At 46.9% G+C, this 204,880-nt stretch overlaps 15 protein-coding genes and 1 long non-coding RNA gene across 33 annotated transcripts in view; 8 read left to right on the top strand and 8 right to left on the bottom strand.

Annotated features, from left to right (window-relative positions):
- The first annotated feature begins 4,850 nt into the window (after positions 1-4,850).
- LOC137589071 (plexin-B2-like) lies at positions 4,851-83,153 on the top strand. 2 transcript variants are annotated; one of them, XM_068306520.1, is made up of 42 exons: positions 4,851-5,239; positions 27,130-27,191; positions 56,934-57,448; positions 57,543-57,869; positions 57,957-58,095; positions 59,004-59,149; positions 59,226-59,405; positions 60,129-60,263; positions 61,380-61,480; positions 61,676-61,802; positions 63,500-63,665; positions 64,406-64,517; positions 64,607-64,718; positions 65,479-65,580; positions 65,659-65,754; positions 66,877-66,964; positions 67,089-67,252; positions 67,385-67,533; positions 67,808-67,943; positions 70,460-70,596; positions 70,672-70,854; positions 70,938-71,049; positions 71,119-71,328; positions 71,407-71,490; positions 71,750-71,845; positions 71,926-72,062; positions 72,165-72,265; positions 73,781-74,010; positions 74,086-74,267; positions 74,347-74,413; positions 74,509-74,655; positions 75,752-75,829; positions 75,908-75,986; positions 76,218-76,318; positions 76,735-76,816; positions 77,140-77,291; positions 77,828-77,988; positions 78,101-78,248; positions 78,991-79,055; positions 79,145-79,220; positions 79,505-79,579; positions 79,672-83,153. In XM_068306520.1, the coding sequence occupies exons 3-42, from the start codon at positions 56,939-56,941 to the stop codon at positions 79,774-79,776; spliced, it is 5,598 nt and encodes a 1,865-aa protein (XP_068162621.1). In that variant the 5' UTR covers positions 4,851-5,239; positions 27,130-27,191; positions 56,934-56,938; the 3' UTR covers positions 79,777-83,153. The 2 variants fall into 2 exon arrangements, with proteins under 2 accessions (XP_068162621.1, XP_068162622.1); XM_068306521.1 differs by lacking the exon at positions 4,851-5,239 and adding an exon at positions 14,256-15,483.
- A 929-nt stretch (positions 83,154-84,082) lies between these two features.
- On the top strand, positions 84,083-96,340 carry LOC137589132 (uncharacterized). Of its 2 annotated transcripts, none has more exons than XR_011034148.1 (7): positions 84,083-84,238; positions 92,734-92,874; positions 92,954-93,162; positions 94,566-94,598; positions 94,674-94,789; positions 95,033-95,122; positions 95,471-95,611. It is a non-coding gene; the product is annotated as an uncharacterized lncRNA (long non-coding RNA). The 2 variants fall into 2 exon arrangements; XR_011034149.1 differs by lacking the exons at positions 84,083-84,238; positions 95,471-95,611 and adding exons at positions 86,809-86,939; positions 96,201-96,340.
- mdm2 (MDM2 proto-oncogene) lies at positions 84,706-91,390 on the bottom strand. 2 transcript variants are annotated; one of them, XM_068306637.1, is made up of 12 exons: positions 91,263-91,390; positions 88,245-88,312; positions 88,089-88,163; positions 87,878-88,011; positions 87,745-87,794; positions 87,346-87,404; positions 87,014-87,104; positions 86,740-86,927; positions 86,531-86,662; positions 86,371-86,442; positions 86,123-86,300; positions 84,706-86,047 (listed from the first exon to the last, which is right to left on the bottom strand). In XM_068306637.1, exons 2-12 carry the CDS (start codon positions 88,305-88,307, stop codon positions 85,611-85,613), a joined length of 1,479 nt encoding a protein of 492 aa, XP_068162738.1. In that variant the 5' UTR covers positions 88,308-88,312; positions 91,263-91,390; the 3' UTR covers positions 84,706-85,610. The 2 variants fall into 2 exon arrangements, with proteins under 2 accessions (XP_068162738.1, XP_068162739.1); XM_068306638.1 differs by lacking the exon at positions 91,263-91,390 and adding an exon at positions 89,191-89,283.
- On the bottom strand, positions 92,611-98,666 carry nup107 (nucleoporin 107). 2 transcript variants are annotated; one of them, XM_068306635.1, is made up of 27 exons: positions 98,473-98,663; positions 97,660-97,742; positions 97,459-97,554; positions 97,262-97,356; positions 97,044-97,179; positions 96,861-96,964; positions 96,674-96,789; positions 96,544-96,592; positions 96,388-96,459; positions 96,214-96,302; positions 96,044-96,119; positions 95,853-95,966; positions 95,696-95,786; positions 95,521-95,600; positions 95,353-95,412; positions 95,022-95,167; positions 94,903-94,951; positions 94,750-94,819; positions 94,560-94,675; positions 94,294-94,483; positions 94,109-94,215; positions 93,913-94,015; positions 93,676-93,833; positions 93,457-93,582; positions 93,267-93,380; positions 92,964-93,131; positions 92,612-92,837 (listed from the first exon to the last, which is right to left on the bottom strand). In XM_068306635.1, the coding sequence occupies exons 1-27, from the start codon at positions 98,478-98,480 to the stop codon at positions 92,730-92,732; spliced, it is 2,724 nt and encodes a 907-aa protein (XP_068162736.1). In that variant the 5' UTR covers positions 98,481-98,663; the 3' UTR covers positions 92,612-92,729. The 2 variants fall into 2 exon arrangements, with proteins under 2 accessions (XP_068162735.1, XP_068162736.1); XM_068306634.1 differs by having other exon boundaries at positions 92,611-92,837; positions 96,388-96,592; positions 98,473-98,666.
- Positions 98,667-98,977: 311 nt separating this feature from the next.
- slc35e3 (solute carrier family 35 member E3) lies at positions 98,978-103,202 on the top strand. Its single transcript, XM_068306639.1, has 8 exons — positions 98,978-99,373; positions 100,148-100,578; positions 100,656-100,766; positions 100,846-100,905; positions 100,982-101,080; positions 101,186-101,268; positions 101,979-102,063; positions 102,139-103,202. The coding sequence occupies exons 2-8, from the start codon at positions 100,186-100,188 to the stop codon at positions 102,238-102,240; spliced, it is 933 nt and encodes a 310-aa protein (XP_068162740.1). The 5' UTR covers positions 98,978-99,373; positions 100,148-100,185; the 3' UTR covers positions 102,241-103,202.
- Positions 103,203-104,207: 1,005 nt separating this feature from the next.
- Positions 104,208-116,727, top strand: upf2 (UPF2 regulator of nonsense mediated mRNA decay). 2 transcript variants are annotated; one of them, XM_068307081.1, is made up of 20 exons: positions 104,208-104,278; positions 105,230-105,592; positions 105,673-106,452; positions 106,527-106,687; positions 106,769-106,960; positions 107,526-107,675; positions 107,805-107,908; positions 107,995-108,080; positions 108,563-108,671; positions 108,774-108,887; positions 108,967-109,473; positions 110,231-110,506; positions 110,621-110,804; positions 112,448-112,602; positions 112,688-112,792; positions 112,876-112,974; positions 113,075-113,254; positions 114,733-114,874; positions 114,968-115,088; positions 115,259-116,727. In XM_068307081.1, the coding sequence occupies exons 1-20, from the start codon at positions 104,247-104,249 to the stop codon at positions 115,263-115,265; spliced, it is 3,867 nt and encodes a 1,288-aa protein (XP_068163182.1). In that variant the 5' UTR covers positions 104,208-104,246; the 3' UTR covers positions 115,266-116,727. The 2 variants fall into 2 exon arrangements, with proteins under 2 accessions (XP_068163182.1, XP_068163181.1); XM_068307080.1 differs by having other exon boundaries at positions 115,256-116,727.
- Positions 116,728-116,850: 123 nt separating this feature from the next.
- Positions 116,851-124,395, bottom strand: LOC137589365 (uncharacterized). The gene is made up of 4 exons (XM_068307082.1): positions 124,252-124,395; positions 122,900-123,104; positions 120,615-120,924; positions 116,851-120,516 (listed from the first exon to the last, which is right to left on the bottom strand). Exons 2-4 carry the CDS (start codon positions 122,975-122,977, stop codon positions 118,604-118,606), a joined length of 2,301 nt encoding a protein of 766 aa, XP_068163183.1. The 5' UTR covers positions 122,978-123,104; positions 124,252-124,395; the 3' UTR covers positions 116,851-118,603.
- Positions 124,396-125,097: 702 nt separating this feature from the next.
- rab3ip (RAB3A interacting protein (rabin3)) lies at positions 125,098-130,996 on the top strand. 7 transcript variants are annotated; one of them, XR_011034168.1, is made up of 14 exons: positions 125,102-125,256; positions 126,913-127,020; positions 127,167-127,283; positions 127,381-127,547; positions 127,635-127,806; positions 128,047-128,142; positions 128,421-128,498; positions 128,586-128,798; positions 128,876-128,999; positions 129,089-129,201; positions 129,295-129,318; positions 129,471-129,570; positions 129,830-129,899; positions 129,980-130,996. XR_011034168.1 is itself a non-coding variant. In XM_068307086.1 (14 exons), exons 3-14 carry the CDS (start codon positions 127,194-127,196, stop codon positions 130,060-130,062), a joined length of 1,335 nt encoding a protein of 444 aa, XP_068163187.1. In that variant the 5' UTR covers positions 125,102-125,256; positions 126,913-127,020; positions 127,167-127,193; the 3' UTR covers positions 130,063-130,996. The 7 variants fall into 7 exon arrangements, 5 of the variants coding, with proteins under 5 accessions (XP_068163184.1, XP_068163187.1, XP_068163185.1 ...); XM_068307086.1 differs by having other exon boundaries at positions 128,876-129,004; XM_068307083.1 differs by having other exon boundaries at positions 125,098-125,256; positions 128,586-128,999.
- Positions 130,997-131,151: 155 nt separating this feature from the next.
- On the bottom strand, positions 131,152-134,638 carry tmem19 (transmembrane protein 19). Its single transcript, XM_068307089.1, has 8 exons — positions 134,477-134,638; positions 133,581-133,728; positions 133,391-133,504; positions 132,274-132,411; positions 132,124-132,200; positions 131,862-132,039; positions 131,601-131,795; positions 131,152-131,517 (listed from the first exon to the last, which is right to left on the bottom strand). Exons 2-8 carry the CDS (start codon positions 133,708-133,710, stop codon positions 131,357-131,359), a joined length of 993 nt encoding a protein of 330 aa, XP_068163190.1. The 5' UTR covers positions 133,711-133,728; positions 134,477-134,638; the 3' UTR covers positions 131,152-131,356.
- Positions 134,639-149,180: 14,542 nt separating this feature from the next.
- Positions 149,181-151,833, top strand: kics2 (KICSTOR subunit 2). The gene is made up of 3 exons (XM_068306875.1): positions 149,181-149,665; positions 150,304-150,595; positions 150,773-151,833. Exons 1-3 carry the CDS (start codon positions 149,434-149,436, stop codon positions 151,590-151,592), a joined length of 1,344 nt encoding a protein of 447 aa, XP_068162976.1. The 5' UTR covers positions 149,181-149,433; the 3' UTR covers positions 151,593-151,833.
- Positions 151,834-153,641: 1,808 nt separating this feature from the next.
- On the bottom strand, positions 153,642-174,818 carry LOC137589273 (SLIT-ROBO Rho GTPase-activating protein 1-like). Of its 3 annotated transcripts, XM_068306902.1 has the most exons (24): positions 174,626-174,818; positions 173,785-173,920; positions 161,991-162,186; positions 161,242-161,296; positions 161,055-161,162; positions 159,640-159,702; positions 159,339-159,536; positions 159,136-159,264; positions 158,719-158,940; positions 158,532-158,633; positions 158,012-158,209; positions 157,841-157,925; positions 157,740-157,767; positions 157,621-157,654; positions 157,419-157,479; positions 157,262-157,339; positions 157,055-157,189; positions 156,864-156,969; positions 156,168-156,392; positions 155,786-155,865; positions 155,324-155,504; positions 154,716-154,850; positions 154,134-154,476; positions 153,642-154,049 (listed from the first exon to the last, which is right to left on the bottom strand). In XM_068306902.1, the coding sequence occupies exons 3-24, from the start codon at positions 162,131-162,133 to the stop codon at positions 153,642-153,644; spliced, it is 3,117 nt and encodes a 1,038-aa protein (XP_068163003.1). In that variant the 5' UTR covers positions 162,134-162,186; positions 173,785-173,920; positions 174,626-174,818. The 3 variants fall into 3 exon arrangements, with proteins under 3 accessions (XP_068163003.1, XP_068163001.1, XP_068163002.1); XM_068306900.1 differs by lacking the exons at positions 173,785-173,920; positions 174,626-174,818 and adding an exon at positions 165,947-166,038 and having other exon boundaries at positions 154,707-154,850; XM_068306901.1 differs by lacking the exons at positions 173,785-173,920; positions 174,626-174,818 and adding an exon at positions 165,947-166,038.
- Positions 172,092-175,744, top strand: LOC137589274 (arg8-vasotocin receptor-like). The gene is made up of 2 exons (XM_068306904.1): positions 172,092-173,195; positions 174,677-175,744. Exons 1-2 carry the CDS (start codon positions 172,262-172,264, stop codon positions 174,937-174,939), a joined length of 1,197 nt encoding a protein of 398 aa, XP_068163005.1. The 5' UTR covers positions 172,092-172,261; the 3' UTR covers positions 174,940-175,744.
- Positions 175,745-178,408: 2,664 nt separating this feature from the next.
- cwf19l1 (CWF19 like cell cycle control factor 1) lies at positions 178,409-183,294 on the bottom strand. Of its 2 annotated transcripts, none has more exons than XM_068306963.1 (15): positions 182,549-183,294; positions 181,702-181,804; positions 181,240-181,324; positions 181,086-181,170; positions 180,912-181,013; positions 180,619-180,833; positions 180,436-180,551; positions 180,277-180,361; positions 180,051-180,206; positions 179,839-179,968; positions 179,680-179,759; positions 179,396-179,605; positions 179,190-179,309; positions 178,992-179,089; positions 178,409-178,889 (listed from the first exon to the last, which is right to left on the bottom strand). In XM_068306963.1, the coding sequence occupies exons 2-15, from the start codon at positions 181,722-181,724 to the stop codon at positions 178,745-178,747; spliced, it is 1,650 nt and encodes a 549-aa protein (XP_068163064.1). In that variant the 5' UTR covers positions 181,725-181,804; positions 182,549-183,294; the 3' UTR covers positions 178,409-178,744. The 2 variants fall into 2 exon arrangements, with proteins under 2 accessions (XP_068163064.1, XP_068163065.1); XM_068306964.1 differs by having other exon boundaries at positions 181,702-181,740.
- dmtf1 (cyclin D binding myb-like transcription factor 1) lies at positions 182,375-187,786 on the top strand. Of its 3 annotated transcripts, none has more exons than XM_068306961.1 (17): positions 182,375-182,472; positions 183,291-183,412; positions 183,496-183,594; positions 183,669-183,754; positions 183,823-183,937; positions 184,505-184,581; positions 184,666-184,823; positions 184,895-184,927; positions 185,006-185,115; positions 185,197-185,425; positions 185,500-185,651; positions 185,725-185,916; positions 186,000-186,085; positions 186,162-186,320; positions 186,402-186,611; positions 187,126-187,231; positions 187,553-187,786. In XM_068306961.1, the coding sequence occupies exons 2-17, from the start codon at positions 183,301-183,303 to the stop codon at positions 187,585-187,587; spliced, it is 1,959 nt and encodes a 652-aa protein (XP_068163062.1). In that variant the 5' UTR covers positions 182,375-182,472; positions 183,291-183,300; the 3' UTR covers positions 187,588-187,786. The 3 variants fall into 3 exon arrangements, with proteins under 3 accessions (XP_068163062.1, XP_068163061.1, XP_068163063.1); XM_068306960.1 differs by having other exon boundaries at positions 182,377-182,472; positions 183,270-183,412; XM_068306962.1 differs by having other exon boundaries at positions 182,400-182,472; positions 183,294-183,412.
- Positions 187,787-188,212: 426 nt separating this feature from the next.
- cpm (carboxypeptidase M) lies at positions 188,213-196,155 on the bottom strand. Of its 2 annotated transcripts, none has more exons than XM_068306978.1 (10): positions 196,019-196,155; positions 194,499-194,762; positions 193,705-193,802; positions 192,146-192,318; positions 191,306-191,393; positions 191,066-191,165; positions 190,804-190,950; positions 190,472-190,624; positions 190,232-190,380; positions 188,213-190,115 (listed from the first exon to the last, which is right to left on the bottom strand). In XM_068306978.1, the coding sequence occupies exons 2-10, from the start codon at positions 194,659-194,661 to the stop codon at positions 189,900-189,902; spliced, it is 1,287 nt and encodes a 428-aa protein (XP_068163079.1). In that variant the 5' UTR covers positions 194,662-194,762; positions 196,019-196,155; the 3' UTR covers positions 188,213-189,899. The 2 variants fall into 2 exon arrangements, with proteins under 2 accessions (XP_068163079.1, XP_068163080.1); XM_068306979.1 differs by having other exon boundaries at positions 195,927-196,072.
- Positions 196,156-200,615: 4,460 nt separating this feature from the next.
- LOC137589232 (thyrotropin-releasing hormone-degrading ectoenzyme-like) overlaps positions 200,616-204,880 on the bottom strand; it is a 20,817-nt gene continuing 16,552 nt past the window's right edge. Inside the window, exons 16-20 of the mRNA XM_068306839.1 lie at positions 204,146-204,253; positions 202,875-203,042; positions 202,522-202,662; positions 202,354-202,435; positions 200,616-202,207 (exon numbers count right to left, since the gene is read on the bottom strand). Coding sequence (XP_068162940.1) covers positions 202,064-202,207; positions 202,354-202,435; positions 202,522-202,662; positions 202,875-203,042; positions 204,146-204,253 — 643 coding nt within the window. The 3' untranslated portion in view covers positions 200,616-202,063. The remainder of the gene's footprint in view (positions 202,208-202,353; positions 202,436-202,521; positions 202,663-202,874; positions 203,043-204,145; positions 204,254-204,880) is intronic.

Here is a 204,880-nt window from a genome sequence, read left to right as displayed (position 1 = left end):
GCTGAGGAACACGACTAATGTTTACTGTGTGTGAGAAACGGAGAATGTGTGTGTGTGTGTGTGTGTGTGTGTGTGTGTGTGTGTGTGCGCGTGTGTGTGTACGTGTGTGTGTGTACGTGTGTGTGTGTGTGTGTGTGTGTGTGTGTGTGTGTGTGTGTGTGTGTGTGTGTGTGTGTGTGTACATGTGTGTGTGTATACTCTTTTGCTCTTCACTGTCCTTCAGCGATCTCATTTGAATACTCATAAATCATTCACAGTTGACAGATCTCTCACTCAGATTCACACACATACACACACACACACACACACACACACACACACACACACACACACACACACACACACACACACACACACACACACATACACACATACCCCGGTGGGTATATTAATAATGAGGCGCTTGAATACCTGAATTAACTCAGACAGAAATATTCCACATATCCATGCATGCATGCATGGATGGATGGATGGATGGATGGATGGATGATAGATGATGATGGATGGATGATGGATGAATGGATGATAGATGGATGTATGATAAATGAATGAATGATGGATGGATGGGCTGCTCATATCCAAAATACCACTGGGTTTCTGCTGCTAAGGTCTCCTAGCATGTGCTAGCTCATGCTAACAGGAAGTTGGGTATGCTTCTAGTTAGCTTGCTAGTTAGCTGCTAAGCTAAAAGCGTTAGCAAGTTTTTAGGAACATCTCATTTCTGGGATTGATTACATTTAAGAATATTAAAAAAACACAAGAAAAAAAAATGCCCAAAACTCCGCCCACCTGTCACGATGCATTTAAAGACCTCGCCATCATCGGACATTTATCCGTTTCGCTCGACTTCCTCTACTGACTCTATTTTTTTTTTTTGCTAACATTGGAACACGTGACCCTTTCTTGCCCCCTTGTGGATGCATCGACGCTATCGTGTCACATGACCGTTCCTTGATGTAGAGGGTGAATAAATGGAATAAAAGGAAAAGAACTCACACCGATCCTGGGAAACCAACCCGACACGCTCTAATCCGTCTCTGGAAGCGGCGGCGGAGGAAACGGGTGTGAATGGAGTTTAATCTGTCGCCGGCAGCAGCCACCATGTAATTGTCTGCTGACAAAACAAACAGCAACTCTGGCCTACGGGGCAAAGCATGTTGCTTCCCTCCTCGACAAATAATTACCAGCGTCGACAGTAATGTTGAGAATATGATATTTTTAATATTTTATGGCTTTCCTAAAAAAAACAACACCCCCCTCCCCACCGCGGTTTACCCCCCCGTCCCCGTTTCCCTCTGCCATCTGGCTAAAGATGCAGATGCTGCAGCAGCAGCGCTGCTAAGTCCTCCAGGCTGAGAGGCCCCTGAACTCATCATCCAGTCCCCACCATCGGATGGCGTTCACCTGCAGGACGCCGTCGTTTGTCTGTCAGACTAAAGGTGTTCAGGTGAGGATCAGCTGATCGGGTCTGACGCAGTTTGGATCACAAACAACAAGTTTTTTCCAGTAGCGTTCAAACCAAAACGGACGCTGGTGGACGTTTACACAAAAGACACTGAATCTGAAAGTCAAAAACGTAACAACAGCCCATAATGTAATAAATTTGACCATTTTTGAAATGTAATAGGCCAATGACGTAATAATTTATTACTAAACCTATCCTAACCTGAAACCATAACCCCTAACCCCAACCCTAACATCTAAATCCTTACCCTAAACCTAACCCGAACCCTAATCCTAACCTAAACCTAATCCCTAAGCCTAAAACCTAGCCCTTAATTCTATCCTAGCTCTAACCCCAACACTAATCTTAACCCTAACCCCTAAACCTAAAACCTAACCCTATCCGAACCCCTAAACACTATCCCTGACCTAACCCAGTACCCTAATCCTAACTCTAATTCCTAACCCTATTTCCTAAGATTAACACTTAAACCTATTCGTGTCCCTAATCCTAACTCCTAACTCTAAACCCTAATCCTCACCCTAAACCTGACCCTAAGCCTAACCTCTAAGCCTAACCCCGACACTAACCCTAAAGTTATTACGTTTTCTTCACACGTGTAAACGTCACTCAGATCTGAACCAAAGAGATCAGACTAATCCTAAACGTACAGGTGTGACGATAAAACATCACCAACCTCTTGAACTTGAGCCTGGAATGTCCTTGAATGTCCTGGAACATCCTGGAATGTCCTGGAACTCCCTGAAACCTACCATTTGAGGTCTGCAGTGGAATCCAGACGCTCCAGATTTCCATCCAAACACCTGAACTCAGCTCCAACTCCAGATTTGGGACTCTGGGAATCAGATTGAATTGTGGGTAAACCTGAGGATGAATAATAGATGGATATGCTGCTGCGTTTTGACGCTGCTGGCAGGTTTGGACTCCTGACCTCTCCTAACTGTTTCCTCATGCAGTTTGTTTTGTCATGCTGGAGTTTTATTGGTGCTGCGTCTGATTCCTGATTTATTTCTGATCTGGATGCAGAAACAAAAACACGTTTCAGGTCCGATTGTTTGGAGGACGTTTCTCTGCTGTTGTTTTTATTCTATGCTGAGAAAAGAAAGTGAAAACAGCGCCCAGTTGGCAGGAATGTGTTTTGACTGGATGACCGGCCAGGCATACTGGTATGGGGTCAAGGGTCAAAGGTCAGGGTCAGGCTCGACGCCGCAAACGTAAAAGAAAGATAAGACATCAGAGGAAAAACGATCTGTCCACAGGATGAAGGCGGGGCAACAACGCTACACGGCATGGGTTTAAGTGGCGTGCCAGCATTCTGCAAACAAACGCCTGACGTTTACCCAGAAGCCTTAGCGTGTAGCATCACTTTGTCAACGAATGGACGAACGCTATGAATCAATATTTATTTTACTGTTATATAACAGTTGATCTCATTCTCTGACTGGAAGATAAAGAGGTTCCAATGTAGCAGCTAGCAGCTAGTAGCAGTTAGCAGCTAGTAGCAATTAGCAGCTAGTAGCAGTTAGCAGCTAACTCAAAGAAGATGAAAGTCAAATGTTCTAAGACTGTGGTAAACTTGCAAGTCAATTTCCTCTTTTTTGAGTTAGCTGCTAACTGCTGTGAGGAATGGGATAAGATTCCTCTGGAACCAGGATCTGGGTCTGGATCAGGAACTGAATCAGGATCTGGACCTGGATCACGGTGTGGATCAGGATCAGCTGAGCCGCTGCAGTGAAAACACTGATATCCGTTATGATCGTTGAATCGATCGATCCGGTTGCATCACACGGGATAAATCACACATCCCTCCCGTCGTGACCTCTCACCTTTCGACCCGGCGGACTACTCGACCCCTTCCTGTCGGACCAGGTGACCCCACACTGTAAGTTGTCTTAAAGGGCCGGCGCCAATCGCCGCCTTCAGCAGGACTCTGAAACAAAAGGCGGGGCCTCCCGGCGCCCGGCGGCAGGATTTCTCCTCAGACGGATTCTCCAGCAACAAAGCCTCCATTGTGCCCCACCCCCCACCCCACCCACAGGCCCACGGGTCAGCGGTGGGGGGGCGACTGCACGCCTAACCGGGCTTGACAGCGCCACCACGCCCCCGAAGTACTCAGATTACTCTGGTCTGATTTATCTGACGGAAACATGAAGACCAACATCTGCTGCAAATGAAATATAAATTAAACCATCGAAAAACCGATGAGTTCTAATCTGATGAATGGATTAGTTTGTTTGTTTTTGGAGGGTTATGTGGTTGAACGCACGTTTTTTGACACCGATTGCTCCGTCAGTCAGACGTTAAAGAACAGATCCTTTTATTTGTCCTCCTTTAATAGTTTTTTCAAGAGGCATTAGTTGCTTTTCTTTCATAGCTTTCTCTTTAAACCCATGGGATTAAATAATCTGCACCATCAAGTCAGGAACGATACAGAACAGGACTTCCTGTTGCAGCTTTCAAAATAAAAAGCCCGTGTAGTCACCACCAGGACTGGAGCGTGTGATTCATTTTGTCTTTGATTCAAATCCAGATTTTATTTCTTGTTGCATCATTTTGATGAACGTTTTACAGAAAAATTATATATAATAGAAATAAAAGATAATATAACTTTTGAAACTCAGATTGCAAGAAACTGGACAAAATGACAAATGCAACAACATTTGTTTACCCTAAAATATGAATTTTCATTTGAGAACATTTTAGCGTCTTATCAGGATTGTGCGGAAACGACTTGTAGCCTTGTGGGCGTGTTGGTCATATGACAGGAAGTAGCTGTGACTAATTATAGTAGAGGAAGAAACAAGATTTCTTACGTTCCTTTCGGGGATTATAACAGTATTTGAAACAAAAAAAAAAAAAAAAAAGTTTCAGATCTGTCCAGATTTTTTCTGGCGTTCGTTAAACTTCAAAGGTGGAAGTCGGATCTGGACAAAGGGGCGGAGCTTAAAGGTGGGAACTTTTGTGTCAAAAACATCAAATCAGAAAAGGATTAAATTTTGATTTTGCCTTTCCGGGAGTAGGATGTCTTTTTGCGCCTAAACGCATCCGCTGTGGCCCCTCCCACTGGGAGGGGGCCCTGTCTATCTACCCCAGGCCCTCAGACAGCATGAGAACGCCAGTGACGTCACTGCACCGCGATCCTTCCAACCGTCACGATTGGATTAAAAAAAAAAAAAAAAATCAACGCAAAAGACGCAAATGGATTAAAAGTGACGCAAAATCTGCGCCCCGGACTTGAAAGCCAAACCGTTCAGGGGTCGTTTATTCTGAAAGGGGACGCGTCCCACTTCTGGCTGACACCTGGTCGCTTGACGGGCTGTGAACCCACAGTGGGTGAGGGAGGAGGAGGAGGAGGAGGAGGAGGAAGGATCCCGACACTCTCCGGTTCTGCGCGCCGCACCGGCTGGAGCGGACTTTTCTCCTGGATGTTTGCGCGTCAGACGCGGAAAAAAACCCCCAAGCAAACAGTTCCTTCCGTTAAAAAACGCGAGAAACGAATCACACCTGAGCCGAACATGGAGTGTGAACCGGTGTGAACGGATCCGTGGGTGTGGGAGCCGCCAGCCTGCGCGTTTCTCTGGGGGAATATTGTTGAACTTTACTTCAGCAGCTGCGCAGACGCGCGTTCGGCTCCGGTTGGGTTCGAGTCCCGTTGCCCCCCCAGCAGGATGTACACCTGGGAACTTTTTTGACAAGTTTTATCCTCTAACTTTTTTTTTAGCGGAATACCGACAGAAACCGCGATCCTGCACCGGGAGGAGTCTCCAGTTTTAGGTAAGCCTCCCCCCTACCCGTGTCCACATCGCGTGGAAATGTGACCCAAACCCTTCCTGCTTCCAACTCCAGCAACACTTTAACGAATCTTCTCAAAGTCCTGAACGATTTTTACCGATTTTTATTTCTCACCGGCGGCTCTGAATCCACGCGTTTTCCCCTTCCAAACGTTCGGAGAACGTCACACCGAACCCCTCTGGAAAAACATCAAATTTAAAGATGAAGTCACTCCTGGTGAAACACACATTCAACGTGAAACACAACTTTAGATGTTTCACGACTAACATTCACGTCTTGTTAATTCGGGGTGTTCGGTTTCCGCCGGTCGGTGCGTCGTTTTGAGTAAACGACATAAAACCGGCCGAGAGCGCGTCGAGCTGCAACCGACGTAGCGTTAGACCTCCGCGGCGTCAGGTGACAACAACCAGCCGGAGAACGGCTTTAAAAGGGGTTTGTGGCTTTTTGACTTGTCAGCCGAATTCACCTTTGAAGTCTATTCTATCGATTCATCCATTTAATCTGCTTTGATGTCGTGAATCTTAGCTGGGGGAGGACGTTTGAGTAAATCTGAGGGTTTCCAAAGGGAGTCCGGCGCGCAGGAAGCCAGCGGAATGTGTTGGGACTCCTCCAAGCTCGGAACATCTGGAGCCCCAGCGTGGGCTGATCCCGTCGGGGAGGGGGGGGGGCTTTCAGAACGACTTCTCCGGTGTGAATGTCACCCCCCTTAACGAGCCGCTGCTGCATCGATCCGAGCCGTTAAACGTGATCGGGAACAGTTGTATTGATCAGATGTATAGGTAGTGATGGTGGCTCCAAAGGTCAGGAAAACACATTTAAAAAGTGAAGCTGAAGCTGCCCCGTGTTGGTGTTTGATGGTGGTGGTGGGGGTTTAATTGTCCACGGTGGGGGCTAATGGATTAGAATAGCCTCCACGTTGCACCTGGAGTGGGGGGGGGGGCGCATAATTCCTTCTGTGTTTAGACTGATGTTAGAATCCATGTGATGGTTCCAAGGCTGCTCCAACACTTTGTGCTGTGGGGACGTTTGGGTCTGTCTAAATGCTGGAAACATGGACCCAAAGGGTTCAAGTTAATGGGTCACAAATCAGGTTTCTGTTCAGGGCTGTGTGAATGACTCAGTATGAGGAACTGGTCCAGATGGAACGTGTCCTGACTGTTTTATTAAGGACCGGCCCGTGACCTAGGCATGGGACTTGATTAAAGTTTGGAAACAAGTTTCAGACCAGAGACCCGGATAGAACCAAGACTCAGAGCAGCAGAAGTAGATGCTGGACTCTAGGAGGATGGATGGTTCCGTTAGAGGGAACAGGTACTCGATGGCTCCATCAGGAAGGAACCAGGTACTAGATGGTTCCGTCAGAAGGGAATCGGCCTCTTGGCGGTTCTGTCAGAAGGAAACCAGGTGTTAGATGGTTCCTTCAGAAATAAACCAGGTACTAGATGGTTCCGTCAGAAGGAAAACGGGTACTAGATGGTAACCAGGTACCACATGGTTCCATCTAGTCCAGGATCCGCCCTCAGCGGCTCAACAGTCTGACTCCGACTCGTCGCGACTCCTTCATTTCATTGTGGTCCATTCTGAAGGACACAGCGTTGGGTCAGGTTCTAAACTGCAGCGATTATTCAACTCTTCTCTGTTCTGAGTCTTTTTTTAGCGTCTTGCTAAAAGTCAGGTTGTTTCAGAGAAAGCTCCACCAGAATAAAACGCTGTGCAGCTAGCGATCGCTGAACTCGCCGATGACTCGCCCTGAGGACACGATCCGTCACATTGTCTTTGAAAAGTAGTGTGGAATTCTGGGAAGTTTATACAAATATTTCTCGGGGGCGAGCTGAATTTTTATTGGCTCTTTATTGGACACGTCTAACCACTGACTCGCGACTTCACGGTTGGCAAAGCAGCGACTCGCAGGAAGTGGAATTAAAGGGTAATGAGCTGTTTTTATTCATGTATTCGTGTGACATTCGCTGGATTGGCTGCTTAGCAGGTGTTTAAGTAGCGGTGCTCTGACGTTTTTTTTTCTGTTATCTATTTGTTTTAAACTGGACTTTACGCTTTGATCTGGAGTTTGGCAGGAAGCTAGCATGTTAGCATCTGTTGCCGACAAACTTTAACTTAGTTTCTCACCTGTTTGTCCGACTTGTGGTGAGTTGGTGCGAATTTTCTATTTATACAATTATTCTGCCACAACATGAAGAATTGAATGTGTTTAAAGCTACAGCTAGTTAGCTTAGCTAACCTTAGCATATGCATTGGAGGTAGCGGGAAAAGGCTAACATGGTTCTAATCACATGTAAGAAAGTAACGTTAGCATTTTGTTGCAATTAGATGTGTATAGGCTAACTTTTTCCTCATTTCCAAGTAAGCTAAGCTAACTAGCTGATAGCATGTTATTATCCAGGCGTGAAAATGGGATCATTCCTTAAATCTTGGCGGGAGAAGCGACTGAAGTTGCTTTATTTTGAACTTTCCAGTAAATATTGTTTCTTCCAACACAGGAAGACATTAAGATGCTAGCATTAGCTATGTTTAGGTTTTTTTTATAGTGTTTGTAAAACAAGTAATCGATTATCACGCTGACAAGTCCCTGTTGTGACCCCAAAAAGCCGCCAATGATATAATTAGCAAACTGACTGGTGATAACATCTTCTTGGCTCGCTAATGTGTAGCCGTTAGCCCGTAGCCATCTTTGCTTCATCTGTTATTTGACCTGGTGTTTTTTTTCCTTAGATAAACAAAGGTAGGTAAAATAAGAGCACAGAACTTCAAGTTCAGCTGTGTCTGTTGGCGCTAGCTAGCCGTTAGCTGGTAGCTGGAGGTAAATACGGCTCAGAGGAATGTGTCGTCCTGTTGTGCGTCTGAATGGAGGCTGTGCAGGAATCAGAAACCAGTTTGGAAGGAATGCGGGCCGGTTAGTGTCAGCGTCACGCAGGAAGTGGAGCGTCTCCACGACAAGGAGAATAAACGCATCCAGTAGAACCCGATAGAAATCAGTTGAGTTTAATGGCGTGTTTATCTATTGAATTATTCAGTATTTATCAGACTCGCTTGTGTCGACACACCCGGCCTTGAATTCCTGGTCATTGTTGTTTGGTTCATTCAGCAATTTTTTATTCTAGTATGAGGTGGGAAGAAGAAAAAGTACCTCTTATCTGTTCTTTTCTGTTATAAACTACAAAAAAAAAAGTGTTTTCAGCATTAAAGAAAATAAAACATGAAACTCTGCAGCATCTCAGGGACGTCTAAGACGAATCTGTGGGATTTAAAATTCAAATAACGTGCTGGGAAGAAGTAAAAAGCAACGACTGAAATGTGTGTTTGAGTTCTGCGAGCAGCTCGATAAAGTCGCGTTAGCCGTTTCTAATCTGTGATCAAAGTCCGTCTGCAGATTGAAACGCGCTCGTCGGATGAAACTCCGGACAAACGGACGTCTCGACCCCCCTGACACGCCGACCGTCTGCTCTAGACTCGGCTCGGGATGTTCAGCATGTGTTCAGACAAAAAATATTTGTACTTTAAAGCACTAGATTGAGTTTTAATGAGCAACACGAGGACTTTACCCTGAACTCAGTCAAGAACTTTTGATTTAAGACAGGAAGTGACAACCAGTCCCCAGAGGTCAGGAGGTCACGCCGTCGCTCCCTGCTTTCACATGTTGTGTTTACGCGCTGTGGAAGGACATGTTATTTCCTGCGCTGCTTGTTTACATGCTTGTGTGTCATGTTGTCCAGATAAAGTCTGAATCCGACGGAGATAAATGTCGCCGGCGTTTTAATCTCAAACATTATTAGATTGTTTGTTTATCTCTGAGAGAGGAACTCATTAAATAAAGACGTATTAATGACGGTTTTAAGAGCGTTATTCATTTCCGCTCAAGTTATTTCAATCTTTGGATCAGTTTACGTCGGATCAGGCTTTTATAATTCATGACGTTACTGAAAAATGAAGGAAAATCAACAACTAAACATAAAGACGGAGGATTCATGATTACATCTGTCAATTATTCAACTCATCGGTTCGGTTCTGTCACAAAATGTTTTCATCTCTGTCGATTCTTTACATCTAATTTTCTGCTTCATAAAGAAAAGAATGAAGAAACGAAAAATATTCCACAAAGAAGAAAAATCTCACATTAATGGAATCAACTCAGAAATAGGAAGATGATCATCTGTGTTTGTGTTTGAAGAGTCCTGAGGGAGTTCTGCTCTGATTGGCCGGTCCCAGGCCAGAGGGCGGGGCTTATGGGCTCCACTCGTCTCCTGCGTCGTAGCTGACCTTTACGTCTGACCGGTTTGTGGTGGAACCGGTTTACTGGACGGACTTGTGTTTACATTTAAATCAGTCGGTCCTGCCTCCATCTAATGAAGCGTTCAATCAGATTAAACAAAGTTTAATAAAACAGTTCCAGAAAATAAGCGTGAAACCCGTCAGAATAAACTCGTCTCGCTTGATGTTTCACATCCTGCGACGTTTAGCATTAGCATCTTCACCGCATGACAACACCAGACAATAACAGTTGGGGTTTTTTAACTCGAGGAGCTGGACTTGTGATAATTTGGCATTTTTGTGTGAAAAATCAATTGTTGGAACAGTTTTTAAATGTTTGTCTTTTGTAGAGAAGAAAAACTATGAAAGCCTAGCGTGTAGCTTAGAGAAATATGTTCAAAACGGACAATAAAATTAATAATTATCCATAATTTTCACCATTCAGGAGTTATTTTTGGAGCCAAAATAACAATTATTTGTTTTTCCCAGCTACTCAAATTTAAAAAATAACTTCTGTCATCACAGGAACTTGGCGCCGCCGTTGATTTTTGAATTTCCTTTTGAGTCTTCTTGGGTTGTTACGGCGACGCTCCACCTGCAGACGGTCGCTAATCCAACAGCGACTGAACCATCCCGAAGGAGCGAAGCTGTGTTCCTCCTTTGATTCCTTTCATCTCTCCTATTTTTTTAATCCCGTTAGTGAATGGAAACAGAAAGCTTCCAGAAACATAAAGAAGTGACTTTCTTAGCGGCGCGTTGCTTTTTATGCAGGAGTGTGAGTGTAGGCGTTCACACCGGCGAACGGGGAAGCTCTCCTGAATGAAATCCAGTCATTAACGCCAAGTATAACGCTCAGAACCGATGCAGAACCGACGAAGAGGAGGCCAGAAGACTCTGATCAGCTTGTCTGGCTGCCGTTAACGTGGATCCTGTTAGTCTTTGTCAAATAACGACGCCTTAATGCGTTTAAATAGTTCATTATCTGCTTTACCTCCTCCAGGCAGCGTTCAGAAGCTCTCAGAGCGTCTGCGGCGTTAACCAAACAGAACCGGTCACATAATATACCAGATCAAACAGGACCGATCACATAATAAATACGAGATCAAATTGAACTGATCCTATAATCAATATGAGATCAAATAGAACCAATCATATAATCAATATCAGATAAAACGGAACTGATCACATAATCAATACCAGATTAAACAGATCCGATTAGCAATGTCCCAACAATGCTACGAGTGTGGCTGACAACCACATGTAAAATGCAGCTAGTTAGCAATTAGCTGTTACCTCAATGGAGACTCGTTTTGTCCCAAGATGGCGTCAAATTAGGGAGGAGCTGAAGCATTATTGCGTCTAATACGATGTTTTAATTTTCTTCTTCCTTGAGTTAGCTGCTAATGGCTTTTAGCTACTAACAGCTACTAGCTGCTAACGGCTATTAGCTGCCGTATAAATCTAACAAATGCACACAAACTCCTGCCATGTCACGCCGGCTCAGACTTTAAAATGCAACTAGCTAGCAAATAGCCGTTAGCTCAATTTATATCTGATTTGTCCCAAATTGGCATCAGACAGGTCGGAGGCATTATAGCATCTAACGTGATGTTTAATGTCCTTCTTTGAATTAGCTGATAATGGCTACTAGCTGCTAACTTCTACTAGCTGCCGTGTAACCGTTGTCTTTCCTGGCTCATTCTTTCGGACCGATGTTGAATCTGTGTTAATCGTATTTTTGGACTGTGGCGAACAGAACCCTTACAAACGATGAAGCTCCACCCACAATGATCCAACAGGAAGCAGTCGCAGCGGAGGCATTAGTGCGTAAACGTCCCGCGGCTCTTCCCCGCCGTAAATACGGTTGCCTCTAGGGGGCAGTGTGGACGAACTTTGAGGTTTGATCAAATTCCTGAAACAACTTCAGGACGACTGTAAATCTGAGATCTAATTTCCCTTTTCTTTTCTTTTAAAGTAAAAAGAAAAAAAAATCAATTTGCTGCCCAATTTCACCGGCAGAAATTCACCGGGACATTTCACCGAGATGAGATTTTCCGCAAATTGTTGTGGCTGACAGGAAGAAGAAAGCCGCCTCACATCCAGTCAGATTACATTGTCTCGTTGACGGGACAATTTGTAAGTCAGTTTTGTCAGCATCAGAACTCCCAGGAGCGCCGTGTCGGAGCGCCGTGTCGGAGAGCCGTGTCGGAGCGCCGTGTCGGAGCGCCGTGTCGGAGCGCCTAGTCGGAACGACGTCGAGCCGTTGGGCGTCCTTTATGTTACCCCAGATGCCCTTTAACGTTATCATGGCGGCCGCCGCCGCGCTCGCCGTTGCTATCCGTCTCGCGGGCCGCCGGTTCACGATGATGGATATCTCGCCCAGGGAGTGGCGAGCGTTTAGCAGCCGGGTAATGGGCGGAGCTACTCGTCTGTTAATTCAGGGTCACGTCTGTCAGACGGGCGGAGACGTGAGCCGTCGCTCTCCAGCAGACAGACTCATCATTACGGGATAAAAGGCGGCGGCGGCGGCGAGCTCGTCAAAGAATAAAAAACATGAAAAGAGACGCGGTGACAGGAGAGGCTGGGGGGTTGGAGGGAGGGGGGGTCGTCTAATGATTCAGGCTCGTTTCTGTTTCTATTTAAATTCATACAATGACTTTAATTACCTGCTATTCTGAGTCTATTGTTGGAGCCATCAGCAGGAGGAACGGAGGCTTCAGAGTTCTGCTGCTAGACGGGTTCATGAGGAGAACATCCAGGATCATCACACACCAACGCACACCAACACACACCACTAGAACCACCAACACACACCAACACACACCACTAGAACCACCAACACACACCACTAGAACCACCAACACACACCAACACACACCACTAGAACCACCAACACACACCACTAGAACCACCAACACACACCAACACACACCAACAAACCAACAACACAAATCCTGCTGCTGCACGCATGAGGGACAGTAGAACCTTCAGTAGAACCTACAGGAGACTCTACAGTAGAACTTGCATTAGAACCTATAGTACAACAACAACTTTTATTTCATCAACTTTTATTTATATAGCGCTTAATCACATCTGAAGATATTTTGAAGCGCTTAACAGATAGAAAGCCAACAATTCCCTGTACTATAGAACCTACAGTAGAACATATAGTAGACCCTACAGTAGAACCTACAGTAGAACCTATAGTAGACCCTACAGTAGAACCTACAGTAGAACCTGTAGTAGAACCTACAGTAGAAACTACAGTAGAACCTACAGTAGAACCTATAGTAGAATCTCAAGATACGAGTTTAATCCGTTCCGTGACTGAACTCGTAAGTCAAATAATTCCCCTTTTAAAATAATTGAATCATTTTAATCCGTGCCAGTCTTGTAAAAAAAAGCCTCAAACCCTCTATATTATCATTTTTAAATTCTGAATTATATTTTTATCAACCAATAGACACGCAGACTTTACTTGTGTGTAATAAATTATATATTTAAGTTACATAAACAATGATAAAGAATGAAAAGGAACGCAAAAGTCACGAGAACACATGAACTACGTCTTTACTCCACCAACAAGAACAAGATCCGGTCTCACTGATGTATCCATCCGCCAACACGCGGTAAAGAACAAGATACAGTCTCACTGATGTTGTATCCATCCGCCAACACGTGGTAAAGAACAAAATACAGTCTCACTGATGTTGTATCCATCCGCCAACACGCGGTAAAGAACAAGATACAGTCTCACTGATGTTGTATCCATCCGCCAACACGGTAAAGAACAGATCCGGTTCTCGGACCTTCCCCTCAGCACCTGAACGCACCACGAGGACGCGTTCGCTGTGATTTTAACGTTATTAAATCGTACGTTTTGATGGAACTATAAAGTCTCTTTCCATCCTGGGGTTTAATGGACGGGAAACTTCCCTCAAACATCACACGTCAGAGGTGATCCCGCTCCGAACGGAAGCTTTTAAAAACTTTAGACGCGTCTCTGTAATTTAATCGGCTGCTTGATCTGGCAGAAACTGCTCCATCATCAGCCGACGCCTCCGGGGAATCCGACGCTTCGTACGAAATCATTACAAGTGGAGTTGCCGCTGCCGATGTGGATGTTGCATCACGCCGAGAGGTTTCCACGTCGGGTCAGCTTCACTATGCTGCCTAACGGATAAAAGAACGCTGACGCTAAAGGAAGGAGCTAATTTATTAGCGGAAAAACAATCAGGATTTAGTGTTAAAAAACACGTTCTAAACCCTCAGAATAAACTTTATTTTACATAATTTAACGTTTAACACGACCTCTGAACCTTTGTGATGTCACGTGTGTCTCATTACAGGTTTAATCTGTGTGTGTGTGTCCGTTAGCGTGAGCGTGTGTGTAATCTGTGTTGAGGCCTCCAGCGTGCAAAGGTTGTGTTTGCAGTAGAAACAGCAGCTGTGTGTGTGTGTGTGTGTGTGCGCGTGTGTGTGTCCTTGACCGGTCTGTTTGTTCAGGAAGGGGAAGCTGATAAAGGTGATGCTCTGAAGCTTCCTGACTTTCACTTTGAACGGAGGTTGTTGGACTTTCAAAGGCTCAAATTCGACCTGAACCCGGAAAAAACAGTCCCGACCTCATTCGACTCGGTTGATAACAAATATGATAGAAATCAATATCAAATCAATGGTTTAAACACAGTAAAACACTTTTATTTATGATTTATTTATTACATAAAAGGCTGATTAAATCTGAAAGGGAGTCCTGAACGGAAGCAGAATCTTTTCTGTCGCTGGTTCTTCGTCCTCCTGATGATGAAGGTCAGCAGACTATCGCTGCAGACGTGACGCGTCTCTGGGTTTCACGTTTTGATGCGTTTGGATTACTTTAGCGGGTTTGATAAAAACGACAAACGTTTTCCTCTCTTCTCATTGGTCGAGCCCAGAAATGAACCGTCCATCCGTGCAACGGGATTCTTTCCGTCTGAGGCCGTCTCTCTGCGGACGTGAGCTTTAGCGCGTCGCTAACGGTGCTAACTGTTAGCAGAGATGTGACGGCGTCGCTGAGTGGGTGTGAGGCACGTGTGTGTGTGTTTGGGGGGAGTGAAGTATGTGTGTGGTTGGAGTGTTGGAGTGGGTGTCCACATGTGGTTTGAAGCAGCAAATTAAAGTCCCTCCTTTCCACGCAGCCGAGTGACCTCTGACCCCCAGATGATGGATTTACGGGTATGTGTGTGTGTGTGTGTGTGTGTTCTCTCCGTCTTTACCTTCTTGTCGTTTTTCTGCGCTCGCGGAACACAAACGTTCTCCACATGATTTCATCTGAACCCACAACCCTTCCATTAAGCATTAGCGCTACTTGTTCTCTCCATCAAGCAATCAGCGTGTTTCACGCTCACACGGCGCCGTAATCACACACACACACATACACACACGTGGCTGATTACAGATGAGGCATGTATGTAAAGCACCAACAGGAAGTTGTTTTCTTTTCATCATCGGCGAACCGTTGGTTTGCCGCCGCGGAGCGTTCAGACGGGAGGCGCTAGCTTAGGCTACCGCTAATGTTTTCTGCAAATAAGCATAATAAGCTGTTTTCAGAATCCATTAATGCACCTGGTAGCGGGGATTGTGGGTAATGAGTGCGTTGGAGATTGAAGAGCAACCAACCGGCTCACAGGAGGCGGAGTTAGAAGGTCAAAGGTAGGACTGAGTCAAAATCGGAGTTCAGAAGGAGAGGAAAACACTTTGAGGAAAAGTCAGGGAGGTGAACAAATGGTTAATGGACTGGGACCACACACACACACACACACACACACACACACACACACACACACACACACACACACACACTCTGAGTGTCACTGATTAGCGTCTCGCCTGCTGGAGCCAAATGGGAAACACTTGACAAACGTTAGCGACAGCTTTAGCAGCAAGGCGTCGTTCACCTCATCGCCCCTCCCTCCTGAACGCTGGTAACGTTTATTTTGGCGGGGTGCATCCTGTCGGACTTTCTCAGGAGCTTGTTGGAGCTACCCAACGATATAGCTAGCTTAGCTAGGTAGCTCTGTGAACATTCAGAGCTAAGCTAGTGAACGTTCAGAGCTATGCTAGCTACCAAAATACATTGCTAGCTTAGCGCTGCATGTTCAGTGACCATTCAGAGCTAAGCTAGTAAACATTCAAGCTAATCTAGCTATGTCATTCAGCGAACATTCAGAAACAAGCTAGTAAACCTTCACAGCTAAGCTAGCTACCAAACAAAGCTAAGCTAGTGAATATTCAGAGCTAAGGTAGCTCCTCAATGAAGCTAAGCTAATAAAGAGCTACCCAAGGATGCAGTTAGCTTTGCTAACTGTAGCTATGAACATTCAGAGCTAAGCTAGCTACTCAATGAAGCTAAGCTAGTGAATAGCTACCCAACGATAGCAGGCTCACCTCTGAGTACTGAATATTCAAGGCTAAGCTGTGTTGTTGTTAGCTAGTAGAGTCAACAAGTTAACAAAAGAAAAGCTAACATTAAAACTATCAATCAAACAAAAGAGAGTAAACGTTAGCAGGAACCTGATTTTAGTTGTTCTCTAAATCAACTCCAACCGTCGGCCATGATGGTTGTCGGTTAGAATCTGTGGCTAGTCGGGATGACAGCATGTTGTTAGAAGGCTAAAGGACTTCTGATTGGTTCTGGAACTTCCCTTTGTGTTTTGGTCGTAAACCTAACGCCATCTGACTCAGACAGACTCCGTCAGGGCGCCGCGGCGCCATCGGAGCGGGATAGCGTGTTAGCGGCGCCATCAGAGTGGGTTAGCGTCTAGCAGCAGCAGCGTTTCCAGTGTGTACACATCTCTAGCGGCGGTTCAGCGTGTTTGCTGAGCGATTGTGAGCTCATGTGCTTCACTTCCTGTATTCTGGCCGGCTGCCGATTCGCCTGCATGACTTGGCTTCCTGCCCTTCCTTCTTCTCTCCTCCCTCCCTCCTCAGTGATTCCTGCTGTTCGTCCCTAAATACAGACATAATATTAGCCTTTAAAAGAAGTCAAGCGATGCAGAGCGAGGCTGTCATTATCGCCATCTTTGATTTCCTCTTTTGGTCGAATTTTATTTTGAAGGCTGCTCCTGTTTGTGGTGCTAATTTGTTGTTAGCCGTTGATTCAACCTCAGCGTTTCCTGCAGATGTTTGACATTAAAAACTTCCAGCTGTTAAAGAGGTGTGATCTTTACCCTCGCCTGGGAGACTTTTATTGTGAAAGTACTACAGGAAGCGATCCAAAGTGGAATCAGGATGACTTATTGCCCATTAAACGAATAAAGAATTAGCTATGTCATTCTTTAAGTAACAGCGGTATCTAAGTCTGATAAGGCGGTCATCATGTTCAGACTTTTATTGTGAAGTTCACATCAACTTCCTGTGACTCGCTGCAGAAAAGTTCTGGACCCGTTTGCTGCCACGCGTTTGCTCGTAAATGGAACCAAATGTCAGATTTTTCCCTCGGTACACAAACGTTTCCCCCGCGCGGGTTTGGCGCCGTAGATCCGCTGACGGTTGTTTATTGTTTGTTTGTTTGTGCGTTTGGCGGTTGTTGGATCGCGGCTATGATGATTGGCTGGACAGAAACGGAGCTGGAGTCTGTAGGACGGTCAGGATGTTCTTCTGGGTTCCAGTCAGATTTCTGTGTTTGCGTGTTTATTTTTTCTCCACCCACATTTGTCTTGTTTGTTTATTTGTTGTCCTGCAGCTCTATTGGTCAGTCAGACGTAATAAAGAACAACATTATGTTTGTACGTGAGTTGTAGAGGTCGTTTAAGGTCAGCAAGTTCAACTTGAAGATAACGTAACACAACCAGGAAGTCGGCGCTGCCTTAGAAGACGAATTCAGGGGTAAAAGGCCTTAACCAGGGGGGCGTGGCCACAGAGCAGATGCGACGAATCGTCACGTCTGAATTTTTACTGGATGTCTTTGAATGCGTTCCATGAGATTTTTAACCTCCTGTACTGTAATAGCTCTAACCTATCTTAGCTTAGCCTAGATTAGCCCAACCTCTAAATCTTTTCAACATGCACATTTTACGAGTCATGTGACCAAAACACCCTTTTTTTTGGAAAGAGTCGCTATGGCTAATGCTAACACTGCTAACTAATGAAGCGTTAACTTGTAGCTCAGGTGTCCAATAATTAGCTTTTAGCTTTTAGGCTGTTATGTTATCTTCTTCAGGTGTTAAAACGTGGAAAAAATAAGCGGGTATTCAAATTGAAACTTTATTGTTTTTGTGAAGACGACGTTTCGTTTGGAGCGTCAGATTCTGTTCCTGATTTCTGGGATCGTTGGGTACTTCCTGGACTTCCTTTCTGTTCCTGTTTGTCTGGAGTAAATTCTGCTGCGGCTGCGAGGCGATTAGTCATCTGGTATCAGTTTATTCAGCCTGTAATGGAAACTCCTCTCCGCCTGAGCCACGCCCTGCACGCGCTCGCCGTTGTGTTTCCTCCCCGCTCCTTTTTCATCTCCTCTTCATCGCCTCCTCCTCCTCTCGTTCCTCCTCCAGTCGTTCAGAACTTTCTCTCCCTCGTTTAACCTTTTATGTTTCCTTTCCCGCATCGGGTTCTGTCGTTTCTTTGCTCCGCCCCTTCACCACCTCCATCAGCTCCCAGGTGGTTGGAGCCGATGGAGGATCGACATCACTTCCTGGTTTCCTTCGTCCGGGCAGGTGAAGTTAAAAATGGCGTCTGCGATGATGTCATCGACCTTGAGACGCAGGTGGGGCTTAAACCTGTCCAGCAGAATTAAGTCTAATGTTATCAATGGCGAGGGGGCGGGGCTATGGTGACCAGCTTAAAGATGGAAATGAGGATGAGCATTTGAAAGGCGGGAACGGGAACGGGGAGTGTGTGTGTGTGAATGGCGCCATGGGAGGCGGATACGGGTGTGTGTGTGTGTGTGTGTGTGTGTGTGTGTGTGTGTGTGTGTGTGTGTGTGTGTGTTCTGCCAAACAGAAGGCGTTGACGCCAGCACCAGACAAACACGCCAGCTTCAGGGTTATTTCACAAGGACGCTGATCGCCATATGAAGGTGTGAGGTCACACAGACCTCAAACGTGTCACCGATCAGGCTCCGCCCCCTCCTAGATGTCAAGTCCAGACTATTTCCATGCTAATAAATCAATCAATAGAGAAGAAGAAGAAGTTTAACCAATCAGAGGCAGAGTAGGGCGGGGTTTAGCTTTGTACTTCCTGTTTGCACTCTTGCAAACATTGAGGGACATTTTGGCTGTGCTTGCGTGCAATAAGTTTGTGTTCAAACTAATGTATGTAACATGTATGTAAAGAGGCCTCGTGGGTTTTTAATCCCTCTGCTTCGACTGACAGGAAACGGACCGGACGCTTCCTGCCGCAGAGAAACGTGAAAAATATTCCTGTTTGCATTCAGCAGACATGAATGTGAGTCGGGTCGCCCAGTTGTTTGTGGGTATAAAGCTGCCCCCCCTCCACCCTAGCAGAGATACCTCATCTCTCGCTTGGGTGCAGTTTGGCTGCTTGGACGCCGACTTCCTGCCACGCACCTCCACCGGAGCGCTGCGCCGGCAGGAAATTGGACCCTCAACAGTCTGTAGATTGGAAATGAAATTCCCTTTGAAAGGGCCAGACGACACAAACACACACACACACACACACACACACACACACACACACACACACACACACACACACACACACACACACACACACACACACACACACACACACACAGGCGTCTGTGGCAGCTTAAACTATAGAGTCTTATCAGCAGCGCTGCTATCAGTAGTTTAGGAGGGAGCCTCTCTCTCTGTCTCTCTTTCTGATAAGGCATTGATGTTAATTCTCAGTCGTGTCAGACGGAACAGATCGTTCGAGGCCTTCAGACGAATAGAATCTTTTGTTTTTATCAGCGACACTTTGTTGATTGTTGGTTTTGTTTGTTTGTTTGTCGGTCAGGTGACACAAACGTCCCTGAGATACACAAACACGTGTTCTACCGCTGTCGTTACATACAGTCTACACGTATGAACCGTGTAGCAGTGAGATCAACAACACGGAACAACGTAGATCTGTCAATATGTAAACAGGCTTTTAAAGGTAGTTTGTAAACTAAATGTTTACCTCTGTAAACAAATGAACAAACCAATCCTTAGATCTTTGCATTATAAATAAATCTATAAATACAAACTTAAATCTGTAAACGTGTAAAGAAATTTGTAACCATTTAGATCAGTCAGCGTATAAACAAATCTGTAATTGCGTATATTTATATTTATATAAATATAAAGTTTTTAAAAATTAATTAAAAATTAAAAAAATATTTGTAAATGCGTAGAAAACAGTAAATTTCTGCAAGTTCTCATAACTCCTCATCCACATGTGGCTTCTTGGAGCATATTTGAAAATTGTTGTTCAAAATTCACAAATTTCTGGACCCATTTGTGATTATTTTACTCATTTACAAATTTTATTCTCTTTAGTTTCTAACGGTTTTTCTATAATGAGCCCAGAACTAACGTTTAAAGCGTGAAGCTGCTCTTAACTGAGTTTACATTTTCATCTCCTTAAATCTAGTAATTTCCTGGACTTTAATTCCAGACTTGTTTTTTTCTTCAGACTGAACCCTCATTGGGCGATTCAGGTGAAAACGTCTAGACGTCCTAAACACGGCCCTCGCCGCTGAACGCCGTTGATGCTACCTTATTTAACACCTCGATGTCCAGACCTGCAAATTACTAAATCAGCGCCTGCATGGATGGAGATGAACAGAAAAATAGTTCTCAGCCATCAAAAGTGTCAGTTTGCTTCGTGAACTGGTTATTAATCAGCTCCTGAGGAACCTGTCATCGTCGCTTCTAAACAGCGGCGTCGGCGGAGCATCCGGCACGCAGCGGGAGCATCCCCTGAACACTTGTTGGGATTTGAATTCATTAGTTCTATTGGAGGGAAACATGCTGATTCTTTTCATTATCCCTGTCGTTAATTTGCTGTTAAAATTCATTCCCAGGTGATATTAAAAAAAAGCTCCGGTTCAGCACCTTTGAGAACTTTAATTTCCTGCGGAGTGAAATCCCCGATTTATTCCGTTTGAACTGGAATCCCCATTAACCTTGAGGCGGAAACGTTTTGCCAAGTTCCCATTAGCGGTCGGAGTGAGTTGTTTGGTGACAACAAAGACGAGCTGCTGGGGGAGATTTATTCTCTCTCCTGCAGGATTATCGCTAAAATTTGGGTCACCTGGAGTTAAAAGACGGAAACGTGAGATGTGAAGCTCAGAAGTCCAACGTCGGCTCGTGGAGGTTGAGTTAGCGCTGGAATTGGCTCGCATGGCTAACGAGAACCCAAACAAGACGAACCGTCTGAGTCTAGTGTATTGAGCTAACGTGTATATTAGCACAATGGTGCTAATATAGCAATGTTATATAAGCACATAATGTTAGTAAATGCTATATTAGCACACTTACTGATGTATCACTTGATACTGTATTAGTAAATGAACTAATATAGCAATGTCATATCCCGACTCCAGGTCACGGTCTTCTGACCCCTGGTGGTCTGGAGGACCTTCATCCTCAAGCTCGATGGCTAGCCTAGCGGTAAAAAACACGTCTTTATCAATGTTTCTGACTGTTATTAAGCGTCATAAGGTCAGTCATGTTAATTGAAGTCATTCTGGCGTCGACGTGTCGGATCTCCTCTTGTCGCCTCCTCAGGAGTGGCGATGTTTTTGGAAATGAAAGCAGGCGGAGAAGCTCTTCATCTGGCACTTCCTGTTCCGACGCAACCCCCCACCCCCCACATGTGATCCCAGGAAGCGGCGTGGACGTGATCTGAAGGGGGCTTGAAGCGTCTCGACAGTGATTGATGCCAGCGGGGCGCCGCCAATGCCGACCGCCACGGCGGTCCTTATCGCTGACATTCCCCGCTCGGAAACAAGATGTCAGGCGAGGGGGGGGGAGGGGGAGAACACACATGGAGAAGTCGTGTTGTGCATCTAGGCGTGTTTGTGTTCAATCCAGGTCTCTTTTTGATGGTGAGGGAAAGGCTTCAGGCGTCGCAGGTGATTCACTGAATCAGGCGTTCGAGGCTCCGTCAGCAGCAGCGGCCCCGCCGCGTGATTAGTTAGCATAATTGCTCCTACGCTTCCTTTGTTCCGTCTCTTTTTTTTTTTATGGTCTAATTGTTCAGAAAGTGCCGCGTTGGAGTCGTCATGCCGAAGGATCGAAAAACTCCGTCAGCGACTTGTTCCCGTGTTGGAATCCGATTTGAGATCCGCAGCGCCGCTGGTTTTCTCGTTTTGGCTTTTATTCACCTCACATCAGGTCCTCAGAACGTCGTGTTGATTAAAGTTCAATTAGAGGAGGTGTCTGTCATGGCTGAGATGTGTCTGCTATTACTGGTGTTTTTACACTGGGATGACTTCTGATTAAATTGGAACACAGTGTATCGTCTCACTTCATCATAAATCGTTTTGTCTGGTGGAGTCTCTGGAAAGGAGACGTTGGAGGGCGGAGAATGAAAGGTGGCGCGGGGTCAGGATGAAAAGGACCGGTGTTGTCTTCAAGGTCGCTGCCCCTACATCCAGATCACATGACCACAGTCCAGCTGTTTAGTGTTTGAGGATGTCAAATATGTTGTTTGGAGTCACGTTGTCGAATTTTCATTTGATGACTGTTAATCTGAGGTGAACAGTTAGAGTGGCGATCGATCCCGGCGGGCCGGTCTTGATGCGTGTTCGTCAGGTGCGTGTAGCGGCTGGTGGACAGGAAGTGCCCTCCATACGTCCCGTCCACACCACATAATTACCCTCATGACTTATTAACGGCGTCCTTAATCCTCCTGCGTCCGAGCTGATGGCCGGATGTTTGGAGCGTCGGACGCCACGCTGGGACGGCGTTTAGAGGAGCGGCGCCGGAGACAGATCCGCAACCCGGGAGACAGATTAAATACCTGAGACTCTCCTGAAGTCTAATCGCTTCTCTGAGCGGCTGGAGGGAAGACGAGGTCGTGGAGATGGGGGGGTTTAATAAGACCGCCGATGGAGGAACGGGGGGGCTTTGTTTCACCTCCTGAACCTCATTATGGAAGCACTTCTGATTGCCTGGCTGCATATGTATTCATCCTCCATACAGGTGTGTGTGTGTGTGTGTGTGTGTGTGTGTGTGTGGACCCCTAACTAGTGTTGTGTTCCTCTGATGGTTTCTCCACACCAGGATTTCAGATTTCCATAAAACCCAGCACGTCTTCCTGGGAGAGACGAACGTCTCTTCGCCTCTAATGAGTCTCATTTTTCTCGTTAAATCTTTGGCGCATCAGAACCGTTGTGAGAGTTTTGGGGCCGGGTGTTAAACTGACGAGCGAAGACGTTTTGACGACACGACTGGAATGAAATGAAGGCGTTTCGGTGGGTTCTGGGTAAGGGTGGGCGGTCTAGGTAAGGTTTTGGTCCTTAAAAGGCAGCAAAACATACAAATGCAAGATCTCAAGACGCATCTTTGCCGCGTCTTGAGAATCCAACCGCCTGTTTAACGGAACAAACGTTAAACACAACCGCTGACAATACCGCCACTTAACCTTTGACCTCTTCCTGAGGTCGGCCGGTTCTTCGTCGAGGGGTCGCGACCCTTCGGTGACCCCGGGTGATCGGAGATGAAACCCAGACACGCGTTTCCTTGTAAACACGTGAACCCGGGAGGTCAGGCGTGTTGAAGGTCTTCTGGGGTTTCCTGTCCGATAGAAACGATAGGACTGAGCACCGACGCTACGCTAGCTGGTTGCTGCAGACCCAGATCCATGTCCTCATTCTGCAGCCAATAGCAGCTCATGTTTTCATCGTGATTTATGTGATTTAATAAAAGGAACATTCCTGAATCCACCCTTCTCTCCACCGAGACCGACCAGTCCTACGTGAGGAGTGTCCGCTCACTTCCTGTCCTCGTCCCTTTCTGGACGGCGTTCCATCTTAACCAGTTCTGCAACTAGCTTCACATCTAACATTTTGTTTCCTTGACGTTGCTAACCGAGCGAGCTAGCAGGAAGTAGCTCGTAAACAGACCTACCCACCACGTTAGAGTCTTAGAAATGTTGTGGATCTGAATCAGGAGGCTGGTCGGGTTTGATGGACGCTTCCTTCTTGCTTCACAACGACTTGTGTTGTGTTTTCTCCCCCCCCCACGCCTGGACCCTGCATGGGAAAAGGGAAAGCCCCCGTGGTCCCAGAGGAATACTGCATGGCTTAGGAATGACGACGGATGGTTAATTAGGACCAGGCGCTCGTCTCCGGCGGGGCGGAGGACAAACGACCTCCGCTGGGACCGCCTCTGTTTCTCTGCTTCCTCTGTTTGAATTTGTTGGACCCCCCCCCCGCCCTCGTCGTAGCGGAGGAACCGTCACGGTCTGTCGCGTCGCGAAACAGAACATTGAAATCAACATGAAGTCCTTAGCAAGTCAGGATTTGATAGACCGTTCGGGGTCGTTAGAACTCGACTCTCGTTTTCGTGTTTTCGCTCATCGGTTCCAGATCTGTGGGACGTCATTTGAGCGAAAGATTGAGGTTGAACTTTGACCTCACGCTATTGACTGCATCTCGCTTTCAGTTTGGCCTCCAATCCCAGTTTCTCTTTGTCCCAGGAATCCAGAAAGATTCCAGATTTCTGTTTTTAGTTTTTATAATTTTTAGCATCATTTTTCTTCCGCATTGTGGGTCACGGGGGTTGCTACGACCTAATGATATGATATTATATGTTTTTATCCTCACTTACTGTGCAGTAACATGATATTGTGTGCTTTTAACGTTTTACTAGACATTTGACGATTTACCGACGTAAAGTGGAGTAAAATAACGTGAACTTCCAGATTTTTTTTGTTTTATCTGTTTTTGAAAACTGATGATTAATTAAGAACGACATTACATCAAACGACGTAATCTGAGGTCAAACAGCGTACTTTCCAACACCTCCATGTAGAGTTCAGTGTCATCAGCATAGAGTGTTAATGGATCAGCAGAAAGTGGCTGATGTTTAGCATCAGGAGTGTCTGGTATGAAAACAAACTTCCCTGAGGGAAGTTTGTAGCGTTAGTTAGCCTTAGCTACCTTTAGCTTTTTTTGTCAGACTGAGGTTTCATCCGGAAAGGCCAATCTGTACGTGGAAAAAACGATCGGAAATCTTCATCTAGTTCCATCCACGCTTCCTCTGACCGTCTGACCTGAAACGCTTCCAAACCAACGGACCGCTTTCCAAGAAGTCTAGAAAGCAAAACGTCCACATTCCTGAGCACAATCGGTCTGGAGGGTGTTTTTGTACCGTTCCTCTCACGGAACAGGTTTTTCTTTTCCTCTGGTTTGCATCTCGGATCACTCTTGGGGGGAGTTTGAGCTCGGAAACAAATCCCGAGCAGTTTCTGTTTGAGTCCACTGAACCTCCGGTGTCTCATTCCGCCTCACGCTCTGACGTTGTTTACGGCCCGTTTCTGTCCGACGATTATGGGATTTTTTTTTTTTTTCAGCCCCCCCAATGGGCCGGATGATAAACGTACGGCCGAGATCGACAAACCCTCTGATTCACGTGTGTCGCTGCGTTCATGTATGAAATAGTGTCGTCTTTGTTTTGTCGTTTCTCCTCTCGGGATCCCGCTTTTCTTTTTTTTGTTGTCGTGCACGAAGGACAGAAAGTCTTTGTCTTGGTTTTGCGTGCAGACGGGGGGGATGTCGGTTCAGGTTCTTTATCTTCCCAGAAAGAGAAAGTTCTTCTAGGAGGTTTTCCGTCCAGAGTCTAATCTTGTAATTGATCACTTCTAAATCCGTTCCACGCTAACAAACGACACAGATCCACGCTAACAAGCTCCTTTCATGAATAATAGATGTTTGATAGTTTGATTTGAAGCTTTGTCGATTAACCGGGAAGCGATCAAAGCAATCAAACAGGCAGGAGAAGCGTTTAGCCGCGCCGCAGAGCTAAAACAAACATCCAGTAGATTCACTCCAGCTTTTCCCACATTAGGATCTATTTTTAGCGGCGGGATGAGGGCGCATGACGAAGCGGGAACACCCACGCGTTCTTACATTAAGGCTGTCAGGATCACGAATCCTGCAGCTGATGATTAATTGTCCAACAGATGATTGTAATTAAAGCTCTAATTGCTTATTTCTGTTCAGATCCGTCCCAGATCCTCGATTTTTGTGGAGTTAGGGTTTCGATGCTACGTTTTTTTACCGCTTTTTTTACCGATTCGACAGATCTCAGCCGTCGGTTTGTCATTTTTGGTGTTTGGTTTAAATCAAATATTCTGTGTGGTGTTTGGTCGAAATGATCCAGGATGTGAGGAGAGAAACGGTTCAAGAGTAGTATCCATCCGCCAACACGCGGTAAAGAACGAGATACGGTCTCACTGATGTTGTATCCATCCACCAACACGTGGTAAAGAACAAGATACGGTCTCACTGATGTTGTATCCATCCGCCAACACGTGGTAAAGAACGAGATCCGGTCTCACTAATGTCGTATCCACCCGCCAACACGTGGTAAAGAACGAGATGCTGGATGTTGTCTCTCTCCGGTGGATCCGCGTTGCTGGACGGACTATTTCACGACATGGAGCCACCACACGAGCGTTCGCCGCCAAACGGCGACGGCGTCCGTCTCCGTGTTCCGTGTGGTTTTGCTGAAGCAGGTGAAGCGAGAGCTTCAAAGGCTTCAGTCAACGTCTGCATCTCCATCGGATGTTGTTCAGACTCCACAACTTCCTGTCTGCGCTCCCACCGAGGAAGGTGTGTGTGTGTGTGTGTGTGTGTGTGGAGGTGGTCTTTGTCTACAGTCGGCGTCTCTTCAGGGGTTCATAAGCTGCGTGTTAGATCACGTTAACACCGCGTCGAGGCCTTCGCTGTGTGTGTGTGACGGTGGTTTGATGTTTGCACAGATGTGTATGTGTGTGTGTGTGTGTGTGTATGTGTGTGTGTCCACAGCTTATCTTTTCATGCTCTCCTCACCGAGTTTCTTTGGTCTCAATTGGACGTGAAAGGAAATCCCATTTCCACAAGGCAGAGACCTGTGTGTGTGTGTGTGTGTGTGTGTGTGTGTGTGTGTGTGTGTGTGTGTGTGTGTGTGTGTGTGTGTGTGTGTGTGTGTGTGTGTGTGTGTGTGTGTGTGTGTGTGTGTGTGTGTGTGTGTGTGTGTGTCACACTGGATTAACCACACTGTTTGAACACGAACACTGAGGCTGTGAAGAACACATTCAGACAGGAACAGAGACCCTGAACCGGATCAGAACCAGATTTTTACTCCGAAACGACTCATTTTGTTTTTAGATAAACAAAAACAAGCAGAGTAAATAAATCAAGGGAGATGTTGTTTCACGGTCGCCATGGGAACCATATTCTGTGCTGTTTTGTACGCGACGGCATCTGTTCTTGCTCCTCGACTTCCTCGCCGCTCATGAATGCTGATGTTAACGCCATTTATACTCCGCCCTCTTCTCCTCCTGGAGCCCTGATTGGACGGGGGAGGCGGCCGCTGGCGTATAAATGGCCCTCGTGATATTTGAATGAATGATGGTTTTTAAATAAAGTTTCGTCCAGGAGCTTGTTCACGAATCGTGTTCTGTTCTTCCCATAGGAGGGCGGAGTAAGACGGTTGATGACCTCGCCAGGGACCGCCCACACCTGAACGCCGAACAGGTGAGACGATTTAAATAACTTCCCGTCAGGTTTTTTCTGTTTCTGCCTTTTTAAAAAAATCTGATTGGTGAGGAAGAGGAAGGGGCGGGTCCACCGGGCAGCTCCTCTCCGTTAGCGTTAGCGAGCTGCACACCGTTTTACGACCACTCAGAGAAAAGGCTGCAGCTTCACTTCCTGTCGGCTGCATCAAAGAAACCCTCAGCAGTTCATTAAACCCCAGTTTGCTGAGTCAACACGTCCGCTGTACGGCTGTTAACCTACTTACACACACACACACACACACACACACACACACACACACACACACACACGGCTGCAGGAACGGGTTCATCCTCCTGTCTAAGGTGTACCTGCAGTATCCCAGGCGACCACCGGGCGCAGCAGCGTTCAGCCGGTTTCAGAGGTTGTTAGCTTCACCAAGGTTGTTACCGCTGCTGCAGTACCGTTGTTCAATTTTCTCGAAAGAAGCTATTTCGCGATACCACAAAATCGACCAATGATGGAGAAGCTTGCCACGTGAGGGGCGGAGCTTAAAAGAGGAGATTTAGTTTAAAGTCTTTTAGACAATTAATGACAGAAAAACTTTAATGAACTAGTAGTGACGTAAATTTCTTCATGTGTGGTTTCTTTGTTTCTGTGACACGCACACACACACACACACACACACACACACACACACACACACACACGCACGCACGCACACACACACACACACACTCACACAAACACACACTCACACACACACACACACACCCCTCTGTGAGGCGTTCAGGACAGTTCTGGGTTGTTTTGTGGTGTGTTTGCGTCTTTATTTCAATGTGGGTGTTTGTGTGTCTCTGGGGAAGCTCAGAATGAAACACACACACACACACACATACACACACACACACACACACACACACACACACACACACACAGTCGACTGTCAGTTCTGCTGTCAACACATCTGAGCTTCTTTTCTGCTCCAGAAAAGTCGTCTTCATCAGATCGAGTCTCTCGGCTTCGCGTCGGACGAACAAACGGATGCGACGGATTCTGCTTCAAATCTGAGTTCAGTCAACAAAAATTAAAGATGGCGGGCTGTGATGGAAGGGGGCGGAGCCAGAGGAGCATGGTAAACAAAGATCAAACAACTGGAAGTAAAGACGACCTCACGTTTACGTCGTGACGTTTTAAGAACTAAATATTTTGTTTTAAGATTCTGCAGCACTTCCTGTTTTAGCATGAATCTAAAATGCTAACAGCCTTAGCTGTCTCGTCTTGACCCCGCCCCCTCATCACACCTGAACGTTTTGGGACGTTTAGATAATTCAAGGTCGATCTGAATGTGGAGAAACAGAGTAAAGATGGAAGGAAGGGGGCGGGGTTAGCGTTCGTACCGACGTGCCGTCCAGGCGTCTGATTGGACGCTGACAGTGACAGGTTAATGATGTCGACCTCGGATCAGCAGTGAGCGGCATCGATGCTGTGCGTCTGAGGAGGCAGCAGCAGCGGGGTCCGTCTCTTATCTCATTATGTCCCAGCATTCATAGCGTGGCGGCGGTGGGGAATCAGATTGTATTGAAGGCGCTTGAATGCAGCGCTGATGATGGCGTTTGCGGCGAATCGCTGAATTTATGAAACTTCGTGAACAAAATTTAAAGTTCTGAGGGGAATTTTTAAAAAAACAAAGGTGCGCTTGATTCCTCCACACGACAAAGAGCCACGCCCCTAATCTGTGGGCATGAAGGCTTCGGGGGCGTGGCTGTGTTACGTCCGTTATGAATGTGTTGAATCAAGCGACGGTGTTCAGAAGGCCTCATGGGAAATGAAGGAATATCGCCACGTTTGCAGATGATGCTCGCTTCTCCAGCGCCGTCAGAAACGCTCCAGGTCCCCGGTTCCCACGGCGATGTTGTCGTTTACCCTGCATGTCTTTGGGCTCGCAGACAGATGGATGAACCTATTATGCATCGCCCAATCAATTGACAGACAGGCTCCGCCCCCAGGGCGGAAGTGGCGTGTTGTGTTTAGGGGAAATGGGGCGAGAGAAAGTTGATGGAGTGTGTGTAAACGTTGGCGTTTACTGTGTGTGTAATTCCACAGCTGCGGCCAGTGTGTGTGTGTGTGTGTGTGTGTGTGTGGACGGCGATGCATAGCTGAATTCCTCCAGGACGCCGCCGCTCCTCTGCTTCCTGTCTTAATTGCCTGAAATCCACAAATAAGCCGTAGAGGAGCGGCGCCGTGTTCACACGTTTAAATCCGTGTTTAAGAGCAGCTAATCCAGGTAGCGGGAGCGTTTAGCGTTCATTATCTCTGCACACGAGTTGTTTGGCGTCTCTACTGTTCTCCTCTTAGCGCCTCGCTGCCTGAAGCTCCGCCTCCTCGCCATGGTTCCACTTCATGCCGTCGCCGTTTGCGGGTCTGCACTACCAATTGGGGGTCGACCGTCGAGACGTTGAGATCAGTCTGATGTTGTCCAAGTGGGCGGAGTCTTGTGGCTCCAAGTGGGCGGAGCCAGACAGGACAAGAACCCAGTAGGACATGTGGACGCTTTTTTGTGAAAACACAAACAAACAGGAAGCTCCAGCGTTCCGTTGTTCCTCCACGCTCCTCATTTGCGTCTCTCTCTCAGATAATAGACGGTTTCTGGCTGCTCCTGTGAATTCATTACGTTTCATTAACGCCGCGCCGCTTTGTTCCGCGGGCGTCTCCGCCGTGGATTTAATTTAGTCGGGATCAGATCGTACCTGGATCAACGGAACCGCCGCTGCGAATCCAGTTAGTTATTATCCAACAGCTACGTCCTCCTGACGCCAGAACGGTTAACAAAATCTGATTTCACACTGTTTCTGCATGGAAAAAGCCTGTTAAAATGTGTGTTTCTGATATTTGAAAACTTTATTAACAAAATATCAAAGTGATATGTTTGTTTACAAATAAATATCCATGTTATTTACAATCATTTCCACATATTTCCTCAAATAATGAATGTTGTTAATTGTTAAATCTTTTCATAAATCTTTCTGGTTTTAATGGTAAAATCGTGTGCTAACGCCAACATGCTAACATGATAACAGCGTCAGTGCTTGCATCGAGTTAAAGCAGTGATGGTTCATCATTTTCACCATCATGTAGCCTGTGTGCATGCTAACGGCTAGTAGAGTTTAAGCTACAGAAAATATCATTATTTTAACTGTTTAATTAAAACAGTGAACAAAACACACGTTAACTCAAAGTAAAGGTATAATTATGCTAAACAGATGCTACATGCTACTTTTTAATTGATTAGGTATTTTATTTTGAAGTCTGGACTGTAAAAGTTTTTTTCTCGGGTGCTTCGGACTAATACGGCACCTCGGAGCCCCGCCCACCGGTTATCACGGCGACATTTACCCGCCCTCAGCTTTATTCCTGTGCTGGAAATGAAACCGCTAATAATAGCATTGGATAATCCTTCGGGACCGTGGGAATCGGGATCGCTGCCGTTCAAACGTGAAAGCAGAATAGTAGCCCCTCCCCCTCGCCCCGCCCCTCACCTGTAACCACGACACCTGGGTTTGACCCGTAATCTGAGCGCGACCCCAACCTGTTTGTCTCTCTGGTGAGGAAGGGTGTCCGGTTTCCACTGAGACCCACGGGCCTGAGCTCTGAACAGGTCAGGGAGGTTATGCTTTTATTTTGAAATCCTTCCTTGCAGAAAGTTGAGTCATTTCAAGCCTTCCCCCCCCTCAAACCCCACCCCCACCACTACCACCATCACGTTCTGCATTCCCATGATCGCCATGGGCTGTTTATTTTTCTGTGTGTGTTTTGAGGGGTTAATTGGAGGCTTTGGGACATTTTTTGTTAGGTGCAAACACTCCTCACATATCAGCCAATTACAGACACCCAACACCCCCCCCCCACTCACTCAACCCCCCACTCATGTTGTTCAGGGAACACAACTAACTTTACACCCTCATCGTAATAAAAACGTAAACTGTGAGACACGTATTTCGTCCCCTGATGGTTTAACCCCCCCCCCCCCGGGACGTGACTCATGCAGGACGGGGATTTAGGACGTTAAGCTCCAAATTATGTAGATGTGGAACTCAAGTGGAAGCAGGATTACAATAAGACGTGTGTTTAGACACAAACCTGCATTATTAGTCCCCACTACGCCAGAGGTCCCCACATCGCAGAAGGTCCCCACGACGCTGAGGGTCCCCACGACGCTGAGGGTCCCCACGACGCTGAGGGTCCCCACTTTTTCTCGGGGTAAACTGAGAAAAAAAATAAAGTTTAAAAATGGAAAAACATCATTTTATGCCTCTGATGAGTTCAAGTCCGTCCGTCTCCAGAACGCCGTGAAGGAAATAATCATACATGTTTTTCTGGAGGGTTCCGGGTGCAGTACCGGTATAAGCCATAGGGGGCAGTGTGGCGGTCGTTCCAGAAAGACAAAACTACATCTTCCTGATTTCTTCAGATAGTTTTTGGGGGTTTGTTAGGGGAGCAGGCGGATGCTGGGGGAAGTCATTTGCCGGTTGGGTTCCCTAATGGTCGTTCTTTACATTCTCATGTACTTTTAATGCGCCGAGACATTAAGCTGACGCTCGTCTTCATCTTCAGATTGGGTCATTGTTGTTGTCTTTTTGTGCATAATGTGCACAGATTAGCTCGACCTCCGTCGGCGGCTGCAGGGAGGTTTTTATCCGTTTATGGGGCGGTGTCTCAATCCCGCCGTTTTTCTAAAATAATCCATCAGACGTCCAAGTGTGTTTCCATGACCCCCCAGGAAGTCGGACTCGGATTCCTGCAGTACGACCGCTTGATTTAAATGGTCGTCGGATGTGAACGACTGCTTTCTACACTACAGTGTGTGTCCCATCCGTCTCTCACACACACACACACACACGGGTCCGTGTTGTCAGAACCTCATTCCCTCTGTCGTGTTCCATCTGTTTTTTTTTTTAAATAGTCCTTGTTCTCATAAACGGCTCCATTTTCCCAGCCCTTCATGGGAGCTTGTAGTTTGTCAGTCCTTCAATCTTATGTAAGCAAATACAACTCTGTGTGTGTGTGTGTGTGTGTGTGTGTGTGTGTGTGTGTGTGTGTGTGTGTGTGTGTGTGTGTGTGTGTGTGTGTGTGTGATCAGTCATCGCTCTATAATCGAGGTGTAGATCTACGTCGTGTGGATTTTCAGCGTCAGCAGCTTTCACACGCCTCGTTTCCCTAACGGTTTCTTCTCCCGCGTCCTGAAGACAAGTCGGGACTAGAAGTCTGATCTACGTGTTCCTGGGGAGGGGGGGATGCGGGTTCAAGTCCCGAGTCGTCACACACTTGGGAGTCAGTCCCTCAAAAGGACTCGAAAACAAGTCAGGGACACAAAGACTTATTTAAAATGACTCAGACCTATTTAAAAATGACCTGGACTTAACTAGACTTGACTCAGACTTATTTAAACTTGACTCAGACTTAAACTTGAGTCAGACTTATGTGAACTGGACTCTGAACTATTTAAACATGACTAACTTGTTTAAACTTCACTTGGATTTAATTAAATATGATTCAGGCTTATTCAACTATGACTCAGACTTATTTAAACCTGACTAACTTGTTTAAACTTGACTCGGAACTGTCCTGAGTTACTTGATGTTTTGACTGGACCTTTAACTCTTTAGACTTGGGACACGATTGGACTAGATTTAGACTTGACTTGGGACTTGACAGGAGACTTTTTGTGACGCGTCTTGGAACTTGAACCAGACTCGGAAAGACTTAATTCTGACTTGTCTCAACTGACGACTTGAGACTAAATCCTAGACTTGAGACTAAATCCTGGACTTGAGACTAAATCCTGGCCTTGAGACTAAATCCTGGCCTTGAGACTTGGACTTGGCCTCTCTGACTCAACATCTTCATCTCCTCGTCTTCATCTCAGATTTAGACTTTGTGGTTTTCGCTCTGATGCTGTTTGGATTCAGTCCCAGAGTTAAACCGCTGCATGAGATGTGACACACACACACACACACACACACACACACACACACACACACACACACACACACACACACACACACACACACACACACACACTACAGATGGCTCATATCTCCTCAGACCTGCCAACATCCTGTGTGTTCCGTCTCATCCGTCATACGTGTGACACGACTGATCAACTGAGGTTTAAGGAAGGAACCAAGGAGACCAGAGAGGAGAGAATCAAGGATGGAAGGAATGAGGCATTATGGGATATTATGGAGGAATGGAGGAATGAAAGGAATTTGATGGCGAGAGAAAGGGAAGGAAAACGAGGGAGGCATGCGTGCTGACACCTGGAAGAAAGAACGGCAGGAAATGAAAAAAGGAAGGAAGAATGAAAATGAGGAGAAAAGAGGAAATGATGAAGAGAAGGAGAGGAGAGTCGGACATCAGAGACATGATAAATGAAATGCGGAGAAACGTTGCAGAGGCAAAGAACGTTGGAAAGAACAAATTTAAAATTGATGGAAGGAAGCCAAGAAGAATGAAAGCAGCGAAAAGAAAACAGCCAGAAGAACAAAAGTGTGAAGGGAGAGAGATCAGACTTTCATCGGCTGCCAGCTGGGGCTGTGGTGCGTTCGGAGGGCGTGGGTGAATTGAACGCTGTGTGGTTTCTGTCCCTTCACATGGTGAAAAGCTTTACCCTCCTTTCATCTCCTCCGTGTTTCGCTGCGTTTCACCATAGAAGAAGAAAAAAAATTTTTTTTTTCTCCTCTAAATCTTGATCGCCGTGAACGTCAGATGTGGGATTTTTCCGTTTGTCTTTCCAGGGACTCGTCGTTTTTCTGTTTTTTTTTCCGATCAGAGTTTCTCTTCCTCAGATCGATTGAACGTTTGTTCTGCAGATTTCAAATGTTTCTCGAAGTAAGAGAAGACATTTTTTTGTAGCTCACTCAGAGCTAGCATGCTAACAGCCCTAGCGGCGGCGTTTTGTCCTCCGTCTTTTATCGTTTTCTGACAGTTGTAGGTCAGTTTAACGGGGGCTGGGGGGTATTTTTCAATGTAGAATCATCACAAAAATTCTTTTCACAAAACGAAACAACTTTTTGTCTCCGGGTCCTCCGAGGCGCCGGCTCGTCGTCCCGCGGCGTCCGACGTCTTTGAACGTGTCTCCCTCGGCACGACTCGGTGTTTTTCTGAGCCGAGTCGGGAAAACCTGCAGCTCGGGTTTATTATAGATGAAGGCTGGACCGACAGACGGGGGACGAAGAGGAGGAGGAGGAGGGAGAGGAGGAGGAAGAGGAGGAGGAGGAAGAGGAGGAGGAGGGAAAGTGGTGAAGCCGACTCCAATACGTCGACGACGTTCAAGTTTTTATGGATGATGTCTGATGGCTTCACCAGCTCTCCTCCACCTCTCCCTCTAAATTAAGTGTGTGTGTGTGTGTGTGTGTGTGTGTGTGTGTGTGTGTGTGTGTGTGTGTGTCGTAGCAGCAGGTTTGGGCTAATGTCCTTAACATGTGTGGGAGATCTGACAACGACACACAAACGACAAGTGTCTCTCTCACACACACACACACACACACACACACACACACACACACACACACACACACACACACACACACACACACACACACACACAGTGGTTGGTTTTTGTGCTTTAGATCCACGTTTCAAGAAGACTTTAAACACAAGGGCCTCACCATCAGATAAAAATGTTACGTGATGTCAGTGAAGGCGGCACCAAATAAAAGTTGTTCATCATTACCACTGTTTGTTTTTTTGTTTGTTTGTTTGTTCGTTTGTCTGTCACTGAGCATCAATGAAACTTAAATGCTGGCAAATTGTCCGAAAAGTTCCTGCAATTAAATTCCATTCTTGTGCACAAATGAATTCAAGCACTTTCCATAACCTTTAAGGACTTGATTTACAACATTTAAAGGATTTCCAGGCCCTGTGGGACCCTTGAAGTCTTGATGCACCACAGGTTCCATAACGTCCCATCATGTATAAACCTTCCCTCAGCTTCACTTCCTGAAACGCCGCGTCAGCAGGAATAATACGAGTAGTTCAAGTCCCGTGGGAAATCGGGGCGGCGGAACAAAAACACGTCTTTTCCTGCTTCAGCTCATAAATTTCGGGCATTTTGTGGGAAAGAAGTGAAGAACGTCTCGATTCTCTTTGCGTCTGTCCTTATTTACCACATCCAGCTTTTATTCCGGGGGGACTTCATTAAGTTTGAACGCGTTTATCTGCAGCGGCGTCTTTGTGGTCATGTGGGCGGGGCCACGGCGCCTCCTGGGAGTGGGTTTTGATGTTTGATTGGCAGCTTGTTAATTAGCTTGTTAGACTTCACAGCCGCGCCGACCTTTGGTGTATCAGACGGCGGGGAGCGTTACGGCGACTCCGTCGGACGCGTTTTGTTACGACGGGACTTGAAAGCATCGTTGATGTGTTTTTAATATTTTTCAGGAGTCAAACTTTTTCTCAGATGTGTAATTAACGACTTTACACGAGTGAGCGTGTCACACCTGACCGCTAGGGGGCGATAACCCCTCGGTGGAGTCACATGATGAGCGTTAGCCAATCAGTGGGCTTATGGCTGAAGTGTGATGACATCACAACAAAATGACGTTTTGTTCCTAGAGAATCCCGAAGGATTCGTTTGTTTGTGTGTGTGTTTGTGTGTGTGTGTGTGTGTGTGCGTGTGTGTGTGTGTAAGGTGACGGTCATGGTCTCACACACACACACACACACACACACACACACACACACACACACACACACACACACACACACACACACACACACACCGTTGGATGAGCATTTGGTTTGATCTGCATGGCGGCGCTTTGAGCCTCGCGGGAGTCGTGAGAAGTTTAAAGTTTATACAGCATCATCAAAATTAATGAAGTAGGATGTCACAGCAGAGGAAAACACACACACACACACACACAGATCTGCAGTCGACAAATTAAATGAAGGAACATGAAGCTGATTAGAAACACACTCATCAGAGCTGCCTTCAGACGTGTGTGTGTGTGTGTGTGTGTGTGTGTGTGTGTGTGTGTGTGTGTGTGTGTGTGTGTGTAATTTAGATTAATTATCTAGTTATGACATAATGATCCATTAGTGATTAGTTGATTACTTTGTGTGAACATTAGATCAAACAAACATTGGACCGGCGCACGTTGATGATGTCATCAAGATTTTCATCTTCATTAAATTGGCCGTTAGCGCCTTTAGCCTTTGGTTTAAACTGTCTGAGGGTTGAAGTTTCTGATCAGTGTGTGTGTGTGTGTGTGTGTGTGTGTGTCTCATTCACATTTTCTTGGAGGATTTAAAGTGAGAATCAGAACTAGTGGAGATTATCTCCCCTCTGAGCTCCATTATTGGGCTGTGTGATGAAGAGGATGAAGAGGAGCAGCGCTCTTCCTCCTTTCTGCTTTTCAAACGTCTCCAGGAAGGATTGAGGGCGATAATGAAACCACATCCTGCAGATTTCTGCTCCTCGCCCACGTTTTGTCTACAGGCTGGATTTTAATCTGGGATGGTTTTTGATCTCCTGAATCGGGATTTTTTTCCTCTCTGCTCTTTATTTTCTGCGACTCCATGCAATTATTTTTCAACTGAACTTGCATTTCCTCTGGTTTCCTTTTTGTGTTCCGTCCATCTGGGCGTTTGTAGGTCCTGGGAAAGTCTTTAAATATCTTTAACAACTCAGTCCTGGCTGTTAAAGCAATTAAAGACACTTAAACGGCTGTTTTAGCTCGTAAAACTTCTTTTATCGGCCTTGAGATGTTTCTTCCCCTTCGGAGGAAACTTCCGTCCGTTTCTTGAAGCGCTGTGTCGGAATCAGCTCGATCACGCCGTTGTCAAAGTAAAACCAAGATCAATCCATCCTGAACTGTTTTGTGCAGCTCCTTTAGTTTTCTGGAAATCAGTAGATTTTGCATATTTAGTTAAAATAAATTAAAAAAACAGCTTGAAAATTGAGAATTTGCACCAAATGTTGAATTTTTGAGGAATTCATAAAACAACCAAAGAATTTTCATGGAAATAAAATGTAAGATCAAGATATTTGCATAATATTTATTTCAAAGTTCCAAATGTTGAAACTATGTCAGTAAAAACATCCAAAAATATCCAATAAAACCAAGGTCACCTAATATTGCTCTCGTGTAATCGGTAAAATATTTAAAAAAAATATTACAAATATTTCTTTGCTAAATGTTTTGGTCCAAACGGGCTCCCTTCCAATCATCTGATTCAGTTTTTGCCGTTGTCAAAAGGAGGTGTGGTTAAAGAATGGATCCGCCCCTCTGCCCCGGTCTGTTGTGATCCCTGAGGTAGATTTTTTTATTGCCATGGTAACGAACAAAGTCGCACTCCGGGGTTGAATGTCAGTGACTGCTGTTTGATTTCATTGTCATTTAATTTCCGGCATCCGAATCTGAAAACCGTTAGCGTTAGCATTAGCCGGGATGTTTTCCGGATATCTCTCTGTCCTCGCCCCGTTCCTCGTCCCTCCCTCCATTCCCCTCCGGACGGACCCGGATCAGGGGGATTACAAGGGTTTTGTGTTTCAGCGGCGAGAAAGATGAGGAGGAGGAGGAAGAGAGATAAAGGGGAAGGGAAGTGGATGAAGAGGAGGAGGGCAGGAACGTGTTTGTACAGGCGGGGGGGGGGGAAGAGCCAGGTTCATGTTCCTCTGGAGTTTTTATTCTCTCGGCCTCCCTCAGCTCCCGTAAACCGCTGAAAGGACCTCGTTATGGGCGTCCAGTGTGTTCCCTGACTGGAAATACGACACCGGACACGTCCCTCGCTGTGAGAGTCACTATCCGTTAGCCCCCCCAGGTGCATTAGCATTCTCGTCTCTTCTCACTGTAAATGGTGTTTGTTTTGGCAGAGCCTCAGTTTCGTCATTCTGAGGACTGAAGCGACGTTTACTAGCATTGCGGCTATCAAAGCGTAATGTACCATAATGTATCGTAAAGTATTGTACTGTCATCTCATATAACGTATTGTATCATAACATACCGTAACATATCGTAACATATTGTATCATAACATACCGTAACATATCGTAACATATTGTATCATAACATACCGTAACATATCGTAACATATTGTATCATAACATACCGTAACATATCGTAACATATTGTATCATAACATACCGTAACATATCGTAACATATTGTATCATAACATACCGTAACATATTGTAACATATTGTAACATATTGTATCATAACGTATAACGTATCATAATGTATCAACATATTTTAACATAGCGTACTGTGTCGTATAGTATGTTTCATATCGTAACGTACCGTATCGTTACGTTTTGTAACATAGCATAACGCATCATAATATTTTGTATCATAACGTATTGTTACGTATCGTATCATAACATTCATGTTGTATCATATTGCATTGTAACTTGTCGTATTCCCCAAAAGAAGATATCTGTAGATTTCTTTTTATCCAAGCAACAATCCAAAAACTTTTTTTTAATAATCTTTATGAATGAATGGAATTCTTTTTGCTCTTTTTTTGGTCTCCTCCACCTTTTAGAAGAAATTTGGTCTTGTTGACGATAGATTTAGCTTCGCCTGCTAGTCGCTAAATCAGGCAGGTAAAAAATAGTCCTCAAGTCTTCTTTGCTTGATGCTATGTGAGCAAAACGGTAAAGCTGTGAAAACCAAAACAAGCTGATGGATGGTAAAACGCATCTGGAGGTACCAGTAATTATCAACTATTGATCCCTTTTAACCTCAAGAGGTTCTGGATACTTAGACCCATTCTTTCTAGCCGCTGATTGACTCCTGGGTAAATATCATCCACCAATAATCCTGATGAAATTTGACCTTTTTGTTTGATGTGGATTAATACTTCCTGTCTGTCTAATCCAGCTGGATTAGCCTCTCACGCAGCTTCAGTCGATGAAACGTCTGATTATTTTCAGGTTTGCATCAACAGAGACGTAAAGTTTATTTACAGACTTCTTCCTGCTCAGGGAAAGGTCGCAGTCTAGTTTAATTTCCTCATTAGATCCATCAATACTTTGTGATATTTACGGCAATCAGTGATCATCTTTAGCCACAATAAACTCTTTATTTATGTGCAGTAAACAACATGAAACGGGTGGACGGCGCGACAGAGAATGAGGTGTGACATAGAACACATCATCATCTGCGTAGAGCATTACTTTTTTAAATGGTGGTTGAGTTCGCCCCCTGCTGGGAGGGTGAGGAACAGAAGCTCTTCTTGTGAGATGATGGGCATTCCTTTAAGTACCTTCAAGGAAGCTGTTTGCAGTCGTGTTTGTTTGTTGGCTTGTCTGTCAATCGTCCAGGAAACGACCGGAATTAAACATCAGATTTGGTGCAGCTAGATTTTACTTTCACTCTCTTTGACTTTTTCATATCTCAAGGAGTAATGATTGAATCTTGATGAAAAGCGTTCGACACTTTTAGGAGGTCGTGATCTACGGAAAGAACTTCATCGTGGATCCAAATAAAAATCGGATCCACTAGAATGGAATATTTTCACAGTTCTGAAAGTGATTCCAGGGATTTCGTCCCTTCATTACGTTAACGGTAGTGGTTGTGTTGTGTTGCCAAGACCATCAACCGATCCTTCTCCTTAAACAGATCCCGTTAAAGATCCCGTTAAGATCCCGTTGAAGATCCCGTTGAAGATCCCGTTAAAGATCCCGTTAAAGATCCCGTTAAAGATCCCGTTAAGATCCCGTTGAAGATCCCGTTGAAGATCCCGTCGAAGCGTCACACGTCTAACGGATCACAGATTGTTGCCCATTGACCCGTTTTATCGCAGGCATCTCCTCGGCCGACTCCCTCTGCTCCACATTCTGCTGATCCTCTTTGACCTCGGAGCCGAGAGTCTCCAGACTGAGTTCATAATGAGAATATCGACGCCGGGAGTGAAAGAATGACTTCAGAGTAAATGGACCAATGAGCACCAAGAAAGACCAGAGCCTGGCTCTGAGTCCACGCCGCCGACCGAGGCGGCGGCAGCCTGCCATGCCCCGGCGTGTTAATTATGTAAATTGGTCATTAAGAACCCTGATGAGGGCCAGGAAACACACAAACACACACACACACACACACACACACACACACACACACACACACACACACACACATACACTGCCTGAAGGGAAATTAGGGCAGTAGAAAAAGGAAAACTTTCCCTTCATCAGTGGAGTGTCGGCGTCAACGTTTTTTCTACTGAAATCTGGCGAATAAATCCTCTCTTTTCTGTCAGGGAACGAATATTTTAGACTGGTTCTGGTGTGGAACCGGGTTCTGGTTTGGAACCAGGTTCTGGTTTGGAACCGGGTTCCACACCAGACAAACACCGGCCTTCGACCTCTCCAGCGCCGCCAAAACGATTCCGCTTCTCCGGAGTTCACAACCTCAATCTGCCGTGTCTTTTTTCCGTAATTTCTGAAGTTCGGCGGTGCAGAAATGCTGGTTCTGTATTTTTTTTGGGGGGGGGGATTATCATTTTAATTCAGAATGCCCGGCCATCAAGTCGAAGCGTATGAGGAGATGAATCCCCGCAGAGCGACGTTAATGGAAGTGTGAGATCTGCTCGCACCGACGCACAAAGACAACAATATTCACACTCGTCTCAATCAAACGGATTATTTTTGCTATGGGGGGGGTAATGTGTCGTTTGCGCCTCAATTCATGTAATATCCTGAAAACACAACTTTTATTATCTCGTCGTCCCTCTGGAGCTGAAGCTACGCTAGCTTCTTTAGCTCCCCTGATGTTTAGATTACTGGAGACTCCATTGGTTCATGTGTTCGACCAATCAGAAGTCACTTACATCGTAGGAACTTCCTGCTTTGGAAGGTGGAGGATGGAGAGACGATATTAAACTGAGGATGAGGAGGAGGATGAAGGCTGATCACATCAGAACATGTGGGAGTCGAGCCAATAAACACGATTGATCTTCTGTTATTAAGAATCACCTGAGCTCCACCTTTGATTTGACGGATGATCCGCTTTGATTGATTGGAAATTGATTGCAGCGTTTTTTTTCATCTGGGATTTTTGTTATATTTTCTAATTTAGCCTCAAACCTTTGATTTAACCCCGATTCAGCAACAACAGCTGGAAGGTGGAGAAACTTTTTCATTTTGTTTGCAGAAATCTTGTAGAAACGGGAAAAATTTCCTGACAAATTTTCCAGTTTTAGATTCTTTCGCGTGGCCGACCGTCGGCGTTGATTATCTGATCCTGATTTAACTGTTGGTTTGAGTCGATTTATTTCAGTATTTATTTCAGTGTGTAACAACGAGACCTGAATCTTTCAGAAATCACGTTTTTCAGATCTTTTAAAATCGAAATGACTTTTTAGAGTTTTTTCTTTCCCGTTGTTGTTTTGACACTTTGGGCTTCGTCGCCTCTTCTTCCTCCCGACCGGCGTTTTAAAGCCTCGTTTGTCTCATTGTGACACCGGAAAAAGAAGAAAACAAACAAACAAAATGAGAGGAAGAGGAGGAGGAGGAGGAAGAGGAGGTGGGAGAGAGATTCAGGAATAAGGAGTAACTTTTCCTGCAGCTTCGTCCATAATTGGATTTTGACTCCGGCTCCTCCTCTGAAGACGATAAATCAGACGGCGGCTGCAGAAAATGACCGATTCCCCTCCTGTGTGGACGGTCGAGTCGACGCTCACACTCTGGGACACGGTTGAAAAGTTCATAACACACACACACACACACACACACACACACACCTTTATTTATAGCCCCACTGTTTTTATAATTACGCGGCGGCTACATGATATAGATTTTATAAATTTACGAGGCGGTGGCGAAATGAATCACGACTCCGGTTGGTGGTGTGTGTGTGTGTGTGTGTGTGTGTGTGCGTGCGGCTGAACTTTATTGTGTGTGTTCAGCTGGGGCTCTTTGTTTGGTATTATGGGATGGCGCCCCCAGCTCAGGTCTGTGACGTTGATCCACATCCTGGAATCAGTCAAACCGGAAACTGTCAGGGATGAAGAAGAAACATGAATGGAGACTTGTTTGTTTGTTTGTCTGTTTGTTTGTTTGTTTTGTTATCAAGATGTTTTTGTTGTGACTTCAGTATCGAGTAAACAAACAGATCCTGAATCGATCTGGACCATTCGGTAGTTTTAACGTCACCAGATTAACAAACGACACCATCTTGAAGACGTTAAATTATCATTAATCTGCCTGAAAGTTTCTAATAAAGTTAGATCGATCTCGACGAATCCAGAGGGAAAGCCGGATCATGTGACTCCGTGTTGCATTCAGGAACGTGGGATATTAAACTCGACTGTTTGATAGCACGAAATTCTTAAACCTTCTCATGGAGTCGGATAAAGAGAGAAATGAGATGGCGTCTCCCCCGCCGTGAGGCGCGACGTTGGCGTCTGTACGGGAGATAACGGCTGGATGGGGACGGGCGGTAATGAAATGACGGATGGATCGTCAGCGGGACCGCTAATAATCCAGCTGTTATCTCCACCGGCGCCGCAGAGGAGACGCCAAGGAGAACGGAGATATTAAAAGCCCCCGTGGCGACCTGCCGAACATCCAGATCTCAATATTACCTTATTATTAATATTAGCTATTATTAAAGCCACACCCCCGGCAGACGTGATGTCATTGTTTGGATTGATTATAGATCATGTATTGGTTTGTGGGAGCAGAGCAGATAGGATGGGATGCGTGTATGGAACGCCTTCATGGAACGTCTTCATAGAAGTTCTGCTGCTTTGGCTGGTTTGTGGCGTCGTCGCCACCCGAACCGCTCCGACTCCCACAATCCCACGCTGGTTCATCTTTAATTTATTCCCATGATGCCTGTTTTTCCAGCTCCTCCAATCCGATCGATGGGTCACCTCCTCGCTTTACCTTCTCATGTAGACCCCCCACCCCCCCACCGCCAGAGGTCTTCAAAGCTGCCATCGGTGCTCGCCTTCGCGCCCGGCTCCTCTGAGGAGAGAGCGATGTGGTTTTCTATAAATATAGACGAGGACGAATCAATGGAAGGAGAAGAAAATATCAGATTTAATCTCTGGAGACGAGGAGCGAAGCTCAACTCGTCATCAGCAGATCTTTCTGTCGCTTCTCACAACCCATCGATCTCTGCTCCGCCGCTCCAAACCGCCAACGTCACAAATCATATCATGCAGAAAATTTTGTGGTTTAAGAAGCTGGTGCCAGAAAAAGAAAAGTAGAATGTGGAGAACATAAATAAAAATCGTTTTTCACGTCGACTCGACCGCAGCTGGTGAAATATTGAGGTTTGAGACGGACGGACTGGACGCCGCTGACGCTGATTAGAAGAGCCTGTTTCTAGTTTTATCGTGGTGTTTAATCAAATACTGATGTTCAAGAGAAGGTCATGGGTTCGTTGTTCCTCCATCTGTTCATGCAGATGAAGACAGAACCTGTTCTCTCCAGAAAACACCAGAACTCGGTCGGTGATGGATCCCACCGCAGGAAGTCGGAAAATAGATTTAATATAGACGATTACATTCAAGTATAAATGAAGCAGACGTGATGACACGATGGGCCGGAGCCCAATCACGTCCCAATGAAGGAATCTTCTTGTCTTTTTATTTGGTTTCTTATTATTCCCCCTGCGTGTGGGAATAATGTCCTCGGCTGCGTCATTCCAGACTCTTCAGGAGTCCTCAAGCATGCAGAGATTTCATCCGAGCCCTAAGAATAAAAGTAATGAGCAATTATTATTGTTATTACTGAGTTTTGCCTGCTTGAAAATAAGAAGTTATTTACTTATTTTTTATTTTTATTTTGTCTCTGGGTGAGTGTTGTATTCACTCTTCGCTCTAGAGGGCAGTAAAGAGTCTAGAGGGCGACGAACCCCAATGAATTCATGACTATGAAGGACGGTCAGCTTTTCCTTATGGGGGTGGTGGTGGCGGCTGATGACTGCTGAGAGCGATCTGGACCCCGTCATAACGGGAAGTTACGTCCCGTCATAATAAAACCGTGTTCTGTAATCTCTACGAGACACCCCCTTGCCCCCCCCGGCTGAATTTAATTCATCTTACATCCTATCTGCTAGCCTTACATTCATTATCACACACACACACACACACACACGTTCCCACAGCGGGCAGTGTTGTAATCAGAACCTCCATACTGTAAGGAGAGATTAGCGCTGCTCGGCTAAAAATCCCAATGTGCCCTGTCAGATAGCTAGCGTGTAGCTAGCACAGAGCTAGCGTAGGCTGTGACCTAGCCGTGCTACCTGTACTGTGACTAACCTCTCTGTAATTGGCTCTTCTGTCCTGCTATCAGACTTCACAGCCGCTCCTTTGTAATTACCAGGATGTAATAACTACAGCACTGCAGGGTTTCTTCAAACCGACGGCGTCCGGTGCCGGTGCGGCGCTCGGATTCGATCCGTTAGCGTTAAACGGGTTAAAGGGGCGCCCGGACGTGAAGATTGGGTCGTTATCTGCTGCAGCCCAGAGCGGCGGGGGGGGGGCGCTTGGAGTTCGCTCGTCTCCGAGACGAAGAAGAAGACGATGTTCTGTGCATGTTGAACGATTTCTCTGATCATGCAAAACCGATTGATCAATTCATTGATGGGTGGGCGGGGCCTGTTGCGGACCGGGCCCCATTTGTTGTCTGGCAGACGTGTGAAGGACTGGATGTTTGATAAGATGCTGACTCGTGTATGTGGCGTCACGCCGTACGCTGATGACGCTGTGTTCTACTATGGAATTTAAAAACACACTGGATTTATTTATTTATTATTTAAATTATTAATTTATGAAACACACTTGACATTTTACCGCCATTGCCATCACCGCCGAAATCCTTGGGGCGTGGCCTCTCTGGCAGTCTTGTTGTAGTTATTAGTTATGAACGACGCTTACTGAGGCCGAGGCGACCTGCGGAGCGCTATCTAGCAGCAGCTGCTAACGCGTTCTGCATGTTAATCATGTGATTTCACCCTCATGTAATGACCTGCGTGTGTTTGTGTGGAGACGTGTGCTGCTTTAAATACACGCTAATCATCACCTGCAAACCAGCGTCACGTAAACACTCAATGTAGACATCAGAGCCTCCCGTCAATGCAGAGACTAATTAGCATAAAATCCGGCGTCTGCCTCTACTCAACATCTTATTGGTTCCCTCCAAACCCTGTAACCGCTAGTTAGCCTCAAACAGGTGACAACCGATGCTGAATAACTTCCTGTTTTAATAAACCCCTCCCACAGGAAGCGTTTAAAACAGAAACCAAACACATTTAAAGTCGCTGGGCTCCAGTAGCGCCGAAGCATCCAGATGAAACCGATCAATAACGACCCTTCATTACGCCGTGATGGCGTTTACAGCGAAAGACGCCGTTTAGAGGCGATTAATGTCTCTGTTCTGCTGCGGAACAACGTGAACACGAAACCCGCTTGTTTCCATGTCAACAGTCGGGTTTTTTTTTTACCGGCATTGGAGAAAATGTGGCCGAAATGAAAAATCTGATAAATACTGGATTTGTCTCATCGTCCAATCAAATCGTCATGTTTCCACCAAATATTGATTGTTTTACAGCCCATAAACGATGTAAACAATTCAGATGATTCAAACTGATTTAACATGTACAGTAAAAGTCGTCAGCGATCCAACGACGGTTTGCTGTTCTGGCTTTAAAGTAGAATCTTTCTGTTTTTACTTGCGTTCAAGTTTTTTTCTGGCATTTCCCAGAATGCACCTCTCAACAGTTTGATATGCTGATTACACGGCCGTCCTCCTTCGCGCTTTCTCCCTGCGTCTGGATCCTCATTGGTATGCGTGCGGCTGTTTACTTCCTGCTCGGCGTCGGGGTCTCGGTGAAGGTGTATGTCGGCGTGGGTGGGGGAGGGGGACGCCGCCGTTTATTACGTCCAGTCCGGGAGATGAAACAGTGGCGAGTTCAGGAGTCTCTGTTATCCAGCGTCTCCTCTTCATCATCATTCAGCCCGGGTTCAACAGCGTGGACGCCGCCGCCGCCGCCGCCACTTGCATTAATCATCTGTTGACTCACTCCAGTAATGCAGTGCATGAGAAATGGTAGCATTGTGCTAGCACTAGTGCCGAATAACAGTGTGTTTTGGCTGTTTGGACACGCTCTACTTTAACTCACCGTCTGTCGACAACAAAACACTTTGGTTACAGCTTTATATTTCAATCAGGACAGACGTGAGCTTTATAAATACAGCGGTACCTCTACTTACAAAATTAATGGGTTCTGGAGGAAATTACGTAGGTAGAAAATTACGTAAGTACAGACGCGTTTTCCATGCAAATGCCCTAATCCGTTCCAAGCCCCCCCAAAATTCAGACATAAATGTTTTATAAAGCATAAAAATGCATCAAAACATGTAACAAATACATGTTGTGATTAGATTATTACACAATACATGAGAGTTGTGTATAATGTAAAAAACAAAGAATAATACTGATGGTCATTTACCTTTTAACTGCTGTCCTCATTGTTTTTTGCCCTCTTTGGTTCATGCCCTCTTGCCCCCCCATGAACAACAGAGTGAATTCCAGTCCTCCTTCTGAACTTCTCCAACCGCCCACGTGATGCCTTAAACTCCTTAAACTTCCCTTTGTTTTAATAACGTGGTGATTGTAGATGCATTACGGCCATATTCTTTGGTGAGATCAACCAAACGCATCCCTTTTTCAGGCTTTTCTATCATCTCTTGCTTTGTTTGTACGGACAAAAAAACTCTTTTCTTCTTCTTTTCTTTTCCTCTTTTCTCCGTCACTTTCTTGGGGTCCATAGTGAATACTCTAAAAGTTAATATATTTACCTAAAACTATCAGAACACCTCAGGGGTCGAGGGCCGAATGACGAGGACGCTGCAGAGACACTTATCTAGCTCCACACAGAGGTCCATCTCAGCCAATGGGATGCCAGGATGCTAGGTAATAGCCAATGGCAGAGCAGCTATAAGAATGTTGCGTTCAGGAACCTGTGGGAACTGCGAGTATCAGCCCATACTGTATTTCTACCTTTCATAACTCGAAATTTCTTTTGTAACTAGAGGCAATATTTTCCTAGAGGCGTTTCGTAAGTAGAAAATTTCGTAAGTAGAGAAATTCGTAAGTAGAGGTACCACTATATAATTAATGATCTTCATAATTGAACTCTCTGGAGGCGGTGGTGGCTGATGACTCTGCTGGGGCTAATGATGAGGTCAATCTGTGAAGGCTTTGATGGGGGTGGTGGAACAGCTCTATTTTATCGCTCATTCGGGTCCACATATTGATGACAAATGTTTTTGGCGTTGCTGACCCAACTAGCGCCAACCCAACTGGCGCTAACCCGACCAGCTGCATCGGTGAGCCGATCTGTAACCCTCAATCTCATCTCTCACAATTAAAAAGTTAATTTGTCAATGCTAATGACCTGTAGCCGCCACAGGTGGGCGTTAGCTGTTTGATAGTCTGATAAGCAGCAAGAGATTCTTGATCAAACACACATCCACACCAGATAAAGTGTGTTTCAAGCGCTTCTGGAAGCTCCGCTGCTTCTGCAGAGAAAAAAAGACGACTTGATGAGAATCTGCGGCGACACCTCATCTCAGCCGAAACTCGCCGAGCGAGAACAGAAACCAGGGTGAGGCGAAGAGAAATGCAAATACGAACGTCTCTACTTGTAACTGTGCACGACGTCTCTGTCGGCTCGTGTGCCTCGAATGTGGATTACAGACTAGAATAGATGTGAACAGCCACCCAGAAGAACTGGATGTGATCAGCTGTTTGAAAGTCAACCACAGCAAAGCTTCCCTTGAGGGAAATTCAGCGTAATAAAAAGCAGCACAGATGACATGTATTTTACAGGTACGGCTGAAGCCAACAGTCCTGTTGTGACTGATGAGTTTTCACTTAATGACCATTAATCTGAGTAAACATTTAGAGAAAACGGTTTTAGAAACGCCCGGTTGGTAACTTGTGGTTTTGCTTCTAAACATCAGTCACCCCGGGTCGATTAACACTGTATGCTGATGACACTCAACTATACATTAATGTTATACTGTAAGGAATAATCTGGTAGATCCAGAACCAGCATCTCATCTAGAGATGCTGACCGGAGAACGTTGTTTGGAATACGAGTACGACTCAGCTTAGGTCGTTCTCGGTTATACGTCGTTTTTCAAAAAACGTGTCACGTGACTACCTACTAAAAATCTACGATGCAGTGAAGCCGTGCATCTTGAAGCGGGGATGAGTGAGGGATTACTGTAATCCGATGAAGTTTTGGTTCTGATTTATTCCGGTCTGGAGTTCCAGCTCCAGCAGGAACGACGGGACGAGATCGTCTGAAACTCAGAGAATCGTTTGTCGTCTGGTTTTCTTTCCTGTTATCTGAGCCTGAATCGTCCCAGGAGGAGGAATCCTCCCTCTCCTCGCTTTGGCTTTGGAATCAGCCTTTAAATCCTTCCATCCGAGCCGGACCGAAGGCCGTATCTCTGTCTTCTGCCTGCAGAGAATAATCTGTTTTCCTTTTTCTCCAGCTAACGCTAAAGCGCCGCCTGAACAGAGGTCCCCTTGTTAACGGAGCCGCCGCCTCCCGTCTGTCCTTTGTTTTAAGGAAAGGTTCAAATAAATTCTGAAGAGTTAGAAAAAAGTTTTGGAAACTCAAGTCAAGATGCAGGAAGAGGTTTGGCGTGGCTCCATGAGCGCAGACGGCGCTAATTATTTTTGGATTCAGCCGTTTCTTCTAATAAAACACTCTGACATTCGGCTTCATTCCTCATTTTTATTTCCAGTGTGAATCGAAACTGGATTGTGTCCAGATTTAATAACCCGATAGCTGTAGCTGAGCTGATGCTACGTCGCTAACGTGTGGCCCGACTCCTATAACCTGAGTTAACCTGGAGCTGATTGGTCGGAGGTGTTTTTATAATCCCATTCCCCAAACACCTCCCGGATCTGTAAAGCAGAGATAATATCAAGCGGTTTTAATTTCCATTCAGGAAGTTAGGCTATCATGAAATCTTTTCATCGCGTGGTGATTATCAGCGTGTTGTTTGAATCCACCGGTGAAGCAGTGAGTTGTGGGTAATGAGCACAATGGAAGCCCTCAGCGGCGTTAATACAAAAAAAAATCTCTTATCGCGCATCAGAAAAAGGGCATTTTAAACCTTTTTATAAATCACACGCGTGTTCGGTTCACTTGATATGCAGCAGCCATGCAGGTCGGAGGAAAGTCAGCAACAAGGTGTGAATTATTTAAAGCGGCGGGATTCGTCTCCGTGAACGTGTCGCCTTCAGGTGCGAATGGGAGCTGGGGTCAAACCCAAGGTGACGCGGGTCGGGCCGAGATTTTAATCCCGTCCCAATTTAACGATACGACCAGCATTGAACTGTTTTTATTCTAACTATGATAATAAAGGTGGATCCAGTTTGTATCAACTTTATTAGCAGCGTCCTCGTAACGTCACACCAACGTTTGTTTCTTCTTGGTTCTGCTAGCTTGGGAGTTTCAGTTTAATGGTAATGTATTCTGTGGTTGCGGCCCCTTTAAGAAGGTAGTCATGTGACCGAGGCAAGCATCTCCACAAGCGTCAAGACTGACTCATAGACGGATGTGGAGGAGAGAATCCACTCATAGATAGATAGATAGATAGATAGATAGATACTTTATTAATCCCGGAGGAAATTGCATATATCCACTGCTCAGGCATTACTTAACAAATAATACTGGATAAACACCAGGAGAAAAGGAAACACTGACATCACAGGACATACCGCAAGACATACATTACACTAACAGACAGGCACATGCAGCACTAACAGGACTTATATACTAAACTATAACTAAAAATATAAACAGTATAAAATTTAAAAATATTACAGTATTAAAATATAAACAGTATAAAATAAAATCTAAACAGTATAAAATTGAATTAAAATATAAAAACAGTATAAAAATAAATAAATAAATTTTATATATATATATATACAACAGTATAAAATTAAATTTAAATTAAATTAAATCCATTTTCAACCCCGTGCTGACCTCGCCACCTCCCCCCCGCTCCTCCTGAGAGAGTCATTGTACCCCCTGATGGCACGGGGCACGAAGGAGGACCTCAGCCTCTCTGTGGAGGCGCTGTGTGACAGCAGTCTGCCGCTGAAGGTGCTTCTCTGCTGGGAGAAGGTGGTGTGTAGGGGGTGCCTGGTGTTGTTCATGATGGCCTTAATTTTAGACATGGTCCTGCTCTCCAGAAGCATATCCACAGAGTCCAGGCTCAGCCCGACCACTGAGCCCGCTCTGCGGATGAGTCTGTTCAGACGGTCCATATCTCTTTTCCTGGCCCCCCCACCCCAACACACAATGGCGTATGACAGCACACTGGAGACTACGGACTGATAGAACATGAAAAGGAGCTTAGGACAGATGTTGAAGGAGGCCAGCCTCCTTAGGAAGTACATCCTGCTCTGCCCCTTCTTGTACACACAGTTGGAGTTGAGTGACCAGTCCAGTCTGCTGTCTAGCTGCAGTCCCAGGTACTTATAGTTTTCTACCACCTCCACCTCACTGCCATTGATGATCACCGGCTGTGGAGAGGGAGGTGCCCGCCGGAAATCCAGAACCATCTCCTTTGTCTTGGAGACGTTGAGCTGGAGCTGGTTCTGTTGGCACCACTCCACGAAGTCAGCCACCAATGCCCTGTACCCCCCCTCATCACCCTCCCGGATACATGCCACTATCGCGGTGTCATCGGAGTACTTCTGTATGTGGCATGTATCCGAGTTGTGCTTGAAGTCTGATGTGTAGAGGGTGAAGAGAATGGGGGATAGAACGGTCCCCTGTGGCGCCCCCGTGCTGCTGGTCACCATAGAAGACAAGCAGTCCCCCATACGGACGTACTGGGGTCTGTCCGTTAGGTAGTCCGTAATCCAGCTCACGAGGTAGGGGTCCACAGCCATGGAGGTCAGTTTATCCTGCAGGAGCTGGGGCTGGATGGTGTTGAAGGCACTCGAAAAGTCGAAGAAGAGCACTCTGACGGCACAGCCCCCGGCGTCCAGGTAGGAGAGTGTGCGGTGGAGGAGGTACATGACAGCATCGTCAACCCCAACCTTGGCCTGATAGGCAAACTGGAGAGGGTCCATAGCACCCTGCACCTGTGGACGCATGAGCTCCAGGACCAGTCGCTCTAGGGTCTTCATTACGTGGGAGGTAAGAGCGACCGGTCGGTGGTCGTTGAGCTCAGTAGGGCGTCCTTTCTTGGGTACAGGGACAATGCAGGAGGTCTTCCACAGTGACGGGACTCTCCCCAGCCGCAGACTGAGGTTGAACAATTGTTGCAGGGGGTCCCCTAGTTCCGAAGCACATTTAAAATCAATTTCATTTAAAATCAAACGTCGTTTGTAGAAAATACAAGAAAAGCAGATCAAGTTTTTGTTCTGGATCCAGAATTTTTAAGTATTTTGTTTTGTCAAGACTTTTTGTTTATTCCTGCAGACGGATAAACGTTTATGTAAACACAATTTATTTACTGGAGGTAATATCAGGACGGCTTTGGTTTCAGCATTTGTCTGCAGAGCTGCTTCTTTTCTTTATTAGTTCATTTTGAACTTTTGAGATTTAATGAAGCGTTTCCTGAGCTCTACGTCAGACAGGAAGTGTGAAGCGTGTCTATCAGGCATGAATCGACGCTCTGCAGCCAATCAGATGAGGGCATCATCCAGACTTGTGTTCTATAGGTAGTTTTCCCAATGTGGACTCGATTAATTGAAGTTGGACGCTGCGTTTTGTTCTTTAAAGTTGTAGGAAGCCCTTCTTTATGCATGAGGGCTGCTTAAAGCGGGTGGGGACTGTTGGTATGCAGGGATCCGTTCACACAAGGACACGCCACGGCGTCGGCGCGTGTCGTTGGTAGGTTAATGGGAGATGTACGAGGGGAGGAAGTGGTTGTTAATCGCTCCCTCCGACGCCGAGGACACGGCCGCTAAATTACATTTGCATAACAGAGAATTAATCTCTGAGTGAGTTTAGCGCCACAGAATGGGATCAGGGCGTTTCCTCGCCGTCTCATTATCGCACTTCTGTCTTTACCTTGGAAAAGTTTCCATGCGTTGATGCAAAGTCGTATTTATTTAAGGAGATTAATTTCCAGCCTCCCAGGTGGTGGATTTCACTTCCTGTCCGACTGCGGCGGAGTTAAATTTGCACTAAATTGCGATTTTAAATGGGTAATCTAGGTAATCTGGGTAATCCATAATGGTGGGCGTTTCCTTCTGTTGGTTCTTTAGGGTGTTTGTTGGCAGAACTCACCACCATGATGCGTTCAAAGACCTGTTGAAATTTGCGGTCAAAGCTACACCTCCCTGTGGAACACCTTTCTTTTCTAAACTCTTCTCCCTGAGGGACACCTCGAGCAGCCAATTCATTTATCCAGTGAAAACATGACCCCCTCCACAATGCTAAAGGTTAGCATTCATGCTGTCGCCCTTTGCTTGTTGCTAGCAAAGCTAGCTAACTCATTGGTTAACTCATTGGCTGCTGGTGCTTCGTAGCCATTGATCTCCTTTATCGGAGTTCCTCCAACGCTCCGGACATTTATTGGTGTTTTCTTTCTGTTCTTGACCAATCCCATGATGCTTTGCTCAAACACGCTTTGTTGCATCGTAACCTGCCGTAACTTCGTCGTCCATCGTCCGTCAGACTTTCCAGTCACGTCGGGTCGGTCGGCTGGTTGTGTTCATTTCCTGTTTATTCCTCTTTGTGTCGCCGCCCCCCCTGACAGTCAGTCTTTGTCTTCCCGCCGGCGCTGCCCTGCCGGGATGTTACCCACTGGTACCACACACAACCCCCAGCTCAGACCCCCCCCTCACACACTGATCCTCTTCTTACCAGGTCTCATTCTGCCAGTTGTAACGTCCGCGAACTCGACCGCTCAAAGGGTTCGTGGACTCGTCTACTTCCTGTCAAGTCGGTCGTTTAACATCTGAATCTGCCCAGTCGGACCGTCGCTAATGGGGTTAGCATCGAACGTCACCAGTGATGACTTTTCTGTTTCAGATGTAATTAATTTACAGCTTCAAAGGTCTAAACTATTTAAAGATGAACTTGTGACGTTGGTTTGCTGCTAAATTAAATTTGTACTGATGCAAACTTGATTAGCGGTAAATCGTCTGGTGTCAGTTTGTCCGACGTTTGATGGTTCCGCCGTCTCAAAACGGCTTTTTATCGTTTTTTATAGTCTGTTCAATCAACACGTTATTGATTTGGCGGTTCCTGTTTGCCGCCGTGGATGGGCGGGGCCTCCGTGGACGCCGGGTCCAGATTGTTTCTGGTTTTATCCTCTTCGGTGTTTTATTTCACGCCTGCGTCGCCTCCGCTGCTCTCCTCCAGGTCTCTTCATTACCACCAGTAAGAAGTCAATTTCCCCCGGGCTCTGCCAATCACAGCACCCGCATCCCTTCCAGGCCCAGCCAATCAGCTTCAATGTTCCTCCAGCTCCGGTGTCATGAATGGTTAATGATGCCTGGTGGTGGGCATGAATGTAAATGAGGCGGCGCCAGGAGTTTCCTAACGAAGCGTCAACACGAAACCCGTCTGCCGGCGTTAAGAACCTGAGCGGGAAAATAAAGAACCCCGGAGAGAGAGAAGTGATCCCGACTCTGTGAAGGAGAACGTTAATAAGGGATGGAGCCGTTCTTCAGCTTTAGACGAAAACAGTTAAGTTTTATTCACTTCCTGTTGTTCTGTTGGAAACCTTAAAGCGCATCCAAACTAGAACCTGTTAAACCTGTCATTCTGTCGCCGTGACGACAGGGACTGTTGAGTTTTTTAATGCTGCTGAACCTGCTGAGATCTTCCCCTTCCAGGTCACACTGCCACCTACTGGCCTGGCAGACACACTGCAGCATCTTTCATTTGCGGAATCGTGGAAACGGGGATGGAAAAGAGTTCCTATTCCAGTTTCTGGGGGGCAGGTTTTCGCGGTTACCTCGTAGCCTGTTCATGCTACATGCTAATGCAAATGGATAAAAACAAACCGGGAGGTTCTGAAACCGGCGCCAGAAATAGACCTTCAGTAAAAGTTGTGTTGTCTGAACTTTTTCCAAGCAGCAATTTATGACTTTAATTTTATTTCCTGATACGTTTGCCTCTGTTGGCACCGTTTCAGTCGTCCGACGCTCCCGTGGAGTTTCAGATTGGGAGTTAAATAATAAATATTACTCAGGCCCTAGTGCGGACAGACTGCCAGAACGATGGGGGGGGGGGGTGGTCGTCCCGGGGGATGTGGTGTGTCAGAAAAAGCTCTTCTGTTTGAACTCCTCCCCGGGGGTGAGGATGTAGAGACAGATAGAGGGAAGGGAGATAGTCGTGAGAGACGCCGTGAATCACAAAGAGAAGTTATGAAGAGAAAAGCTGAGAGGTGAGGGAGAGAAAGGAAATCAGCCGAGCTGGATTCCCCCCGGCTGGAGCGCCGTCCGTATTCCAGGGTTTAGATTCATTCCAAAGTTTCTAGCGGCGGGGTCGACGCTCTTTACCAAGTATGCACTCAGGATTTTAATGAGACGCAGATTGCTCCTCTCCCTCCTGTACAGACGCTGTAGGTGTGTGTGTGTGTGTGTGTGTGTGTGTGTGTGTGTGTGTGTGTGTGTGTGTGTGTGTGTGTGTGTGTGTGTGTGAGTGTGTGGACTCCTTTCCATTGCAGCATCTACGTTTTATCCCCTTTGTTGCTGGAGTTTCCTCCCCAGCAGTGTAATCTCAGCCACACAGGCTCAGCACACTTTGTAGTGGATGCATTCATTCCTAAATTCTGTAAAAGCCGTTTCAAAGCGTGCAGAGCCTGAAGTACACACACACACACACACACACACACGGGTCATGGATGGACGCGCACAGGTCGCTGCTGTGGAGGTGTGACGCAGGAAGTGAGTCGACAGCCGAGGACGAGGACGACCGACGGCGGAACCCGAACGTTAAAGACGAAGGTTAACGTGAAGGAGCTGTAAGAAATAAAACGACATGACCAGCGTTAAACTGTTTTATTCTCACTCTTATAATAAAGGTGAATCCAGTTTGTATCAACTTTATTAGCAGTAACGTCACCAACGTTTGTTTCTTGTTAGTTCTGCTAGATTGGGAGTTTCAGTTTAGCGGTAATGTATTCTGTGTCAGTGGCCCCTTTAAGAAGGTAGTCATGTGACCGAGGCAAGCATCTCACAGACCAGTACCAATTGACCCATGGACCAGTGCTGGTCAATGCATCATTAGGGGGAAATAATGTCTTCAAGTTATTAAAACCCTTTGAGGTAGAGGAGGAGCCAAACCTGGACGAGTCAAACAGAACCAGAACAGACGGGGGGGATGTGGAATCTTAGCGTGACGGTTTTGTTCCGGCGCTGATGGCGTGTCGGGCTGAAAAGAACCGACCCAACAGGATGGGAGGAAATAAAGCGGCGCGATGGAGACGGATCCCGCCTGGGAACCAGAGATGATTTCCTTTTGATGTGGCAGATGCTCACGTCCTGAACGGCCCCGCCGAGACGGGGGCAGGTGAACACACCTGCTGTCTCTATGCCTGTTTTAATGCGGTGGGCGGGGAGGGGGGGGCGTCACAGGGAGTCAAAGCAGGAGTTGTTTGTACAGTTTGGAGTCACGTCCCAACCCGCAGCGCAGACGCTACCGGCGAGCTCATTGGTTCTGCTAACGGCTGAACGGAGGGTGAGCAACAGCTGGTTCCACAATAAAATCCAACACCAACTAACATTGTGTTCAAAACAACACGTCTGACTGCAGCTAATGTTAGCATGTCTGCAGCTAACTCTGTGCTAGCTCACGAAGAGTTGAACCCTCCACGAAAAACGGTTTTAAATGAGCTGTCGGCAAATTCGTACTGAATGTAATTAGCACTTTTGCTAACTTATTAGATGTGAGAAGCATGGAGTCATCGACATACACAACGTTTCTCACTGGGGTAAATCAACTAAAATTGGAAACGCGTTCCGACGCGCCGCTGAAGGGAACCCAAAACAGAACCGAAGTGCACCGGTGACTCGCCTTCCTTTTGGGGACTCTAGGGTTTCTGGGTATCTTTGTCCTCAACAGTTTGCATGTTGATCACTTCCTGCATGAACACTTCCTGCGCCGCCTCGGGGGGTCTCCTGCTATCAGCGCTAATTTCAGCTAGCAGGTGTTTTTGGTGCTGAATCTTCTCTCGCTAATAAATCCCTTCGCAATGAACTGAAGCACATTCAATTTGGGGCGAGTCAAAGCACGAGGGAAGCGCCACCCAATTGACCGCCAATCAGGAGGATCTGATTGCTGCTGCACCACCAGTGATTGGCCGCTGAGATGCCCGCTCACGCAGCCGTGAAAAAACCAACGCGACGCCATGATGAATATGGATGAGGGCCGACCCGACGGACGCACGCGTGCCGACGGTTAGAGCGGCGAATGCGACGCTAATTAAAAACATACGCCGAGACTAACGAACGGAGAAAGTCGTCGCTCCTCTTCCTCGCTCTCCACTGTTCTACTCCAGCGTTTGTTTGATGAATGTCTTCATTGGAGTCTAATGGGCTAATCAATCAGTAGCAGCTAAATGCTAATTATTCTATGAATTAAAATGTGATTAATTTGCTTCATTGGGAGTTTATTTGTATGTTTTCCCTTTTTTTCTTCATGAATTCAAATATTTTAACGGTAATCCAACAACAAAAACAGGAATCAGACGCTCGTCCCGTTCGGAATTCGAACCTTCAACCTTTCGCTCTCTCTGTGCTCCGCCTACAGACGTGATGGAGAGGTGGTGGGCGTGGCAGTTCGCCCTGGTCGCCCTGGCAACCATCATTCCCTCCTCCCGGGCTAAGAACGCCGAGTTCCTCTCGGACACGCTGATCAACAACGTGGTGGCGGACGCGCGGACGGGCCGGCTGTACGTCGGCGCCATCAACTCGCTCTACCAGCTGACCTCCGACCTCCAGCTGGAGTCCCGCACCGAGACGGGCCCCAGGAAGGACAACCGCCTGTGCACGCCGCCGGTGACGGACGCCTGCGACGAGGCGGTGGACACGGACAACCACAACAAGCTGCTGCTGGTCCACGCCGCCGGCGACACGCTGGTGGTGTGCGGCAGCGTGTTCAGGGGCATCTGCTCCCTGAGGAACCTCAGCGACGTGGGGCACCTGCTCTACTTCAGCGACACCAAAGGGGAGAAGTCCTACGTGGCGAGCTCCGAGGAGGGCGTCACCGTGGTGGGGGTGATGTCCTACTTCACCAAGGATCGGGATAACTTCACCGTCTTCCTGGTGAGGATGGGGAAACTTCCTGTTTCGTTTTCACGCAAAAGTTGGGTGAAGGGGGCAGTTGGGTGAAAGCTGACTCCATCTCGTCCCTCCCCAGGTGGGGAAAGGCTACGGCAGCCACGACAGTACCAAGCTGATCTCCACCCGCATCCTGCAGGACTACCACGACTGGGTGGTGTTCGACAGCATCATCGAGGCGTCGGCCGTCCAGGCCAACCCCTTCGTCCTGCGCTACCTCCACGACTTCCGCTACGCCTTCAAGGACGGCCGCTTCGTCTACTTCCTGTTCTCGCGGACGCTGGGCTTCCAGGACACCAAGAACTACACCTTCATCTCCAGGATGTGTGAAGACGACCAGGGGTACTACTCCTACACCGAGCTGCAGCTCAACTGCAGCGCCGACAACAAGTACAACAAAGTCCAGGTGCTGATTGGACGGGCTTGAGCTTCTAGCTAGCAGGCTAAGCTAATTGTAGCGGCTAACATTCATCGTCTCTCCCTCACCTCTCAGGCGGCGTACGTGACGTCACCAGGTGACGTTCTGGCCCAGACGATGACGGCTTCTGGCCGGTACGGACCGGTTTCCACCTCTGATAAAGTCCTGTTCGTCACCTTCTCGTCCGACGAGGACCCGTCATCTTCGGCCATGTGTAGGTGTCCAATTCACGCCTGACCCTCCCGGGAAAGGTCTGAGGTTTTACCTGGAAACAGGAAGTTTTATAAAGCAAAACATTCTGGATTATAAACCGCAGTTTACGCCAAAATTTTGACACGTTTTTTGTAAAAATGCTGAAATAATTTATGGTGAAAGTTTTCTCTCTTGTTCTGGTAGGTATAAAATTCAATAAACTAATAAAATTAGTGGTTCGTGCTTTAAATCAATTTCCTGCTATTTTTTTTCTAATTTTTGAAGGAAATTTTAAAATTATAAAATCTGTATTTTCAAACATCAAAAATATTTCCAAAATTTTTATATTTTTGCATAAGACAAAAAATTATTATAAACCTCAAATATTATGCCAAAATAGAGGTTTTAGTGAACTAGTTTGTTCTTTTGTTCTGATGGGTATAAAACTCGCTATTAGTGCTCCAAACATGTTTTCTGCTGATTTTCTCCTTTTTGAAAGAAATTTTTAAAAAAATTTAAAATCAGTTTGTTTTTTGAATCATCATAATTTGTATATTTTTAAGTAGAACAAATACTTTGACTTTGTTTTTGGTCCATTTTTAACAAACACCTTGACAGAACAAGAATCCAGGAGTAGTCGGCGTTAAAACTCGCGTGGCGTTCAAGGACTCTGCTGACTGTAATTATGACGACTGGAGTTTTCTGCCTTTGAACACAGCAGCAGCTCGGTCAGCACAACCGAATCATCTGTAACGAACTCAAGTGTTCCATCCTCAAAGCGTGGTTCTTTTTTTTTTGCGTGGTGGAGCTGACAATTATTGGTTTGACAGAAACACGGCCTCCAGTAATTCATCAGGCGCCTCAGTGTGAAACAGAAAACTGAGGAAGCGGCAGGAAACCGGCGCCGACTGTTTGTGTTCCTGTTTGTAGGTATGTTCCCTCTGCGCTCCATTAATAAAAGGATGGTGGAAATAATCGGAGCCTGTTACAGCGACAACGGCATCATTAACGGGAGGGCCGCCGTCTACGCGCCGTACTCCTCCAAGTCGGAGCAGCTCTGCAGCCACAGTAATCAGGTGAGTCCATCAGCCTGCAGGCCGGAGATAAAGACCAGAAGAAAGTGTCTCCACGGTTCCTGTTCTTCCCCCCCAGAACAACATGGCCCTCAGGTACAAGTGTGGAGCCGAGTTCCTGCCCTCACCCATGGCCAGCAAGGCCGAGTTCGCCCTGACGGCCGAGCCGCCGCTGGTTCGGAAAGGCGTCATGACCGCCGTTGCCGTGGCGGTGGAGTTACAGAACACTGTGGCATTCCTGGGTACCTCCAATGGAGAGGTAAAGACGCCTTTTATTTACATATTTATTGTGTTGATATTTTAAATTTATTTATTTACTTATACATTTGTTGTCATTTGTTAAATGTATTTATAATTTTTATTATAATTTTCATTTTATTTTTTTATTAATTATATTTTTGTTATTTTTTATTTAATGTAATTAATATAATTATTTTGGTTTCTTTAGTTATAATGTAATTAAATGTATCCGTTATTGTGTTTTCCCTGAGGTGAAAACCAATAATCCTCCTTACATTCATAACCTCTAAACACTCCCTGAGCCCAGATGTGAGATTAATTCTCTCTATAAATGAACTGAATTTAACTCATCAGTTTACTGACGGAGATTAAATTGAGTTATGGATTCTAAAAGTCACCTCTGAATGACGTAAGCCGAGGTTTACCTGTACCTTCCAACACCTGTAGTTGAGATTCTGGTTCTGGGTCTACCCCATAGATTATTCTTTACAGTAGACCATAGATATAAATGTGAGTGTCATCAGCATAAAATGTTAAAACAATAATAAAATAGGAACGACGTATAATTGAGTACGCCACAACTCCGATCGACGTAAGCCGAGGTTTATGGACTCTTTTTCCTCCGTGGTCATCCTTGACTTTTTGGTTTAAAAAAAAACAACAGCATTTAACAAACAGGAAGTGGGTCCAGGCTGCGGTCTGAATGTAAACACATGCTAATGTGGATTTGGTTCTTCCACAGGTGCTGAAGGTGCATCTGTCAGCCAGTCCGGAGATTTACGGGCGAGCGTCGGGCGAGGTGAAGGGCGACAAGGTGAACAAGAACCTCCTGTTTGACTCGGGCCTCCAGCACCTGTACATCACCACCGAGAAAAAGGTCAGAACACACAACGGACTGATCCTCCTCTCCTCTGAATCCATTCCTCTCTCCGTCCATCCATCAAACGCCGCGACGCCACCACACGACGAAGGTCAGGGACTCTTCCTCCAACATCTCCTCTTTGACTCCATCCGTCAGCGCAGAGACTTATTGAGTCTTTTATTCATTCTGTCTGGAATATTTGATCATCCCTCCGTTGGTCCGACTCCACCAACTCATCCGTCTGCGCTCCCACCCAGGAGTCCTCCTGATTGATCCTCTCCGGCTCTGTTTCCTGCCCTCCATCCGTCTCTCTCTTCTGTCTCTTCATCTCTCACTCGTCATCACTCTCGCCGCCGCGACAAAGTCGTATTGATCTTATTGATTCTGAGATGAATTAATTAGAACGCGCTTCAAGAGGGCGCTTCAGCCTGATGAGTCTGTTCTGTCTGCTCATTTAAATACATTAGCCCCGCCTCTCCAGGTCACCAAGGACGAGAGGTCAAAGTTCAGCCATTACTAAAGTAACCAGGCAGTCCTGGTCCAGAACCTGTTGGTGGTCCTGGTAGTCCCCAACCCTTTGGTGGTCCTGGTGGTCCCCAACCCTTTGGTGATCCTGGTGGTCCAGAACCTGTTGGTGGTCCTGGTAGTCCAGAACCATCATCACCCTCTGAAGCTGCTGATGGAGCTCTAGACTCTGATTGGATGAAGTTAATCATGTGACCATCCCAGCTGCTGTCTGCTTTCCTCCATCAGCGCCAAGTCCAAATGGAGCTGATTGGCTGGAGGTTCTGTTGGTCTGCCCTAAACAGGAAGTGTACGTCTGTTAGCTTTCAGATTAGCATCACTAGCAGCAGCAGCGATTGGACCAGTTTTCATGTAAACGTGATGGAAGAGAGATACTAGTAATGATAATAATGATGATGATGATGATCATAATAATAATAATCAGGGTTAATTGAAGGGCTTGAAGGCCGGCAGAGGTTCCATGTGAGGTGAAGTCCTGCTCAGAGATGGAGCTCAGGACACAGAAAATACGTTGATTCTTTATTAATGAACGTGTTGTAATAATATTTGTTAAGGTGAATCTATCTTAAGCTGACAAACACTTTAATTCTATTGATCTGTGTTCAGATCACCATGGTTCCGGTCCAGTCCTGCCACCTGAAGACGGACTGCCACGCCTGCGTCTCCATGAAGGACCCGTACTGCGGCTGGTGTGTCCTGGAGGGAAAGTAAGTCCCCGCGGTTCCACCCGGGTTCTGATCCGGATCCGGATACTGGATCAGTGAAAGAATGTCCCAGTTTACTGCCCAGTACTGTTAGCTTTAGCATAGTCTGTTAGCTCCCAAGCTAACCCTGGGTGTACAACATATGTCACAACGTTAGCATATAAATCTTGACCTGAGGATCTCCTGGTTGACCCTCAGGTGCACCAGGAAGCAGGAGTGCAGCAGGTCGTCGGAGGAGAACACCTGGATGTGGTCACCTGACCAGCGCTGCGTGGAGATCGAGTCATTCAACCCGCCCAACCTCAGCTGCAAGAAGACGCAGCAGGTAGGAGGAAGAGGAGGAGGTGCTGCATCATTTAAACCAGTGGTGGTGGGCGGGGCCAGTGTCTTGTGTCAGCGGGTTATTAAACTCTGGTTTGGGGGCCCCGGGGGGGCTCCAGAAGGAACAATGACTTTTGAAACGCTGGCTGACATTATAATTTATTGTATTTGTTGAGCAGCCTGATGCGGAGCGTTGTTTATGCTGACAGTTGCTGAGTCGGCTGAAAAAGTGAAACCAGGCGTCTTTGGAAATGTTGTCACACCCAGAAACTGCTGATGGCACCTGGTTCTGATGAATCACGCATGTGTAGCGGCTGAAACACGCTTCATCAGGCCCAATCCAGTGAGATGACACGGTTTTGTTTTTAACATGTTGTCACATGACTGAGTGGGTAGCTAAATGTTAGTACTCCACTGAAGGTCCCTCCCACTACTTTGGTATGAAGCTGGTTAGCTGCGGTTGCTAACACGAGCAGCTAATTAGGTTTGAACAGTTTGTTGGGTTTTTAGTGTCCAAAGAGAATAAAACATTTTGGTTTTAGAGAAGTTCAATGTCATTACTAGTATCACTAGTATATCTAGTGTCTCTAGTATCTCTAGTATCTCTAGTGTCTGATGTTATAAATTGCTGTGTTTAAAAAACATTTAAATCACTATTTGCTGTTTTAAATTTGTCGCAGTGAAAGTGTTAAAACGGGTTTAGGTTTTTATTGAGATGAAGCTACAAAACCTGCATGTGGATTTTTATTAATCGGTATTTTATTGATTTAAATCCTCCCACTTATGCTGCTTTTTTATGATTGGGTGAGTTTATAATTAACCCCGTGTCTGAGCGAGATGCTGGCGGCTTGGGGAACGTCGTCCAGTCAGAGGTTTGAGCTCCCGAGTCGATATTTTCTGTTGTGGACGAGTTCAGTTCAGATCTTCTTTAAAGTTTAAAAGACCAGAAATATTATCGATAAATCTGCTCATCGGGGATTCTGGGAATATCTTGTGTGGTGCAGCCGCTGGTTTGTGATTTTAATCAGCTGGAACAGAATCGCCGCCGCCTGCAGATTTACAGTCTTTCCGGGAGCGGAGCGTCTCTGGTGGATTCACGCCGAGGCTGCTTCCCTTACCGAGATCACAAAGTTAGAATTCAAACTTTTGTGGTGAAATTAAAACAGTCGAGGTCAGCGAGGAGTAATGAGGAGCTGATGATTGAACACCATGGTGGAATATCAATGATACACACACACACACATTTACAACTGATTCTCTGATGTTGACAAAATATTTCTGACTACGTTCAATAAAAAAAAAAAAACTTTTTGAAACACGATTTTGTGAAATACGTTTTCATCACAGTTGGTTTACGGATCACAGACGTGGAAAAGTACGTGATCAACTTCAGAAAACTGAAAATTTATGTGATTAATATTTAATGCCAGAACACAAAAATTAATTCTAAACAACCTGGAGTGATGTTTTTTAGTTTTTTTAGTACATGTGGTGGTCAGGAGCTCCCGTCACGTCGTCGTATTTGTGCTAGCTGCTAAGCTGCTATTAGCCTGTGCGCTAATAGCAGGCTAATGCCGCCACTTTTTAATTAAATTGTTGGCTGCACAAACGATCCCCTCCCTCCAAGACAAATGACTCGTTTTGTTTGTGATAATTATTTGGATGTCAGATAATTAAAAGTCTTTCTGTATCCTCCTCCAGGTGGACATCCATGTCCCCGCCCACCCCAGAATCCTGCCCTCTGATAGGCTGCGCTGCGTCTTCGGCTCCTTCAGCAGCGAAGCGGTGATGGTTTACGACGACCAGGTACTGGTCACATGTTCGCTGCCCGATCCCATAGAGATCCCGCCCACTCCCGACCAGCAGGGTAGGTGGCCACGCCTCCACGCCAGGTGTTTGTGTGTCGTTTGCCCTCAGTCGTGTCTGACAGGCGGCGTTTTCAGGGACTTCCTGCTTCTGTTTTATAGCTGCCTTGTGAGAGTCGTATATTCTGTTGTATTTATTGAAAAGAAACGATTGCCTATAAGTTGTATTCATCAAACGTGCTGGTATTGGTATCTGGCCTCACAGCTGCTCCTTGCACTCCCGTTTAATCTGTTTCATTCACACTATTATTAATAGCCCCCCGTGTTCGGAGGCGCTTCGTAAATCCAAATTATATTTCCTTTCAAGTCGCTTCGTGTTTCTTTAACTTTGAGTCATGTACAGTAAATCCCTTTGATTACCTCGTGGCTGAACCTCGTCATACGGGTACACTCGCCTCGCTTTCAGTTAGGTTGGAATGACCCGACCATAATACTACATAAAGCATTTAAATTCAAACGACGGACCTGGTCTTGAGCGAAGCGAGCTGTAGCCTTGATTTTCACAAATTAATTTGATTATTAATCATCTTAATTTAGTGATTCACATTATAATTTATGTTATCTTTCAAAAAAATCGTATTACTGTAGTTTTGTTTTTTTCTTTTGGTATCTGAGAGGAAGTCCTACCTGTGAGACGAGACTGAGGGAACAGAGGTCTTCAACATCCTGCATCATTTACAGAAATTCATTTTTTGTGTGTGTGTTTTTGTGTGTGTGTTTTTGTGTGTGTGTGCGTGTTCAGATTACGTCTCCGTCCCGGTCAAAGTTCTGGTGAATGACCACATCGAGGTGACGTCTGGAGAATATCACTTCTACAACTGTGCTGCTACAGTCAGGAAGAACCAGAACACACCGTAAGACACACACACACACACACACACACACACACACACACACACACTACAGGTGAAGCCAGGTGTGAGATGTGTGTGTTGTGTTTCAGGTGTATTTCCTGTGTGACCAGTGAGTGGGGATGTCAGTGGAACGCTCAGGATCACACCTGCAGCGACCGAGACGACGGCGTCGACGGACGACACATCATCAAACCACAGCAGGTGTGTGTGTGTGTGTGTGTGTGTGTGTGTGTGTGTGTGTGTGTGTGTGTGTGTGTGTGTGTGTGTGTGTGTGTGTACGTTAAATTTAAACGTTTGACATAGATAGTGTTGTATGTTTTGGACATCATGTCAATCTTTGTTGATAAATAATTAAACCTGAGAGCTGGGGGTGTGGCCAAAAGACAAAGGCGGGGCTTAAATTGCACCAATAACAATAGAGAATCATACACAATTTATTCACATCATCATTTCTAAATAAAATTTGACTTCTTGAATCGTTCCTGTCGTCCACCTCAGAACTGTGCATCATGTGATGCAAACAATAACGTTACCATGGTGACTCCAATCGGAGCGGTCGAACCTTCAGAACGATGAAATCCTTTTTTCTTTTTGTGTGTGTATCTTTTAGTTTTTTGGAGTAATCTTGGAAAAGAATTAAATTTTATTAAGAAAATTTTGAATTATTTGCAATTTCCTGTAAAGTTCTGTGAAACAAAAGAATTGTTTCTCAGTCGGTAATAAAGACAAACGATTGGCACCTTTTTTGAAAAACAACAGTTTAAAGCATCTGTTTGTCTTAAATTATAAAACGCCTCATTTGAATTGTCAGTTCAGGCTTTAATAAAACCGTGGTTGTTGTTTTTTTTAACATTTATTTTCCAAAATGTGGATCAGGAAAATCATTTGCAGATAAATCTGTTAGACGCTGGATTCTTGTTGACGTGACTCTTCTTCGTTGGTGTTTGTTTCTGCACTCCAGCCTGACAGATGTCCTCAGTTCGAGGCCCCGGAGCCGCCACTGATCCCTGTCGGCTACGAAATCCCCGTCAGCTTCCAGGGAAGGAACCTGGACATCTACACGGTGAGATCCACCGCCGCTGCTCAGATTGGCATCATCAGGTTAGCATCCGTTGCTATTAACGCTCGTCTTCTTCCCCAGGGTCGGAGGTTCTCCATCGGGACGGAGCTGATGAAGCTGACAGAGAAGGGGGTGGAGCAGCAGAGCAGCTCCCGCTTCCGCTTCAGCGGCTACCAGGTTGGTTTGATTCTCCACACAAACATCTCCAAACATCTCATGATCGCCACGTGAAGTGGTGCTGAGCAGGAAGACGTCGTTCTGATAGGATCCAGGCGGGCGATGGGATGAAGATGTCTCTGAAGCGACTCTAAAGCCGCTTTTCTGCACCACTGTTCATGAATAAAAGCCTTCAGTGCTGCTGAAGATGTTCTCCTTCTTTTATTATCCGACGTTTCCTCCAATCTGTTTGTTTTCCAGGCTGTGAAACACTTGGAGCCGAACCAGGAAGCGTTTGGCTGATGATAATTAGACAATTAGCTCATCATTAGCGGCTAATTTGTGAGAAAATGAACATTTCAGGTCTCACTTCTGTTTGTTTTATTTATTTTGTGTGTTTGGTTTTATTTTAATGAAGTTTCTGATTTATTTCCCCTTCAGTTTTATGAGCAGTTAAACTCACACAGACGACAGTTCACGTGTGTCTGATGGCGCCCCCTAATGGACACGGACGCAACTACAGCAGCGTCTGTTAGCCCTTTAGCTTCTGTCTCACACACCCTCCTTGTGTGTGTGTGTGTGTGTGTGTGTGTGTGTGTGTGTGTGTGTGTGTGTGTGTGTGTGTGTGTGTGTGTGTGTGTGTGTGTGTGTCCTCGTTATCCAGTGTTTGTCTCAACATGAGTTTTTTTTCTTCTTTTTGATCTTTTTTGTTTTTTCTTATCTATCTTCAAGCGCACACACACACACGTCGCTTCCCATCAATCAGGTTATACTTCAAACTGTGTGTGTGTGTGTGTTAGGATGCTGGCAAGGCGATGTGTTTTCTGAAGGACGGCTGAGGTTTCTCTAAAAAAGTTGGCGTCGTTTCTTTTACGAAGGGGGAGTTATCGTTAGCGGCGATGCTAACAGGCACAGCTAACGGCAAATTAAATTTAACTTGAGACGACCGGATTGGACGAGACTTTTGTTTTACATGATTAATTTCATCCTAAATGTTCTTAAAGTCAGTCAAAGTCAACATAAACCCAAACTGACCTTCCTGTAAACGATACAGGATGTTGAAGGCCGCTGTTCCCTCAGCCTCGTCTCACAGGCAGGACCTGAACCCAACTGTTTGTAACCCACCTGTTGTTGTGTGTTCAGTTCTCCTACGACAAGCAGCAGGAAGTGAACATCTCCTTCCACATCAAGGAGAAAGACACCGAGAGGAAGATTGACAGCACCCTGACAGGTTGGTGTGTGGCCGTCACACACACACACACACACACACACACACACACACACACACACGGTGAAGTGCGAGGATGTGGCGCCGTGTGGTGTATGTTAATGCGCTCTCTCCTCTTCCTCTGCAGTCGTTCTTTACAACTGCTCGGTGGGAAGAGCCGACTGCAGCCTGTGTCGACACGCCGACGCCATGTACCACTGCGTCTGGTGCGCCGCCACGCGCACCTGCGTCTACCGGGAGCTGTGCCCGGCGCCGCAGCCGGCGAGGTGCCCCGACCCCGAAATCACAGATGTGAGTCCTGGAACCCGGAGGGCACAAGACCTGGAGGAGTCGGCTCCTGGAAACAGTCCTGGAACTGTTTGAAGCCCAACCGAGACTGTCTGGACAACTTCCTGTTCACGTCCGTTTCCTGTCCTCCTTTAGATCGTCCCTCGCTTCGGGCCCCTGAACGGCCGAATCGCCGTCACCATCAAAGGCTCCAACATGGGAATAAAGAAGGAGGACATCAAGAAGATCACGGTGGCTGGAGTGGACTGCGTCCACCAGGAGGACAGATACTCCGTCTCCACCAGGTAACCCGCTGCTATCGTCTGGAGGTTTGTGATTGGAGGTAAAAAAAAGGGCGGAACCAATTATAAGTGGTTAAAACCCAAGTTTTAATTATTGGCAGGTGATAAATGTTTTCATAATTGTGTAAATATTTGCACAATTATAAAAACAATATTTGCATTTTGAACTATTCCCCTCACAAATAGGGATTTTTCAACCTTTTATGTCACAAATAAATCAAAATAAACAAATGGTTAGCCAGAGCTAAGCTAATTATCCCTCCTTGTTTGTCTACAGTTTGGTTTGTGAAATCGGTCCAGCGAAACGGGTCCCCCCATACGACGTCCCGTTTGAACCGACCCACAGCGGAGCCGTGGAGGTGGAGGTGGAGGGAGGAAGACGAGGCACGTCCCAGGTCGTCTTCACCTATCGGGTGAGTCCCAGTTCATGCTCTACGCTGATGACGCCCCTGTATTCCCATCAGTTGTCCCGAAATCAAAATCATCTTTAACACATTGAAGTTGTATTCGTGCGTCGGTTTTCTTCCTGTCCTGATTGTTGTTTGTTCAAAATAATCTTGTTTTCTTGTTTATCTCGTCTCGATTCGGCGACAAGAAGCTTTTAAAACACGTTCAGTCTCTCGCCTCAAACCGGCACACACCTCATCACGGTTTGTGAAGCGATGCGGGATGCGGTGTGACACGACGGCTCCAGTCCCCCGGAGATCAAATCCCAGGATCATTGAGAGGTTCTGTCGGAGTAGAATCTCGGTCTTCTGCTCCCTTAAAAAGCAGCGGCGCGTGAAAATAACCTCCGCATACAAATTCACCGCCGCCACGAAGGAGGCGGGATAGAAAAACAAAACAAATTTGATCAAAACGAGGAGGCTTCACCTGCTGCTCCGTTTTATTTCCCCACATACACCCAGTTGTTTCATTTAAATCCTCTTCTTTCATATTTCTTGTTACTGAGCCGAATCAAAGCTAATTATAACCAAGCGCTGAGGCCAGAATGACTCATTTTCTTCAACAGCACAAACGTCTGACAGTTAAACTACAATTTCTGAATTTATCAAATGAGCCCGGCTTACATCATCAGTTATTTCAGGTTGAGCCACGCCCACCAAGCTAATAACCCAATCACAGATTGACGATAGGTCGAGGTGGCTCCCCAGATTGAACCTAGGAACCTTCAGAGGAACCGGCTTTTAAATGGTTCTGGTCTCTGGTCCGGATTGGACCCCTGATTGGTGTGTCAGGAGTTTCCTCTGACACCGCCCATGCCCATACATGGATCACCAGGTTTAAGGTGGTTTGGTTCTCCTTTGGATTAGTTCTTAAAAGAAGTTGGTGGAATATTTTCACGATATCTGTGTGACTGTAATTTGAATAATGTGAGGTTTTGGCGTAATAATCAGATCAAACCATGAATGTGAACTTTACTTTTCGTCTTTTGTGACATTTTAATATCCAACTTAATGAATTTCCAGCGCTGATAAAGGGTTTCACACTGAATTGCTTCGCTGATCTTTCTCTCTCGGCTCTACAAGCAGCAGCTTCTCGGTTTTATCCGTAGTTGTTGTAAAGCTTGATAAATTAGCCGTGTTTCCTCTGCTGGTGAGTTCCTGCCAAACAGTGCAGCTGTCTTTAAGCCCGCTTTGTCTCGTGGACCAGACGTGTTTCAGTCGCTGCTACCTTTATGCCCCTGGTTTGGTTTTTGTATGACGTCCAACTGGGTTTTACGACTCTGTCTCTTTGGGGACGTTTGTTCTTGTGTTTTCGTTCCGCTGTCTCAGAACAACAAGAACTAATCTGGAACGACAACAAACTAAATACTGAATGTCTCACTGGTTTTACTTCTTTGCTTTGGTTTCAGACCTTCGTTATTCCCCTTTTCTTTCGTTCTTTCCTTCCTTCTCACGCTGCTGCTCCGTCTTAACGCTCCAGACAGATTGACTTCTTAAATTTTGAGAATTAATATCCCGTCATGTTTTATTTGTCAGCGGTGCACAAAACCTTCCAGTGAAATCGGAACAGCTGGTGTACTTCATCACCCTCCACCGTCTTCATCAATATTCCTCCAGCACACAGGCTGGTAGAATCTCTGCGTGTCAGTTTAGTGGTGGTTTTAGTTTTAGCTTCCTGTAAAACATCAGAGTTAATTATCTTTAAACTGTTCTCCAGTTTAGATGTGGTGGAATCATTCATTTCTGCTGGACAGATGGAACGAAATCAATTCAATTTAATGTGTTTTAAAATTCAATTTATGATTTGTGTTTTGATTGGATATCAAAATGTTTTCTGTTCAGAAACAGCATCACAGGCGGGCAAACGGCCAATGTTTGGATTGGACTCTGAGGACGTTTAACTGAGTGACGTCATTGAGGAAACCGAAACCGTTATCCTGCTTTGGTGACACCAAAACAAAACCTTTGAGAAAAAATACTTTGGTGTCACCGAACACTGTAACACCAAAGACTTTAATACCCAAAGTCAGACACCTTTGGTATCACCAAAGATTTTGGCATCCCCGAAACCTTTGGTATCACCAGACACTATGAAACCAAAGTCTTTGGTGACACCAAAGACTGTAAGACCCAACACCGTACGACCCAAGACTGTACGACCCAAGACTGTCCGACCAAAGACTTTGACGCCAACTTTGACGTTGACCGTATATCGAGATTATTCCCTTTCCTCATTACCATGGAGTCTGCCATGATTTCAAGCTTAGTCAATAAAGTCTAATCAATAAAAATAAGCAGTTTGTCTCAGGAGTAAGATTAGATTTCTAAAAATTGCTCCCAACAAGTTGTCCTGAGTCTCTGGACGAATAACTTCACCGTCACAACGAGAACCTTCTGGTTTCTTCTCTTGGTTTTTGCTCCACTTTCAAAACATGAAGCAAAAATAAGTCCAAGAAGTTCTTTTTTGACCCCCCTCTCCCCAGGACCCCAAACCCGTCGCTGTCCACCCGGTGAGGGGTCCGGCCGCCGGAGGAACCACCATCACTATCCTGGGGGAGGACCTGGACACTGCCACCAAGCAAGACATCGCCGTCACCGTGGGCGGAGTCTCCTGTGAAGTGTAAGCGATGTTGTTGAGATGAACAGCTGGACGTTAGAAGCCTCTCCTCATGGTCTTCATCCTCCTCCTCTTCAGACTGTCCTTCGGTGTTCAGATCACCTGTAGGACAGGGAAATACCGGGGGCAGAAGGTCCCGTCCGACCAGCTGACCGTCACCGTCAAATATGGTAGAAACACCACCAAAGACGTCCCGGCTGCGTTCCAGTACTCCGAAAACCCCAAGGTCACAGACTATTACCCCAAGGGCAGCTTCTTATGGTGAGGGTTGTCTGCAACCGCCTGAAACCGACGATCAACCGACGTCGTGCTTCGTGTTTGATTCCAACTGGTTGTGTCTTAAGTGGTGGGCGAAAGATCGTGGTTCTGGGAAACGGATTCGACCTGATCCAGAGAGCCACCATGAAGGTCCTGCCCTCCCCCGACGACTTCCCTCAGGACGCCGCCCTGGTAGAAGTGAGTGAGTCCGATTCTGATTGGATGGGGAGGATATCACGACGAGTCTGATTCGCTCTTCTTCCCCAGTTCGTCCAGGGAGCTCTGAGTAAGAACGACACCGTCCTGCAGTTCTACTCCCCGCCGGTTAACGCCAGCCTGGAGGGCCAATCCCTCAAGACGGTCCTCCAGCTGGACAACGTGATGGAGGAGCTGAAGAACTTCGACTACCACCCAGACCCGACCTTTAACAAGCTCCAGAAGAACGTCATCACGGAGACCAGCATCATCATCGTGACGGTGAGGAACCAGGTCCCGTCAGCGGCGCCGACCTTCATCTCCTGGTCCGTTGGCTTCATTCTCTTTGGTTCTCATCAGGGTCGAGGTTTCGCCAAGGCGATGACGGCCAAAGAGGCTCAGGCGTTCGTTGGAGACGCCTCGTGTCACGTCAACATCCTGCAGGTGAGGAAGTTAAACTTCAACTCAGTTCTCGTTGTATTCATTGTTACACCAGAGGTGAAGAAGCCTCTTGGATGAGAGGAGAAACGTCTTCAAGAAACCTTCTTAAAAGTCCAGCGAATTGATTTAAACAGCTTTGAATAAAATTAGTTCGATGCGTTGAGCTCCTTTGTGTTTGAAGTGAAGACTAATCAATAAATCAATCACTAGTTCAGGTAATCTTCTGAGAAATTCCAATCTTCTTCTTCTCCTCCTTGTCCAGGATGATAAGTTGATCCTGGAGGCTCCTTCTTCACAGCCAAGAGCTCGGTCCAAACGACAGCGCCGAGACACGACCAACGACCTCCTGGAGCTCGTGGTAAACAAACAAACAAACAAAACGCGTTGTGGTTCTCCAGCTGAACCTTCTAACGAGGAACCACAATGTCGTCTCTCCAGGTGAAGTTCGGTCACGGCGAGTGGATGGTGGGTTCAGTCTACTACGCCAGGAAAGACGACATTCCGCTGGCCATCATCATTCCGGCCGTCATCGTCCCGATGCTGCTGTTCATCGCCGTGTCCATCTACTGCTACCGGTGAGACGACACCCACAAATAACCCAAAAAAGTTCAATGGAAATTATCTGAAACGGAACTTTTTAAGATCTCCTGCACCTTTTTCTGGGTTTCGTCCGACAGAAGGAAGAGTCAGCAGGCGGAACGGGAGTACGAGAAGGTCAAACACCAGCTGGAGAACCTGGAGGAGAGCGTCCGAGATCGCTGCAAGAAAGAGTTCACGGGTACGATCAGCTGGGAGGTCACATGACTGTGGCGTGGGCACAGATAGTGTGAACCGACCCCTTGTAGGACGTCAAAGCCTGATTTGAAGTGTTATTTCTTTGAATATCTGAAGTCGAGCAGCGAACATGCAGCTGATTTCGTCCTTATTTGGTTCTGCAGCTGCTGCTGTGATTATATTCTGGTCAGGTATTTATAGCGTTGGCACGTTCTCAGTCTCCACAACACAACGGTCCAGTAAACCCCCAAACCACACGGAGCTTTCTGGCGTCCGAGCCAAACGGTATTTCTGTCAGCATCTTGTCTGGCGTTGCGTCGGCGGATCAGAGGACGTCTCCGTGCTGACGGTTCTTCCTCATCACGGGAAGTCCTGCCAGTGCGATTCAGCAGAACGGCTTTGGGCCGGAACATCACAAACCTCCCTCCAGGTCCTGTTGGCGAGCTCGCCGGAGCGTCTGCAGCGCGATCTGACAGCTCTGTTACCGAGTGGACGCTTCCAGAGAGGTTTTATGAGCAGGAAGAATCAATCAAACCGTAATCCGACGGTGCATCCGATCAAAGATCGTCTGATTCAAGGAAATCCTGGAGCCTTGTACAACGTTTGAAGCATGCAGGCTAATAAAAGTTAGCTCATTTCTGCATTCATGCCTGTTAATGTGCAGTTTTTAGTCATTTCTAACCAGCAACCATTTAGCACGTTTAATTTCCTGCTAACAGATAATCATGCTAATGCTAGCTCCTCATCCAGGTTGAAAAAGTAGCAACTGAAAGCACGATTTCACACTGAAAGACTGAAGCCAATGCTAATGTTACAGTCCAGGCTAGAAGCTAATGGATTTCTACCATCGTTAAGTGATTATCCAGTGACAGTGTCAGCGGCTCCTTTAAGAAGGTAGTCACGTGACCGAGGCAAGCATCTTGACAAGAGTGGCTCATGCTAAGACATGTTAGCTATATGCTAACTTCCTTCAAACTGATTTTTTTTTTGTGTTTGTTTTTCTATTTTGGTGTGCTTTTATTGTTTAAATTTAAAAAAAATTCTGTCTTGAATAAAATTAGGAAAAAGCTAAAAAAAAATCTTTACGTCAGGAGTGGATTGACTCAAACACATCTATGTTGTCTTCCAGAGGAACAGTCTTTCTTCGAACCTCTGTGACGATAATATAATAAAGCGATGCTCGTCATCGTCCACGCGTTAACGTGTTTAAACGACTCATTGTTTAATCCAGGAAACGCGCAGAAGGAATTTAAAAGGCAGGATTAAGTAGAGGAGCTGGAAGCCCTTGAATAATAAATCTATTTTATCAATGAAGCCTCGACTGGACCCTGTGTTTGGTGATGAGTATGTAATTTACTCCAGCTGATACGGATTCCTGAATCCTGGTGAGTCCAGGCCGACGCTCTAATGGATGGACGTTCAGATCTCTGATATTTAAGACGGATTTCTGGGTTCTTTTGTCTGGTTTTGGTTTTTTAAAGAGCAGGAAGAAGAATTAATCATCTGATGATTATTTCAGACCTGATGATCGAGATGGAGGACCACACCAGTGACCTGAGCGAGGCCCGGATCCCTTTCCTGGACTACAAAACCTACACCGACCGGAACTTCTTCCTGCCCTCCAAAGATGGCGCCAACGATGCCATGATTACCAGAAAACTACAAATCCCAGAAGGCCGCAGGGCCATCGTGGCTCAGGCGTTGAACCAGTTCTCCAACCTGCTGAACAGCAAAACCTTCCTCATCAACGTGAGTCCCCTTCTTCCTCTTCCTCTTCTTCTTCTGCAGTGTTTTCACGTAATCGAGCGTTTCCTCCGCTTCCAGTTCATCCGCACGCTGGAGAGCCGTCCCGACTTCAACGCCCGGGCTCGCGGTTTTTTCGCCTCCCTCCTGACGGTGGCGCTGCACGGGAAGCTGGAGTATTACACCGACATCATGAGGACGCTGCTGCTGGAGATGATGGATGAACACGTGCAGAACAAGAACCCCAAACTCATGCTGAGGAGGTGGGCGGGTGGAGGAAACAACGCTCACGATGAGTAGATACGAGTCCGAGATAATAAAACAGGTTCTAACGTTCTGCAGGTCGGAGACGGTGGTGGAGAGGATGCTCTGCAACTGGATGTCCATCTGTCTCTACCAGTTCCTCAGGGTGAATCATTTCTTCTTTCTTCTGGACCACAAACGTCTGTTACGTTTAAAGAACTGCAGAAGAAGGAGAAACCCTGGTTCTGGTCTTTGTTTCAGGACACAGCAGGAGAACCTTTATACAAACTGTTCAAGGCCTTGAAGCACCAGGTGGAGAAAGGCCCGGTGGACGCCAAGGTGAAGAAAGCCAAGTACACCCTGAACGATACGGGGCTGCTGGGCGACGACGTGGAGTACGCTGTCCTGGTTAGTGCAACAAAAACACATCACTTCGGTTTTATTCTTCAATATAGTACAGAAAAAACGTCTCTGTCTCGTCTTTAGCTGCTGAAGATGAGACGGAAAAGTGCTTTAAACGGTCTATCAGAGTGTGGGAAAAGGTAATACAGATAGAAGGCGGTTTAACATCATTATGGGGAGGGTTCAGAAACGTTTAAATTACTGTAAATAAAAGTTTGTCGCTCTATTGCAGAATTTGTCAATCCCGTGTGGTTATTGGAATGCATTAACCGCGAGTAACGAGGGCGCAGTGTATATTAAAAAAATTTAATTGCTCTTAGCTATTGGCTAATAATGTTTTATTCTGATTTATTGTACAGTAACATATTATGTGTTTTTAACGGTTTACTATTGATTTTATGATTCCAATATTTGTGGCAGACGGTATTTTTGTGAAAACTGACGTATAATCGACGTGAGCCGAGGTTTACCTGTATTCTCCAGTCTGTACTTTCCACCACCTCTAGAAGAGACTTTAGTTCTGGGTCTACCCCCCAAGACTATTTGTTTGTTAGAGTATAACATTCATGTACAGATGAGTGTCATCAGTATAAAATGTTAAAATAAACAAAGAATAAAATTTTTATTTTTCTGTATATTATTTTGGGAAATAGAAGTATAATCGAGAATGACGTAACTGCAAATGACGTAATCTTAGCTTTACCTGTACTGCAGAACTCGTAGGTGTAGCCCAAAATTCCATTTTCTCTGTCTAAACTCGTTTTGTTTCACCTCATGAAACTGCTGCTTCTCCTTTGACATTTTTTCTTGTCTTCATCTATTGTTGAATTTTCAAACCCGATCAAATCAGTGATTGTATTTAACGTTTGATTTGTTCACCTGTCGCCACCGGAGACGTTTTCTCTGTGTCACCAAGAAGATAAAATCTGCCTGACACTCAAATGTCACGTCTCGCTCCGATGACTCATCGTCTGAGCCCGAGCTGCTAACAAGCTGACATTATCCAGCTATCTATTATTTGACATGTTTTTGCGGTAGAAATACCCAACTGTACCACAGTCCTGAACGCATCGTGGACTGACAGGTGTGTTTGTGATGTCAGACTCTGCAGGTGTTGGTGCACGGGGAGGGGCCAGACGTGACGCCGGTGAAGGTGTTGAACTGTGACACAATCACTCAGGTACCTGTGAAGGAGGTGTGATTGTTAGCATTAGCACAGGTAACACCAGGTGACGCTATCATGTCCCGGCCCCCCCAGGTGAAAGAGAAGATCATCGATCAGGTGTACAGAAACCTGCCGTACTCCCAGAGGCCCAAGGTGGAGACCGTCGCTCTGGGTACTAAATGTTTATATTCTTATTAGCATTTCAAGCAGATGTTTTATTTTTATAATCAAACATGTTTAAAATCTACAATGTAAAACTGAAGAATCGCAAAACTGACATAAAGACACTTAAATATTTAATCCATAAAGATTATATTGAAGACAGGAAGTCAGACCGAGTCATTTCCTTTTAGTTGCTCTCTGCTATTATTTTGAAAGGCTTTATTCTCTGTTGCGTCCACAGAGTGGCGTCCGGGTTCTACGGGTCAGATCCTGTCGGATCTGGATCTGACATCCCAGAAGGAAGGTCGCTGGAAGAGGCTCAACACGCTGGCTCATTACAACGTGAGTCCGGTCCGCTGCTTCCTGTTTGTTCTGACCACACATAGGCTCCTCCCCCAACAAATAAATAGCAGTATTCATCATAAAATCAGCTGTGAGTTGATACACGTTATTATACAGGTAGTTCTGAACCTACGAACACAACTACAGGTTGTTCGTAAGTTGAATTTTAAGCCGAATGCTTCCGGGGTTGTGGCAGAAAGAGGAACTACAGTAGTCGGATAAAACGGCGTGCAGTTGTTCGTATCTACAAATGTTCATAAGTCAGATGTTCGTATCTGCAAATGTTCATAAGTCAGATGTTTGTATCTACGAATGTTCATAAGTCAGGTGTTTGTATCTACGAGTGTTTGTAAGTCAAATGTTTGTATCTGGAGGACTTCCTGCAAGTGATTATAATATGGTTATTGTTCCTGCAGGTTCGGGATAACGCCACGTTGGTTCTGTCCAAAGTTCTGCACACACAGGCGTTCCACCAGCACCAGGACAGCTACGAAGAGAGTACGCATTTTATTTACATAAAACAGTTTGTGAATGTCTGATTGAAGAATTCTTCTCAATCTGTCATAAAGATTTCTGATATTTAAGGTTCAGAAATCATCCACACACTGTGGGTTCTTTCACGTCTGACCTGTTTGAAGTGGACTGCGTTAAATAGAGCTAACAAAAATTAATGGTCAGATATTTAACGTCAGATTAAACAGGCAGCAGAGCGTCTCCACGTCCTCCCGCCTGAGTAAATATTAGAGACGAGCAGCGAGGATGATATTTAACAGATGGTGGCGTGGAGGTTTTAATTCGTCTCCTGTCTGTGTCGCGAGCAGAGAACTCGCTGCTGGAGGAGGACAACACCTTCCACCTGGTGAGGCCGGCGGACGAGATCGACGAGGTGAAGTCCAAGAGAGGCAGCATGAAGGACAAGGCCATGACGAAGGCCATCACAGAGATCTACCTAACCAGGCTGCTGTCCGTCAAGGTGCGGCTCCGCAGGGCTGAGAAGGAGCTAGTAGCATGAGGCTAGTTAGCAGGAGTCCAAGGATAGCCAATTAGCTCAGGGGATGGGTTTTATTCCAGTTTACTTTGCGTTTCGAGAAGGTTACAACACGAGAAAGTTCACCTTACATTTGACAGAGTGGCGGTGTGCAGGCTGATCCTCTAGGGGGCGGCGTAGCACCAACACAAGTTGGGTTGACAAGTTCCCGCTTTTTGACTTAACCCGAGAAAAAAAAATCCAGTATCATTATTATTTTTTAGGAATTTTTTCTTCTCGAATTCCAAATTTTTCAGTCTAATTTGTCATGTGTTGATATATTTTGACATATTTTGATGGCAGGTACTTTTTTTGAGGGGGGCATATTGGGTAAAAATCACCCGGCGTTCGCATTAGCAATGGTGTTGCAATTTTAAGCTGGGGATAAAAGTGTCATTTATGGTTCTCGATCCAGCGACATTTTTTTCTCTTCGGGTGAAATCATGTCTTTGTGTGTGTGTGTGTGTGTGTGTGTGTTACAGGGCACTTTGCAGCAGTTCGTGGATGACTTCTTCCGCAGCGTGTTGTGTTCGAGTTCTGTCGTCCCTCCGGCTGTCAAATACTTTTTTGACTTCCTAGACGAACAGGCGCTGCGACACGACAACGTGGACGAGGAGACGCTGCACATCTGGAAGACCAACAGGTGCGTTTCCCTCGCTTTGGTTTTGTTACCATGACAACAAGCAGGGATGAGGCGGGACTTATTTCTTCTAACACCCCCCTGGTGTTCCTGTCTGCACCCCCTCCCCTTCCAGCTTGCCTCTGAGGTTCTGGGTGAACATCCTGAGGAACCCCCACTTCGTGTTCGACGTCCACGTGACGGAGGTGGTGGACGCCTCACTGCACGTCATCGCCCAGACCTTCATGGACGCCTGCACCAAGACGGAGCACAAGCTCAGCCGGGTCAGTTAAAGACGCTGCTGCAGATTTACTCCCGTCCTGAAGGAGGCACCGGCATTTAAAGTAGATTTTACTTTTTTATTTGCGTTTCTTCCTGTCTTCAGTTTACCCATAGATGTAAAGTTACTTATCGCTGGCTGACTTCCAACCATCCCAGGCAGGTTGTTCTGTGATTTGTTTCATCGCAGACACTTTAACATTTTCTGACAACTAGCCACGCCCCACTTTGCTGTGATTGGCTAAAACATCAATCCAGCTACAGCTTTCGTGAAAATTGGTTTATTATGTAATAGCAAAGAAAAAAAATTTCCTGGATACAGACCAGAGTTGAATGGTTCTGTTTTGACTCAGCGTTCAACAAACCAGCGGTGGAAACATGGCAGACCCAGTGAGGGACGCAAGCTCTGACCCCCCAGCTGTCAATCTGGCATGTTTCCCACTCTTCCTGTTCAGTCTGCTCTCTGCATGGATTCTGAATCCATCCTGGAGGAAAGAAAAGAGGCACCAGACAGCGGCCGGCTGGCGGAAACAGGCGGCGGCAGAGGAGATAATTACAGCACTTAATCACAAAGTGAACCCTGGACTGTTTGAACACCTCAGACCGATGATAATTAACAGCACAGTAGCGTCCAGGAGACGACGGCCCCCGTAAAATATCTGAACATACGTTTAGGCTCATTAAGATGATCAAGAAAACCCAGAGAATTAATCTTCAAATGTTTTTCTGCTCTCTTCATGCCTGCAGGAGTCGCCCAGCAACAAGCTGCTCTATGCAAAGGAGATCTCCACCTACAAGAAGATGGTGGACGAGTGAGTTCATAGAGAGAGCTGCTTGTTTTTCATACAGAATATAGTCCAACGTAGTGTTAATGTGTGTGTGTGTGTGTGTGTGTCTCCAGTTACTATAAGGGCATCAGACAGATGGTTCCAGTCAGTGACCAGGATATGAACACACACCTCGCTGAGGTGTCCCGGGTACGCCCCGCCTTCACGCTGTGTGTGTGTGTGTGTGTGTGTGTGTGTACTCGTATTTTTGACAAAGTGGGGCCCGACAATCGGTTTATGACAGGATTTTTATGGGGACCTGAGAACATCATGAGGACATGTTTAAGGGTTAATGTTTGATACTGAAGAACATGACTGCTGGATTTGTGGGTTTTTAAAACAAATATGAGAGTCATTTTTGTAAAATATAATCATTCTAGATGCTTCTGCTGCAGGTGATTTGACCTGTGTTAGTATTTTTTTCTGCTCTGTAGGAACACACTGACAAGCTGAGCACACAGGTGGCCTTACATCAACTGTACCAGTACGCTAGCAAGTACTATGATGTGGTAGGATTACAATACATTTCACAACATATGTGTGTGTTATATGTATGTTATGTAAATGAGCTATATAAATACGTTTAAAACGTCTTCTTCAGATCATCCAGTCACTTGACGAGGACCCAGCAGCCCAGAATAAGCAGCTCACCCTTCGCCTGCAACAGATCGCTGCTGCCCTGGAGAACAAAGTCACTGACCTTTGACCTCAGACCTCCGGAAGGGGCCGAGGGGAGGAGCTAACAGCGACTAAAACACCGGATGGGGTTTTCCACTTAAGAACTCAGACGAGGACCAGCTCGCGGACTCAACAGAATGTTTGAACCCATTGAAGTGGGATGTGCTCGGGGCGCCACAAGAAGCTGTTGCAATATAAGGACGAAAGGGGGAAGAGGTACAGGACTAAAGGAGCTGGAAGGAATACAGAACTTGAATAAAGGGTTACAATATGCCCAGAGAGGTGGAACCCGCCATACAGATAAATCCTTCCGCTTAGCAACACGAGTCAAATATCACCAACAGCCAGATGACGATGGCTGCAGATGAAAGCGCTGAAATACGAGTTATTTTTTTAATGGCGACATTGCTGTCTCTCTGTTTGGCTTCCTTACATCACATTTGAATTCCACTATATAAGAACTGGAGAAAAAAAAGTGCCACATGATGAAGGAAGCTTGAAGAGCTTTGAATTGAAGTCACGAGACATTACCAAATATTTTCCTTTAGCCTCTTTGTTGGGTCGGACATCCAGCTGATCCAGGACTCTTTTTTTGCTCAATCTTTCCATTACGACAGCTGGGAGGTGAATACTCTGGATGAACGGCTGGTTTGTTTCCGATTGACTCAAAATCATTTTTCCTGTTATCAGGAAATCTGATTCCTCGTCAGCAACAGAACTGTTTTCATCCCATCGGAATGCTTGGATGAAATTTTGCCTTTCAAGCGAGCTCAAATTAAAATCAACCAATGAAAACACTTTACACGCCACCGGCCAATCAGGAGTCTTGTGTCTTGTTGGCACAGTTTAAGAGTGGAATCAGGGTACGATGGGTGGAGTCAAAAATTCTAAAGGCAAATAGACCAGAATGATGGTCAAATGTTTTCATGTGTTTCTATGCAGATGACACTGAGCTGAATATTTCTGTTTATTCTTTTTTTTTCCATACACAACATTTAATCATTTAAATGGACTGATTCGTGCCACATAGTTTTATAAAGTGTTAACCAGGGTGGTCCAAAACAACATGTCCTGTGTATGTGTGTGTGTGTGTGTGTGTGTGTGTGTGTGTGTGTGTGTGTGTGTGTGTGTTTCTGTGAAAACACATGACTGCCCAATCACGTCATCTGAGCGGTAAAACACTTATTTTTAAGTGTGATTTGGTCCTGTATTTTTTTTAATTTCTGTTATGTGGCAAACTCCCAAAGTTACGTTGCTTTTCTTTGTATTTCGACACGTAATTGTCGATGACATCATGGTTTCCATGGATACTTCAGAAAGGTTTAACTCTATTTAAAATGAAGGTACTTTAATCCAGTTATTAATAATTAATGACATTCTTAGTTCCAGACTGCTGGACACACTTTCATTTTACTTCCTTCACCAGGTTAAAGGAACAATTCACCAAAATTTCTACTTAAATTAAAATCCAGTTACTGTTTTCTACTCCTCCACTGCTGAGCTGAAACATTTAATGTTGCCTCCAAATGAATTTCAGCTTTGATCAGAATTTATAGTAAAGATTTCAGTGATTAAAGAAATCCTCTAAAGCCAATATGGTCACTTTATATGAAGCTCCAAAAATGTTGAAGGCTGATTTTTTTGGTTTGAATGTTCCAGAAAGGACTTTTTAAAACCCATAGCCCAAAAGAAATAGATGTTTCCTTTCATTTTGGTCTCGATTATCCATTGAAAACAAACATATCCCATCCATATATTAACTTCATCATAGTCTTTATTTTTTATATCATCATTTGCCTTCTGAGCCCAGAAGATGCACTTTATGCAGTGCTTGAGTGGTGATCGGATTAATTATCCCATTTGTCGGTTGGATGATGAGCCCCTCCCCTTCCTGTGAAGTTTTCTGACAAACTTTAAATTGTGACTTAGTGAACCCTGAGGCGGCGGCTGCGTTGTTAAACCAGACGACCTCCAGATACGCCAACGAAATCAAACTATCCTAGGATTTTCTTAATTTTCTGTCCAATAAGCTTCTTTGTGGGCATTTCTGTCTCAGCTATTGAAGCCACTTTGGTGCCAAATGACAAGAAATGATTCTTTTTCCTGTGGGTAGAGTTTGTTTAAAGGGTGTAGAAATAAGGGGAGTGAATGATAGGTTATTAAATTGTCTTGGGGTACTTAAAAACAAACAAACTTGAAATGTGATGTTTTATGTGCCGGTTCTGATTTTTAGAAATCTCAAATTTCACCTGCTTAATTTGGTTGTGTTGCTGACATGCGATCAGTCTGCAAATATATTTAAAATGACTGATTTTCATAATTCTGTGACAACTCTTGCTTCTTTCTGCCGCCAGCGAGTGCCTTAAAGAGTAGAACTGAACGTAAAAGAACTGGAAGTAAAAGCCAAAAACACATTTATAGTCGGGTTGATGCTTGTTTGTTGTTCCCAGTGGAGCTCAAGTCAATAGTTTAAGGTCTTTAAAATCAAATTATGACTCTCTGGTCCTTATTAACCTGCTGAGAGTTAAAGTTAGTCAAGAGTATTCAAACCACTTTTAAGATGTTTGACTACAGTTAGCATAGCTCGGCATATATTGGTTACCCATTCATCTTGTCTTACGAAGGGAGAATTGCTTTGACAGTTGAATGTGAATCACATGATGGATTATTTCTGCCTCACTTATCACTGGTTCTACAGCAACTCGTCTCCTCATCATATCATGCTAACGATGGCAATTAAACATAATTAACAAAAAAACAGCTATAAGACTAATGCTTCTCTTTATGAGACTCGACTTTGTGGGAAAATGTAGAAGTTTGTGCCAAAATTGTGAAGATTAAATTGACCTAGCGCACTAGAATGTGCATGGAGGCCTTTGAAAACATGGAAAATGTCGGTTAAACCGACTGGAGGCGGTGTTATCTGTAAATTCTCCGTGTTCCAGGACACTTTGGTCATTATTAGAAGGATGCGGACCTGCGTATGTGAATGATTTTCAGGTGTGTGAAGTGAATGGATGAAAGATCAGCACAAGGAACTGATTTATTTGTCTGCTATTTGAGGAGCCGTGTGTTTTAACAATGTGTAACTGAAATGTCGTTTTTTTGAGGCACAAAAACAAATGTTTTTTTGAATGTTCTATGGAAAATTACCCACCGGTATCGATGTTTCTACCAGGGTCAAATGTGTTTATATACGATTGTGTTATTGGTCTGTCCATCAACAAACCTTCCCGTTGTTTGTTCTTGTTAACGTCGGTGTTGGAAATGAAGGGTTTTAATGGAAGTGGCGTCACGTAACCGACTGGACTGGAGCCCAAATCAGTGACTCTTCTGAGGAAGTGGAGAGGTGGGCAGAAATGGGGAGTCCGAATATCCAATAAAGGATGTTTATAGAAATGGAAACTTGTCTTTTGTCACTTTTTAAACCATTAAAGATTTTACCATTTGGTCAATATGAGCTCATCTGTGAGGTTAGCGTACTTGTGTCGCATACGTAGTTGGACGACGATGGAGGTCCTTAGTTTAGCAGAGCTTAGCATAAAGATTTTAGGTTTACTTCTAAAAACACCTTTGAACACATGAAACGTACTAATTAACACATTCCAGTGGTTACTAGGAGGGTTGTGTTTTTACTTTTCGATAAACTATGCTAATGGTCATCTAGCTTTAACAGTGGTGGCTTCTTGGCTAATGCTCAGCAAATCACCTGAACTAGGTAACTAGACGGTTATTTAGAATTACACATGTTCAGGATCTGTGCAGAGCATGAGGATCATGTTGTCACACATTAGAACAATTCTGCTGTGTTTGACAGATAAAAACATTTATGTAAACCAATTCACAGCCGGATCCTCCACCAAAAAGTGTATTTATTTTGAGTCACAATGTGTTGAATTGGTACCATCTAGAGAGTATTATTTATGATGATTTATTTATTTTCTACAGAAGTTCCCTTTGACTGGAATTCTGAGGATTCTATCAACATTTCATACAGTTGGTAAGTATCTATTTTACTACTTAGGTTCTTAGTTATCCTTAGTTATTCAAAGCTGTGTAAATCCATCCACTGGACTTCAAGATAGTCTTCATGAAACTTAAAGACTAGTACAGTGATTTAAACCGTTTTGGATACGTCATCAAATCTGTGTATTAAAATAAACTTTACATTAAATACATGGTTATACTTTTACTTAGCGGTGAAGTGATGTTATGTTTTAAACTGTGACAACACTGCCACCGTGTGTTCGTCCTGTAGAAGAACACATTAAAAGCAGCCGGCTTCCGGTTTTCTTCTTCTCGTGTTTTAGTTTTCTTCCGTGTTTGGATTCTTCTTCTGTGGTTTAAAACGAGCATCGTAAAGAATTAACGTGAAATGTTTGGAAAATGTGAAAAAGATAACGTCAGTCTCCAACGTTACGGTGATTTTAACCTTAACTATTAACAGGAAATGCTGAAACCAGCCTCCAGGAAGAAACACTTGAAGGACGGTAGGTGCTTTTTTTATTACGTATTAAGCATTTTTTATTAAGAGTAAAATAAAGTGCTGTAATTTTACGCGTCACTGAACTAAACAAACGTTATTTCACAAAGTTTTTCTAATAGTTACAGTACCTACTGTCTTCACAGACATTAACTTTGTTAACTGATGTAAAGTTTGAAGTGCACCGCCTATTGAAACCGATTTACGCATGCGCAGACGCAGTCCTGCATCAGGAACAATGGTAGCCCGACTCACGCCTGTTCAAATACAACACAACCTGTTTAAATGTTCGTAAAACAAGATACATGGCTCAAATTAAGAATTTGAGCCACAATGAGCCACAAGGTTTGTGGGTTTTGTAGTTTTTCATTCCGGACTAAAATGAAACGAAATTGTTACTGACAAAAGTATTCTGAAATTATAAATTCAAGTCTTTACAAAAGCAGAAAACACAGGAACCAAATTCAAGTAAATGGCTTATTTTACCAGAAATTAAACTTTTTATTTAGTTTACAGAAAAGTCTTCACAGAAATGTCAGAAATAATAGATCTCATATAGTCATCTCATTTATTGAGCTAATAGAAAAGTGTCTGCTTACATAAACAGGAACATCTTAAATAAACACGTAATAAATAATCAAGATGTTAAGCAACACTTTAGGCTCGTCGGCTGTAAAATTTCACTGAAGTTTTCTGGAAAAACAATGAAATTTGGTTTTAATTACATGTAAACAGAGGTAGCGTACAATTGGTGCAAACAAATTACATGAAAAATAAAGTTTTTAATTAATCTTAAATTCCAAATTATACACTTCCACAAAACTTCCAATGAAATTTAATTACCGCCAGTTAAAAAAGGCTAAGCTTTATTTCACAGGTCTATATTATTCATATTATAAATTTGTGATGTTCTCTCTGGGCAAAATACACTGGCAATAATTTCTGAATAAATAATTTGTGGTTAAACATTAATTTTCAGAAAAGGTTTCCAACAATTTCTATCCAATTACAAAATTCTTTCCAGGAAATGTTTAAAGACATTATAGACCCATAAAATAAAACGCTCGCTTTAATAGATAATTTAACACGATGTACAGGAAAATCTGACATTTGGAGATGGAAAACAGACTGGGTGAAGTTAGAAAAAGGATTTAAAGTTTTTAAGGTTTATGCTTCATTTCATTGGTGAATCTGGACGTCTACATTTTATGCTAAAAAGAAACCAACAGGAACAGAGTGACGGAACACAACGTCCTCTGTTCCTTCATCGACTTCCTGTTTTGATTAATAATGAAGGCGTAAATTTTGTTGTCGAAGCCTCTCAAAGTGCCGTCAGACGGAAGCGGGGCAGCGGTGTTGGGGGCGGAGTCAGGTCAGTGTCAGCAGACGTAGGTGAGGACGACGGACTGGATGGGCTGCCGGCAGACGGGACACAGCTTGTTCCTCTTCTTCAGCTTGCGCGCGCAGACGTAGCAGGAGATCAGGTGACCGGTGCGCCCGTGGACGATGCAGCCGTTCTTCGGCCGCGACTGACAGATGAGACATGGGTCCAGGCACGACTCGGGGAGCCGCCACTCCGCCGACGTGCTGCGCTCCAGCGCCGGGACAGCGGGCTGGGCCGCGTCGCTGGGGGAGGGCGGGGGCAGCTCCTGGGAGTCCAGGGAGGAAGAGGAGGAGGAAGGCTGGGAGGAGGGGAGGAGCTCCAGGGAGTTGGGCACTGAGGAGGCGGAGTCAGACAGGCACTGGGACAGGAGGGGGGTCGCCGCCCTTTTCCCATCCGGAACATCGACGCCTTCGTTCTCCTCCACATCAAAACCTTCATGAGAACCAATCAATTGATTAATCAATCAATCACTGCCAATGGACTCATTTCTCACCCACTGAAACTCACCTGAAGCGTCTTTGGCAGCTGATTGGTCGGTTGGCTTTGGGGGCAGGGCTTTGGGGCTCAGCAAGGCAGACTTTGTTTCTTCCTCCGGCAGCCAATCACGGCGCAGCGTCCAGCAGCGCTGGCAGTTTCTGGGGAGGGGCGGGTTCAGCTCATCGCACTTCACACACTTCCAGTAGTCCTGAGGGGAGAATCACAGTCAGACGTGTGTATGTGTGTGTGTGTGTGTGTGTGTGTGTGTGTTTACTCACGGCTTCAGTGATCTCCGTGTCCTCGTCAAACGAGTCGGCGTCCTCCGCCTCGTAGATGGTGACCTCGTAAACCTGCACACACGCTTTTTCTTTCAGTCTTTTTCCATCGCTGACTCTGATTGGCCGAGAGAGCCTTGCCATCGTCTGATTGGCTGCTTACCTGGTCATCCGCGGACAGAGAGGCGTCGTCTTCGTTGTAGTCGTCAGAGTCGATGGACTCCACCTCGAACTCGACGCTGAAGTTGTCACTGTCAGAGTCGGAGGCTGCGGCTGTGACCTCTGACCTCCCGGACTGAACAGACAGTAAACGGAGTAAACAAACAACCCAGATAAACAAACAAAGTGTGTGTCTGTCTGAGTGGAACTCACTGTGCTTTGTGAGTCAGATGATTGGCTGCTCGGTCTGTCCCGCCCACTTCCCAGTCCTCCAATCACGCACCAGGACAGGCTGTCGTCGAAGGTCAGGGAGTAGCTGTCGGACCGCCTCCTCTTCGTCCCGTCGGCTTCCTCTTCGTCCTCCGACTCCTCTTCGTCATTCTCTCCACTGTGGGACGGGCCTGCGGGGTCAGGTAGGCGGAGCTTAAGTAACGGGGTGGTTTATGGGTGTGTGTGACGTTGGACCCGCCCCCAAGGCGGTACTGACCGGGTTCGCTGCTCCGGCCGCTCCTCCTCCTCCTCCTCCTCCTCGTCCTCCTGCTCTCTGGAGACGAAGAGCGACTTTCAGAAACCGCCTCCTAAAAAAGAAAAAGCAGGAAGGCCTCAGGAAAATTAATTGAGGAAACGTTGATGCCTGACCAAAAAAGTAATAATTTAAAAATCTGGATTCTTTTATTTTGACAATTTCAAACAAAAAAATTAGAATTATATTTAAAAAATCTAAATAATATTAAATACTAAATGTAACATTTATAGAAGTTAACTAACAACACTAAATTGTGTTCAGGCAGGGAAACGGTTGTGTTGTCGTTGCATTACCTGGGTAACGCAGTCCGTCTGAGCGGCGCCGTGAGCTTCAGACGAGCTGGACGGAGAGTCTGGGGGGGGGCGCAAAAAACAAGGAAATAGGTTTGATTGGTTTAGAAGAAAAAAGGGGTGGAGTTAGGGTAAAGAGCAGAATGCAAACGTCCACCATCCAGTTGAACCAGACGACCTCTGACCTCTGATGTTCAGAACAGAGCAGCTGACTGACTGTAGCGCTGCAGGCTAATGTTCCAGCTAATGTTAGCATGTTACTGCTGACAGAAACAGAACCCGCCTCCAGCGCTGCTGAATAAACCACCAGTGTTCATCTGCTCTGGACGTGTGTGTGTGTGTGTGTGTGTGTGTGTGTGTGTGTGTCTGTGTGTGTGTGTGTGTGTGTGTGTGTGTTCCTACCTGGGCTCCTCACAGCCACCAGGTTCTTGGTGATCATGGCGAATAGAACCCTGAAATGTGAACATGTCCCGGTTAGCGCTCTGGTGAACGTTAGCGCACACACACACACATGCGCGTCACACTGTTTCCTCACCGTGGCTCTTTGATGGAGAAGCTGTCGACACCCAGCACCCGCCCCAGTGCATCCTGGGAGCAGTGGACGATGTGCTGTTGCCTCTCGTCGTAGAGCTGCTTCTGGATGATGTACTGACCCAGGTAGAACATGACCTGTGGGAGGAGACGGACGCGTTAGTCACGTGACGTCACAGGAAACCGCTGGCATTCCGACAGGAAGTGAGCCGCACCTCCTTCATGGTGAACACGTCCTTGGTGGCGCCGGCGTTCTGCAGCAGGCTGCGGAACTCCACTTTGGGTCGGACCTGAACACACGGGCAGAGAGGCGTTCAGCGGCGTTCAGCCAGTAAAACCAGTAAGAAGCAGTAAGAAGCAGCAGCTCTCACCAGTTTGTTGTCGTCAGAGGCGTCGGGGGGGAGCTCCCTGTCGGTTGACATGGTGACGCTCATGGCTTCTACGCAAAAAAAAGCTTCACTTAAAGCACAATTTTGAAACCAGCAGCAACAAAATGCAGAATTTTTTTCTTATTTCTGAACTTTAACTTTAAAACTGTAAAAATTATTAGTTTCTGCTGAAGTGAAATAATTTAGCAGCGAAGCACCGACTGTTCGACACCCGTGTTTAGCTAACGGGGCGTGACGTCCTGACAGCCGGCGGTCGTGTTCAGAAGCACGCGAGGCTTGAATGACCGCCTACGGCGAGCAGGAGGGATCAGTCAGCGTGTTTCCAATAGCAGTGAACCTGCTGAGTCGGACCTGCAGGACGACTTCGCTGCGCCGACAGCGACAAACTGTTTATGCTAAGATGCATTTAAATCCTGTTAAACCAGGAAGTTAACCAGGTCTCATCCTGAAACCTGGACTGAGTCTGAGCTTCAATCCAACTTCGACTTCATTAAACACCGAGTTTAGAAAATCCACCACTGATTGATTATGATGTCATCAGTTCTGATCCAATCAGATGATGATAAACAGGCCCGGCATTGGACACGCTGATGGCGGTGCAGGAGGTTGTACTTGTGTGTCACACACACACACACACACACTTGTAGCCACGAGCAGATTGTTGGAATGCGTCCATGTCAACAACATCAAGTTAACCAACACATCCAGACGGATCAATAATCAATGATTTAACTACGGATCAGTCATTTAAACGTCACACACAGAGCTCTAATGAACAGAACCAACATTCTGACCATTTTCTCCTGAATTATTTACTAAAACATGCACAAAAACCACAAGATTCACTCCAGTTTTACTCCTTAAATCCCACTTCAGTTTTTAAATGTTGACTATTTTACTTCATCCCCCCCCCCCCTCTCATTCTCACCGGTGTTCTCAGAGCATCAGCCGTTCTGATGGCGATCAGGCATTCAGAGCCGAGCCCAGAGCGCTGCAGCCTCTTATAGCGGCTCAGACATGTCAGGACTAGACCAGCACAGCCAATCAGCAGCCGGCGCTGAGTCAGCAGACCCACGTTCTTCATGTATGAAGGCAGGAACAGCTGATTCAGACCCGTCTGAGCAGACATGCCGGGACTAGTCCTGATGAGTCACCAGGCTGCTAACCAGAGATAACCAGCAGAGAGGGGGGAACTGGTCTGAAACTAGTTTGGAAACACGTTTACATCGTTCATTAATGCTGATCAGGACATCTGCTTTTAAATGACGCAATTAATCAATGTTGATTAGAGGTTAGATAATTAGTGATCAGTGAATCTGATCACAGCTGATTGATGCAGATCAATGCACCTGATCATCCCACCCACACTCAGACCCTCCTCTGAACCCACATGTAATTGGGGGTGGATGGGCGGGGGGGGTGTTCCTATCACTATGGGAGCAAACATCAGCTGGAATATTGTTTATGTTGAGATCAGGAACAGATCAGGAGAGCCTGACCCTGCTTCAGGTCACCTGACACGCCTGGGATCAGATTACATCACATTTAGTTCTGCTTCTCAAATTAATTAAATTTAACGTTAAATTTAACTGATGCAAATTCCCTGCAGTCAAAGTAGATAAAAGGTGTTTTTTGATTTTACTACTAACCGATGATGCGAGCGGCAGGTATGCAAAAGACGTTTTTAATCAAGGGTTTGTTTATTCATTTGTATGATGACTGTTTTGTTTGAACTAAATCTTTTTCTGGATTCATTCTGGTTTTGTTATGTCCTGCAAACTTTTTCATTCCTTTAGCCTATCTTGACTACTATATTTTGGCACCTTAAATGCAGCTTTACAACATTTCCAAATACTGATTTTGATTTAAATATTGCAGCTCTATCAAATTTATTTTTGTTCCATTTTTAAAAAAAAACCTTTGTGCTAGTTATTTTGACACTTTATCCATGCAGAATTAGTACTTGTATTATTGTTTGATTTCCATGGCAACATGTTTTGGTGACTTATTCTGTCCAGAGTAAATACTAGCCTCACTACACTTACTATAATTTAATCATGACAAATATTTGTGCCTTTAAACATTTAGATTGCTCTGCAAAATTAATTTGCAGAGAATGAATGAATTTAAGATGCATTCATTTAAAATAAAAACCTTTTTGGGTACATTCTGTACAAGTTCTCCACATTAGTAAGTAAAAGTCACTCAAATTCAGTTAATGTAGATATATATTATATTAATATTTATTTTTGGAGGGTCTGTTGTCGTCCTGGGGGTGAATGTGTCCGGGCAGAGGTCCAGTGAGTAAACAGCTGATCACAACAGATCATGACTCAGCTGCTCCTCGGGGACTCGGAACACATGCCGGGGCTTGTCCTCTAGCGTGACACAGCAGTTTTCTGTGTTAAAAGTTTCTAAAACGTGTCTGTTTTTAAAGCTAATATTAGCGCTGCTCCAACAATACAGCAGCCAGCAGGTCGCGCCTTGAACAAAGCCAGACTGCTAGTAGCTGCTAGCAGCGGCTAAAAACAAACACATGAACATGAATTTAAGTTTATTAAAACATTATAAAGAATTAAAGTCCACAGATTCACACCAGATAAAACAACAGCTCCGACAGGACAGTTCTGAATCAAGATAGCTAGCTAATGCTAATTTACAGAAACTTGAACGAAGCCAATCTGACTTTAGATGATAACTACCGCACGTAAAACAACTGAGCCGATATAAAACACTTTGAGAAAACATAAAACTCACAAACAGGAAGAAATTCAACTTTTAAATCCTGAAAAATTCGGTTTGGATACGATCCTAAACCACTCATTTGTTTCGATAACCATGAAGCCACTAAGCAGCGCCCAGCCGTGACGCTGCGTGTCGGCCTCCCAAGCAAGAAAAGCCGAGGCTCCGCGGCCTACCTGCATGCTGCTACCCCCGCCGTTACAGAAGCCCGATGTATAATAAGTATAATAATTAGTATAAGAAGTCCTTTTGACTTACCTTATAAAAGTTCTATTGATTAAATAGTATCCACCGAGAATTTAATCCACCTGTTATCGTCGAGTTGAACAACTAATAGCCGATCGATAACTGTTGTGTTCCCGTCTCAGTTCAGAATAGCGCCCCTGCTGGCCGGAGAGTGAGACTGCAGCCAACTAGCATCATGCTAACGACACATAACGTAGTAATGAACCCCGTTAGCATCACTAGTTAACTAGTTGGTAGTTAACTACAGCGGTACCTCTGATTACGAAATTAATGCGATCATCCATTCGATGCCTTAAACTCCTTAAACGTCCTTTAGTTTTAATAACGTGGTGATTGTAGATGCATTACGGCCATATTCTTTGGAGAGATCAACCAAACGCATCCCTTTTTCAGGCTTTTCTATCATCTCTTGCTTTGTTTGTACGGACAAAAAAACTCTTTTCTTCGTCTCTTCTTTTCCTCTTTTCTCCGTCACTTTCTTGGGGTCCATAGTGAATACTCTAAAAGTTAATAAAGTATATTTGCGCAAAACTATCAGAACACCTCAGGTGTCGAGCTGAATGATGAGGATGCTGTACAGACACCTATCTAGCTCCACACAGAGGTCCCTCTCAGCCAATGGGATGGCAGGAAGATGCTAGGTAATAGCCAATGGCAGAGCAGCTATGAGAATGTTGCGTTCAGGAACCTGTGGGAGCTGCAAAATCAGTCGATACTGTATTTTTACCTTACGTAAGTTGAAATTTCTTTCGTAACTAGAGGCAATATTGTGCTGCTGAGAAATTTTGTAAGTAGAAAATTTGGTAAGGTGAGGTACCACTGTACTAATTTACTAGTTAGATAACTAACAAGCAAAAAAATGTTTTATGTGTTTTATATATTTATTGACAGTTAAGGATTTGCAATTCCAATTTCAAAAAATAGAGGAATACTAATTTACCATTGTCTATTTAATTTTCATTTTATACTGATTGTTATCACACACAATCAAATCTATCTCTGGTTTATTTCTCTGTAAAATTCCGAGAAAACAGCCTTTGGTCTGATTTTTTTTGTGCTTTGATGTTTTTCTAAAAATGTTGACTTTCTTAGAAAAAGGGTTTTTTGTTTGATGGTAACTGCTACAAAAAGTAAGTGATCTTCTTGCAGAAATACAATATCCTAGAATGTAATTTTAATCTCCAATTTTTTTATTTTTACTTGAAACAGTAATGATATTTTTCCAACATCTCCATCCTAAAACAGCACACTGAAAGTCATGTGAAACAATCACGACTCTCCTGGTTTAATTACATGTAAACCACAACATGCTAACAATATCACATGTGTGTAGAATCTTTCAGACACACTTCAAAAAAAGGTTCACTCTAAACCAGTATGGAAAACAGCTTTTATTTTGAAAAGAAAATTAAGACAATCCAAAAACATCAGTAATTTTAACAGTGGGTGTGTGTGTGTGTGTGTGTGTGTGTGTGTGTTTCAGGGCTGTAAGTCGTAGCCCAGCGGGTCGAGTCCTCGATCCAACAGGGAGAGCGAAGACTCGCGTAACTTCTGGAGGAACCTCCTCAGCTCATCTTTGGAGAAAACCTGAACGCGTGAAGAAGAGGAACACACAGCAGATCCAGTAAATAAACATATCAATAAATATCAAAGAAGTAAATCAAAACTTGATCAAACTGTAAAAACCCAAATCCTTTCCACAGCGATCCGTACCCGGTAGAGGCGGTGCTGGTCGGAGGAGATGATGTCGGCCAGTCGCAGCGCCTCCTGGTGTCTGGAGGAGTTCTGCAGGACGCTGAGCAGCAGGAAGCTGAGGCGGGGGAGACACAGGCAGCGCAGCGCCGCCATCTGGTGGCTGCGCTCGGAATCCTCCTCCGAATCCTGGAAACCACCGATAAAACGTCTTCAACAGGTAAGTTAAATAAAATTTGACGACTTTGATTCTTGATTTATACGAGTACAAATTGTAAACTCCTCTATGTTGCCGAGGCGACGACAGGTGCGACCCGGCGTTACCTGTCGGTTGTCCACCATCCACCCCCCGTCCACAAACAGCAGTACGTTGTAGATCCTCTCCTTGACGTCCTCGGTTAAAACGTCCCGACGACACGCCCAGGCAGCCAGAGACGCCTGACGGCAGACAGAACGTAGGTGAGACGACCACGCCCACCAAACCGGGGGCGGGCGGCGGCAGGACCACGCCTACCTCGTACTCCTTCTCTCGCATCTCATTGGCTACTCGCTCTGTGAATTTGGCATCTGGGACGGGCGCTGGCTTCTGGGGGGCGGAGCTGCTGTGGCTGAACCACTCGGTGAACGCCTCATGCGCCTCCTGTGAGACACGGAACAGAACTGATGAGTGAGCAGGGCGTGACAAACCAATGGCGGGTCATGAAGGAATCCAGACGGAGAGACGGCGCCGCACCAGGTAGGCTCTGATGCACAGGTGTTCCCTGATGGCGTTCTCGTCCTCTGCCAGCGCCGAGGTCTGACCGAGCCCCGCCCACTGGCTATAGATCTCCTTCATGGCGTCGTCTGGAACCTTAGAGAACACCGCCTTGGCGGCGTCGTGTTTCTGAAGGGCTGGACGAGACCGACAGGAAGTCAGATCTCCACTGCAGTCATGTGACCTCACATTGATCATGACAAATCAGATCTTTACCCAGAAACCTCCTCATGATGGCGTTGGACTGCTTGAGGGCCTCGGCTCGATGGGCGGGGTCAAACAGCAGCCAATCAATGACGTCGATCTTCTTGAGGTCGTCCTATCAGAGCACAGGTTGAACTCATACACCCCACAGCCAATCAACGGCGATCGGCTGGAGTCAGACTTCCTGTTGGCGGTTGCTGATGCGTACCTTGGTGGTGGTGGTCTCCAGCGTTTGGCGGTGATGCGTGAACTCGCCCTCGTCTCTCTCCCTCACCGTCTCAACCACCAGCTTGGCGATGGCGGCGACGTCCAGACCTACATGACAACGGGCAAACAGTCAGCTGTCTTTATTCGCCACGGCGTCTGTTAGCGCTTAGCTCGTCGGCATCTCACCGGCGTCGGTGGCGAGCTGCAGGCAGTGGGGGCGGAGCTCCGGCTGGGTAACGGTCTCTAGGAAGGTGGCATATTGGGTGGTGGCGACGTCGGCGGGCAGCTGGCTGACGTAGCTCGCCACAAGGTCGGTGTGCTGATCCCGGATCAGGAGGGAGACGTAGGCCTTCAGCACGTCAACACACGCCTCCTCCTGAGGAAAGACGTCACATGTTCAATGCTGTGACATCGTCGCGATGATGTCACACATTCACCGTGATCTTCATCACCTTCAGGGCCAAACCCAGCGAACGGAAAAACAGCACCAGGTGAGCCATGAAGCGCAGCAGGTGGGAGGGGAGGGGCTTAGAGGCCGTCAGCCAATCAGCCATCTCGTCCAACAGCCCTGCAAGAGAGGGTGGAGCGAGGCTTAGGAGCACAAGAGGGCGTCGCCTAGGTGATTGAGGTCAGAGGTCGTACCATCCAGGTCTCCCACGATGACGAACTTCTGGATGACATGGTAATGTTCTCGAGTTTCCTCCAGCACCCTCTACACACACACACACACAATGGAGGAGGAGTTGGGTCATGTGACTTTGAGGTCGGCCAATCAGATACAGCCATTTGTTTCACCTTTGACTCCGAGGCTTGAAGCTCCTCAAACACCTTCTCCATCGTCCAGCTGAGAGCAGAGAGACAATCAGTCACTGTGTGTGTGTGTGTGTGTGTGTGTGTGTGTGTGTGTGTCCTACTTGGCCTCCAGGTATTCTCTAGGCAGCGTCTCCACTTCCTGGTTGGTCATTCCTGATGACATCAGTTCCTTTTCCACCAGCGAGTCGACCATCACTCTGAAGTGAGCCCACACACAGTCCTGCCATGACTCACACACGGCCAGGAGCTGACACACACACACACACACACACACACACACACACACACACACACACAGTTAAATTAGCCACCTTGCTTAAGTCAATCAGACCGACTGCAGTGTTTTTGTCCTCTCTGCTCTCGCGCTCCACCCTAGCGTTCTATTACTGTCGTGTCACACACACACCACACACACACACACCACACACTTACCGGTCTGAGGTTCCCGCTCAGGCTGGCGTAGATCGCTCTCTCGTATCTGTTCAGCTGCTCCTGAAGCAGAAACATGAGGGTCAACAAAGTTTCTCTTGTCGTCACACGAACATCAAAGGCATCAAACAGCTCAAGAGGTCATAGGTCAAGGGAAGAAGACTGCTGCACCTCTTCGGCCATCCTCCAGCAGCAGGCCTTCCAGACGGCCCTCTGGGGGTTCCCCTCCACCGGCTGCAGCTCCGCGCTGCCTGCAGGCAACACACACACACACACACACACACATATATATGAAGTGGGCAGTCCCGCAACTGAACCGATCATGTGACCTTTGACGGCGTGTTACCTGAGGTCATGTTGGGGTCGTGGTACAGTTTCCATCCTTCCAGAGTCGCTGCTCTCCAGGCCTGACCGCAGCGCATACACAACCTCTGGGCCTACACACACACAGGTGGGGATCAGAACACACACACACACACACACACACACACACACACACACACCTCGTCCGTCATCCCCGCTCTGATCAGCGTGAACAGGTTCTTCAGCAGTCGGGCGTCGTCCTCTCGGTCCAGGTCCGCTAGGGGGCGCTGCTGCCGGAGGGGGGCGTCCGGGTCCTGAAAACAAACAGATGCTGTGAGAGACCCTGGGAGGGGTGGGGGGATGTGTTTGTTGCCATGGTAACAGGCCTCACCAGCTCAGTGACTAGAGGAACGGTGAAGGCTGTGCCGCTCTGTCTCCTCATCTGCAGAGCGTGGAGTGTGTTCCCCCTGACACACACACACACACACACACACACACACACGTTAACAATGATGATGATGATGATGATGATGATGTCCACCTGACAGCAGCGACACCCACCAGCAGACGTCTTTGGCGTAGTACTCGATGTTGTCAGAGAATCCTCCGATCTGATCCTGGGCGATGCTCTCCAGCCAATCAACGACCAGCTGCAGCGGCAGAGACCAATGACAGTTCATCCAACCGCCACCTGACATGCGACCGGCTGACGAGCCATCCAACCGGGGGCCTTACCTGACTCTGTCGGATGACAGCGTCTCGCTGGAACAGCTGCTGCACAACGACCTTCTCGCTCTCTGTGGGAACCTGAGGTGATGAAACACACCTGTAATGGGAACTGTGTGTGTGTGTGTGTGTGTGTGTGTGTGTGTGTGTGTGTGTCTCACTCACAACCATGTCTGTTATCATGTCCTCCTCCATCGCCAGCTGGACCCGATCCCTTCAGATGGAGACAAACAAGTGACCAATCAGAGATGGCGAGCAGCCAGAGGGGCGGGGCTTTGGGGGGGGGGGCAGCTACCTGTAGAGGGAGGTGATGAGTCTCCAGGAGCAGCTCTCCTGCTGCAGCAGCCAGCGGACCCCCGCTGCCTTGCTGCTCTGACCGGCCCGGAGGACGACGGCCTGCAGGACGTCCACCTGATGGGAGGAAGAGGAGCGATGAAGAAAACAGGAAGCTAGCAGGCTTCTGCAGGGGTCAAAGGTCAGACCTTGTCTTGGCAGAGTGTCTGATAATCCTCCAGCAGCTCGAACACAGCAGAGGAAGAGTGTTTCAGAAAGGCACCGAGGAATTCTGGGAAAAGACTGACGACCACTGAGGAGAAAAAACGACAGCGTTAAAACGAAACGGCGGGGGTTACCGGGCGGGTTTCGGGTGCATTTGTTTCGCTCACCGGCCTCGCCGGGGTCGTCCTCCTTCAGGAGGGCGGAGCTTATGTTGCCGATGTCCTCTGTGAAGAAGCTGGTGTTATCCAATCCCGAGACGGGAGACGTGTACAGGCTGGCCGTCCAATCGCTGTCGTCCAGATTCTGGAGATGCAGCCAAGACGGAATCAGAGCAGGGCCGACGGGTCGGTGTGGATCAGTGAGTGTGTGTCTGTGTGTGTCTTACCAGGCTGCCTGCTACGTTTCTGGGGGTGTGTGTGTATCGAGGGGTCCGGCCACCCGGAGCCAAGATGGTGGAAACATCTGGAACCCTGGGAGTTACTGAGAGACGTCAGGTGACAGGAAGTTCATTAAACCACAGAGTCCTTAAGGTTAGAGAATAATCAGTGTGTGTGTGTGTGTGTGTGTGTGTGTGTGACCTACCAGCCTGTCTGAACAGTGATGCAGGTGTGTTCCTCAGGTGGGAGCGAGCCGGGGTTGCCATGGAAATGTTGGGGCTTCCGCTTCCGGGTGACGGGACTGAGGCCGATCGTCAGGAAAAACTAAGACTGACAGTTTGGATCTTGAACACACACACACGAACACACACACACACACTTTCATCCCAAACAGAGTCGAGGATACAGGCCACTTTCTTCCTCCTCCTCCGGGCAGCGATGGTCACCTCATCATCCCGGACCACCGGAGACGGCAGCTCACTCTGACCCCTAGAGGACAGGATGAGGAAGTACAGGTTCACGCACAAACTAATTACTTCACTTTCTTCCTAATTTATGTCTTCAACCTAAATAAGTAGCATGAAAACTGTCCATGAATTCAAGTCAGTATGAATCCAACATTTAATAACCATCAATAACAAATTGTCAGGGGTTCTTTATAAAGATGTTAAAACAAATCAGATCCGATGGAGACACTTATAACTAATTATAAAATGTATATCAATCATGTCATCTGAAGTTTGTGGTTCTTAAATGCGTTTGTTTTAGATTAAATAAACTAACATTAATACTACCTAAGAAACGCTGATATGTAAATTAAATAATGAAGTTCAAGGTAATCTTTTACAAATGATAGTTTAAATTACTATGACTATCTTCACTCAGACCATCTTGGTTAAACTCAACTGTCTTCGTTCATTTTAGCAGTTTACCTTCAATAATCCATTAATTAACTTTAATAATCCATTATTAATCCATTATTAATGCAGTACTACGAGCCTCTGCAGCAGTTAGCTTCCTGTAAACATTAAACTAACTTAGCAGCTAGCTTTAGCTCTGGTTTAACGGTACCGCTACAGAGTTAGCATAGCTTTCCTCCAGCTAGCGGAGTGTCGCAGCATCCGGCGGACTATTCCGGTAAATAAAGAACTGATGCTTCAAATAATCTGCAGAAAAACAAGGAGAGAAAACACGAACTAAGATCATAAAGCGTGTTTACCAGTCCATAGTGGTGGGCTGTCAATTCCCGCTTCACGAGGATCAACCGGCTTCTTCTTCGTGGCTTTTTCTTCTTCTTCTTCTTCCTCTACTTCTAATGTTTCGGCAGCCCGGATGGTTTACTAATGACTGCTGCCCCCTACCGGTGTCACCAAATAGTATTACAGTGTCACAATTTTATTCTCACATTAGTTTACCTTTCTTCTCAAGGCTCTTTTACTGAAAAATCAAGAATAAGTCTTTTAATATTAGAGTTTTATTCTCCTAATATTATGTCATCGAAAAATTAAACTCTGTTTTTGAAATATTATTTTAAAAAAATAGAATATCATTAGAGTACAACTTCGTTTCCAAATACTGAAATATTTATTTTTGTATTTTTATTTTAATATGTTAAATAGCATCGTTTTTATTCAACTTTCTTCACAAGGCTTAAGACGATTCCTGTAACGTCTTGTGATGGTACAATTTTATTCTCCTATTATTATTTAAATTAGAACTTTATTCTTACACATTATAGCTTCATTCCTGTAATAATTATAATATTACAAGAACAAATTATGACATGTATACGTAATGACTGATTAGAAGCCTGGTCCAGGGTTCTGTGTGGAGGATCTGTGCGTTGCAGGTCCCCCTCCTGGCCGCTGGGGGTCGCTGCTCGCCTCAGGCGCGTTGACCGGCCAGAGGAAGCAGGAACACAGGAGGACAGTTGTTCAATCGTTCAATCACGGATCTGTTCAGAACGGAGGATCATTTCTCCGGTTTATCAGCGGGGACTCGACACCGAGAGGGCCGGGACTGCAGCTCTGAGTCCCGGGAGAGAGGAGCCGTTATCCCGGAGACTGACGCCGCGGCTGGAGGGAGAGAGCGGGGGGACGGCCGGAAGATGGACGCCCCAGGTAAAGTTTAGCGGGTTTAGTGGCTGCGTGGCACCGAAATGAATGAGTTCAACCTGATCCGAGTTCAGGCTTCAGTCTGAAATCTGATCACAAGTTTGTGTTTAGATTTATTCTGAACTTCCTGTGAAAACCAGGGAAATAGTTTTACATGAAATCACTTTAATTCAGACTTTATGACATCATGGCTCACACACACACACACACACACACACACACACACACACACACACACACACACACACGTCCAGTGTCAATCCGTATAAACTGTCTAAATTTGTAAATTCTAAAACTGCAGATTTATATTTATCTATACTCTCTACTATTATTTATTTTATTTATTCTTGTGTCCGTTTCTCTGACTTGATGCTGTAATAATTTCCACACAATAAAGGTTCATCTTATCTGAATCAGTAAACGACATCTTTTGGTTGTATTGTTTAATTCAGTGGTTTGGGGCCCCCGGGGGTCTTTGATAGTGGGAGTTCCTCTGGAAACTGGCATTGGTGTTTTTTTTATTGAACATTCCACACACTGTCGTGTCCGGTGGACCCCCCAAGCATGCCCCTGGGTCACGATGCCCCAGCCTTGATGAAATCCCAACTAATTAGATCAAATAAACCAGAGAAACGAGCCCTGACTCGCTGCAGACATCTTTTCCACACACGGCTCCTCCTTGATCGTCCCATCACACACTTGAGGTGCTGCTCTGGTCTCTGATTGGTCGTCAGACTGATTCCATCGGATCTTCTCACGTTCCCGTCTCTGTTTTGACAGTTTGATCGGTGTAAATAAACCCTCCAGACGCCTCCGGGATGCTGTCGTCTCTCTCGGCCAACCGGCGCATCGCCGCCGGCCTGCTGGTCAACCTGCTGTCGTCCATCTGCATCGTCTTCCTCAACAAGTGGATCTACGTCCGCTACGGCTTCCCCAACATGACGCTGACCCTGGTGCACTTCCTCATCACCTGGCTGGGGCTCTTCCTCTGCCACCAGATGGACGTCTTCACCCCCAAGCGCCTCCAGGTGCGGCGGATCGTGTGGCTGGCGCTGAGCTTCTGCGGCTTCGTGGTGTTCACCAACCTGTCGCTGCAGAACAACTCCATCGGGACGTACCAGCTGGCCAAGGCCATGACCACCCCCGCCATCATCCTCATCCAGACCAGCTTCTACAAGAAGACCTTCTCCCCCCGGATCAAACTCACCCTGGTAAGGACGCGGCTCGCGCTGATCCGTCCTGGTGTGGACACTGATAACGACCCCCCCCTATGGGTGTGGCCCCCCAGGTGCCGATAACTTTGGGCGTGATCCTGAACTCGTTCTACGACGTGCGCTTCAACCTGCTGGGGACGGTGTTTGCCGCGCTGGGGGTCCTGGTGACGTCGCTCTACCAGGTGGTGAGTAGAGAACGGCTCTGTAGCGCCCCCCTCCCCCAGTGGAAAACAGACTGAACCTGTCCTGTCCTCTGACTCTCAGTGGGTGGGGGCCAAGCAGCACGAGCTCCAGGTGAACTCCATGCAGCTGCTGTACTATCAGGTAGGCGGCGCCGCCGACCACCCCTGAGCGTCGGTTCGCGTCCCGACTAACACGTCACCCCCTCCCCACCCCCCAGGCCCCTCTGTCCTCAGGCTTCCTGATCTGCGTCGTCCCGGCGTTCGAACCCCTCACCGGGGACGGGGGGATCTTCGGCCCCTGGTCCCTCCCTGCTCTGGTGAGGCTCGGCTCACGCTAACATTAGCATCCAGGCTAACGCCACATTCTGAGTCAGGGAAGGAGGAGACGTCTGATTGGTTGTGGTGTTGTCCTCGTTTCCCAGGCAACGGTGTTTGTTTCCGGTGTGATGGCGTTCCTGGTCAACCTGTCCATCTACTGGATCATCGGGAACACGTCGCCTGTCACGTATCCTCCAACTGGGGGGCATGTTTCAGAGGTTTTGGGGTTCTTAGACGCAGTCTAGGGGTTGATGGGTCCTTTTGGGGGGATTTCTGGAGAATTTTTGAACATTTCGATGAATTTTGTTCAGAATTTTTGTTTATTTCTGCAAACAGATGAACGTTGACGTAAACAACCTGTTTACTGGAGGAAAATCTACCAGGAAACCTTCAGCTTTTCAGTTTTCCTTCCTTTTTTATTTGTTTGTTGTGAAATTTTGCAATTTGATTTGAAAATTTGGGTCAGAAATCGTCTTTTTTGGAGGAAATCTTTCTCTTTTGTTATTTCTGCAAACAGGAAACATAAAATCTGTTTCCTGAACTCGTCCTGACTCGTGAACCAAAGAACGACTGCAGATTAAAATCTGGTGCAGACGAGCCCCACCCCACTGAGGAATGCTATTTCATTATTTCTCTGACGTGGGCGCTTCATCGCCACGGCAACGCATTCAAAATCATCTTAAAATTAATTTCCCTTCCCTGTGGGACACCCGCTGCTCTTGGGGGCTCCAGATCTCTTCAATGAGGTCTGTGGGGGGGTTGAGGTCTAGCTGACGGTTCAGGGAGGAAGTGTTTGGTTTCCAGGGAGACGTCATGGATTTGCGTCGCCGTTTGTCCTCCTGGGGGGTCGTCTGGGGGTCGTCTGTTTGTCGTTTCTCTCTTGACTCCAGTTGGCAGCTACAACATGTTCGGTCACTTTAAATTCTGCATCACTCTGACGGGGGGGTACCTGCTGTTCCACGACCCGCTGTCGCTCAACCAGGTGAGTGTGATGCTTCAAGCCCCCCCCCCCACCGCCCCCCACCCCTTCATCTCCTTCCTCTCGTCTTCCTCTCAGGCCCTGGGGATCGTCTGCACGCTGGCCGGCATCCTGTCCTACACACACTTCAAGCTGCTGGAGCAGGAGGAGGGGAAGAGCCGCCTGGCTCAGAGGCCGTAGGCCCGCCCCCCAGCCAATCATCTCCACCGACTCGCGCCATTGGTCGCCCATGGAGACGTCTTTTTAAATCTGTTTAATTAAATTCCTCTGGAGGGTGAAGATCGTCTTTGTGCTTCCTGGCAGGAAGAAACGCTGCGACACGTAAAACCTGAAGCTCGGCGCCGACAGTCGGACTCTGAAGGGTTTTTATTGGTTGGTGCCGACGGATCGGATGACGGTTGACTCATCCGACGTTGTTCCTGCGGTTCCACAAACCCGTCTGTTGGGATTATTGATTTATTGTTTTATTATTGCTTTTTTGTTTCTTGCTGCGCCCTTCAGAACGTCCTGTGACGGACGTGAAAATGAATTCTTCACATTAATTAACGGCAGTTAATTAAAGAGGAGGTGTATCGTCCTCAACTCTGGATTATAACACTCCAGATAGTTTAAGCTGGAATATTTAAACAGCTTCACTTACATGAAAGCCAGTTTTTCCGTGACGTCACACAAGTTCGCCAGGAACATGCTGGTAGCGTCTATTTATTCTGATCTTTCTTTACACGGTTCGTTCAAAATAAAAGGTAACATGAGCTAATGTGCTCGCTAATGCTAGCAAGCACTTGTAATGGAATCGTCTTGACTTTCTGGAACCAAAATGTTTGTTTGGTGCCTTAATGTTTAGAAGCATAGATGGATTATTTTCATTTAATTTTCTCTTTTTCAAGCAGCTGGTTTTAGACAACTTTAGTTCTTCTGTGTGTTTGTGAGCCTCTGAGCGTCGGCTCCAGAGAAATGTTAAAAAAATGGATTCACAATTTTTTGTGTTTTGTTTTTTGACGACAAGGATTTACTGCTGAAATAAAATAACGTCTCGATCCTTCAGTGACGTCAGTAGTTTGACCTCGTCTGCAAATTCTAGTCGAGTTCAACGTCCGAAGTCGCTGCTTGTTTGCAGCTTTTTGGAATAAAGATTTAGTGACTTTAAAATGTCTGCTGATTGCAGTTTCGTCACTCGTGTGGTAACACTAAATTAATGAATGTTAATCCTTGTATATATTTCTGATGGTTTATTTGGTAGGAACTGAAGCAGCATTTATAGACAAGCTGAAGGAACCACACAGTTTGGTTTTTATTTAACAAGCAACATCCGTTCCTAGAAACGCTTTTAAAAAAATAAGAGTGACATTAATGAGGCTTATAAAACAAAAAGAATAAAATCTAGAGTTTTGGATTAAAGAGGATTTAATTGCTCAGAAAATAAATTAGTTTAATTTGTTGCTGCTAAAGTTTGGACTGTCACTCCAGTCGTCTGATGTATTTACAGAAACCTTATAGTGTTATTTACATCATAAAAATGGTTCAATCCTGATTGTAGCTACAAACATGTAATGACAGACTGGTCGGACTGGGACCAGTCAGCTTGTTGGCAGGAATCACCAGTTTAAAGCAACTCAGGTACGGATTTCTGTTTTTAGCTCATGTTTAGTGTCATTTATTTATTTTAACGACTCCTCAAAAGTTTCTGAACTGAGAAGCTCTTTGTTTCCTCTGTGTGTGTGTGTGTGTGTGTGTGTGTGTGTGAAAGAGAGAATAAGGGTTGCTTTTGTAGCTTTACTCACACACACACACACACACACACACACACACACACACACACACACAAACGCAACTGGAAAATGAATGAGTGTGAGAGAGTGTTCGGGTTTAGGGTTGGATTTCCTCAGTCGTGCTGCCCCCAGCTGGTCAAATACGGAATGACTCGGAAAAAAAACAAAAAATTGTGTAGTTGACGTGATCGTTGCCTGTCGTCATGACGCAATTTATGTAAATGGGTTAATAATGCTGACGTGTGTTTATGAATTATATGAGATAAATTATAATGATACTAATCTAAGCATTCTAAATAAATTAATGCATTTAAAAATAAAACACAATATAAACCTTTGATGATAATTTCAGTCAGGCATCAAACGTGAAGCTAATATGTTGGGGTCCTTCAGCAGTTCACACGGAAACCAACGCTAATGACCGATGTTTGTTTTGCTACAATTAGCAGGTAAACCTGTCAATTATCAAAATGTTTACGCGGAATAAGAAACGTTAAGTGTGCTTTTATGGCGCGTGCCATTCCAAGTTGACGCTGTGACGTCACGACACGCGCTAGCTGCCGGAGGAAAGCTGTCAAAACGTTTGTTTACATCTGTCAAACGGCCGCTAGCTAAACGCGCTAGCGGCGCTAACGCTAACTGTGCGCTCGCTGTGCGTTTGTTCGCGGTTTTTAATCCCGCCTCGGTTTCGACAGAATCGCGATATGAATCGACTTCTACAAGGTTAATTTAAATTTTATTCTCTTTTAAGGTTAATCCAAAGAAAAAGAATGTTGACATGCTAGCAGTGCTTCGAAGCTAGGCTAATGCTAAAGAGCGATAGCTGCAGCCAAGTTGCTGCGTGGGTGTGTGTCACACAGCCGGAGCTAACGTTAACTCTGCTTTTATCTGCTTTTAAAAACACTGTGCTTTATTTTATATGCGTAGAAATAAAACATAATTCAATGATTCTGCTAATAATAGGGATTGTGTTTATATTATTAGAATTAATGAAAGAGAAAAAGGGATTGATTCAGGGAAACAGAAGAACGCCCATTTCTAAATGTGAAGTATAAATGATTGTGACGATTTTTGATTAAGTTTGGCATCAGTTCATGTATTTAAATGTTTTTATTGTTTCTATTTCATTTATTACGTACATTCTTTTTATATTTGTGCACATTTCTGAAAAATATCTTACTTCTGTGAGGAAAAAACATGAGACACAAAATAGTTGGATAATTTTGAGTAATATTTAAAAAAATATTTAACGTTTGGTTCATGGTTAAGAAATTCAACAAATTCATAGGCGTACGACAACAGCTTTATTTGGATTAAAAAGAGTAAATTATTAAATAAAAATATTTGCTTCAGACAAGTAATTAGTAAATGTCTAACGCTCATTTTCTGTCCTTCTCCAGTATGCCTGCTGAACGCACGCATTCAGTAAACATGGATGAAAAAGACGTATGCGCCTTCAGTAATAAGGAAAAGGACAGAGACGGTGAGAGGAGGCCGCCAGCTGCTCGCGACAAAGCAAAGGATGAGGCCAAAATAAGCGGTAAAAAGGACGGTGGCAAGGAGGAGAAGAGGAAGCGCCTGGAGGAGGAAAAGAAAAAGAAAGAGGAGAAGGAGCGAAAAAAGAAGGAGGAGGAGAAACAAAAAGCCGAGGAGGAACAGAAGAAGAAAGAGGAGGAGGAGAAGAGACAGCAGGAGGAAGAGGAGAAGAAGCTGCAGGAGGAGGAGGCCAAAAGGCAGCGTGAGGAGGAGGCGGCGCTCCTGAAGTGAGTGATGTTGACTCTTGTCCTCCAATGGGAGGTTCTTCTCTGTTGTCTTTTGTTGATCGTGTGTTTTTATTCAACAGGGAGAAGGAGGAGGGCCATCAGCTGCACCAGGAGGCCTGGGAGCGCCATCAGTGCAGGAAAGAACTCCGCAGCAAGAACCAGAATGCCCACGAGGGTCGCCCCGAGGAGGCCTTCTTCAGCCGGCTGGACTCCAGCCTGAAGAAGAACACCGCCTTCGTGAAGAAGCTGCGAACGCTCACCGAGCAGCAGCGCGACTCGCTCTCCAACGACTTCGCCTCCCTCAACCTCAGCAAGTACATCGGCGAGGCGGTGAGCTCGGTGGTGGAGGCCAAGCTGAAGATCTCAGACGTGGGCTGCGCCGTCCACCTCTGCTCCCTCTTCCACCAGCGCTACGCTGAGTTCGCGCCGCTGCTGCTCCAGGCGTGGAAGAAGCACTTCGAAGCGAGGAAGGAGGACAAGGCGCCGAACGTCAGCAAGCTGCGCACGGACCTGCGCTTCATCGCCGAGCTCACCATCGTGGGGCTCTTCACCGACAAGGAGGGCCTGTCCCTCATCTACGAGCAGCTGAAGAACATCATCGGCGCCGACAGGGAGACGCACACCCACGTGTCGGTGGTCATCAGCTTCTGTAAGCACTGCGGGGACGACGTCGCCGGTTTGGTGCCGCGCAAGGTCAAGCTGGCCGCCGACAAGTTCGGCCTGGGGTTCCCCCCAAGCGAGATCATTAGCACGGAGAAGCAGCAGCCGTTCCAGCACCTGCTGAGGGAGTACTTCACCTCGCTCACCAAACACCTGAAGAAGGACCACCGCGAGCTGCAGAACACCGAGAGGCAGAACAGGTGAGCGTCCGCCGGAGCGCCGGTCCTCCGGCCGCTCGTTCGTGGCGATGAAGCTTCTCTTAAATCTTCCTCAGGCGTATCCTGCACTCCAAAGGGGAGCTGAGCGAAGACCGGCACAAGCAGTACGAGGAGTTCGCCACATCCTACCAGAAGCTGCTGGCCAACACGCAATCGCTGGCCGACCTCCTAGACGAGAACATGCCGGAGCTGCCGCAGGACAAGACGGTCCAGGAGGGTGTGTGTCGCCTCCGAGCGGGTGAACTCCATGACATCGCTCCCTCTGATTGACGCGTGTCTCCTCTGTCCCGTCCCTCAGAGCACGGCCCCGGCATCGACATCTTCACCCCCGGTAAACCCGGCGAGTACGATCTGGAGGGGGGGATCTGGGAGGACGAAGACGCTCGGAACTTCTACGAGAACCTGGTGGACCTGAAGGCGTTCGTTCCCGCCATCCTCTTCAAGGACAACGAGAGGAGCGGCGCGGGAAAAGACAAGGACGACGGCAAAGGTGAAGTCACATCAACCCCCCGCTGGTGTATTAATGACACACTGAATACACTTCCTTCAGACAGGCGTGAACATTTTGACACTTTTCTCTCTTGTTTAAACTCAAAGTTCAAACCTTAAACGTAAAATGAGTCCATTTTTATTATTCTGTGTGGGTGACGTTGGTCTCCAGCGTCATGTTCTTGTTCCTACAGCCACTGATCCACAAAGCTAAAGCTAAAGCAGACTCTGTCCTTACGATGGACTCACTGCTTCTACAACCTTTTAAGCATCCTTGTTTCAGCTTATTGCTGCTTTTTGTTATTCTCTTTTTTTTAAGTAACGAACAGAAGATTAATTTATTCCATTTATTCCTCTACCTTCCGTTAGCCTGTCCAGACATCCAACTTTTTACGCGATGTTTAGCGTCTTCCTCTGTCTTTTGGGTTCTACTGCAGGTGACTTTTAAGAATCAAAGTGTTTTTTTGTGGTTTTGTTGGGGAGAGAACTTCAGAGTCATGCTGCTATAGATGGATGATTGATCTAAACCCGCTGAACACGTTCTCTCCCACACTTCTGTGTCTCAGACAGCAGAGACGGGAAAGACGTGGCCTCCGCCGCCGAGGAGCTGGAGTTGGAGCTGGAGGCGCTGGACATCACGGACGAACCTCTGGAGCTGGAGGGACCGGACGAGGCGGAAAACGAAGAACTGGCCAAAAAGCTGCTGGATGAACAAGGTAGACGTTTGTCGTAATCATCCTCTGAGCGATCTGACTTCTGTTTAACTGTTTGTGTCCCTCAAATCGGCTGCTTTCTCTGCTCGATCTCAGAGTACTTTATTGTATAAAATGTGTTTGTTTGTGCAGAACAAGAGGACGAGGAGGCGAACACCGGGTCCCACCTGAAGCTGATCGTCGATGCCTTCATCCAGCAGCTCCCCAACTGCGTCAACAGAGACCTCATCGACAAGGTGAGGAGAAACACGCGTCTGCCTTCAGCAGAGACAAACACGCACCGACGACATGTTTCAGACGCGCTTCTGCCCGACTTCCACAGGCCGCCATGGACTTCTGCATGAACATGAACACCAAGTCCAACAGGAGGAAGCTGGTCAGAGCCCTGTTCACCGTCCCCAGACAGAGGTGAGGCCGGTTTCACCCACGGCTAGATGATTTTCCAGATGTTCATCTTGACGTAGATGAAGGAAACAAAAGAGGATTCTTTTCAGCTTCAGGACCGTTTCTTCTCTTTTCTCGTTTTAAACATGTTTCTCTTTGTGACTCTTGAAGGCGTGAGAAACTCTCTGCCTGTCAGAAGCGTGTGAGGAAACATTTAATCGTCCGTTCGGTTAAAATTGTGACGTCAGATCGGAGAGATCTGCTCCTTTTGATTGTAAACTATGCCCTCTGCTGGAAGCAGTTGGAACGACATGCAGTCTGTCTTCCTGCAGAGCCGCAGTTTTTTCAGTTTAATAATGTGAACACTGAACACACGATGGGCCTGATTTCGTTTGTCTTCTCTCGTGTGACTCGTGATTAGATGTTGGTGATTTAAACTCAGTCGTGTGAGTGGAACCGGGGTGTCGTCTGCGTACGAGGAGCGCTGACCATCTCTCCCCCCACAGGTTGGATCTTCTGCCCTTCTACGCTCGCCTGGTGGCGACTCTTCATCCCTGCATGTCGGACGTGGCTGAAGACCTCTGCTCCATGCTGAAAGGAGACTTCAGGTTCCACGTACGTCCTCTCTCACGTCCTACATAGACACCAGGTAGGAGACGAACGCTCTCTCGACGGCGGGCGCCGTGAACCCGGTTGTTGTTCTCGTTTGGGCTGCAGATCCGCAAGAAGGACCAGATCAACATCGAGACCAAAAACAAAACGGTCCGCTTCATCGGCGAACTGGCCAAGTTCAAGATGTTCTCCAAGACGGACACGCTGCAGTGCCTGAAGGTGGGTGGGACGGGCTTCTGTTGACGTGGGCGTGGCCTCATGGCGTGACTTAACCCCCCCCCCCATGTGGCCAAAACAGATGCTGCTGTCTGACTTCACGCATCACCACATCGAGATGGCCTGCACGCTGCTGGAGACCTGTGGCCGCTTCCTGTTCAGGTCCACCGACTCGCACCTGCGCACCAGCGTCCTGCTGGAGCAGATGATGCGGAAGAAGCAGGCGCAGCACCTGGACTCGCGCTACGTCACCATGGTGGAGAACGCCTACTACTACTGCAACCCGCCGCCCGTGGAGAAGACGGTGAAGAAGAAGAGGCCGCCGCTGCAGGAGTACATCCGCAAGCTGCTCTACAAGGACCTGTCCAAGGTCACCACCGAGAAGGTGCTCAGGCAGATGCGCAAGCTGCCCTGGCAGGACCCCGAGGTCAAAGGTTACCTGATTTGCTGCATGGTCAACATCTGGAACGTCAAGTACAACAGCATCCACTGCGTGGCCAACCTGCTGGCCGGCCTGGTGGCCTACCAGGAGGACGTGGGCATCCACGTGGTGGACGGGGTCCTGGAGGACATCCGGCTGGGGATGGAGGTGAGGGGGGGGCACACTGAGAGGGAGGGGGGGACTAAAGCTGTGCTGACAAGAAAATCCATCCGTCAGCCGGAGGAAGGATTGGGAGGAATGTCGTCCGACCGCGTGCCGCAGCGGCAGCAGCGCCTTAACACGGCGACCAGCTGATGACAGAAACACACCGGCTGATCCCGGATCCCCCCCCCACCAGCAGGTTTCTGTCACGTCGCAGCCGAGAACAGACGAGCCAAGTTTATCTGAGCGGCAGGAGGAATTTCAAACGCTGCCAACGGCTTCAGTTATGTCATAAATAAAGATCATAAACCAGTTTACAGAACGCCTGAGCTGTGAAATCCTCCGTCAGGTTTCCATTCCCAACAGGAAGCTCGTCGGGTGCCTTCACAATAAAAGCCTTTAAACTGGGCATCTGACTCGAAAACAAAATTGATTTGAATTTCCATCTAGTTTCGTTTCCATAGAAACAACATTAGATGGAAACACGTTGTATTTCGTCTGGACTGTAATCCCTCGTGCATCGGACCTCCGTGAGACATAAAAGTTGTTTTAAACAGTCTGTAGGATGTAGGAAAAGGTAACACAGATAGAAGGTGTTAATGTCAGTATGGGGGGGTTCATACACGTTTACACTAAATGATAAGATAAATATTTTGCCGCTCTATCGCAGAATTTGTTACTCGCGTGTGGTTCCTGGAACTCGTTAACTGCGAGGAATGAGGTGTGCACTGTGTTCACTTCCTTCACCTTTGACCTTTCTCAGGTCAACCAGCCAAAGTTCAACCAGCGCCGCATCAGCAGCGGCAAGTTCCTGGGGGAGCTCTACAACTACCGCATGGTGGAGTCGGCCGTCATCTTCAGGACCCTCTTCTCCTTCATCTCCTTCGGGGTCAACCAGGACGGCAGCCCCAGCTCGCTGGACCCCCCCGAGCACCTGTTCCGCATCCGCCTGGTCTGCACCCTGCTGGACACCTGCGGCCAGTACTTCGACCGCGGCTCCAGCAAGAGGAAGCTGGACTGTTTCCTCATCTACTTCCAGGTACGTCGGGTTTCAGGAAGTTGAACAGAAGGTACGAACGGAGGCGCTGAGTGTGTGTGTGTGTGTGTGTGTGTGTGTGTGTGTGTGTGTGTGTGTGTGTGTGTGTGTCCACAGCGCTACATCTGGTGGAAGAAGAGCGTGGACGCGTGGACGAAGGAGCACCCGTTCCCCATCGACATCGACTACATGATCAGCGACACGCTGGAGCTGCTGAGGCCCAAGATGAGGTTCAGCTGCTCCCTGGATGAGGCCACCAAGCAGGTCGCCGACCTGGAGAGGGAGGTGCTCGTCAAGCTAGGTACGGCGTGACGCAATCGCTCAGGCATCCGACGGTCGGATGCCGGGCGTGGATGTTTGCTCGGCAGCCGGTCGCTCCGGTCCGGCCGCTCCCGCCGGCGTCTCGGCCGAACGACATTCCTCGCTGCGTAGGAGGATCAGCTGTTGCCGTAGAAACGATTCCAATCTCAACCCGAAACCCATCTGAGCGTCTCTCTGCTAACAGGCTAGCAGAGAGACAAAGCTCATGAAACGGTCGCGTTCAGCTTCTCACCGCTGCGCTTTTCTGCTCACTAGGAATGCGTGAACGCTGCTGGCTACGGTTTCTGACACGTGTCCGACACGACAGCGACTGGAAACACGTTTATAGACGAACGTTTGAAGACAGGTGTTCACACGTGTGTTTAGGTTTTATTCTCTACAGGCAGAGGAATTCAAGGTTCCTGACAATCTTGGAGAAAATCCAATCCAATCTTTATTTGTTGAGCACTTTACCACAACCACAGTCGACCAAAGTGCTGTACAGACAAATTTATAGAAACATTATAGGTAAAAGACAAAGTGGCTCACATATTGCAAGTAAAATAAATACATTAAAAACATTAAATATGGATAAAAGCAAAAGTCATATAATCAGAGCAATAAAAATAAGATAAAATAAAATCTAGTGTCTGTCTAGATGATAAAAAGCCAAGGAGAAGAGGTAGGTCTTCACACGAGATTTAAAAACAGACAGAAGAGGCCTGTCTGATCTGCTGAGGCAGATCATCCCACAATTTAGGCGCCACAACAGCAAAGGCACGGTCCCCTCTGAGATTCCGTTTGGTTGTGGGCACATTCAGGAGCAGCTGATCAGCTGCCCTGAGAGAGCGAGCAGGTACGAAGGGGTGTAGAAGCTCGGAGAGGTAAGCTGGGGCAAGAGCATTCAGAAAAACGTCAAACCGACCTGGAATCATTCAAAAGCAAACGTGATGTTCAGGAAGCACGAAGAAGAAAAGGAAGAAAGGCAGCACCCCCTGAATGACAAACCCCCACCCAAAACAAAATTCATTCAAATTGATTTAACAAGACATTCAGTGACTGGAGTTTAAAGTTCATTCAGTCACTTATTGTAGCAATAAACATTAAATTAAAAGTAAATAAAATTATGCAAATATGAACAACCAGCGTGGAATAAATTCAGTTTCTTTAGTTTTATTCTACAAACTCAAAATAAATTGTGAATTTAAAAAGATTCAATTATAGAAAATTATCTTCTGATTAATTTATCAGGTGGTAAAAACTGAATAACGTGTTTTTAATTGAAAAACCTCAGTTAATCAATGAAACAAGTTTATCAATAAAAGCACAAACTATTATTTTAAAGTTGTTATTGCCCCGGCAACGACCTGCGACTTTAGGGTCGTGACCCATCAGTTGAGAGTTGCTGCTTTAACAAACGGGAGCTTTAATTCAGTCTGGAAACGACCGGTTTGACACACTTTTATTCGTCTGCGCATCTTTTTAGTTTCATTAAATGTTGGTTCTTCTCCAGCCGAACAGACGCGTCGTCGTTTAAACTCTCATTCCTTCGTTTGCTTAAACTTTTCAGAACTCTTTCCTCCATGTTTTTTTCTTCTCGTTTCCTCGTCTCCCGTTTGAACCTTGTGCGTTTCCCCCCCGAAGGCCTCGCCATGGAGAAGGACGGCCGCTCCAGTGCCATGAGCGAAGCGGAGGGCCTCGACGAGGAAGACGACGACGGCGACGATGAGGAGGAGGGCGGGGCCGAGACCGAGGAGCAGTCTGGCAACGAGAGCGAAATGAACGAGCAGGAAGAAGACGTGAGTCCGTTCGTCGGTGGCGACGTCGCCGCGATGGTTACGGCGGTCTGCTTCCTGTCGGCCATGACGGTTTTCTTCTCCACAGGACGGATCGGAGAACGAAGAAGAGGAGAGGGAGGAGGACGAAGAAGAGAACACCGACTACCTGACCGACTCCAATAAGGAAAACGAGACGGACGAAGAGAACAACGTAAGATCGTACCTGACGTAAGAAATAAGAGACACTGGACCGACGTGAAGCTGTTAAATGGTTAATCCACTTCCTGTTTGCAGGAGGTCACCATCCGGGGGGGCGGACTGAAGCACGTGGCGTGCGCCGAGGATGAAGACTTCATTCAGGCTCTGGACAAGATGATGCTGGAGAACCTGCAGGTAGGAGAACGTCTCACAATGCTAGCATGCTAACAGCAGCCGCTGGTCCTCCTGGAGAGCTAGCTGCGAGCTGAAGTTGTGCGTTCTGCCCCCGCCGCAGCAGCGGAGCGGCGAGACGGTGAAGGTGCACCAGCTGGACGTGGCGATCCCCCTGCAGCTGAAGAGCCAGCTGAAGAAGGGCGGGGCCGGCGGCTCGCAGCCCTGCATCCACGAGGGCGACGCCCACATCGACGACACCATGCAGTTCGTCATGCTGACCCGCAAAGGCAACAAGCAGCAGGTAAACGGCGACGTGTCGACGCGCTGGTTTCCTGGTAGGAACCGCCGTTCAGAAGTTGGAAAAGCCCCAGAACACGACTTCCTGTGGAGCCCCCCAGGGGTCGGTCTGAGGTCCCCTCTTATTCACCATACAGGCAAACCTCGGTTTCTGACCACAAGTCGTTATTGAATACAGTAAACTAAAATAAAACGCACATTACCGTCACGTTTTCTCTCCACTTTTCTCGCCTTTTTTCGTGCTTGACGTCGAGAAATAATAAGGAGGGTAAAGTGTCTTGCCCAAGGACACAACGACAAATAACTCGGCGGCAGCGGGAATTGAACCGCTGATCTTAAATCATTGGGTGACCAGCGATACCACTAAAAGCCACGGTCGCCCCAAGAAGGTATTTGTTTCGTGTTCGACTTCCAAATTTTGTTCGACTTCTAAGACTAAAAAATTCCAAATTTTTTGGTCGAATTCCGATTTGTTCAACGTCTAAAGCGTTCAAAAACCAAGGTTTGCTTGTATATACAGTAGTTCCGGAGCTTATTTCTATCGTTATGCAGATGATACTCTTATTTACATCTAATGAAGTGATGCTGTTTTTACCACAAACTGATCTGAGTCAGAAGAACGACTCCATTAACTCATCGGCTTTTTCAATCACTTTTTTCGAACTTTCTCCGACATTTATCTGTTTTCTTTCTGTTCTTGACGGATCGTAAAATGCGACATTGTGATTGTTCCTCAGTGAGCTCTGACATACGCAAACTTTTTCGGATCATAAGCTGCTGCAACTTCTCCGTCTTCCTCTGATTCTCCATCCTCTATTCAGTCGTCATGACGATAAATTCCATGATTAGAAACCTGGTTTTCACCGTTCAGGTGTCACCTGACCCAAACGCTTCAGAGCGGCGATCCTCGGAAACTAAACAACCCGCCTCCACAAACTGGCCTCAGTCTGACGGAGCTCAGGAATAATATTGACTCGGGGCTGTGTTAGCGTGTGTGTGAGTGTGTGACGGCGGGCTGCAGCGGTGGAATGTGTGGTTTGGGGCCAGAGGCTGGCTCTCGTGCTCCAGGGTGTGTCCCGGTTTCCTGCCAGCTGCTCAGAGGTTTAAAGGTTCTCCGTAAAAACTTCTTCTATGAAAGGCAGACGCCATCGGAGGCGTGTTGGAGAGCCGTGTGGATGGGAAACCACTTTTGTCTCTCCGTAAACAGTGAATAGAAGCGTCCTGTGTGTGAGAAGCCTGACGCGTGACTCGTGACGCTTTCCTGATTGGAGGTGAAGCCGGGTCAGAACGACGGCGTTAGCTGGAGGAAAGAAGGGGTGGATGTCAGACTTTAGCTCTCATGCTAAACCGACATCAATGCTAACGCTTCGTTGTGGTTAGATTCACCTGTAAAACAGCTGAAAACTGCAGAGAAACTGTGCTAACGGATTAGCGTAGCATAAACACTGGGAACAGAATTTTGATGTGGTTTGTTTCCTGCAGTACAAGATCCTGAACGTGCCGCTGTCGTCCCACCTGGCGGCGAACCACTTCAACCAGCAGCAGGCGGAGCAGGAGGAGCGCATGAGGATGAAGAAGCTGACGCTGGACATCAACGAGAGGCAGGAGCAGGAGGACTACCAGGGTAGGACGCCACGCGTGAAGCAGGAAGTGTCGTCTCCTCACACCAACTCCTTCGCAGTTGATCTCCCGTGTGGGGTTTTTTTGTGTTCCGCAGAGATGATGCAGTCCCTCGCCCAGCGTCCGGCGCCGGCCAACACCAACCGGGAGCGCCGTCCTCGCTACCAGCACCCGAAAGGCGCCCCCAACGCCGACCTCATTTTCAAGACCGGAGGAAGGTGAGGCGGTGCTTTAAACACGAAGGAAAGACATGAATGCACACGAGGCGAGGCAGACGGGTGTTAGCTGCGACGTTAGCGTTCGGGCTGCTAAACCCAGCAGTAAAAATATAGCTTTAGCGTTTGTCCTCGGCTCCTCTGCAGTAAATGTCTGCTCTCTCCTCCAGGAGACGCTGATGGGAATCCGGACCGGATGAACGAGCGAATGAACGAGTGAGATAGCGAAGAAGAGACGATCGGAGCGGAAGCCGGTCTGAAACGGGAACCAGTCCTCCAGAAGCCCCCTGACGCCGGGACAGATCCACAACCCCCTGACCTGAACATTCTTACCCCACCAAGGGGCCCCCGAAGCCGGAGGAGGGGAGTCCAAACCGTGAGCTGGGGTCAGAGGTCAGGGGTCAGAGAGGTGACCTCTCTTTCTTTTTTTTTTTTCTCTTGGATGACGTGTCTGGACCTGGGAACGAACTACAAACGACTGACGTGACGTCGGGACGGACGGGAGGGCGGGGCGGACACCTCCCACCCGGATCATGTGACTCGTGTTTAAGAGCGGACAAACTTAACACCGGACTAGCGGGGGGATTCGTTTGTTTTTTTGGACATGCCGTCGTCGTGGCGATGCTGAGGCGGGAAGTTGGAGAACCGCGAAGCGACGATTGGTGCACAAACAACTCGGATATCGGAAAGACGGAAAAGTGGATGAAGTCGCTCTGGAGTGAGGATTCAGGGTGGCGTGTCTCTGTCCGCAGTTCATTATCACGTCGCCTCGGCAACGCGTTTAGCCTATTGGAATGACCGACGTAAGCTAGCAGCGACGAGAGACGCGGAACTCAAACAGATGATCTTCAGCCGGCGTGAAAACCAATCGCGATCCTTAAATCTGATCTTTAGCGACGTTTGTTCGAACGAGTTGAGTTTCAGATGAGTGATGCTCATTTATTCAGGTGTGCAGCTAATTTAAGCTAAGCTAAACTACAACTTTTTGGCTCTTAAATACCAGCTCCTGTGGTTCTGATCTGTAAGATAGTGTTAGTGACCCGGTTCTGACGGTGCTGTTTTATCTTTATTTCGGACTGCCTGGCAGCTCTCTTCATTTAAACCAGCTTAGCTGCGGAGTTAAAACCGAATTCAAGCTTGTTTGAGCCTGACTTGAACTTAAACTGGGATGAGACGTCGGGTCCCGATCCGGCAGCTAGATCCAGCGACCGACCGCTCTGAATCAACCGGCAGAAGAAGACTCACACACTTTTCCTTCCTGTCTGAAGACACGACGGCGTCACCTGACCGCTGAGTGTACACACTCTTCATCCTCCTCATCTTCCTCCTCCTCTATCCCGCTAAGCGTCTGGTTTCACGGACCGACATTGAGCTTGATTTGACGTGTTTTCTGATGGATGCTAACCGTGTGCTAACGTCTTCCTCTGTGACTGTATTGCTTTAGTTTTAACTGTGGAGCCTGTAGACAAATATACTCTGCGTTCCGCTGCATGGGCCGTTGTCTGTGTCCCGTCTGTTGCCTAGCGTCCGGCGGCGGCTCCGTTAGCTCGTCTGCGTCCAGATTCGAACCTACGAGCAGCCGGCGGCGTCTCAGTTCCAGACGGACAAAACTGATTCTAATAAAGGTGTGATTATGTGTTCAGACGCGCCTTCACCCGATTGGTTTCTATGTCCAAGAGTGAATTTACTTCAATGAACTGACCAATGATATATTTATGCTCACGCGATTGGTCCTCAGATAACAGGAGTGGATGAATCAGGAGTCAGAGACACAAATTGATTAGATTTGATGTATAATTAAATTTTCTTGTAAAGATCATCACATCCTACGAGGCAAACTTTTAACATTCCCTTTAAAGCACCTTTCAGACACTAAAGTTTGGGCGTGGGATTCCTGACAGCCAATCAGCGCTCCTGCAGCAGCGGGTCGCCGGGTAAGTTTCCACTCAGCTGAAAAATTTCACACTTTTACGCAACGTTCCAGAGCAAGTCAAATAAAAACAAACAGACGTGACGTCATCGTGTTTAATAGTGACAAACATCAACGTTACACAAGCAGAATGAATCCAGGGAGTCGAACCGACAACCGTAGCAGCACTAATATTTAAAAATCCCTTTCACCGGCGCAGAAACTGTTCAGGTCCTTCAACACGACTGTAGCTGAACTACAGTGAACCGGAGTCTGTAAACGTCACACAGTGGAATTCTGGGTACCTCTGTGCGAAATTAAATATACTTCAACATGACTGTAGGTGAACTACAGTGGGCGGAGTCAGGACGGACACACACACACACAACAAAAAACAATGAACACACATGGAAAAGCAAAGATGTGGACGAGCGTGAAGCGAGCTGGACTATTTCTAGACTGGTGGTTTGGTGTTTGTGTTTGGTACAATGTGTTCGCTCGTCCTTAAAAAGCAGGTTTAAAAGTCTACCCACTGTAAAAAAAAATAAAAAATCCTGCCCTCAAACCCGTCCCAATGTCTGTGGTTTGGTGGGGGAGGTTAAAAATACCCTCCAGCTCAGATTTACATCTTCCAGGAAACTTTTTTTTCTCGCCGTTATCAGATTTAAAAGATGGAACAGTTCACTTTACGTCCACATGTTTGCCTTCCTGCTTCCTTATATAGGAATAAAATCGCTCTATAGGAAAGTAAATTCAATCAAAGTGCGCATAAAAAAGTTTCAAAGTCAGGAGACAAAGCAGTGAAAACATGAAACAGGTGAATTAACATGAAATCAACACATTCACTGAGCACAAACACTGAGACTACTCAGGACTAGAGCTCATTTTGATTTAAAGTAGATGTTAAATTGTGCTAAATACTTAAATTACTTTTGGAAGTTAGTCTTGTCTTTTTTATATCTTTTCCATTTTACTTTAATATACAAATAAATGTTTTTAATTAAAACTAATACAAATTTCCTGCTTGGGGATTTTCCAGTTCCTCTTTTTACCCTTGATAACTTTCTCTTTAAAACAAACGATAATATTTTCAAACCATAAAGATGAACACAATCTACTGGTAGTTTATTTTGACTTGTCTTAGAGACAGAAACACCACATATAATAAATAATACGTATTAATCCACTGCTGGAAATAGTCCCCAATAGTCTGTTTCTTCCTGTTTGAATAATATTTGATAAAAACTACAATTCCCAGCAGGACTAAAGGAAGTTCATGGATAACAGGAAGAACTGAGAAACAGACTGACTCCTTTGTGGGCTTTTGCGAGATTTGTGATGTGATGTTTTGTTTCATCAACAACCCACTCTGTTGTGCAGATAAATAAACAGGTAAACGAACAGGTAAACTGGGTCAGAGGCAACGTAAAGCAGTTTATAGTCGAGAATTGAGACAGCAATGCGTTTTACAATAGGAGGAGCCAGTCATTCTTGTTTCATGACCAGGAAGTAACTTCTTACAGAATCTGGATAGGTCGGTCTCGGCGCCTAGCCTCCCTCCAGAAGGTGCGCACCGTCCGTCCAGGAGACGCCAACATACCAGAGTTTATCAAGAGTCTTTCAGGAGCCCCAATTTCCTCAATGCATCCCGACGCAACTCTTCTGACCCGCTCCGTCCAGAAAACTGAACCGTGATGCTTTGGGGACGAAACAACGAGCCGGACCTCGGCTTGCGTTCGGGAGATAAGGCGGTCGCAGCGGTTTTCGGGGGAAGAGTAGTGCCGTGATAGGAGTGCCGAGAAGGTTTCGGGGCCGGGGCTGGGGCTGGAGCTTTGAGGGTCCTACCAGGGGTACTTAAAGGACGACTTACGCCACTGGAAGGGTTGATGGTTCGACTCTTTCCTCCGTAACTGTTAAGCTCAGCAGATGGTAATTGAGATTTGGAGGGTAGGGTTTGGCTTTTGTCGAGATGAGAGCTGAGGATGTCAGGAAGGTCGCTTTGGTTTACCACCACAGGAACTGGGGTCACCACTTTGGATTTCCCTCCAAAGCTGTTGAACTGAGAGGGATTTGCAAGGGCAGACGAAAGGATTCTGGGTTCCTGCGTCACTGGAGAGGTTGCAGGTTCACTCTTGGAAGTGCAAGACGGGTTGACCATGAGAGATTTCCCTCCGTAGCTGTTAAATTCGAGTGAAGAGACCTCTGGTGGTGGCGGTGGTGGCGGCAGTGGATAACCAGGTGCCTCCTTTTCCAAAGGAGGTGGAAAGGCAAGGCTCTGTGTGGCCCCTGGAGGTGAGGGGCTCCTTTGGAGGTTTCTAGTTTCATTACCGCTGAGGGGAGATGTCTGCGGGGCCTCCGGTCTCCTGTCAACGCTAATCTGACTCAAAGTTGGTGTCGCCAGATTGGCTGGATCGGCAACACTGGCCGTATTTCCAACGTTGGCAATATTAGGTGAATTGGCAAAACTGGTAATGTTGAGTGTATTGGAAACACTGGCAACATTGCCCATTTTTGCAATATTGGGTGTAATGGCGACACTGGTGACATTGCCCATATTTGTAATATTGGATGCATTGGCAACATTGTCCATATTGGCAACATTGGTTGCATTGGTAACATTAGTAATTTTGGGTGCATTGGCAACATTGGCCACATTTGCAAGACTGGCAACATTTGTAACTAAACCCGAATTCCCAACATTGGATGCACTGGCAACATGGGTAGGATTAGCAACATTGGGAGCATTGGTAACATCAGCAACATTGGTAACGTTAGCAACGCTGGTAACTTGGGGAACGTTGGCAACATTGGCTTCTGGTAAGTTGACACTGGTTTCTGATACTGGAGAGACGCTGGCCACCACGGGTTCAGCCCTTGTTTTTCCGTGTGTGAAAGGATCCAGGTAGGGGTCTGGGCTGAGGAGCGACTGACCTCCTGACATGGCTCGGTTCCTTGTCAGACCCAGTTTAGATAAGGCCTCCATCCTGGATTTGTCAGGTGACGGGTCCTTGAAGGAGATGCTGCGTCTGGGAATTTTATTCAGGGTCGTCTCCTTGTTCTGCTGGGAGACGTCTTGCAGGAGAGGCTGGGACCCTGTTAGATTTGTTTGCCCCCGTCTCTCCTGGATGCTCAGGTTAGACTGTGGTGGATGTTGTAGATCCTTGTTTCCAAGGAGCATGTTAACGCTAACTGGAAAGCGGTTGGTCCTAGCAAAGGGCGGTGGCCCTTGTTTGAGGGTAGAATCAGTGCTGAGGCTGGACTTTGTTTCAGACTCCTGGTTGCAGCGGCGGAGCAGTGTGCTAGGGTCTATGCTAGAGGCTCCACCTGCCTGGCTCTCGGCGATCTTCTGGGCAATCAGGACTGGGGTGGGGACGGAGCCAGGAGGGTGGTAGTGGCTGTCGGTCGACCCATAGTTGCCACTCGGCATGAGAGAATTGTACTCTGAAGGAAAGCTTACCGTCGAGTCACGCTTTGGCTTTATCTCAAAGTGGCTCGAAGGGGTCGACAGCATACTCTGGAAATCTGTGAGGAAAAACAAATGGCAAACTGAAAAGCTAGAAAGGGTCACATCTCCGGGAGCTGGGAATAAATTGTTAGGGTTCTCTGATTCTTAGACCTACCTGGGTTGGTGGGATTAAACATTGGCTCTCTTGGTTGCGCCATATCCAGTTCTGGGCGGACCAGGTCTATTATATCCTGGTCCTTTGGACTCAGAGGTCTGGCCAGAGGGGAGGCCATAATGCTAAGTTGGGTGGGACTCGAGGTTAGTGGTCCATCAACCTCTTCCATCGCCCTTCCAGCGTTTACTGGTGTCGTACTCGTCTGCCTGAGGTCGTTCTCCTCCAGGCTGGCTTCCAGCGAGCCGATGGTGTCTTCGAAAAACCGGAGGCATTCCTTCTCCTCCTGGCTGAGAAAGTGCAGCGAATCATCCTGTTGAGTTGCAGAACATTTTACATTAGTTTGATGAAGTAGAGGGAGGGGGCTGCTAGTCGCTTACAGGGGTTCAGGGGTATAAGCATTTCATGCTAACACTGAAGTTCATTTAAACTCAAGACTTGATTCTGTTGCCAAAATGATGATGTCCAGAAAGTTTGTTGTCTACCTACTCATGGATGATGATGACGTTTGCTAACAGCTCAGCTAAGGAGTGGCCATTGTTAGCCAATCATAGCTTAAATGTCAGGTTAGGTGCAGGTACTTTAATAGTACTTTAACTCTCTCTAAAATAAGTTTTGTGGAAATATCCAAGGGTTTAAGTTAACTGGGGTCCATCAAAAATGTGGAATTAAATGAATGAATGAATATTTACCCCTTACCGCTGAAAAACATGTTATATTATAAATTCTAATTATATGTGTGGTGAATTAATACACATCCAGGGTCCAAACACTAGACATTCAGAACACAAAGACTAGCATCATTGTCTTGAAATGCAGCGCTAGTTAGTTTGTCCAGGTTTCGTACGAAAGATTAGAAAAAGCGTACGATTAGAACCGCTATGCTAATGCTAGTGCCTCATTTAGCTGTTTAGCTTAGCAAACAAAACACTTAAACATACTTTCATTGCTGTTATTTTTCAAACCGTAGCCACGTAGGAGCGGCTAGGATTAGCATACCCTCTGATGTTGCAGCACCAGGTTTGTGCCCCCCCCGCCCCCCATCACTGACCCCGTGTTGAAGCCCCGCCTCTCCGCCCTCATACAGTAGTCGTGTGTACAGTGGGAACACAGGCCTGTTTGTTCCTGCCTCCCCACCCCTCCCACCTTCTTCCCCAGCCTAAATAAATGCCCCTCTCTTCTGCCCCCCCCCCACTGCCCCATCCGGGCTTCACCTCCGCGGCTACCTGTCCGACACAGAGCCGCCTCTGACCGGCGACACAATGGGCGCTCCAGTCACAGCACCGCTGATGTCACCAGATAGAGATGGAGCTGAAGCCAAACCACACGGCGCTACAGAAGAGTGTATCCCCTGTGACCACGAATAAACCGCCTTTAAATAGATATTCATCGATTGTTTGGTTAAACCCTGTGAATAATTCATGTTTGCTTTAGATACTGAACAATATGAGCATTACTAATAGTCACTAACGTGAAAGTAATAACTTTTATCAGTTAGCTGGATTAAATCTGGTGTTTCTACGTTATCTTAATCTGCACACACGCGGGTCGTTGTGGGAGGAGCTTCGCACCAGAAACACAAATTATTCAAACGTAAACGGTGGTTATGACCCTTGTTTTATGTGTGTGGACTAAACATGAGCTAACGTATTCATTAAAGCTTCAGAGGATTTAGCTTCCAGCTAAGCTAAGCTAAGCTATGTTTGGTAAATATGAAGCTGTGCTTCATCTGAGGATTCAGAGGCGATGACCTTCAGAAACGGGACATCTGCTCCCCCCCCCAAAAAAAGTGCCTGGGCAAGTTTACAGAGAGCTTTTGTTTTGCTGGGCAGGTGGCCACGCCCACAGGAATGCCCACCTGAAACCGCAGCGATGACAAACGCCGCGCTGCCGGTTTCAGCTGGAGAGGATTCGCGTCTTTTGTGGCGAAGCAGCTCAGGATCCACAAACCTGTGGTCCAACCGGTTCCGCCGCGTCGCGCGTTGACAACCCATGAATGTCGCCGCGCCGCACACGAGAAGCCTCAGCGCTGCTGGGCGGGCTTCGCCTCTCCGCGTCCGTGGTGATTGGTTGTCTTGACGACAGGTTGAATCATCAGCTGTTCAACTGATATGCTCTGTGTTTACTGGGAGACGACAGAACGCGTCTCTTTTCTCACCACCTGCAGGCCGCCACACAGCCAAGCTAGTGGTGCTTTATTTTGAAAGTCTACTAAGGAATTTTATTCTGAAAGTGTACTTCCTGGACGCTGAAGTGTTCTAATCTAGATAATTATCTTAAATGCTTACTTCCTGCCGGGGGTTTCGGCCGGTACCCCCATTGACCCCGTGGCGGAGGGGACGGTTGCCATACCGACGGAGGTCCATGGTGGGGTCAGAGGTCAGGTGGACATCTCACGGAGGGTCGGGTGTTCCTGGGGGGGTTCTGCGACAGAGCGAGACTCACATCCGACCTTCCTCTGAAGGATCATCCGATCCGGTTTTCAGCAAAAGCCTGGAGACAGAGAGACGAGACGTGATTGGACGGACGTTTACATGACCTCCAGAGGAGGTCGTCAGGGTCAAGGTCAAACACCAAACTGTCGTTGTGATCGGATGACAGTTGGTGTTTATTAGACTGTTGTAGAGGAGAGATTCTCCTCTTTAGACCTTTAACACTCGTTTAAACCTGAGAGGAAGAACTCAAGCTCACCTGGCTTAAGCTCCGCCCATCCAGGAAGTTTGGAAATAAATTTCCGCAAAGTTTAACGCATTTGTCTTCCCATTATGGTCCAGTAATGTTTAATCAAACGGAAACGGGTGTAGCCTTCCTGGTGGAGATGAAGATACTGACAGATACCCATAATGCTTTGCTGCTCTCCACACCTCCTCCAAAGGTGTCCACCGGAGGGACAACAGAGAGACACCGGACGGACCCGTTAGCCTGGAACTGGGAGCTGCAGAACCGGCTCCTGAAGGTGAAATGAACGCACGTCTCTCCTTGCTTGTCTGATGATGATGTCACCAATCAAATCCACGAGGACGACCTGATTGGTCCGGTTCTTCACTGTTTAATTTAATTTAATCGATAACTGGTCAGTTACCTGTACTGGGTTGGCGATAAAAGATCAATAACATATAAAATCACCATGTTTCTGTCGGGTCAGAGCTGAAACTTCCTGTTCCAGCTGTCGTCGACTCGCTTTAGATTTCTCTCTGTATTTTTACATATTTTATTTAAATGGCTCCACTTTTTATCCGTTTATATTTTTATTCACTAATTACATTATCCAGAAAAAAACAGCAAATGACGTTCAAACCTTCAGGTGATGTGCTTGGTTTTACATTTTGGACCTTTATAAATCTGACTCATAGACCACAGATATGCTGTAAATACAGATTAAAATAAAACAGCTTCCAAATTCTGATTGGTTGAAATGTTTAGATTTAAATTGATTAAGAGTTTTTCGTACTGACACATTTTAATTCCGTGTCTTTTAATACAAAATAATTCAATTTATTTACAGGATGAAGCTAATATTTACGCTTCCTTATTGCCTCATGAAGAATATTCTGTGAATATTGTCCGATAGGATGATTATTGGTAATAGGTAATCAATTAAACCTATAAAAGATGACCGTGATTCAGCTCAAGGACTCACCTCCGATTCTCCGCAGGCCGCTCATCCTAAAATCAGTTTGTCAACGTTTTCTTTCACGACCAGCATCAAAACTTTTTCCTGGAGGAGTCCCGGTGCGTCTCCGTCCCGGTGCGTCTCCGTCCCGGTGCGTCTCCGTCCCGGTGCGCTCCGTGTGCGCAATAACCCCGCGGTGGCGCTTTACGCACGGGATAAAAACGCAAGAAAACTCCACCCACAGCCTCTAAGAGGGTGTGTGTGTGTGTGTGTGTGTGTGTGTGTGTGTGTGTGTGTGTGTGTGTGTGTGTGTGTGTGTGTGTGTGTGTGTGTGAGAGAGAGAGAGAGAGAGAGAGAGAGAGATCATCCAGGTATTAGTGCAAATATTGGGAGTTGACGCGAGTGATGGAAAGTTGGTCACTCACGCATTTACTGTATAGTTTAACTGGGATGGATTCAGGAACAGTGGGACATTTAAACTTCACCTTCGGGGCCTCCCAGATGACGTCAGGATGAGAATATTAATGCTGTCTATTAACACAAATAAATATATGATCCAGCACTTTTAATTAATTTATTGTTTTGGAAGTTATCTGCTAACCTTGTCGCTTGTTGTTCGTCCTGTGTGCAGGAAACAAACAACAACACGGGTGTTGTTTTAACTTTTGTTTTAACTTTAGTTTATTTCATTGACGTCAGAATCAAACCGCCAATTTCTCAAGTGGCTCCGAATTTCCCAGCCAACAGCAGGTTAGTTCAACAAAGGAGTGATTATTTGAGATTAGTGGGATAAAGTTACCACAAATGTTTTAAAAATGTTTCCGACTCACGAATGATGTGATTTTGTTGTTTTTGTATGTGTGGTGTTATTCCCCAGCCGTCCCTGAACGCACCTCCCTTCATTGGAGTAAACCCGCTACGGTTTGCGTCGACAGCTGCTCCGGTTCGCTCGCCCGTTTGTCTGACGGGCTGGTTCGGATCGTTAACGGGAGGGACGCCGACCGGCTGGCCCGCTGTCCGCGCAGACGTCCGGTGAGTCACGGCTAACCGGTTATCCCGGTGGTTGTTCATGAAAGCTAAGTTGTGAAGTTGCTAGCTCGGTTTGCCTGTCGGGCTACATACAAATGCAGCATTGGAGTGATGCTTCCATTGTCGGACACCAGCCGCCTGGCGCACATCCTCTCTCCTTGCATTGAAACAAACAGGCGCACATCGTGAATGCAGGTGTTTATGCACATTTACCGCTATTTGAGTGTAAAAAGGAACATTATTTCTCCCGTGTTGCTCGTGAAACCAGCCAACCGTGTTTGGGTTTAGTCTGTGGCCGGAAATGGAACCACCCTCCCCGCTAATCCCCAGTGTAGGAATAAAAACAAAACATGACGGATGGAGACGTTCATTGTTGTGACGGATTGAGTCGGTTGTTTGTAGCTCACATGCTACTAACAGGCTCGTGAATGAGCCTGATGCTAACTGACGTTAGCTCGATAATTAGCGTTTCAGCGGCGATTAGCTGCTAGTATGTTGGCCCCTCCGCGCTAACGTTTCACACACACGCTAGCCGCGGCTAACACCCCCCCCCCCCCCAAAACGAGTCATATGAGGATAATTCAGCTAGCCTGTTAGCATCCGCGTTACTCTAATGAGCTAACCGGAAGTCACGCGGGCGGACAGAGGTGCTGTTGTCCCAGGAGAACAGAACCAGAATTCACGTTTAAAACGGAGCCGGAAGCGAATTATTCAACATTTATTATGTGTTCTGGTTTCACACCGGATCCGTTCAGACGGGTCTCTGATGTAAAACCAGATTCAGCTTCTGGTTCCTGAGGAATTGTATCCCGTTCCTGCCGGATTATATTCCTGGAATATTCCCATTTATTCTGCTGCAGCCGCTGCCTTCAGGTACATCCGGATTTTTCAGATCTGGGTTCTAGTCAGGTGACAGATCCCGGATGTCTTCTAGAACCAGGTTCTGGTGGACTCTTTTGGGGATGCTGGAGTCGAACCCGGGTCTGTCAGCTGGGTGAAGGTCATGTAACCCACCAGTGGGCGTGGATGTAATTCTGTGGAGTGAACCTTTCACTATTAGCTGCTGTAACCGGATCCAAACCCAGCATCCATCAGTGTCGGGTGACTACGGGCCCTACTGGACTGGTCTCCATGGAAACGGGAGGACCAGGTGGCAGGGACAGGAAGTGTCACATCATTTAATTAGCCCGTTGGAGATAGCTAAGCATCTTTCTCTAACATTAACCGTATCCAGTTTTGATTTTGTCAGAAGAAAAGTGTTTAATTTGTCTCTTTTTGGCAGTTTAACTGTCTTTTTTTTTTTTCAAATTCAAACAATCTGACTTTTATGAGACGTCAAAATAATTTCCTTCAATGAATCTATTTATAAACTCTGCAGCCGAAGTTTCAAATGTCTGATTGTCCCTGAATGCACCAACAGGACTGTTTTCAGTGAATGAAACCGAACAACATAAACACGGTAACCGATAGCGATCAATCAGATCTGATCAGTGATTGACATTGTGGGGGGGCGGGACCAAATCTGCATTTCATTTTTATTAGAGGAAACTTTTATAGATGTTTACAGATAGTTGGAGGGGGCGGGGCTTAAACACAGACGACTCAGCTGACCTTTGAGCACACAGAGGGCGTAACATCCATTTCCTGTCTCTCTCTCAGACAGTCCTCACCTGTCGGCCTGTTCGCTGATTTCACCTGAGTCCACTCGTCACATGACCGTCTGACCTCCAGCGACCCCAACGGACCCGTCCTCACCGCCGCACTATGGTCAGTGAATGCACCAGCAACCTGCCAGCACACCTGTGTAGCTGAGTTTAACCACTGATGTTCACGCTAGCGTAGCTACACGCCAGTGTAGAGTGCTACATGCTAGTGTTGCTAACAGCTAACCGCTGCCCCCCCCTTCCCCACAGAGTGTATGATGTCCGACAGCGGCGGCGATGGCCTGCAGCGGCGGTCAGAACAACGCCGAAACTCTGGAGGGGTTTCATGAGGTGAACTTGGCCTCGCCCACCACACCTGACCTTCAGGTAAGTCTGGCCACGCCCCCTCCCCACACACACACACACACGTCGTTAGGCGTGTTTTTTGGATCTGTTTTGCAGCCGTGTTTCTGTCTTCCTGCAGAACCAGGCGGAGCAGCGCCCCCCTGCCCGCCACAGCACCCCGCCCACTTCTCTGTACCGCACCCACACCTTAGGACCGCCCCCTCCCGGTCTGCCCACCTCCCTGCGGGCGGACCAGCTCCCCACGCAGCCGGTCTACTCAACGCCGCGGCACAGCCACAATGGGAGGTGAGGTCACATGACAGGAAGTAACTGAAGTCAGTCAAACCCGCGGATGTGACGGGACTCTGTTGTTTCTATGGTTATGCCACACAGCGTGCCGGGACAGGAGGCGGAGTCAGCCGACGGGCTCCTCCCATTGGGGGAGGAGGGGGAGGAGTTAAGCGCACTAAGCGACAGCCTATCACGACTCCGCAGCCCGTCGGTGATGGAGGTCCGAGAGAAAGGAAACGAGAGGCTGAAGGAGGAGCTGGCCAAGGCCCAGAGGGTACACACACACACACACACACACACACACACACACACACACACACACACACGTGTGCGTGCAGAGCATCCATTCATGATGTCATCGTTACGTTTTTTATTTAAACGCGTTTGTTTCTCCATCTTTTTTGTTTCCATTCCATGATTTTAATTTTGTTGGTTTTTTGTTTGGTTGTTGTTCTGTTGTTTTGCGTGTGTGTGTGTGTGTGTGTGTGTGTGTGTGTGTGTGTGTGTGTGTAAGGAGCTGCTGTTGAAGGATGAGGAGTGTGAGAGGTTGTCTAAAGTGCGCGACCAGCTCGGCCAGGAGCTGGAGGAGCTCACCGCCAGCCTCTTCCAGGTCGGTCCCGCCTCCTCTGCTTCCTCTTCCTGTTTACTTCCTGCTGAGGCAGCGGCCAATCAGAGCCCGGACACACAAAATTAATCAGTCATATTAAATTTATTATTTTTTAAACATTCCGCTGCAAACGAGTGAAGTGGGGGGGCGTGGCACTGCCAACCTGAATATTTAATGATGTGACGACTTCCTCTTTGTTTCTGCTCCTCCGTCGCTTCACCGCTAACAGCTACAGACACCGCTAACTGTGTGTGTGTGTGTGTGTGTGTGTGTGTTCCCAGGAAGCCCACAAAATGGTCAGAGAGGCTAATGTCAAACAGGCTAATGCAGAGAAGCAACTAAAGGAAGCTCTGGGGAAGGTGAGAAAACAATTAAATAAACAAACAAACAAACAACTAAACACACGTCTTAAACCTCCCCCACCCCCTCTTCCTCTTCCTCCTCAGATCGACGTCCTCCAGGCGGAGGTCCAGGCCCTGAAGACCCTGGTGCTCTCCTCCCCCACTTCCCCCGTGGGGGAGCTGCCCCCGGCGGGGGGGGGCGGGGCCAAGACGCCCTTCAGGAAGGGCCACAGCCGGAACAAGAGCACCTCCTCCGCCGTCCTTGGGACGCAGCCCGACCCCTCGGCCACGCAGCCAATCGTACGGGAGTGCAGAGAGGTAGGCGGTCCCCCCCACCTGTTCACTTCCTTTTTCTGTCCGAACCAGCCAATCACACGCGGCCGTGCCCCCATCAGGTGGACGCCCAGCTGTTCAGTGACTTCAAGGCGTGGCGGGAGGAGCCGACGCTGGACCGGCGCTGCTGCTTCCTGGAGCGCGTTTACCGGGAGGACATCTACCCCTGCCTCGCCTTCAGCAAGAGTGAGGTGCGTCGCCGCTACCAACCCTCTTTATCCATTCGTCATGGGGGGGTGTAAGCTCACTGGTGATGTCATGTGACCTGCCCCCAGCTGGGGTCGGCCATCCTGGAGGCGGTAGAGCAGAACACGCTGAGCGTGGAGCCGGTGGGCTTCCAGCCGCTGCCGGTGGTCAAAGCGTCGGCGGTGGAGTGTGGAGGACCAAAGTGAGCCCCTCCCCCTCCCTTCTTCCTCCTCCTCTTCATCACGTATTCTCTGTCATCGTCATCTCTCCATCTTCCCTCAATTTCTTCCTCTAGCGGGCGAAAGGCGGAGCTCTTCACGTGAGTAGCCCCGCCCCCTAACGCCGCGCCTCAGAACTGACTGTGTGGTTTGATCCGACTGACCACGACGAAGCTCCTCCTTCCTGCTTCCTTCCTGGTCTTGACTTCCTGTTTCCTACTTGTTGACCCTGACGTGTGTGTGTGTTTGGTAGAAAATGCGCCCTGAGCGGTCAGACCAAAACCTGCAAGCACAGAATCAAGTTCGGCGACTCGTCCAGCTACTACTACGTGTCTCCCTACTGCAGATACAGGGTGAGTCCACAGGAGGCGCCGCTGACACCTGCTGGACAAACGCAGCGCTGCAGCGCTCCACTTCCTGTTTCAAACACACTTCCTTTCAAACACACACTTGTTTCATGTTGTCAACAAATACAGTAGAACCTCAGCGTTGTTGTCCAGGATGGTTAATCTCGTGTCTCGAGGTTCTACTGTAGATCTGTTTCAGGTGCAGAAGCTCCGCCTCCGACAGGAAGTGATGTAACTGAACTGACGCGTTGGTTTCTCTCTTCAGATCACGGCTGTGTGTAATTTCTTCACCTACATTCGCTACATCCACCAAGGGCTGGTCAAGCAGCAGGATGGTGAGACACACACACACACACACACACCCTATACTTGTAGAAGTGATCATGTGAATTGATCATGTGACATGTCTCCCCAGCGGAGCAGATGTTCTGGGAGGTGATGCAGCTCCGCAGAGAAATGTCTTTGGCTAAACTCGGCTACTTCAAAGACCAGCTGTGACCGACAGACGGCCCCACCCTCCAATCACAGCAGACCGCTGCCCTTGAAGCTCCACCTCCCCTCTCTGCTCTGGCCCCTCCCCCTCCCTCTGTGTGTGGGTGTTCTTGTGTAAGAGAGGAGAACTGGTTGAGGTGCGTTCTGTTCAGTTCAGCCCTAACACTCCACAAATTTAAGTTATTAAAATATTTAAACCATCAGAGGAACAAACATAAAACAATCAGTGTCACCAGTTTACGAATGAAGACGGTTTGATGACAGAATCGGAGCCAAAACGAAAGTCTGAGACGTAGAAATAAATTTATAAATATAACGAAAGACATTTTTATACAAAAGTATAGTCAAAAAGTTGGATAAACGAATCCAGAATTTGAGAATATAAAAAATGTGACCGAAAAATTCAAGTATTGCTGAAAACAGTGTTGGTAATGATGTGATGTAAAATATTTTTAATTATTCAATGCAAACAAAATGATTCAAAATCAAATCCATTTGGAAACTGGCTTCACTTTTGTTTTCTTTCCAATATTTATTCTAGAATTTCAGATGTTTTTCTAGCGACGGCTCCATTACGGGGCGATTGTTGTTTATATCTGATTGGAGCAAACAGTTTGTTGTTGTTTACATGATGAAATGTTTATAAGCTACTGGCTTGTTGGTAAATATGAAGGCGGCTAATCAGAGATAATCAGAACTTTAAACTGACTCCTTTGAGTCCAGGCTTTAGACGCGTCCCCTGATCTTAGCTATATCTGAAGGCCAAACAATCCGATTGGTTGGCCCGTCTTAGAGGCCCCGCCCCCCCATTAACTCTTAAAGTGCACTAAAGTCGTTCCGCACCGTTCATGGTATCGTCGATGGTTGTTAACAGGAGTTTTCAGTTTGGGGGGGCTGAAGGATGAACGGAACATTTCAAATTTCATTTCGATCCCTCCCTCTCTCTACCCCCCCCTCATTCTCAGTCAATGTCACTCTCCCAGTTTGGTTTAGTGCCTTTTCTCTGACACTGAAATAAAAACGGTGATACCTCTGACCCCCCCCGCCTGCAGTCGATTCTGTTTCCTTGAACGAAAACAAACCAACACCCCCAAACGGGTTCTTAAGGGTTTATTAGCTTCAGCACCAAACCTACACTTACTCCTTGGGGGCGTGGGGGGCAGCCTGGAGCACTGGGGGGGTAATAACAGTTTATTTCTAACTTCGTTTCATCCGTTTGTCGATCAGAACCTCTCAGGATCGTTCAGCTGTTTCCATCAGTAATCGTCTCGTCGATCGATAAATCACTCCTCCGATTGGTCTACCGGGGCCACGCCCCCCAGGCCAGCCCCGGTAGGACCAGCGCCACCAGGAGGGAGGAGAAGAGGTTGACGGCGTTGTTGTCCAGGACGGGTTTCCCACAGATCCGTTGGGTGGTGGCTGACTGGTAGCTCACCACCTTCCCAATGCTCGAGTCGAAGCCTGGGGGGTGGGGACAGGAACTGGGTGGCGATCACAGGCAGATAATTGATAATCAATAATCATCCCCGATGCCATCGACCTACCTGAGTACTGCAGGTGGGCCCCCAGGAAGGAGTCAAGCATGGACCCCAGCAGGCCGGCAACCCCCCCGTACACCACCAGGGGCCACTGGGGGTCCCAGAGCAGCAGGAGCTGGCTCGCAAAATAAGCCACGCCCACCACCAACCCACCCAGGAAGCTGGCGACCAATCCGACGGGGGTCACGCCGCCGTTGGTTCCTGAAAGACGAGACTCAGGGTGAAGACGAGCCGAGTGGAGACCACGGGGGTCCGGGTCCGCCTTACCTGCTGGGACTTCCTTCCAGCTGGTGATGAGTCTGGGCTGTGATTGGCTGAGGACAGGCCCCACCTCCGACGCCCAGGTGTCGCCGGCACTGCACGCCAGCGCCCCCAGCAGGGAGAGGCTCAGCCAGGAGGCAGAGTACTGCCCCCCGAAGTCGACGGGGGTCTCACCCGGACCCACCTGGGGGCAGACGGGGTCAAATGGGGTCAGACGGGTCAAACAGGGTCAGATGGGCACTGTTAATGTGGGGGGGCGGGGTCTCACCTCTATCATGTAGAGCAGCGCCAGCTCCGTGGGGACACCACCGTTACAGAACACCTGCACCCAGTTCCTCTGCCCCCCTGACCCCCCAGACACAAACGGGGTTATTTCAGAACTGCATCCGCCCCCCCGCCCCCCCATCAGCTCGCTCACCTTCTTTGTACTCTGCGTCGATCTTCTTCTTCTGCGCGCCCCCCCAGCGGGTCAGCCGGGACGAGGTGATGAAGAACGCCAGCAGGGCAGCGAAGAAGCTGTAGCTGGCCATCGTCATCACGAACCCCACCAGGAGCGCTGAGGAGACATGGGGGGGGGGGGTCACAAGAGCTCTGGGGTTCTGCATCACGCGTCTCGTCTCGCTGTTGCGCGGGGCGACGCCGCCCATGTGACGCCGATGACTCGCTCATCTCTGCGCCGGATTGGATTTATTTTGGTTGTTCGGCCACAAAGACGGTTCTGTTCACCCGGAAGGGGGGGGGGGTGCGCTCCCCACAGGAATGGGACGCCACCGGAATGCGACCAGCAAGAAGCCGCCGCGTTCCCATGATGCACTGGTCCCGCTCTGATTTGATTAGTGAGTCGGAATGCGTTCGTGACCAAACAGGACTTCGTGAAGGCTGTTCAGCGATTGGTCGAGATCAGTTGAACCGACACGGTCTCCATGGAGACAAGGAGGCTTCTGTCAAACACGACGTTCACCGCAGCTGGAAATAATTCCTCTCTGGACTATTTGGAGACGGATTACGTCTGAGTTATTACGTAAAACAGACTCCTGACAATCAGATGCTTCACGGCATCAATGCGTCCGTTATCTGGACTCAAACGGGTTCCAAACGACTCGCATTCCGTGTCGTCGTCACCCGGGGCGTAGAACCCCCGAAGCGTCTGTGAAGCAACGGAAAATATTGCGGAACATTCAAATTTAAGTTTGTTATCAGATTAAAACCACGAGTAGAAACCGAGACAGGATCTCAGACGAGTTTGTGTCCGTCGGTGTTTAAACCCTAAACCAACCCGGTTTGGATGTGATCAGATCGGAGCTGAAACCTGAATTTAAAATTTAAATTTATATATATAGATTAAAAAAATCTGATTCTTTAGCCTCAAAACCTGAACATTTGAACTGTTGGGCCTCTTGGGTTAACGACTAAGGGCTGTCCAACTCTTTTTGGTTTGGGGCCCCTGATCTCAGGGGCCAATAAACTTAAACTTATATTACATAGAAGTAAACAACAAGTTATAAAAACCTGGGGCCAGATCGGCCCCCCCGTACCTGCCAGTGCTCCAGACCAGTCCAGGCTGCGTCTCTTCAGCGCCCTGGCGGTCAGCACCAGGGGAACCAAGATGGAGAACAGCCATCGCCATGGCGACACAGGTTGCAGCGTCCCTGTGGACACACACATGTTAACCCCATCACGTCTTCAGGATCAAAGCGTCTGACGGGAAGACGTCTCGGTTCTCACCGTAGTAGGAGCTGACGGAGAGCGACACCACCCAGAAGAAGAGCGACAGCGCCAGCGTGACGACCAGCACCAGGATGTCGGCCATCATGTTGAGGTACTCCTTCATCACCACCTCATCCTCAGTGTCCATGGCGACGGACGGACGGTCCTGCAGGAGAGAGGTGTGTGAACATCACATCCCAGCCGGGGGGGGGGGTGCTGCACCTTCCTCTTCCTCACTCATCCATCACTCTGTTTGCTGAGGCGTCCATTTACAGCCTGATCTAAACTCCCGTTGTTAAATGAAAGCGATAAAATAACCGTCTAACCTCCTGAATCCTCTAAAAAGATGTTAAAGCATGGTGACCCACAAAAGCCTTCAAATCCTGGTTTTTTGGCTTATCAGGCATCATCTGCTATCGATCAAATATCGTGTTTATAAACCAGGAAACCGTACAACCACCGGCAGCTAGCAGCTAACCAGGTTAGCTCAACATCGTGGTGAAGTGTAAACTAACCCTAAACCGATTAAACAACGATTCAACAATGTTGTTTATGAACAACAATGTTTGATGATGTTGTTCATCATGAAAAACAATAATAATTATACTGACGTATGAAAACAAAACAAATTCGATCATTAAATCTTGAGAAATCATTTGACGTCACGTTAGCTACGTTAGCATCCACGTGAGCTAGATCAGGCTTCCCGATTTCGGATCGATATCGCGTATCGACCGCGACATCGATGCATCCTGATAAGATTCAAATCTTTCGCTGCATTTAACCGCGACATTTAACGCGAACGTAACGAATTAATTGCGGTGAACAAACACCGATGCGAGCCACGAGGCGGACCGGAAGCCTGTCACGCATTCCCGGCCTCGGCTCGCGTTAGCCCCCCGCAGACAGCTCACCGTTCTCCGCCATGATGCGCTCCGTTCGGACAACGGGCGAGTTTAACGGCGGATCAAATCCGGTCGGTTTCTCCCGGTAATCACGAGAGATTATCAATTACAGGGGCGGGTGATGAGAACAACACTGGGTAGGAAGCAGGACCCACTTCCGCAAACAAACGTCTGACGTCATGTCTTAAAGCGACAGTCTCATCAGTGGGTTCGTTGATCATTGTCGAGGATTTGTAAACGGCTAAAATCCTACCCGGCTCGCACTGCGTGTCGTGTTTTGTGTCACATCTCAGGTGTTTTTGGCATTGAAAAGGTAGCGTGTTTTATAACTGCATTCTGTCCAATGACCAGCAGGGGCGCGCCCACAGGAAGCAACAGAAGTCCGGTAGAATTACCAGAAAACGACACGGTAAAGTTTCCTGTCGGCCCTGACTCTAACCCCATATCTATTCTAGTCCTAACCCCTAACCCTAACCCAACATTAACCCTAACGCCACATAACCTAACCTGACCAACAATTGATAAAAACTTATTAGTATTCATGTCATTTTTTAAGTTGTTCTTTTAATTAAAGGGAACTTAAGCCTTATTACAGCAATAATTTGTTGTTTATTATTGTTTTTTGATTTATTCCTTTATTTGTTTTTTCCCTAACTTCATTTTTCCCTAACCTTAACCCCCATCCCCTGTCTTTCCCCTAACCTAACCCCGGATTTCCCTAACCCTGACCCTCTAATCCCTAAACCTTTTCTTCTTTCTCCGCCCCCAACCAGAGTTATATTGATCCATTTTCCCATTTCAATATTCCCCTTAATGGTGCAGAGGAAAGTTCCAGGCCTTCCAACTCGAAGACTGAGGGTTCAAAGCCCAACCTGACAAAACCAACCCAAAAACACTTTTTTAGACCAACCGACCAAACAAACTTTTTTTTTATCCAACCGACCAAAAAAATTTTTTTAGATGAGCCAACCAAGACTTTTTTTTTATCCAACCGACCAAAACACATTTTTTTAGATGAGCCAACCAAAAAACTTTTTTTCAACTGACCGACCAAAGACAATTTTTTTGAACGACCGACCAAAAAAATTTTTTTAGACAACCCAACCAAAAAACTTTTTTTATCCAACCGACCAAAAAAAGTTTTTTATCCAACCGACCAAAAAAACATTTTTTAACCGACCAACCACACAAAATTTTTTATCTGACCGACCAAAAAAATTTTTTAGACGACCCAACCAAAAAACTTTTTTTATCCAACCGTCCAAAAAACATTTTTTCAGACGACCCAACCAAAAAACTTTTTTTTATCCAACCGACCAAAACAACATTTTTTAACCGACCAACCACACAAAATTTTTTACCTGACCGACCAAAAACATTTTTTTAGACGAGCCAACCAAAAACCTTTTTTTTATCCAACCGACCAAAAAATTTTTTTTAGATGAGCCAACCAAGACTTTTTTTTATCCAACCGACCAAAACAAATTTTTTTATGAGCCAACCAAAAAACTTTTTTTATCCAACCGACCAAGAAAATTTTTTTAACCGACCGACCACAAAAAAGTTTTTTGAACGACCGACCAAAAAAATTTTTTTAGACGACCCAACCAAAAAACTTTTTATCCAACCGATCAAAAAAAAAGTTTTTTAACCGACCGACCAAAAAAAATGTTTTTGAACGACCAACCAAAAAAATTCTATCCAACCGACCAAAATAATATTTTTTTTTTATCCAACCAACCAAAAAACTTTTTTTGAATGATCGACCAAAAAAATGTCTTGATGTGACCGACCAAAAAAAATTTTTTAGACGACCCAACCAAAAAATGTTTTTTATCCAACCGACCAAAAAAATTTTTTTAACCGACCGACCAAAAAAAAGTTTTTTGAACGACCGACCAAAAAAATTTTTTTAGACAACCCAACCAAAAAAATTTTTTTATCCAACCGTCCAAAAACATTTTTTCAGATGAGCCAACCAAAAAACTTTTTTTTATCCAACCGACCAAAAAAAGTTTTTTGAACGACCGACCAAAAAAAGTTTTTTAGACGACCGAACCAGAAAACTTTTTTTTATCCAACCGACCAAAAAACTTTTTTTGAATGATCGACCAAAAAAATTTCTTGATGTGACCGACCAAAAAAAATTTTTTAGACGACCCAACCAAAAAACGTTTTTTGTCCAACCGACCAAAAAAATTTTTTTTAACCGACCGACCAAAAAAAAGTTTTTTGAACGACCGACCAAAAAAATTTTTTGGGACGACCGACCAAAAAAAATTTATCTGACTGACCACAAAAATTTTTTTAGACCCAACCAAAAAATTTTTTTTATCCAACCGACCAAAAAGTTTTTTGAACGACCGACCAAAAAACATTTTTTAGACGACCCAACCAAAAAACTTTTTTTATCCAACCGACCAAAAAACTTTTTTTGAATGATCGACCAAAAAAATTTCTTGATGTGACCGACCAAAAAAAATTTTTTAGACGACCCAACCAAAAAATGTTTTTTATCCAACCGACCAAAAAAATTTTTTTAACCGACCGACCAAAAAAAAGTTTTTTGAACGACCGACCAAAAAAATATTTTTAGACAACCCAACCAAAGAACTTGTTTTATCCAACCGTCCAAAAGACATTTTTTCAGATGAGCCAACCAAAAAACTTTTTTTTATCCAACCGACCAAAAAAAGTTTTTTGAACGACCGACCAAAAAAAGTTTTTTAGACGACCGAACCAGAAAACTTTTTTTTATCCAACCGACCAAAAAACTTTTTTTGAATGATCGACCAAAAAAATTTCTTGATGTGACCGACCAAAAAAAATTTTTTAGACGACCCAACCAAAAAATGTTTTTTATCCAACCGACCAAAAAAATTTTTTTTAACCGACCGACCAAAAAAAAGTTTTTTGAACGACCGACCAAAAACATGTTTTCAGACAACCCAACCAAAAAACTTTTTTTATCCAACCGTCCAAAAAACATTTTTTCAGATGAGCCAACCAAAAAACTTTTTTAAATCCAACCGACCAAAAAAAGTTTTTTGAACGACCGACCAAAAAAAGTTTTTTAGACGACCGAACCAGAAAACTTTTTTTTATCCAACCGACCAAAAAACTTTTTTTGAATGATCGACCAAAAAAATTTCTTGATGTGACCGACCAAAAAAAATTTTTTAGACGACCCAACCAAAAAACGTTTTTTGTCCAACCGACCAAAAAAATTTTTTTTAACCGACCGACCAAAAAAAAGTTTTTTGAACGACCGACCAAAAAAATTTTTTGGGACGACCGACCAAAAAAAATTTATCTGACTGACCACAAAAATTTTTTTAGACCCAACCAAAAAATTTTTTTTATCCAACCGACCAAAAACGTTTTTTTAAACGACCGACCACACAAAATTTTTTATCTGACCGACCAAATACATTTTTTATCCAACCGACAAAAAAAACATTTTTTTAGATGAGCCAACCAAAAAACTTTTTTTTATCCAACCGACCAAAAAAAGTTTTTTGAACGACCAACCAAAAAAGTTTTTTAGACGACCGAACCAAAAAACTTTTTTTTATCCAACCGACCAAAAAACTTTTTTTGAATGATCGACCAAAAAAATTTCTTGATGTGACCGACCAAAAAAATTTTTTAGACGACCCGACCAAAAAACGTTTTTTGTCCAACCGACCAAAAAAATTTTTTGGGACGACCGACCAAAAAAAATTTATCTGACTGACCACAAAAATTTTTTTAGACCCAACCAAAAAATTTTTTTTATCCAACCGACCAAAAAGTTTTTTGAACGACCGACCAAAAAACGTTTTTTGGGACGACCGACCAAAAAAAATTTATCTGACTGACCACAAAAATTTTTTTAGACCCAACCAAAAAATTTTTTTTATCCAACCGATCAAAAAAAAAGTTTTTTAACCGACCGACCAAAAAAAATGTTTTTGAACGACCAACCAAAAAAATTCTATCCAACCGACCAAAATAATATTTTTTTTTTATCCAACCAACCAAAAAACTTTTTTTGAATGATCGACCAAAAAAATGTCTTGATGTGACCGACCAAAAAAAATTTTTTAGACGACCGACCAAAAAAAATTTATCTGACTGACCACAAAAATTTTTTTAGACCCAACCAAAAAAATTTTTTTAACCGACCGACCAAATAAAAGTTTTTTGAACGACCGACCAAAAAAATTCTTTGGGACGACCGACCAAAAAAAATTTATCTGACTGACCACAAAAATTTTTTTAGACCCAACCAAAAATTTTTTTTTATCCAACCGACCAAAAAAAGTTTTTTGAACGACCAACCAAAAAAAGTTTTTTAGACGACCGAACCCAAAAACTTTTTTTTATCCAACCGACCAAAAAACTTTTTTTGAATGATCGACCAAAAAAATTTCTTGATGTGACCGACCAAAAAAAATTTTTTAGACGACCCAACCAAAAAACGTTTTTTGTCCAACCGACCAAAAAAATTTTTTTTAACCGACCGACCAAAAAAAAGTCTTTTGAACGACCGACCAAAAAAATTTATGGGACGACCGACCAAAAAAAATTTATCTGACTGACCACAAAAATTTTTTTAGACCCAACCAAAAAATTTTTTTTATCCAACCGACCAAAAAGTTTTTTGAACGACCGACCAAAAAACGTTTTTTAGACGACCCAACCAAAAAACTTTTTTTATCCAACCGACCAAAAAACTTTTTTTGAATGATCGACCAAAAAAATTTCTTGATGTGACCGACCAACAAAAATTTTTTTAGACCCAACCAAAAAATTTTTTTTATCCAACCGACCAAAAAGTTTTTTGAACGACCGACCAAAAAAACGTTTTTTAGACGACCCAACCAAAAAACTTTTTTTATCCAACCGACCAAAAAACTTTTTTTGAATGATCGACCAAAAAAATTCCTTAATGTGACCGACCAAAAAAAATTTTTTAGACGACCCAACCAAAAAATGTTTTTTATCCAACCGACCAAAAAAATTTTTTTAACCGACCGACCAAAAAAAAGTTTTTTGAACGACCGACCAAAAAAATTTTTTTAGACAACCCAACCAAAAAACTTGTTTTATCCAACCGTCCAAAAGACATTTTTTCAGATGAGCCAACCAAAAAACTTTTTTTTATCCAACCGACCAAAAAAAGTTTTTTGAACGACCGACCAAAAAAAGTTTTTTAGACGACCGAACCAGAAAACTTTTTTTTATCCAACCGACCAAAAAACTTTTTTTGAATGATCGACCAAAAAAATTTCTTGATGTGACCGACCAAAAAAAATTTTTTAGACGACCCGACCAAAAAAACGTTTTTTGTCCAACCGACCAAAAAAATTTTTTGGGACGACCGACCAAAAAAAATTTATCTGACTGACCACAAAAATTTTTTTAGACCCAACCAAAAAATTTTTTTTATCCAACCGACCAAAAAGTTTTTTGAACGACCGACCAAAAAACGTTTTTTGGGACGACCGACCAAAAAAAATTTATCTGACTGACCACAAAAATTTTTTTAGACCCAACCAAAAAATTTTTTTTATCCAACCGATCAAAAAAAAAGTTTTTTAAACCGACCGACCAAAAAAAATGTTTTTGAACGACCAACCAAAAAAATTCTATCCAACCGACCAAAATAATATTTTTTTTTTATCCAACCAACCAAAAAACTTTTTTTGAATGATCGACCAAAAAAATGTCTTGATGTGACCGACCAAAAAAAATTTTTTAGACGACCGACCAAAAAAAATTTATCTGACTGACCACAAAAATTTTTTTAGACCCAACCAAAAAAATTTTTTTAACCGACCGACCAAAAAAAAGTTTTTTGAACGACCGACCAAAAAAATTCTTTGGGAACGAACCGACCAAAAAAAATTTATCTGACTGACCACAAAAATTTTTTTAGACCCAACCAAAAATTTTTTTTTATCCAACCGACCAAAAAAAGTTTTTTGAACGACCAACCAAAAAAAGTTTTTTAGACGACCGAACCCAAAAACTTTTTTTTATCCAACCGACCAAAAAACTTTTTTTGAATGATCGACCAAAAAAATTTCTTGATGTGACCGACCAAAAAAAATTTTTTAGACGACCCAACCAAAAAATGTTTTTTATCCAACCGACCAAAAAAATTTTTTTAACCGACCGACCAAAAAAAAGTTTTTGAACGACCGACCAAAAAAATTTTTTTAGACAACCCAACCAAAAAACTTGTTTTATCCAACCGTCCAAAAGACATTTTTTCAGATGAGCCAACCAAAAAACTTTTTTTTATCCAACCGACCAAAAAAAGTTTTTTGAACGACCGACCAAAAAAAGTTTTTTAGACGACCGAACCAGAAAACTTTTTTTTATCCAACCGACCAAAAAACTTTTTTTGAATGATCGACCAAAAAAATTTCTTGATGTGACCGACCAAAAAAAATTTTTTAGACGACCCAACCAAAAAATGTTTTTTAACCGACCGACCAAAAAAAAGTTTTTTGAACGACCGACCAAAAACATGTTTTTAGGCAACCCAACCAAAAAACTTTTTTTATCCAACCGTCCAAAAAACATTTTTTCAGATGAGCCAACCAAAAAACTTTTTTTTATCCAACCGACCAAAAAAAGTTTTTTGAACGACCGACCAAAAAAAGTTTTTTAGACGACCGAACCAGAAAACTTTTTTTTATCCAACCGACCAAAAAACTTTTTTTGAATGATCGACCAAAAAAAATTCTTGATGTGACCGACCAAAAAAAATTTTTTAGACGACCCAACCAAAAAACGTTTTTTGTCCAACCGACCAAAAAATTTTTTTTAACCGACCGAGGGGTAGGGTTAAGGTTGGGGTTAGTGTAGGGTTAGGGTTAGGGTTATGGTTAAGTTTAGGGTTAGGGTTAGGTTTAGGGTAGGGTTAGGTTTAAGTTTAGGGTAAGGGTAAGTGTAGGGTTAGGGTAGGGTTAGGGTTAACTTTAGGGTTAGGGTCAAGTTTAGGGTTACGGCAGGGTTAGGGTTAAGTTTAGGGTTAGGGTAGGGTTAGGGTGAAGGTTAGGGTTAGTGTATGGTTAGGGTTAGGGTTAATTTTAGGGGTAGGGTTAAGGTTGGGGTTAGTGTAGGGTTAGGGTTATGGTTAAGTTTAGGGTTAGGGTTAGGTTTAGGGTAGGGTTAGGGTTAACTTTAGGGTAGGGTTAGGGTTAGGGTTATGGTTAAGTTTAGGGTTAGGGCTAGGGTAGGGTTAGGGTTAAAGTTAGGGTTAGGGTTAGGGTTAAATTTAGCGTTAGGGTTAGGGTTAACTTTAGGGTAGGGTTAGGGTTATGGTTAAGTTTAGGGTTAGGGTTAGGGTTAGGGTTAAGGTTAGGGTTAAATTTAGCATTAGGGTTAGGGTTAGGGTTGGGGTTAGGGTTAAGTTTAGGGTTAGGGTTAAGTTTAGGGTTAGGGTTAAGTTTAGGGTTAGGGTTAAGTTTAGGGTTAGGGTTAGGGTAGGGTTAGGGTTAACTTTAGGGTTAGGGTCAAGTTTAGGATTAGGGTTAGGGTAAGTGTAGGGTTAGGGTTAATATTAGGGTTAAGTTTGGGTTTAGGTAAGGGTTAGGGTTAAGTTTAGGGTTAGGGTAGGCTAAGTGTAGGGTTAGGGTTAAGGTTAAGTTTAGGGTTAGGGTTAGGGTTAAGGTTAGGGTTAAATTTAGCGTTAGGTTTATGGTTAAGTTTAGGGTTAGGGTTAAGGTTAGGGTTAAATTTAGCGTTAGGGTTAGGGTTAACTTTAGGGTAGGGTTAGGGTTATGGTTAAGTTTAGGGTTAGGGCTAGGGTAGGGTTAGGGTTAGGGTTAAGGTTAGGGTTAAATTTAGCATTAGGGTTAGGGTTAGGGTTGGGGTTAGGGTTAGGGTTAAGTTTAGGGTTAGGGTTAAGTTTAGGGTTAGGGTTAAGTTTAGGGTTAGGGTAGGGTTAGGGTTAACTTTAGGGTTAGGGTCAAGTTTAGGATTAGGGTTATGGTAAGTGTATGGTTAGGGTTAGGGTTGGGGTTAGGGTTAGGGTAAGGGTTAAGTTTAGGGTTAGGGTTAAGTTTAGGGTTAGGGTTAGGGTAGGGTTAGGGTTAATTTTAGGGTTAGGGTCAAGTTTAGGATTAGGGTTAGGGTAAGTGTAGGGTTAGGGTTAATATTAGGGTTAGGGTTATGGTTAAGTTTAGGGTTAGGGTTAAGGTTAGGGTTAAATTTAGCGTTAGGGTTAGGGTTAACTTTAGGGTAGGGTTAGGGTTATGGTTAAGTTTAGGGTTAGGGCTAGGGTAGGGTTAGGGTTAGGGTTAAGGTTAGGGTTAAATTTAGCATTAGGGTTAGGGTTAGGGTTGGGGTTAGGGTTAGGGTTAAGTTTAGGGTTAGGGTTAAGTTTAGGGTTAGGGTTAAGTTTAGGGTTAGGGTAGGGTTAACTTTAGGGTTAGGGTCAAGTTTAGGATTAGGGTTAGGGTAAGTGTAGGGTTAGGGTTAGGGTTGGGGTTAGGGTTAAGTTTAGAGTTAGGGTTAAGTTTAGGGTTAGGGTTAAGTTTAGGGTTAGGGTTAGGGTAGGGTTAGGGTTAATTTTAGGGTTAGGGTCAAGTTTAGGATTAGGGTTAGGGTAAGTGTAGGGTTAGGGTTAGGGTTAATATTAGGGTTAAGTTTGGGTTTAGGTAAGGGTTAGGGTTATGGTTAAGTTTAGGGTTAGGGTTAGGGTTACGGTTGGGTTAGGGTTAACTTTAGGGTTAGGGTCAAGTTTAGGATTAGGGTTAGGGTAAGTGTAGGGTTAAGGTTAGGGTTAATTTTAGGGGTAGGGTTAATTTTAGGGGTAGGGTTAGGGTTAACATTAGGGTTAAGTTTGGGGTTAGGTTCGGGTTAGGGTTATGGTTAAGTTTAGGGTTAGGGTAGGCTAAGTGTAGGGTTAGGGTTATGGTTAAGTTAGGGTTAGGGTTAACTTTTGGGTAGGGTTATGGTTAAGTTTAGGGTTAGGGCTAGGGTAGGGGTTAAGGTAAGGGTTTAATTTAGCGTTAGGGTTAGGTTAGAGTTAGAGGGTTAGGGTTAGGTTCAGGATTAGGGTTAGGGTGGGTTAGAGTTAGGTTAGGGTTAGGTTTAGGATTTAGGTCGGTTTAGGTTTAAGTTTAGGTCGGGCGTTCAAAACAAACTTTTTTGGTCGGTCGGTTAAAAAAATTTTTTTGGGTTGGTTGGACAAAAAAAGGTTTTTGGTTGGCTTGTCTAAAAAATTTTTTTTGGTTGGTCAGATACAAAATTTTGTTTGGTCAGTCGTTCAAAAAATTTTTTTTGGTCGGTCGGTTAAAAAAATTTTTTTTGGTCAGTTAGATAAAAAAAGTTTTTTGGTTGGCTCATCTAAAACATTTTTTTTTGGTCAGTCAGTCTAAAGACATGCTTTGGTCAGTCGCTTTAAAAAAATCTTTGGTCGGTCGCATAAAAAATTTTTTTTTGGTCAGTTGGACAAAAATAGGTTTTTGGTTGGCTCATCTAAAAGAATTTTTTTGGTCGGTCAGATAAAAAAAATTTTTTGGTCGGTTGTTCGAAAAAAAATTTTTTTGGTCGGTCATTCAAAAAAATGTTTTTTGGTCGTTCGGTTAAAAAAAAATTTTTTGGTCGGTTAGATAAAAAAAAGTTATTTGGTTTGCTCGTCTAAAAAAATTTTTTTGGTCGGTCAGATAAAACATTTTGTTTGGTCGGTCAGTTGAAATATTTTTTTGGTCGGTCATTCAAAAAAATTTTTTTGGTCGGTTGGATAAAAAAAAGTTCTTTGGTTGGCTCGTCTAAAAAAATGTTTTTGGTCGGTCAGATAGAAAAGTTTTTGGGGTCAGTTGTTAAAAAAAATTTTTTTTGGTCAGTCGTTCAAAGAAATTTTTTTGGTCGGTCAGATAAAAAAATTTGTTGGTCGGTCGATTGAAACATTTTTTTGGTCGGTCGTTAAAAAAAAGTTTTTTTGGTCGGTCGGTTAAAAAAACTTTATTTGGTCGGTTGGATAAAAAAAAGTTATTTGGTTGGCTCGTCTAAAAAATTTATTTGGTTGGTCAGATAAAAAATTTTGTTTTGGTCGGTTGTTAAAAAAATTTTTTTTGGTGAGTCGTTCAAAAAAATTTTTTGGTCGCTTGGTCTAAACAAATTGTTTTTGGTCAGTCGGATAAAAAGATTTTTTTGGTCGGTTAGATAAAAAATTTTGTTTGGTCGGTCGGTTGAAATATTTTTTGGTCGGTGTTCAAAAAAATTTTTTGGTCAGTCGTTCCAAAAAAAATTTTTTTTGTCGGTCATTCAAAAAAAATTTTTGGTCGGGTGGATAAAAAAAAGTTCTTTGGTTGGCTCGTCTAAAAAATTTTTTTGGTCTGTCGGTTAAAAAAAATGTTTTTTGTTGGTTAGATAAAAAATTTTGTTTGGTCGGTCGGTTGAAATATTTTTTGGTCGGTCGTTCAAAAAAATTGTTTTTGGTCAGTCGGTTTAAAAAAATTTTTTTTGGTCGGTCGTTCAAAAAAATTTTTTGGGTTGATCATTCCAAAAAAATTTTTTTGGTCGGTTGGTTGAAAAATTTTTTTGGTCGGTCGGTTAAAACAAATTTTTTTGGTCGGTTAGATAAAACATTTTGTTTGGTCGGTCAGTTGAAATATTTTTTTGGTCGGTCATTCAAAAAAATGTTTTTTGGTCAGTCGGTTAAAAAAATTTTTTTGGTCGGTCAGATAAAAAATTTTGTTTGGTCGGTCAGTTAAAAACATTTATTTTGGTCGGTCATTCAAAAAAATTTTTTTGGTCGGTTGGATAAAAAAAAGTTCTTTGGTTGGCTCGTCTAAAAAACTGTTTTTGGTCGGTCAGATAAAAAAGTTTTTGGGGTCGGTTGTTAAAAAAAATTTTTTTTGGTCAGTCGTTCAAAGAAATTTTTTTGGTCGGTCAGATAAAAAAATTTGTTTGGTCGGTCGATTGAAACTTTTTTTTGGTCGGTCGTTTAAAAAAAGTTTTTTTGGTCGGTCGGTTAAAAAAACTTTTTTTGGTCGGTTGGATAAAAAAAAGTTATTTGGTTGGCTCGTCTAAAAAAATTTATCTGGTTGGTCAGATAAAAAGTTTTGTTTGATTGGTCGTTCCAAAAAAAGTTTTTGGTCGGTCGGTTAAAAAAATTTTTTTGGTTGGTTGGATAAAAAAAAGTTTTGGTTGGCTCATCTAAAAAAATTTTTTTGGTCGGTCAGATAAAAAATTTTGTTTGGTCGGTTGTTAAAAAAATTTTTTTTGGTGAGTCGTTCAAAAAAAATTTTGGTCGCTTGGTCTAAACAAATTGTTTTTGGTCGGTCGGATAAAACAAATTTTTTGGTCGGTGTAAAAAAATTGTTTTGGTTGGCCAGACTAAATAATGTTTTTGGGTCCATCAAAAAAAGTTCTTTTGGGTTGGTCAGTTAGTCTAAAAAAAATAGTTTTTGGTCGGTCAAAAATTTTTCTTTGATTAGTCGGTCTAAACACACTTGCTTTTGGTAGGTCAGTCTAAAAACATGCTTTGGTCAGTCGCTTTAAAAAAATCTTTGGTCGGTCGGTTAAAAAATTTTTTTTGGTCGGTTGGATAAAAAAAGTGTTTTGGTTGGCTCGTGTAAAAAAATGGTTTTGGTCGGTCAGATAAAAAAAATTTTGATTGGTCGGTCTAAACAAATTTTTTTTGGTTGGCCGGTCTAAAAAAAAGTTTCTTTGGTCAGTGGGTCTAAAGAAAAATTTTTTGGTCGGTTGGTCTAAACAAACTGTTTTTGGACGGTCGGACAAAAATTTTTTTTTTCGTTGGCCAGTTTAAAAACTTGTTGGTCAGTCAGATAAAAACATTTTTTGGTCGGTCTAAGAAATTGTTTTGGTTGGCCAATCTAAAAAATGTTTTTGGGTCAATCAAAAAAAAATTTTTTGGGTCGTTCAGTTGATCTAAAAACTTCTTTTTTTTTAGTCGGTTAGTCTTAAGAAATTTTTTTGTGTTAGCCAGTCAAACACAACATTTTTGGTCAGTCGATCTAAAAAAATGTTTTTTGTGTCAGTCTAAAAAAATTTTTTTTTGGATCAGTCAGTGAGTATAATTTTTTTTTTTTTTTGTAGGGCCAGAGTAAGGTTAGGTTAAAGGTAGGGTTAGGGTTTAGGGTTAGAGGTCAGGGTTACGGTTAGGGTGGGGTAGGGTTAGGGTTTAGGGTTAGAGGTCAGGGTTACGGTTAGGGTGGGGTAGGGTTAGGGTTAAAGTTAGGGTAGGGTTGGGTTAGGGTTAGGATTAGTTTGGGGTTAGGGTTCAGGATGGTTTAGGGTAAGAATTGGTTAAGGGTTAGGGTAGGGCTAGGTTAGGGTAAATCTCGGGTTAGGATTAGATTAAGGTCAGGGTTTAAGGTGGGTTAGGGTAAGGCTTGGTTAAGGGTTAGGGTAGGGTTAAGGGTTAGGGTTATGATTAAGGTTAGGGTTAGGATTAAGGTTAGGGTTAGGGGTTAGGGTTAAGGTTAGGTTTAAATTTAGGGTTAGGGTTAGAGTTAAGGTCAGGGTTAGGGTAGGGTTAGGATTAGGTTAGGGTTTAGGGTGGGTTAGGGTAGGGTATGGGTTGGTTAAGGGTTAGGGTTTAGAGTTAGGGGTTAGGGTAGGGTTAGGGTAGCTTTAGGGTAGCGTTAGGGTTAGGGTTAGGGTTAGAGTAGAGTTACGGTAGGGTTAGGGTTAGACCGACCGACCAAAAAAAATTATTTAGTATACATTTATGTATCAATTAACCTTTATTTGCATAATATGTGTGTATCAATAAAACTTTATTTTAATAGTATGTATGTATCAATAAAACTTTATTTGTATAGTATGTATGTCGGTCTGTATGTTGGTCAGTCGGTCTATCCTCCTCTGATCTAATGAGGTTTACGTTTGTTCCTGGAGGCGAAATCAACCCACAAACTATTTAAAACTTCCTCACGAACAGCTTCTGCTTATTCCAAACATCCACAGCTGCTGACAACGAGGACATTGGTCCAGGTTTAGCCTCCTGTAACATCTGAAGTAGTTTTCACTGTCTCCTGATGTTGGAACAAAAACTCTCTACAATTAGCTGTCGCTCTTTGATGTTCAAAACGTCAAGGTTAGAATGTAATGACAAGAAATTCATTGCGGCTGTGTGGAATGGAAGCTGGAAATACTTTCAGGTAACGTGTTTTACTTGATTTGATCAATTTTATAATTGTTATTTTATAACAATAAGTCAATTAATATCCTTAAATCCCTGTTTCAACCTGTCCGATTATTATCAGATTAATCATCGACACAAACAGCAAAAGTTTCACATCCACGCTCCTAATTTTGACAGGAAGCAGTGACGACACCCTGGAAATAAAGACCCGACAGTAGGCAGGAAACTACTCTGGTTCTGGCTCAGCTATCAGCGGCAAAAAGAGACATTTAACGAAGTGAAGAAGAGAGAGATGATGTCACCTACCACAGAGGAGGAAGAGGAGAGGAAACAATGCTGACTGCAGCGATGAATGCCTGCAGAGAAAAAAAGAGAGAGATAGAGGGGGGTGGTGGTGTCGGTTTTCCTGGGAGGGCCATGTAGGCATCGTTTGGATCCATCAACAGTTCCAGTTCTGACCAGCTGGAGGCGCTGCAGGAACAGCACGGCTTATTAGTTATCTAAATGTGACATGAAATAGAAAGAAGAATGTGAGGTCTTCATGTGGGAACCGAACCCATTTCTGCTATGCATGCCCCCAGTTTAATTCTAAATGGTAATAATGTAACCGTCGCTGTGTCCAACTTCCAATTTTAGCACGCTAACGTCACAGCTAAGTGGATTAGCGCTGAGAACACAACTGACTACAACCCATGAAGCTTTAATTGTTCAAATCCCAAAGGCTCTTTGTTAGTTGTCCTTTGTAGTTTGAACAGGGTCGAGCGCGACATTAGATTTACTGTACTGAATGAAACCACCATGTTTGGGCGTCGCTGGGGGAGAATTTAGAACCTTAAGCACAGGAATATTTTTGTAATGTGCAGAACGTGACGAATCTGAATCTTCTCAATTTATAAATGTTCACATTCAAATGTGATTTAAAATGTTTAAGAATACTGGAAACTGAATAAATACAGTAATCCCGTTACTCACGGTTAAAGCGTTCCAGGCTGCAAAAACGAAAATACGCGACAAACTATTTATTATTTACAGCAATTTAAACGTTTATGAACCCTCCCCATACTGATATTAAACCACCTTCTATCTGTATTACCTTTTCCAACACTCTGATAGACTGTTTAAAGCGCTTTTCAATTATAGAACAGTGTTTCTTTAATACACGGAAGTGCGCCGCGTTCCGTGACGCTCGGACGCAGCTAACTTCCGGATGCTGTTAGCCAATAGAATGCATGTAAGGTATCACGTGACTACCTACAAAAAACGTGTGCAGTGAAACCGTGCATCTTGAAGCACGAACACGCGAGGGATTACTATATGAAATAAATGTATTTATACGTAAAAATTAATTTCCCTGACAGAAGCTCCTTTAGGGATCAATAAAGTTCTATTTTTACTCTCTCTCTTCTCAAACTCAATTTTCACGATTTAACAAAATTTTTTTCCTCGCAAAAAAACATTCAAATTTTTCAGACTCGATTAAACCAATCTGAATATATTTATTGTTTATTTTACTTATTGGACTTATTGTTTTCAACGGTTTCTAACGGAGATCGCCTTTATTTATTCTGACCCTCTCCAGCTTCCGTAGTGTTTACATCCAGTATGGCGTCGGGTGTTCAGCGTGTGAGCTAGAATCAGTCGCATTTTTATAAATATTCTCCTTTGATTGGACATTGAAGTCATTAATCGGTTTATTTTTGAATTAATACGTTTTCCGATGACGTCAGACTGTTTTCAATAAACATCCGGTGTTTGTTTTCGTCACAATGACGCTCGTTCCGACCGGAGACCGGACGCTGTCGCTTTGCTAACCCGGCTGAGCTAAGCTATCCTCCGGCCCCCGGGGGGAATGACGGAGGCGGAGGAGCTGCGGCCGGTGCCGCGGGAGCGGGCCATCCTGGAGAGCTTCTTCACGCAGCTCGGGATGTTTTCGTTCGACCGGGCGAAGGACTACGTGGAGAAGGAGAAGGACAGCAGCCGGGGCGCCGGGCCGACCTGGGCGGCGCTGCTGGCCGCCCTGGCGCACCTGGCGGCCGCGGAGAGGGCCTACCACCACCTGACGTTCCTGGGGCAGAAGCTCGGTAACGCTGGTCCCGCTAGCCGCTCGGTTGTGTCCCGTTAGCCCGGATAGGTCGGGTCTGGAGCCGGTGTGCCGGTTACCTGGTGAGGTTCCAGATCGATAATCATCCACGTCACAAACACGAGGCTGACGTTTGGGGGAAACTTTTCTCGATAGCAGAATATCGATGGTGATCGATGAGTCACGATCAGATCGATAATCAAGACTAGACGTAAACAAACATCTGGATGTTTGTTTACATCAGGACTGGATGCAAACAAACAACACTGGTGACAAACACCGGAAATACCAGCGTTGTTAGACTGTTTATGGAGGTTTGCAGTCTCCTCTTCCTTTCTCTTCTTCCTCCTCTTCCTTCTTCTTTCTCCTTCCTCCTTTTCTTCTTCCTCTTCCCCTTCATCCTGGATGGTTCTGATGTCCAAACCGGATTCAGAAGAATAAACTTAGGGACATAACGAGAAACGGATTTGTGGGACTGAAGCCACGCCCACCTCCCTTACCTCACCAGGTGACCGGGTCACCGGTCGAACCGCCGGCAGAACGCCGGTGTCTCCGTTAGTTTAGTGCAGTTCCTCCTTCCCTCCACCAGATGGCGCTGCAGCTCCAGATTCTAACCAGCGGGTTGTTCTTCTCTTCCAGGCGGTCAGTCGTTCTTCAGCCGGAAGGACTCGATCCGAACCATCTACACATCCCTGTTCAACGAGCTGAGGAAGGTGGCGACGGGCGGGGGCCGCCACGGGCCGCCGGGCTCCGCCCCCTACCTGGAGGAGCTGCTGTCACACCTGTCGGGGCAGCTGTGCCACTTCACGCAGGCGCGCACAGAGATGGCCGACCTGTATGAGAAGATGCACTCGCTGGGGGGCCAGAAGAACATCGGCTCCGAGGAGCTGGTGGCGTCGCTGGAGGCCGTCCTGCACAAGTACAGCAGCAAGTGAGGCTCCGCCCACCAGGCTCACGAGCACCAAGTGTGAAAACACTTTCGCGTGGCGTTTAAAGCTTCGGTTTAGTTCTGATGGTTCGACCGTGTGGCGTTGGATAAAACGATGTCAGACGACAGGAATGTAAACGGCCCCGCCCACTTCTCCTAACCCCTCCCCTCTCCCTGCAGGTTCCACCACCCCATCCTGGGCCGGGTGGAGGAGAGCTTCCAGACAGAGGTGGAGGTGGTGACGCAGCTGCTGCGCGTCCAGGCACAGGTGTCGGAGTGGCGCTTCCTTCCGGCGCTGCTCGGCCTCCACGGCGCCGCCACCAAGCTGACGGCGTGGGGGCAGCTGTTCCAGCGGCAGCGCGAGACCCGCAAGCACCTCTTCGGGGGGCAATCCCAGAAGGCCGTGCAGCCGCCGCACCTCTACATGTGGCTGCAGCGATTCCACGCCACGCTCCTCGCCAAGTTCAGCTTCTACTTCCACGAGTCGCTGAGTCGGCAGACGGCGCCGGCCGACATGCGGGCGCTCACCGCTCGCACGTCGCACGACTACCACGGGAAGATCTGCGCCTTCATCCGCAAACACGACGCCAGCAACGTGTCGCTGGTGTTCGACAACCGCGGCTCGGAGAGCTTCCAGGGTCACGGCTACCACCACCCCCACTCCTACCGCGAGGCGCCCAAGGGGGTGGAGCAGTTCCCCGCCGTGGTGTCGCTGCCGACGGGCGAGCGGCCGCAGACTCACTGGCCCAACGTGGTGATGATGATGGGCGACCGCGCCGCCGAGCTCAACACGCTGGACAAGGTGGTGCACTTCTACGACGACAAGGTGCAGAGCACGTACTACCTGAGCCGCCCCGAGCCGCACTTCACGCTGGTCGTCATCTTCGACGGCAGGAAGTCGGAGAAGGACGCGCACATCGCCGGCTTCCTGCAGGAGATCTCCGGATCGCTGCGGAACTCCAAACCCTTCAGCGTCCTCAAGCCGGGATCCAAAGGCTGAGCCGCCCGGCGACGAAGAGGAGGAGGAGGATGAAGACGACGGCGATCCAGATCCAAAGAGACGCTCCGGCTGAAAAGTCTTCATCTGAAATTTAGGAATTTTAATCATTTCAAACTCCGAATTCCATTTTAATGTTTCAGCTTTAATTTTATGTCACACAAATTAATAAAGTTATGATCATCTGCCACCGTTCTGTTAGAATAAACCAATTTACCACCAAAATATTGATTTATCCATCTAATGATCATTTCCTTATTTGTCTACCAGAGGGCGCTCTCTAACTTTAATACTAACTTTAAAATGTTCGTCTTCATAATCAAAAATTCTGATTTCAGTGTCAAATTGGACAATTTAGAATCCAGGTACAATTTTAATGATTATTAAAATTATTTTTAATGTATTCACTGCTCAGTTAATTCAACCGAAGTTCAAATAATTGATCAGCAAACTAATAATTTAAATCCGCATCAGGCCTTAAATGCGAGGACGTCACAAACACTTCGCCTCTTTGCAAAATTTATGATGTTCTAAGCTTGAGAAAACGATCGGTTCCGTCTGTCTGGGTTCAGACGCGTCAGATTATTTATTTACGACGCGAAACCGACAAAATTCCAATTTTAAAGATGAGAACAAATTTTTTAAAAAGTCAAAAACGTTTTCGCCTCAAGCGGCTAAGAACCGTCGGGGTTGGCTTGATTTAAACGCCGGCGCAGCACAAAAAGGAGGAGGAGGAGAGGCGACGCTAATTTATTGGTATTTATTTATAATATAAATACAACACATGGATACGATCCGTCGGCTATAGGAGCTCACGTTCAGGAAGCTCAGGTTCAAATACAGCAACACTAACAGACAAGTTCCTTTATTATGAAACACATTCAAAGAAAAACCCTCGCTTTGAGCGGAGATGCGCCGATATGCTGATGACGCTACATGCCAAGAACACGGGCCTAAAACGTCAAAGTGCTGAGTCACCATGGGCTAACGGCTAACGGGACACGCGGGGTTCGTTTGCTGCTCTTCGTTCGGGACATGCGTGAGTGGATTCTCCGGAAAAAAACAAACAAACGACACGGAATTAAAAAAAGGCACTTTCACGTACACTCCACACACACACACACACACACACACACACACACACACACACACACACACACACACACACACACACACAGCCCGGTTTGAGCCACATTCAGTGTGCTGTTCAAGTGATTTTGGGGGCGTTCACACGCGGAACCCCCCCACCCTGTTAGCTTATTGTGAATTTAAGGTTAACTAGTGACTTCACAAGCAGGTAAACCGTGACTCACACACTCACACCCCTCCCCATACTACCCCCCCACCCCCACAAATCCTCGTGATGTGGCGCACGAGGCAGGCATGAATAATCTATCACTATTCTGGCGCTTACAGGCAAGCAGGACACGCGCACGACGAGAACTAAATCATACCCCCCCCACAAGAAAAGGTCCATCTCAGCCCCCCCTCCCCCGACCCCCCCAACGGGAAAAAGAAGGCTGTTAAAGAGACATTCAGTCGGTAAATACTGAAACATTCAGGGCGTGTGGCGCCGCCCCCGACCACGAGAGGCGCTGTGGTTCAAGAGAGGAACTACAAACTAAAAGCCACGCCTCCCCTCCTCCGCAGCAGCCAATCAGACGTCAGAGAAGACGTTAGCGCTGTTAGCGAGGGGCTCCTACCTTTCGGGGACAAGCACAGCCAATACTCACGTCACTGGAACTATAATTTACTGGAGCTGGACTACAACCCCCACGATCCTTTGCACGGGACAGGAAGCCGGGCTCCGCCGCGGCGCCGCTAACCGTCGCTAAATGCTTCGATACGTGGAGAAAGGAAACTCCTACACACCAATAAGAAACGACCTGACGACACACAAACATCATGGCATATCATATGAGAGCTTCTATTGGACTACATCGGGCTCCGCCCCCCCCGCCCCGCCCTGGCCCCGCCCCCTGCGGCTGTCCAAACTCTACCCTGATCTCCTGGTCGGGCCCATTTTTGGCCCCGGGGCCGGCCCGGTGTGGCTCACATGGTGCAGGATTTGTCCAGCGGGGGGGGCAGAGGGGGGGTGCTGCTCTTGGGGGGGACCGCCGGTTTGGGCCTGAGGGCGGGGGGCCGCAGCGGCGCCCCCATGCGGACAGCCGCCACTGGCTTGAAGGAGCCCAGGGCGTCGGGGGAAGGGTTGGCGGGCCTGGGGGGGCCAGGCAGCGGGCTCAGGGGGCTGAGGGGGCTGGGGGTCCCCGGGGTGCCGGGGGTCCCAGGGGTACCGGGGGTTCCCGGGGTGCTGGGGGTGCTGTGGGGGCTGGGCGACTCGGAGGAGCAGGGGGGGCCATTCTTCACCTGGTCCAGGGTGTCCAGCACCACGTCGGGGGCGGGGCGGCGCTCCAGCTGCCTCAGCTCCCCCAGCGCCACCGTCACCGTCTCCTTGATGTCCTGGAGGGGGGGGAGGGAGTCAGCTACAGGTTCAGAAGGCACCAGCGGTGGGACCGCCTCCTTTTGGGGGCGTGTCTCTCCTACCTGAGCCAGCGTATCGGGGTCCAGTGCTCGGGAGCGGTGGGTGTCGCCAAAGCCGTGCTGCCCGCTGCTGGAGCGCCGGATGGGCGTGTCCTCCGGCCGCCTCAGCGAATCGTGCCGGCTCACCGTCATGGTGACGGGGGCGGCGGAGCGGCGCCGGCGCTCGGGGCTGTCCAGGGGCGGGGTTAAGCCTTGGCCCCGCCCCAGCAACAGCTCCCGGGGGCTGAAGTGACCCGTCACGGGCGGGGAGCTGCGCTCCAGCACCCCCCCGTTACCCAGGCAGTGGGCGTCGCCGGAGCGGCCGAGGGGGCGGCGGAACAAACCGTCGGTCCGCTTCCTCCTGTGGCTGCAGACAGGAAGGAGAACGCGGTTAGCTCGGGGAAACAGGAAGTCAGAGATGACACTCGTTTTGATGAAGAGGCCACACCCCCTCCTGTGGGCGTGGCTACTCCTTCTGCTGATGAAGTCTTTGCCAACAACACAGAACAGGTCACATGACCTTCGCGGGTGTTTTTAGAGGTGATAGAAGAAACGTTTTCCCCTCCCCCTGGCGCTAACGCTGGGGTGTTGCCTTACTTGACGGACCTGTTGTAGGTCTCGGGGGGCCGGATGTCGGTGGGGGAGCTCAGCTCGCTCCGGGACCGCTTGTCATCAGCGCTGCTGCTGCCGCCGCCGTCGCTGTCGGCCTTCTGGCTGAGAGCGTCCGACGCCGAGTCAGCCCTGAACACACACACACACACACACACACACACACACACACACACACACACACACACACACACACACACACACACACACACTCAATCACTGGACAGCTGAGCCCACACAACACTCCGATCATCAATTAAGCGATCGATTAGCGAGCCGTTAGCAACTCCCTTGGCTAAACGAGGATAGAGATCAATCACGGAAACAGTCGCTACGCTAACCAGCTAATCAGGTGATTGGTTCTATTAGAAACATTTGTTTAACATTAAAAAAACAATCATTTTAATTAAATCAATTTTAATTTACTTTTCACACATATTATGTAAATTTATTCCCATAAAAACTATTTTTATGCTACATTCCTGCACAGACGTTAGCATCTGCAGCTAATAAAGAGCTAAAAGTGATTTTTTTTTTCTTCATGATGGATTCAAACTAATCACATTAATATTTGGGGGGGGGGGGGGGGGGGGGGGGGGGCTTGCCTGTCCTTCACCACGATGTACTGGTGCGGCACCAGGCCGTGGCTGCCATTGTGCCGCCCCTCCCACCAGTCATGTGACGCGCGCTGGAACAGCTGCAGGGCGGCGCCCTTCTTGAAGGAGAGCTCGCGGCCCGACCGGCCCACGTAGTCGAACCTCGCCACCGCCTCCACCGCCTCGTTCTCTGTGGGGGGGGACAGGAGGGGAGAAAAAGGTGAGCCGGAATCTGTCAGTCAAAGGATTTTAGTTCCCGCCCCCTCCCTCCCCCCGGCTCGTCCAATCAGGCGACGGCTGTACGGAGGGAGCTTTCTGATTGATTCAGATGGAGAAGGCGGGGAGGAGGAAGAGGAGGAGGAGAGGGGAGGGTGAGATGTCTCCATGGCTGCTGTTTCCGTGGCAACCCCTTCTCACTCCACGGGGATGAGAGCGTGGGCGATTGTTTTGAAGGTCAGGGGTCAAACGTACCCTCGTCGCTGGTCTGGGTCTCGGTGCCGCCGTCAGGCTCCGCCTCCTCCAGCGCCCCCGGCTCGCTGAACGGACTCTCGCTGGGGAGGAAGAGGAAGAGGCGTGAGAAGCGACGGAACAAAGGGAGGATTGATGCACAGATGGAGGCGAGGCACGCCAGGCTGTCGCCACAGACGCAAAGATCCAACTGCATGCTGGGAAATAAAGGCTTCTGATTGGCTGGCGGGTGACACCAAGTCAGGTAAAACAGTACGCCCCGCCCCCATGTGGTTGTTTCCAGATGTGATCCGCCTCGAAGCGACGCCACGATGACGCCGGGCGGAGCTGACGGCTATGGTGATGTGACGATGATGTCACACGTGTGGGCGTGTCCTCTGCTCACCAGTACTGGTCTCCCGTCATGCACTTCTCGTAAACGGGGCCGGGCAGCTCCTTGGTGTCGGGGAAGATGTTGTCGTGGTTCAGGATGACCGTCTTGATGACCTCATTGACGTGCGCCTGACACGCCACCTGGTCCAGTGCGTCGGGCGTGGGCAGGAGGGTGGGGCCGAACACGATCGCCAGGTTCCCAGCATCCATCATGTTCTCGTCGCTGTACTGGGAGAGGCTGCGGGAAAAGAATGGATCGGATCAGTGTTGATCAACCGATCGGATCAATGTTGATCAACCGATCTGAGGGTGGGGCTAATGGAGGAGAGGTTGTTACAATGCGTAATCCACAGGTTTAATAAGCAGCTAGCGGCTCCCCAAATATCCCAACCCCCAAAAATGGGCGGGGCCAGAGCCATCCGGGCTCTGGCCTGATGGCCAGCTGAAAAAATTAGCATTTTTGTAAAGTTTTGATACTAAAATGCTTTTCCCAGAAAAAGTTGGAAGTTCTCGAGCTAACGACTAGGAAACACAGCGCTACATTTAGCTGTTAGCTAACACCCGTTAGCTGTTAGCTAACACCTGCACCTCGCACTTCTCCTCCTTTCACGGCTCTTCTGTTCTTTATCTGAGCTTCACCAGGAGAGACGTGATGAGGGGACGTCGTCATGGAGACGGCTGTGAGGAAGAGGAGGAGGCGGGGACTCACTGGTTGAGGAAGGCGAACAGGTAGCGCATCACCACCAGCGTGGTCCTGGGGACGCCCAGCAGGATCTTGCGGATGCACTGCGCTCGCTCGTACATGTTCTCGATCCCTGCAGGGAGAAACCTTCAGTCAGCGGCGATGGGCGGGGCCACGGCGACGCGCTGCCGGCGGCAAGGCAAGGGGAGGGGACTCACGGACGCAGGAGAGGAGGTCGTTGAAGCGCTCCTTGGGGAACAGCGGGTTCTCCAAACCCCTGAAGTAGAGCTTCAGCACGCCGGCCACAGAGTTGATGTCGTGGTTGCTCTCCTCGTCGATCAGCGGGTCGTTGCCTAGGAGACGGAGAGAGAGTTCAAACGCATCCTGATGCCATGGATCATGTGACCTCCAGGCGGTGACCTAACCTCTCTCGAAGGAGTTCTTGATGTCGTTGACCTCCACCTGGGACCCCGACACCCGGAAGATGCCCTGATGCTGAAGACCTGGAGGGAACAGAAGGAGGTCATCAGAGAGGAGGTCCATCAGTTTCCATGGCGACGCCTCATGGCGACGCCCACTCACCGTGCAGGTTGATGTAGCGGATGCAGCTCTCCACTAGCATCGGTATGGCTTTGGTTGAGTCCTGGAGACACGACAAACACTGACGTTAGACCGGTCCGACGGCGCTAAAGAGGTTTAGACCACCGGTTTAAACTGGTCTCAACTGTCTACATCTAACTAGTCGTTCTAAATCCATTTCCTGTCTGACTCGGAAACGCGCTACCTGGTGCTTGCTGTGGGAGTTCTTCCGCCCACGACTGCAATGAAGCACAAAGAGGAGAGAGAGGAGAGTCACACCATGTTTCACACTTATGATTAATGTGAAGTGGCGCCGGATAATACCTGGTCGTCAGCAGCTCGGCTTTATAGCCTGCAGGGAAACAAGAAGACCAGATGAGACGAAACCAGACGAGCGTCTGAGAGGAGCGTCTAGCGGGTCTCACCTTCAGCCAGGGCTTTCTTCAGGATGTCGTGTTTGGCCTGCAGCTTGGAGATCAGGTTGCTCCCCTCCAGGTACTCACGGAACTTCTGAGGACGGAGAGATAAAACCCGACACACAGCGTTATCGTAAATGAAGTTCTTCTAGCGAGGAACCTGAGGAACCGGCTCCTCACGGTGAAGTAGAAGAGCTCCGTCTCCTGCTGGTTGGCCCGCCTCTTGGCCAGGCTGGGTTTGTTCAGGTAGCCGTCCGACACGCTGGACTTGACCGACTCGGACGACGGGCTGTGGGTGAAGCTCTGGGACACGTCGCAGTCGTCCAGGACGTTCATGTCCTGCAGGGTGTTGAGGGTGGCCCCCCAGGTCTTCTTCACCTGGAGGGGGGGAATACAAGGAGAAACCATCAAGCTAGCTGCTTCTGTCGCTCTTCTGATCGTATTCTGTTAGCGTTAGCATCGCTAGCCCCTACGACCAGCTGCAGCTAACATCTACCAGCTTTCAGGAAGTTGCTACTAGCTTGCTTGGCTAGGCAGCTAACATTAGCATCAGCCAGCAGGAACGGACCTCGGTTCCATCTTTCCTGTCGTCATAGCGACGGCTTCCGGGAAAACAAATGTTTCTGTTTGAGCTGCGTTGCCGACTTATGATTGGCCACCTGCTGTCTGGGGGCGTGGCTTAGCGTGAGCGTTTGCTCACCTCTTCGTTCTCGATCTTGAGCGACGCCAGGCGGGTCTGCAGCTGCGTGAGGCGGAGGGTCAGCTCCGCCTGCACCTGCGTCTGGGAGGCGATCTGGGTCACCTGACAGGAAGTGGAAACAAAAACGCCGTTTGTGGAGCGTAATCCGGTTTATTCTTAAACGGACTACAATGTCCTGGAGACTGACCGTGTCGCCCATGTGGGCCTGGAAACCGAAGCGCTGCGGGGGGCAGAAGGCGGTGGGGTAGAGTCCCAGCAGACGCTGCCGGTCGCGGGCGGGGTCCAGGCCCTCCACGGCGCCCTCCAGCACCTCCAGGCCCGCCCTCCTGGAGGCTTCAAGGCTCAGTTCGGCTGATAGGTAGGTCCTTAGAGCCCGGCTCAGACTGGAGTGGTACCCTAGGTCACAGCACTGAGACAGGAGGGGGGGGTCTGAAAACTACAATTCCCATGAGCCTCTCCTGCACTTGCAAGACAAATCCAAGTAGCACCAAGAAGAAATATTCTTTCAAAATACAGTATTTTCTGCACTATAAGGTGCACCTGTGCAGCTTATGCAGCTGTGCTGAAATGCATCCTGGGAGTTGTAGTTACGATGCTGACTCACGTCTATGATGTCGGGCAGGTCGTGGATGTAGTACTTGAAGACAGAGGCGTTGGTGGCCTCCAGCGTCAGCAGGTACTCGTTCCTCGCCTTGAGCGTCTTCAGTTTGTTCTCCGAGTACTTCGCCTTCCTCTGAGGGACAAACAGGAAGTGACGGAGACGGGAGCCGAACCGCGACCCGCCACAACGAGAGCGAACATGCATACCTTCTCTCGCATCTTCTCCATCTTGCGGGCGGCGTTGCGTCTCTGGTGGCGTTCCTCGATCCTCAGGCCAAACACGGGCTCGCCCCCGACGCTCCCCCCCGACAGGCCCTTCACACGCCCCTCCTGACGCTCCGCCTCCCGCAGCTTGGCTTCGGCGCTGATGGTCTCCACGTGGTACATGTGATAGGTCTTCATCACCTAGGCGACGGCCGTCAAAAAAAACAAAAAAAAACGTGTCAAACTGGAATTCAGTTTGCTCCAAACGCTTCGCCGCCGCTGGAGGACGTTTGGTTTCACTCACCGTGTAGAGCTCATTCAGAAGCTTCATCAGGTCCTCCTGAAGCTGGAAGATGATCTCCTTACTCTGAGGAAAGAAGAGGAACATCCAGGAGGGAGGAAGAGGAGGAGGAAGAGGAGGAAGAGACGACCACACAGGAGAAAGGATTCACAAAACGAAACGCGCCGCCGCCGCCACGTCGCATTAATATTGCATTATTCTAAACGACCGACACCCCAGGACGGATGAATCTCATTCCCGGAGCGCCCGCTGAGATCAGATCAGCTGATTCTGTCGCCATGGCACCCAGGCTGAACCGGGCTCAGCCTCAGGACCGTTAGAGGGAAAAGGCGGCGGAGGTCTCGCTGTTTGTAGCTGCTGGCATCAATAAAAGACGAGGAAGAGGAGGATTAATAATGAAGAGGAGAGCGTGTTTGATTTACTAAAGTCAGAGCGGAGGGAAACGCAGACTTTACTTTTCATTAGAATCAACTCGACTCTAAAACGAACAAACCGGCGGCTGAGTCTTCGAACGTGACGTCACCTCACGCGTATTTCCTTTGTGAATTCAAGATGCAGATAAAACCAACAAATCAATAATGAGAAATAAAAAGCATCACAAATATTTTAGCTTCTTCTGCTGGCGGGGCTAACATCCGTCCATTGTTCTCCATTTTGTCGGTTTTACGAAATTTAACTCCACTTCAAATATCGGATCATAAAATCATTAATAAACCGTTAAAAACACATTGTTGTGTTTCATGTCTACATTTAAGATTATTTCATATTTATTTCCAAACATGCAAAAGCAGATGAAGCAGACGATCAATCCGCTAAAAGAGAAACTTTCTAAACTTTTGGGAAAAAAAACACCAGAATAGTTTGTGAAAGTCAAAGTTTTCCTTCTCATAAAGTATTTTTATGTTGAATTTTAACGACTTCCAGCAAAAGCTGGACACATAAATTCCTCTCAGAGGTCTGATGAATCTCTGCTGCTAACTTGAAATTACATATCAGTGATTTAAGGCTCATTTCCCTCCACACAAAATTGCACGTTAAGAAAATTGCAGTATTTATTAGATTTGGCTTTTGTCCCTCGTTTTCTACTCACGATCGATCGCTGGACCCCGCTGGAAGCAGACGGGAGAGGCTGGACGTGTCAGAGATTTACAGGAAAAAGTTTGGCTTTATGGACGATAAAAATTCAACTTAAACACAGGTTATTAACGAGGTCCCATGATGCAATGGGTCAGTGACATCACTGTTCTTTGAATAAGTGCTGTAAGGAGAAAATAACCTCAAACCATCGCCAACAAAGATGTCCGGTTTGTCAGCGAGGACCAGACGCTACTGGATTTATCTTAAATGCTAAAAGCAGGCGGCGCCGAGCCACGCCCATGCCAAGCCACGCCCATACCAAGCCACGCCCACATCCTCACCCTCTTCAGCAGGCGGGCGGAGTCCTCGCTGATGTGCGTGAGGCGAGAGATGACGTTGTTCAGGTAGAGGTCGCTGAGGGTGGCGTGGTCCTTACTCTCCCTCCTCACCTGGAAAACAGAGAGGGAGGGGCTTCAGAGGAGGATCAGCTACTTCCTGTCATCAAAACAGGGTTTCCAGGAAACACACCTGGTTCAGCAGCAGGTACCAGCAGTTCACCGGAGACAGAAGGTTCTGGTCCTTCCTGGGGGAGAGAACAGATCCAGTGTTTAGTTAACAGAGACGTAAACCACAGCATCATCAGCGTAGAGACAGAGAATCCTACTCCTAATTTTCACATTTCTCAGCCTGTTTCTTGGATTAGGACGAGGGGGGGGGTTAAACTAATTTTCACCGAGGGCCACATTAGTGTTAAATTTATGTTAAATTACTCTGGAATTCTTATTTTTTCAACATGCTTGTTTCTCTGTTCTAACATAAATACTTTTAATCTGTCAGGTTATTAAACCCACAGAACTCCATCAATCAAGGATCAATCTATCAATCAATAAAGAAAAATAACATCAGACACAAGTTAGGACGTTAACTTTGTTCACTACATTTAGTCAGAGTTAAAATGGGCTGAACTAGTGCATTGTGGGAAATGTAGTTTTGTTCAAAGCACACGTTTGACCTATTTATTTTTAGACACTCTGACCTTTTATGCTCTCGCGGGCCACATTGAATGATGTGGAGGGCCACATGTGGCCCCCGGGCCTTGAGGTCACCAGGGGAACGTTTTCTTCCCTTGGTGGTGTTAGCTGCTAACTGCTCATGTCCTGAAAGTGGGGCTAATGTGAATGCACGTGTTTTGAAGTTTCAAAGTAGAGCTAAACTAATAGAACTCTACGACCAATCAGGGAGCTTGTGGTGGCTAGCCTGGCCTGCTAGCGTCCTACTTGTACTGCTGATGGTCCTTGGTGCTGCGGGTTTTGGCCATGAACCTCTCTGCCAGCTTCTCCAGGTTCCTAGAATACTCCGTCTCGATCTCGGACTTCTTCCTGAAGAAGTCCTGCAGGTCCTGGAGCAGCTGGACCCGCATCTCCGTCTGCTGCTCCAGGCAGCGCTGCTGCTCCACCAGCTGGGTGCGAACATCTAGGGAAACAAGATGGCTGCCGTCAGACGCCGCCGTCAGACGCGGAACCGCTTCCAACGGAAATTCAATTTATTTTTATTTCAATTTCATGTAATATATTTTGACGAGAGGGGAAAACAGGAAGCTCCATCACAACTTCCTCAAATCTGAGGCGCTGGAAACTGATTGGCGTTCGATATCCTGCTGATTGGCTGATCGATTAAATTAGCTTCACCTCCTCCCACCGTTTCTTTAATCCCTTATAATTACTGATGAAGACTGTCCACCCCTCCAGGAGGAGTCACCTTGGACCGCATTAGAGGCGCACACACACACACACACACACACACACACTCGTACACTCGGCGTGGTAACAGCGGGTAACGCTTCGCTGGTCGTTCTGTTTCTGGATCTGCAGCGGGGGGGGGGTAAGCTCGCTCTCCCTTTCTCTCTCTCACCCCCCCTCCCCTTTGGGGGGGGTCTCTATCCACTCCACTAGCTGTTGTCAAGGCAACCACACATAGTGTGTGAACCATGTGATGAGGAAGGTGAGGACGAGCGCTCCAATCTGCTGCATCTCCACCGACACGGATGTCTGGACGGCGAGGCGTCCGACCGTCGGATGTTCACCCGTCGTTTGTTTGTTTGTTTCTTTGGTTGTTTGTTTATCCGCTCCGACATCGCTGTCGTTGCGTCGCTAATTTTAAGATGGCTGCTGTTTCATTCTCCCACATTTCAACACAGTAGATAAATGTCGACTCCGTGTTCCTGCAACACACCGCGCCCTGACAGGCCTCTGATTGGCAGCTGGGTCTAAGGGGGCGTGTCTGATTGTTTCGGGGCGGGTTTAATAACTGATGTAAACTGATGCTTCACGCGCTCACGATGGAACATTTCAACACTTAGTAGTCCGAATCAATGCTGCTGCTGCTCGGCTAGCTTAGCTTAGCTTAGCACTGTTCACAAACAGTTAAAAAGTCACATGATGTTTGGGGTGTCACGTTTAATGTCACCACGTGGATGGGGCTGCAGAAAACCGCAGAAACCGTTTTCAACGTACGCGGATGCTAAAGATGCTAACATCCGGACGATAAAGCTCACAGTTGCTAAGCTATAATTGGACGATCTCTGCTCATTGGTTCATTTTGTTTCCACTGAATATCCTTAGGGCCGACCAATGGGACCTCGCCCCAGCTGGACACGCCCCTCAAAAAAACCCTTAAAAGGAAGATTTGTGTTACTAGCAGCTTTCAGCGCGATGATTTTGCTGCAGATTAGCCTTTAGCTCATCTAAGCTAAAGGCTCATTTAACCCTTGCAACCTTTTGACGTTATTCTCAAACAAAGGATAAACATAAATGTGTAAAATGAATAAAAAATATTAAAAGTCAGTTTGATCCAGTTATCGATCAGATGGAGGGTTGCCAAGCTAATGACAATGCTAAATGTTACCATTAGCTTAATCGTGATCACATGACCTGTTTGTACCCGAGAAACAAAAATCACTTAAAGACGTCACATCATGTGGTCGGACTTGATTTGCATTTCTAGTTATTTATTCAGATTTATAAAGCAAACTCCACCCCCTTGCCTGCTCAAGCTCCGCCCAGTTTTTAAAAAATTCTGGATTTGCACCAAAATTTTCTATAAATTTCCTTTCTGTAACAAACAAACCAACAACAACAATCGACCTTCAGGACACGGACAGGACTGACATCATAACCTGAGGGGGCGGGGCTAAGAATCAGCTGATGATGGAAATATTTATGGAACAGGAGTTTTTATCTGTGAGGAAGAAAAAACAAATGATCCGGTGAGGAGCGATCGCTCCGACGTGACTCCGGCTGTGATCGGTGACAGCACGACGTCCGTTTAGTTTTTGATGCCTCATATCAAAGACGCGCCGCCGTCAGCTCAGCGCAACGAGGAAACGCCGCCGCCGCAGCGGCAAGCATGCTGGAATAAAAGACAGGAAGAACAGACCGTCGGGAAATCTGAGCTTCGATCTGAAAGATCTGTCGCGCTCGTTTTGTTTCCGTCGGAGCGAAACCCAAAGGGAGGAAGGCGCTAAATCATGCTAACGGCTCAAAGATAACACACAACGCTAGCTTGTGACATATGAAACCCGAGTCCAGAGGAGAGGAAGTTTCCAAAATGTGTCCCAAAATGCAACCAATCACAACGGTTGATGACACGCGCAGGGCGCTAATATTAGCATGAACCTCCTAGCTAAAGAAATGCTAGGCGATATGACAGGAAGGGGTTAAATTCATTCTGGTACGTCCACATAACTTCGAGAAATTTGTTTGTGCCGTGAAAATGAAACACGCAACTTTACTCAAACAGTAACTGTTGCTAGGATACGGGTGAAAGCTAACGGTTGCTAACAGATTAGCAAATGACTTGTTTCCTTTTGTGCTTCTGGATTTTCACGATCAATTTGATGAAACGATCAATTGCGATGATGGCTGTGGGTTGCGTCCGTTCAACAGAGTACCACCACTTCCTGTCTTTAGCCCCGCCTCTCGACGCTCTGGTCGTCAGGACAACCTGTGGCTACAGGAAGTGGCGGGGGGACATCCTTCATCGTTTCCTGTCATTTTACCGATCGCTCATCAGTCAGGTGGAGACGGAAAACCGATTGATGATGGGGGGAGGAGCCTTTATGCAGGAAGCTGGGGGGGGCGGCCGTCGCCATGACGACCAAGTCCAAGGACACGAGGGCAGAGCAGCGCGAGATCACAGAGATGGAGGTGACCCCCCAGGGAGGTTCTCCACTCGCCCCCCCCCTTCTGCAGGTACATGCAGATGTGATGTCACTCATCACCTGAAACGGCACGCGGCGGCGGAAGGGGGAGGGGGGGCGTCGCCCATCTGCAGAGCCCCCCCACCTCGCCACTGTCGGACGCAAATATGAATCGTCAGCACTGTGCACAGCCGCTACCTTTCCATCTCACCTCAGCGAGTAGACCCCCCCCACGTGAGAGCGCTGCCCCCCCTCCCCGTGTATACATTACTCACCACCTCCCGCATCGACCAATCAGGAGCCGGAGCAGGGAGGCAGACTTGGGAGGCACATAGTTACAACGAGGATCTATAAGCTGGGATGGGGGGGGCAGGGGCCAGCGGTCATTTCGATGCGGGGCATCCCCGAGTGCCCCCCCCCCCCACAGGAGAACCAAGAGTCGCCCTCCCCCAACATTAAATTTAACAGCTCAGTGTCCATTCATTGTGAGGAGGAAGAGGAGCGTCACAGCAGGAGGAAGAGACGTGTGATTTCTGAATGGGGGGGGCAGCGGGGGGAGAGGATGAGGAGGAAAATGTAGGGAGGATGAGGGTTTGAAACAGCAGGTGAGGAGGTGAATCTTTAAAGGTCGCTGCCCCAGCAGAGAGATGGAGGGGGGGTGGAGGAGGGGGTGGTTACCATGGCGCCACAGGGAGAGGATGGGAGGATGCCGCGGTCATGGCAACCAGGTATCCTCCAGCCTGGAATCAGGTGATCAGTGGGGACCACACTGCTGCAGTCACCGCCCCAGAGGAATGCCAATGGGGGGTGGGGGGTGGGAAAAAGATCAAGGTGCAGAACTGATACCCCCTCCTCACACACACACACACACACACACACACACACACACCTTTACAAACACAGCCATCTACCCCCCCATGCAGCACTTAGGATGAACCCACAAATCCTGACGCCAAATGCGCGTGAGTCCGGACAGGTGTGTGTGTGTGTGTGTGTGTGTGTGTGTGTGTGCGCGCGCGCGCGCCGCGTGCTCACCTTTCACCTGGCTCTCGTACTCCGCGAGGATCTCTTTGTCCTTCTTGCTCCTGTTGGAGTTGGACATGTCGCCGCGCGCGAGCGTGTCGGCAGGTGAGACGAAGATGAAAGAAAAAAAAAAAAAACACACGCGAGCCGGCTCACTTCCGTCCGCGAGCTCCGCCCGAGGCTGCACGCGCCAACATGCTGGTTAGATCCATCCAATGCCGCAACCGCACCGCCAGTAGTGGCCCCGCACCGCCACGCAGAGGGGGGGGGGAGGCACGCGCATGGAAGAATCACGCACTCACGAGCGAAATGACCCCCGCAGCATTCCTCCCTCCTGATAGCAAACAGAAAGCCGCGCAATTATCCGCCGCGTGCAAACACGCTGTCACGCGCGCGCCGCTCCGCAGGGAGGCACACACCCACTAGGTGCGCACACGTTCAATCAGACTGCACGCGCACGCGAAAGCTCGCCGCCGTGACGTTCTCCTCACCCAGACGTAACCTCTCGAAAAGGCGCACGTGAGCGCGCGAGCCCGAAGGCGGACGGAGTAGCCGGCGCGAGCGCGTGCGGCTCATACTAATAAACCGCAAATGAAATGCCGGTGAGGAAATGGGCGGGTCCTACCCGGGAGGGGGCGGGACCATGGTGGAGATTGATGGCCGAGGGGGCCAATCAGAGGCTGAGGCGCGTGGACGGAATGAAGGACGCGAGAAAGTGAATATTAAAAAATAAAAGCAGAAAACTGACACAGCTGTTCCGAAATGAACGATAATAATGATAACAATAGGAACAATAATAGTAACTATTTATTATTATTGTTCCTGTTATTACTATTATTATTATCATCATTATTCTTCCTACCTGTCATGTTTAGTTTTATATCTGTTTTTATTTATCTTTTGGTTATTTCAACATGTTTTCACGCAGCTCCAGGACTTTAATTACGTGAATATGGCTAAGATTTATTAACAATCAAAAAGACTTAACTTTTAATTGGCTGATTGAAGCAACTTTAATATTATTTTTTAAGCTACTTCCTGTACCACACAACCGTATTTAAACACGTTAGGCTTCCTGTCACTTTCCCAATTTAAAATTCCATAATTTAAGTTCATGTTTTAAACATTCATATACAGTGTGCCCTCAATCTTGGCGGTTAATGCGTTCCAGGAACCACGCGAGGAAATCGCGATCTATTTCTTATTATTTACGGTAATTTAAACGTTCCCGAACCCCCCCATACTGATATTAAACCACCTTCTATCTGTATTACCTTTAAAACACTCTGATAGACTGTTTAAAGCACTTTTGTGTCTCACGGAAGTCCAACACTCACAGAACGTAGCGCACCTCAGGATGCCGTCAGTTAATAGAATGTGCGTACGGTATCACGTGACTGCCGACCAAAAATCCGCAATGAAGCGGAGTCGCAATCGTTGATGCGCGATCGCGGGAGGGCGCACTGTACTGGCTTTATGAGGCTGGTGTATGAAGAGGTGGGGGGGCTGCGTGAGTCCCGGCCCGAGTCAGATCCTTCATGGTGTTTGTCTCCCTCTGGTGGTCAAAGAAAGGAAAGACTTCTAAACTTCTCCAAGATCCTCCAGCTGTAAAAGTCTCATATCTACACGATTTATTATTTCAGTTATTAAAGGAGACCATTAAGATCTCAGGACCCCCCCCCACCAACACCCCCACCCCGTCCAGACCCGCCCCCTGAACAACGATCCTGTTCCCTTCATATCAGCAGGTTAAAGGCTCGCTTTAACAGGGCAGAATAAATCAGAGTAGAACTCATTCATGTGGTTTTACTCTGACAGCCGGTTTGTGTCGGAGCGCTCCTCCTCCCTCTGCGGGTCACGCTGTGTGTGTGTGTGTGTGTGTGTGTGTGTGTGTGTGTGTGTGTGTGTGTGTGTGTGTGTGTGTGTGTAAGTAACACTCATACATTCCTCCATCCGACCTTGCTGTCAGGTTTATCTCCAGAGGGATGACGTGGGGGGAAGATTATCATGTGTCAAACTCAAGGCCCGGGGGCCAAATGTGGCCCTCCACAATATTTAATGTGGCCCGTGCGAGCATAAAGGTCAGTGTCTAAAAATAAATAGGTCAAAACTATGCTTTGACCAAAAACTACATTTCCCACAATGCAGTAGTTCATCCCATTCTAACTCTGACTAAACGTTGTGAACAATGTTAATGTCCTAACGTGTGTCTGATGTTATTTTTCTTTATTGATTGATAGTTTGATCCTTGATTGATGGAGTTCTGTGGGTTTAATAACCTGACAAATGAAAAGGATTTATGTTAGAACAGAGAAACAAACAAACATGTTTTTTCTGTCTAACTGCAATGTTTGGAACTAGAATCAGTCAGAAATTCAGTTATTAAACATTAAGGAGTAGTTACATTTAGTTACATTACACTGAGTTACATTTAGTTACATTTATTAGTTACATTAAGGAGTAGTTACATTTAGTTACATTACACTGAGTTACATTTAGTTACATTTATTAGTTACATTAAGGAGTAGTTACATTTAGTTACATTACACTGAGTTACATTTAGTTACATTTATTAGTTACATCTGGCCCTTTGAGCTAGCTCCACCGTGGAGACTTTTCTCCACCTGCTTCTGTTTGTTTCACTGTGTTTAAATCTGACAGCCAATCAGGAGCTTCCGTCTGATGAACCAGGAAGTCATGAGGTGGAAACGATCCAATCCCCTTTATTTTTGGTCTCTCTCGACAATCCAGCAGCAATAAAACACGGATCAAACACGGATCCAACACGGATCATCCTGCTTTCCCTGAATGTGTGAGGGACGCAGAGGAGGGGCCCTCAGGCGGGATCCGGGGCCCCGGGGAGGGATCAGGGAACACCTTAGGATGAACTGGGATCAGGATCTCACAGTCTGATCGCTCCCCGGCAACACGTCCAACCCGTTAGCCTCAAATACTAGGCTAGGCTATGCTCACGAGCTAACCTGCAGTCCAGGTGTTTTCTAGCCGTGGGTAACACCAGCTATTAGCCTAGCGCCACCATCAGGCAGGAACACAAACTTTCTGACAGCAGGTCATTAGCAGCGGTTAGCTCACTCAGACACTCCACCAACACGTCAGTAATTAGCATGTCAGCATGACCGCATTAGCATTTAGCACCGACGCTCACGCCTGAGAGCCTCTGGGGAGAAACAGATTTATTTAAAACGGGTAACAAACGTTTGTTGTTTTGTGCTTACTTCAAACAAACAATTAAATAATTTTAATTAAAAAATTATATTAAATTAAATAAACAAACAAAGACCATCACGGAGCTTCTGTCGCTACGCTAACTCTTCATCCTTGCCTGCAGAACGACACCAGAAGAAAACCGAAGGGAAAAATATCAACAGACACAAAGTCACAAATAAAACAGGAAACACAGGAAAACAACAAAGAATTCAAAATAAAATGCAGATTATTTCAAAGAGACTCAAATAATCATAAAAAGCTAAAACTAACCGCTGAGTCGGCGTGTTTTTGTTCTTCACCTCCAGGTGAACATCATCATCCTCCCTTCATTCCTGTAGGCTTTACTGTCCTGAACCCTCCAAACTGTTAGCTTAGCTTAGCTTAGCTTAGCCTGGACTCGGCAGGGATAGAAGAGGTCATGTGACTGAGAGGGGGGGGGATAAAGTTGACATTTTCTTCTCCTGGAAGCGAAATTCTATATTTTCTGCTTCAAACTGGGTGAAAAACAGGAAGTGGATACGATTGGGCGCCGTGGAAACGGCAGCATCTCCCACGGCAGGAAGAATACGCGGCCTCTGGGATCGATACGTTCGTCTCATGGTGGAGCCTGGCCGGCGTGACCTTTGACCTTTAGTGTCCGTGTGAATAAATGCTGACAGTCGGATGACGGCTCAGAAATTGGATTTAGATCTAATAAGGGAAGGATACGGGGGGGGGGGGCAACGTTCCAACATGCGGGGCAGGATGTGACCCCGTGACCCTGTGACTCCAGATTTAAACATCCCATGCCTCCGTCCCACTCGGATGCCCCTGGTAGAACATTAAACACACACATGAGGGTCACAGACATGTGGAGCTATGAACGCCGTCCAAAGAATCATGGGAGAAAAAAAAAAGATGAGAACGACCAGACTGGAGGGTTGTCATGACAACGGCGATTGTGTTTGTAGGAGAAGCAGGTAGATAGATAGACAGGTAACCGTTTCTTGTTTTTCATCCACAGCATTTTTCGTTCACCGGAGCAACGGAGGCAGGAGGAGATGGGAGGGGGCAATAGGAAGTGGGAGGGGTCAAGAGGAGGTGGGTGGAGTCAGGGGAGTTACCTGAGCGAATGTCACCATGGTAACCAGGTGTCTCACACACCTCACAGGTTAACATTGCTATTAATCTATAATAATCCCACAAACCTACGGAATGTAAATGAGGGCCAGACTCCGCCTCCTGAGGGGGAGGAGTCGCCGTCAGCTGGTCTTTCTAAATAAAAGCGTTAATTAGACATCTATATACCGGTCTATTCTTTCACCTCTGAGGCATGATGGGATCTGATGTTAAGCTAACAGATGCTATCGCTAGTTATTGATCGTCTGGTGCTTTTATTCTCGGACCAATCAGAACCTCTCAAGCAACCGTTTGAAGTTAAAGAACATTTGTGAAAATCTCTTCCTGACGCGAACGAACACTTGTGACCCGCGCCGGCGGGACGGCGTGTGTTAATTGGCTGAATCACGCTTGGCTGACATGTGTGTGTGTGTTCCTGTCTGGATTTGATCTGGGTTCAACTTCCTGTCTGGATCAGCCAATCGGTTTGGACAGCTCTGGTCCTCAAACAGCTCATCAGGACGACTCTTATCAGCCGTCAACACGGCCGGCTGCACACACACACACACACACACACACACACACACACACACACACACACACACACACACGCACACACACACACGCACACACACACACAAACTCACATGACCAAACCCACGCCGCACGATTATAACGACTGAACTGAGTCTGAAGGGAATTCTGGGTAATCTGGATTGCAAACACAAAAATCCACAAACATCCCGCTAGCATCATGCTAACTTCACGCTAGCGTGACTCTAATAGCACGTTAGCATGATCAAAACAAACACCTGGTTTGGAATGCTGACATTATGATTCATTTCTAATTGATTGTGAAACGACGTGAGGAAAACCTCTCCTGATTGGTCGACGGGAGGGGTCGTCTTCATCCTCATCCTCATCCTCGCTCCTGGAGGATTGTGGGACGTTTAGGTTTAAACTGATGCGATGAAGATTCCGACCGGAAGAGACAGGAGGAGTCCCAGGAGACGGCCGGGATGATGAGTTGATTAAAGAGCGGAGGGCAGTAAGTACCCCCCAGGGGGGGAGAAGGAGGGGTGGGTGGGGGGCAATTAGCGGGATCGGGTTACAGCCTCACCGTGAGACCAACGACGGAACTGATGACATCATCAGCGATCACCAACGATAATCAATGGGTTCAGCTTCAGTGACGTCCTAGCATTAGCTTTAGCATTAGCACAGCGGCTTTTCATTTTATTTATTTTGTTTTATTTTGGTGGCACTGAAACAAACACCCCCCCTGCTGGTAGGTTTCATACTCTAAGTAATGACTCCACACAACTGGCGGCTTGATGAACGGCATCGGGCGCTGTGATTGGCTCACGCTCTGTGTATGTAGATTGAACATTAAGATGAGGAAGAGAAGGAGGAGGAGGAGGAGGAAGAGCGCAACCCCCCCCCCCACTGATGAGTTCGGTGATGTCATCACTGTATCGGCGCGTCATTAGCTCACACTAACAGCTAGCCGCTAGCAGGATAACGCTCCAAAAAATACGTTAAAAACACGTGTTTTTAACACACATAATTTAACAGAAAAAGTTTATCGTTATTATCGTCATCATGGGGGGTTAAAGGGGGGTTGGGGGCGTGGCCTCAGCTCCTGGCAGGTTCAGTTGTGGACCCGCTGGCCCTTTAAGGATGAAAAAAAAACAACTTCTGAACTTCTAAACTTTCATCTACAAGTGAAAACTGGAACCTCTGGATCGTTCCTGTGTGTGTGTGTGTGTGTGTGTGTGTGTGTGTGTGTGTGTGTGTGTGTGTGTGTCAGGAGTCTTTAAAAGGGGCGGCAGCGCCGCTCGGACTCGGACTCTCTCCTCGTCGCGCGTGGACCAACACTCGCGCGTCTCCGTTATCCGTGATGTTCGTGCGCCCGCGCGCCTCCCGGTAACCGACCCGCGCGCGGCGGACGGATCCCTCCCGGTGCGTCCCGTTACGCACGGACAGAAGCCGGACTCAGACATGTCGAGCAGGAACGGAACCGGGGGTCTGAACGCGACGCGGCGGCTGGAGGAGCTCACCGGGACCGGAAACTGGACCGGGACCGGAACCGGGAACCACACCGACCTGTTCGGGCGGAACGAGGACGTGGCCAAGCTGGAGATCGCCGTCCTGAGCCTCGCCTTCGCGGCGGCGGTGGCGGGAAACGCCGGCGTGCTGCTGGCCGTGCGTAAGAGCCGCCGGAAGCCGTCGCGCGTGCACCTGTTCATGCGTCACCTGAGCCTGGCCGACCTGGTGGTCGCCTTCTTCCAGGTGCTGCCGCAGCTCTGCTGGGAGGTCACCTTCCGGTTCCACGGGCCGGACTTCCTGTGCCGCGCCGTGAAGCAGCTGCAGGTGTTCGGGATGTTCGCGTCCACCTACGTCACGGTGGTGATGACGTTGGACCGCTGCGCCGCCATCTGCCACCCGCTGCGCGCGCTCCAACAGTCGGCCCGGCGCGCGCGCGTCATGATTGGCTGCGCGTGGGGGTGCAGCCTGGTGCTCAGCGCCCCGCAGTGCTTCATCTTCTCCCTCAGCGAGGTGCGCCCCGGGTCGGGGGTGTTCGACTGCTGGGGGCACTTCGTGGAGCCCTGGGGCGCGCGCGCCTACGTCACCTGGATGACGGTGGGCATCTTCCTCGTGCCCGTGCTCGTGCTCGTGACGTGCTACGGGTTCATCTGTCGCGCGATCTGGAGGAACCTCAGGTGTAAGAGCCGCAAGGGCGCGCGGGTGGAGGAGGAGGAGCCGGGCGCGCGGGGCGACTTCCTGCGCAGGAGCTCCGTCGGCGGCATCTCGCGCGCCAAATTACGCACGGTGAAGATGACGTTCGTGATCGTGCTGGCCTACGTCACGTGCTGGGCTCCGTTCTTCACGGTGCAGATGTGGTCGGTGTGGGACCACACCTTCTCCTGGGACGGTGAGTCACGTGACACGCCCACAAATTCAAAGCCTGAGATCGATTAATCGATTAGAATTACGCGCCGTGTCTCCAGGAACATCCTGCACTCAATTTACTTTAATCTGAACTGTTTAGATGTTTAAAGTCAGATTAAAGCCCAGATTAACCGTAAACCACAGGATCATCAGCGTATAGAGAGATAGAATCATAATCCTAATTTTCACATTTCTCAGCCTGTTTGTTGGGTTGGGGGGGGTTAAACTCATTACAAAGGGCCAGATGTAACTAATAAATGTAAGTCAAACTAACATAAATATAACTACTCCTTATGTCAAATTACTCAAGTTATTCAAGTTACAAACATTAGTTACACAGAAATAATACGTGTTTGTTTCTCTGTTACAACATAAACATACTTCTATCTTTTCATGTCAAAACAGTCACGTGATGTTCACTTCCGTCACACACGTCACATGTAATGACGTGCACCCGCGGTGTAGCAGCTAGCGTTAGCATCGCTGATGTCTAACGCTCTCAAACGCCTTATCATGACGTCACCACGCCAGTTAAAGTTTCCAAGTATTTATAAAAGTTTCTCAGTACTCACAGCATCCAGGTGAGCATGACGTCTGACGGCAGGTGACCGCGAAAGGAAGCTCCTCCTCTTCCTCGCCTGTGTTCCTCTTGACGTCAGACACCGTTCCGGCTCACCACTGCCCCTCAGGCCAGAGCGGGAACTGCACCTAGCGGTTCATGATACTTTTTGGCTGTGACGTCAGGCACATGCTAGGTCCCTACAATAAATCTTAATTTAATTTCTGATATTTAATTGACTCTATTTGGGAAAAGTAAATTAAAATATGAGAATAAATTCTTCGCTAGCGCCAGTTTCGCTGAGAAACAAGCTAAGCCCCTCCTTCAATTTCATAGCCAGCCAGTCAAATTTCAGAATCTTGGTTGGCCAATTAGATTCCAGGGACCTTCCAATGGAAATGTTGAAAAATTGCAGAGAAACGACAGAAGTTAAACCTTCCAAACCAACCCGATGACATCACCTGGCGTGAGGAACATGAAACATTCCTGGATCCAGTTTGTGGCTGTCGGGTGATTGATCGACTTGATCTTTGATCTCAGTCGTCAATCAGTCGACCTGTCGGCCCTTTCATGCACCGGTTCTCGCTGCCTGTCGGCGTTCTGGCTCAGAGGGAACCCCACGCGTCCAAACCTCTCAGCTATTTTTAAGATATTCGCTAAACATTCGCCAGAAAGTGAGTTTATTTAATTTCTTTTTCATTTATGTCATCTGATGTTTTCTATTTATCAAGCTGCTCGCAGATGTGATGACAGAAAATATTTCTTGAATTAATCTGGATTAGTTTGAGGCCCGTGAGGCGTTCAGGGGAGGTGGGAAAAACCACAACCGGTAGGTTAAGCAGAAAAGGTCCTACCTGGTGTCAGCTGCTGCTTTAACGCCTTGTGACCCCCTGCTGTGCCCTCAGACTCGGAGAACGCCGCCGTCACGCTGTCCGCCCTGCTGGCGAGCCTCAACAGCTGCTGCAACCCCTGGATCTACATGGCGTTCAGCGGGCAACTCCTCGCCAACGGCGCTGGCTGCCTGCCCTGCTGCCGCCGCCGCCTCGTCCACCATGACTCCGACAGCAGCATTCGACGCACCACTGTCATGTCCCGCCTGCAGGGCCCCCGCCTCTCCGAGCCCTTCAGGGACCTCAACCCGGCCCCCAAGAGCCCGGCAGCGTCCTGATGCGGAGCAACCCGATGAGGTCAGCGATGAGGTCAGCGGTCCGGTTTGGTTTCCTGTGGTCCGGATCGGAAGCGGTTCCTCCAGGACAGGAGAATCAAATTGAAACTTTATTGACATCAAAAGAATCTGCTTCCCGGTCAAAAGTAAACAATCATCAAAAAACTTTATGAACGAACGACAGAAATAAAAGGAAAAAAAGGACTTTTTTTATTCTTGTGTTAAATTTCATCACATTTTATCTCCTAACGTCTTTTTCTTCTTAATGTTTGTACGTTTATTCACAAACCTGCTATGCTATGCTAACCGGATGCTAACGTGTCGCTGTATGTTGTTATAAACATGTTATAAACTCAGGTCATAACCGTTCCTGTTCTTTCGGGTCGATGAAGAAGAAACCGGTCGGATCCGGATGACGTTTGAGAGTAATCTGATTACACGTGCTAGGAGGTGGAGGCGCTAACATTGTTAGCTGGAGCCTCTGACCGGGATCAAACGCTTTTATCAAAGGGAACCAGGAAGAGGAAGTGCATTGTTGGACCAGGAAGTGGGTCTGAAGGGAGTCGCTTTCATCGCTAACGGCGTCGGGCGGGATCCATCCGGTGGCGACAGCTAAACGACTCCAAAGCCCCCCCGCCCCCTAAATGTACAGGAACATGTGCTTCAGCTGAGCTGTTAGTGTCGGACCAATGAGGAGAGGTGGGAGGGGTCAGGGGGCGGGGCTGAGAGCAGCTCAGTACTTTATTACTGATTCAGATAAGAAAAACAAAACAGGCTTAAAATAAACCAACAGATTTAATAAAACGTTAATTTATTCACTTTCATTTATTAAATATTAATTCCTTCCTCTTCTTATTTCCTTTTTATTCCTTTTGCTCTTCTTGCTGTGAAGTTGTGAACTGAAATGCAACGAGGGTTCTCATTGGTTAGAATTGTTTCATATTTGTCCAGTCACCAATCCATTCAAACCCACTAAAGTTATTTTATTTTACTGCTCACAGAAAATTTGTTGTGAAATTTAGTCGATGAGATCATTTTATATGACAATAATAAAATGTAATATAATTAACAGATTTTGATGATTCGCAGAATCAATTTATTTGAATTAAAATTGGCAAAAATTCGTCATCTATGAATCTAATCTAATCAGAACTCCTCAAAGCCCCTGACCTCTGACCTCTGACTGCTCCTGGTTTATCTTCTGAGTCTCATTCACAGACAAATTTAATTTCAGAAACAAACGTAAATGGAACATCCGGATTCTTCCTCTTTATGTGACATACGTCGGACTCAGGAAATATTTTCCCAGCAGACACTTGGGTTCAGGAGGTGAATCTGAGAATCTACGACCAATCAGAGAGCGATCCACTCCAGACTTGGCACCGAAATACCTGGTTTACTATAAAAATAGGCCTTTAACTAAAAAAATAACCCAAAACTCACTTTTTGGATAATTAGGGAAATGTCACAATTACCCAGAATCCAAAGCAGCACCTTTAAATGTGCTGTCCCACAATTGTTTCATCCTTAAAAAGATTCACATTAACATCTTATGAATAAATTATTTACACTTTAAATGTGTGTTTTCTTTGTTTGGATAAAGAAACTTTAAAAAAAAACTACATGCAAGTCAGGATTGAATTATCTATTTGGACATTTCATTGAATCTATACTTCTATATTTGTTTCAGACTAATTAGTAAATATTACCGTGCTAAAATGCTAAATCAAGACGGGGAGGTCAGCTGACGCTATAAAACATTATCAATATTTTTACCCACAATCCAATGACAGAAACACAAACAGAAGGAATTCTCTTCCTTTAAACGTCTCCCTTTTATATTAAAATATCTGCAGCGAAACACTTCTATATTATCAATAAACCACCAATAATCACTGATTGAAACCATATGAAATAATCTCAAAAGTGATCAGTAGCGATCAGATGATTCAGAGACGACCTTTAGCTCCTACCTGAACACAACCGTCAACCAACGGCCGGAAAAACGTCAACGTAATCCGATCAGGAGTCGTTAGAATCCTGTGTGGGCGCTAACGGGTGGATGCCGCTTCAGTGTTCCGTCATTAGCATCTATAATCCACTCATGCTAGGTTCGACTGTTCTACCACGGTTACCATGGATACAGCTATACATTATATATCATAAATTACATTTAAGTAATAAATGAGTTACGGCCTGAAATAGTTAGCTAAACATAATGGATACGCAGCTGACGTTAGCTAGATGTAGCAACGGCTATTAGCTTAAGAATGACTCGGCACAAACCGTTAGCAAAAAAAGGATAAATGATCAAATGAGCCACAGAGGAGCATTAATATGCTAACACATGTGTAAACCGCTCAGCTAACGTAAATTCTGCTCAAAGCGCCTCGTAAAAAACCCACTTTAAAGTCATCTCCGCTGACCTTTGACCCCCGAAAGTGTTTGGTGACATGTGCGCTGGTGCTCATCATCAAGGTAACGGGTGGAGGAGGATCTTAGGGTGGAACATAAATGTGTTTTCCATACGTACTTGAAGGCATCAGGGAGGAACCCGGAGACGTCAGTACCAGGAGGATCCTTTAAAGCCTGAACCTCAAGATGATTTAAATCGCAGGTCAGATGCTAAAAAAAAGAAACAAGAAGAATGCGCAGGTGTGTAGCAGCTAACAGCGGCTAATGAGGCTAAATGATAATGAACAGCTTCCCACAGGAGAAAGAAAACATGATTTTCTTCCTGAACCCGTCGGCATCAGAACCCCAGTAAACAACAGCAGCTGGATGAAGGTGTAAACAACAAATAAATAATAAAATTCATCACATCGTTCTTTAAATACATAATTAATGCAAATGCATTACAGATCAGAGTGAATGGTGCGTTCACTGCCTGAAGGACGAAGGAAATTTAACAGCAGCTGCTCAAACCTTCATCTGGTGTGGGGCGTTCATGTCCCGCAGGAAAACTCTGTATTAAAGTTAAACCACAGTAAAACTTGACAACTGAGTCACTTTTTTTTAAGTTAAGGTGGATGACGTCACCCTCTAGTGATCAAAAGACAGAACGGCACCAATAAATATACGAAAATTATAATGTAGTTATTTTTGAACCATCAAAACCTGTTTTTAATGAAATTCTAATATTTTAATATTATTGCTGTTTTTTTTAGAGCATTTGAAAAAGATTTAAGTAAAATCATTCAATCACACTTCTTAAAAGACACACAACTAGAATTTTAGGGAGTGAGCTCTTTTTGTAAATTAAACATCAGTGAATTCTCAATTAAATCTGTTGAACACAAATATAAATGTAATATTTTTATCTATAACTGAGTGAATAAACAAAAAGACAACAAGAAATGTGAACCCGAGTTTAATGGATCGTTTATGAAAGAAGAACTCTGTTTAAGGCCTCGAAATAAGAACAGAAAATGTTGTTGAATGTTGTATATAAATGTTTTCTAGAGTCATGGGCTTTTATTGTGAGAGGTTTTATTTCACAAAAACACTGAAAAAACAAAAATAAAGACAAATAAAAACTTTAAACTGAAGCTTAAAGTTTTAAAAATTGTTTTCTGCTGATTCAAGTCAAATATAAAAATAAAGAATAAAACATCTGGGAGGCGACTAGACGTCAGGAGCCAATCAGCACATCTGAAGACACCAGGCTTCATGCTACGCTAAGCTAAACTAAGCTAAGCTAAGCTAAGGTAAGCAACTTCATTAGACTGGAATCAAACCTCGTCCGTCTCTCCCAACATCTAACTAAAGGATGGAAAAGGAAACGTGTGTGTGTGTGTGTGTGTGTGTGTCAGTCCTCCAGGGCAAAGTCGTACGGCTGAAACTCGTCCCTCAGTTGTTTACAGTTCTCCTCCTCTTCCTCTCTGCTCTGTTTACACTCCTTCCAGTCGGCTCGAGTCGGGATGTTCAGGACCGCCTCGCTGGCCAGAACCTCCCTACACACACACACACACACACACACACACACACACACACACACACACACACATTATCTGTATGTGTGTTTTTTTCTGTTATTTGTTTGTTTGTTGGTTTACCTTCCAAACTGCAGAGGAAAGTGTTTTCTGATCCGGTGGAAGAGTTTCTCTCCTGAGTCCAGCTCCACGTAGAAATACGGTGTCCCAGGAGGGGCGATCTGAACACACACACACCTGACCGTTAACCTGACTCAGCTCCAGTGTGTGTGTGTGTGTGTGTGTGTGTGTGTGTGTGTGTGTGTGTGTGTGTGTGTCCACCTGCTTCAGGTCGGTGTGTTCAGGGACCTCCATCAGCTCCATCTGCTGCTCCTGAGCCTGGACCATGAACGCCTCCTTGATGTCGGCGGTGGCGCAGCGGTCCATCGGCACCGGGACCACCTGGGCGGGGCCAACACACCCCAAACCCACCAATGAGAGAGAAGCAGGGGGTACCTGTGAGCATAATATGCCGGCGGCCCCCCCACCTGTAGCTGGAGGTGCTGGCTCCGGTAGTTCCTCTCGAACAGGACGCAGCGGGCCCCCCGGCTCCGGTAGAAGCCCCTGAGGGCCGTCTTGTACCGGTCCACCTCCTCCAGCACCTGGGGGCCCAGGTCAGGGACGGCCTGGTAGTGCCCGATGGGCAGGATCAGCACGTGGTCCCGGGTCAGCCCCCCCTTGGCCAGCGCCAGGTAGCACTGAAACGAGAGGCCGGCACATCGTCACCCCGCCCCCCGACGGCGATCTGCACCCCGATTGGTCCCGAACTCACATGTGACCCGATGCTGACCACCAGGTGCTTCTCCACCTGGGGGCTGGCGAGGCAGAACCAGCAAGGGCCCGGGGGGGGCGCTGGGGAGCAGACAGAACGGCTTCAGGTAGGGTTTACAGGCGTTATGGTCGGATGTGTGTCGGATGCGGTCGGACTCACGATGCCGGCGCGGCTGCTTGGGTTGTCCCTGGTGACGCCCGTCCCCGTCCGGGGGCCTCCTCCGGCCGCGGCCCTGGGGCCCCCTGCCCTCCTTCTTGCTCAGGTCGAAGAAGAACTGAGGCGGGGGCTCCTGGAACGACAACAGGAAGGAGCACCGTGGGGGACTTTCAAAATAAAAGCACGTGCAGAACCGCGGGGACACCGCCCGGTACCTCCTCCTCTCCGGCGGCGCCGCCGCTCGCCGTCCAGCGCTCTGTCTCATCGGGGGCAGGGCGTCGGTACGGGTTCTCAGTCACGTCCGGCGGCTGCTTCACCAGCTCTGTCGGGTCCATGGTCGCCATGGGAACGATGTTGAAGGCGTACAGGTACTGCGGGGGAGGGGATGGCGTTAGTGGGCGGAGCATATATCCCGCCTACCCTCAGCATCGCGACACAAACCTTCTTCTTGGCGGCATTGTTGACGGTTGCCAGGGCGATGAAGCGGCTGACGTGACGGGCGTTCTCCTGGAGGACCGCGTGGTTCCTACGGCGACAGACACGTCACACACCGACGCAGGAGGGCGGTACCTCAGGTTGCTAGGCAACGGCTTCCTGTACCTGTACGGCAGCCGTTCGTAGTGAGCGCCCTCTAGCGCTGCAAAGTGGTAGCGTGGCTTCAGCCGCTGGGCGAGGCTCGCCACCGCGCCGCTGCCGCATGACGTCGTGTCCACTTCCTGTCGCGGGTCAAAAACGGTTAGCGGTTACATTAGCGTTAAGGCGGAGGAGGCGGGAGACATTTACCAGCTTGTTTCCGTAGCGACAGACCCCCTGGGGCCACTGCGACGTCAGCAGGACGTCCACGCCTCTGAATTTGTTGCTGCCAGTCAGCGGCGCCAGCAGCGCTGCCACGTCTGTGGGCGTGAAGCAGTGGGGCGGGGCCGGCTCCTGCCCAGCCTCCCGGCCGCTGACGTAGGCGATCTGTAACCCCGAGGCGCCGGTGAACACCCCCCGCCGACCTGAGGGCGGAAAAGGTCAACGAGTGGCGTCGACGCGTCGCTGGAACCCGACCTTTAGAATTAGACGTGTTTTTTTACCCAGGTACGTGATGTTGGCGGCGAGCTCGCAGCCGTCGGCGCCGGGGAAGTTCTTCGCCGTCTCCTGACTGGCCGCGCCCAGGATGTAGGTGTGGATGGGAGCTGTGGAGGGACAGAACACAGATGAGGAACCATGATGCCTTGCGGTGGCGTCTGCGGGTCTCGATGTGGGACCTTTCTTGGCGCCGGTTCTGTACTGGTCCCAGTCCGCCGCCGCTTCAGGCGTCGTCCCGAAAAACTCCCCGACACACAGCAGCAGCTGGAAGAGGAGCAAAGCGTCACCGGAAGTCCCGTGGGATTCAACCGGAAGCGGTGACGTCACACTCACGTCAAACTGTCCCGTCTTCTTCTGGATGCTCTGGACCCGACCGAACAGAACCGACAGCCGGCCCCCAACATCCCCACACACCAACCTGCAGAAAACACACTTCACTCAGCAGAGAGGTCCTTTAAACACACCGGAACCGAATCTAAACCGATGAACCAATCAGAGACTAGATCCACGTTCTGTTAGCCTCTCTTCCCTTTCCTGTGTTTATTTATTTCACTCCAAACTTCCCATTATTTCTTAGTGAATTTCCCAACCTCCGATTTACGAGCTGAAACAATCAAATCGATCACATTCACATTCGATAACTTCCGTCGATCTATTGGTTCCGTTCTGGTTTCACCCAGACTCTGTTTAACATTCCGGTTAGCAGTAAATAAAATAAAACCAGATTCAAATCACATGTAACCGGATGAAGCGTCACCAAAGTCACGTTTTGAATATTTAAAACGTTAAACTTACACTCTCACCGGCTGCTCCCCCATGTCTGAACCACAGCAGCTGCAAAACACGATTTGGATTTTAGCAGCTTGCAGGTTTCGTCCGTCGCTGAAAATGTTCCGACCTAAACAGCAGAGGAACTATTGTTGTCTCCACATTACTCGCTTTATTCTCGACATTGTGTCATTTTAATAATATTTATTAAAACTTAAAAAATGAATTTGTAAGTTTAAAAAAAATGTTTGACAATGAAAATGACGTAATTTAAATAAATTAATCGTTTAACTTTACTCGTTGTTATCCGGACACATTTCACAAGACAACAGCAGGGTTGCCAGATTCACATGAAAACGCAAATGGTTTCTCCAAGTAGAGTTTAATTGTATCTCAGGGTCCTTCTCGCAATTTTAAATTTCTCAACAACCGCTCATGCATCAGATGTAAAATTAGATTCAACATTAGTACTAATGCTAATAATTCACCTTCAAAGAGTGTTGTAAATTATGTCTAAAAATCTCACAAGATGAATTACACTCTTTTTGTCAATTTACATGGTTTCTTCAAATAGTTACCAATACGTTGTTATTTTATGTTTATCTTGTAGTTACAGATATCACTAACAAACGAGAACTATAACTCGTTGGATTAAAGATAAAAGTGGAATCGGACGCTCTGCCATTTTCCTGATAATCCTCCGACCTGGCAACCCGCCGGCCCTCAGACGGCCGAGCCTCCATCCTGGCATTTACCTCCATCCTGGTAACTCACAAGTCCCCGGACCGAAAACAGGAAGTAAGTAACCGAATCATCAGTAAAATACACTTTGTGTTCGGCGGCGGGAGCCGGAGGCGGCTCACCGGAGGCTCACCTGGCGGACAGGACCCGGCAAAGAGCCGGAACACCGTCAGAACCGCACGGACGCCACAAGCTTCACCTTGTGAACATGGCGCCGGAGATTTGTCGCCTTTTGGCCGCGTTACGGACGGTTAGCTTCAGCACCGGCGGGCCCCGTCCGCCTCCCGGGAGCAGCGTTAAAAACGTCCAGTGCTCTTCACCGGGACGGTTTGCGTTGTTTCCGGAGTCCCGCCGATTCCCGTCGTTCAGTCTTTGTCCGCCTCAGGGATGCTAACGTGAATCCACACCGGACTCCGTTCAAAAACGAACGGACTCTACATGAAGAGGGGAAATGTCAGGAAATAAATCCAGTACGGGTTTATAGAATGAATAAAAACTTTAAATGTGATCTAGTCTTCAATTCGGCTTCCGTAGTTTACACCAAAACACAACACATTCCATTAATTATGGTCAATCCCGGCTGGTTTGCTGGTTCCCAGTGGAATCTGTTGGGTTGTTTCTGTCAAGCTGGATGTTCCCCACATCTAGACCCACGAACTATCAGCCCCCTGATTGGCTGACCCTGATCACGTGACTCCAGGAACCCTGGTCCTAGAATCTGGATCACATTGGTCTCATTATTCTAGAAGAATAACAATCTGACCTCAGGTCAGCACAGACCAGATCCAGAATGTGACCCGGGTCCGACCCCGATGCGTTCCAGACCTGATGATGTAATCTAATGATGTCATCAGGTGTTCCCCCCCCCCCATCAGCAGGATCAGGATGAGCTCGGCTGCGGAGGAGGACAAAGACTCGGTGATAGAAACCATCAAGTCGGTCACGCTGACCCAGGACCGGGACGGGAGCATCATCCTGCACTGCTCCCCCTCCAAAGGTGTCCTCCCCCGCCCCCCTGATGTTCTCACTCCATAAAAACAACAATAACTGTAACCGGCGTTGGTGTGAACGTGTTTCTAGACGAGGACTCCGAGCCGCTCCAGAAGAAGCTGCGTCTGTCTGCTGACCAGCAGGACGACCCGGTGGCTCCGCCCCACTTCTCTGTGGTCACCTTACCAGGTGAAACACCCCTAAGGTCACGCCCATCACGATGACGCTCCAGGTGAGATTAACCGCTTTCTGTTTGGCCTCAGTGTCGGAGGGCGACGAAGGCTTCGAGGTGACGATGACGGCCACGGCCGACGCCGACCTGTCCGAGGAGGGCGTGGCTCAGATTCAGGTGCGTCGCTCGTGTTCCTCTGCTGCCCGCGTGAAGGTTAAAGGTCAGACGGATGTTTCTGTGCTCAGATTCTGCAGGAGGAAGAGGAGGAGCCGCCCTCGCCCAATCAGAAAGCAGAGGTGTCGCCCGTCAGTCAGGCCTGGTTCACCACCAAAGAAGATAAAGACACACTGGCAAACAAAGGTGGTCTGACACACACACACACACACACACACACACACACACACACACACACAAAACACAAAGCAGACATAACAGCTGCTCCTGAACACAACACGAGGCAGAGACCCTCCACAGCAGCAGGGGGCGCTAGTCTGAGACGTAGTTGGTTTTTTGTTGGTTTTTTTGTCATGATTCTGACTCCTGAATATAATCCCAGGATTTAATGTCTTTTTTAAATTTATAATTGTTTTTATTCATTTATTCAATTTTATTTTCTTCTATTGCTTTTATTTTTATTCAACTTTTATGTAAAGTTATTAAACTTTTATGACCTCTAGTAGTTGTTTGGTTACGCTTATGAACATAAAATCTCACACACTTTATTGTACATCTTTAATGTATAGACTTAAAGTATATTCTTCATCTAATGTAAATCTATTCTTTTATTCGTCTTAGTTTTATTTTTATTTTTAAGTCTATTTTTACATCTGTTGATTCTGCTTCAACGTGTTAATTTGGGATAAATTAATCCAATCAAGTAACCTCTAGTAACCCCTGGTAACCCCTGGTAACCGCTCTTGTCTCCAGGTCACAAGTGGAAGCAGGGCATGTGGTCCAAAGAGGAGATCGACATCCTGATCAGCAACATCGATCGCTACGTGAAGGTACGCTAACGGCGTTGCTAACGGGATGTAAATGCCACGCGGCGTCTCCACGGTGACGCGTCTGACTCGCGTCTCCGCCTCCAGGGGCGGGGCATCGACGACCCGGCGGAGATCATCTTCGAGATGTCGAAGGAGGAGAGGAAGGACTTCTACCGCTCGGTGGCGCTGGGCCTGAACCGGCCGCTGTTCGCCGTCTACCGCCGCGTCCTGAGGATGTACGACAACCGCAACCACGTGGGCAAGTGAGTTCAGACGGGCGCCGCACGAACGCTAGCAGCTTCCACGTGGCCAATGGCGCTCTGCTTCTTTACAGGTACACGCCGGAGGAGATCGACAAGCTGAAATCGTGAGTCAAAAAAATATTTTTAAAGTTTAAAAAAAAATGACAGGAAATGTTTTAAAAACCTAAAACTCTGGTTTTCAGGCTGAGGCAGAAACACGGGAACGACTGGGCGACCATCGGCGCCGCTCTGGGGCGCAGCGCCTCCTCGGTGAAGGACCGCTGCCGCCTGATGAAGGACACCTGCAACACGGGTCAGCCTGACAGACGACGCTCAGGGTGCCAGGCGGCGCTAACGGTTTTTAAAAAAAACAACCAATCCCGTCCGCCGACAGGTAAATGGAGCGAGGACGAGGAGCGGCGTCTGGCCGAGGTGGTGTACGAGATGGCGGGGGTCACGCCGGGGTCGGCGGTGACCGGGGGCGTTTCCTGGGCGACGGTGGCCGACCAGGTTCGCACGCGCTCAGAGAAGCAGTGTCGCTCCAAGTGGCTCAACTACCTGAACTGGAAACATAGCGGAGGAACGGAGTGGATGAAGGACGACGACCTGAACCTGATCCGCAGGTGTGTGTGTGTGGGTGTGTGTGTGTGTGTGTGTGTGTGTGTAAGCCACGCCCACCTGTGACCACGTGTTTCAGGATCTCGGAGCTGGAGGTGAAAGATGAGAATGAAATCCGGTGGGAGGAGCTAGCCGGTGGGTGGAGCAGCGTCCGGTCACCTCAGTGGCTGCGATCTAAGTGGTGGAGCATCAAGAGACAAGTAGCCAATCACAAGGAGATCCCCTTTAGCGGTGCGGCGCCACGCCCCCTCCTCCATCCTGGTTTCTTTCTTCTTCTCCTCCTTCTAACGCGTTTCTTCTCCAGTCCTCCTGAACGGCCTCCAGGAGCTCGTGGCGTCGCAGTCGTCGTCCGGACCAGGAAGCCCCTCCTCCTCCTCCTCGTCTTCGGTGCAGATCCGGCTCACCCGATTGGAGGAGAGCGGCGGGAGCCCCGCCTCCGGCTCCGTGGCGGCGCTGCAGATTCCCGTCCAAATCCCGCTGCAGTTCACGCACCTGGGTGAGCCTCGCCGGGGGGGCGGCGCCACGCTCCCTACGCCGACCACGGTGTTTCCGCTGACGTCTGTCCCGTTTCTCTGTCAGCTTCAGATTCATCCGTCGCCGCCGCCAGCGACGCGGAGACCATCACGCTGAACGCCGGCGCCCTGCAGACCTTTGAGATCCTGCCTGTGAGCTCAGATGGTTTCCACGGCGACGATAAACTCTCAGCGGTTAGCATCCTTTAACATTGTGTTTCCTGTCCAGTCCTTCCACCTGCAGCCCACCGGCACCCCAGGGACCTACTACATCCAGACCGCGTCCAATCAGGGCCTCCCGCTCAGTTTAGCCAATAACAGCACAGTCACCCTAACGACAGGCTCCTCCCCCTCCTCCCACGAACACATCATCCTCCACAGCCTGTCGGTGAGTCCTCACAAAGCAATGCCTGGCGGCCATGTTTGTTTACTCAGCGGTTAACTCCTCCCCCTGCCCCGCCCACCTCAGACGGACGGACTCTGCTCCAGCGACGGCGTCATCATCCAGACGGTCACGTCGGACTCCGCCTCATCAGACCCGCTCGCCCAATCGCAGCTGGTGGTGGAGACGGAGGGGCGGGGCCAGGACGACCAGCTGGAAGCCACGAGTCTCCTGGAAGGGTCGGAGGGCGTCGTCACGGAAACCCAGGAGCCAATGACGGACAGCTTCAGCGACAAAGTACGAGCGTGTGGCCGTTTGTCCGATGTGATGGTTGTACACGTGCTTTTAATTTGAAAGGCGCTGCATCCAAAAGTTTATTTTCCTTTTTGTAAAATTTTTTGTTGTAAAATTCTGATTTTTTTTTTCGTCTCTTTAATGTAAAGAAAATTTCAAATTTTATTTTGGTGCAGCTTGACAGAAAACCACCAGTAGACTAATATTAATACTAATAAAGTGGATTAATATTCACTGTTATGATTTAAATAGTAAAATAAATAAATGTTCTGAGATTGTCATTATTTTGAAAGGAAAATGAAACAAGATTTAAAAAAAGGAAATTTATCAAAAAGAAATTATTTTGATTAAAGCGAATGTAAAAAAATGAGTTCTGTGGTCATGAAATCAGTTTTATAAAAAAATTAAAGTATTAGTATTCTGAGATTAGGAGACGATGGTCAGTTAATCTCAATCTTTAAGAACAATTGTTTTCCTGAAAGAAAGTAATCAGATTACATCGAATTCTCTGTGTCAGGAGCTGAGTTCCTCCCCCGTCGAGGCACCCGTGGTGCATTCTGGGATATCGTCTGGCAGTGCCGTGCTGATTGTGTCGCCCCCCAACATCAGCAGCACACTGACAGGTAACGACAGGTGACACAGCGACAAGTACCGACAGGTGACACAGAGACAGGTAACGACAGGTGACACAGACACGTGACACAGAGACAGGTAACGACAGGTGACACAGACAGGTGACACAGACAGGTGACACAGACAGGTGACACAGACAGGTGACACAGCGACAGGTAACAAAAGTTTGAAGGGATGTTTGTTCCACCTGTTCTTTAGCTGTCTTCCTGTCGTGTGTGTAGCCCCGCCCCCTACAGGTGTGTCTTCTCCAGGAGAGTCTCTCTGATTGGGGGGTTTAAGTCCCGTCCCGCTGATTTAATTTGTGTCCTCAGATCCGATCTTGGAGAACCAGGAAGGACTGGACTGAGCCGCTTCCTGTCACCCCCCCCCCCCAAAGAAGACGCTGCTGTTTTAACCCCGGGGGGCATACAGACTTTTGGTCGTATTAAACTGTGAAGCTGAACCCAGATGAATGTGAAGCGACCCGTTCAGAACCATGAAGGAACTGCTTTTAGTCATGTGATCATAATAAACTATTTTAACTCGCTGGCGACTCTTGAATCTGATTGGACGGGAGAACGGAAGCTAATCCTGGCCAAATAAAATAATTAAAATCCATCAGGAGGTTTTTTATGTGATTCGGTCGAGAAAAACCCATAAAAATTTGACATCTCCATGGACATGATATCCCGCCGAAACATTTCTCTGAATTTTAAATTCACAAACTGCTCCGAGAAAACATTAAAAAAGTTCCAGTAGTGTAGTTCTCCACAAGGAACACCAGGGGGCAGTGTTGTCACTACCTCCACGTTCTACGAGCGCTTACATTTGAACACAACTCACACCAGCCGATTCTAAAGTTCTACCCCTAGAGGAGTACAGACAGACATGTTCAGATACTCACCGAGGAGGAGGAGGAATCCTTCGTCACAGAACCTGCAGAAACAGATGAAACACCACAAACCAAACCACAACGATGCGTCTGATTGAACGACCGCCAACACCACGTGATTCATCATCCTTCACCTTTTAATGTTCAGCAGTGAGTTTACATCAGGTAGAATTCGGTCATGTGACCAACAGGGTGGTTTCTCGAGGAAGTAACAATCAATCAACGGTACAAAAATAGAAAAAACTGGCAAATAAAGTCTATTGTGCAGAAGGCCGCCGTGTTTCAGGACGTTACCTGACCAAAAGAAGCTTCACACCTGAAAGCCAGGGTGAAAGTACTTCCTGTACTGCCTGCAGGTACTTCCTGTACTACCTACAGGCACTTCCTGTACTCTCTACAGGATACTGGTTATCATTTCCAGTCGCAAACCTCATCTGAATTTATTTTACTTCTATTTGACGGGTAATACTTATCAGTTAGAACTACAGTTCCCATAAAGCTTTGGGACATAAACAGGAAGTCCAACACCAGGAAAGGTCATTTTTCTGCGTATAAAAATAAATATGTAACTGGAGGCCTGCATAAACCCACGCATCCACCGGAGGGCAGCGACGAGTTAAACCTGATAATAACGGCGGCGGGTGGTGACAGTTTGGCAAAGTAGCATTATTAAGGTTGAATTAGCTTTTAGCAGCTAATTAGCATTTAGCAACAATCAGTAGAATAAATGTTAACTTAACGGGATGCAAACCTGAAACCAAAAATCCAGAAGAAAAAGTTTTAATTAAACCATAACAGTACTGAAAGAGATTAAGTTATTAAATAAAAACTGATCATCATAATCACTGAAATAAACAAAGATTTATTTTCATTGGGTTTAATCTCTAATGAGGCAGAGAATTGTCTGTTAGCTTAGCTTAAGGCTAACGAATCTTAAAACAGATACGTGCTGAGGTTTCTTAAGGGATCAACCGTTAGATAATAAAAATCAAATGCATCTTAGAGAGCTGCTGATTGTTGTGTAGCATTAGCGTTAGCATCGTCACATTTAGACTTTATATTGTATTTTAACACCTGGTTAGAAATACGAACATGTCCATAACCAGATTCTGTGCCGCTTTAAAAACTAAAATCTGATTTTAAAACATTTTAAATTCTTTAGTTGTTGCTAAACATGTAGCAAACAGGCTAATTAAAAATTAGCAAATCAAGGCTATTTGTGTTGAAAAACTGAAACATTACTTTGGTCTTTAAGCTTTGGTAGTTGAATGTTAATTTCAATAATTAAAAAAACAATTTAAAAAATGAATTGATCTAGAATTTGATAATTATTTCAGCTAGCTTAGCTTAGCCGTTGTTCGGTTTCCGATTACTTTGGATTTTCTAAAAAAGCTCGTCTTTTTAACGATAAAGAGTTCCTCATTGTCACAGAACAAATGCTAACCCAGCTTTCGTGGCTGACAATTGCTAGCTTAATTCCTAGCTGCTAACATGCGAAGTCGCTAACTACCTTTAGCCCTTTAACGCAGCAAAAATTTGACTTCATAGACTGTGTTAATAAAAATCTTCATGTTTCCCATTAAACCATTTCTCTCTTCTGTGGACGAGACCAGTCGCCCTGTGGGGGGCCGACGCCCCTTCGCTTCCCATGCTACTCGGTTAGCGAGGACAGGCCACACCCCCTCTTCAAACATACAGTTAAGTCAGAAAAAAAATCAGTTTGATATTCATTTGATCAGTAGAAAAACAAAACCTCAGCTGGTCGTCCCGTTTCCTGACAGGTGGAGTCAGCCAATCAGGGATCGTAACGCCACCGCCAGGTACAGCCCCACGCCTAGCCCTGCCCACGTAGGCCTGGTTAAGGAACCACCGTTATGCATGTCGTCTCTGATGACGCGACGTATCTTCTTTAAGCGGAAGTTGTGTGTCATGGCGGAGTAGTCGTCAGGACGGTTAATGACGGTCAGGGTCTCCCTCAGAACCTCGTGACCCGGATACGTCACCTGCCAACCAGAGGTCAAAGGTCAGAGGCCAGCCGGCCAAAGTCCAGCTGAGAAAAGGTGCATTTCTACCACCAGGGGTAAGTGTTTCCACCACTAGGGGCCAGTGTGTTGCTCACTATGAAGTTGTATTCCCCGTCCAGCAGCAGTCGGTAGAATTCTCCGTACTGGTTGGTTTTGAACGGTTTCGGAGTTGTACGACCTTCGACCTCCACCGTCGCGTTCTGGACCGGCACTCCGTTGTCATCGAGCACGAGACCTTTGACCCCTGAACACACAAACATAAACGTCATTTGGTGATGATTGGGTACTGGTCCTGGTTGGGTTCCCAACCTGGGGCGGGGGGGGCGGGTACTGACCCAGGTGGACCTGCTCTATGTAGGCCAGCAGAGACTTCCTGTTGTCGTCCCACAGCGCAGGAAGGTGATCCTCCGGAGGATACTTGCAGCAGGACACTTCCAGGGTCACCTCCAGACACTGGGCCCACACGTAGTTGTAGTCCTGCATCCCACCTGGAAACAAGGTTCCCATCAGCGACAGGAACCGTCTGTGACTTCTGAGTTCATCAATCGATCGGATCCAGCTGAACCGGTTCACCCAGACGGTCCTGCTACTGAGGGTTTGGCCCTGGGTTCCAGACACGAAACAATTCCGAAGATTCCTGATCCTGATTGGACGACGAGAACCTCACCTGCCACGGCGTACCACTGGAACCCGTTGGTGATGCCGTTTGGAAAATGGTCGGTCCAACAGGGCGGCTCCAGGTGCATGGTCCTGTGATTGACGGAGTACGTCTGGGCCAGGTGAACGAACACGTCGTTGTCCGGGGCGACGCTGCCTGAAACACACGTTGATTTAGTGGAGACACAGATGGCTGTGTGTGTGTGTGTGTGTGTGTGTGTGTGTGTGTGTGTGTGTGTGTGTGTGTGTGTGTGTGTGTGTGTGTGTGAGACCTGTGCTGTCATAGGGGTAACTGGCCACCACAGCTCCTCCATGTAGGTTAGCAGAGAGAACAAACATCTCTGTCTTCAACCAGCCAATCACAGCCCTGACCTGAAATCACATGACAGCCAATTACTGCAGGGAATACATCACATTTAAATTCCAGGTATGAAACACACACACACACACACACACACACACACACACACACACACACACACACACACACACACACACACACACACACACACCTCTGGCTCACACGTCCTCTCATCCTTCTCTCTGTTGGTGAAGTAGTCGGGGAAGTTCCTGTTCAGGTCCTTCATGTTCACGTTGTTCCTGGAACAAAAACACACAGGATTCCGGGTCACTAGGACCCGACCAACCAGGTCACTGGATCCACAGCAGGGTTTCAGGGTCAGAGGTCAGAGTTATGTCATCACTGGTTTTCCTTCAAGCTCCAGCACGTTCTGTCACGTTCACCTGTGACTCCTGGACCATTACAACCTCCTATGAGACGGAATACCAACACACCAGAACCAGAACCTGGACCAGAACCAGAGTCCCGTTTAAAGAACAGATTCTTTATTACTGCCGCCCCAAAGCTACAGAACAATCTCACCTCATTGGCTGAGCTTCAAAGAAATTTTTCCTTATATGGTTTTCAAAGTGGTGACCTCAAACAAACACACACACACACACACACACACACACCCCTGTTTGAAACCATTCACACTCTTGTGAGTCCATGACGAGTGTAAACACTTCAAAGTCGGTGATTGATGTGACACACACACACACACACACACACACACACACACACACACACACACACACACACACACACACACACAGGAAGTCAGAACACTGCTAATTAGACGCTTTCGTCCGACACACAACTGACACTCGTTTGAACTCTGGAGCCGGAAAGCCACACCCACCAACCGTCCATCAACCCCACCCACAACCGACCTCAACCAACCTCAGCCGACCTCAACTGACCTCAACCGACACAACCGACCTCCACCGACCACGACACAGATAAACACACAGGGTGAACAGATTTCAGCTGATGACTCTGGTTAGCGTACCTGCCCTGGACGCCGTAGCAGTCGGTGCCCGCCCCGCTGAAGCCGTCGGGGTTCATGGTGGGCATGATGTGGACGCGGGTGCTGATCAGGATGCGGGTGGACTGGGCGTCGCCCTGGCGGTACCCGCCCACCAGGTGGTCGATGAGCTGCAGCATTAGGACGCGGCCCAGAGCCTGCAGGGACACAAACGCCAGACGGGTCAGCCAGACCCAACGGCACCGCTGAGCCACGCCGGGGTGAACGACCACGCCTCTGCTCATCACACGAGCAGGAAGTGATGTCGCGAGTCAGACGGGGATGGAAACGCAATCAGGGGACGAGTCAAAGGCTGAGTGTGTGGCGGGGAGAGGAAGAAGTTTAATGAATGAACCAGGGCCTCAGGGGGCCGAAGACGAGAAGGGTGGGAACGGTGTGTGTGTGTGTGTGTGTGTGTGTGTGTGTGTGTGTGTGTGTGTGTGTCATAGCTACACAAACACACACATGTCAGGACTCGCTCTGCCTCCAGGCGTCCTTTTGTTGTCCTTCCATTCTCCCCTTTTCCTCTGTAATCTCCTGTCAGATGGGCTTCAAACCAACACCCACATGTCGTCACGGCGACGTGTCCTCCTCACACGTCGCCGTGACGACCGGCGTCTGGTTTCAGACAGAGACAAAGACAGAAGAGCTCTGACCCAAAGACAGTCATTCATGTAGCTGAGAATTAGAAGACGGTAGTTAACATTAACACACACACACACACACACACACACACACACACACACACACACACACACACACACACACACACACAAGAAGCTGGAGGCTACACGATGCTAACCTTCCTCCTGTCATCGGGTCGACCCTGACGGAGAGAACACACACCTCCACCCAAGACAAACAACAACGTATGTTTGTTCAGCTCATCTTTCCCCCCCGTTTCCCCCCAAGAAAGAACACCTCCTGACTGAGATGCCAACAACAACATTAAATGAACTCCTTCTGGATCAGAACCAGAACTTCAAGTCGTCTGTTATGTTTTGTGTCAAAAATAAAAGGAGAAAAAAAAAAGAGTCTTAGCTGTCCCATTACTTCTGTCAACAGTAGTAAATACTGACTTTGTTACACCTGGTGTTTAATGACATCAGCATCAGCTCTCATTTAGTTGGCCAGAAGTAACTGGACGGTCTAACATCATACCGAAGGGGGTGCAGGGGGATAAAAGGGGGGGTACAATCCGTGTTCACAAACCTCCTGACAGACCATAATAATCTGAGACGTTCCCTCTGAGTGGATACCCCCCCGCCCCCCGTCTGTGACTGTGCGTCCAGGCGTGACTCGTCCATTTAAGGACATTTCCACTGACTTTCACACACACGAAGTGTGACCATCGCCACGGCAACCAGATGCTGGTCAAAGGCCTTCATGTTACTGTTTAATGCCCTCCTGACTAATTGTGGACTGTGATTGGATGAGCATGACTGTCCCACAGTGACGTCTACAGCGTGTGTGTGTGTGTGTGTGTGTGTGTGTGTGTGTGTGTGTGTGTGTGTGTGTGTGTGTGTGTGTGTGTGTGTGTGTACCTCGTTTCCATGCATGTTAGCCACGTATTTGAACTCTGGGATACCGACGGTGTGTTGGCGGGGGCTGAGACCCAGAACCAGAACCCACAGGTCCTGACCTGACAGAGGAGAAACAGAAGTTACAAACACACACACACACACACACACACACACACACACACACACACACACAAAAACAAACAACAGTAAAAACGCTGACGAGGGGATTTATTATGAGGTCAGAGGTCACGGATTGCTCATGTACCACTGACGGTCTGTTTTTTTGTGACTGTTTACGAACACATGATGTGTGAGGCTGACCAACCCAGGAAAACAATGACACGTGATGACATCATCAAAAGGCGCCCTGTGAGATGTGAACATTCCAACAAAAACAAAACACGCATGTTGGAAACAGGCCAGCTGGAGAATCAGATTAGCACAGATTAGCTGTGTGTGTGTGTGTGTGTGTGTGTGTGTGTGTGTGTGTGTGTGTGTGTGTGTGTGTGTGTGTGTGTGTGTGTGTGTGTGTGTGTGTGTGTGTGTGTCAGATTAGCAAGATTAGGGCGTCCCAGATTTTCATGGTAAAACTGGTTTATGAGATGAATCTTCACCAGGTGGCCAAATGTAATGGGACACAGAATATTGTGTAACACCTGACAGTCAGACAGGTGTGACATCAGACGGGTGTGATATCAGACAGCTGGGTTATCAGACAGGTGGGTTATCAGACAGGTGGGTTATCAGACAGGTGGGTTATCAGACGGGTGTGACGTCAGACGGGTGTGACGTCAGACGGGTGTGTGTGTCGTTACCGTTAACAGATTTGCCGATGCTGTACAGGTGTGCGATGTCCGGGTTGCTGGCGCTGATGCTGGAGAGGTAGCCCTCCATCTCTGCGCTGTTGTGGTAACGAAAGTCCAACGTCCAGCATGGGGTGAGGAAGAGGAGGAGGAAGAGGAGGAGGAGTGATGACATCACTGCTGTGCTACCTGATTCGCTGCTTTACAGGAAGTACTGGAAGCTACTGATGCTAATGCTAGCAGGGGCGCCAGCAGCAGGACAGTCACCACCAGGTTCTGGAGAAGAAGAACACATTTTGATAGGACGTGGATGAACAGATGTAGGGGGAGGGGCTGTTGTTGTTGTTGTTGGTTGGAGGGGGCGGAGCTTCCTGCAGGAACATCAAGAACAACGGGCGTGTCTCGAATTCCTTCGCTCGGGGATCGGTCGGCGTGACGCGGCGCTTCAGCCGATGAATGCCGCCTCAATCAGAACAGCGACGACCTCGCTAATGACCCAGCTAGCGCGCTAACGCTAGCTGGGTTCGGCGGTGGAACCGGTCGGGTCGCATTCGCTCAGATTAAACCACATTCCTGCCGGTTTGATCGTCATCAGGTTTAATAAGGAAACAAACAGGAATATTTACATCAAACTTCAGCTTCAGGAAACGTTTCACCACTAACAATCGTAAACACGATGTTTAAAAGTTGATCAAACTCAAAAACATCCAAACAGCGTTTTTACCCAAACTGAAAATAAAGAATTTAAAAAATTTCAACTTAAAAATAATAACTTTTAAAGTTAGCACCAGCTAATGTTAGCTTTTCTGGATAAACACAAATGTTACCGTACTGATAATTATCACAAGCTAATGTTAGCATTTTTTGAGGCTACCTGCTATCAAATTGGCATGTTATTTTCCAGATATTTAGCATTAGCTAAAGTTCTCTAAAGCTCTTGCCAAAGCTAAGCATTTTAAAATATAAGACGCTACCAGACATTTTGCTAGCGGCTAAAACTACATTATTAAATCGATCAAATCGACTTTTTTAATTTAAAAACAAATAAAATATTTACGTTCACGTTTTAGAACCATTATTTAAATTTGCGTCAGTACATTTTCGTGTTAGCATTCGTGGGCTAGGCTAGCTCATGTCGTTCGTTTTTATTCAGGCGAATGACTCGGGCCCCCCCTGACTCGGGCCCCCCCTGACTCGGGCCCCCCTGACTCGGGCCCCCCCTGACTCGGGCCCCCCCTGACTCGGGCCCCCCTGACTCGGGCCCCCCTGACTCGGCCCCCCCCTGACTCGGGCCCCCCCTGACTCAGCAGAACTCGTTCTAGCTGCGCCCCTGGAGATGACCGGAAGTTCCCTCGATACGTCCGCCCCGTTCACGCCGAACAAACGGAAACATGAGCCGGTAACGAGCGGCGAGCCCCGGTGACGCTCAGCCCGTCTCACCGGGGATGATGAGCGGACCCTCCTGAAGCAGAGCAGCTGATTGGTGTTCGATTATCGGGTCCGGACGGACCGGACGGGCGGTCACAGCTCACCTGTCCGCTGCCTGTCGGCTCACCGGTCCGTGTGTCGCCGGTAACCTGCCGCTCCCCACCGGAGGTGATCCGGTTCAGAGTCTGAATGAACGTTACTCATTCTCCAGCGGGTGTCCCCGGCAGGCGGCGGGAGGGGCGGAGACGGGAGGAGCGCGCGTCGGACGCGAACTGACCCAACAGGTTGATGAATGGAGCGGAGCGGAGGATGAGAGAGAAAGGTTAGAGGTGAACAGGACGTAACTTGTTTACTGATCAATAACAATAATAATAAAGATCAATAAACATCCAGAGATCCTCCAATCCTATTTAATTTGTTTTTAAACACAAAATTTTCACCACATTTCGGCCGATTTGAGGAATAAATTTGATTAAATGTGAATAAAAACTTTTTTTTAAAAAAGTGAATCAATATTTCTGATTATTTCACCATAATCGATCATTTCCTCAACAAACACAGCCTGAATGATCCTTAATGACCCCAGTCACGTGATGACCCCTGGGTGGGGTCCAGGTCTTCCTCCAGGGACCCTGATGTGGATCCTGATCCGGATCAGAGGCCGGATGGCGGGCAGAGGTGTCGCTGTGACCCCTGAGGATCTGCTGCCCCCTGCTGGATGCCTCACCTGTGGGCTGATGATGACGTCACGCCTCCTGCTGTGGTCCTGGAGAACCTGGAATGGGTCCTTGAAGAGCCTGGAGGGTTCTTGAGGTCAGGTGGTCTACGGAGATGGGTTCAGTTGACCCTGGCGATCTGAAGAGGTCATGACAGGTCAAATGGGGCGGGGCTAGAGGAGAGGCTGCCGCCCCCAACCAGGAAGTAATTCAGACCTCATTTACAGAAACCTGTGATACTGTAAAGTTCAGGCGCTCCCTGCCAACAGGAAACCGGATGAACCAGCGATGAGGCGCCGACCTTCATCAGGTCGGTCGTCACGACGACGCTCACCTCCGGAGGCGGGCAGGAAGAGACAGGAAGTTAATCCGTGGCAGATAAGACTCTCCCTGAAATACAGACGATCGTATTTCCATAATCTGCTTCCCAGCCCGACGCGCTCAGATGCTTTCCCATCATGCATCTGGCCTCTGACACATTACCATAATCCCTCCAAACTTTCAGCTGGAGTTCTGTAAGTGGAATCAGCCTGTTTACCATCGAGTTTGGTAACCCCGCCCCCCCAGACAGACTGTCCAATCAGAGCTCAGGAAACACCTGAACGCAGCATTAGCTTGTCAAAAAGTCTGGATCTGGACATGAAGAGTTTTTCAGACAATTGCTGAGCGGTTATTGATGTGATGTCACCCTGATGCAGGGCGGCGGCCTGTTCTGTGACTCCGCCTCCTCTGCAGCTGCCGATCATGTTTCTGCTGCAGCTCCTCCTGTTAATATTAAAACTGCCTCCTGATTGGCTCGTGATGATGTAGACGCTATATCTAATGACCATTAGCTACTATCAAACGATAGCGTTAGCATTCGGGCTCCACCTGGCTAATGGCCCCGCCCACTGCCATCCAGGTTAATACTTCCTGCTTCAAATGAACGTTGATTTTTCTGAATCACCAGAAGGAAACGTTAGCGAGGAGGAACCTGAATGCTAATGTTAGCCGCTAGCTGCTATCGTGTTGTCACTTCAGGTTGTTTGTCGGACTTTGTTTGTTTACGCTCCGGTATCTGACAGCCAATCAGCAGAGAGGCTAACAAGAAACATTCACAGGTTGTTTACTCCAGAGAAGACAGAAGGTGTGTTTTTGTTTGTGTGTGGTGTCAAAATTACAGCAGCAGTGTGTGTCAACAACAGGAGACGCCATCTGACGTCACTGTGTCTGTGTGTGTGTGTGTCTGTGTGTGTGTGTGTGTGTGTGTGTGTGTGTGTGTGTGTGTGTGTGTGAGTAATTCCATCAGGCTCAATAACCTGAACCGACACCAACGAGAGACAAGTGACTCCCTCTCTCTGGGGTAACCGTGGTAACAGACCTGTCTTTGTCACCCCTCGGAGTTACACACACACACTTCACACACAAACACACACTCCACACACAGGCTGAACACAAAAGAGGTAAGAAGCCACAAAATTATTAAGAAAATAACTTCAAAACGGACTCAAAACTCCATCTAAACACAAACAACAACGAGGAGAAACAGACGCCCAAAGACCACAAAACAGAAATAAATATAAATAAAACGGTCAACAAACATGAAACTGATCCCGTCAAAAACAAACCGATGAAAGTTTCAAACGCTGGTATAAAAGAAGCCCAAACTAACTGTTAAAACCAGCTTTTAAAAAATAAGTCTGTATGTGAAGTGTTAAAGCAGTAAATCGTGTTGAGGGTGGCGCCCCCCAGTGGACAGAAGAGGTAGTGTCTGCACTGGAAAGAGCATCAGTCAACAGCTCCAGGGTTAATGACAAATTTATAATAATTATAATTAAAAAATAATAATAAAATAGTAATAAGGATATTAATATTAATAATAATGAATAATAATAATTTCAATAAAAACTCCACATGTAGACCCAACATCTCATTAATAAAACTGTGGCCCCTCTGTTCTAATGACGCATGTCACCTTAGCTTTAGCTTCATCTGGTAGCATTAGCGTCATCCTCAGAGAGATGGAGTCAGTGTATTTTTAACGAAACCCTCACTGGGGATAACCGCTGTGTGTGTGTGTGTGTGTGTGTGTGTGTGTGTGTGTGTGTGTGTGTGTGTGTGTGTGTGTGTGTGTGTGTGTGTGTGTGTGACAGAACTGGAGTAAGTGTTGAACTCTCTCACGTTGAAATCAATGTGAAGCGACACATGAAAATACCCACAATCCCCTGGGAGAGGCCTCTGAGCTCTGAGCCGATTACCTGCAGGAGGAAATGAAATGTCTTTGTGTTTGTTTGTTGTTTGTTTCCTGTCGTCTTCCTCGACGGAAGGGAAGTGTCTCCTGGATCTGGAGTCTTTTTCCTCGTCTGATTATTTAAATCCTGTTTGACACTTCCTGTCATTCCAGCTTCACACAGGATTCACTTCCTGCTTCTACAAAATCCTCAACATGAGTGACAGGAGGATTCGGGTCGGGACGATTTCCTCCTCCTTCATTGGGGACTCTTCTTCCTCCTGAGATGAAGGGATGATGGGTTATTGATGGAAGGATGGAGGGATCGATAAAAGGAGGGGAGAGGCTCCCATCGCCCCCCCCCTCCATCATCTCCTCATCCATCAGCAGGAAATGTGATTTTAATGGAAAGAGAGGAAAACGAGGAGGAAGGAGGTCTGCAGCGGGTCGAAAAGAAGAGGAAATGAAGGAGAAGAGGAAATGAGAAACTAATGTGGAAGTGAAGAAAAATGAGGATGAAGTGTGTGAGGAAAAGCGGATGGAAGGAGGAAATAGAAAAAACAAGGAAGCAGTGAAGGAAATGAGGAAGCAGTAAAGGAGGAAGGTGTGATGTCAGGTGGAAGTAGAGAGGAAAACGAGGAGGAACAGAAGGAAAAGGAAGAAAGAAAAGGAGGAAGAAGTGATTAAAAAGAAGTAAGAACTGTAGGAAAGAAGGGAATTAGACGCAGAAAGAAAAGAGAAAAGCAGAAATACTCAGAGAATGAGGAAGAGGAAATGAGGAAGAGGAAATGAGGAAGAGGTAATGAGGAAGATGAATGAAAGATCAGAACAAAGACAGAAAATAAAAAGAGAAGAGGAAGAAAAAGTGGATGGAGGTGAAAAAGAAGAATCTGGGAGAAAAATTGCAAGATTGATCCACCATGAGGATGATGATGATGATGATGATGATGATGATGATGATGATGATGATGAAGATACGCAGACAGGATGATGTGTTCTGCTTTGTTAGCGTTAGCTTTGTCCTCTCTCTCCGGTCATTAATCACCTATTAGCCCCGCCCTCTTGGTATCTGGGTCACGTCATTGGTCCAGGAGAACAGAGTCCTCCTCTCATCCATCACTGTTCTAATGGCCGTCTCCCTCAGCCAATCACATTCATCCCTCTCGCCGCCAATCACAGTGCTCATCCATCACCAAAATGAGCAGTGGGTGGGTGTGTGAGTGGGCGTGGCTTTTCATGCGCGGAAACGTTTACGTGTCAGACACACACACACACACACACACACACACACACACGCACACACTCAAACGCTGCCTCATGACATCATCGTTTGACCTGTGCGGCGTGTTCATCTTCTGTCACCAGCAGGAGGAGGAGGAAAGAGGAAGGCCAGGATCGTTGTCATGGTAACGCTGGCCTGACAGCAGCAGAAGAAAAGGTTTGGTTTCCGTCTCACAGCCTCTGATTACGACACGAGACTCGAACCCGTCATTAGAGGAACAGAGCGCTGCTGCGTTCGAGAGCGTGGGACAAAACCAAACTGGATGCTGGTGATTATCCTCTGACATCTCCCACGGCAACAGAGTCTCTCCAGGCGTTTCCCCGGAAACAAGTTTGTGATGCTGAAACTAAACACAGCTTTACCGAGTTTAGCGTTAGCAACAAGCTAGCAGCTGAGTGTGAGGAGGTGAAGTCATTAGCAGTGCTAATGAAGCGTCAACAAACCGCTAACTGCTAATGAACACCAAGAGATGAAGGCTGGACCAGACACAGGGTTAACTATTTTAATATCATCCAATCAGGAAACACAGGAAACCACAGCAGAGCCAACAGGAAGTAGGAATAAAACCTGCTTAGCAACTTCCTGTTTCATCACATTTTGATCCCACGTCTTCATCATCATCATCATCATTTTACAGGATTTACAGTCGGGGGTTTTTTTTCTTACAATAATTTCACAGCGTTTCAAAAAACAGCGAAGAATCTGATAAATTAAAATTACGTTAATTAGCTTTTAAACATCAACAGTCATCCTCCACCAGACCTTCATCGACGCCCTCATCTTCCTCATCCTCGTCACACAGACGCACACACATCACTGGACACACGGTGTATAGAAGCAGGCAGGCCCGTTAATCGATTATGGCTCATTATTAACATCAAAACTGGATCTAAGCAGAGAATTAAACGTCTGTTCAGCAGGAGGGTCGACACCAGGATCAGGACTTCATCAGATCCACTACGATCCACTTGATTCTGGTCCGTTTTCAAAGTTCTGAAAAGTCCAAGTTTTTGTTTCCAGACTTGAAATGCCGACACTCGTAAAATCCATCTCATCGTTGGACCGTTCAATAGCTGACATCTCCACATACGATCATCAATAATCCATTCAAAATCAATAGATCGATAAATCCGTCAGGCTTTGATGTCGTGAATCCGTGTCTGAGTGGATCCGATCAGCTTTAGGTCCACTGTGGATCCGTTAACAATCTCATGTAAAGAGTCACATCGTCTGCATACGACAATATTCACACACAGGAGGAGGGCTGATGAACGCTGGCCACCGATTGGCTGAAGGAAACGTCTTTCTGCTGATGTCATCCATAGGTGTGTTTCATGAATCCATAACGATCTGTCAGGTTTTCGTTCGGGTACACCTTTACATCTGCGTGTTACCGTCAGTCAGTGAGGTTGTCATGGCAACTCAGTTTTGACAGGCGTTCCTGTCGAGGTCACTAAAGTACTCAGCAGTTGTTTACTGTTCTATGTTGATGACAGATGTTTATATTTACCATTTGACACGGAACAAACAACGTTAAAATTTACGGATACTTTTTTTACCTGAAAGAGAAATTTAAAAACGGTTTCATGCTTGAATTATTGGAGTGAAATTTGTGCAGTTTTTGGAATTTTTAAGCTTTAATTTTAAATTTGTTGTTGTTGCATTTATTTTGTTTGTTTATTATAATATTTTTTTTATTACTATTTGTAAGCAAATAAATTAAATAAATCTGCTGCATCAGAAATTTAATTTATTGATTTTGAGGCTAGTTGCTAGCTAGCAAAATGATTGCTAGCTAGCTAAAGCTGTGCGTTTTCACGTCGACCATAAAACTTATTGATCAGAAATAAAAGTATAAAATTCTACGTGTTTAAAAAGCTAAACCAGTGAAACCAGTAAGCTAGCACGTGTTAGCATTAGCTTAGCAGTCAGTGCCGTCGCTCTACTGGTTGGACGGTTTACGGAGCCACTGGAAGAACTGTCGCCGGTGGAGGCGGTGCCAACGCACATTACCCTCAACGATCTCTAGCGCCCGTGACAATGCAGGCCCCGCCCCCAGTCCACTGGATTGGACGAACTCCTTCAGCTGATAGAAAAGACAGGAAAAAAGGGAAAGGAAGAAGTAAAGAGGTCATCAATAATTCATTCATACACAGAGGTGGGCTTTTCATTCATTTTTTCCGTTTAACGCCAAATGAATTTTGACCCCGGAGGCGGGCCTTGAGCTTCTACCTCGGCGAGCTCCGTCTCGGTGGTCAGGAACTCGGTGACGCCGCCGATCAGCTTGGAGTTCATGAACAGAGCTTCGCCGTAACTGAGGAGAGACAGAAACACAGTTTGAGTGTCGGGTTCGCCGCCGGCCTCCTGGCCCCGCCCCCTGCTCCCAATGCCCCGCCTCACCGGGCGTTCAGGACGTCCCACTTTTCCCTGAAGTACTTCCAGGCCAGGTTCCGCCCCCGAGGGTTCTGGCCCACGTGGATGATGACATCTATGACATCTTGCTCCGGGACCAGGTCAGAGGTCAGAGACAGGTTCAGCAGCCTGGGAGGCAAAGAGGCGGAGACAAGATCAGTAACCATGGCGACAGGTGGAGGTGAACACTTCCTGTTAGCATGCTAACATTATAGGATGGATTTGGATAGATGGTGCTCGACGTAGACGTTTCTAAAACACCAGTGACCTGGATTTGACCTGTAAATCCCGTCCAATGGTATTGGTTGGGGGCGTGGCCGTCCGTGTGGGCGTGGCCTCACCTGTTGAGCAGGAAGACGTCGTCGGAGCACGTCAGCGCCTCCAGCAGGAGCTTCTTCTCAGAGACGGCGTTGGACGAGTGGAACTTCATCCAGATGAACTCCCAGACGTCCTCGTCCATCAGGCTGACCCCGGTGCAGTAGACCACGCCCCTCACGTTAGGGGGGATCCTACACACACACACGCACATGCACACGCACGCACGCGCACGCACGCACGCACGCACGCACGCACACACACACACACACACACACACACACACACACACACACACACACACAGCATTGAGCTCGAAGAACAGGAGTCACTCACAGAGCTGAGTTACTGAAGGTCAGTTATTCATTTATTTCAGGCAAGGCAAGGAAAAACAAAACAAAAAACAACAACAAACAAAATCATTAACAAAGCAAATAAAAAGCAAAGATCATAACCTAATGTTTCCTTCACCCCGCTGTGTGTGTGTGTGTGTGTGTGTGTGTGTGTGTGTGTGTGTGTGTGTGTGTGTGTGTGTGTGTGTGTGTGTGTGTGTGTGTGTGTGACCTAAATTGTCAGCAAACCAAAACTAAAAACTTTCATCACAATCCTGTGAGCTCAGCTGGCAGCAAGAAGCTTCGAGTGAACACCAGGAGTGTGTGTGTGTGTGTGTGTGTGTGTGTGTGTGTGTGTGTGTGTATGTGTGTGTGTGTGTGTGCGTGTGTGTGTATGTGTGTGTGTGTGTGTGTGTGTGTGTGTGTGTGTGTGTGTGTCAGCAGAGGGAATGATGCAGGGACAATTACATCACTCAGCGACCTGGGAAATCATTTTAGCGACGCTCCACTTCCAGCGAGCCCCGGCTCTCTGGCTGGAGTCCACTTCGCGGGCGCCAAATGGGCGGGGCAAGAATGTTTGGGCGTCGCCAAGACGTCTCAACCGCTATGGGATGTTCATCAGGCTCTGACTCCTCTGACTCCGCCTCTCACGCCTCAGGTGGGGGAGGTACTCCCCCACCTGAATGTGGATTCATCTGGAGCCCCCCCCCCGTCACAGGAGGAGGAGCCTGATGAGGAGGTGATGAGGAGGAAACTCAAAACTCTGACAGACTTGAACGCATCGTCTTCCTCCTCCTCACAAGATCACATGACTCCCAGCGACCAATACGACAAAACGAGACAAGTTCTTTCACTTCTACCAGATGTGAACAGCTGGAGACTGAGCTGTGTGTGTGTGTGTGTGTGTGTGTGTGTGTGTGTGTGCGTGCGTGCGTGTGTGTGTGTGTGTGTGTGTGTGGGTTCACCTGTTCTTGTTGCTGGAGATCCAGTCTGATATGTAGGTGACGGCCTGGCGGTGACACTGTTTGTTCCCGAAGCTACAAGCTAGCATGATTAGCTCCCTCTGGAGCTCCCTGGAGGAGGAGCAAGATGAAGAGGAAGGGGGGGGGGTTCCAGCACATTAATGAAGAATGCATATTCAGTCTTTAGCCTAGCTTAGCACAGACCAAAAAGTGTTAGCCTAGCTGAAGTGTGTGTGCTAAGAGTGTGTATTTGTATGTGTGTCCTTGCGTGTGTCCTTGTTTGTGTTCTAGTGTGTGTTCTTGTGTGTGTGTGTCCTTGGTTGTGTACTTGTGTGTGTCCTTATTTGTGTCCTTGTGTGTGTCCTTGTGTGTGTGTGTCCTTGGTTGTGTACTTGTGTGTGTCCTTATTTGTGTCCTTGTGTGTGTCCTTGTGTGTGTGTGTCCTTGGTTGTGTACTTGCATGTGTGTAGTAGTGTGTGTTGTTGTGTGTGTACTTGTTTGTGTCCTTGTTTGTGTACTTGTGTGTGTCCTTGGTTGTGTACTTGCATGTGTGTACTTGTGTGTGTACTTGTGTGTGTACTTGTGTGTACTATTGTGTGTACTTGTTTGCATGTACTTGTGTATTTACCTGTGTGTCTCCTTGTGTGTGTATTTGTGTGTGTACTTATGCATGTACTTGATTGTGTACTGGCATGTGTATTGTAGTGTGTGTACTTGTGTGTGTACTAGTGTGTGTAC

This window comes from Antennarius striatus, chromosome 22 (genome assembly GCF_040054535.1).
Source record: "Antennarius striatus isolate MH-2024 chromosome 22, ASM4005453v1, whole genome shotgun sequence".
Classification (NCBI taxonomy): Eukaryota; Metazoa; Chordata; class Actinopteri; order Lophiiformes; family Antennariidae; genus Antennarius; species Antennarius striatus.
Note: the sequence above shows the minus strand (reverse complement) of the source record. Positions and strands in the feature narration are given on the sequence as shown.

What these genes read in the sequence shown, in the direction of transcription:
- LOC137589071 (XM_068306520.1), top strand. Translation starts at nt 56,939, where the DNA reads ATGGAGAGGTGGTGGGCGTGGCAGTTCGCCCTGGTCGCCCTGGCAACC. An exon ending in CCCGTCATCTTCGGCCATGT is followed by an intron (nt 58,096 to 59,003) that starts GTAGGTGTCCAA and finishes TCCTGTTTGTAG; the next exon opens with GTATGTTCCCTCTGCGCTCC. An exon ending in TGGTGTGTCCTGGAGGGAAA is followed by an intron (nt 61,481 to 61,675) that starts GTAAGTCCCCGC and finishes GTTGACCCTCAG; the next exon opens with GTGCACCAGGAAGCAGGAGT.
- mdm2 (XM_068306637.1), bottom strand. Translation starts at nt 88,307, where the DNA reads ATGAGCGTCACCATGTCAACCGACAGGGAGCTCCCCCCCGACGCCTCT. An exon ending in CCTCTGACGACAACAAACTG is followed by an intron (nt 88,164 to 88,244) that starts GTGAGAGCTGCT and finishes CCGTGTGTTCAG; the next exon opens with GTCCGACCCAAAGTGGAGTT. An exon ending in CATCTGACTCACAAAGCACA is followed by an intron (nt 86,663 to 86,739) that starts GTGAGTTCCACT and finishes CTGTCTGTTCAG; the next exon opens with TCCGGGAGGTCAGAGGTCAC.
- nup107 (XM_068306634.1), bottom strand. An exon ending in ATCACTGTTCAGACAGGCTG is followed by an intron (nt 97,357 to 97,458) that starts GTAGGTCACACA and finishes GACGTCTCTCAG; the next exon opens with TAACTCCCAGGGTTCCAGAT. An exon ending in CATCGTGGGAGACCTGGATG is followed by an intron (nt 94,676 to 94,749) that starts GTACGACCTCTG and finishes CCTCTCTTGCAG; the next exon opens with GGCTGTTGGACGAGATGGCT.
- slc35e3 (XM_068306639.1), top strand. Translation starts at nt 100,186, where the DNA reads ATGCTGTCGTCTCTCTCGGCCAACCGGCGCATCGCCGCCGGCCTGCTG. An exon ending in TGACGTCGCTCTACCAGGTG is followed by an intron (nt 100,767 to 100,845) that starts GTGAGTAGAGAA and finishes TCTGACTCTCAG; the next exon opens with TGGGTGGGGGCCAAGCAGCA. An exon ending in CCTGGTCCCTCCCTGCTCTG is followed by an intron (nt 101,081 to 101,185) that starts GTGAGGCTCGGC and finishes CTCGTTTCCCAG; the next exon opens with GCAACGGTGTTTGTTTCCGG.
- upf2 (XM_068307080.1), top strand. Translation starts at nt 104,247, where the DNA reads ATGACCGATGTTTGTTTTGCTACAATTAGCAG. An exon ending in GAGGAGGCGGCGCTCCTGAA is followed by an intron (nt 105,593 to 105,672) that starts GTGAGTGATGTT and finishes TTTATTCAACAG; the next exon opens with GGAGAAGGAGGAGGGCCATC. An exon ending in ACATCCGGCTGGGGATGGAG is followed by an intron (nt 109,474 to 110,230) that starts GTGAGGGGGGGG and finishes GACCTTTCTCAG; the next exon opens with GTCAACCAGCCAAAGTTCAA.
- LOC137589365 (XM_068307082.1), bottom strand. Translation starts at nt 122,977, where the DNA reads ATGGACCTCCGTCGGTATGGCAACCGTCCCCTCCGCCACGGGGTCAAT. An exon ending in GCCGAAACCCCCGGCAGGAA is followed by an intron (nt 120,925 to 122,899) that starts GTAAGCATTTAA and finishes GCAACTCAACAG; the next exon opens with GATGATTCGCTGCACTTTCT. An exon ending in GTTTAATCCCACCAACCCAG is followed by an intron (nt 120,517 to 120,614) that starts GTAGGTCTAAGA and finishes TTTTCCTCACAG; the next exon opens with ATTTCCAGAGTATGCTGTCG.
- rab3ip (XM_068307083.1), top strand. Translation starts at nt 127,194, where the DNA reads ATGGCCTGCAGCGGCGGTCAGAACAACGCCGAAACTCTGGAGGGGTTT. An exon ending in CGGCACAGCCACAATGGGAG is followed by an intron (nt 127,548 to 127,634) that starts GTGAGGTCACAT and finishes TATGCCACACAG; the next exon opens with CGTGCCGGGACAGGAGGCGG. An exon ending in TAAAGGAAGCTCTGGGGAAG is followed by an intron (nt 128,499 to 128,585) that starts GTGAGAAAACAA and finishes CTTCCTCCTCAG; the next exon opens with ATCGACGTCCTCCAGGCGGA.
- tmem19 (XM_068307089.1), bottom strand. Translation starts at nt 133,710, where the DNA reads ATGGACACTGAGGATGAGGTGGTGATGAAGGAGTACCTCAACATGATG. An exon ending in CTGGTCTGGAGCACTGGCAG is followed by an intron (nt 132,412 to 133,390) that starts GTACGGGGGGGC and finishes ATGTCTCCTCAG; the next exon opens with CGCTCCTGGTGGGGTTCGTG. An exon ending in CTGGAAGGAAGTCCCAGCAG is followed by an intron (nt 131,796 to 131,861) that starts GTAAGGCGGACC and finishes CTCGTCTTTCAG; the next exon opens with GAACCAACGGCGGCGTGACC.
- kics2 (XM_068306875.1), top strand. Translation starts at nt 149,434, where the DNA reads ATGACGGAGGCGGAGGAGCTGCGGCCGGTGCCGCGGGAGCGGGCCATC. An exon ending in GTTCCTGGGGCAGAAGCTCG is followed by an intron (nt 149,666 to 150,303) that starts GTAACGCTGGTC and finishes CTTCTCTTCCAG; the next exon opens with GCGGTCAGTCGTTCTTCAGC. An exon ending in CTGCACAAGTACAGCAGCAA is followed by an intron (nt 150,596 to 150,772) that starts GTGAGGCTCCGC and finishes CTCTCCCTGCAG; the next exon opens with GTTCCACCACCCCATCCTGG.
- LOC137589273 (XM_068306900.1), bottom strand. Translation starts at nt 166,013, where the DNA reads ATGTCCAACTCCAACAGGAGCAAGAAGGACAAAGAGATCCTCGCGGAG. An exon ending in TGGAGAAGATGCGAGAGAAG is followed by an intron (nt 159,265 to 159,338) that starts GTATGCATGTTC and finishes TTTGTCCCTCAG; the next exon opens with AGGAAGGCGAAGTACTCGGA. An exon ending in GACCCAGACCAGCGACGAGG is followed by an intron (nt 155,505 to 155,785) that starts GTACGTTTGACC and finishes CCCCCCCCACAG; the next exon opens with AGAACGAGGCGGTGGAGGCG.
- LOC137589274 (XM_068306904.1), top strand. Translation starts at nt 172,262, where the DNA reads ATGTCGAGCAGGAACGGAACCGGGGGTCTGAACGCGACGCGGCGGCTG. An exon ending in CCACACCTTCTCCTGGGACG is followed by an intron (nt 173,196 to 174,676) that starts GTGAGTCACGTG and finishes CTGTGCCCTCAG; the next exon opens with ACTCGGAGAACGCCGCCGTC.
- cwf19l1 (XM_068306963.1), bottom strand. Translation starts at nt 181,724, where the DNA reads ATGGGGGAGCAGCCGGTGAGAGT. An exon ending in CAGAACCGGCGCCAAGAAAG is followed by an intron (nt 181,014 to 181,085) that starts GTCCCACATCGA and finishes GTCCCTCCACAG; the next exon opens with CTCCCATCCACACCTACATC. An exon ending in GCCAGCACCTCCAGCTACAG is followed by an intron (nt 179,310 to 179,395) that starts GTGGGGGGGCCG and finishes GGCCCCGCCCAG; the next exon opens with GTGGTCCCGGTGCCGATGGA.
- dmtf1 (XM_068306961.1), top strand. Translation starts at nt 183,301, where the DNA reads ATGAGCTCGGCTGCGGAGGAGGACAAAGACTCGGTGATAGAAACCATC. An exon ending in CAAGGAGATCCCCTTTAGCG is followed by an intron (nt 185,652 to 185,724) that starts GTGCGGCGCCAC and finishes TTTCTTCTCCAG; the next exon opens with TCCTCCTGAACGGCCTCCAG. An exon ending in TCATCCTCCACAGCCTGTCG is followed by an intron (nt 186,321 to 186,401) that starts GTGAGTCCTCAC and finishes CGCCCACCTCAG; the next exon opens with ACGGACGGACTCTGCTCCAG.
- cpm (XM_068306978.1), bottom strand. Translation starts at nt 194,661, where the DNA reads ATGTCATCACTCCTCCTCCTCTTCCTCCTCCTCTTCCTCACCCCATGC. An exon ending in CATCGGCAAATCTGTTAACG is followed by an intron (nt 193,803 to 194,498) that starts GTAACGACACAC and finishes CTCCTCTGTCAG; the next exon opens with GTCAGGACCTGTGGGTTCTG. An exon ending in AGAGGACGTGTGAGCCAGAG is followed by an intron (nt 191,166 to 191,305) that starts GTGTGTGTGTGT and finishes ATGTGATTTCAG; the next exon opens with GTCAGGGCTGTGATTGGCTG.